Source organism: Pan troglodytes, chromosome X (assembly GCF_028858775.2).
Source record: "Pan troglodytes isolate AG18354 chromosome X, NHGRI_mPanTro3-v2.0_pri, whole genome shotgun sequence".
NCBI lineage: Eukaryota > Metazoa > Chordata > Mammalia > Primates > Hominidae > Pan > Pan troglodytes.
In genome coordinates this window covers 151,571,899-151,781,970 of record NC_072421.2, presented here as the reverse complement: position 1 = coordinate 151,781,970, position 210,072 = coordinate 151,571,899, and the positions used below count along the sequence as shown (strand labels likewise).

The 210,072-nt window shown below is 52.6% G+C and overlaps 7 protein-coding genes across 17 annotated transcripts; 3 read left to right on the top strand and 4 right to left on the bottom strand.

The window, feature by feature from the left end:
* Positions 1-6,585: 6,585 nt before the first annotated feature.
* Positions 6,586-32,765, bottom strand: FLNA (filamin A). Of its 2 annotated transcripts, XM_016947661.3 has the most exons (48): positions 32,643-32,765; positions 28,987-29,475; positions 25,957-26,205; positions 25,756-25,853; positions 25,512-25,659; positions 24,833-24,951; positions 24,663-24,740; positions 24,409-24,571; positions 24,125-24,325; positions 23,450-23,587; positions 23,237-23,360; positions 22,927-23,063; positions 22,632-22,825; positions 22,326-22,439; positions 22,089-22,232; positions 20,725-20,848; positions 20,482-20,642; positions 20,306-20,396; positions 20,043-20,212; positions 19,734-19,851; positions 19,372-19,634; positions 18,071-18,668; positions 17,812-17,985; positions 17,564-17,726; positions 17,326-17,486; positions 17,064-17,234; positions 16,511-16,634; positions 16,265-16,421; positions 15,499-15,688; positions 15,316-15,339; positions 12,891-13,138; positions 12,682-12,777; positions 12,447-12,549; positions 12,217-12,357; positions 11,981-12,109; positions 11,620-11,793; positions 11,362-11,523; positions 11,067-11,270; positions 10,838-10,990; positions 10,619-10,741; positions 10,247-10,513; positions 9,950-10,087; positions 9,647-9,762; positions 8,975-9,107; positions 8,097-8,273; positions 7,715-7,933; positions 7,428-7,631; positions 6,586-7,102 (listed from the first exon to the last, which is right to left on the bottom strand). In XM_016947661.3, exons 2-48 carry the CDS (start codon positions 29,357-29,359, stop codon positions 6,915-6,917), a joined length of 7,944 nt encoding a protein of 2,647 aa, XP_016803150.1. In that variant the 5' UTR covers positions 29,360-29,475; positions 32,643-32,765; the 3' UTR covers positions 6,586-6,914. The 2 variants fall into 2 exon arrangements, with proteins under 2 accessions (XP_016803150.1, XP_016803151.1); XM_016947662.4 differs by lacking the exon at positions 15,316-15,339.
* EMD (emerin) lies at positions 32,677-39,684 on the top strand. The gene is made up of 7 exons (XM_016947664.4): positions 32,677-32,858; positions 34,518-37,728; positions 37,852-37,956; positions 38,104-38,181; positions 38,396-38,529; positions 38,913-38,962; positions 39,042-39,684. The coding sequence occupies exons 2-7, from the start codon at positions 37,647-37,649 to the stop codon at positions 39,355-39,357; spliced, it is 765 nt and encodes a 254-aa protein (XP_016803153.1). The 5' UTR covers positions 32,677-32,858; positions 34,518-37,646; the 3' UTR covers positions 39,358-39,684.
* Positions 39,685-54,648: 14,964 nt separating this feature from the next.
* TKTL1 (transketolase like 1) lies at positions 54,649-95,433 on the bottom strand. Of its 2 annotated transcripts, none has more exons than XM_024352962.3 (13): positions 95,212-95,433; positions 85,796-85,913; positions 81,775-81,872; positions 80,183-80,374; positions 79,972-80,099; positions 78,439-78,632; positions 75,874-76,038; positions 70,262-70,418; positions 67,962-68,092; positions 65,888-65,971; positions 62,541-62,637; positions 62,270-62,389; positions 54,649-55,857 (listed from the first exon to the last, which is right to left on the bottom strand). In XM_024352962.3, the coding sequence occupies exons 1-13, from the start codon at positions 95,430-95,432 to the stop codon at positions 55,814-55,816; spliced, it is 1,749 nt and encodes a 582-aa protein (XP_024208730.3). In that variant the 5' UTR covers position 95,433; the 3' UTR covers positions 54,649-55,813.
* TEX28 (testis expressed 28) lies at positions 95,132-120,462 on the top strand. 8 transcript variants are annotated; one of them, XM_063804521.1, is made up of 6 exons: positions 95,134-95,518; positions 98,895-98,994; positions 101,275-101,364; positions 102,688-103,415; positions 119,201-119,336; positions 119,956-120,462. In XM_063804521.1, exons 3-6 carry the CDS (start codon positions 101,344-101,346, stop codon positions 120,310-120,312), a joined length of 1,242 nt encoding a protein of 413 aa, XP_063660591.1. In that variant the 5' UTR covers positions 95,134-95,518; positions 98,895-98,994; positions 101,275-101,343; the 3' UTR covers positions 120,313-120,462. The 8 variants fall into 8 exon arrangements, with proteins under 8 accessions (XP_054533021.1, XP_063660593.1, XP_063660591.1 ...); XM_063804519.1 differs by lacking the exon at positions 95,134-95,518 and adding an exon at positions 95,705-95,733; XM_024353027.2 differs by lacking the exon at positions 95,134-95,518 and adding an exon at positions 95,846-95,983.
* Positions 120,463-120,636: 174 nt separating this feature from the next.
* OPN1LW (opsin 1, long wave sensitive) lies at positions 120,637-135,287 on the bottom strand. Its single transcript, XM_001144896.7, has 6 exons — positions 135,093-135,287; positions 128,706-129,002; positions 126,559-126,727; positions 124,928-125,093; positions 123,134-123,373; positions 120,637-120,853 (listed from the first exon to the last, which is right to left on the bottom strand). Exons 1-6 carry the CDS (start codon positions 135,202-135,204, stop codon positions 120,743-120,745), a joined length of 1,095 nt encoding a protein of 364 aa, XP_001144896.5. The 5' UTR covers positions 135,205-135,287; the 3' UTR covers positions 120,637-120,742.
* Positions 135,288-137,691: 2,404 nt separating this feature from the next.
* Positions 137,692-159,286, top strand: LOC129135380 (testis-specific protein TEX28). 2 transcript variants are annotated; one of them, XM_054677043.2, is made up of 5 exons: positions 137,706-137,807; positions 140,088-140,177; positions 141,501-142,228; positions 158,025-158,160; positions 158,780-159,286. In XM_054677043.2, the coding sequence occupies exons 2-5, from the start codon at positions 140,157-140,159 to the stop codon at positions 159,134-159,136; spliced, it is 1,242 nt and encodes a 413-aa protein (XP_054533018.1). In that variant the 5' UTR covers positions 137,706-137,807; positions 140,088-140,156; the 3' UTR covers positions 159,137-159,286. The 2 variants fall into 2 exon arrangements, with proteins under 2 accessions (XP_054533019.1, XP_054533018.1); XM_054677044.1 differs by lacking the exon at positions 140,088-140,177 and having other exon boundaries at positions 137,692-137,807.
* A 178-nt stretch (positions 159,287-159,464) lies between these two features.
* Positions 159,465-174,292, bottom strand: LOC129138866 (long-wave-sensitive opsin 1). Its single transcript, XM_054677045.2, has 6 exons — positions 174,084-174,292; positions 167,545-167,841; positions 165,387-165,555; positions 163,754-163,919; positions 161,960-162,199; positions 159,465-159,677 (listed from the first exon to the last, which is right to left on the bottom strand). Exons 1-6 carry the CDS (start codon positions 174,238-174,240, stop codon positions 159,567-159,569), a joined length of 1,140 nt encoding a protein of 379 aa, XP_054533020.1. The 5' UTR covers positions 174,241-174,292; the 3' UTR covers positions 159,465-159,566.
* Between the last annotated feature and the right edge of the window lie 35,780 nt (positions 174,293-210,072).

Genomic DNA, 210,072 nt, shown 5'->3' with positions numbered 1-210,072 from the left:
CCGCAGCGGCGCGCACGCGACGGGGTGTCGTCCACTGGGCAGCAGGAGCGTCAGTCAAGGGCGAGGGGCGGGAATTCCGTGCAATCTGAGCATGGTCATTGGCGAGGACAGGCGAAGAGGAGGACGGATAGGGGGGGCTGGGCGGGGCTTCCCGTGGGCGCCTGGAGCTTACGAGGAGCGACCGAAGCGGAGGCGGGGAGCGAGGCAGCTGTGGGCCCCGGCGGGCGGAGACTAGGGCTGTCCCTCCACGCCCCGCCCCCGCCTCGGCACCGCCTTCCGCGCCTGCGAGTCCTGGGCCGGCCCTGCGGGGCATGCGCCGAGTCCCCTTCCTTTGCAGACCGGTGGTCACTGTCTTCCCCCGGGGACGAGGCGGACAGGCGTCCCCTGAGATCAGGGCCCGGGAAGCCCCGTGAGCCGCTCTCGCCTCGGCGCCGTCGAGGGGCCGCCCCGCCCTTCCCACTCCACTGTGCTGCGAAAGTGCCTCGGGGCGCGTCTGGGGGGTCGTGGGGAAGCAGGGCCGCGCCCACCCGGCAGCGTCCAGGGAGAGGTGGGCAGAGCGGGGCGGGCGGCCGTCTTGGGGCAAGTGGCGTCTGGAGGTGTCTGTGCACCATTCCGCGGTGGCGCGCGGTGGGGTAACAAAGTCTTCCCCGTCCCTTGACAGCGGTGGCCGCCGGGGAGGGAATCCTGCTCTGCTGCGGGCGGTCGTGGGCTGGGGCGCTTCCTGGCCTGACTGTCTCCTGGGGGAGGTAGGAAAGGCGAGCCCCGCAGAGAAGGCGGTGGCTTCCCTCGACGTGGGTGCCAACAGGAGCCATCCCTCCAGCCGGTCTTCCCGCGGGAGGGTGCCTGGGAACACCCGCAGGGCTGGTTCCAGCACCCATGGGACCGCTGGGTCCAGCCCAGTGTTTCCGGGGAAGCCCCGCCTTACCCGCCAACCTTCCCGCACCGGGAGGGTTCCCAGCTGCTGGTGATGCTGCTCAGGCGACTCCCCGCAGCGCCACCACCCACCCCCCCCGGGAGCCGGCCGCTGGGTTTGGCCCGTCCGCCCTGGTTCCTCTTTGCTGGGCTCTGAGGCCCGGCGGGACTTCTCCGCGGCGGCTCTGGCGACCCAGCATCTCTTTGCCCTGGGGTCAGACGGGCTCCCAAGGAATTGCATCCCGGTGGAGAAGACGCTTCCTTCCCTCTCCCTTCCTCTCCTCCGCCCCCTTTTGCTCTCTTGTCCTTGCACTTTGCCTTGTCCGTGTGTCCGGCTCTGTGTGTGTGTGACTGACGCGAGCCCTTAGTCACCTCTTTCTACTATTTTCTCCCCTCGTTATCACTTGTCTCTTGACTGTGTGGTTTGCGGGTTGTGCTTGGTCACAGAGGGGATTTTAGTTTTCGTGTCATCAGAATCTCCAGGCTTTCCTGATGGCTTCTGGGGGTTCTTGTCGGTTTGTTTCCTTCTGGCTCACGCCGTGTCTTGCCCCCTGGACGCTGGGCACCGGTTCCGACTACTGGGTAACAGACGACTTCACGTTTCGGTCCTTCCCCACCTAGCACTCGTCTCACCCCCCCAGCACTCGTGTCACCCCCCCAGGGTTCTGAGGGACAGGCTCTGGGAGGGCTCTCGGGGAGCCAGGACTGTGGCTCAGGGTCCCTCTCAGGCTGCGGTCAGGTGTCCACTGGGGCCCAGCCATCCTATCTGACTGGGTGGGGAGCCCTCGTGATGACTCTCCCTCTGGAGGCTGTGGCAGGAGGCCTCAGTTCCTCCCCACCGGGCCTCCTCCCCAGGGCTGCTGGGCTTCCCCCGGACCTGCAATCCAGTCGAACCAGCAGGAGAGGGCGCCCCAGACCCGGCCACAGTCTCTTCATGGCCTGGTCTCCTAAGTGACTCGCCTCGCCTCCGCTGTGGTTTTTATTGGTCTCACAGGTCCACCCTGGCACGTGCTGGAGAGGGCGCCACGCTCAGGGTGGAGGCTGTTCCTGAGTGCTGCGAGTCAGAAGCACCCTTGCACGTGTAGACCTGCGTCGGCTGCTGGAGATCCCGAGCGGGCCGCCTCAGGAACATGTCCTTGGTGTCAGCGGGAGCAGCAGGCCACCTCCTGGGGCTGACACTGGCCGGGGCCTGCATTTCTGAGGGCGGGGCGTGCTTTGACATCCTGAAAGGGTTGCAAAACCCATCACAGAGAACCCCAAGAAGGGAGACTCTGCCACCGAGACCCCGTGTGCCCCGCAGGGTCTGCGCCGTGTGCTCTCTGGCTCTTCATGGAAGCCTTTCCCAGCCCTGGTCGGGGAGCCCCGGTCCAACATCCCCAGGAGCCGGTGGGAAGCCCGTTCTGGTCTGCATGGCATGAGTGCCCCACGCCAGCCTGGGTGGCAGGATGTGCCCCCCACCTCCAATGCCCCCCTCCCAGGGGCTCATTCCTGCCCCTGTCCCCTCTCTGCCCCAGGTGGGGCGACCTCTCTCTGCAGACAGGGGAGGCCTCTCCTCCCCGCATGCAGCCCTGAAGGGGAGGGGCCGGGGCAGGGAGGGGGTGTGCCGCGTCGTCATGGTGAAGGCAGAGCAGCTCCTTTTTTCCGTGATGTGTCAGGTTGCCGGATACTGGGCTCCGGTCCCTGGCCTGGAGGGTGGGATGTGGAGGGCCAGGTGGGTCCTGGAAGGAGCTTTCCACTGGGGCCCCAGGAAGACCTTGGCGTCTCGTTTCCCTGGAGACGTGCCCCATCCTTCCCACTGGGACTGGCAAGTGACTTGCTGATGACGCTCTCCGTGGCTCTGAGTTTGTCACAGAGGTTCCGTGGGCGGTGAGTGCTTTTCCTGTTGGCCCGCGCCGCCTCTGGGCAATGCGGGGGCCCTTGGTGACAGCTCCTGGCCCCTTCCAAAGCCGCCTGGCCCTTCTTGAACCCGACGAGAGCAGGTTGCCGGGCCTTCCCTGAGGAATGTGTTCCTGGCAAGTGGGGACAGCCCCTCCCCCAGGGTGTCGGGTGCAGGGTCCTGGGGTGCTTCAGGACACGGTCAGGCCCACCGGCCCCCCACACTCCTGGGCCACCTGCCTGCTGGCTGTCCTCTGTGACCCTCTCTCCCCTGAGCCGAGGTGCCGGCCCGATCCCGCGGGAAGAACAGCGAGGAGGGCCGGCTCTCCCTGCTATGGGGGCCTCGGGGGCCTGGACGGGGACTGTGTCCTCCCTCCCCGGGCTGCCCGGCGCCCTCGCTCAGGGAGTGCTCTCCTAGCGACCTGTTCGGCAGATGGGCACAGCCACGGCAGCAGCCAGACCCTGTCCCGGCCCATGCACCCACCTGGACGGATCGGCGCCCTCCTGGACTTACTGGCTCCATTGAGGGTCCCAAAGGAGCTGCCCCAGAGCACCCTAGGGGCGTCCGGACCCCTCGGCCCGCAGCAGCTACCAGCAGCCCAGGCAGGACCCAGGGGCTTCCGGGCACAGAGGCGCCGCTCCCTGGCTCGTGAGCCCAGGGCCTCTCCAGCCGTCCCCTGTTGGGGGCCTCCACTCCTGCTCTGGATCAAGGTCCTGCCCCTAGGGAGAGCTGGTGCCTTCGGGGGAGCGGGCCCTGGTTGCAGTTGGAGAGTGGGTCCAGGGATGGTGTTCTGCTTGGCTGCCGCCCTGCCTCCTGGGGGCCTCCCCAGATCCCCGGCTGCTGTCAGCTGGGGCTGAGGGGTCCTGTGGCCTAGGGGGCATCCTGGTTCGGGAGTGCCCTGCCCTGGACACCGTGTCCAGGAAGGATACATGCTCACCCTTTGTTGGGGGCCAGGCACAGGGTGAGGAGGCACTCGGCCCCACCACCCGTGTCTCTGGGAACCCTGGCTGGGTACGGCCCCTCTTCCGAGAGATCCTGCCCGGGACTGGTGCCGCCTGCCTCGGGCCTGCCCCCCACACAGTTGGGGTCCCTGGCGGGGCACCTCCTGCCAGCCACCTGCTGCTGTCCTAGCCTCAGCCGGGCCCTGCAAGCTGTCCATGTGCCTGGGACACCCGGTCCCTCTGCAAATGTTTGCAAACACCCCTGCCCCCACAGGCATGTCTGGGGGCCTCTCTGGGACTTTGTGTGCCGAGTTGGGCATGGGTGGCGGCGGGGGTCTTTCCATAGTCACCTACTTCCTGTCCTCCTCGGCCCCAGGTCCGGCGGTGCCCTGTCTGCTCGGTTTCCAGCCTGAGCCCTTTCCTGAGCTGGCCCGGTCCCCTAAGCTTCTGCAGCAGGTTCCCAGGTCCACCCCGAGGGACTCCTGGCCAGTGTTCCCAACAGTGTCTGAGTGCTGGCCTCAGTCCCTGGCCATAGATTTTGGGGAACCGCGCTCTGAGGGGCCGTTGCTTCCCTTTCCTCTCCAGGTCCCCTCCCAGTTTCCTCGGAGAGCGGGGATGGGGCTGTTGGGAGGCGGAAGGGAGGGTTGGGGTGCAGAGGTGTGGCTTGGGGGAGGGAAGGTCAACTGGGCTACCGCCCCTCCCTGCCCTCCCTGGACTCAGTCCAGACACAACCTGCGGGTTGGAGGCCTGTGCACCCTTTATCTCCTCCTAGTAGCCTGGCGGGTCCTCCTGGGTCTTCCTCAGTGTGTGTGAGTCCCCAGGCCATAGGACCCGGCAGGGTGGGGGCCCGTGCTCTGCTCTTGTTTTTGCTCCTACTTGCCCGCCCTTCCCGGGGAGGCCCCTGGCCAGGACCGTGCCAGTCTCTTTCCCTGCTGCCTGCCTGCCTGCCTGGGTGGCCTCCAGCTCACCACCCTGTGAGGCCTGTGGCCTCCCGCCAGGGCTGTCCTCAGGGGCCTGGATCCCCTTAGTTTATCTTCCGCCCTTGCCGCCCCACATGTGTCCCTGCAGCCTGGGGACGATCGGCAGGTTTGGGGGACCGGTGCCCTTGGTTCACCTAGCCCAGCCCTAGGGCGGTGGCCCTGCCAGGCATGGGGCTTGAGAGGGGATGTGATGGAGCAGGCACAGGGAGGGGGCAGGAGACTCTGGGTGACTCGGGACAGGAGGGAGTGCCCCAGAGGTTCAGAATCCTGGGCACACAGTGGGCTGAGCGGACAAGTCGCAGCCTCAGGGGGACCTCCCGTCCTCCCAACTGGCACTGCATCTTTCTGGGCCTGGCTCTGCTGCCTCACACCCCCGTTCAGCTGGTGGCTTTTAGAGGCTTCCAGAGTGTGCTTGGCCCCTTTACCTCTATGCCATTGGGCCCAGGGGGAGCAGTAGAGTGACTGCGGCTGGGGGTGGGACTTCCCCCTTTCTGTGTCTTGCTTGCCCCGTGTCTCCCAGTGAGTGGCCGCCCTGAGCCTGGGGCCAGCAGCCCAGCCCCAGTGAGAAATAAAAGTAGCCATCCTGCCTGAACTGCCGCTGCCTTTTCTACTTTGCCCTCTCAACAGGGGTCAAGGAGGGTACGCATGGTGTTGAGGTCTCAGAAGGTCTGGGTTTGACGTGTGCCATGGCTGCAGGCTACAGCCTGGTCGTGTCAGACGCTGTGGAGCTGAGGGAGGATGTGGCGAGAAAGCTGAGCGTTGCCCCCGAGAGCCTTGCTTCCTGGCCCTTGTCTGCAGATGTCTGAGGTGGTGGTGTCCTTGCCAGGGGTTTGATCGAGGGCCAAAGCCTTTGGCCCAGGGAGCAGTCAGCTTTGGGTGCTGCAGTTGGGATGTCCCAATAGCATGCAGGCAGCACCAGGAGCCAGGACGACTTGGGATGTTGTGTGTTTGGGGGCAGTCTTTACAGTGGGAGACACATAGGTTGGTGTGGGAATCCACGGCAGGGGTACCAATGAGGGGATATTTAGCAGGGGGCCCAGGGTACCTGGGATTGGCACCTTGAATGCATCCACCTCCTGCCACCTGTTAACTAAAGGGCCCTGAGGCCCAGAGCCTGGGGGAGGGGGCCTCATCCCAGTCCCTTGTTTGGGGGAATGGTGGCATGGTGGCATGTTCAAGTTACCTGGCAGATGGCCAGGGCCTGCTGTGATTTTTTTTTTTTTTTTTTTTTTTTGAGACAGAGTCTCGCTCTGTCGCCCAGGCTGGAGTGCAGTGGCGCGATCTCGGCTCACTGCAAGCTCTGTCTCCTGGGTTCGCGCCGTTCTACTGCCTCAGCCTCCCGAGTAGCTGGGACTACAGGTGCCCGCCACCACACCTGGCTAATTTTTTGTATTTTTAGTAGAGACGGGGTTTCACCGTGTTAGCCAGGATGGTCTTGATCTCCTGACCTTGTGATCTGCCTGCCTCGGCCTCCCGAAGTGCTGGGATTACAGGCGTGAGCCACCACACCCGGCCGGGCCTGCTGTGATTTTGAGGGCTGCTTAGAGGGCCCTTGATTATCTGGCCACCTCCACCAGGGAGCCTTCCTGACACCACCCTACCCAGTAATGGGCTCTCCTGCCCAGCTCTTTGCCTCCTTGCTGCCTGGGCTCCATTCCAGGTTGCTACATGTTCCTCTCCTTACGTTGGCTTGAACTCAGGGAGGCAGAGGAAGCAAAGATAGATGGCGCCTTCTGGAGTCAGGGTGGGGTGAAGCAGGAGCCCCGGAGGGAGGTGACCTGTGCTCAGCCCATGCTTTGATCTGCTCATTGGCACCCCTGTCACGTTGGCCTTGACTGGTCCCCCAACCCCAACAAAGCTACAGCCACCCAAAGGAGAATGGAAGCAAAACTTTATTCCTCTTGGCTGGAGAAGAGAACTAGTGGGTGGTTGTGTACAGGACCCCCATCCCTCACCCCTCCCAGAACCAAAGAAGACAAGCAGCGCCACCAAATGGCTCCCTCTGCCCAAGTGAAAGCCGAGAGGTCAGCGGCTGGCTGGGGAGGCAGGTGAGCGCAGCACGGCACAGGGCAGGGGCGGCTGCAGTGACAGGCGGGCGGCCAGGGCGGCCAGGGCGGCCCAGGGGCCGGGCTTGAGGGGAAGAGGGCGGGGCTGCTTGGGTAGTGGGGCAGGCTTGGGGGCTGCCGGCTGGCACGGGCCCCAGACTCAGGGCACCACAACGCGGTAGGGGCTGCCTGGGATGTGCTCGTCCCCCCATTTGACTACCAGTGTGTACTCCCCCTTGTCCTTGAGCAGGTAGGACACGCTGTAGAGCCGGCTGCCCACGTGCTTCACCAGGATCTCCTCGCAGGGGGTCCTTGGGCCATGAACCCCGACCAGCAGCATGTTGTTGCCTGAGGCAAGAGGGGTCCTCAGTCCCAGGTCCCAGCCCCCTTCTTCCCGCTGGTGTCCTGCTCTCCTCTCCTGTCCCTAAGTCAGTTCTGGGGTGACAGTTCTCTCTTCCTAAAGAGCTGCCAGCACCTCCCCAACCCAGGCCAGCTTAGCAGATTCCAGCTCCTCCCTGGTCTTTGTTTGAGGGGTCCAGGAGGTGGCAGGGAGGTGGCTCTAGAAGTGAAAGCCACGCCCCAAAGGCGGTCCCTGCTCTCCCAGACACTGGCCATCCTGTGATTTCTGGCCTCATTTTGGTGGGAAGGTGGGCCAGGGGCCCGGGTTGCCCACCTGCTTTGCTGCAGTCTACTGTGAAGCTGCTCTTCTGGCCTACGTAGGCCTTGCTCAGCCCCAGGCCCTTGGCCACCACCTTGCTGGCGTCAGCAGGCCCAGGACCCGGGGCCCCATGCTGGGGGGCACAGGTGGCCTTGGTCAGAGAGTCTACAAACACTGATGATGTCTCGTGGAGGCTGTGGTTGCTGACGAGACGGGGGCCTGCAAGGCAGAGTGGGTGGGGCTAAGAGGTGGCTGTGGTGCCGGGCATTGGGCAGATGCCAATAGCTTGGCCCCAGGCTCACCTGTGACTTTGGCCTTGAAGGGGCTGCCCCCAATGTGGTAGGGGCCGCCGTACTTGATGGAGATGAGGTAGCTGCCAGGTGCCATGGGGGTATAGGTGACGCGGTAGCCCTCAGGGCACTCCTGGCAATCCATCTTCACCTTGGAGGGGCCGTCAATGGTCACCGACAGGGCACCAGCTCCCGCATTGCTCGTGTTCACGACGAACTCAGCTGGGTTCCCTGGGAGCACAGGAGGTCAGGCAGAACCAGACTGGCCTGCCTCCCTGTCCTCGGCCACCCAGCGCAGGCTTGTCACCTCCAGGTGCCTCCTGTTGTCACCAAGAGCTTGGAGGCAAGGGCCTAGCAGCTGTGTGCACACCTGCAGCCGCACCGACAGACTTACCTGTGACACCGCCTTCCAGACCTGCTCCGTAAGCAGACACCAAGCCTGGGTCCCCTCCATGCCCAGGCTCCCCAACTCGGATCTTGAAGGGGCTTCCAGGGATGTGGGTGCCGTTGAACTTGACGTCAATCAGGTAAACGCCATTCTCCCGAGGGATGAAGCGCACAGCATACTTATCTGAGGAGCAGGGAGTCATGCTGTGGGCCTGGGGCCCCTCCTCAAACCAGCAGATGGTGTCTGTGAGGAACAGCCTCAACCCTGGCCCTCCCCATTTTGCCAGTCCATCAGTGTGAGCCCAGCCACGCTGGGCACGTGCACCCCGCAGCAGACCTCCTGAGGGCCGAAGCTTTAGACACTCAGGCTGCCCACTGTCAGGGTGCATTGGGACGGAAATCTTTTACAAGCCAAACCCAGGCCTTGCTGCCTCCTAAGAAAGGTTACCGTGAACACCATATCCCCTGCATGTTAATGGGCTCAGAGACAGGCAGGAACTTGCTTCAGGTCATGCAGCTGGGAAGGGCAGGACTAGGCCGTGAAATGAAGCCCACTGGGCTCCTCCTACCCGCAAGGCTGCCCCAGGCCTGTGCACAAGTACCATGGCCGTGGCTGAAGGGCCGGGCAGCACTGAGGCTGGACTTTGAGTCTTTCCCTGTGGAGATGGCATGGTACTGCAGGATAGAAGGCCTTCCTAATAGCTGTGGGTGGCGAGCCACATCCCCAACGGCTTGGGTCACCAATTGGGAAAGGGTTGCCTGGCTTAGGGGGCCCAGGAGTTGGGGCCCCGTCTTGGCTGCTTACAGAAGCGGTACCTTCCTTTTGTACTCTCAGCCTGCTTCCAGCCAGCAGGGCAGGGCGGCCGGGCAGGGACAGGGCCTCACCTTGGTCAATTTCTGTGACATAGCACTCCTCCAGGGCTCCTGAGGGGCTGTGCACCTTGGCATCGATCGCCCCCTTGGCCCCGTTCAGGCTGACTGCAAAAGAGGCTGGCTGGTTGACCTTTAGCCCTGACTCCTGGAAGCACAGCAGACATGGTTAGATGGGGGCGCTTGGGCCAGGGCAAGGGAGGAAGGAAAGGCCCCAGGAGCAAGAGGCCCGCGGGTCGCACTTACCCATCTGGCGTCCAACTTGGTTTAAAGAGGGAGAGCCACTGATTTGCAAGGGCCAGCAAGCCACAGGCGCACATCCCCGCCCCTGCCCCCACACTCTGCCGTCGCACACACCCAGGTGGCAGGAAGGGAGGGCTGCCCCACCCTGTGGGCAGCACCCAGCCTTGGCAGGCTGTCCCTCTTTAAACCGCAGCCCTGGTGCTCAAGGGGCACAGGCTTCTGTTCAAAGCCTTTAGACCTGAGACACGAGAAAAACTCCACGTGGTGGGCAGGATATTTCCTGCCGACCCCAAGCGTGGGCTGCACCCGGCCAGAGCAGAGGCCTGGAACCCAGAGCTGGGCCAGGGGGGTCACTGAACACAGGGCCGAGGCCTGCTCTCTGCGGTGGCTCTGGTCTGTCCGGGCCCAGGAGCCCCAGGTGGGCGGTTTCTCTCGGTGCCTCACCTGAAGGCTAGAAACAGTGAGGCGGCGGGCGTCGCCAGACGGAGAAGCCACAGGCACCACGAAGGGGCTGTCGGGAATGTGTTCCTCGTTGAACTTGACTGAGACTTCGTAGTCACCTGGGCAGGGAAAGAGTGTAAGACCGGCTCATCAGCCTTTGGGCCTCCCACCTCCCACGAACAGCCTGAGTGGCCCTGTGACCTCAAAGTGAAGAGTGAGTGCCAGGCAGGGCTATCTGTGCAACCCCTGGGTCCAATACCCACACTCAGGCCCCACCTCCTCCAACCCCAGCCGGGTTCCCAGTACCTGGCTCCTGGACCACATAAGCCACACCACAGGAGCCGTCCTTGCGGTCCTCAAAAGAGATCTCAGCCTTGCTGGGGCCCTCGACAGCAATGGCCAGGCCTCCGGCACCAGCTTCCCGGGTCCAGATACTGAATTCGGCTGTGGGAGAACAGTGTGTCCTCACTGAAGGCTGCTTCACCAGCCTTGGCCCCCTCCAGGCATAGCCAAGGTAGACATGCCTGCCAGCTCTTTCCTCCACCCCCAACCCCACCCTGGCCAACGCAGGAGAGCGAGCACTCGGAGTGTGAGCAGGCCTACCTGGCACTCCAGCTTCAGCTCTCTCCAGGCCAGGGCCCCCAGCTCGGACCTTGTGGGCTCCCCCTTCCCCTAGGGGCCCCACAGTGAACTGGAAGGGGCTCCCAGGCACGTGCTGGCCCTTGTACTTGACGCTGACTGTGTGTGTGCCCATCTCAGCGGGAACAAAGCGGATGCAGTAGGTGTGGTTCTCCCCTTCCACGATCTCGGCCTCATGGGTCTTGCCCGATGGGCTGGTCACCTGGGCTGTCATATCCTGGATGCTAATTTCTGCAGGGTGGGGATGGGCTAGTGAGCAGCAGCCCTGGGCTACACCCCTCCTCTTGGGGCTGCTTGAGCCCCAGGACCCCTCCCCAGGCTCCCCACAGCCCCTACCAGGGATTTTCAGGCTGAGGTCACAATGACTACCAACGTTGGCCACTGAAGGAGCCCGACGCCTGCGGGTGATGCTCTCTTTCACCCGGCCCTCGCCTGTCACCTTCACAGAGAAGGGGCTGCCTGCAGGAAGAAAGCACGGCCCACGCCCCTCCAGTCACATACTGCCTGTGGGCCCTGGTGTAGTGAGGGGGGCTGCCGAGGCACTGCTGCACTCACCAGGCACGTGCTGGTCGGCAAACTTGATGTTGATGATGTAGTTGCCTGGCTCTGTGGGGCAGTAGGTGACCCTGCACGTCCCGTCCTCCAGGTCCTCTGTGTTGATGTCCACCTTGCTGGGGCCCTCAATGGACAGGCTGAGCCCACCATAGCCTAGGGGATAGATACCCCTGAGCTTCGGTGCTATGCACAGTGCTCCCGCCCCAGCTGGTGGGCAGCCACTGCCTACCTGCATCGCGGGTATCAATGATAAACTCTGCAGGCTCAAAGGTGTGGCCTTCGTGAAGGCCCTGACCAGAGACCCGAACACGACTGGCATCCCCAATTTCCGACTGGCTGATCACCACCGGGATGGGGCTGCTGGCCACGTGCTGGCCGTTTTTCTTCACATGCACCAGGTGCTCCCCTGTCTCCTTGGGCACGAATGAAATCCCTGGACACAGGGCATGGCTGTCAGTCAGGGAGGGCATGGCTCCCCACAGGCTGCCTCCTTTCTGAAACCCCTGGACCCTTCAGCCGCTTACCCACGTGGCCATTACGCAGCCGCTTCAGCAAACAGGGCTCCTCCCGGCCCGAGGGCGGGACCACAGTGGCCGTCAGCAGGCTGAGATCCGTCTCTGAGATGTTGATGGGGATGTCGGCAGCAGAGCCGACCTTTAGGTGGGACATACGCATGGAGTCGTCACCTGGTGGGGACAGGCCAGCCATCAGTGTGCGTCCAGCCATGGGAGACCATGCCCACCCTGCCACCCGTTTCTGTCACTGCTCCCAGTGCCACCCACCTGTGACCCGGGCAGTGAAGGGGCTGCCTGGGACGTGCTGTTCATTGTACTTGACTAGAATGCTGTAGTCTCCCGGCAGCACAGGCAGGTAGGACACGCTGCATGTCCCATCCTGGTTGTCAGTGCAGCTGATTTCTGCTTTGGACGGGCCCTCAATGGCCAGAGACAGGCCCCCTGGAGAGAGCCGTGGGTGAGCATGGGAACTATGCTGGGGACACTCCAGTTGGCCTGCACCGAGGAGCTCCGATGGCCAGGGCAGCAGGGCAGGGAGCCCCATTCAGGAATATCTCCTGAGTCCAGCCCTTACCCCGGTGAGGGCATCCCGGGCACAGAGCAGGTCAAGACCAGAGCTATTGCTCACCCTCTCCTGCATCCTTGGTGTTGACGGTGAAGGTGGCAGGCTTGTTCACTACTCCATGGGTGAGGCCAGGCCCATAGGCAGTGACATGGCCACAGTTGACATAATCCACATAGAACTGCAAGGGGCTTCCTGAGGCAGGAAGAAGGGCCTTGTGGAATGGCAGCCTCGTGTGTCCCCCAGCCCCATCTCTCTGTGAGGTGGTGGCGGTGGAGTGGGCAGAGGCAGGGCAGGCCCACCTGGGATGTGCATGTTGTCATAGCGGATGTCCATCTCGTGCAGGCCAGCCTCGCTGGGTGCATACCGCACGGTCACGGTGCCGTCTTTGTTGTCAGTGATGGTGGGCTGCGCCACCTTGCCTGAGGGCATCCGAACCTCCCCTGTGGGGCAGTGGGGCTGAGGTCAGGGCAGCTCATTGGCACAATCTGGCCTCCTTGGCTCTCGAGCTCCTTCCCAAGTCCCCACTCACCTGTGATCTCGCCCTTCTTGATGGTGAAGGGGATGACAAGGTCAAAGGGCCTCAGGCTGGTCACATCCAGCCCATTGACACCCACCAAGGGCCTCTCCGGGGCCTGCAGTGGAGACACAGGGCATGGGTGAGGGACAGTGGGAGGATCTGGGGTCCCTCCTCACACATGGTAAACTAGGGGCTCACAGAACACCCAGCTGGCTAGCTCCAGTGTCCCTAGCTGGCCAGGCCGTACCCAAGTCTGCTGGCCGCCCTGGGCGTAGGTGTACTGTGGGGCCAGCTGCTGAGACCGTAGAGGGGGCTGCACCGAGGGCTGGTCCCCAGCCAGAGCCTGCAGGGCAAAGCAGAGAGCTGCTGGAGAGTCTGTTGTCACAGAGGGGCCCCAGGGGAACAGGCCAGGACCTGCCAGACGCCCCTGCTGACCTACCCCCCACCCCTCCTCACCGTCACTTGGAAGGGGCTGTTGGGCACGTGCTCGCCACCAAAGCGCACACAGATGACGTATTTGCCCGGCTGGGGGGCCGTGTAGAAGATGTCGAAAGTGCCGTCCTCATTCTCCACCACGTCCACATCCACCTCTGAGCCATCAGGCGTGCACACGGTGCACGTCACTTTGCCTTTGCCTGCTGCCTTAGTGTCCACAGTGATCACCGTCTCCTCCCCAATCTGAATGGTGGGGCCGATGCCAGCACCTGGTGGGGCAGGGTGGGTCCCCAAAGGGGGGCCAGCGTGTGAGCTCGGGTTCAGGTTGTTCCCGTCCGCCTGCCGCCCACACAGGCCTCTCATTGCCACCACCAAGCACAGCCAGGCCGCCAGGCCTCCTGCCCCGCCCTGCCCCTCCAAGCTGGGATGGCGAGTGGTTTCTCAGAAGGCAGGAAGGGTTCTCCTGACCACCTCAAGTGCCCATGTGGGAGAGGCCCGACAGTAGCACCCAGGTGCCTGGGAGGAAAAGGAAGGGCCCACTCCAGCCTAAGTGTTGACAGCCACTCCCTTGCCTACTCAGCCTCGCCCAGCACCATGGCCCACACTGTTGAACGCCAGCATCTGGCTGGGCACACGGCTGCCTGCGCCCTTCTGGCCTGGCCCCGGCCCCCATTGCTGTGTGTGGACGCGGTGAGGCGGAGTCCTGCTGCAGCGTGGGGGGACGTGACACTTGCCTCCCCACCCCCCAGGCCTGATGGTGAAACCGGAGTTTCCTGACAACTGAGAAGGCTCGCGGTGAAAAGCAGCCCGGTGCAGACAGGAGTGGGAGCGGGGAAGCGGGAGGCAGCGGGGTTAGCACCCGAGTAGCGCAGCGCAGCAGGCTTGGCAGAGCGGGAATAGCACCCAGGGAGACAGGGAACAGGAGGCCCAAGCTACAGCCACCACTGCTGGGTTGCGAGGGCAGAGCAGCTGAGCAGGCTCCAGGGCCCCAGAGTGCCCGAGGAAAGGGGAGAGACAGTGACGTTATGATCTGGGTCTCCGCCGTGGAGGCTTGGGGGGCTGTGGGCTGTGAGGCCTGGCAGTGAGAGTGCCCCCTGCAGCCTGGCCTCCTGCCAGGGAAGCAGCCAGGAGCACGAAACCTACTTGAAGGCCAAGCTCGAGGGGCCCTGCCACCAAGTCCCACTATCGGCCGAGGGCTCCTGCTGCACTAGGCTCCATGCTGGCCTGCCGCGGCCAGGCAGCTCTCCCAGGCTCCAGACCTGGCTGCCGGCTGCCCACGCTGCCCTGGGAGGCTTCACTCATGTGCACCCCATGCCATCTAGTTAGTGGCTTGGGCCCCAACCTCACAGGTACCCGACTGCCCCCACTTTCCCTGCCCGGCTCCCAGCGAACCGCAGGTCTCAGCCACTCCATCCTCAAAGTATGCCTCCTAATTTGGCTCTCACTGAAGCCCCGTGGCCGTCAAGCTTGCCAGAGAGCAACTTCAGCCCCCCCCTTCCCCCCCGGGCTCCCTGTCTCCATTCTGCAAACAGTAGCCAGGGAAACTGAGGTTACTGAGTCTTGCTCCCACCCTCAAAGCCCCCAAGGCCCTGCAATCAGTACTCCCCAGCCTCCCCCGCCCTGCGCACACACGCCTGTCACACACACATCGGATCCTACGGCCTGCTCTATAAAGCCATCTCGCTCCTGCCGCAAAACTCTAGCCACCCTCTAACCCTTTCCTTAGCCACCTCGCCCAAGTGCCAGGCCTGTAGCCTCTCATCAGCATCCCTGGGTGTCCCTGGCTGGGGCAGGTGACCCTCCATGCCTGTTGGGGAATGTCTGAATAACGTCACTGCTGGGGGATAGGGGAAGGGGGAAGGAGGGAGACGGGCCACAGAATGCACTTTGGGGCTCTGAGGCTGGGCCGGGCCCCGCCATGCTGGCCGCCCAAGCAGTCGACACTGGCGCTACTGCACTACCAGCCAGCCCCACCCGCTCATGCACCTCCCCCGGCCCGGGACGCAGAGGCCCCTGGAAGGTGGGGATGGGGGTCTGTGGATCTGGCCAGGGCTGGGGCTCCCATTGAGTTGGGGAGACCCCTTGTTCCCTCAGCCCACGCAGGAGCCCTTGTGCCTCCCTGGGTGCCAAGATCCCGAGACCCCAAAGTCCCCAGTGGGGTGCCTCTCAGGATGCACCTCACCCCAAAGCTCTCAGCTGCAACCCGAGTTCTCAGATGGGGAAATAAAGGCCCAGAGAGGGGAAGAGCTGGAGCGGTCATGCTCAGCTCCGGAAGCCTCCCTGGGCCCTCGCCCTCCAGCCCACGGCCTCATCTTCTGCACCCCACCCAACTCTGTCCCTGCCTAGAGCTGCAGCTGGAACTGTCCTGGGAATCGGCCCCAAGAGGAAAGGAAGCTGCCCCTCTGGGCAGGAGGGGCATTGGGAGTGGCCCCAGCAAGCAGCTTACCTAGCCCGTGACCTCCGATTGACACTGAGGTGAGAGGGCAGAGAGCAAGGAGAAAGGTCAGGTGAGTCACTCAAGGGGGCGGCCCCCACTCCCACACGCCGCCCCAAGCAGCGAGCCCTTGCACACAGGCACAACCCAAGCCCCGTGCCGAGCGCCGCAGCGGCCAACAGCGGGCGGGCTCACCTGTGACGGTGCACTTGCTGGCGTCCCCGGTGGGCACGGCACGCACGCGGTACGGGGAGAAGGGGATCTCGTCACCACCGTACTTGATGAGGATGGTGTAGCGACCCGTCACGTCTGGCACGTAGGCCACTGTATACGTGCCGTCATGGTTGTCTTGGATGTGTGTCTTCTTCGGCTTGCCTTCGGGATCCTGTGTGGCAGAGGCAGGGGAGGCAGTTGGCCCAAGCCCGAGTAGCCCCGGGCCTGCCTCAGGCGCTCCCAGAGTGCCCAGCGCTGCTGCTACAGGGACAGTCTCTGGGCCTCAGGCCTCTTAACTGCTATGGCCCAAAAGGGCTGCCTGCACCTGGCAGAGTCCAGAATGGAGACTAAAACATCCCACACTTCCCACATGACAACAGGCGCGGCCAGCGAGCTTGGCACCCATCCTCAGCCCCAGGGCCTGGCCAGCACTAGGAGGAGCTCACCGGGGTGATCTCAAGCTTCTATCCTATACCTGCCCCCATGAGAATATTACAGGTGGGGAAACTGAGGCACAAAAGGCTTTGGTGACGTGCTCAAAGTTAGCAGCAAGTGCATGTCTGGGGAAGCCTGTGCCTGTCACCACCATCCTAAGGTAGTCACAACCTTAGCAAACCAAAGACAGGGGCCCTGTCCTTCCCTGCCCTCCTTGGTGCAGCTCCGCAGGGAGATCAGACACCGGCCACCCGCAGCCCACACTCCAGCCGCCCAGGCCCCCCTGCCTCCCCTGCCTGTGCCCGGAGCTCACCGTGATCTGGACAGCCAGCAGGCCCTCCCCGGCGTCCTTTGCATCGATGGTGAACTCCACGGGCAGGCTGGCAGGCACGCCAGTGGTGTTGAGCCCGGGGCCACTGGCCTTCACCTTGCTGGCATCATGAGTAGGCAGCACCTTGACCTTGAAGGGGCTGTGAGGGATTGGTGGTGTGAGCAGTCAGACAGGTTCTCAGCATCCAGCCTGGGCCACTCCCCACAGGCAGCAGGCCCTGCCTCTTACCTCCGGGGTACCTCTTCATCTCCATACAGTACTGAGATGCTGTAGGGCCCTTCTCGGCTGGGCACATAATTGACGGTCTGGGTGCCATCAGCGTTGTCTACTACGTCCACTGGCTCCACCAGGCCTGGCCCCAGCCCCAGGGACAGAGCCTCAGCTAGTCTCCTGGGCCTCCATTCCTACCCCACCACACTGGACGGCCAGGACCCAGCCCCAGGCCTAGACCTCGCTGTATCCTCATCCACCCGACCCTGGAAATGGCCTTGACCCCCTCTGGCACGAAAGACACCCATCTGGGTGCCAGCTGGGACCCCCTTCCTGCCACATCTGCTCAGTGACCAGTCCCATCTGCTCTACCTCCTCCAAGTCCCCCACCTAGCTGCACTGTCACCTAAGGCTCTTCCAAAAACACCTACACACTTGCACCACCTCTGCACTCTGGGCCTCACTTTGGGCCTCCAGTTTCCTTTCCCGGCCCTCAAACAGGACACTGCCCTGTTTGAGGCCCTCAAACAGGACACTGCCGACCCCTGGCTCCAGGCATGCAAACACTCACCTTTGGGCCCTTGCACTTTGACCTGCAATGGGGCCACACCAGCCTTGCTTGTGTCCACCTGGAAGGACTGAGGGAGGTTGGCGCGAACCATGCCTGGGCTCAGGCCGGGCCCAGAGCACTTGACCTTGGACGCATCTGTCACATCATGCACAGGGACCTTGAAAGGACTGCCTGAGGGTTGGGGCAAAGGGATGGCGGCTGTATGAGACAGGGTGGGGACGAGCAGACAGTCCCAGCCCTGCCCTGGCCGCCACCTCCTCACCTGGCACTTGATGGCCACCATAGGTGACGTTGAGGCTGTAGGTGCCAGCCTCATAAGGGATGTACTCGACCGAGCAGCTGCCGTCCTTGTTATCCATGCAGGACATCTTGGCCTCCGAGGGGCCCTCTACAGCCAGGCCCAGGCCGCCCGTGCCAGCTCCCCTGGTCCAAACAGACAGCCGGTCATTCCTGGGGTTCCCAGGCCCACCAGCCACACGGGCTCCTGGGGGCTCCCTTACCTGGTCTCCACAGTGAACTTGTTGGGCTTGTTGGTGGTGCCACTTTGGATGCCTGGCCCGTGGACACGCACCCGGGAGGGGTCGCAGCCCTCGGTCACGGGCACCTGGAAGGGGCTGCTGGGCACGGGACTGCCGTCATAGGTCACGTCCACGGAGTGCAGTCCTGGAGGAGTGCAGGCCAGGTCAGGAGGAGCCCGGGCCACCCCACCCACCCCGTCTGCCAGCCTGTGGGAGTCCCCAGCACGCACCCTCCTCGTAAGGCGTGTACTCCACTTTGTACATGCCGTCGCCACGGTCCTGAACGTAGGTCTCCGTCAGGTTGCCTGAGGGGTTGGCCACACGGGCCTTGACGTGCGGCCCTCCGGTCTGTGTCAGAGCCCGGGCGTCCACACTGAACTCAGTGGTGGCCTCACGGAAGACACCTGCAAAGGCACAGAGAGGAGGCTTGGGGCTCGGGGGTTCTGGTCCCTGTCCCCCCGTCACATACCCCACGGCAGGGCAACTCACCCTGGCCCTCAATACCAGGCCCATAGCACTGGACACCGGAAGTGTCCACCGCAGGTTCCACCTGCAGCTTGCTGGGGAAGTTGGGCACGGGCTGGCCGCCGTACTTGATGGTGACAGTGTAGGCCCCGGGGCAGAGGGGAATGTATGTAATGGTGTGCGTGCCGTCACCGTGGTCCTGGATGTACACCTCGGCCGGAAGCCCCGCCTCCGAGCAGATCTCAATGGTCAGCTCCGCGCTGCCTGCGCTCGAGCAGTCCACTTGGAATTGGCCCACCTCCCCAGCGGTGGCCCGCTCCAGCCCGGGGCCTGAGCACTTGACTTTGGATGCGTCAAAGCAGGGAACCACGTGGGCCTTGAATGGGGAGCCAGGGATGTGGGTGTCAGCGAAGAGGATGTTGATGTTGTAGTCCCCGGGCTCGGTGGGCACGTAGGACACGGAACATGTGCCATCCCCATTGTCCAAGCACTCGAGCTGCGCCTCACAGGGGCCCTCCACCGTCAGGCCCAGGCCACCTGTGCCGGCGCCCTTGGTGTCGATGGTGAAGCGGGCGGGGGAGCCTGCACTGCCTCCCTGCAGCCCTGGCCCAAACGCCTTCACCTGAGGGAAGAAGGGGTCAGGAGCCAAGGCCACACTATGCCCCGATCCCAGACCTCCTGCTTGACTTTCCACCTGCCTCCCCTTGCCCTGGCTTCCTGCCCTCACCAAACAGGGACACGGGCGGGCCCAGGCTGCCTGCCAGATGGGCCATCCATCAGTCATAAGGACAAAAAGGAGGGCAGGGCGCGGTCACTCACGCCTGTAATCTCAGCCCTTTGGGAGGCCAAGGTGGGTGGATCACCTGAGGTCAGGAGTTTGAGAACAGCCTGGCCAACATGGTGAAACCTCGTCTCTACTAAAAATACCAAAATTAGCTGGGCATGGTGGCAGGCACCTGTAATCCCAGCTACTTGGGAGGCTGACGCAGGAGTATTGCTTGAAGCCAGGAGGCGGAGGGTGCCGTGAGCCAAGATCGCGCCACTGCACTCCAGCCTGGGCGACAGAGTGAGACTCTTTCTCAAAAAAAAAAAAAGAAAGAAAGAAAAAAAAAAAAAAGAAATTCTTCAACCCTGATGACTTTTTGTGGGTTTCTATTTCCCTCCTCCCCTTTACTCTCACTTAAACAGGGTCAAGGTTGACAGTCTGTCTCAGGAAAAAAAAAAAAAAAAAGGATTTAGGGCAGGTCTGGAGAAGATGGGGTACCTTTGGGGCCCTCAGAGAGCACAGTGGGTTCTACCCTTAGGGCCTCCCATACCCCAATTACCTTGCTAGGCTTGGTGGGGGCCACAGCTTCCAGAGGAAAGGGGCTGCCAGGCACGGGCACGCCGTCATAGGTCACCTCCACCTCATAGGGCCCTTCCTCACGGGGCAGGAAGCGCACCACACTGTTGTCAGCCCCCAGGCCTGGCTCCACCTTGCAGGGCACCGCTGCACCCGAGGGGCCCACAATCTTGGATGCCACTTTGCCTTGACCACCAGCACCCTTTGATTTGACTGTGAACTCCTGGTCTTTGCCAACGTCCACCTCTGTGGAAACGATGAAAGGAAGGAGAGAGACATGACACCCAGCTCAGCCAATCCCTGGATGTGACAAAGGCCTTTGCGACAAGGGCCCCAACTACTTACTCTCTCCCAGGCCAGACACCTTGATCTTGCTGAGGTCCAGGCTTGGAGATACTGCCACTGAGAAAGGGCTCTTAGGGATGGGATCCCCTCCATAGGTGACATTGACGCCTACTGGACCCTGGGAAGGGTGCAGAAGGGAAGGGGGTATTTAGAGACACCAGAATTGCTCCCCAACCCCCTCCTGGACCTCCATGCCTGTCCTCTCCCAGGTAAGGAATGAGAGTGGGCAGAAAGTCCCTCGGAGCTGTCCCCTAGGCTGCTGCATGAGGAGGCTGGGGACTCGGTGACTGTAGTGGAGGGTGTGGCTACCTGCTGCACAGGCGTGTACTTGACTGTGTAGGTGTTGTCATGGTGGTCGATGATGTCCACATCTCGCACTGCATCCCCCTTGGTGAGTCCTGAGAACTGGACGTCCAGCTTGCCTTTGCCAGCGGCTTTGGCATTTACTGTGAAGTGGGTGGGCTTGCCAAGCTCGACACCTGAGGAACACACAGGGACCATGTAGGGGCACCCTGCCCCAAGCCCTCCTACCCTTGATGCCCCGCAACCTGCCATGGGGTACCTGTCCTCACCAGTGCGACTGAGGCCAGGGCCCTCGGCCTTCACCTTACTGGCGTCATGAGAGGGCTCCACCTTGACTCGGATGGGGCTGGTGGGCGTGGCCTGCAGGCAGTGGGAGGAGAAGGCCTTAGAGGAGGGCAGACGTTATCCGCAATGACATCTTAGTGGCCAGGAGCGCAGCACCCACCTGGTCAGCAAAGAGGACCATAATGGTGTAGCTGCCAGCCCCCCGGGGCGTGTACTTGACCGTGAAGGTGTCATTGTCATTGCGGATGATGTCGAAGTCGATGTCAGCTTCGGCGGGGCCTACCACTCCAGGGGCACACTTGATGCCGATGCTGACGTCCCCTGCGGCGGGGAGAGGAGCGGAGGCTGAGACCTCGCAGGGACACCCCAGCCACCTGCCCTCCCACCCACAGCCAGGCCTTACCCTGGCCAGCCTCGGCGCAGTCCACAGTGAAGTAGGTGGGCTCGTGGGCCTTGAGCCCTGTCTTGGCTACTCCGGGGCCGTATACTTTGACCTTGTTGGGGTGGCTGCCAGCTCCCACATTCACCTGCAGGGCACAGGGGCAAGGGCAAGGGCATGAGCAGCCTGGAGGAGACTCAGAAGCTCCCTCAGCTACACTGGCAGGCACACAAAATGGTCCAGCTGCCTTGGGAAGAGTCTGGCAGTTCCTCAGTTGACCACAGAGGGACTGTGTGATGCTCCGGTTCACTCCGAGGCAACTACCCAAGAGAAATGAAAGCAAATGTCCACGCAAACACCTGGACTCACTGTTAACAGCACTGTTCATGATCACCAAAGGCAAGCTCATCCTCAATATCTGTTAGCAAGTGAACGGAAAAATGGAATGTGGTCTGGCCACACAATGGAGTATTATGCAGCCATAAAAAGAAATGAAGCGGCCGGACGTGGTGGCTCATGCCTGTAATCCCAGCACTTTGGAAGGCCAAGGTGGGTGGACCACCTGGGGTCAGGCGGTTGAGACCAGTCTGACCAACATGGAGAAACCCCGTCTGTACTAAAAATACAAAATTAGCTGGGAATGGTGGCGTATGCCTGCAATCCCAGCTACTCAGGAGGCTGAGGCAGGAGAGAATTGCTTGAACCTGGCAGGCAGAGGTTGCAGTGAGCTGAGATCACGTCACTGCACTCCAGCCTGGCAATAAGAGCAAAACTCCGGCTCAAAAAAAAAAAAAAAACAGGACGGGTGCAGTGGCTCATGCCTGTAATCCCAGCACTTTGGGAGGCCGAGGTGGGCGGATCACAAGGTCAGGAGATCGACACCATCCTGGCTAACACAGTGAAACCTTGTCTCTACTACAAATACAAAAAATTAGCCGGCGGGGTGGCAGGCGCCTGTAGTCCCAGCTACCCGGGAGGCTGAGGCAGGAGAATGGCGTGAACCCGGGAGAAAGAGCCTGCAGTGAGCCGAGATCGCGCCATTGCACTCCAGCCTGGGCGACAGTGTGAGACTCCATCTCAAATAAATAAATAAATAAACAAAATAATTATAAAGGAACAAAGTGCCAAGACATGCCAAACATGAACGAAAACACGGAAAACTTCGTGGTGAGCGAAAGAAGCCAGACACAAAAGGCCACGTGGCACACAGTTCCATCTATAGAACATGTCCAGGATAGGCAAAGCCACAGCAGAAAGCAGGTTAGTGGTCACCAGGAGCTGTGGGACAGGGGAGTCAGGATGGCGTGCCACAACCACTTGAAATGGACGAATCGTGTGCTATGTGAATGCTATCGAGATGGACTAAAGGCCGGTGGAGGTTGGCTCACCCTGAAGGGGCTGTTGGGGATGCTGACGCCTCCCCAGGACACCATGGCTGTGTGCTTCACCGGCTTCCTGGGCACGTAGGAGCAGCTGTAAGTGCCATTGCCGTTGTCCTTGACCAACGCCTCCACAGGGCAGCCTTCATTGTCCTGTCAGGCACATAGGAGCAGGTGGCCTGCTGGTCAGTGCCCAGGCCTGGGTGCCCACACCTGCCCTGCCCCCAACACCCGTGGGTGCTCTACCTGGACTTGGACCCGAAGTGGGGCCTTGCCACCGTGCTTGGCATCCACTGTGAACTCTGCTGGCTTGTTGACGGCCACACCTGTCTTCTCCAATCCAGGCCCACGTGCCTTCACCTAGCGGGAGACCACCCAGCTGTCAGGGGACCAGGTCCAGGCTGCCAGAGCTACAACCCAGGCAGGGTGGCCAGGGACACAGAGTGCCAGGAATACTGCTGGGGATACCAGCCCAGGGCCTGGGCCCACCCCCACCAGACCCCAAGCAGGAGCAGCAGGGCGAGACTTAGGCCATCACAGCCTGCTCTTTACCCTGTCTGGGTGGAAGTCCTGGGGCGCGTCACGGATGTCAGCCATGAAGGGGCTGAGGCGGATGTCTTCGCTGTTGCACAGCACGTGAACGGCATACTCGCCAGCCTCCTGCGGCCAGTAGCGCACATCACAGGAGCCGTCGCCCTTGTCGTCACATTCGATCTTAGCCTGCGATGGCCCTTCCACCGAGAAACCTGACAACAGCCACCAGTCCCCTCAGTGCCCTGGAGCCTCAGGGTGGGCCGTCCTTGCCATCGTCTGTCCCCAGGTGCCCATGCTGCAGCCTCCAACTTACCCAGCGTGCCCACGTCGTCCCCGATAGCCTCCACCACAAAGTCTGCTGACTTGCCAACGATGCCGCCCTCCAGCCCAGGGCCCCAGGCCCGTACCTTCTGATTGCCACACTCGGTGCCCACCTTCACCTCGAAGGGACTGCAAATGCGAGAGCCACACAGGGAACACCGAGGATCACCACATGAGCCAGCGTGGGCCCCACTGTGGCGGCCAGGAAGGAAGAGCCCATGTGGCCCCTCATCATCAGGTGGGGAGGCAGAAGGAAGAGGCAGAGTGTGCAGAGCTGGGAGAGGGATGCCTGGGGGCCTCACCTGCGCCCGATGTTCTGACCACCCCACGTGATGGTGACAATATAGGTTCCAGGGACCATAGGGTAATACTCGAAGCCATACACGCCATCCCCCAGGTCCTTCTGCTTCACGCGCTCCTCTCCCTCTGCCAAGACAAGGAGGGCCTCAGGCCTGCCCAGCAGTGAACCCAGGGGCTGCCGCCACCCATCCTGGCCTGGCTCCAGGCCAACTTACTGGGGCCCTTCACGGTGACCTTCAGCTCCCCACTGCCAGCGCCCTTTGTGTACACCTTGAAGTCAGCTGTCTCCTTCACCCGCACACCCTTGGGCTGGAGGCCCCGGCCAACCGCCCGGCAGGCACTCGGGTTACAGGCTGTAGGCAGAGGGGCCAGCTGAGCACCAGCAGCTCGGCTGGGCGACCCCTCCCTTGCCTCCCACAGGGCCGGGCTGTCAGGATTGGTGGGTCCCTCAGAGCTTGGCTGGAGGGGGACATGCAAGAAAGAACTGGAAGGGACTGTGACCCCAGGAACTGTGGCCTGGGCCAGGACATGGCAGGCCTCCTCCCACCTGCTCCACACCAGCCCAGAGCCCCCCATCCTCCCCCTTCCAAGAAGAAGACAGATCCAAGTACCGTTGACCCTGTGGGCAGAGCAGAGAGCAGCAGGTTTCTAGACAGCTGGAGCGAGCTCTTCCGAAGGTGAAAGCGTGAGGAGAGAGATGGAGAGGGGCGAGGAGAGGAGAGGAGGAAGGGCCCCAGCAGGGGAGGAAAAATAGCATGTGCCCAGACAGTAGAAGCTCAAAGAGTAGGGGCCCCGGGGCGGGCTGCAGCGGGACTGGCCCAGGGGGTCCCCCTCCTGTGGGAGGCCCAGACTGCAGTGCCACAGCAGAGGGCAGTCAGGGCCAGGCCTACCTTGGCCAACAGTGACAGTGTAGGGGCTGCGAGGGATGGGCACGCCGGCAAACGTGACGTGCACGGTGTGGACGCCCTCCATGGTGGGCTGGTAGCTGCAGCGGTATGTGCTGTCGCCCCGGGCCTCCAGCTGAGGCTCTACCGTGCCCTTCTGTCCCATGGGGTCCTGGATCACAACCTCGACCTCGCCCGTGCCAGCTCCTGCCACGAGGCACCTGCTCAGCTCCCAGGCCCCAGTGCGGCTCTCCCCACAGACCAGCTGGGCCTCGGCAGCCTCCCCTCACCTGCCGTAAAGATCTCAAAGTAGGTGGTCTTGTTGGCGATGTTGCCACTGGGCTCCAGGCCAGGACCTTGGGCTGTCACTTTGCTGGAGTCACCCTGTGACTTATCCACGTACACCTCGAAGGGGCTCTTGGCGATGTGCTGGCCAGCAAAGAGCACAGTAACCTGTCCCCAGAAGGGTGGGCCGTGAGGGTAGGGCTGGGGGCCTCCAGCCACTGCCTGAGGTCACAAGCCTCCCCCCTGGCCAAGGGCTCACCTTATGAGTCCCCGTCACCTCGGGGACGTACCAGACGGAGAAGGTGCGGTTCTTGTCGTTATTGGCGGTCACTTTTGCCTGCGGTGGGAAGGAGCCTGTGAGCCTTTGCTAAGAGCAGCCCCACTGAAAGGGAGCGCTGCGGGGCCTCTGCTGCCAGCAGCTGGCCCTACCTCCTCCTGGTGTCCGGCCGGGTCCTCCACGTACACCAGCACCTCTCCCTGGCCAGCACTTCTGGTCTCCACAGTGAACTCTGCCCGCTTCTTCACCATGTTGCCTGTGGGCTCGATGCCTGGCAGGGGAAGGCGAGCCAACCACGGGCCAGCTGTTAAGGCCACAGCCTCACCCCTCCACCCTTCAGCCCTCCCTGCTGGCCCCTAAGTCAGGCACATTCCAAACTGGGCAAGTTCATTCAGTGTGAGCTGTGGCACAGAGCCTGGCCTCGGGACCCAGCTGTGCTCTTGCTGCTGGGACAGGCCCATGCCTGTTTTCTGGAACATTCATTCTCACCGCACTGGGCCCTTGTTCCTGTGTGAGCCTTGACTGGGTTTTAGGTCCCTGTTACTGAGACCTGGTTCATCTCCATTTATAATAAAGACCGCTGGATGCTACCTCCCCGAGGACCCCACGCAGCAGGCTTCTGTGACTGGAGGAACCTATTAGCATTCTCTTGTCTACTCAGTGGAGTGTTTTCACTAGTCCCAAAAACCCACTCCTGTCTGACTCTTGGGTGGCTTGATCACCTAGCCGCCATGTAACCCAAGACCCCTGGGGACCGCCACGTTTAGATGGGACACTGTCTTATGGGGAAGACGTTGGCACACGGGTGCACCCCTGGCGGGGCTCCCTCACCTGGCCCGTAGGCACGGGCTTTCTTCGGGTTCAGTTTGGGCCGCAAGGGAGCCCCTGGCTTCAGCTTGGCCTTGGGGAACTGGGACAGGTAGGTCATGACAGAGTGCTCGTCCACGTTGGGGTCCACAATCTCCTCGGGGGTGATCACCTGTCACAGGCAGAAAACAGGAGCCATCGGGCCTCCGAGTCTCTCCCAACTGCTGATCCGGTCCCCTACAGCTGTAGCCAGGCCGGGCGGGTGTACCTGGGGGATGCCCAGCCAGTCATCCGCCTGCTGCATGGCCTCTCGTGCATTGGTAACGGGCTTGCTGGCGTCCCAAGAGTCCCAGTCAGGACACAGGCCTGTGGCGCAAGGGAGGCTGTGAGTCTGGGGGCCGCAGAACCCCCTCAAGGGCCGCCCATGGGTGACCCCAGCCCAGTCTCTCCTGCCTCTGCGCCCCCTCACCCGGGGCACAGCTGTCCACCAGGGCGCCCAGGGCCCGGCCGCTCTGCCAGTCCCGGCTGAAGTTGGTGATGGGCAGCTGCGGCAGCTTGTTCTGGATCCAGCCCAGGAGCCTCTGCTTGGGGGTCTGCTTCTTGGCCTCCTCATCCTCCTCCTCGTCCCACATGGGCATGGAGATGGAGTAGTGCAGGATCAGGGTCCAGATGAGGCCCAGGATCAGCTTCAGGTTCCCGTCCACGATGGCCTTGCTGTCTGTGAGTAGAAGAGTGGCCACGCTGGGCACACGGCTGTGCGGGAGGGGCCGATCCCAGGCTTTGGGGTCAGGGTCTGGCAGCACGGGGTAGCAGGGGCCAAGGAGGAGGTAGACACCCCCTCTTGGCCAGTGGTAGGATGTGGATGAGGCCCTCTCTGCCCAGGGTCCCAGGGGGTGTTCAGAGGTGAAGGAGACTTTGGGGTGAGGGCAGATACACACAGACACAGACACACGATGCCAGCAGGGTATGATTACTGCCAGAAGCCCTGGGCCCAGAGGAAGGGCAGAGGGCAGACTCAGCCTGCAGATGGGCAGCTCTGGAGAACAGCTGGACAGTGTCCACAGCTGCCAGAGCAGGGATCCGCCACACACCTCAGGGGCCTATGGGGAACCAGGAGGAGGAGGCTGACTCCAGCTGGCCCAGAATCCAGGGCCCATGACCTGGAGTGGGGCTGGGGCTGAGGAAGAGGAAGGCGGGTGGCCCTGGGTGGTTGGGAAATACAACTGTTGTTCCAGGGTGGGTGGGGTGAGGCAGGGGAAGTGGGGGAGTTGGGCAAACGCCCTTTGGGTGAGAGATTGTGACCCCCGCCACCACCCCCACTTCCTCTACCACCTCGAAGACCCAAGCTTGGAGTTGGGAGGCCACAGGCCTAGGCAGGGGAGGGGCCCAGAGCCCAAAGCAACCAGCAGTTGGGCCACATGGCCCTGACTCACTGGGGCCCATCGGGAGATGCCGGGGTGGCAGCAGGAGACACTGGGAACCCCCTTGCCACCCACTGCCTGACCCACTTGCCACCTAACGGGCCTCTGGGCCTCGGCAGGCTCGCCACAGGGGAAGTGGTTAGGGCGGGTCCCTGACACCCCCCATCACCATGGCAACCCTGCTGGGCTCTGGGCCCCACCCAAGGCTACTTCTGGGTCTCAGGCTCAAGGCAGGATGGCTTTAGAAGCCCTGTCAGCCTCCCCCATAATCAGACAAAATACTTCTCTGGTGAGTCAACTAGGGGGCGGGCCTATGAGGAGGGGCTGGGCTGTCCATGGCAGCTGCTTCCCAGCCCAGCAGGCAGCACCTGGAGGGCCAGGTGAGCCGCTCAGAGTGGCCTCCCCAGTTCCCAGGTTGGTCCTGGCCCCACGAGGCTGCCTTTCACTCTCCCCAAATGGCAGCAGGGAGGGGGGCTCAGAGAGGACCAAGGGTGCAGGGCCAGGGAACAAGGCCAGCCAGGGCTTCCCATCAGGCCCCCACCCCAGTCCAGCCTCAGACCCCTCAACGACCCCCACACGGGGAGCAACCAGGCCCACCAGGTCCATGTTAGGCCAGCCTACTCCGTCCCCATCCCCCTCCCAAAAGAGAGAGGGAAGGACCAGGGCCCAGGGCTGGGAGACTGTCTGGCTGGATGGCCCCGCCCCATCCCACCCCCCTTTCCCCAGCCCCTGGGCCAGCCAACCCCTCCCTCCCCTAATCACTGCTGCTTTCCAACATTTTTTTGCCTTATATGGCAAAGCTCTGGGAACTAGGCCTGCTCCAGCCAGCTCACAAGGAGGAGGGGAGCTGGGAGGAGGGAGGAGACCCCCCCTAAAGAGCTGGGGTGTGGCCCGCCTCCCCACATCCGGTCGCCCCCCCTACCATCCAGGACTGAGATGACTCAGCTTGGCTAGACTGAGGCTGGGACTTGGGGGGGTGGGCCTGCCCCTCGCCTCAACTGGCATTCCAAAGAAAGAACTTTGGTTCTTGGGATCTGCCCTCTGAGTGGCTGGGGGAACCCAAGTCTTGGTCCCTCACTTTCTTGGGTTCAGCAAGGGCCATTCCAGGGCTGCAGGGTAACTGGAAGGCCTCTCAATTCTGAAGAAGAGAAGACTCATCATCCCTCTCCTCTCCCTGTTCCACATCACCCCCAAGTCACCCATTCTGGGGCCTGCCCTCTCATGCAGCCCCTATCTTGAGAACGAACTGGGCTGCTGCAGCAGGCCTGGTCAATGCCAGCCTCTCCAGTCCAGTGACACAGACACTGGGCTGGCACAATGCACGCTGGAGCATCTACCAACCAACTCCTGCGTGCTACACGCAGAAAAGCAAGGCCTACATGGAAACAAGAGTTTGGCCCAAGATGAAGAGAAAAGTTGGCGTCCAAGGAGTCTACAAGCCAGGTCTCTCAGTCAACCACGCCCAACTCACCCCGGGTGCAGTTTTGCTAACTATGCTTCTTTCTGGCCCCCAGGTTGCCTGTGTGTGTGTGTGGGGGTAGATCTAAACTGGTGGTTGGAGCCATCTCCGATGGGCGACCCATCCTCCAGGGACACAAAGAGCCCAGAGCCCTAGACAATGGGACACACGAGCTCCAACCCACACTTCAGAACCAACGGGCGTCTGAAGGCCAGAGGGCCCTCTCTAAACAGCTGTGGGGGGAGAGCCCGGGCCTCCTCCTCCTCGGGGACGGGGCGCAGGGCCAGGAGCCTGCCCAGTGCCCGACCCCCCAGGCCCACTCCCACCGCGAGCACAGCCGCGGAGGCGCGGCCTGCGGAGGATGTGAGTTCAGCCTGGGCGCCGGCCAGCCGGGGCGCAGCGGGCGGGGGCGCGTAGCGGTTCGCACGCCCGGCCGGCCAGCCAGCCAGCCAGCCCGCGCGCCTTTGTTCTCCAGGCCCGCGTGGAGCAGAGCAGCCGGAGGCCTCGGGAGTTGCGCCGCGGCCCGGAAGGGGGTGGTTTGGAGGGGTCCGCCCGGGGGGATGGAAGGACGCACGGAGTCCCCGCCCCCGCCCGCCCGGCGCTTCGGGGCGTCCCTCACCGATGGACACCAGTTTGATGCTCTCGCGGTCCAGGAACTCGAGCGCCACCGACACGTTCTCAAGCTGCATTTGGCGGAAAGTGGGCCGCTGGTTGTGCTTGCGGTGCATCTTCTTCTGGCTGAGCACCTCCAACAGCGCGATGAGCCGCAGCCCGTCGCTCAGGTCCGTCTGCAGGTTGGCGATGCGCTTGCTCACGCACTTCAGGTGCTCGTTGCACCAGCGCGTGAAAGTATTCTGCTGGATCTTCTTCCACGGCGCGTCCTCCGCCAGGTCCTTCTCGGTGGCCGGCATCTCGGCGTCCCGCGTGTCGACGCCGCCGCCCGGAGCCGCGCCTGCTGCGCTCTGGCCCGCCCGAGAGTGGGAGCTACTCATTTTGAGGCGCGAGAAGCCGGGGGGGCGGTGCTGCAGCCTCGGCGAGGGGACGGCCCTTTAATTAAAGTCGCAGGCACCTAGGCGCGCGGGAGGCGAGGCAGGGAGCAGAGGTTGCGCTGCGAAGAGAGCGAGCCCTTTAAATGCGGGCGGAGGGCGGGGCAAGGGGGCGGGCCTCCAGCGGGGAGGGGCCGTGGGGTGGGGCTTCGAGGGCGCGCCTGCCCCACCCCGCCCCGCCCGTTGGAATGCCCCCACTAGGCCCCCGGGTTCGGCTGATCAGACGCGAAACCCGGGCTCCAGGGTGGGTCGCTGGGCAGTGGGGTGGGCAAGGATGCTCCCAGCCCCGCAGCCTCGCGTTGGCGCTGCAGGAGAGCGCTGCCCTAGAGCGAGGAAAGGCTGAGCAGTGTCTGGCGCGGGACTGCTTGGCCTGCAGCCGGCGCGCTTTACAAGGGACTTTCCTTCCCCAGGGCCCCTGCGGGGGGTGGGGTGGCTCTCGTCCCTAAGTCACTTGGGCTCTGCCCCGTCCCTGCACATCCCTACCCCCCGCCGTCATCCCCCTTCCCCGGGCCCCCAGGGCCTAGGGTTCCCCGGCGGCATCCCCGTCCGCCGGCCCGGCAGCGGCGGGAAGGGGCCAACCCTAAGAGCGAACCCCTGGAGAGCGGCAGCCCCGGACCAGGCACTGCCGAGGGCGCTTTGTGTGCTCATCACCTGGGAAGCGGCTGCAGGGCAAGGCCTGCGCCTACGCGGTCCCCGCAGACCCCCTGCCACGGGCCCGCCTTCCCAGTCCGTAGGGCCCTCGCCCGCGCACCTGTGCCCGCTGCTTCCCACCGCCTCCCTCTCTGCTTCCCTCCACCCGGGAGGATATGGGGCACTGGGCCAGGAGGCCGCCGGCACTCCAGGAGCAAGCAGCCTTCGAAGGGGTCCGGGCATGCCCACGGGCACGCCGGTGGGCGCGGGCAGAGGGCGCCGTGCGATGCATGCAGAGACGTGTGCCCGCCTAACCCTTCATGCCAGTTCACCTGGGGCACTGGGGGGAGCTGAAGCGGGGGGTCCTCTCCTGTCGGAAAGTCCCCTCAGCCCAGCGTGGCCAGGGCAGGGGGCAAACGGGAGTGGCATTCCAGACCCAGAGGGGCCTGCTCAGAGGTTCCCATAAGACTTGTCAGGCTCTGAGCACCTGGGTCTGGGTGGGCTTCAGGTGTGGTGGCAGGTGCAGAGGAGGACTGAGGACAGGGATCAGGGGCCTGGGGGGTTGTGTCCCCAGAGCCGTGGGGGCTCTTCACTCAAAATTTTCTGGTAGATAACTCTGGAGATGGTGCAGTGGCTGCTGTGCCGAGATGTAGACTGGGACCAGGGGACGGCTGGGGACGCTCACTGCTACTATCTTCAGTCAGAAGCCAGCCTGCCTATGGCTTCCTCCCCAGCGTGCACTCCCCTCCCTCTCAGTCCTCGGTACCTCCCCTCTCCAGAATGTTTCCTCCTCTGAGTGTTTTTTTTTTTTTCCTAGGAAGGCAGGTATCTGTCCCTCCTGTTCAATTCTAGTAATAATTAATTTATCTGCTAAAGACCAGTGAGAGATGGAGGCCCTGGGTTGGCCAGCACGTCATGCCCAAATATGGTTGACTCTCCTGTAGCCCTGGGTGTCTACATGACATGTGGTGGGGCTGTGATCCGCCCAGCACATTCACTTCGGGGCTGCCTGTGGCCCCACTGGTTTTTCCCACTAGTAGTGGTGTTAGGGGGTGCAAATGGCATTTTCCAGTACTGAGGCCAACCCCTGTGTATTGTCCCCTCTCCTGACCACTTTGAGACACACCTGCACCAAGTGCGCCTGGGTGTCTGGGAGCTGGGGTGGAGGTGGGAGGGAGGGCTGGGAAGGGGGAACCCATACAGACCCCTCCCTGTACGGGCCCCATTCAAGACGGGCTTGAAGTTGTCCTTCTGGTCCCCTTGCCCCACTGGAAAGCAAGTTCCCAGGCACGGAATTCCATCAATAATTGACTCTCTCTCCACTAAGGGCCATTGAGCTGGGTTGTCTGGGTTCATTCCTTAATCTTCAGAGCTCAGGGAAACTGAGTCAGAGTGACCAGTGGTCAATTACAGCAGAAAGGGTGTCAGGAGGTGGGTGCCGTGTCTTCCAGCCCTAGCTTTTCCCTATTTAGAGGAAACAAGGAATGGGCGTGTAGAGGGTTCTTGTCCCTAGAACATAGTATCACCGCCAGATGTCGCCCAATCCCAAAGCCACCAGATCGGGCAGTCCTGGGAAGCCAAAATCCAGCTCTTTCATATTTTCCCTTATTTGGAGTAGATTCTTGGATGTTAGACACACCCCGCCCACCACACCACCCCTGGCCCTCAGACCCCAGGCCAGACCCTCCCACTGGGAGGTATAGCCCAAGCCCAGGGGCTGTTCAGCTGGGATCCCTAAGGAGCTGTTTCCAGGCCTGCGTAGCCAGGGGGCGCAGGAGGGAAGGAAGCAGCAGATTGGCAAGGTGAAAAGAGACCTGTGCTGGCAAGTCCAGGTGCGGCAGGTGAGGTCGCCCATTCCCAAGCTCCCACCTTGACGGTGCACTCGGAGCACTTACAAATGGGTCTGCCAGTGGATTTTAACCTATTTTGCCTGGCCCCAGGTGGCATGGGAATCTGGGGACATTGTTGGTTACATCCCGGCTGGCAGTGCGCATCCAACTCAGAGCCAACCTGGCATAGGGCCCAGGGCCCAACCAAGGAACCTGGCCTGGTCTCATCCTCACCATGGCCCCCATGGAGTAGAGCAGCCCCAGAACCAGCTCCCCTGTGCCCAAAGCAGCTGTCCCTGTGGACTCGAGCCAGCAAGGGACACACTGTCCCCCTCCCAGTGGGCACACTGGCTGAGAAGTGTCCTTCCAGGTGGCCACTCGCCCTGAGTCCACACAAGTTCCTGGTGTCAGGGCCCTTCTCTCTCAGGCATGCAGTGGTCCGTTCATGGGCACCCACGCTGGCACCAGTTTCCTGGCAAGTGCCCAGACACCCTCTCTCTCTCGGGGACCCCCCATGGCCTCAGGCTCCCACATTCGTGGGCACAGACATGGCTCGTGGGTCAACTAGGGAAGCTATTCTCTGGACACTCACTCCCAGATGCCAGGGGAGCCTCCATCGGCTCACGCATCCCAGCTGAACCTGGCTCGGACCTGGGCGCGAGCTGGCCCCTGCGTTCTCCGGCCTCTCTGCCCGCCTTCTCCAACCCCGCCCCCGGCCGACGAGGAGCGCGGCGACCCTACGGCGCGAAGCCGGGCCGCGGAGACCTCACCTGCTGTTCCTGAGAGCGACCGGTGACCGATGACCGCGGGGTGGCGCCCGGATCGCCTTCGCGCCCGCGCCAGGCGCCTCGGGGGTTCTGTCGGCGTCCGCTGCGCGCGACGCGCCTCCACGCGAATGGGCCGCCGCCGCCCGCCTTCTTGTTGGCCGCACCCCCGCCCCGCGCCCGCCCCGCGCCCGGCCCGGCCCGGCGAGAAAGCCTTAATTGGTAAAATTGCCCAGGAGCCCGGGACGGGTGCGTGGGGGGCGGGGGTGCGGGGGCGCGCCGTGAGCTCCAGCGACCCGCCGCCGGGCGACGCCGCCCCCCGAGATGAGCTCACCGCCGGCGAGGGCCGCCAGGCCCTGGGGGAGGGAGGGCTTCGTGGGGGAGTCGCCTCCAGCGCCCACAGGGACTGCAGGGCTCGTGTCTAGGCACAATCACAAGGATCCTGCGTGTCTGAGTCTGGGGGAGCCAAGCGCACCCCAGGTGGAAAGGCCGAGGCCCAAGGCCACCTTCTCCAAGGAGCCACCCACAGTTACAGCCCCTGGTGTCTGTCCCAAGCCGGGATTGTTTCCTGGGGTGGGGGCAACAGGTCGTTGCAGGTGTTGGCTGGGCGCCTACGTCAGGCAGGGCCCCGGGACGGGACTGCAGGGCTCCGAGCCCTGGGATGAACCTGACTGCCATGGATCAGGCGCTGCCAGGTCTGGCCTGGGGTGGGCAGCAGAAACAGGATCGCTCAGGGGGACGCGAAAGTTAAGTTTGTTTAGTATTAAGAAGATTCTGATCTTAAAGAAAACATTGGCCGGGCATGGTGGCTCATGCCTATAATCCTAGCACTGTGGGAAGCTGAGGCAGGTGGATTAATTGAGCCCAGGAGTTTGAGACCAACCTGGGCAACACAGCAAGACACTATCTCTACCAAAAATATAAAAATTAGCTGGGCGTGGTGACGTGCACCGGTAGTCTCAGCTGCTCAGGAGACAGGTGGGAGGATCGTTTAAGCCCGGGAGTTTGAGGCTGCAGTGAGCTATAATTTCACCACTACACTCCAGCCTGGGTCACACAGTGAAACCCTGTCACTAAACATAAAAAAAAAAGGCCAGGTGCGGTGGTTCATGCCTGTAATCCCAGCACTTTGGGAGGCCGAAGTGGGTGGATCACGAGGTCAGGAGTTCAAGACCAGCCTGGCCAAGATGGTGAAACCCCGTCTCTACTAAAAATATAAAAACTAGCCGGGCGCAGTGGCAGGCGCCTGTAATCCCAGCTACTCGGGAGGCTGAGGCGGGAAAATCGCGTGAACCCGGGTGGCAGAGGTTGCAGTGAGCCGAGATCACGTCACTGCACTCCAACCTGGGTGATAGAGTGAGACTCCGTCTCAAAAAAAAAAAAAAAAAAAAAGGCCGGGCGTGGTGGATCCCAGCACTTTGGGAGGCTGAGGCAGGTGGATCACGAGGTCAGGAGTTTGAGACCAGCCTGGTCAACACAGTGAAACCCGGTCTCTACTAAAAATACAAAAATTAGCTGGGCGTGGTGGCAGGCGCCTGTAATCCCAGCTACTCGGGAGGCTGAGACAGGAGAATCGCGTGAACCTGGGAGGCGGAGGTTGCAGTGAGCTGAGATTGCGCCACTGCACTCCAGCCTGGGTGATAGAGCTAGACTGTGTCTTGGAAAAAAATAATAAAGATAAAAATAAAAATACAAATAAAAAAATAACGTTAACAGCTCAGTGAACAATCATCTACTTGTCATAGACACTGAGGAATGTTTCCATGTTGATATTTTTTCCTCGTAACTCAATCATGTTGGGATTGTAAGTTATACAGCATATACTGCTTGCAAGCCATTCCATCCTTAAGGAGCAACTCAGTTTTCTTATTCTTGACTTAGAATTGGTTGCATCCCGATGTCTCCTCTGCCTGCACTTCCCAGGAAGAACCCCCTGAGGCCCTCAGATTTTCCTGCACACGCCCTTCCCAGACCCTCTGATGACTGCAAATCCCACCCTACCCTTGACGGGAAACTCTCTGAGGCTGTCCAGGTCATCACCCCCAGGGACCAGGTACTGGTGGGGGAATGTTCCATGAATTAATTGCTGTACTCAGGGCTCTTGGACAAGTCTCCCCTGATCGCAGGGTCCTGACTCTCCCTGTATAAGATGGAGGCTCTGCTGCTCAGGAGCCTGCCTGGCTTCCAGTGGTCTGGAGTGGAGCTGCACTGCAATGGGGCTGGACTTAGGCTCCAGGTACCTACAGGGTGGGTGCAGGGGGACCATCACAGTTCAGCTTCCTGGTGCCATCTGTGGTGGGACCTGATTGTGGGGCAAAGGGGTGGGACATAAAAGGCAGAGTGTCGAGGCAGGTACAGAACGGGTGGGGGGGTGCTCCTTAGGGAGAAGGCAAATCTAGAATTCCTTGACCTCATAAGGAAACAGCTTGGATCCGTATGGGGAGGGGTGGCATGGGGGAGGATGGAGCAGCACTTAGTACACAGAGGCCTCTGGGAGAGGGGCCAGGATTGCAGAAGGCTTGCAGAGGTGCTGGGGAATCTGATTTTGTCAAAACTAAAAAATCCACGAGGCAGCCTCTGAGCAGCCCAGAGTCCAAACTGCCATCTGTCCCCTCAGCTCTGAAAGATGAGGTGCAAACCCCTGCCCTACCCAAGGCTCTCCTGCTGCACACTGCCAGGCACTGTCTTCATGGACCCACACTTCCTTCCATATTGCTGGGGACAGAGTGGGGCCTTGCCAACAGTGATTCCTCTTTGTTAGGATCTTTGTGTGTAGTCAAAACAGGGCCCCATCTCCTCATTACTCCCCCAGGTGTCTACCTCTTCCCACCCCATGGGCAAACCTCCATGGATGACTGGTCTGTGACCCTCACCAGCCGGGCCAGCCATTCTGGACATGACCAGAGCCCTCCCCTCTTCTTCCCTTGTCACCAGCCCTCATCTGTGAAACTACAGATGGCATGTCACCTCTTCATGCTCCCAGTTTGGGGCCTACCCAGTGAGGGGCACACTAGTTGATTCCATACACCCTCAGCTGGCTTTGTTTAGAATGTGAATGTCACAGCCAGGCGCGGTGGCTTATGCCTGTAATCCCAGCACTTTGGGAGGCCGAGCCGGACTGATCACTTGAGGTCAGGAGTTCGAGACCAGCCTGGCCAACATGGTGAAATCCTGTTTCTACTAAAAATACAAATATTAAATACTAAAAATACAAAGCCAGGCATGGTGGCATGTGACTGTACTCCCAGCTACTCGGGAGGCTGAGACAGGAGAATCACTTGAACCCGGGAGGTGGAGGCTACAGAGAGCCAAGATTGCTCCACTGCACTCCAGCCTGGGTGACAGAGCGAGACTGTCTCAAAAAAAAAAAAAAAAAGAATATGAATGATGAATGTCACCTCCTTTCTCTTCTCCATGAGACAGCCAATATCTGATCAAGGCCCTGGGAATCCTAGCTACAGTCCAGGCTCCTGAGCAGGCCTTGGCAGCCTTCCATAGCTCGCCACCCACGTCTGCCCCCTGCCTAGCCACGCTGCGCTCAGGGACCATTCCGACAGGAGAGGACGCCCCACTTCAGCTCCCCCCAGTGCCCCGGGTGAATGAACGGCATGAAGGGTTAGGCGGGCACACGTCGTCTCTGCACGCATCGCACGGCGCCCTCTGCCCGCGCCCACTGGCGTGCCCGTCGGCGTGCCCGGGCCCCTTCGAAGACTGCTTGCTTCTGGAGTGCCAGCGGCCTCCTGGCCCAGTGCCCCATTTCCTCCCGGGTGGAGCGAGGGAGGAGGAAGGGAAGCAGAGGGGTAGGCGGTGGCAAGCAGCAGGCACATGTGCTCGGGCGAGAGCCCCGCAGACTGGGAAGGCGGGCCCATGGCAGGGGGTCTGCGGGGATCGCGTTGGCGCGGGCCTTGCCCTGCAGCCGCTTCCCGGGCGATGCGCACACAAAGCGCCCTCGGCAGCGCCTGGCCCGGGGCCCGCGCTCTCTTAGGGTCCGGGCCCTTCCCGCCGCTGCTGGGGCGGCCGACCGGGATGCGGCCGGAGAACCCTAGGCTCTGGGGCCCGGGGAAGGGGGACGACGGCGGGGAGTAGGGATGTGCAGGGATCGGGCGAAGCCCAAGTGACTTAGGGACCAGAGCCACCCCAAGCGCCGACTTCGCCCGCTCGCACGTCCCGGGTCCCTCGCGCGCAGGCCCCGCCCCTCTCACCCCGCCGCACGCCACAGGGTGACGTCTCGGCTCCCAGCCACATCGCCCTGACTCCCGCGCGGGCCCCGCCCCCTGCCGCTAGCCAATCTGTGCGTTTGTGACTTTTGGGCCCGCAGCCCCGCCTGCTCCCACAGCGATACCGGTTTGCATTGCCCTGACTCCCGCGCGGGCCCCGCCCCCTACGCCGCTAGCCAATCCATGCATTAGTGGCGTCCGGGCTCGCAGTACCGCTCGCTCCCACCGCGAGACCTTCTGCTCCGCGGCCGCGCAGGCCCCTCCCCCTCCATCGCTAGCCAATCCCCGTTTTGTGACGTATGGGCTCGCGGCCCCGCTCGCTCCCACCGCGAGACCTTTTGCTCCGCGCCCGCGCGGGCCCCGCCCCCTCCATCACTAGCCAATCCCCGTGCTTGTGACATATGGGCTTGCGGCCCCGCCCGCTCCCATCGCGAGACCGGTTCCCACCGCCCTGACTCCCGGGCGGGCCCCGCCCTCTCCGCCGCTAGCCAATCCTCGCGTTGATGACGTTTGGGCTCGCGGCCCCAGCCTCCCAGCTCTCAGGGCACGGCCGGTCTGTGCCGGCTGCTCCCGCGGTTAGGTCCCGCCCCGCGCAGCGCGCGCAGCCTGCGGAGCCAGCGGCCGTGACGCGACAACGATTCGGCTGTGACGCGACAACGATTCGGCTGTGACGCGAGCGCGGCCGCTCCCGATGCGCTCGTGCCGCCCCCGCCGTGCTCCTCGGCAGCCGTTGCTCGGCCGGTTTTGGTAGGCCCGGGCCGCCGCCAGGCCTCCGCCTGAGCCCGCACCCGCCATGGACAACTACGCAGATCTTTCGGATACCGAGCTGACCACCTTGCTGCGCCGGTACAACATCCCGCACGGGCCTGTAGTAGGTACGCGGCGGCGGGCGGGCCCCCTTCCGGGCCCCCTCCTCGTGCTCCGCCTCGCGACCTCCCCGCTGCCCTCCCCGCGCGCTTTCCCCGGCCCGCGGCCCTGACCGCCCCGTGTCCGGCCAGGATCAACTCGTAGGCTTTACGAGAAGAAGATCTTCGAGTACGAGACCCAGAGGCGGCGGCTCTCGCCCCCCAGCTCGTCCGCCGCCTCCTCTTATAGCTTCTCTGGTGAGAGCCTCGCCTGTGGGGACGGCCTGGGACGCGGGGAGGATGGGGTCGCGAGGGTGTGGCAGGGGGGCCGGTCGAGAGCGGCACTGGAGAAAGGGGAGGGAAGTCTGGGGGGGCAAACAGTTCTGTCTCCTCCTTTCAATCCAGACTTGAATTCTACTAGAGGGGATGCAGATATGTATGATCTTCCCAAGAAAGAGGACGCTTTACTCTACCAGAGCAAGGGTAAGGCAGGGGTTGGGTGGGCACGCTGGCACCTTCACCCGACTGCGTCAGGGACCCCGCTCACCGGGAGGACCTGAGACCTCAGTCCCAACCACTCCAGCAGCCTTAGGAGGGAGAAACTGTTACAGGTCCCGAAGTGGGATTCAGATTAGGGCCATCGGGCCAGGCGGGGCACACCGATGCCCCCTCTGCTACCGCTGCCCCCCTTCCCAAGGCTACAATGACGACTACTATGAAGAGAGCTACTTCACCACCAGGACTTATGGGGAGCCCGAGTCTGCGGGCCCGTCCAGGGCTGTCCGCCAGTCAGTGACTTCATTCCCAGATGCTGACGCTTTCCATCGCCAGGTGAGCTGGCTGGCAGGCGTCCTGTACTTGGGTACAACCTAGGGGATCGCGGCTGTGTTTGGATAAATCCAGGGGGGCACTGGGTACAAATGGTGGCTCTTGGGCCTCCGGGGAGACTCTGTGACTAGAGCACCCTGGTCTGGGATCTAGGCTCAGACTCTTCCTGAGAGTCCTGGGGGCAAAAGGGGATGCTGGGGCATGAGCACAAGTGGCAAGGCCCCATGGATAAAGGGCTGAACACCCAGAGCCATTCAGGAGGGTGTGGGTTCCTGGCCTCTAACCAAAGGTCAGAGGGGACCGGCTGGGGAAGTTTGGACTGAGGGACATGACAGGGCCATGGTGGCCCTGCCAGCCAGTCCCCTCACCCTGACTCTCTTCTGCAGGTGCGTGATGACGATCTTTTGTCTTCTTCTGAAGAGGAGTGCAAGGATAGGTGCGTAGTGGGGGAGCCCAGGGACGGGCTGGTTCTGGGTCCAGGCTCCTGGCCCACTTGCTCCCCTCTTTTGCCTCAGGGAACGCCCCATGTACGGCCGGGACAGTGCCTACCAGAGCATCACGCACTACCGCCCTGTTTCAGCCTCCAGGAGCTCCCTGGACCTGTCCTATTATCCTACTTCCTCCTCCACCTCTTTTATGTCCTCCTCATCATCTTCCTCTTCATGGCTCACCCGCCGTGCCATCCGGCCTGAAAACCATGCTCCTGGGGCTGGGCTGGGCCAGGATCGCCAGGTCCCGCTCTGGGGCCAGCTGCTGCTTTTCCTGGTCTTTGTGATCGTCCTCTTCTTCATTTACCACTTCATGCAGGCTGAAGAAGGCAACCCCTTCTAGAGGGAGCCATGAGGGTCTGGGCTTCAGAGCTAGGTCTTTGGGGAAGTCCTGGCTGACTGCCTTAGCAGTGGGGGTGGGGGTGGGGGTGGGGGCAGGGGCTTTTATGTGTTTTTGCTTGGGGGGCGCTGGGCCTAGCCCAGAGTAGTGCTTGCTCCCCCTGCCTTGTCCCACCAGGGAGGCAGCAGACTCAGGCCCTCCATGGTCCTCTTTGTCATTTTGTTGACATGCATTCCTCCTTTTGTCATCTTGTTGGGGGGAGGGGATTAACCAAAGGCCACCCTGACTTTGTTTTTGTGGACACACAATAAAAGCCCCGTTTATTTGTAATGAGTTGGCTCTTCCTGGAGGAGAGGGTTGGGCTCCCATGGCAAGGGCCTCTGCGTCTTGGGGCTCCAGGATTGCAATCTGGCTTTGTTGCGTCCGCATTTTTGCTTTAGTCTGGGGATAGGAATCAAATGTTACCCAGAGATGTTTGTGTTTTGTTTGGGAGTTTTATTCCCTAACTCATTCCCCAAAGCACGTGTAACTGCTTATACATATAATCGTGGTACAACAAGGTATATACAGAGAACCCACTTGGAAATTCAGGCAAAGCTGCATGCACGCTACCAGCAGTCTGCGGGTGTTTTAACTGGAAAAAGCTGAAGTCCACCCCGGTGTCCAATGGCATGGGGATGGAAAGAAAATGAGGCGTCTCTGGCACATCATTCTCAGCTCCTGGAACTGCTGCTTGTTTAACATGGGAGAAAAGCTCCAAAGGCTGAAATGCCCCATCATCCCTGGGTGATGGAATTCACCTGCCTATATTCTCACTTAGCTCCCAGGTTTTCTGCCCTGGGTATGTATTTCATAATCTTCAAAGTATATATATATATATATATATATATATATATAATTTTTTTTTTTGAGACAGAGTCATGCTCTGTCACCCAGGCTGGAGTGCAATGGCACGATCTTGGCTCACTGCAACCTCTGCCTCCGGGTTCAAGTAATTCTTCTGTCTCAGCCTCCCTAGTAGCTGGGACTACAGTCGCACACCACCATACCTGGCTAATTTTTGTATTTTTAGTAGAGACGAGGTTTCACCATATTGGTCAGGCTGGTCTCAAACTCCTGACCTCAGGTGATCCACCCATCTTGGCCTCCCAAAGTGCTGGGATTACAAGTATGAGCCACCGTGCCCAGCCAAAGTTTACTATATATATTTATTTTTTTGAGATGCAGTCTCACTGTCGCCAGGCTGGAGTGCAGTGGCGCAATCTCAGCTCATCGCAACCTCTGCCTCCTGAGTCCAAGCGATTCCCCTCCCTCAGCCTCCCGAGTAGCCGGGACTACAGGTGTGCACCACCATGCACGGCTATTGCTTTGTATTTTAGTAGAGACAGGGTTTCACCATGTTGGCCAGGATGGTCTCCATCTCCTGACCTCGTGATCCACCCACTTTGGCCTCCCAAAGTGCTGGGATTACATGTGTGAGCCACCATGCCCAGTCTACATATATGTTTTTAAGTGGAAAGTGGGTACTAAAACCCAAGACAATGCCACGTGTTGCTGTGCATGCCTGGCTCTATGCTGCCGGCAGAGGGCGGGAAAGCACAGAGGGGCTGCCGTCCACTGCACACGGGCAGGTGGGAAGCAGAGGCCCAGCAAGGGGTGGGGTGCTGGCATTAGTCACTCAAGCCTTTGGCTCCTTGCTGCAGGTAGTGGGACAGCCCAGCCTCCCACACTTGGCACAGCTCCCATGTAGTGCCTGCACATGCATTTGTGGAGGCAGGGCTGGGGCTGGGACCCTCCCTGGCTACTCCTGACCATTTATCTTGGCTGCATCCTCGTCTCTCCTCACGTGTATTTTTGGTCCTAAAATAGTACATGGTCCTTGTGTGTTGCAAACATGCAGAAAAGAGTGAATCACTTCTAATTTTCTTACCACTCACAGTTTCAGCCTTTCTTGTTTCATTGCTATAAGCTCCTCTTACCTGGCTCACCCCCCAGTGCCCAGCCACTTGCTGTGTGGATTCCCCAAGCCCCTGCCCTCTGCCCCTCACCATCCCAAGCCCAATGCAAAGACTGATGGCTGGCCCTGCAGCAGGCGAGACCTGGATGGTCCATGGCGGGTGGTAGGCATGGGCAGGGGATGCCACCTCCTCACAGGTCCACCTTAGGGATTCAATGGTCCCATTAATGAGCCTGTACATGGGGGGCAGAACAAACAGGTTGCTACTGCCAGGACCCTAGAAGGACGCAGTGACAGAGCCTCCTGTTTCAGCAGCTGATAAAAACCAAGTACACTGACAGGAAGAACCGAACTCACCTCAGTCCAGTTCCCCCAGGAAGCACTCACTACCTGGGATTGGGGCTGGACTGCAGCCCAGTGTGGCTGGACAGAGGCAGATGGGGCCTAGCAGGAACCTACATGGGACCTGGGGTGGTGGCAAGGTTGACATCCCAAAGCTCTGGAGTAATAGCTGGTGTCAGGGAGATGGGGGATGTGGAGCTGGGCTTGGGGCATCCCAAGGAGGGAAAAGATATCCAGATATCGGGACGAAATGGTGCTTTCTAGGCCTTAGGTCAGGTCCTGGATCTGTTCCAGGTGGGGAGTAAAGAGGAGGTAGCTGGGTGTACTTGGCAACCACTGTGGTGTCTGGCGTGAGGGAAGAGAGGGAAGGAAGGAACAGCGGCCACCCCTGACATAGCTTGCCCCTTTTCATTCCAAAAGAGCTCCCAAGATTGGATGGAAGAGGGCTCCCGGAGTCCCCACCCCAGTTCCCCAGGGAATGAAAAGGGCTGCGAGACTCCCTGCTCCTGAGGGCTCATGGCCTTCCCCAGGGCTCTGCTCCCACCACCTCCCTGAGCTCCCCCTGGATTCCTGAGGCCTCCCACTTGGGCTTGGTCACCAATCCCCAGGGCTCCATGGGCCTTGGAGTACTCCCCCCACTGTTTCAGGGCTCCTCAGGGTTCTGCCAACCCCATCCTGTGATCTGTCCAACCCCCAGGGCTTCGAACCCCATGAAGGATCCTGACTATTCTGGACACACCCAAGTGCACTGGGTGCCCCAACCGGAACCAGAGGATTAGGAAGTTTCCATGGGCCTCAAGAGCCTCCAGGCCTCCACTTACATGTTCTCCAGAGCTCTGAGAAACCACTGTGGCCCCACTTTCCAAAGTTCCCAAAGAATCTGGGGTCCCCGCAGGGCTCCAGCCATGCTCAGACATACAGCAGGGGGCAGCAGCTGCCCAAGGTCCAAGCGAGAGGCCACTCTGGGCACTGTCCAAGAAGATACTGGATTTTTTTCCTCCGCTACCACCAGGCCCTGCCAGACCAGGGAGGAGAACCACCTGAGGGGGCTGGGAGAGTGTCGAGGCAGCCAGTGGAGAAGGAGACTGTGGAGAGGGACTGCAGGGCCAGGGTCCAGAACCCATGGTCCTGGCAAGGCCCTTGACCTCGGCCCCAGACAGGCCCAAAAGAGGTGACAGCACCAAAACCGGCCAAGAAGGACATTTGCCTTGACCCTCAGCTGGGGTGGAGGTACGAAGGGTGTCTGCGGGGCTGCTACCACTTTCAGGAAGAGAGTGCCAGGGGTGTAGAACCTGTGGCTTCATGAGCATGGCACACTCCTGACTCTGATGGCATAAAGGAAAGGAAAACGGCAGAGGAACCCTGCCTGACTTCCACCTGGGGCTGGGCTGCTGGCCCCAGGCTCAGGGCGGCCACTCACTGGGAGACACGGGGCAAGCAAGACACAGAAAGGGGGAAGTCCCACCCCCAGCCGCAGTCACTCTACTGCTCCCCCTGGGCCCAATGGCATAGAGGTAAAGGGGCCAAGCACACTCTGGAAGCCTCTAAAAGCCACCAGCTGAACGGGGGTGTGAGGCAGCAGAGCCAGGCCCAGAAAGATGCAGTGCCAGTTGGGAGGACGGGAGGTCCCCCTGAGGCTGCGACTTGTCCGCTCAGCCCACTGTGTGCCCAGGATTCTGAACCTCTGGGGCACTCCCTCCTGTCCCGAGTCACCCAGAGTCTCCTGCCCCCTCCCTGTGCCTGCTCCATCACATCCCCTCTCAAGCCCCATGCCTGGCAGGGCCACCGCCCTAGGGCTGGGCTAGGTGAACCAAGGGCACCGGTCCCCCAAACCTGCCGATCGTCCCCAGGCTGCAGGGACACATGTGGGGCGGCAAGGGCGGAAGATAAACTAAGGGGATCCAGGCCCCTGAGGACAGCCCTGGCGGGAGGCCACAGGCCTCACAGGGTGGTGAGCTGGAGGCCACCCAGGCAGGCAGGCAGGCAGCAGGGAAAGAGACTGGCACGGTCCTGGCCAGGGGCCTCCCCGGGAAGGGCGGGCAAGTAGGAGCAAAAACAAGAGCAGAGCACGGGCCCCCACCCTGCCGGGTCCTATGGCCTGGGGACTCACACACACTGAGGAAGACCCAGGAGGACCCGCCAGGCTACTAGGAGGAGATAAAGGGTGCACAGGCCTCCAACCCGCAGGTTGTGTCTGGACTGAGTCCAGGGAGGGCAGGGAGGGGCGGTAGCCCAGTTGACCTTCCCTCCCCCAAGCCACACCTCTGCACCCCAACCCTCCCTTCCGCCTCCCAACAGCCCCATCCCCGCTCTCCGAGGAAACTGGGAGGGGACCTGGAGAGGAAAGGGAAGCAACGGCCCCTCAGAGCGCGGTTCCCCAAAATCTATGGCCAGGGACTGAGGCCAGCACTCAGACACTGTTGGGAACACTGGCCAGGAGTCCCTCGGGGTGGACCTGGGAACCTGCTGCAGAAGCTTAGGGGACCGGGCCAGCTCAGGAAAGGGCTCAGGCTGGAAACCGAGCAGACAGGGCACCGCCGGACCTGGGGCCGAGGAGGACAGGAAGTAGGTGACTATGGAAAGACCCCCGCCGCCACCCATGCCCAACTCGGCACACAAAGTCCCAGAGAGGCCCCCAGACATGCCTGTGGGGGCAGGGGTGTTTGCAAACATTTGCAGAGGGACCGGGTGTCCCAGGCACATGGACAGCTTGCAGGGCCCGGCTGAGGCTAGGACAGCAGCAGGTGGCTGGCAGGAGGTGCCCCGCCAGGGACCCCAACTGTGTGGGGGGCAGGCCCGAGGCAGGCGGCACCAGTCCCGGGCAGGATCTCTCGGAAGAGGGGCCGTACCCAGCCAGGGTTCCCAGAGACACGGGTGGTGGGGCCGAGTGCCTCCTCACCCTGTGCCTGGCCCCCAACAAAGGGTGAGCATGTATCCTTCCTGGACACGGTGTCCAGGGCAGGGCACTCCCGAACCAGGATGCCCCCTAGGCCACAGGACCCCTCAGCCCCAGCTGACAGCAGCCGGGGATCTGGGGAGGCCCCCAGGAGGCAGGGCGGCAGCCAAGCAGAACACCATCCCTGGACCCACTCTCCAACTGCAACCAGGGCCCGCTCCCCCGAAGGCACCAGCTCTCCCTAGGGGCAGGACCTTGATCCAGAGCAGGAGTGGAGGCCCCCAACAGGGGACGGCTGGAGAGGCCCTGGGCTCACGAGCCAGGGAGCGGCGCCTCTGTGCCCGGAAGCCCCTGGGTCCTGCCTGGGCTGCTGGTAGCTGCTGCGGGCCGAGGGGTCCGGACGCCCCTAGGGTGCTCTGGGGCAGCTCCTTTGGGACCCTCAATGGAGCCAGTAAGTCCAGGAGGGCGCCGATCCGTCCAGGTGGGTGCATGGGCCGGGACAGGGTCTGGCTGCTGCCGTGGCTGTGCCCATCTGCCGAACAGGTCGCTAGGAGAGCACTCCCTGAGCGAGGGCGCCGGGCAGCCCGGGGAGGGAGGACACAGTCCCCGTCCAGGCCCCCGAGGCCCCCATAGCAGGGAGAGCCGGCCCTCCTCGCTGTTCTTCCCGCGGGATCGGGCCGGCACCTCGGCTCAGGGGAGAGAGGGTCACAGAGGACAGCCAGCAGGCAGGTGGCCCAGGAGTGTGGGGGGCCGGTGGGCCTGACCGTGTCCTGAAGCACCCCAGGACCCTGCACCCGACACCCTGGGGGAGGGGCTGTCCCCACTTGCCAGGAACACATTCCTCAGGGAAGGCCCGGCAACCTGCTCTCGTCGGGTTCAAGAAGGGCCAGGCGGCTTTGGAAGGGGCCAGGAGCTGTCACCAAGGGCCCCCGCATTGCCCAGAGGCGGCGCGGGCCAACAGGAAAAGCACTCACCGCCCACGGAACCTCTGTGACAAACTCAGAGCCACGGAGAGCGTCATCAGCAAGTCACTTGCCAGTCCCAGTGGGAAGGATGGGGCACGTCTCCAGGGAAACGAGACGCCAAGGTCTTCCTGGGGCCCCAGTGGAAAGCTCCTTCCAGGACCCACCTGGCCCTCCACATCCCACCCTCCAGGCCAGGGACCGGAGCCCAGTATCCGGCAACCTGACACATCACGGAAAAAAGGAGCTGCTCTGCCTTCACCATGACGACGCGGCACACCCCCTCCCTGCCCCGGCCCCTCCCCTTCAGGGCTGCATGCGGGGAGGAGAGGCCTCCCCTGTCTGCAGAGAGAGGTCGCCCCACCTGGGGCAGAGAGGGGACAGGGGCAGGAATGAGCCCCTGGGAGGGGGGCATTGGAGGTGGGGGGCACATCCTGCCACCCAGGCTGGCGTGGGGCACTCATGCCATGCAGACCAGAACGGGCTTCCCACCGGCTCCTGGGGATGTTGGACCGGGGCTCCCCGACCAGGGCTGGGAAAGGCTTCCATGAAGAGCCAGAGAGCACACGGCGCAGACCCTGCGGGGCACACGGGGTCTCGGTGGCAGAGTCTCCCTTCTTGGGGTTCTCTGTGATGGGTTTTGCAACCCTTTCAGGATGTCAAAGCACGCCCCGCCCTCAGAAATGCAGGCCCCGGCCAGTGTCAGCCCCAGGAGGTGGCCTGCTGCTCCCGCTGACACCAAGGACATGTTCCTGAGGCGGCCCGCTCGGGATCTCCAGCAGCCGACGCAGGTCTACACGTGCAAGGGTGCTTCTGACTCGCAGCACTCAGGAACAGCCTCCACCCTGAGCGTGGCGCCCTCTCCAGCACGTGCCAGGGTGGACCTGTGAGACCAATAAAAACCACAGCGGAGGCGAGGCGAGTCACTTAGGAGACCAGGCCATGAAGAGACTGTGGCCGGGTCTGGGGCGCCCTCTCCTGCTGGTTCGACTGGATTGCAGGTCCGGGGGAAGCCCAGCAGCCCTGGGGAGGAGGCCCGGTGGGGAGGAACTGAGGCCTCCTGCCACAGCCTCCAGAGGGAGAGTCATCACGAGGGCTCCCCACCCAGTCAGATAGGATGGCTGGGCCCCAGTGGACACCTGACCGCAGCCTGAGAGGGACCCTGAGCCACAGTCCTGGCTCCCCGAGAGCCCTCCCAGAGCCTGTCCCTCAGAACCCTGGGGGGGTGACACGAGTGCTGGGGGGGTGAGACGAGTGCTAGGTGGGGAAGGACCGAAACGTGAAGTCGTCTGTTACCCAGTAGTCGGAACCGGTGCCCAGCGTCCAGGGGGCAAGACACGGCGTGAGCCAGAAGGAAACAAACCGACAAGAACCCCCAGAAGCCATCAGGAAAGCCTGGAGATTCTGATGACACGAAAACTAAAATCCCCTCTGTGACCAAGCACAACCCGCAAACCACACAGTCAAGAGACAAGTGATAACGAGGGGAGAAAATAGTAGAAAGAGGTGACTAAGGGCTCGCGTCAGTCACACACACACAGAGCCGGACACACGGACAAGGCAAAGTGCAAGGACAAGAGAGCAAAAGGGGGCGGAGGAGAGGAAGGGAGAGGGAAGGAAGCGTCTTCTCCACCGGGATGCAATTCCTTGGGAGCCCGTCTGACCCCAGGGCAAAGAGATGCTGGGTCGCCAGAGCCGCCGCGGAGAAGTCCCGCCGGGCCTCAGAGCCCAGCAAAGAGGAACCAGGGCGGACGGGCCAAACCCAGCGGCCGGCTCCCGGGGGGGGTGGGTGGTGGCGCTGCGGGGAGTCGCCTGAGCAGCATCACCAGCAGCTGGGAACCCTCCCGGTGCGGGAAGGTTGGCGGGTAAGGCGGGGCTTCCCCGGAAACACTGGGCTGGACCCAGCGGTCCCATGGGTGCTGGAACCAGCCCTGCGGGTGTTCCCAGGCACCCTCCCGCGGGAAGACCGGCTGGAGGGATGGCTCCTGTTGGCACCCACGTCGAGGGAAGCCACCGCCTTCTCTGCGGGGCTCGCCTTTCCTACCTCCCCCAGGAGACAGTCAGGCCAGGAAGCGCCCCAGCCCACGACCGCCCGCAGCAGAGCAGGATTCCCTCCCCGGCGGCCACCGCTGTCAAGGGACGGGGAAGACTTTGTTACCCCACCGCGCGCCACCGCGGAATGGTGCACAGACACCTCCAGACGCCACTTGCCCCAAGACGGCCGCCCGCCCCGCTCTGCCCACCTCTCCCTGGACGCTGCCGGGTGGGCGCGGCCCTGCTTCCCCACGACCCCCCAGACGCGCCCCGAGGCACTTTCGCAGCACAGTGGAGTGGGAAGGGCGGGGCGGCCCCTCGACGGCGCCGAGGCGAGAGCGGCTCACGGGGCTTCCCGGGCCCTGATCTCAGGGGACGCCTGTCCGCCTCGTCCCCGGGGGAAGACAGTGACCACCGGTCTGCAAAGGAAGGGGACTCGGCGCATGCCCCGCAGGGCCGGCCCAGGACTCGCAGGCGCGGAAGGCGGTGCCGAGGCGGGGGCGGGGCGTGGAGGGACAGCCCTAGTCTCCGCCCGCCGGGGCCCACAGCTGCCTCGCTCCCCGCCTCCGCTTCGGTCGCTCCTCGTAAGCTCCAGGCGCCCACGGGAAGCCCCGCCCAGCCCCCCCTATCCGTCCTCCTCTTCGCCTGTCCTCGCCAATGACCATGCTCAGATTGCACGGAATTCCCGCCCCTCGCCCTTGACTGACGCTCCTGCTGCCCAGTGGACGACACCCCGTCGCGTGCGCGCCGCTGCGGCCCTGCCGGGTGTGGCGCGGCGCTCTCAGGCTCCTAGGCGTTCCCGGGGCGAGACCCAGGGCGCTGGCCGCAGAGTCGCCGGTGCACATGCAACAGTGCCGCCTTGTGTTTTGGGTGTGGACCTGCGCTTCTCTAAGCGTTCCATTCCCGAGAAGGGGCGAGAAACGTCCAGAGGTCGTGGCACCTGCCCGCCGCTGCCGGGGCGTCGGCCGTGGGCGCAAGTGAAGCGCCCCGGGAGCGCGGCGCGACGTCCGTGCCTTCCGAGGGCGGCCCGGGTGTCGCCGCGGTGCGCGCGGGAGGGCGCGGCCGTGGGCATTTCCGCGCTTGCGCGGGTTCCTGTCCCGCCCCGGCCCCGGCCCCTCCCTCTCGTGGCCCCGCAGTAGACGCAGCCCCTCCCTCCCGCGGTGCAGCGCAGCCAGGGCTCTGCTCCGGGAGTCGTGGAGTCCATCACCGCGGAGCGTTATCTCAGCGGACCCACGCGGTGTCCTCCGCTGGGGTGGGCCGAGTACCCTCCGCCTCCCGCCCGCGAGATCCATCCCAGCCCTTGGCGGGGGCCCGTGGTTCTTCCCGCTCATGGCCACGGAACGGTCCACGCTCGCGGAGCCGCAGGCTGAGCTTTTGCTGGTGAGGGACAAGGTCGTGGTTTCCCGTGGCTGGTGGCCCTCACGGAGGAGCCTGCTGGGAGCACGCCCGTGTAGGGTTTCCTGTCATCGGGTTGCCACGCCCATCTTGAACGCTCGAGTCCACGCAGAAGTGTAGAAGTGGATGTGTAGCTTTATTTGTAATTCTCTTTCTTTCTTCCTTTCTTTCCTTCTTTCTTTCCTTTTCTTTCTTTTTGAGTCGGGGTCTCACTCTGCGCCCAGTCTGGAGTGCAGTGGCGCGATGAGGGCTCACTACAGCCTTGACCTCTCCACCCCAGCGAGGGCTTCAACCTCCAGCCTCAGCCTTCCGTGTAGCTGGGACTACAGGCGCACGCCACCACCATGTCCGGCTAATTTTTTACTTTTTGTAGAGATGGGGTCTCGCTTTTTCGCCCAGGTTGGTCTGGGATTCCTGGGCTCAGGTGATCCACCCCAGCCTCACAAAGTGCTGGGATTCTGGGCACCGGGCACCGGCCGCCGCGCCCGGCTTGATGTGTAGTTTCAATAGAAACCACCAAGGTCTTCAGGGTGGCCTGTGCATCACTTTACACATACTCAAGCGAATCATTGAGAGGTGTTTGAGGCCGGGCGCGGTGGCTCACGCCTGTGATCCCAGCACTTTGGGAGGCCGAGGCGGGTGGATCGTTTGAGGTCAGGAGTTTGAGACCAGCCTGACCAACATAGTGAAACTCTGTCTCTAATAAAAATACAAAATTAGCCGGGCGTGGTGGCGCCCTCGCCTATAATCCCAACTACTCAGGAGGCTGAGGCAGGAGAATCGCTTGAACCCAGGAGGCAGAGGTTGCACTGAGCCGAGATCGCACCACGGCACTCCAGCCTGGGTGATAGAGCAAGATTCTGTCTCAAAAAAAAAAAAAAAAAAAAAAAAAAAAGTTTTTGAAACAACTTGAAGTAAGTTATCCCATGTATAAAAAAGCATAAAGTTATTTATACTATTTTTCTGTGCAATCACCCACATAATTAACCAAGTTAAGACCCATTATGCGGCCGGACGCGGTGGCTCGCGCCTGTAATCCCAGCACTTTGGGAGGCTGAGGCGCGTGGATCACGAGGTCAGGAGTTCGAGACCAGCCTGGCTAATATGGTGAAACCTCGTTTCTACTAAAAATACAAAAATTAGCTGGGCGTGGTGGCGTGTGCCTGTAGTCCCAGCTACTCGGGAGGCTGAGGCAGAAGAATCGCTTGAACCCGGGAGGTGAAGGTTGCAGCAAGCCGAGATGGCACCACTGCACTCCAGCCTGGGTGACACAGTGAGACTCCGTCTCAAAAACAAAAACAAAAAAAACCGTTATGCTACACGTTTTGTAGTGATTTTGTTTTGTTTGTTTTAGCTTTTTTATAATTTCAACTTTTTTGTTTTTGAGATAGAATCTCACTGTTGTCGCCCAGGCTGAGTGCAGTGGCACCATCTCGGCTCATTGCAACCTTTGCCTCCCAGGCCGAAGGGATCCTCTCACCTCTCACCTGGGTTGGTCAGGCTGGTCTCAAATTCCTGACCTCAGTGATGCACCAGCCTCGGCCTCCCAAAGTGCTGGGATTACAGGCATGAGCCACCGCGCCCGGCCTGATGTACTTTAAACTTTTTTTTTTCTTTTTTTGAGACAGAGAGTTTCACTCATGTTGCCCAGGCTGGAGTGCAATGGCGTGATCTCAGCTCACCACAACCTCCACCTCCTGGGCTCAAGTGATTCTCCTGCCTCAGCCTCCCGAGTAGCTGGGATTACAGGCATGTGCCACTGCACCGGGCCTCCATTTGATGTACTTTTAAAGCATTATTATTTCTACCTTGCATTTACTATGAACACAGCCTTGAACGTGCATCCATCTCTCTCTAGAATAATTACCTGTAAGTGGAATTGCTGGGTCGAGATATATGTACATTAAAAAAAAATTTTTTTTTTTTTTTTGAGACAGGATCTCAGTCTCTCGCTCAGGCTGGAGTGGAGTGGCTCGATCACAGCTCACCACCGCCTCAACCTCCTGGGCTCAAGTGATCTTCCTATTTCAGCCTCCTGAGCTGCTGGGACCACAAGTGTGTGCCACCATCCCTGGCTTTTTTTAGAAAACTTCTTTTTGTACAGACAGGGTCTCACTGTGTTGCCCAGGCTGGTCTTGAACCCCTGGGCTCAAGTCCTCCCTCCTTGGCCTCTCAAAGTGCTGGTTTTACAGATGTGTCCCACCTTGTGTGGCCTGCATTTAAAATTGTAAGAGACACTAGGGAATTGCCTCCCCAAAAGACCCTACCTTTGATACTGTCCGTCCCTCGCATTGTACCCTCAGCGTTTACACCACAGCCTCACCAGCACCTTTTGGGCTAACAGCTTTTTAGGTAGCTGAAAATTAGATGGGAGAACTGTAGCTTTTCGCTTTTTCCTTCTTCCCTGTTTCCTAGTCCTGTTCCCCTCCCTCCCAAAGGGGTCATTTAAAATGTGGTGTCATTTGGAATGTGTTTGTTCAATTGTATTTTAGTTTTCTGAGACAGGGCCTCGCTTTGTCACCCAGGCTGGAGTGCAGTGGTGTGATCATAGCTCACGGCAGCCTTGATGTCCCAGACTCAAGTGATCCTCCCACCTCAGCTTCTGGAGTAACTAGGACTACAGGCATGTGCCACCACGCCAGCTAATTTTATTTTTTTGTAGAGACGAGGTCTCACCCTGTTGCCCAGGTTGGTCTCCTATTTCTGGCTTCAAGCGATCTGCCCGTCTCGGCCTCCCAAAGTGCTTGGATGACAGGCGTGAGCCACTGCCCTGCACCTGTGGACTTTTTGTGTGTATGGTTTTGCCCACCGTAACTGTCCCTGTGCTGCATTCCTATTCTGCTGACTGCTTCCGTCATTCAACAGGGTTTCTCAGCTCTTTGTCTGTGGCCCTGGAGACATACAGTTGACTCCTGTGCTCCTGCAGAGGATTTCAGAGCTTGGATGCAACACATTTGATCATTCCCACCCTGAGTGATGCAACCCCAGGGCTTCAGCTCCTGGTGTGCCACAAACCATGCCACGAAGGCCATGGCACGGAATGTGGCCTTAGCGAGAAGGGAGAATTGCTCTTGCTGACGTATCAAGGGGTAGGATTGCTGGGTTCAAGAACACTGATGCTTCATTTTCTTATGTTTGTTCTTTTCTTTTCTTTTTTTTTTTTTTTTTGAAAGAGTCTCACTCTGTCACCCAGGCTGGAGTGCAGTGGCACAATCTCGGCTCACTGCAACATTCACCTCCTGGGTTTAAGCAATTCTCCCACCTCAGCCTACCGAGTAGCTGGGATTACAGGCGTGAGCCACGACGCCCAGCTAGTTTTTGCATTTTTAGTAGAGACGGGGTTTCACCATGTTGGCCAGGCTGGTCTTGAACTCCTGACCTCAAGTAATCCCCCCGCCTCGGCCTCCCAAAGTGCTGGGATGACAGGCGTGAGCCACCGCGCCTGGCTCCTTTCCCATTTTCTAAGGGACAGTCAGTCTCCTCCATACCATTTGTCACACAGCCTTTCCCCCATGATGGCACTGCCATACTCCCGCTAAATGCGCAGGCATCTGTGGTCTCCTCTGCACTTGTCCTTCCAGGGAACAATGCAGTGGGCTCCTTGCTTTGCATCTCGCCATACCTGGTGCACCTGCCAGCTCCCTCAGCAGGACCTTGCAGACAGTTTCAGTCATTCTTGGGCATTTTCTTCTCCATGTGAAGTTTCCCATCATCTTGTCCCGGACCATTAGACACCCACATCCCTGGCTTCCTGGGACTCTGGTGGCGTGATGGGAAGAGCCCACTTCTCAGCATTGCTTTTTTCAAGAGGATCTCATTCTTAGTCCAGGCGGCAGGAATGGTTTCCCCTGCTGGCCTCAGCTCTGTTGGCAAGGGATACCTGCAGTCTGGGGCCTGGAGTTGGAGCGCTCCAGACACGGTCCCTTCCTTCCGGGAGTTTCTTTCTCGTGGGTGAGCCAGAAGCAAACACCTCATCCCACAGTTCTGAGGGCCTGGGTGGGGCCATCGTCCTGGTCCAGGTAAGAGACCATGGAGTCTGGCCAAGCACGTTGGCTCCTGCCTGTAATCCCCGCACTTTGGGTTAGGGTTAAGGCAGGAGGATCACTTGGCTCCAGCAGTTCAAGACCAGTCTGGGCAACCTAATAAGGCCCCATCTCTACAAAAGAAAAAAAAAGTTATCCAGGCATGGTGACGTGTGCCTGTAGTCCCAGCCGATTGGGAGGCTGAGGCAGGAGCATCTCTGGAGCCCAGGAGTTCGAGGCTGCAGTGAGTGTTGATCATGCCACTGCATTCCAGTCTGGGCAACAGAGCAAGACCCTGTCTCAATTAAAAAAAAAAAAAAAGCTGGGCGTGGTGGCTCACACCTGTAATTCCAGCACATTGGGAGGCTGAGGCGGGCAGATCACCTGAGGTCAGGAGTTTGAGACCAGCCTGACCCACATGGAGAAACCCTGTCTCTACTAAAAATACAAAATAAGCCAGGCATGGTGGCACATGCCTGTGATCCCAGCTACTCGGGAGGCTGAGGCAGGAGAATCGCTCGAACCCGGGAGGCAGAGGTTGCGGTGGGCCAAGATCGTGCCATTGCACTCCAGCCTGGGCAATAAGAGCGAAACTCCATCTCAGAAAAAAAAAAAGACAGTGGAGTCCTAGATGGCGAGGGTAGCAATGGAGAAACCCACTTCAATTTCTTTGAGCCAACGGTTGGAAGGATTCCCGTGGGAAGGTCAGGAGGGAGAGGAGCCAACAGGTGGAACTCCAACAGTTCCCCCGTCCTCACCTTGTAGGGCTGCAAGATTCCTTGGTGCCTGTCTGGGCTCCAGGGCCCCCACCCACCCCTGCAGGCTTATGTGCGGATCAGCAAGAGGCACTCTGCTCTCGGGGCAGGTGCTCGGCTGGAGGCGAGGACACGGGAGGGATTTCCGCCCTCTCGCTCCCCAGGAAGATGTCCTTGTGCAGAGAACAGCCTGCACGACCTACTAGGGCACCCAGGATTAGGCTGTATCCTCCGTCTGCCCAAACTGGCTACAGAAAGTTCATTTTAACGCCCACTAGAGAGTGAGGAGACTGTAGGTGCAATTTCTTTTTTCTTTTTTTTCTGAGACAGATGAGTCTTGCTCTGTGGTCCCAGGCTGGAGTGCAGTGGTGTGATCTTGGCTCACTCAAACCTCCACCTCCCAGGTTCAAGCCAGATTCTCCTGCCTCAGCCTCCCGAGTAGCTGAGATTACAGGCATGCGCCACCATGCCCAGCTAATTTTTTAATATTTTTAGTAGAGACGTGGTTTCACCCTGTTGGCCAGGCTGGTCTCCAACTCCTGACCTCGTGATCTGCCCACCTTGGCCTCCCAAAGTCTTGGGATTACAGGCGTGAGCTACCTCACCCTGCTGTAGGTGAGATTTCTGAGTGCCCGTTACAAATTCCTGATTGACCCAAGCTGGGCAGGTCGCCCCGCCACCCCTGTCCAGCTATGGCCTGTGGTCTAGGTTACATGAACCAGTGCTAACTAGGCTGGGATGAGCATCGCACCTGTTAGACCCCATCGCCTGTCCTCCATGCATCCTTAGTGGAGTTTGGGAGAAGGCAAGGAAAGGAGCAATGATACAACTTGTAGTTGTGTCATTTCAAGCATACCTGGGCCACAGGTGAGTGAGGGCCGTCCCTGGGTGGAAACAAAGAGCAAATGAAAACACAGAGGGGTCGGGACTCGGTGGATCACACCTGTAATCCAAGAATTTTTGGAGGCTGAGGCAGGAGGATCACTGGAGACCAGCCTGGGCAACGAGGTGAGACCCCATCTCTAAATACAGAGAAAAAAATAGAAACAACCAAAAAAACAGGCCTAAGCAGGACCTGACGCTGGGGCCGTGCAGAAGCAGCTTGCTGCACTTGGTCTTGATGGCCTCTGGGACAGGAGGCCTTGTGCCTTCAGGTGAGTGTGCCGAATGGAACCCCTCAGCTCAACCCAGTGTTTTTGCAGGGTTACTTCCGGGATAAAGGAAAGATGGGGTGAGCCCTGCCTCAGCACAGGGAGCTCAGGGATAGCAGGTCCATGTCAGCCTGGGTCTGCGTGAGCAGGTGAGAAGGAATCTGCCTGCCTCCCAGCAGGTGCCCTGAGCACCCTCCAGCACGGCCTGCCTGCCCACAGGCACGGGGAAAAGGCTCAGGTCTCTGTGAGCCCTGGCTGATAGATCACCTTGCCTCCTTAGTGCGGTCATACTGCTGGGATCCTGGCAGAGACAACCTACCTTCCCTAGAGGGGACACGTCACCCCAGGATTCTGCCACAGGACTTTTGGAGGTAAAGCTGAAGTGGGGCCCACAGCCTCACGATGACAGCACTGGCCACCGTCATGGAGAATAGAGTCAGTGGGCAGGTCAAAGAGTAAGGCTGGACCTGTCAGGGTTCCGGGGTGGAATCCTCAAAGATCCCCAATCACATCATTGTCAGCAATGGCTGGGAGCATCCACCCCCTCCTCACAGCAGCCCTAGGATGTTGGTGCCAGTGTTACCCCCATTTTCAGACAAAAACAGGAGGGAAATGTGACTCATGAAGTTGGGCTCCAGAGCCTGAGCCCTTTCTCGGCTTTGCTGCACTCCCTCCCACTCCTGCCCTTTGGAGATTCCCCGTGGTGTGTGGTGTGTGGTGTGTGGAGTGTGATGCATGTGGAAGGAAGGAGTTGGAGGCAGGTCTGGCTCAGTATCTCCCAGGCCTCGGGTCATCACGCGAAAAACAGAGGAGGGTAAAATGAGAACCGCTGTTCTCCTCTCGGGCCTAATCGGCTGAACTCTGCAAGCACAGACTGACCAGCTTAGAATTCTCAGCAGATCACAGAGCAGTTCTCATAGATGTTTGCATTATTGTGATGTAAAGCTACTGACTCCTCAGATCTCTAATAGTCTCTCTGACACAACCACCTAAGGGTAGAAAGAAAGAGATACAAAAGAGAAGAGTTAGAAATCCAGGGAGATTTGAAAAGCAGCACGTACACAAGCCTAGTCATTGCAATGAAAATCTCATCCGATGGACTCAACAGCAAATTGATGCCCCTGAACACAGAATGAGTGACCTGGAAGATGATGCCAAAGACACTTCCTCCTGCCCCGTTCTTAGCAGATGATGTGGCTTCCTCCTTCTGTGACGCACTGCAGCAGCCCCTCCTCGAGGTCCAGAGCCCTAGGCCTTATATGCTCCCAGGCTCACTACTAGACTCCTGGTCACCCCAACATCTTTATTTTTGCCCCCCTGCTCTGGGGGTTGTAGCTTCTTCCTTCACCAACTCTGTTAATTCAGTATCCCTTTTGCACTTTCAGCCCTCAAACCCCAAGTAAACACGCTTTCACTTCCCTTTCTTGAGATACTAGGTATGTATTTTTGTCTCCTAACCGGTTCCTGACTAATCCAGAACTGGCCCTGGGTAAGGTTCTGGAAGAAAAGGCCTATGCACGCGGAATCTGGCGATTGGTCTGGTCCTGCCTTTGGGCTGGAGTGCAGGGTTGAGCATTTTCCCAGTGGGAAGTGGGGCATGAGCCATCCATGGCCTGCAGTGGCTTCACAATTAATCTAGCTGTCACTTCAGTTGCTTGGGATGATGTGCCAACTGAAACAAGCACCAGGGAGCTCAAGTCCTTGCTGCACCTGACTGTCATGGTGGTCACGGATGGCTATGAGGGCTGTGGTATGGCATGATCCTTAGTGGCCCTGACTATGTACCATGAAGACACAATGGGCTCAGGCTCCCTAACACTCAGCTCAAGCCACAGTAAGAGAACCAGGGTGCTTCCAGGAAAGGCCTCAAAGTTCCCTTACTCCTTGTACTTGCAGGGCTGACAGTTCTGACAATCAAACACATTTTATTGTGCCAGTTACAGATTCCCAAAGTGATGAATTTCCAGCCTCGCCACATTTCACACGTGAATTGTGGGCAGTGATGTGGGAAGAATGGGACCCTGAAACCCGGAATGGGGCCATCTGGTTGGCCTTGGTTGAAGCTGAGACTCGAGAAGCCCCCAGTCCCTCTGCACCTCCCTTGGTAGTGGCGGCGGCTCGACCCCCCGTGTCTGGGGGACTGGTGTTTCTTTGCTGGAGAACTCTGTCACAAGTTTACCTGGGGAGAAGCCTTGCCAGTGGACACTCACTTGTATCATCCAGGAGACCCTCTACAACTAGACCTGGAACTAGACCTAGAACTAGAATGTTGCCGTTAGACCCAGAACTAGCGTCAGGTACACACTTAGGGAGGGAGGGTATCTCTCACGTGGGCCCTGATACCAGGTGCAGCCCAGGTCCTGCCCTGAGCGGTAACTCTGCGTGCTCAGCTTCCTCACCCAAGTACGGAATGACACATCAGATCATTCCAGCTCTCCCGAATCTAACGACCCAGCTTCTCTAACCCTGACCTCGGCCTGGCAGGGCGAGGAGGCCTCGTGAAGCGGTAGAACCTCTCCCGGCTGCCCGGGGAAGGCCGGGCTCCAAGGGTGAAGGCGAGTGCCCACGGGTAGGAGCCATGCCCTCCAGGTAGTGCCTGAAGCGTGGGGCCGACGGGGCGGGAGGGTGCGCGGGGCCGGCACGAGGCGGTGTTTGATGGTGGGTAGCAGGTGTCCAGGGAGGGCGGTGGGACAGCGGGGACAGGGGAGCAGCTCGGGTTGCAGAGGGCTGCCTGGCCCAGAAGCGGGCAGGCGGGTTGGTTGCTGCCAGCCCCAACATAATCCCAGCAAGGCGGGGAAGGATCGTGCTGAGGGGCCGATGGGGCTGGCCAGCCAAGGGCGTGCTGGGGGTGCTGGGGAGTAGGAAGCTGCCAGGTATGCAGGGTGGGCCTGCATGGGTGTTTCGAAAAGACGGCACTAACATCCTGACCACAGCTTTGTGGGATACATGCTGTCCCCGTCATCAGCACCATCATCCCCTTCTACAGCTACCCAAGGCCCCACAGTCAAGAAGCAGATTTGGGGATTCAAGCCAGGTTTTGGGACACATGGTTCCCAAGTCCCTGCTGGCTGGCTTCTCCATGGGAAGTAATCAGAGCAATAAGATGTTAGGAGGACTCAAGGGCGAGAGGACTGGCCCGAGGCCAGGGTCCATGGCATCTTCCAGGGAGTATTCATTACCAGGTTCTTAACAGTTAACAAACACACGTATTTACTCAGAAGCCACAGCCAGGCCAAGCTGGCAACAGGGCTCACTCCCCTCGCTGGGTGATCATGGCTCCTGTGCTCTCATTACTTTGATCTGCCCTACTGTTTCTGCCCAGAACCTTCTAGGGGACTGAAGTGAGGCTTTGGGGGCTCTTTCCTGTGTTTAGAAATTGCACATTTTAATCATGGAATCTGTTGCTCCATTTGTTGCCACCGTGCGCTTATGTGTCCTGTGGTCTCACCAAACCTGACATTTTGCACCTGAATACAAGCAAGCGTGGCTTGTCTGTTAGAATGCCTTCCTCTAAAGTAATGCTTTACAGCCACCTTCAGTGTCACTGCATCTACTCCTCACAAAACGGTATTTAACCCCACCCCCCACCACACTCTTGAAAGGGTACACAGAATTATCCTACGACACAGCAATTCAATTCTACTCCTAGTATACACGTCCGTAAGAAGGGAAAATCTACATCTACACAAAATCTTTCACATATTTTGTGAAACCTACATCTTCACAAAATATGTGAATTGTCAGAACGCTATTCACAAGAGACAAAAGTGGAACTAATCCACATTCATCAACTGAATGGAAGAATAAAATGTGTTATCTCCATACAATAGAATAGTATGTGGCCATAAAAAGAATGAAAACCACTGAATTGTATACCTTAAATGAGTAAAATTGTCTGGAGTGTGAGAAGCTGTGATTACCTCGAAGTAGTGAGATAAGTGAGGTAAAACATTTTTGCTTCTTTGCATTTTCTAAATTTTCTGCAATCACCCTATAGAAACTATTTTTACAAAATAAATTTTGAAATCTTATGAAATAAGCAGAGCCATCATCATGCTCATTTTCCAGGAAACCAGCTCAGTGACTTACAAGGGCAGGAGTAGGAGGAGGTCCTGAGGACTCCAAGCCCCAGGCCAGTGCTTCCATCTCTATCCCGCACATTCTAGAACAATTCCTCAGTCACACTGGTCATGACTCCAAAGATCTCTGACCACTTAATTTGGGCAATAAAAATAAGGAATGGGCTGGGTATAGTGGCTCACGCCTGTAATTCTAACCCCAGCACCTTGGAAGGTCCAGGCGTGAGGATCACTTGAGGCCAGGAGTTTGAGACCAGCCTGGGCAACATAGTGAGACCCTGTCTCAAAACAAAACCAAAGCCAAAACAGGAATGTGACACAGCAGACACATCTAGTAGAATTTTAAATCTAGTTTTGAAGCTCAGGTTCATCTTTTTCTGGTTGACACTTTGATTCTAGATACATACTTCTTAAATTTTTTTTTGGAGGTAGAGTCTCGCTCTGTCTCCTAGGCTGGCGTACAATGGCAGGATCTCGGCTCACTGCAACCTCCGCTTCCTGGGTTCAAACAATTCTCCTGCCTCAGCCTCCCGAGTAGCTGGGATTGTAAGTGTGCACCACCATGTCTGGCTAATTTTTGTCTTTTTTAGTAGAGAGGGGGTTTCACCATGTTGTCCAGGCTGGTCTTTAACTCCTGACCTCAGGTGATCCACCTGCCTTGGCCTCCCAAAGTGCTGGGATTACAAGCGTGAGCCACAACGCCTGGCCTCTAGCCACATACTTTATGTGCTTATAGCTGACAGGAAGGCATCAGCTCAGGGACAGCTTTTCAGGCCAGGTGCTGTCCTCTAGCGAGTGCTTCCTCTGCAGCCCATTATTCTTTCCCAGGTTTACTGGTGGGGGCCATGGCTCACTCTTTCTGGTTTGGATAAAAGCTCTTTCCTTATTTAGGAACTGACCACTGAGAAACTGATTCACACAGAAGGCACGTGCTGAATAAAGCAGCTGGTTTTGAAATGCTTTATTAACATTGACTTGAACAGTACAGTGTGGAGGCTCTCATCACAAGCAGCACAGCACATCCTAACAAGCTTTCGCTGCTGCCTGACAGCCTCAAACGTGGAGGGAGATGAAGGCAAACAGCGAAGGGAATTCCAGGGCAGCTGCAGGTGGGATGGCAGCACACAGAATCCCAAAGTGGGAACAGCAGTAGGTGTCATGGTGTTATCGTGCTCTGGAAACTAGGCTACTGGAAGCTATACTTCAATCCACATTTTCTTTACTCATGAAGGAAATACATTGAAAAAACTATTACCTTTACCAGTTATTCACGAAGGAAACACTTTGGAAGAATTGATTACCTCTACCACTTATCTACAGTCTTATCAGAAAACTTACTATCAGGTGGTTGTTTTGTTACCTATTTTTTTCACTTAAAAGTTGTGTAACTCCCTTTAATGATCCAAAAATTAGAGCGGTACTTGCATATGCAGTGACAGTTTAAAGGGTAAGTAGTTAGCTTGAATTTCCGAACTAGGGATGAAGGAAGCTGTTAGCTGGCTTTGCTTTTAAGAAACAAAACATGACAGTAGAGATTTAAATGATGGTTTTGGAACAAACATAAACACAGGGTAAAGAGGCCAAAAGACCAAAGCTAACAGCTATTTTAGTTCAGCAACATGCATTTCACGGCCACTATGATATGTCTGGCACTAATTCTATACATATCCAGCAATTCCTCGGACTTCCCACTCTGGGGCACTACCGACACTGCCAGCGAATGAACCTGAATGTCAGGATCCATGGAGACGGCTGCACGGACAGCTTCCCCGATGCCACCTGGGGAAACAAGGATGTTAGGCCCTTTTGTGAAAGCAGCTCGTCAGCCTTAAAGCCTCACCACATAGAGGCCTTTGAATCTGCAGCTTCCCAGGGGAAAATCTGATTCATGTGAACAGCCACTCCGATGGGCCTGCGGAGTTCTTAATCTAAACTGCCAGTTTCCAAACTGCTCTGCCTCAACCTACACTAAGGGCTGCCTGAGTGTGGGGGTCTGTGGCACTCTGATTCTCAAAGCTGTTGGGGACCTGAAAATGGTTAGAACTAACGAATTAACAGTGCAGAAAAGTGACTAGCTGGCTTGAGGCTGTTGGTTGGCAAGGTTAGCTCTTGGCTCGTGAAGGTTCCCTTGCTACTCTAACACTTTCCTCACTAGACAGGGCGGTCATGCACCTGGACTGTCTGTAGGAACAATGTGGTTGACATGAGCACCTGCTTTCCTGCTGGGAGCCAGGGATTTGGGTACCTGCCTGGCAGAGGGTGCCAACAGGACCTGCCCCCAGTACACACTTGAGGTGCCAAGTCTCTAGCAGGCATCCCTTAGGCAGGAACACAGCCTGCGTGGGAGGCACTTCTCAGTATGCCCCTTGTGGGGCCAAGGGGAGGCTGGGGCAGGACTTCTTTCAACTCCACCTGGCCCATGGTTCCTGCCCTGGTGGATCCCCCCCTGCACCCTTTCCCTGTCATCAACCTCAGGTGTGAGAGCAACTGTGTGCTGGGTCCCAGGAGTCCTTTGAGAGATCAGGCACTGCTTGTGCAGGCTCAGAGGGCCCCTGCCGCATGAACACTCAATGCTCCTCCTTGTATCACATCATCTGTCCCACCTAACCTTTCCAGGTGCAAACACTGCCCAGCCCATTCTCCCTGACACACTGTTTTCTGCACTTGCTGTGTTCTCTGCTATACCTGCTTCTTTCGTCGGGGCACACTTTTTTTTTTTTTTTTTTTTTTTTTGAGGCAGAGTCTCACTCTGTTTCCCAAGCTGGAGTGCAATGGTATGATCCTGGCTTACTGCAACCTCCACCTCCTGGGTTCAAGTGATTCTCCTGCCTCAACCTCCCAAGTAGCTGGGACTACAGGCATGCACCACCACACCCAGCTAATTTTTGTATTTTTAGTAGAGATGGGGTTTCACCATGTTGACCAGGCTGGTCTTGAGCTTCTGGCCTCAAGTAGATGATCTACCTGCCTCGGCCTCCCAAAGTGCCGGGATGACAGGTGTAAGCCACCACGCCTGGCCTGGGGCATACTATTCATCATTCCAAACCCAAAGAAACTGCGATGCTTTTCATGACACCTCGCTTGCCTGCAATAGCCACTCCTCTGTGTTGCCACTGACCCGCCCTGGTGACTGGGCACTGTGCACTCTGTTGGGGACACACAGATGTGTATGAGTATGGCCCCACGCTTAGTGAACACCAAATAACAAAGCCATGCTGGGTGAGAGGTAGACTATAGGTGATGCCTGAGAGCATGCCATGTGGCCAATCAAGGAAACAAAAACACCAAAACCTTCCAAAGCATTCTCAATGCCCACACACACCTTGCGGGTAGTGATCCTCCACTGTAATGATCCGGCCCTCTGTGGCTTTTGCACTGGAGATGATGGTGGCGACATCCAGAGGTTTAATGGTAAACAGGTCGATGACACGGATAAAAATATCTGCAGAACAGCAAAAACCAGCTTGGTACAAGAAAGAGACTCAGAATAACATGCAGGGATAAAAATAAAAAGAGCACTCAGGGCACAGGAGGTAGCTGAAGTCCTACCTCTTCCCAGCTTGAACTTCAATGCTCACACTCAACCAACTGACCTTGTTTCGAAAGCTCATCAGCAGCTGCTAAGGCTTCATACACAGTAATTCCAGCTCCAATAACTGTGACCTTGTCACTGACACAGTGGCGGAGGACCTGGTATAGTGCCAGCAAAACAGAATGCCGTGGTTACTACGCACAGAATGCATGTCAAAGTGGAAGGCACTTTGCTATGCCGCTATCCCCCAATTCTAACAATTTCACTCCTTAATAACTCACTACTAAAAAAATCAGATGCATTTACAAGCCAGGACACATACTTTTTGATAGGAAATTACACTGCTCCAGCTGTCCTGGAGCATGGATACGCCACATACCCATCAGGAGTCTGGTTTGAGAGCTCACTATGGCATGCAAAGATTGGACTCCAGTGACTAACATGTTAATGAGAACATTCTGGGCATTGGCAACACGCTGAGTGCTAAGATCTTGTGTGCCTGAGCTCTGAGAACCCTCACAGCCTCCCTGTAAGATCTGTTCAGTGGCACAACCGTTCTGCAGCTGAGGAAAGCAAATCTCAGAGCAGGAGGAAGTGGCCCAGGGCAGGGCTGGGACATACAGCCAGGCGGGGCTAACATCAAAGCCCTCGCTCTCAACAACGTACTATTCTGCAAGCAAAGACAGAGTTCCTGGGCTTCCATCGTCTGGGACGTGAGGAGCCCCTCTGCCTGGCTGCCCCGTCTGGAAAGTGAGGAACGTCTCTGCCCGGCCGCCATCCCATCTAGGAAGTGAGGAGCGTCTCTGCCCGGCCGCCCATCGTCTGAGATGTGGGGAGCGCCTCTGCCCCGCCGCCCCGTCTGGGAGGTGAGGAGCGTCTCTGCCCAGCCGCCCCGTCTGAGAAGTGAGGAGACCCTCCGCCTGGCAACCGCCCCGTCTGAGAAGTGAGGAGCCCCTCCGCCCGGCAGCCACCCCGTCTGAGAAGTGAGGAGCCCCTCCGCCCGGCAGCCACCCCGTCTGGGGAGTGAAGAGCGTCTCCACCCGGCAGCCACCCTGTCCGGGAAGGAGGTGGGGGTCAGCCCCCACCAGGCCAGCCGCCCCGTCCGGGAGGGAGGTGGGGGGGTCAGCCCCCCACCCGGCCAGCCACCCCGTCCGGGAGGTGAGGGGCGCCTCTGCCTGGCCGCCCCTACTGGGAAGTGAGGAGCCCCTCTGCCCGGCCACCACCCCGTCTGGGAGGTGTACCCAACAGCTCATTGAGAACGGGCCATGATGACAATGGCGGTTTTGTGGAATGGAAAGGGGGGAAAGGTGGGGAAAAGATTGAGAAATCGGATGGTTGCCGTGTCTGTGTAGAAAGAAGTAGACATGGGAGACTTTTCATTTTGTTCTGTACTAAGAAAAATTCTTCTGCCTTGGGATCCTGTTGATCTGTGACCTTACCCCCAACCCTGTGCTCTCTGAAACATGTGCTGTGTCCACTCAGGGTTAAATGGATTAAGGGCGGTGCAAGATGTGCTTTGTTGAACAGATGCTTGAGGGCAGCACGCTCGTTAAGAGTCATCACCACTCCTTAATCTCAAGTACCCAGTGACACAGACACTGCGGAGGGCCGCAGGGCCCTCTGCCTAGGAAAACCAGAGACCTTTGTTCACTTGTTTATCTGCTGACCTTCCCTCCACTATTGTCCTGTGACCCTGCCAAATCCCCCTCTGCGAGAAACACCCAAGAATGATCAATTAAAAAAAAAAAAAAAAAAAAAAAAAAAAAAAGAGTTCCTGGGCTTCTTTCATAGTTTGTTGCCTCCAAAGCTACCCATCGGAGGCATCTGGAATTATTCTCCACTTCCCCTCTGTATAGGTTTCCCTGTAGCTTAAGAACCATTGCTGATAGTACAGAAAGGGTTTCTGAGCCACCCCATTCTTTAAGGATGTCCTGGCCTCTTAAAATACATATACACGCATGCACACATATCCATGTCCTCTTTTCAAAGCCCAGCCCTTTAACGATCCATGCCATGCATGTTATCACACACATTTATCTCACATCCTTTACTATCAGTAAATTTACTTGCTTTTGTCAGGACAGGAAAATTATTAGAAAAGAGACGACAGAAATAAGCAAGCTCTGCAAACCATGTGAATGTCAAGAGACCCTCCCCATAGAAACAGAACCTGTAGTTAACACCAAAGGTGAACACTAACTTTTCCATTCGGTGGCGTTTTCCAGCTACGTTATGGCACACAGTGGACAGTTCTGGAAACACCTGCTTTATGGCAGCACTCTGGCCATTCTGAGCACTTGCAACTGTGAATTCTGGAGCAGCCTAGTCCTTAGCAACCAAACTGGATGTTACCTGCTGCTCTTTCAAGAGTGGCTATGGGCAAACCTTTCTATTCAGTATGATCTCAACTGTGTAAAATATATATGTATGCCTAGAACGAAGACAGGAAGGAAGCATGCCAAAATGTCTACAAGCCCCACTCCCTAGGTGATGAGCAGAGTCACTTATTTTCTCCATAGACGTTTCTGCTTTTCTCCATGCATGGCCCTGACAGGCAGGCTGAGCAGGGGATGGTCAGCGTGGTGGGCAGGCCTGGGGAGACTGGGCTCACTACTCAGGCCTGGATTCTGGTCTTGGTACTCACAAGCTGTAAACCCTTAAGTAAGACACTTACTTTCTCCAATCCTCATCTACAGATAGGACTGATAATCTGAACTTCTCAGGGCTTTTGTGAGAATACCAGAGATCATGTTCCCTTTTATTCCTGGCCTTAGATCTGTAAAATCTGAACCTAACAGATTATTCATTTCAAGTGACTTCTATTATTTTTTGTCTTGTTTTTAGAGATAGGGTCTTACTCTGTCACCCAGGCTGGAGTACAGTGGTGCGATCCATCATAGCTCACTGCTGCCTTGAATTCCTGCGCTCCTCTATCCTCCTTCCTCAGCCTCCTGAGTAGCTGAGACCACAGGTGCATGCCACCACACCCGGCTAATTTAACAAATTTTTGTAAAGATGGGAATCTCGCTATGTTGCCCAGGCTGCTCTGGAATTCCTGGCCTCAAGCAATCTTCCCGCCTTGGCCTCCCAAAGCGCTGGCTTCTGTTTTGTTTAGCTTGCGGCCAAGATAAATTATAGCCACGACCGCTCAAGTGGCTTCATGTTACTATCTTTGAACTCAACAACAACAAAAGACTCCATTTGGAAAGCAGAAAAGTTCAGGCTAAGTTGAAATTCATAGAATGTTCCTTCCCAAGGAAAAGCAGGTAAAGGTCACAACTGTTTTTTAAAAAAATGAGAGCAAAGAAAGGATGATGTCTCAACTCTGAAGATACCTGGTGATAGATTCAGAAGTGTTCTTTTTACAGGAGATGATACTGAATAACACAGGAGCGCTTAAGCCCTTACCTTGGCCTGTCCGATCTCAAAGCGTTCTTGTGGGGTGTAAATAACCATAGTTTCTGGTCGGGTGGTCCGAATGAAGCACATCCCCTAGGGCATAAATGGAGCCATGGTTTAGAAAAGCAAACAATGAATTTCCAACAACAGATGTTGAAAGAAGTGAAGGAGGGGTGTGAACAGGACAGCTCTTTCTACTAAAAACACAGGCTTTGGAGAAAGGGGTGAGCATCTACAACCAGTGGACGACAGGTCCCAGCAGGACCTTGGGGCTGCCCTGAAGGACAAGCTCCCCCATGCCATCACACCAATCCCCTTGGAAGATTCCCCAATACTCACTGACTTGTTCTGTGCAGACAGAACATTAACTCACGGCAGGAGCACTGACTCACATTGACTAGAAAGCCCGAATAGAATGTTAAAACATTAACTTTTGCCACAATAACTTGTAATGCTTCATCCTTAGAAAGACCATAAACATCTATCTGAATACAAGACGACTGGCCCCTTTCCCAATAAAATGTAAATACATTTTTATCACCAATTTGAGCACATAAACATTTACCAGTATAAATGAACACTTGTATATGTCTAAAGTATTTGTTAATTTACATACATATTAATGGATGCATTATAAACGAATATAGCAAGAAACGTCGCTACTGTTCATTCATACGCTATGATCCATCTTTATTCAGTGTCTTCACCGAGGCATAACTCAGCTGCAGTGAAATGCATACATTCTAAGTTCAGCCCTTCCTGAATGCTGCATCCGCCGTGGAGCCCTCATCGAAGCCCAGCAGCGCTTCCGCCAGCAGAGTTCCCTTGTGCCTCCTTCCAGTCAGTCTCCCCCGACTACGAAGCAACCTCTACTCTAATTTCTATCACCTAATCTTGTTTTGCGCCTCTCTTGACCTTTCTAGAAATGAAATCCTATAACGTGTGAAATCACAGAACAATCTCCAAGATAAACTAATTTTAAAAGTACACAATTGGCCAGGTGCGGTGGCTCATGCCTATAATCCCTGCACTTTGGGAGGCCAAGGTGGGTGGATCACTTGAGGCCAGGAGTTTTGAGACTAGCCTGGCCAACATGGCGAAACCCTGTCTCTCCCCAAAAATACAAAAATTAGCCGGCCGTGGTGGAGTGCACCTCTGGTCGCAGCTACTCAGGAGGCTGAGGCAGGAGAATCTGGGAGGCGGAGGCTGCAGTGAGCCGAGATCGTGCCACTGCACTCCAGCCTGGGCGACAGAGTGAGACTCTGTCTCCAAAGAAAAAAAAAACAAAAAACACACAAAAAAGTACCTAATGATATGTAAAGCGGGAGCCCACTTATAAAAAAAAAAAATCAAAGAAACGCCCATGAGTGCTTGGAAAGGGAACGTACAGTCCCCATCCCGACTGTGCCAGGGGTTACCTGTGTGGCGCATGGGCGAGGTCCAGGGTGGCAAGGGGAACCTGCTGAACGTTAGTGGGAAAGGCTGGAAAGATCAAGACCACACTGCCTTGTCTCCCGTGCAGCTAGGTTCTGAACAGGAATTTGATTCTGTCCATCTGATGCCCTTGCATGAGGTCCCACACACTCTTGGCGCCCTAAGCTGTTCCAAAGGCAAGCCAGGGCCAGGGAACCCGGGTTTGTTTGTAGTGGTATCCCACCACCCGCTCTCCAGCTTCCTGGATGTCAGGACACAGCAGGAGCTTCTTCGCCTCTGGCTGCAGCCACTGGGGACTAACACTATAGTCTGGGACTCTGCCTGAAGCTTGCTCCTGCGGCTTCTTAAGCACCCTTTGTTAAACACCTTCTCCTGTTTACAACACCCAGAATGGTCCCCGTTTCTTCTGCTAAACCCTGACTGAGACAGGCTGTCAGGTTTTGTTCAGTATCCTGTACTGTTTGACTCTTCTACAAGGCAAATGTGTTTGTGTGCATAATCTCCTGTTTTTTTTGTAAAGAATTCTATCACCAAATTTTCTATAATGAATATCACTTTTATGTTGAGAAAAAAAAGTCCAATCATCAGTATGAAACTAGTAGAGTCCAGAAGCATTTTCTGTCTGAAACTAGTGTCCCCTTAAAAATACCTTGGCATTGGCTGCCAGAGCAACAGCATGCTCCGTGGAGACGGCATCAGTTGGGTAGAAGATCGTGCACTTGGGAATGGTTCGGAACATGGCTATATCCTCCAGGGCCATCTGGGAAGCACCATTGTCACCTGAGAGAACCAGAGCCCGATGAAAACAGGAGCATAACCCCATTAGGAACCTGCCCTCCACCCACTTCTAGCTCTGAAGAAGCAATTATTCCTATTGCCACGGGGTGTCCCGAGCTGCATCCTCACAACTCATTTACATTGTGTTCTTGCACGCCTGTCTGCCTTGAGATCACACTGTGACACCTCAGGTTAGTCAACTGAAAAGTCTCAGCTGACTTTTCAGATGCATCACTCCAAGTTACTGTCCACGATGGCTGAGCATTGGTGGCCTGAGTTTGGCCTGCATACCAAAGTGGTCTTTTTCATTTCTCCAGCCCTTCCAAGTAGTTAACACACCTTCAAAGCATGCTGAGGGTGCTACAGGGTACTTTAGGGTGTATCTGGGAATGTAGTTTCTCACCAGAAATGTGAAAGAGAAATCTTAATGTGCACTGGGCAGCTTAGCTTTTCTCAGCTAGGAAGGGGATTGTTACCATGCACACTGCCTTGCCTAGGACCACTGTCTAACCTCAACAGCCCAGCTCTTTTTTTAAAAAAATTAACTATTATTATTTTGAGACAGAGTCTCGCTCTGTTGCCCAGGCTTGAGCGCACTAGGTCATCTTGGCTCACCGCAGCCTCCACCTCCCAGGTTCAAGCAATTCTCCTGCCTCAGCCTCCCAAGTAGCTGGGATTACAGTCATGTGCCAACATGTCTGGCTACGTTTTGTATTTTTAGTAGAGATGGGGTTTCACCATATTGGTCAGGCTGGTCTCGAACTCCTGACCACAGGTGATCCACCTGCCTCAGCCTCCCAAAATGCTGGGATTACAGGTGTGAGCCACCGCCCTGGCTTTTTTTTTTTTTTTTTTTGACAAAGCCTCTCTCTGTCGCCAGGCTGGAGTGCAGTGGTGTGATCTTGGCTCACTGCAGCCTCTGCCTCCTGGGTTCAAGCAATTCTCCTGTCTCAGCGTCCTGAGTAGCTGGAATACAGGTGCGTGCCACCACACCTGGCTAATTTTTTTATTTTCAGTAGAGATGGGGTTTCACCAAGTGCTGGGATTACAAGCATGAGCCACTGCGCCCAGCCTTCCAGTTCTTCTTTGGATGGAACCTAGAGTCACTTTCGCCTTGTGACTATTTCAAAACTGAAACTGAGCACAGCCACAGGTGGGCTCAAGGACCCTTTCCTAGGCCCCTCTGCCCCTGCAACACTGCCGCGCCTCCTCTCCCTGGCCACCACCTGTGCCTCCAGCTTCACCCAGACAGCCGTGACTCCAGCTCCATCTAGAGCCATCTCGTCCAGCCTCATTCTCCCAGGGAGTCCCTGAGATGGCTTCCCGGCGTGCATCTCTGGCATTCTAGAAGCAAGTGTGTGCAGCCACATCTAGTAAGCCCATCTGCCTGCCACAGGCACGCCAGCTGGCTCATCTTTCCCATGTCATTTCTGTCATTCACGAAAATGACTCTCTGACGTTTCCCAAGTGAGGAATCCCGGAGACTCGTGTGTTTTGCTCTTCACACCATTGCAGAGTGCTCCATCTGTTAGGCACACTCACCTCTTTCTTCACTCTCAGGTCCCCCCCCACCCCCCTGGTTTTCTCCCCCACCACCTTGCACACCTTGTTTCAATCCCCTCTCTGGCTTCCCGTTTCCTGTGGTTTCCTTCTAGCCCACCTGCCAGGTGACTACTACTCTGAGAAGGGTGTGTTTGTAAGAGTTCCTGCCTCGTGTCATGCTCCAGGGTTCTCGCTGCCCCAGGCAGGAAGGTGGTGATGGTGGTCCCAGCCCCCCTCCCACCTGAGCAGGCTGTGCAGCCAGCCAGAATGCTCCTCGTCCTCTGTGATGCTGTTCACCCTCAGTTAGACTGCAACCACAGCGAGGGCAGAAAAGGCTCCATGACTCTGCCAGTCCTGTCCATAACCTGCACGCAGCTCAACACACAAGGGGCACTCGGGATAAGCAACTGTTTCTCACTGTCTGAAACAACAGTACCACCGAGAGATGCACTTCAAAAGTTGCCCTGAGAGTCTGACACTTTTAAAGTACAATATGGCTTTTTCAAGAAAAAGGCTTGAATAATCAAACTTCATGGAACCATAAGGAAATTCGTGGTTTAACCAATCACATGCTAATCTTTCTCTGTGAAGGAGGAAGGCTACCAAGATGATGGCATTTAGAACCCTTACCAACAGATACCCCACAGTGGGAACCAATAATGTTGATGTTGCTCTCAGAGAGGCCTCCTATCCGGATGTGATCAAATGCTCGAGTCAGAAAGGCAGCAAAGGTGCTAGCAAAAGCAATGGTCCGTCCACGGGAGGCACAGCCCAGAGCCACGCTCACCTGCAGCACAGAGAACATGAATCAGAACATCCCTGGGCACTGCCCCCACCGCCACTTCTCCCACAGTCCCCATGATAACTCCCATTCTGCACCTGCTGAACTGCTCTGAAGTTCTAGCATGCGTCCTTCCCACACCCCTCTTTCCTCAAACCCTGGGCACCCGTCCGTCCCTCCTGCCCAGACGGCGCCCTCAACTCATAGCTCCTAGGGAGCAAGAGATGAGACTCTCCTGCCTGCCCTCCTGGTGTCCGCAGCTTTCCAGGGTCCATGCCCCGACAGGACACCCTGAATCTGTCCTGTTCCTGCTTTCTCACAGGGGTCTCCGGCCATGCAGCTCCTCCTCCCCTCTTGTGCTACTTCCCTTTCTCTTGGATCATTCTATTTCCATTCAGGTGTGCGCCAGCACCTCTTATCTTCACACCCCCATCTCCGCCTTGTCCTGCTTTTACATCTGTGTTCTCCTTCGCAGCAAACTTCTCAAAACTTGCCTATAGTCATCGCCCCTGCCTTCTCATTTTCCACGCTCTTCCCAGCCTACTTCATCTAGGCCACCATCCCCACAAGGGACCTCGAAGCCACAAAACCAAGAGGCTGCCTGACCTTGGGTGGCCTGTGACTTGACTTGGCCCCTGATCTCAAGGCATTCCCTCCTCTCGGTTTCTGCAGTGTGGCAGTGGCCCACTGCTGTCGCCTCATGGGCGCTGCTGGGGCAAGTCCTCAGGGCCCTGTGCACCCTTGGGAAGTCGCATCTAGCCCAATGCTCCCCTGATCTGCATTCTGGTAATGATCCCCACTTTACATTGCCATTCCTTACCCCCCTTCCCCAGAAGTCCGAGCTCAAATACCCCAGAAGGCTTCAAACTAGAATACAAACCTCTCTGCGGCTACACACAGGCTTTCCAAAGGGGATGTGGCTGTGGGTGTTACACTCAAGATCCCAAACTCCAGATCAACTCTGTCTACATTCATCTGCCAAAAGGAGGGTCTGTGCTCCCCCATGGTCTTTTTTTTTTTTTTTTAGACAGGGTCTTGCTCTGTTGCCCAGGCTGGGGTGCACTGGTGCAATCTTGGCTCACTGCAACCTCCACCTCCCGGGTTCAAGCGATTCTCCTGCCTCTGCCTCCCGAGTAGCTGGGATTACAGGCACCCGCCACCACGTCTGGCTAATTTTTGTATTTTTAGTAGGGACGAGGTTTCACCATATTGGTCAGGCTGGTCTCGAACTGACCTCAGGTGATCCACCCACCTCGGCCGGCCTCCCAAAGTTCTGGGATTACGGGCGTGAGCCACTGCCCCTGGGTCTCCCACTGTCTCTTTTAACAATCACCTTCTAGCAACCTGATCCCCAAAGGGCATGCTCTCAGCCACCTGACTCTTACAGGGGGATCATCCTGGAGTGCAGAACCTCCAGACCCAAGTAAAGAGGACAATTTGAAATAACTATGCTGGTGGAGAGAAAGTGAAGAACTTAATTAATGAAACTGTCAACTCTGTAAATAACTTCTATAAACAACTTTACATGAAAGATCACTATGTGATTTTTTGACTTACAACTGGGAAGGAATTCAAAGAACTGAGTGACATTCCTCTAACAAAACTTCCCTTCCCATCTACTTATTCATGTGAGTAAGGTTTCATAGCACATCATGAAGATGAAAAACAGGAATAGAATCTGTTCTCAATGCTATCACATTCAAACTACAAGTATACTCATCCACTAACATACCAGCTAATAATAATCAAAATTCTATCTCAGTCCAGAAAAAAAAACCTAATGCTCAGAGGCCTATAATTTTTTAAAAAGCTATCAATTTATATGCATATTTTTGTTGCAGAGAAAAATGATAGGACAATCAATAAAAGGCTTTCATGCATAAAGATATATTGGGGAAATGAATGGAATGGAAATTGGAAATCAAGTAGAAAAAGGGATTTAATTTCTGACAAAGAAAAGTGGCTTGGCATGAATTTTTTTTTTTAATTACAGACCAGGTCTCACTATGTTGTTCAGGCTGGTCTTGAACTCTTTTTTTTTTTTTTTTTGAGACGGAGGCTCGCTCTGTCGCCCAGGCTGGACTGCAGTGGCGCAATCTCAGCTCACTGCAAGCTCCGCCTCCCGGGTTCACGCCATTCTCCTGCCTCAGCCTCCCAAGTAGCTGGGACTACAGGCACCCGCCACCACGCCCGGCTAATTTTTTTTTTTTTTTTTTTTTTTTTTTAGTAGAGAAGGGGTTTCACCATGTTAGCCAGGATGGTCTCCATCTCCTGACCTCGTGATCCGTCCGCCTCGGCCTCCCAAAGTGCTGGGATTACAGGAGTGAGCCACCGCACCCGGCCTGGTCTTGAACTCTTGAACTCCAGCAATCCTCCAGCTTCAGCCTCCCAAAGTGCCGGGATTACAGGTGTGAGCCACTATGCCCAGCCAGTGTCATCATTAATGGCATGATTTGAGTATTAAAGTATCAAAAATGTCAATATATGAACAACTACATCCTTTGCAACGACTTAAATTTATGATTAAAAATGTAGATGTGGCCAGGCATGGTGGCTCATGCTCATAGTCCCAGCTCCTCAAGAGGCCGAGGCCAGAGGACCCCTTGAGCCCAGGAGTTTGAGGCTGCAGGGAGCCATGATTGTGCCACTGCATTCCAGCCTGGGTGACAGAGCAAGACTCCATCTCTACAAAAAATAAAAATAAAAAAATGATGTTAGCTTAAAACTAGGCCAACGAATATGTAGTTTAGAAAACTGCATTTAGTGGTGTGGAGCGGCCACATGTGAAAATGACTGACTGATCTACTGCCCAGCCATCTGATACCACTGTCTCCCCTCTGTACATCTAACAGGTGCCCCAACCCCCCAGGCCCACACAGAGCTCCTGATGGTGCCCCCCAGTCCACTTCTCCCCCAGTCTTGTCAATCTCAAGAGATGACACCACCTTCCCCCAGGTGGTGACACCACCTTCCCCCAGGTGCTGCCACCCACACTCAAGCACCAGCCTTGGTTCCTGTCCTGACACCTGCCGTTGGCATCCTGCTGGCTCTCCTGCCAAGGCAATATGTGACAAGTCTGCTTCCCTCCGACTCCACAGCTACTGCCCTGGTCCAAGTCACCCTCTCCTTCTCCTCCCTTTCCTGCGTGAAGCCATTCTCCAGTCTTCAGAGTTTTGGAAAACGCAGGCTGTTGCTTTCCTGCTTAAAGCCCTCCAGTGGCTTCCCAGTAAACTGCAAGAGAACCAGAGATACTGAAAAGGGCGCCTATAAGACCCTGTATGACCTGGGCCCTGGAGAGTTTTCTGCGTTCACCATGCTTCTACCACTTGGCCCTTCCTCTGCTCTCCAAACATTCCAAGGCTGGGCCTGCCTACAGTTGGCCATGCCCCTTGCTTGAAATGCTGTCTCCCACATCTGTACACGGCTGACCCCTCGTCACCTGAGACTCAGCTTAAGTATCACCTTTTCTGAGAGGTTGTCCCTGACTGCCCCTGGTCAAGCTCTACATTGTAGCCACCTCTTTCAACATGGCACTAAATACCACCTGCTCGCCTTTTCTTTACAACTTTTTTCCGACTGTGAGAACATATCAGCAGGGACGGAGTAGACTACATGGCTGTGTGCTGAGGCAATCAGTGAGGTGGGGAGCAAAATTTTTGACAGGAGCATTAATCCAGAAAATTACGGATCGCATTGTTTTCCATTCAAAATGAAAATAGCTTAATGAGCCAGGCTCGGGGGCTCACACCTGTAATCCCAGCACTTTGGGAGGCTGAGGCAGGCAGATCACCTGAGGTCAGGAGTTGGAGACCAGCCTGACCAACATGGTGAAACCCTGTCTCTACTAAAAACACAAAAATTAGCCAGGCATGGTGGCGCATGTCTGTAATCCCAGCTACCTGCGAGGCTGAGGCAAGGGAATCGCTTGAACCTGGGAGGCAGAGGCTGCAGTGAGCTGTGATCGTGCCACTGCACTCCAGCCTCGGTGAGAGAGAGAGAGACTCCATCTCAAAAAAAAAAAAACCAAAAAAAAAAAAACACCAAAAACCATAAAACAACAAAAAACCCAAATGGCCCAGCAGAGCATGGGGAGCTGTGGGGACACCCATCTCAACAGGGGTGCTGTTTGGCTTCAGTCAACTGGCGTCAGGAGGGAATGCCACCCTATGGTAGTAGTTCTTCCCATTTTTCAAAAGAATCCAGAAATGTGTATTCTATATAAGACCTCCTGATTCTTTTTCTTTTTTGAGATGGGGTCTCGCTGTTTCACAGGCTGGAATGCAGTGGTACACTGCAGCGTTTAAGTCCTGGGATCAAGCATCCTCCTGCCTTAAGAGTCCCGAGTAGCTGGGACTGCAGGCTTGTGCCACTACACCTATAATCTGATTTTTAAATGCTGGCAACTAATTTTTAAAAAATTTAAAATACTGGCTGGGCGCAGTGGCTCATGTCTGTAATCCCAGCACTTTGGGAGGCTGAGGTTGGCAGATCATGAGGTCAGGAGATTGAGACCACTCTGGCTAACACAGTGAAACCCCGTCTCTACTAAAAAATACAAAAAATTAGCCGGGTGTGGTGGTGGGCACCTGTAGTCCTAGCTACTTGGGAGGCTGAGGCAGGAGAATGTTGTGAACCCAGGAGGCGGAGCTTGCAGTGAGCTGAGCACTCCACTCCAGCCTGGGCGACAGAGCGAGACTTCGTCTAAAAAAATTTTTTTAAAAAATACTACTTGTTCCAAATAAAGTCACTGGTGGTCACATAAGACCTGCTGGCCTGTGGTTTTCTGGCATAATGACAGGAGCTGGGCATCATCTTCTATGACGCGCAGAGCTTTAGAGTTCAAAGGGTTTACTGGCCGTAACTCCTTCCTCTCGAGAGGGGTGTGCTTGTGTGCATGTGCTTGAGATACTCCCTGCATTAATATCACTCTGGGGAGAGACTGAGGCATAGATAAGCAGAATGGCTTTGCCTAAGGCACCAGCTCTAAGCATTGATATTCTTGTGATTGAAGTAAGTGCAACATTTGCATTTCTGTGATATATTAGGCCCCTCTACAGTGGAGAGAAGGAAACTCTGCATTCCCTGTGACTCCTCAGCCAGTGTGCCTCTGGGTGGTTGCAGAATTGGGCAGAAGGAGCTACTAGGGAGCCTGGGATGCTTCAGGCCCAGAGCCCTGGGTTCAGATGGTTCTAGGCTCAGAGGACCCACTGTCTGTGGCCTTGGGCCTGCTGCCCTCAGCCAACTTGGAGACTCCAAGTGCCGAGTAGTCTATTACGGCCCTCCTAGCAGACCTAGAAGCCACCTCTCAGACTCCACCTGGCTACTTGCCTCCTGCTTCCCAGGAAATTTTTTTCCAGTCCTTTTGCTTTCATAAATGGAAAGAAAAACTAGCACAGGCTGGGCCTCCTGTGTCCAGTGGGCCATTGATTCTAAGAAGCCCTGAGAGACACTGCACACTCACCATGTTTTGTTCAGCCATAAAGCACTCGATGAAGCGCTCAGGGTACTTCTTGTTGAATATCTCAGAGAAAGTAGAGTACTTGGTGTCACCATCCAGCACAACGACTCTGTTGTTCGCGTAGCCCAGCTTAGCCAGAGCCAGACCGCATGCTTTCCGAGTAGCTATCTAGAAGACAGAGACAATCAGGTGGTAGAGTTTCTTCACATGCATTTAGAAGGAACGACTACAGAAGGAAGGTACCATATTATAGAATGACAAATTATCATCTATCTTGAAGAAAGTAAATTCGTGACTCACCAAAAATTTCCTTTAATGTCATAAACATGGACTGCTAGCCAATCTTAAATCCATACTAAATGGCTGATGTGGCACCCAAGTTTTTCTCAAATTGTGCTCTTTTTAGTTAACATCCCCCCCTCCCCCAACCCCCACTTCCTAAGCAGGTAAACACTCCACAGCTCAAGAGTGAGATTTCCGACATTAATGGTTCTCATTATATTTTTCAAATTACTTGGCCAGGTGTGCTGGCTCACATCTGTAATCCCAGCATTTTGGGAGGCTGAGGCAGGTGGACCACCTGAGGTCAGGAGTTCGAGACCAGCCTGGCTAACAAGGTGAAACCCCGTCTCTACTAAAAATACAAAAATTAGCTGGGCATGATGGCGGGAGCCTGTAATCCTAGCTACTTGGGAGGCTGAGGCAGGAGAATCGCTTGAATCCGGGGGCAGAGGTTGCAGTGAGCCGAGATTGCGCCACTGCACTCCAGCCTGGGTGACTGAGCGAGACTCCATCTCCAAAAAAAAAATGTTGAATTTTATGAATTGCTTTTGTTTAGTGTGTATGATGATGATCACACTTCCCCCCTTCCTTTAACCTAACACTAGAACACTGAATTCTATTCCTATGTCTCCTGGCATGAGTCATCTGCATTACTAATTTGAGCTCACTGATTCATTTAATTTTTTTAATGTACTAATGAAGTTGAGATGGGCTAATGTTCTATTTAGAATTTTTATATTGGTATTCATAAAGAAAGTTGCTCTACAGTTTTCTTTAGGCTAGCTTTGTCACATTTTCGCTTCATAAGTAAATCGGGATGACATTTTCATCTTCCTCCGTATTTGGAAAAATTTGAAACAGTTTAGAAATTACTCTTTTCATAAAGGTTAAAAATGAGTCAGTCTTATATAACCTGGTGAGCCTGGTGCTTTGGGGGTATAGCACTTGGATAATTTTCTCCATTTTTTTCTAGGGCTATTGATCCATTTAAGTTTTTTATACCTCTTTTAGTCAATTTTGATATTTTATGTATTCCTAAAAATGGTCCCCCCGCTTTTTACACATTTTCATACCAATTATGCAACTATGGAGTTATATAGTTTTCTCAAACTTTTTTTTTTTTTTTTTGAGAGAGTCTCGCTCCGTTGCCCAGGCTGGAGTGTAGTGGCCCAATTATAGCTCACTATCCCCTCAAACTCCTGGACTCAGGTGATTCTCCTGCCTCAGCCTCCAGAGTAGCTGGAACCGTATTACGGCACCATGCCTGGATAATTTTTAAATTCTATGTAGAGATGGGGTCTCACTACTTTGCCCAGGCTAGTGTTGAACTCCTGGGCTCAAGTGGTCTTCCTGTCTTGGCCTCCTGATAGTGCTGGGATTACAGGAGTGAGCCACTGTGCCTGGCCCACCCTTTGTTGATACACCTTCTCCTTTCTTCTGGTTTTTGTCTTTTGATTTCTCAAGTATTCAAAATTCATTTATTTTTAACCCTCATTACCAGGCTAAGAAAACATGAGCAACACTCAAAATTTCTCCAAATAAAGAAGGATCAGAAAGTGTGTCCTTCCTCCCTAGGCTCGCCACCTTACTTCCTCTAGGCCATAAAGAACTTGCCTATGTCAGGTCTGCTATGATATACCAGAAGGCAGGATGTAAAGGTGCTAAAAACCAAAAGGACTTGATACTCAAGACTTTTGTGCATAATTTGATTCCTTTTTGAGGTTTCTGATGAATTGGCCTGCTCCTCTGTGTAATTCAGAGAGTAAGTTCAAAAGGTCAGCCCGCCTGGGGCCAGTCTTCTTAGCGGAGACACAGAGTCATGGCAGTTTCATGCACAAACCAAAGTTAGGAAGCTAGAAAAAGGCACACCACACCAGGAGCTAATAAATAGCAATTGACCAATCAGAAAATTCAGACACACATGTGAAAGCCAAAAATAAAAATGAGACCTAATAAAAGAGAAGGGGAGCCAGGAGTGGTGAAAGATCAAGTACCTACTGGGTGCAATGTCCACTACTCCGATGCTGGGTGCACTGAAAGCCCAGACCTCACCACTACACAGTATCTATCCACGTGACACAGCTGCACTTTGGACCCCTCAATGTATTTTTTAAAAATGGCAAACCTCTCTTTATTGCCTACGAACTGTTAGTTACATGTCACGCTAGTAATTGGTTCGTCCATGGAGACCACAATAAATGAAGAATCCTGTGTACATACGAACAACATTAGAGAACAAAGCAGTTGACGTATCTGATTTATTCAATTATCCACCTTTCTGCCTACCTTGTCACCAACTCTGTAATCAGGTGGAGAGGTCATCCTTACATCTGTGATGTTGACTTCAGGTGAGTCCTCAATGGGGAGCTGTGGGTCAAGATTCCTGCTGGTCTCTATCTGGCTCTCAATTAATTTGATAATGGCATCTGCTCTTTCTCTCGGCATTGGCTTTCCATGCCAACTTTCTGCATCCTCAATACCTGTAATGAAACAAACAAAAGACATCCATTCCATAAATATTTAGTGAGTGCCTATGAGGTCACCTGAAAAACAGACCCCGATGAAAAAGATGTCACCCTAGGACTCACAGGAGGAACACCTAGCACAGAGGGCCTGGGACGCTGCTGCAGCCAGAGAGAACAGCTTGGACAAAGGCCCTGAGGCTTTTTGTTTTGAGACAGGGGTCTCACGCTATGACTCCTCCCCAAGCTGGAGTGCAGTGGGTGATCATAACTCACCACAGCTTCCAACTCCTTGGGCTCCAGTGATCCTCCCGCCTCCGCCTCCTAAGTAGCTGGGATTACAGGTGCAAGCCATTGCACCTAGCTATGCCCCTGAGGGCCACTGGTGAGTGGAAGGGAGAATGAGAATAAGGCTGGAGAGACAGGTAGGGCAGACCATGGAGGGTGGGTCTTGTGGGTATGAGAAGTTTGAGTTTTATCCAAAGCAAGATTGGAAACCATTGAAGGGTTTGGAGTGGGGAAAGTGACTGATCAGATCCACTGTAGAAAGATCACTGTGGCAGCAGTGTAGAGACTGGTGTGGAGGGAGGCCAGCTGGAACTGTGGGAGAGATGATGGGTGTGGCAACAGTCATGGTAGTAGAGATGGGGAGGAGTGAATGGGTCCAAGATGTAATCTAGGGGACTGGGTCTATGTGTGGGCATATGAGGGGGAGGCAGAGGCAAGGACAACACCCAGGGTCCTGCCGGGAGCACACTGGTAAAATAATTTACTGAACGGAGGGTACCAGAGTAAAACTATATTTTCGGTAGGAGTCACAGAACAGTTTTATTCTAAAATGTCTATAGTCTTTTAAAAAATCCAGGAGCCGCACTCTTTGTGATGAGTTAAACTTGAGATAAACAATTTCAGCTGTCAGCCTTGAAATGTGATAGTTGGTGATTCCAAGCTCCCTTCTTCCCCAATTCCCAGGGTTCTTCCAGAAGAGTGTGGGCCTAGGCACGTGTGTAGGTATGCACTCTTATTTCTGCACCTGCTCATACACACAGCACGCTTTCTGATTCTACTAACCATAGAGATTGTTCCCTGTCAGTCCTCTGATGGGCTGTACTCCTAGCCACTCCCTCGTGCAGGCAGCACATCACTGTTCACCTGCTAGGGCTTTTGATATCTCCTATCCTAAGCAGACACTAGCTAGTGAAAATAAGAGAGCAGGAGCCTCCAGCATATACTCCAGGCAGAACTGCTATTCACTAAATGAGTCATCTGCCTAGGCCCCTCTAAGCCTCTCCCGCCTCTGCTGCTGAGCGGACAGATGCTTTTAACAACCAGGAGCAGGAGGAAAGTGCTTGCTTACTTGGGGTGCCCCGGCCCTTGAAGGTCTTGGCCACCACAGCAGTGGGCTTGTGCTTCACCTGAGAAGCCTGCCAGAATACCTGGCACAGTGCCTCCACGTCCCGGCCGTCCACCACATAAGTGTTCCACCTGCCAACAGAGGAGCAGGCTGGGTTACAAGAGATGAAGGGGGCAGGACAGAATGGAAATCAAGCACAAGAGAATACAGTTACCCAAAGGCTTCGCAGCGCCTCTGATAGATGTCTATGCAGTGCTCGGCGTGCAATGCACCACTGTGTCCCAGGCGGTTCACATCAAAGATTGCCACAAGATTGTCCAGACTGTAGTAGGAAGCAAAGGCCATTGCCTCCCAGACAGAGCCTTCTGAGGACTCGCCGTCACTCATGAGGCAGAACACCCGGTAGCTGGAGCAAGACAAGAGAGGTTTAGGACCCTGTGGGGGATCATCTGGGCCAACCAAACAAATGCATTTCAGGAGGAGAAACGGACGCAACTGGAGCTGCTGCTCCAGACCATTCGCTTCCCACAATCTCCCTCATCAACTCTGCCCCAGCCCAGCAGCTAAGAAAGCTGAGCTTGAAAAGCCTGGGGGCTCACAAGCAGGCTTTACCTCTGGCTAGTTTTCTGTTCTAGCTGTAAAGCAACTTTTAGGTTCTTCTGCCACATTTCCTTATCAATAAGCAAACAGGGCCAGAGGGGAAGGGGAAGAAAGCAGCATCCTTAAGTTCCCCAAACATTTACACATTCATTTTTCTGGTAAGTTCCCTTTTAAAGCATTGCCACCTTCTAATTTTTTTGTTTGTTTGTTTGAGGCAGAGTTTCTATCACCCAGGCTGGAGTGCAGTGGCGTGATCTTGGCTCACTGCAACCTCCACCTCCCGGGTTCAAGCAATTCTCCTGCCTACAGGCCCACGCCACCATGCCCAGCTAGTTTTTGTATTTTTTAGTAGAGAGGGGGTTTCGCCATGTTGGCCAGGCTGGTCTCGAACTCCTGACCTCAGGCGATCCGCCCACCTCGGCCTCCCAAAGTGCTGGGATTACAGGCATGAGCCACCGCCTCCCGCCGCCACCTGCTAGTTCTGTTCTTACAACTTATTTACAATAATCACAAGAATCAAAACACCCCACCTTGGAAACGTGTTCTGCTGTGAAGTAAATTTCTCCACAACCAACGACGTGAGTGTTCGCATCAAGAAAACACATCTGGCCAGGCACAGTGGCTCACATCTGTAATCCCAGCACTTTGGGAGGCCAAGGCAGGTGGATCACCTGAGGTCAGGAGTTTGAAACCAGCCTGGCCAACATGGCGAAACCCCATCTCTACTAAAAATACAAAAATTAGCTGGGCATGGTGGTGCATGTGATTTGTGCACCCACCCAGCTACTCAGGAGGCTGAGGCAGAAGAATCACTTGAAACTGGGAGGCAGAGGTTGCTGTGAGCCGAGATCGTGCCACTGCACTCCAGCCTGGCCACAGAGTGAGACTCAGTCTCAAAAACAAACCACACATCCCAGACCCCACTAAAGTGCTGGAAGTTTTAAAAAAGCTATCAACCCTAGGATAAGAATGGAAAGGCAACAGCAGCTGAAACCTTTCAACAGACCTGTGGGAGAGAAAGTGGGGCAGCCGCCCGAGGTGGGGAGAAGGCACAGGGAAGGCCTTCCAGAGGGGTCACCACGGGATGTGATGGGGACTGGCCCTTCAGGGCTCTCCACATCACGGAGATAGGTGGCTGCCCCCCGAGACTCTAGGAAGGGGATGTAGATGTAGGGCAGTTAAATGGCTTCTGGGGAAGAACCTCACCTGGCCCTGTCGAAGTACTTGCCAGTATATGCCATTCCACATGCAACTCCCAGTCCTTGTCCGAGCCATCCTGTTGCCACATCCACAAACGACAGTCTCTGTAAGAGAAGGGACCCAGTGAGCCCAGACGCAGCTGCAGGACATGGTATCAGGTGGACTCACGCACTGAGTGCAGGCTGCTCCTGTCAGCTCTGTAGCAGCGTCCCATCTAAACAGCCCCTCCCGCCCTGCTGGGTGAATTCCTCTTCACCACACCCATATGCACCCCAAGCTTCCGATCAACGTTACAAGTGGAAAATGGGTCAAGCCCAGGGCTCAGCCTGGGCTGGAAACTCAGGTGACTAAGGTGACGAAGACATCCACTGTCCCTGCCCAGGGAGTCATAGGTAATCCATACAGTATGGCAAGGGTGGCTGGAGCTTTGGGAATAGAGACGGGGAGCCCAAGTACAAAGCAGAAAACGTAAAGTATGATTCTTGACATTTTCCCATGGCCCTTCCCGGTCACGCACAAATCACATGTTCAATCCTATGGAGGATATGGATTCTTAAAACAGAAACCAGAAACAGAATACTCTGGTTCCCTGGTTTATAAAACTCAGGTCAACTGAGATCTTACACGTGCTCATCTAGAAGTGCCCACGCTAGAAATGAATCCCTTTCTACTAGCATCTACCCCGCCCCCAACATCCTGTTTGCAGGCACAGGGTCATCACTATCCCAAGCAGAAAATGTGGCCCTCTGTGGGCCACAAGGTCATGCCAAAGAGCTGCTGCACTGACTGGAGAGGCCCAACTTGCAAGCATACTGAATTTACCCAACAGCTTCTGCAGCCACCGTTTCGACCTGGTCTTAAACATCCCTTGCCTCTGTCACTGCAGTGGCCTCCCAGCCTCCCCCACAGCCATTCTCAATCTAGCCACAAGGGGGAGCCTGTTAAAACTGAAGTTGACTGATCACATCGCTCAACTTTCTAAGGTCTTCCGACCTCCCACCAAGTAGAGCTCAACTGTTTGCACCTGTCTGCCCACCCCAGCCCCCATCACCTCCATTTCTCCCTTCCACTGCTCTGGCACCCTGGCCTCCTTGCTGCTCCTTGAACACAGTGGGCATACACCTGCCTCAGGGCCTTAGCACTCATGGCACCCACTACCGGAGTGCTTGTGCCTGGATGTGGGCACAGCTCACTCTCCTGCCTCTTCCAAATCCCTGCTCCAGCGTCAGCACTGAGGTCTTTCTGGACCACTCTTTTTCAACCAGTGCCTCCTACCTCCTCCACTTTTACTTGATTCCAGATGCTTGGCCCCACCTGACACTCCATCTATTGACTTAAAAGTTTGTTTCCTGCCTGTCACCCTCCTCTGCTCAAACGTCAGCGCCATTCGAGCAGAGATGAGCGAGGGCATCACTACTGTAGATGGATGGATGGTATTTACGATTCTCTCATCTCCTGCTTCTTGCGTCCTACCCTCTGCTACTCTCTGGTTGTTCTTGACCTTCCCCGGAATTCTCTGCATGCTTTGTGCCCCCCAGAGACTCCCTTTTGGTTCTGCATTTCCAGCCCAGCAGAACTGTCCCACTCAACTCAAGTCTCTTTTGACTATGCCTCTAGCCACATCTCCCTCCCTATGGCACCCACCACACTCACGTAACAAGCTCTGGCTCCCAGTCGCCTTGCATGCCCTTGGAAGTCCTATAACATAATGGACCGAGCCTGGGCTCAGCAGTCAGACCAACTCTGCTTCCCTCTGGCTGTGAAGTGTGAGGCCAGTGGGCCCATCTCAAAGACTTTATGGGTGCAACGGAGACCAGAGCCCCCTTAGGTGACAGGAGGTCAAGGATAAAGTGAGGATAGATTGAGAAAATGGTGAGACATCAGTATGATGCCCGTTACGGCAGAAGTGCTCCCACATGGGTGTTGTCTTTCTCAAGAACCCTTATGCTGCGGGGCAGACGATTCAGGGAGGTGAAAGGCTAGAATAAAGATCTGCTCTGCCTGGAGTATGGCTGTTTACCCCGTTCCCAGGCAAACCACAATGGACTATGCTTCATGTGTTTTCTCTTTTGTTCCAATTTCATCAGCCAGCTAAATCTGATGAACACACAAATTCTGGCAGCCGAACAGTGCCTGGTGTGCTGCTGCCCCATAGAAAGCCTCTTCATCCCCTAAGGCCAATGGCTCTGATAGCAGCTGTTATATGACAGTCTAGACTTTTTTTTTTTTGAGACAGGGTCTTGCTCTATCTCCCAAGGCTCAAGTGATCCTCCCACCTTAGCCTCCTGAGTAGCTGCAGGCACGCACCACCACGCCCAGCTAATTTTCGTATTTTTTGTAGGGACTGGGGTCTTGCTATGTTGCCCAGGCTGGTCTCAAAAGATCCTTCTGCTGGAGCCCCCCAAAGCACTGGTGTGAGCCACTGTACCCAGCCTTTCCTTATTTTAAACCAGAAATCTAAACACCCATATTGCGTTTATATATCTATTTTTTTTTTCAATTTTCATTGTAAAGGGGGCTGGAAGCGGTGGCTTGTTGCCTGTAATCCCAGCACTTTGGGAGGCAGAAGTGGGTGCTTGGGCCCAGGAGTTTGAGGCCAGCCTGGGCAACATAGTGAGACCATGTCTCTACAAAAAATACAAAAATTAGCCGGTCGTGGTGGCACATGCCTGTAATCCCATCTACTCAAGAGGCTGAAATGGGAAGATCGCTTGAGGCCAGGAGGTCAGGGGTGCATTGAGCTGAGACCGAGCCACTGCACTCAAGCCTGGGCAAGAGCGAGACTCTACCTCCCCGAAAAAAGAACAAAAAAAGATGTAAAAAAAGTTCAAGTTTATAGACATGTTTAAAGCCTAGCACAATGATTTCCTTCCTGTATACTGCTTACCTCCAATAACCAACTGAAAGCAATGGAAGGCATTTACTTCATCCCTCTCTCCACACATGCGCGTACACATGTAAATTCTATTTATTTTTTGCCAAACCATTTGACGTTATGGTTCAGACACCAAGACAAGGGTCACAATTATGACCTTTAGGCACTTACTTCAGCTATGCCCAGTTTTTGTCTTTACTTCCCACTGTGCTCATCTGGCATTTCTATTTGGACACAGTACTCTACCCAGCCAGATTTTTCTTTTGAGATGGAGTCTCGCTCTATCGCCCAGGCTGGAGTGCAGTGGCACGATCTCGGCTCACTGTAACCTCTGCCTCCCAGCTTCAAACAATTCTTGTGCCTCAGCCTCCCGAAAAGCTGGGATTAGAGGCATGTGCTACCATGCCTAGCTAATTTTTTTTTTTTTTAAGTGGAGATGGAGTTTTGCTATGTTGACCAGGCTGGTCTCGGACTCCTGGCCTCCAGTGATCCACCCACCTCAGTCTCCCAAAGTGCTGGGAGTACAGGCGTGAGCCACTGCACCCGGCCCCTAGGCAGGTTTTAATTTGCTTCGGGACACAGCGTACTTTGAGATGGCATCAAACCAGCCACACATTCTCAAACTGACCTTGTTTTTAAGGTGCTTTCTCTTTCCTATCCCCCATGATACTTCATGAAGTGGCTGGTATTTTGCCCAATCTCATGAGAAGTGCCCATCAGTTTCAGGTCAGATGTGCAGAAACATAGAAGAGGAAGCTGACTGACAGGGGTGGGATGTCCCTCCCGGTTACACTCAAGTTCCCCCAGGCTCAGTGAGTGGGATTCACTGAGGCTGCCTGCCTCTCCTCAGGCAGCACAGAGGGTGGGAGCAGCATAACCCTGCCATGGGGGAAGCGTTCGTGCTAAGTGGGGCGAGGCAGGGTATGACCAAAGGAAAGGAAGGATAGTCAGCTCTCCCAAGCCACCCTTCCTACCATGCCATCACAGGGCTCCAAGTGGCCCTCACTAGAACACTCGAGCTTTAAGATGCAAAGAAAGAAGAACCAAAATAATAAACGAGGCCCATTTCAGGCCTTGTTCCCACACGGTGGCTGTTCAAACTGGGCTTAACCAGCAGGCGCCACAGCAGCCCTGGGCTCCCCACCGGCATACCTTTGCGAGGACAAATCGGTCGTTGTCCGGATTCCCTGGATCTGACTGCTTGTACCTCATGATGTAGAAGAACAGCACAGACATGATCTCAGCAGAACTGCTACATGATATAGGGTGGCTGAAAGACAGACATGACACTGGTCATTTCTCACAGCAACTGGCTTCCTAGCACACGACCTCGGCACATGGTCTCCTCATAGAGGCGGTCATTTCTCCCAGCCCGGGAAGAATCCAACCAAGGGTAAGGAATGCAGGGCTCACAGGTTGGAAGGGCGCTTTAAAGCCCGGTAAGCTCACCACCCCTCCCCCTGTGCACAGTGAGGCCAGCTCCTAACCGCAGAGCACCGTGGACTCGGGGCAAGTTTCCTTCGTGCCTCTGACATGAGTATTCTTTCACATGCTTAAATTCATCTGTGGCCTTTCCACATGCCGAGGAACTTTCAGGAGCATTGTGAATCAGCAATGCCATGAAGATCCCATTCTACCTTCTACAATGAATTTCTTTCAGGAAGTGAATGGTGACAGACTGAGAAATTTGTCATGGTAGAGTAACTGAGGCCCTTTCTGAATGCTGCCAAAGTAACTGCTGCTCTTAGAAAGCGGCCTGCATGTGAGTCCAGCCAGGCCCTAATTAATTAAAAAGGGGGAGGGGACAAGACAGCAGGGGACAGAACCAACTCCCTGGAGCTCTGCCCCAACTGCAAGTAAAAAAAGATGTTAGGCCCAGCTCATATTAATAATCTCTCATTTCAAATTTCACTAAGAAAGTCCCCATTAAGAAAATGGGGACTGTCCCTCCCCCATTTTCTTAATGGGGACCCGCGAAGGGATGGGCCCTCACTCTGTCACCCAGGCTGGAGTGCAGTGGCATGATCATAGCTCATTGCAGCCTCGACCTCCTGGGCTCAAGTGATTCTCCCGCCTCGGCCTCCCAAGGTGCTGGGATTACAGGCATGAGCCACGCACCCAGCCTGATTAAAAAAAAGCTTCAAAGGACACAAAAAGAGGGCTTTTGCACGTGCAATTGTCGAAGGTGACTGATGAATGGTTTTGGGGTGCTGATGGCAGAGCCCACCAGGCTGCAGGGCTGGCGTGGACATTCTCCTGCAGGGCTGGCGTGCACATTCTCCAGGACCCCTCGTTCACACTCACTGTCCTGGACATCTTCCCTGCATTGCTAGGATACCTTGTTCTTTATTCACTAAGCTCTTTCCTGGCTCAGTGAGAGAAAACTCAAGAGGCCCCGGCAGCAGAGGAGTAACAGGCTTCAGTGGAGAAGGGACCGAGAAGGAAGTAATTGGAAATCTCTTCTTCCTCCCAGGTTCCATCTCCTCTGCTCTCTCCCCACTGCTGAGGGTCGGTAGAAAAGGGGGTGACACACTCCCACCCCGTCCTTGTCACACTGTGATCTCCCCCAACGCATCAGTGCCTGCACCTTTGAGGCTCCAGAAAGACGATGTGCCCTTTCTACTTTGGAAAATCACAATTCTCAGAAGACCAACAGAAATGCATGTAGAAAATGATGGAAGTTACTGGGTATCAGAGGACATGATGACCTGAATGAGCAAGAAGATGGTGGGGGGCGGGGGGTAGGGTGGAAGCCAGCTAGGACTCGGTAGTGACAAATGCATAACTACTTGCTTATTTTCAGTGCCTTTTGCTTCAAGTGAGAGGTTTCTGCTCTCCCATGGTGAAGTGTGAGGCATAAATCCTGCTTCATTATGGGGGACTTCCAGGGGGGTGGCATGGAGCCCAGGAGTCCCCCTGGCATGATGAGGGGGAAGTTGGGAAAGAGAAGCAGAAAGAAAATGGAAGGGGGCCAAACACAGGGGGTGTGAGGAGGAAAGCCAAGGAAGACGAGGGGAGAGGGAATGATAAAAAGGAGGGAGAGGCCAGGCGTGGGGGCTCACACCTGTAATCCCGGCTCTTCTGGAGGCTGATGCAGGAGGATTGCTTGAGCCCAGGAGTTTGAGACCAGCATGGGCAACATGGTGAAACCTCGTCTTTCCAAAAAAAAAAAAAAAAAAAAAAAAATTAGCTGGGCAGGGTGGCATGCACCTGCAGTTCAAGCTACTTGGGAGGCTGAGGTGGGAGGGTTGCTTAAGCCCAGGAGGTCAAGGCTGTAGTGAGCCATGATCACGCCACTGCACCTCTAGGCTGAGCAACAGAGTGAAACCCTGCCTCAAAATAAATAAATAAATAAATAAATAAATAAATAAATAAATATTTTAAAAAATGGGGAATGAGAGATAGGGTCTAATAAGTAGGAGGCAAGGTAGGAGGCTGGCGCAGGAAACGAGTCGGGGTGTTATTTTGTGCGCTAATGCAATGGGTTAACGCATTCGTTTCCTAAGCCTGCCAGGGTGAGTTGCCACAAACGTGATGGCTCAAAACAGAAATCCAGAATCCAGGTGGCAGCAGGGCCACGCTCTCCCGCTAGGTCCTAGGGGAGGATCGCCCTCGCCCCTGCCTCTCCAGCTACTGCTGGCCCCAGGTGTTCTTCGTCTTGCAGCTGGGTCACTCCCGTCCCTGCCTCTCTGCCTTCACAGGACCTTTTCTCCTGCGTTTCTCCACGGTGTCTGTGTGTCTCCAATCTCTCTCTTCTTTCTCTTATAAGGACACTAGTCACTGGATTTAGGGTCCACCCTAAGTCCAGGATGATCTTATCTCAAGATCCTTAACTTAATTTCACCTACAAAACCCTATTTCCAAATAAGATCACATTCACAGGTACGGGAGGCCATGGACTGAATGTGTCCCCCCAGAATTCCTATGCTGAAATCCTAATGCCAGTGTGACAGTATTTGGAGGCAGGGCCTTTGGGAGGTGATTACGCTGTGAGAGTGGAGCCCTCATGAATGGGATCAGCGCCTTTATGAGAAGAGGCTGGAGACCGACCATGTGAGGATACGGGGGGGAAGGTAGTGCTCTTGAGCCCAGTAGCAGGTCCTCGCCAGAACTGACCATGCTAGCACCTTGATCTTGGATTTGTAGCCTCCAGACAGTGAGAGACGAATATCTGCTGTTTAAGCCACCCAGTCTTGGCATTTCTTATAACAGCCCTAAGTGATAACTGATTTGGGTGCCCCCATTCAACCCTTGTTTTGACTTAGATGACATTCTCTACAGGGAAAATTTCTTAGGACTATTGGACAAAATGTAAAGTTCTCTTCTTGCTTTTTGCTTTGTTTTGCAAAAAAAAAAGAAAGAGGAATGGGTCAACCAGAACATCTGGAAAGTCTGGAGTATCACTGAGGAAACACAGGGCGATTGAGAACCCGAAAGTGAATGGAAACCTACGATAGAAGTGAGATATGCTTTTCTGTTGTCACCTCATCGGACTGTGTGTGATGACACAAATGCCAATAGCCAGCAAACAGCGAGGAAACGAACATGATCCTGACAGTTTCAGGAGTGCCCATGCTGAATGATTTTTAAGTTGACTATCTGCCTAAAATAAATAATAGTCTCATTTAAAAAAAAAAAGAAAAAAGAAAATGGGGACTTAGGCCGGGCACAGTGGCTCATGCCTGTAATCCCAGCATCTTGGGAGGCCGAGGTGGGAGGATCACCTGAGGTCGGGAGTTCGAAACCAGCCTGACCAACATGGAGAAACCCCGTCTCTACTAAAAAAAAAAAAAAAGAAAGAAAGAAAGAAAATGGGGACTAAAACCTCTTGCTTTGCAAATGTCCTCTAAGTGGATGATTTAGATTTAAAAGCCACACAGAGCCCTTGAGAAAATGCAGCTATCTGTTACTAATTTTGAAGGTGAAGGGAACAAAATGAACATGTACAAAAAATGCAGACATATATGGTTCTTAACTGCATCCACACTGTCCTCTTACTATCTAGCCCAGGCTCTGGAGCAAGATTTATTTATTTATTTTTTGAGACACAGTCTCACTCTGTTGCCCAGGCTGGAGTACAGTGGCACTCTCTCGGCTCACTGCAACCTCCACCTTCCGGGTTCAAGTGATTTTCCTGCCTCGGCCTCCCAAGTATCTGGGATTACAGAGGTGCACCACCACGCCCGGCTAATTTTTGCATTTTTAGTAGAGACAGGGTTTCACCATGTTGGCCAAGCTGGTCTCAAACTCCTGACCTCAGGTGATCCACCCCACCTCAGCCTCCCAAAGTGCTGGGATTACAGGCATGAGCCACCGCGCCTGGCCAACAAGATTTAAAAAAACATATTGTACTAAGTATTTTCTCTAACCACAATGGGATGAGGTTAGAAATCAATAATAGATGGAAAACTGGAAAATTCACAAATTTGTGAAAATTAAGCAACACACTCTTACACAACCAAAAGCCAACGGCGAAATAAATAAAGGGCATCCAAATTGGAGAAGAGGAAGTCAAACTAGTGCTGTAACACTGATGATACGATCATACAGCTAGAAAACCCTAGGCCAGGCGCGGTTGGCTCACGTCTGTAATTCCGGCACTTTGGGAGGCCGAGATGGGCGGATCACCTGAGGTTAGGAGTTCAAGACCAGCCTGGCCATGGTCTGGTGAAACCTTGTCTCTACCAAAAATACAAAAATTAGCCGGGTGCGGTGGCACACACCTGTAGTCCCAGCTACTCGGGTAAGGCAGGAGAATCGCTTGAACCCGGGAGGTGGAGGTTGCAGCGAGCCGAGATCATGCCACTGCACTCCAGCCTGGGTGACAGAAACTCCATCAAAAACAAGCAAACAAACAAACACAAACACAAAATCCTAAAGATTCATCCAAAAGACTCTTAGATCTGATGAACAAATTCAGTAGTCTCAGGTTACAAAATAAATGCACACAAATCAGTAGCACTACACCAACAACGACCAAGCTTGAGAATCAAGAACTCAATCCCTTTTACAACAGCTGTAAACAACAAAAACAACAACAAATAAAACCCACCCTAGGAATATACTTAACCAAGGAGGTGAAAGACAGCTACAAGAAAAACTACAAAACACTACTGAAAGACATCACACATGACACAAACAAAGATATCTCATGCTCATGGATAGGAAGAATCAATATTGTGAAAATGGCCATACTGCCCAAAGCAATCTACAGATTCAATGCAATTCCCATCAAAATACACCATCGGGCTGGGCACGGTGGCTCACGCCTGTAATCCCAGCACTTTGGGAGGCCAAGGCAGGCGATCACCAGGTCAAGAGACCGAGATCAGCCTGGCCAACATGGTGAAACCCCGTCTCTACTAAAAATACAAAAATTAGCTGGGAGTGGTGGCGTGTGCCTGTAGTCCCAGCTACTCGGGAGGCTAAGGCACGAGAATCGCTTGAACCCGGACAGCAGAGGTTGCAGTGAGCCAACATTGCGCCACTGCACTCCAGCCTGGGCGACAGAGCAAGACTCCGTCTCAAGACAAAAAAAAAAAAATACTAAAAGTAGTAGATTACCATCTATCTACCATTCAATCCAGAAATTCCACTACTGGCTATCTACCCAAAGGAAAAAAAGTCATTATATGAAAAAGGTACATGCACACACATGTTTATAGGCAGCACAATTCACAATTGCAAAGATAAGGAACCAACCTAAGTGTCCATCAACCAATGAGTGGATAAAGAAGGTGGTGTATATACAACATGGAATACTGCTCAGCCATAAAAAACAATGTATTTTGCAGCAACTTGGGTGGAGCTGGAGGTCATTATTTTAAGCGAAGTAACTCAGGAATAGAAAACCAAATACTGTATGTTTTCACTTGTAAGTGGAGCTAAGTTTTGGAGTGATATAACGGACTTTGGGGAGGAGAATGAAGGGAGAGGGTAGGAAGGAGGTGAGGGATAAAAGACTACATATTGGGGACAATGTACACTACTTGGGTGATGGGTACACTAAAATCTCAGAATTCACCAATATAGAATTTATTCACATAAGCAAAAACAACTTATACCCCTAACACTATTAAAATTAAAAAAAGAAAATGAGAGGCTGGGTGGGGTGGCTCATGCCTGTAATTCCAGCACTTTGGGAAGCCGAGGTGGGCGGATCACCTGAGGTCGGGAGTTTGAGACCAGCCTGACCAACATGGAGAAACACCGTCTCTACTAAAAATACAAAATTAGCTGGGCGTGGAGGTGCATGCGTGTAATCCCAGCTACTTGGGAGGCTGAGGCAGGAGAATTGCTTGAACCTGGGAGGCAGAGGTTGTGGTAAGCCTAGATTGTGCCACTGCACTCCAGCCTGGGCAACAAAAGCAAAACTCCGTCTCAAAAAAAAAAAAAAAAGAAAATGAAAATGAAAAATCCCTTAGAGACAAATGAAAACAGAAGCACAAAATACCAAAACCTATGTGATGTAGCAAAAGCAGTGCCAAGTGGGGCATTTCTAGCTGTAAACACATTTTTTAAAACCCCTCACATCTGGCCGGGTGCAGTGGCTCACACTTGTAATCCCAGCACTTTGGGAGCCGAAGCGGGCAGATCACTTGAGGCCAGGGGTCTGAGACCAACCTGGCCAACAAGGAGAAACCCCATCTCTAGCCTGGGCGACACAGCAAGACTCTGTCTCAAAAAATAATAATAAATAAATAACCCTTCAAATCAACAACCTAACTTTACAACATAAGGACTAAACCCAAAGCTAGCAGGAGAAAGGAAATAAAAAAGATCAAAGCACAAATAAAACAGAGACTAAGAAAATAGAAAAAATTTAATGAAACCAATTTTTTTTTCTTTTTGAGACAGGGTCTCAGTTTGTCACCCAGGCTGGAGTGTAGGGCACAAACATGGCTCACTGCAGCCTCAAGCAATCCTTCCGCCTCAGCCTTCCGAGTAGCTGAGACTACAGGTGCTCGCCATGTCTAGCTAATTGTTGTATTTTTGGCAGAGACGGGGTTTCCCCATGTTGCCCAGGCTTGTCCTGAACTCTTGAGCTCAAGTGATCCAGCTGCCTCGGCCTCCTAAAGTGCTGAGGTTACAGGCGTGAGCCACCTCCACTAGCCAAAGCTGGTTCTTTATAAAAGGTCAACAAAACTAGCTATTAATAGATGGGCAGGGCATGGTGGTGTGCACCTGTAGTTCCAGCTACTCAAGAGGCTGAGAGGAAGGAGAGTCGCTTGAGCCCACGAGAGTTCGAGGCTGCAGTGAACTATGATTGCACCACTGCACTCCAGCCTGGGTGAAAGAGCAAGACCCTGCTTAAAAAAAAAAAAAGTACAATCAAGTTAAAGTGGAGTCATTAATACTGCTTCTACAGAAATAAAAAGAGTGACAGTGTACTATGAATAACTGCATGCCAACAAATGGACTAACCTACAAGAAATGGATAAATTCCTAGAAACAGAAAGCCTCACAAAACTTAATCAGGACAAGAAAATCTGAATAGACCTACAACTAACTAGTAAGGAGACTAAAGCAGTAATAAAAAAAAAAACGCCCAATAAATAAAAGCCTCATTCGTAATTACTACCAAACATTTAAAGAAAAATTAACAACAGTCTTCTTCAAACTCCTCAAAAAAAATTTTTTTTTTCTCTACAAGGTCTCGCTTCCTCTGTTGCCCAGGCCGTAGTGGCACAATCTCAGTTCACTGCAAACTCTGTCCCCCGCGTAGCTGGGACTACAGGCACGTGCCACCACGCCCAGCTAATTTTTGTAACATTCTGCACAGGGGATTGCCATCTTGCCCAGGCTGATCTCGAACTTTCTAGGCTCACACGATCCGCCTGCTTTGGCCTCTCAAAGTCCTGGGATTACAGGTTGGAGCCACCACGCCCGACCTCTCCAAAAAATTTAAGGTGGAACACTTTGAAACTCATCCTATGAAGCCAGCATTACACTTTTGATACCAAAAGCAAATACTACAACAAAACTATAGACCAGGCCAGGCGCGGTGGCTCACGCCTGTAATCCCAGCACTTTGGGAGGCCGAGGCGGGCGGATCACGAGGTCAGGAGATCGAGACCATCCTGGCTAACACGGGGAAACCCCGTCTCTACTAAAAAACAGAAAAAATTAGCCAGGCGTGGTGGCGGGCGCCTGCAGTCCCAGCTACTCCGGAGGCTGAGGCAGGAGAATGGCGTGAACCCAGGAGGCGGAGCTTGTAGTGAGCCAAAATCGTGCCACTGCACTCCAGCCTGGGTGACAGTGATACTCCGTCTCAAAACAAAAAAAGAAAAAAACAAACAAAAAAAACTGTAGACCAATATCCCTTATACTGATGCAAAAACCATCAACCGCATACTAGCAAATTCAACAGCTCATTTTTGTTCCAATTCGTACTCAATTTCCGGTTTCTTTTACTTTATTTTTTTAGAGACAGGGTCTCACTGTTTGCCAAGCTGAATGCGAACTCCTGGGCTCAAGCGATCCTCCCTCCTCAGGCCCCACGTACTGAGACTGCAGGCGTGAGCCACCGCCCTCAGCTGGGTTTAACTTTTTTTTCTTTGAGGCACGGTCTCGCTCTTGCCCAGGCTGGAGTGCGGTGGCGCAATCTCAGTTCACTGTAACCTGAGCCTCTCAGCCTCCCGCGTAGCTGGGACTACAGGCACGTGCCACCACGCCCAGCTAATTTTTGTAACATTTTGTACAGAGGTTCACCATCTTGCCCAGGCTGATCTCGAACTAGTTTCTAGGCTCACACGATCCGTCTGCCTCGGCCTCCCAAAGTGCTTGGGATTACAGGTGGCAGCCACTACACCCAGCCACTCCAAAAAATTTAAGATGGAACACTTTGAAACATCCTGTGAAGCCAGCATTACACTTTGATACCAAAACCAAATACTACAATACAACTAGAGACCAATATCCCTCAAACTGATGCAAAAACCATCAACTGCATACCAGCAAACCCAACAGCACAAGCAAGCCTCCTGCCTCAGCCTCCCGAATAGCTGGGAGTGCAGGTGTGCGCCCCCACGCCCGACTCATTTTTTATTTTTATTTTTTGGTAAGAGACGGGGTTTCGCCATGTTGCCCAGGCTGGAATTTTAATTGCTTTTTATCCTCACATCCTGGGTTAGAGTCGCTCATTCACCCTCGGGGATCCAGTACAACTGCTTACCAGGGAAGCCCTGCTCCCCGCTAAAATGAAAACCACAGCTAGCCCAATCTGATCCCAGTGACATTCCCCTGCCACCTCAGTCCAGTCTGGATCCTTTGTCTCCCAACTGGAGATCTTGGCGACCTCCAGAACTTTGGCCGTGGGTAAATTGAGGGGCGGGCTCCAGAACCTGCGGCCGACCAACCAACCGACCGACCCTTGGTTTGGCGGGAATAGTGCCTCGCTGCCATCTAGGGTGCTCGACCGGGCCCCAACAGCCCAAGACAGGGCATTACGACACAGCCCATTGTGCCTCTGAAGGCTCTCCCTTCACCACACGGCCTCACGGCCACCAGGCCTGAAGCCACCGGGCCCGTGGCCCTGCATGACCCAGACTTCAATGAGGAGAACTTACCCGGAGCTCGTGGAGCATGTGGCCCTGATGGAATGGATTCGCAAGCGGCTGGCCATATCTTGCAACACCTGCAAGGTGCCCCTGTCGGGTCTGGCCTCCTCCCGCAACTTAGCCCTCGCCTCAGCATCCGCCATTAGTCCAACCCCTTTGGAGTCTGAAGACCCACTCCTACGTCTCCGGCGTCTGAAGAGCGAATGGCGCCTGCGAGCTGCCCAGTGCATTTATGTGATGTCGGTGCAGCTCCCTCCGCATGCCTCGTGCCACTCCCTCCGCCTGCCGCTCCCTCCGCCTGCTGCTCCCTTCGCAAGCAAGTCAAGGGATCTGGAATGTTTGTGACTTGCATGTGCACCGTTATTGAAAATAGTCCCATTCTCATCTTCTCTCCTGCAATCTCAAAAGGGCTCCCTCCGCGCGGGTGCAGGGTCTTCTTTCTCTGCACAAAAAGTTCCGGCACTAGCTGTGTGGTGCCGCACGTGTCAGGGGGTGGTGCTGCACGTGGGACGTGCAGCTGCAACCGTAAAGGTGGGGGAGGGAGGGAGCTGCTGTGGCGCAATTTTTTGTTTCGCGATAAATGGTCACCTCTCCCCCACAATAGCCCGGGCTATGGCGGGCAGGGTGGGGGTGGGGCAGTGCTCAGGGTTCTGAGACGGTTGGCGCCTGCGCCAGCCTCCTTCCCTTTTTTAAAACATTCTATGAGGCAAGCCCCGTGTGATTGTTGAGGAGGAGTTAGCCCATTGCCAGCCTGTGACGTGACTGACTCGAATGGACCCTGGTAACTAGGGAATGTGCTCGCCCTCTGTCTGAAATGCCCCATGTCCGGTGGTGCCAGCACTAGCCCCCATGTCGGTCTCAGAGAACCTTCTCCCCACCTCTGAGGTGACCTACCGACCCAGAACTCGCATGGCTCCCAACGGCGCCAGCTCCACAGCGCCGTGCCCAAGTCCAGACATTCGGGATCCCAAGTGCTGTCTCTTGGTTCAAAAATGCCGAATTTCTACGTGAGCTCAAGTCAGGCCGCCTGGTCGCGCCACAGGCTGAATGCCCTTGGGTTCCCATGTTCTGCTGGGTTAAAGGGAATGTGTGTTTACATTTTTTTTTTTTTTTGAGACGGAGTCTCGCCCTGTCGCCCAGGCCGGAGTGCAGTGGCTCGATTTTAGCTCGTTGCAACCTCTGCCTCCTGGCTTCAAGCGATTCTCCTGCCTCAGCCTCCCGAATAGCTGGGATTACAGGCATCCGCCACCACACCTGGCTATTTTTTTGTATTTTTAGTAGAGACGGGTTTTCACCATGTTGGCCAGGTTGGTCTCGAACTCCTGACCTCAGGTGATCTGCCCACCTCGGCCTCCCAAAGTGTTGGGATTACAGGTGTGAGCCACCACGCCAGGCGGTGGTGGGCACCTGTAATCCCAGCTACTGGGAATCTGAGGCAGGAGAATCGCTTGAATCCGGGAAGCGGAGGTTGCAGTGAGCTGAGATGGCGCCACTGTACTCCAGCCTGGGCGACAGAGCAAGACTCCGTCTAAAAAAAAAAAAAAAAAAGTGGCTGGGCACAGTGGCACACGCTCCTGTAATCCCAGCACTTTGGGAGGCCAAGGTGGGTGGATCACCTGAGGTCAGGAGTTCCCGACCAGCCTAACGTGGTGAAACCCCGTTTCTACTAAATACAAAACAATTAGCTGGGCTTAGTGGCACATACTTGTACTCCCAGCTACTTGGGAGGCTGAGACAGGAGAATCGCTTGTACCTGGGAGGTCTAGGTTGCGGTGAGCCAAGATCGAGCCATTGCACTCCAGCCTGGGCAACAAGAGCAAAACTCTGTCTCAAGAAAAAAAATTTAACAGGCCACCTAATTGCGATTAAAAAAAAAAAAACCCTGAATCTGTTTAGATTCCCACTTGCAGGGTATGTGACATCACCTTCTGCCACATTCTCGCCAGCCCTGGACATTGTTAGGCTTTTTAATTTTTGGCGTTCTGGTGGATGAGAAAATAGTATTTAATTGTTGCTTTTCGCTTACTATTCCCGGATCACCTTGCAATTACATGTTTTATTATACGTTTACTCTCTTTTGTTTTTCGTCGTCTGAGATGTCCGTGGCTACCCTTTAATGTCTTTATATTGGGTTATTTGCTCTTAGTTTACTGATTTGCAGTTCTTTATATATTGTGTTGATTAGCCCTTTATCTATCAGATATATTTCAAGCCTTTTTTTTTCTTGTTTGCTTTTATTTATTTATTTTTTGAGATGGGGTCTCAGTCTGCCACCCTGGCTGGAGGGCAGTGGTGCGATCACAGCAGCCTCGACATCCCCAGGATCAAGCGATCCTCCCGTCTCAGCCTCCTGGGTAGCTGGGACTACAGGTGTGCACCACCACTCCAGGATAATTTTTGTATTAATTTTTTTTTTTAATAGAGACGGGGTTTCGCCATGTTGCCCAGGCTGGTCTTGACCTCCTGGGCTCAAGAGATCCACCCACCTTGGCTTCCAAAGTGCTGGGATTACAGGCATGAGCCAGCACACCCAGCCCTTGTTTTTTTTTTTTCTCCCCCTTTCTTTCTTTTTTTTTTTTTTTTGATTAATCAAGTCCCATTTTTTTCTCCTCTTGGTTATTTGGATGTTATGTACATATGTAGCTTCTTTTCTAGTGATTACTTTTTTTTTTTTTTTTTGAGACAGTCTCACTCTGTCAGTCAGGCTGGAGTGCAGTGGCACAGTCTCGGCTCACTGCAACCTCCGTCTCCCCGGCTCAAGCAATTCTCCTGCCTCAGCCTCCCCAGTAGCTGGGATTACAGGTGTGTGCCACCATGCCCGGCTAATTTTTGTATTTTTAGTAGGGACAGTGTTTCACAGTGTTGACCATGATGGTCTCAAACTCCTGACCTCAAGTGATCCACCCGCCTCGGCCTCCCAAAGTGCTGGGATTACAGGTGTGAGCCACCACGCCCGGCCGCACCCCCTCTTTTTTTTTTTGAGACAAGGTCTCACTCTGTCACCCAGGTTGGAGGGCAGTAGCACAGTCACAGGTCACTGCAGGCACAGTAATGCTGGGCACAAGTAATCCTCCTGCCTCAGCATCCTGAGTAGCTGGGACCACAGGTGCACACCACTGCCCTGGCGAGACTTGCTTTTTAAACAGTTGTTGAATTCTTACATTTGTCAGTGGTGTACTGAACTCCTTCATGTCTAAAAATGTCTTTAGTCTAACCCCACAGTTGACAGTTGGGGTGTAGAATTTTAGGCTGGGAAATCATTTTTCCCTCAGAATTTCGAAAGCAGCACTTCATTGTCTTTTTTTTTTTTTTTTGGGGGACAGAGTCTTGCTCTGTCGCCCAGGCTGGAGTACAGGGGAGTGATCCTCGGCTCACTGCAACCTCTTGGGTTCAAGCGATTCTCTTGCCTCAGCCTCCCGAGTAGCTGGGATTACAGGCGCCCACCACAATGCTGGCTAATTTTTGTATTTTTAGTAGAGACAGAGTTTCCTCATGTTGGCCAGCCTGGTCTCAAACTCTTGACTTCAAGTGATCCGCCTGCCTGGGCTTCCCAGAGTGCTGAGATTACAGGTGTGAGCCACCGTGCCCGGCCAGCACTTCATTGTCTTCTAGTTCCCCATGCTGTTGCTGAAGTCTGAAGCCATTCTGACTTCTGATTCTTTGAATGTGACCTATTTTTTTCTCTCTGACAGTTATTCTCTCAGTGTATCGAAGATATCAGTCAACTATCTTCTGGATTGCATTGATGCTATTGAGAAGGCAGCCTGCAGTCTAAAAGTCATGGTTTTAAAGGTAATCAGCTTTTTTTCCTCTGGCTGCTTTTAACATCTTGTGTCGGCCGCGGGCGGTGGCTCATGCTTGTAATCCCAGCACTTTGGGAGGCCGAGGTGGGCGGATCATTTGAGGTCAGGAGTTCCAGACCAGCCTGGCCAACATGGTGAAACACTGTCTCTACTAAAAATACAAAAATTAGCTGGGCATGGTGGCGGGCGCCTGTAATACCAGCTACTTGGGAGGCTGACGCAGGAGAATCGCTTGAACCCGGGAGGCAGAGGTTGCAGTGAGCCGAGATCACGCCACTATACTCCAGCCTGGGCGACAAGAGCGAAACACTGTTTCAAAAAAAAAGAAAAAAAATCTCCTGTCTAGGTGTGGACCTATTTCTGTCTTCCCTGCTTAGGATTTATTGGGCTTCTTGAATTTGTGAATTTGTGTCTTTCTTCAGTTCTGGAAAGTTCTTAGGGAGTTATCTCTTAAAATGTTGCTGCTGTGGCCGGTCGTAGTGGCTCATGCCTGTAATCCCAGCACTTTGGGAGGCCGAGGTGGGTGGGTCACCTGATGTTGAGAGTTCGAGAACAGTCTCGCCAACATGATGAAACCCCATCTCTACTAAAAATACAAAAGAATTAGCTAGCTGTGATGGCACGCGCCTGTAGTCCCAGCTACTCGGGAGGCTGAGGCACGAGAAGTGCTTGAACCCGGGCAGCAGAGGTCGGCCGTGAGCCGAGATTGTGCCACGGCACTCTGCCTAGGCAACAGTGTGACTCCATTTCAATTTAAAAAAAAAAGAAAAATATGTATATATTGCTGCTGCTTCATTCTGTCTGTCTTCTCTCTCTGGTGTGACAATTGGATTTTTGTTAGACCTACTCATGCTACCTTCCATGTCTTCTATTTTTCAAGTTTTCTATTTTTTTGTGCCTCTGTGCTGCATTCTGGATACTTTTTTTTCTTTCTTTCTTTTCTCTTTCTCTCTCTGTCTCTCTCCCTCTCTCTCTTTCTTTCTTTCTTGGGATGGAGTTTTGCTCTTGTTGCCCAGGTTGGAGTGCAGTGGCGTGATCTCGGCTCACTGCAACCTCTGCCTCCTGGGTTCAAGCCATTCTCCTGCCTCAGCCTCCCAAGTAGCTGGGATTACAGGTGCCCGCCACCATGCCCAGTTAATTTTTTGTATTTTTTAGTAGAGACAGGGTTTCACCATGTTGGTCAGGTTAGCCTCAAACTCCTGACGTCAGGTGATCCACCCGCCTTGGCCTCCCAAAATGCTGGGATTACAGGCGTGTGAGCCACCGCGCCCGGCCTGGATACTTTCTTTAGCTCCTCTGTACAATTTACCAACAGTCTCTCCAGCCATATCAAATCTGCCATTAAATCCATCAATTGAACATATTATTATTTATTATTTATTTATTTTTTGAGACGGAGTCTCACTCTACCACCCAGGCTGGAGTGCAGTGGCGCGATCTCAGCTCACTGCAACTTCTGCCCCCCGGGTTCAAGCGGTTCTCCTGCCTCAGCCTCCCGAGTAGCTGGGACTACAGGCGTGTGCCACCACGCCTGGCTAATTTTGTATTTCTAGTAGAGATGGGGTTTCTCTGTGTTGGTCAGGCTGGTCTTGAACTCCCGACCTCAGGTGATCCGCCCGCCTCGGCCTCCCAAAGTGCTGGAATTACAGGTGTGAGCCACTGTGCCAGGCATTTTTTTTTTTTGTATTTTGTATAGACGGGGTTTCACCATGTTGGCGAGACTGGTCTTGACCTCCTGACCTCAAGTGATCCGCCCGCCTCGGCCTCCCAAAGTGCTGGGATTACAGGCATGAGCCACCACACCTGGCCTATATTGAACATTTAAATAGTTTGAAAACTGTGAAATCTGGCATATGTATATAAAGGTGCAGAAAACACTGATGTATGTTTTAAGAAGTAACGATAAGGTGAACACACATTTAACCACTACTCAGGCCAGGCACCCCAGCCTCCACAGTCACCCCAGTCGTAATCTCCTTCTCCCGCTCTAGTGGGAACCACCATCCTGGGGTTTCTGTTGCCAACATCCATGCTGCTCTTTAGCTTTCCTGCCTGTGTAGTCATCCCTACACAATATTGTTTAGTTTTGCCTGCTCTTGGAATTTATGTAAACGGAACCATATATAGTATGGATTTTCTGTCTGGTTTCTTTTGTTCAACATTATGCTTGTGAAATGCATTCATGTTTTTCAAGGCTGTAGTTCATTCTCATTGCTGTACAGTAGTATGTTGTTGCATATATTACAGTTTACTTACACTTTCTGGGCAGGTGGTTTGTTGCTAGTTGTTGGATATTGAGAACATCAGTGTACTTGCCTCCTGGGAATATCGCCTATGAATGCAGTTGCTGGATCATTTGGTAGGTATATCTTCAACTTTGTGATACTGTCAAGTGGTTTTCTAAGGTGGCTGTAGTACAAATTTGCTTCCCGCCAGTAATGATTGAGAGTTCCTGTTGCGCTATATCCTTGCCAACTCTTATTGTTGTTAGTCTGTCTGAGTTTGACCAATCTACTGGGTACATAGTGGTATCACTTTGCATTTTAAAAATTGAGGTATAGGCCAGACGCAGTGGCTCACACCTGTAATCCCAGCACTCTTTGGGAGGCCGAGGCGGGAGGATCACTTGAGGTCAGGAGTTGGAAACCAGCCTGGTCAACATGGTGAAACCCTGTCTCTACTAATAATACACGAATTAGCTGGGTGTGGTGATGCACACCTGTAATCCCAGCTACTCGGGAGGCTGAGCCATGAGAATTGCTTAAACCCGGGAGGCGAAGGTTGTAGTGAGCCGAGATTGCACCACTGCACTCCAGCCTGGGTGACAGAGTGAGACTCCGTCTCAAAAAACAAAAAAGTGGAAACAGAACAGAGGCTGCACCTGAGCTGCCCCCCACCTCCCTCTCCTAGCTCCTTGCTCTGGTGGGCTGGGTTCCAGCTATGCTGCTCTTGCCATCTTTATTTTAGAGGTAAGAAAACTGAGCCTCAGAGCAGTTTATTAACTTGCTCAAGGTCTCAGAGTGGTAGAGCCAGGATTTGAACTGGGCTCTTCGTCAAAGGCAATGTTAACCCCCTCACCATGTGAGAGACTCATTCTTTTGTGTTACAATAGAATTTTCTGCCGTAGACTGTCAGCTGTATGAGATCAAGGAATGTATCTGGCTTCTGTACCACGTGGTAGGCACTCAGAGGAAGTATGTGTTGAATGAATGATTGGATGAATGAATGAACCTGTTAGGAGGCAAATCTCTCTGCCTAACCCTTCCTGTCTCCCTGGGAGTAGCAATACAGCAAGCTGTAAGAGTTAACGGAAATAAGCTTATTCCATACTTTACAAGAACAGTTCTTTATAAATGAGACCCACAATTGGTAATTTTTGGAAGAGAAAATAGGAGTGCAGTGCAAAAACAGGCAGATGTAGAAGGGAGTCTGGCCACCTGTGGGTCTTAGTGAGGCACACATGTAGAGCAAGGAGTCAGACGCTGAAAAGGAGGGGAGAGGGGCCCTGAAGATGAGCATCACCTCCTCAGTCTGCGTCGGGCCCATCTTGAATGCACAAATCTTGCGTGTGTAAGTATCCATGCATATGTGGAAGTGTTTTATGGAGTCATAACGTGTCCAATTCTCCCACACTTTGCAGCTCACAGAGCACCGTATTGTGATTTCTTGTTTCCCAATGTAGGCGGAACACACCAGGAGCCCCAGCGCAACCCTCCCCTCCAATGTGCCTTCATGCCGGTCCCTGTCATCCAGCGAAGACGGCCCCAGTGGCCCTTCCAGCCTCGCAGATGGGGGCCTAGCCCACAACTTACAGGATAGTGTCAGGCACCGCATCCTCTACCTCTCAGAGCAGCTGAGAGTGGAGAAGGCCAGTCGGGATGGCAACACTGTGAGCTACCTCAAGCTGGTATCCAAAGCAGACCGGCACCAGGTGCCGCACATCCAGCAGGCCTTTGAGAAGGTGAACCAGCGCGCCTCTGCCACCATCGCCCAGATCGAGCACAGGCTCCACCAGTGTCACCAGCAGCTCCAGGAGCTGGAGGAAGGCTGCAGGCCCGAGGGCTTACTGCTGATGGCAGAAAGCGACCCAGCCAACTGCGAGCCACCCAGCGAGAAGGCCCTGCTTTCAGAGCCCCCCGAGCCAGGTGGGGAAGACGGGCCGGTCAACCTGCCTCATGCCAGCAGACCCTTCATCTTGGAGAGTCGCTTCCAGAGCTTACAGCAGGGGACGTGCTTAGAGACAGAGGATGTGGCCCAGCAACAAAACCTGCTGTTGCAGAAGGTAAAGGCAGAGCTGGAAGAAGCCAAGAGGTTCCACATCAGCCTCCAGGAGTCCTATCACAGCCTAAAGGAGAGGTCTCTGACTGACCTGCAGCTGTTGCTGGAGTCCCTTCAGGAGGAGAAGTGTAGGTGAGGCCTTGGCTTTGGGGACTGGAAGCAGAGGAGGAACCGCTCCCAGGAGCCACCTATGGGAGGGTGAAAGGGAGCCAGGACAGGAGCCTGGAGAGCCAGGGTGAGGGGCCAGTTGGAAGAGCAGGTCCATGCTTCTTTTAGCGACTGGGCCCTGCAGTGGGGCGAGCCAGCCCTCTCCCTGCAGTCCCACACCTGCCTTGACCCTTGCTGGCGAAAATGCTCCAGCTTGGCAGCCCCTGCCAGGTGGTTGCAGCGGCACAGCGGCTGGCCCTGACCCTGTGGTGGCAGGGGACAACATGGGGGTGGCAAGAGTCTGGTAGACACCTGGCACTAGTTAGGGAGGTGGCGTCCTTTGGTCCCAGTCGGCTGGGAAGGTGGGAGTCAGGACCGGAGTCGCCTCGCCAGCTCTGGTCTCTTCACATGTGCTCCTAGCTGAGCTGGGGCACAGGCCGGGTCTCAGATACTTATTTCAAAAATGACTGCCTTCTGGTGAATGCTTTCTCCGCACTGTGCAGTAGCTCGATTTTCTTTTTCTTTTTTTCCTTTTGAGATGGAGTCTCACTCTGTCGCCAGACTGGAGTGCAGTGGCACGATCTCGGCCCACTGCAACCTCCACCTCCCGGGTTCAAGCGATTCTCCTGCCTCAGCCTCCCGAGTAGCTGGGACTACAGGCGTGCACCAGCACATCCGGCTATTTTTTGTATTTTTAGTACAGGCGGGGTTTCACCATGTTGACCAGGATGGTCTCAATCTATTGACCTCGTGATCCGCCTGCCTCAGCCTCCCAGAGTGCCGGGATTACTGGTGTGAGCCACCTCACCCTGCCCTAGCTCGATTTTCTTTCCCTCTAAGATAAGGCTAGGGCCTACCAATTGGAGAAAAAAAAAAAAAAAAAAGGCAAACCCAATCTCTCAACGGATTCTCTCCATTCCTATTGGGACCGTTCTCTGGGTTTCCATGGGCCCTCAGGGGGTGCCACATTCTGTCCCCCTCGCTGCAGTCTGTGGCTAATTAACGCCAGTCCCTCCAGCGTCCTGGCTAGGGAGGCAGTGATTCCCTTAGGTGAGCCAAGATTCTCAGCATTTGCATGAAAAGAAGAACTCCGCAGTCCTTTTAGTGCCTGATGCAGGGGAAGAGGCGTGTGGGAATCATCCTCTTTAGTTTCCCCAGGGAAATCTTGCCAGCGTTTACATGGCCTAAGAATCTGTTAAAGGACAATCAAAGAATATTACAGGGCAACCACTATCAATGAGATGACTAGTCAGAGTCACAGGCGTCTCTTGGAGATTATTTTCATAGGACATGGCAACCAAATCTAAAATGTTGGGAGCATCAAAGACCCTTTTGTGAAAATCACACTTACCCGGTCAGCTTTCTATTAAGCAACAGCAGAACTTGGTGGCAGTTACAAACTTCCCCGTATGTTTCCAAGCCACAGGGGCCAATGAGAATGCTGTGCTCAGGTAAACTCTTAACCCCTCTCAAATCCGAGTCTTTCGCCCCCTCTTGATACAGGGGTGACTACCGGGGAGCAGGGCAATACCTCTGTCTCTCCCCCTCTCAGACTTTTGCTGCAAATTCTAGAAGCCTGCACTTCTGACCCGGTACCCCCCATTGGACTGTGACATGGGATTTCTGGTTGTTTGCTGCAGCAGCGAGCCTACCCTTACTAATGTTCATCGTGAGCAGAAAAGCAGGTCTACAGGACCCAAATTTACTAGGAGGAGAAAGGGCTGATGATGATTTTTCACTGTTGTCACGGGCTCGTAACTGAGCTGGGGCACCAGGTTAAGCAGCCTTGTTCTTTGGCCCTCAGACGCCTACTTTATGGTTGGGGAAGCAGAGTCTCACAGAGGCACAAGCAGGCTACGTGGCTGCTAAGTGCGGACCTGAGAGCATTTCACCACACCCTGGCTGTGTGGCTAAGTTAGATGCAGGGGACACAGGAGTTCATGGCATTTTAAAAACATATACTTCCGTAAAATCTTCTTCAAAACTTTTACATGATCTGGACACAGAAGTGTTTCAACCAGCCAGGCTCCCTGTGACTGTTGCGTCCCCTCTGGTGCATCACAAACTGAGCATCCATACTGCAAGTCCTGTGCTGTTTATCACAGTTAAATCCGTTTGCTTTCAGGAGGGCTGTTGTGGTTTTTATCATTATGGTTTCTTTTTAATTTGGTCTCGGCATGTCTCTACTGAGAGTGGCCATAGCCGAGATACCCAGTTTCTAGGAGATCCCTGACCCGTGGGAAAGTTAGGTTCGGATGTGTGTGTCGGGGGAGCCACAATGAGGAGGCAGACGAAAATGCATGAAACAGCAGAAATGGGCTGGGCGTGGGGGCTCACGCCTGTAATCCTAGCACTTTGGGAGGTTGAGGTGGGCAGACTGCTTGAGCTCAGGAGTTTGAGACCAGCCTGGGCAACATAGTGAGACCTGGTATCTACAAAAACATCAAAAAATTAGCTGGGCGTGATGGCGCGTGCCTGTAGTCACAGCTACTCAGGAGGCTGAGCGGGAGCGGGGATCCCTTGAGCCCGGGAGGTTGAGGCTGCAGTGAGTCATGATTGCACCACTGCACTCCATTCTGGGTGACAGAGCAAGACCCTGTGTCAAAAAAAAAAAAAAGGAAAAAAGAAATGTATGACTCAGATCGAAGAGATGTTAGGTGTGCTGATGGGAGGCAGAGGGGAAGTCTGGAGGCAGCAGGGAGCTGATTGAGCTCATCAGCTGTGCAACAGCGAAGCCCAGAACGGAAGGGCGGGGAAGCTTCCGGGGCTGTGCCTGTATTAAGGTCACAGGGTGTGAAGTGATCCCACAGGCTTTCCTGCGGGGGTTGTGGATTGGCTGGTTTAAAGAAAACATGCACAAGGAGGAAACTGATTTACATGACTCTGGTGTTGAGCATTAGGTCTTATCGTGGTCAGCAGCCGTGGGATGTGTTGGGTTTTGGGTCAGTGAGGCGAGGACCACGTGGGCTATATCGCAAAGAATCGCATGACAGGGAGGGAGGGGTGTTATCTAGGGCAAAGGTGACAGGGTACAACTGCTAAAGTTGGATGCTGAGGCAGCAACTGTATTAAACGCATTTATGACAAGGGCTTACTTAAAAAAATTGATGTAGAATTCACATAATTTCACGTAATGTGAAATTAACCATTTGGAAGCATGTAATTCAGTGCATTAAGTACATCTGCAGTGTGGTTCAAGCATCACCTCTGTCCGGTTGTCTAACATTCTCATCACCCCAGAAGGAGACCTCCAGACTCACTACACGGTCACTCCTAGCCTCGGCTCCAGGCGTTCCCTAATCTGCTTTCTGTCTCCGTGGGTTTGCCTCTTCTGGACTTTTCATATAAATGGGACCATACAATATGTGGGCTTTTGTGTCTAGCTTCTTTCACTGTTTTCAAGGTTCACTAATGTTGTAGCACGTATCAGTACTTCATTCTCTTGACGGCTGACTAATATTCCAGTGCATGGGTAGACCACATTTTGTTTATCTGTCCATCAGTGGATGGAGATTTGAGTTGTTTCCACCTTTTGGCTATTGTGAGAAGCCCTGCGCTGAACACTCAGATACATGCCAGTTGTTTGAACACCAGTTTTCAATTCTTTGGGGTCTATAATCAGGAGTAGAATTGCTGGACCCTGTGGTGACTCCAGGTGTAACGTTTAGGGGAGTCTTCCCACAGCAGCCGCGCCGCTCCATCTTCCCACCAGCAATGCAGAAGGCTTCCAGTTGCCTCACATCCTTGCCAACATTTGTTGTTATCCTTTTTTTTTTTTTTTTTCCAACAGATGTAACTGTGAAGTGGTATCTCATTATGAGGGCTGGCTTTCTTTTTTATTTTTCCTGAGTCTTTGGATAGGCAAAAGTTCTTTCTTTCTTTCTTTCTTTCTTCTTTTTCTTTTTCTCTCTTTCTTTCCATCTCTCTCTCTCTTTCTTTCTTTTTCTTTCTCTCTTTCTCTTTCTTCCTTTCTCTCTGTCTCTCTCTCTCTCTCTCTTTCTTTCTTTCTTTTTCTTCAGGGTCTCTGTTGCCCAGGCTGCATGCAGTCATAGTTCACTACAGCCTTGAACTCCTGGGCTCAAGCGATCTTCCTGCCTCAGCCTCCCGAGTAGCTGGGAGTACAAAGCATGTGCCACCATGCCTGGCTAACTTTTTTTAAATGATTATTATTTGTAGAGATGGGATCTTGCTATGTTGCCCAGGCTGGTCTTGAACACCTGGCCACGGCCTCCCCAAGTACTGGGGTTACACATGTGAGCCACTGTGCCTGGACAGTTCTTACTTTTTAATGCATTTTTTAATTGATTGTGGTAAAAAAAAAAACCCACAATATATTCTTTTTGATTCTGCGAAGTGCAGGGTCTCTATCACAGCAACAATTAGACTCAGGAGGCTTGGGGCTGGCCCTGGGGTCTCCTCCTTCATGAGGTCTGGGTTTGTGGGTCCTTGCAGAGGACGTTCCTGGGTCCTGGAAGGACTGTGACTGCTTCCGCTGGAGTTGCTTGAGGCCCCTGGTAACTCTCCTCTCTGTGTGCTGAGGAGAAGCACGGGCGTCGCGAACTTGATGATTCTGGATGGAAGGGTCTTTGCCAAGCTTCCCTTTCTTTCTTGTGGAAATAGGAGGAGCTTCAGATCTCCGAGAAGATGCACAGGGAGCGGCCTACCTCCTCAGCACAAGCCAGTCTCCTGGGGGACCAGAAGGCCCCGGTCCCTCAGTTTCTCCGTGGGTCAGGAGGAAAGAAGGCTTGAGAAACTCAGAAAACGTTCGTTGGTAGAAGAGATGGCACCCAAGGAAGGCATGGGGAGCCTTCAAGTAAAAGTCTCGACTGGCCAGGTCTCATCTGGGCACCTTGCATGGAGAGTTGCAGGAGGCCCCCTCTAGCCTCCTAATGAGCCAGGGGGCTCTGGGAGGGTCTTGGGGGTCCTTCCCCATCTCTTACAGGATGCGCAGCTGACTTCTGCTTGATGGTGAAAGGCAGTCAGGTTTCAGTCTTGGCCCCGTAGACAGGGCATGGACAAGTCCTGGAGTTGGGGGTGTGGTGCCAGCAAAACCATCTTTACTCTCTGGGGTCCATAGCCAGTCCCAGCCTGCCCAGCCCCACCCTCCTCCTTCACCTTTGTAGCCCGAGTGGTCAATGCCTGGGGTAGATGGGTTGCTGGGACATCTTTGTTCTTTGTTGGATGAGTAAAATGGTCCTGGGAGAAAACCCGACTGTGAGGAGCACATTGCTTCTTTTTTTTGTCTTTTTTATGAGATGGAGTCTCACTCTGTCCCCCAGGCTGGAGTGCAGTGGCACGATCTCGGCCCACTGCAACCTCCGCCTCCCCGGTTCAAGCGATTCTCCTGCCTCAGCCTCCCGAGTAGCTGGGATTACAGGCACACGCCAGCATGCCTGGCTACTTTTTGTATTTTTCAGTAGAGATGGGGTTTCGCCATGTTGACCAGGGGTCTCGAACTCCTGACCTGAAGTGATCCACCCGCCTCGGCCTCCCAAAGTGCTGGAGTTACAGGTGTGAGCCACCACACCTGGCTGGAGGACATTGCTTCTTGCCCCATTTCTAGTTCCCTAGACCTGCCTTGGCATCAACTCATTGAAGGCTCCACTTGGTGACAAGGAACCGGCTTATTTGGAAACAGGGTCGTTGCGGACGTGATGAGTTAGGTCTGGATGAGGTCATTCTGCAGAGGGGTGGGCCCTAATGCAGTGTGACCTGTGTCCTGACAGAAAGGGGAGACGGAGACACGGACACACCCAGAGGGAGAGCGCCGTGTGGAGACAGAGGCTGAGGCCGACCTGCCGTGGCAGAAGCCAAGGAAGCCCGCAGATGGGCAGCAGAGCAGAAGCTGGGACAGAGGCCCCGAGCGGAGGCGCCTTCTCGGTCCTCGGCAGGAGCCCGCCCAGCCTGGGCCTTCCTCTCGGACTGCTGGACCCCCAGCCAGGAGAGAGGCCATCTCTGCTGGGAAAGCCACTCAAAGTTTGTAACGCTTTGTGATGGCAGCCACAGGAAACTCCCACACTCAGCTTGTCCTTTAGGCTCTGCTCTGATGTCCTCTCCTCAAAGGGACTTCCCAGGCTACCACGTTCAAATGGCCTCTTCTTTTATTCTTTTGGAAGCGGGGTTTTTTGAAGTAAAGTTTTTTTTTTTTTTTTTAGATGGAGTTTTGCTCTTGTTGCCCAGACTGGAGTGCAATGGCGCAATCTCGGCTCACTGCAACCTCCGCCTCCTGAGTTCAAGCGATTCTCCTGCGTCAGCCTCCCGAGTAGCTGGGATTACAGGCATGCACCACCACGCCTGGCTAATTTTGTATTTTTAGTAGAGATGGGGTTTCTCCATGTTGGTCAGGCTGGTCTCGAACTCCTGTCCTCAGGCGATCCACCTGCCTCGGCCTCCCAAAGTGCTGGGATTACAGGAGTGAGCCACCGCGCCTGGCCTTTTTGAGTTAAATTTTATGCAGTGAAATTGCATTTAAGTTTAGGCATACAGTTTAACGAGTTTTGACAAAGGTTTACACCTGGGCAGCTAAAATCCCAATAAAGAGCTTTGCCACCACCCCAGAAAGTACCCTCATACCCTCTTCCAGTGAATGCCCGTCTCCCATAATTGGCCACTGTTCCGGTTTCTGTCACTGTAGCTTCATCTCCTTTTGAACTTCATGTAAGTGGAATCGCACGGCACGCAGTGCTTTGCGTCTGGCGGCTTTCGCTCCGTGGAATTGTTTTGAGATCCACCCAAGCTGTGTGAAGTGAGTAGCTCGTGGCTTCGTATTGCTTGGCAGCCTTCCATTGCATGGAGACGCCGCAGGTTGCTTATGCCCTGGTCCGCTGCCAGTTGGGGCGACTGAATAAAGCTGCTATGAACGTTCTCGCACAAGTCTTTCTGTGAACATATGCTTTCATATATGGAATTGCTAGATAACAGGGAAGTGTTATGTGTCTTAGTCCCACTTTCTGTTGCTGTAACAGAGTACCGCAGGCTGGCTGGTTTATAAAGAAAGGAAGTTCAATGTCAAGGCGCTGGCAGCTGGTGAGGACCTTTGTACTGCATCATCCTATGGCAGAAGGCAGAAGGGCAAGAGGGCGTGAGAGAGCGAGCGGGGGCCAAACTTTCATGATAACAATATTAATATTAATCGCCTCTTACCGGTCCCACCCTTTAACACCATCACATGGCCATTAAATTTCAACATGAGTTTTGGGGGGGACATGTACACCATAGCAGTATGCTTAACTTTTTAAGAAAGAGGAAGGCCGGGCGCGGTGGCTCACCCCTGTAATCCCAGCACTTTGGGAGGCTGAGGCAGGTGGATCACCTGAGGTCGGGAGTTCGAGACCAGCCTGAACAACATGGAGTAAACCCTGTCTCTACTAAAAATACAAAATTAGCCCGGCGTGGTGGCACATGCCTGTAATCCCAGCTACTCGGGAGGCTGACGCAGGAGAATCGCTTGAACTCAGGAGGCGGAGGTTGCGGTGAGCCGAGATCGTGCCATTGCACTCCAGCCTGGGCAACGAGTGAAACTCCATCTCAAAAAAAAAAAAAGAGGAACTGTTTTCCGACATGGCTATACCATTTTACAGTCCCGCTAGGAGTGTATAAGAGTTCCAGTTGCCAACGTTTGGCAAGATCAGTCTTTTAAATGTCAGCCTCTTAAGTTCAGCCACAACTTGGTGAAATTAGACTCCAAAATTTCATCACCCTAGCCCACGTTCTCTCGACCTTGGCACTGTCGACATTTTGGACCAAATGATTCTCTGTTGTGCGGGGCTGTCCTGTACATTCTAGGATGATGAGCAGCATCCCTGGTCTCCACTTACTTGATGCCAGTGGTGCCGTGAATTAATTTCCTGATGCTGCCGTGACAAATTGCCCCCAACTTCATGGCTTAAAATAATAGAAAGTTATTCTCTCGCAGTCCTGGAGGCTAGAAGGCCGAAATCCGTTTCACTGGGCTGAAATCAGGCGAGGAGGACACACTCTCATTGGAGGCTCTAGGGGACAAACTGATCTTTGCCTCTTCCAGTTTCTGGTGGCTGCCAAATTCCTTAATTTTGTGGCCACATCGTTCCTGTCCTGAAGGCCAGCATCTTCAAACCTGTGTTCTGTCTTCACATGACATTCTCGTCTGTGCGTGTCTAATGTCCTTTTGCCTCTCTCTCATACATGTGATTGCATTTAGGGCCACCAGGATAATCTAGGATGATCTTTGCATCTCAATACCCTTAAACTCACCACTTCTGGAAAGCCCCCTTTTTTGGTCATAGAAGGTAACAATCACAGTTTCCAAGGATTATGACACAGATATCTTTCGCGGAGGGGCTTTTTTTTTTTTTCTTTTTTAGACAGAGTCTCGCTCTGTCACCCAGGCTGGAGTGCAGTGGCACGATCTTGGCTCACTGCAACCTCCGCCTCCTGGGTTCAAGCAATTCTCCTGCCTCAGCCTCCCAAGTAGCTGGGACTACAAGCGCGTGCCACCACACCCAGCTAATTTTTTTGTGTTTTTCATAGAGACGGGGTTTCACCCTGTTGCTCAGGGTGTTCTTGAACTCCTGAGCCCAGGTAATCTGCCCACCACAGCCTCACAAAGTGCTGGGGTTACAGATGTGAGCCACCGTGCCCAGCCTAGGGGGGCAATTTTAGCCTACCGTGCCCCACCTATTTGTAACAACCAGAAATGTCTCTCCAGAGATTGCCAAATGTCCCTTGTTTGGGGCGGGGGGGGGGGCGGCAAATTGCCCCTGGTTGAGAACCACTATCCTAGCCCATGAGACTAGTGGGTGTGTGACCCTGCCTCTGACGATTAATGATGCTGAACCCCTTTTCATGTGCTTATCAGCCAATAAGTCTTTGGCTTGTTTTCAACTTGGATTGTCTTTTTATTGTTGAGTTGTCAGAGCTCTTTATATACTCCGGACCAGTCTTTGTCACTCCCCTACTTTTTCCTTTCTCGCAGCACTCACCGCCTAAACTGCTCTCCCTTGTGTAGGTATTCATTTGTGTTGTATTGTTCTCGTCAAAATATCAGCACATTCAGGTCGGCCACTGTGTCTGAGTGACTGCCTAAAGACATGTTGGCACATGATGGCTGTTCTGTGAGTACCTGTTTCATGGATCAGTCTGGATGCTTCTTTTCCTCCCTTCCTGAAGGGACCCAGCTCGCCCTCTGGGCTGCCTCCCTCCTCCATGTATGTCAGAACTCTATCTGCTGTGTCTTGGGAACATCAGGGCAGGGTCAGGAGGGCTGATTCTGGATTTAGGCCTGGCCCAGCCTCCTCTCTGCAAGGTATTTACTGAATGACCTTGGACGAGGTGCTTCAAGTTTGCGATCCTCAGTTTCCACATCTGTAACATGGAGGTAAAAATGATCCCACTATTGTTGGAACTATTGTGAGAATTAATTAATACTTGTGTGTAAGCCCCAAGTAGATGCTGATGGAACTGAATTTACAATTCCTTTCTGCTTCCTATGTGCAAACTAAGTCCTTGAAAGATCGTAAAGAAAAATGGGGCCAGATGTGGTGGCTTATGGCTGTAATCCCAGTGCTTTGGGAGGTCGAGGCAGGAGGATTGCTTCAGCCCAGGAGTCTGAGACCAGCTTGGGTAACAAAGTGAGACCATATCTCTGCAAAAAATTTTAAAAGTATTAACCGGACTTGGTGGCACATGCCTGTAGTCCCTGCTACATGGGAGGCTGAGACAGGAGGATCGCTTGAGCCCGAGAGTTTTATGTTGCAGTGAACTATGATTGTGCCACTGTGCTCCAGCCTGGGTGATAGAGGACAGAGTGAGAACTTGTCTCAAAAAAAAAACAGAAAGAGAGAAAGAGAGAGAGAGAGGAGAGAGAGAGAGAGAGGAAAGAAAGAAAGAAAGAAAGAAAGAAAAGAAAGAAAGAAAGAAAGAAAGTGGTTAATGGCTTTTTTTTTTTTTGAGGTGGTGTCTTGCTCTGCTGCCCAGGCTGGAGGGAGTGCAGTGGCTTGATCTCAGCTCACTGCAACCTCTGCGTCCCGGATTCAAGTGATTCTCCTGTCTCAGCCTCCTGAGTAGCTGAGATTACAGGCATGCACCACCACGCCCAGCTAATTTTTGCATTTTTTAGTAGAGACGGGGTTTCATCATGTTGGCCAGGCTGGTCTCCAACTCCTAATCTCAAATGATCCACCTGCCTTGGCCTCCCAAAGTGCTGTGATTACAGGCGTGAGCCACCACTCCCGGCCAATGACTCTTGATAAATTCATCAATGGAGCACCCCAGGTTGATGAGCTCAGGGATTTGGCCAAGATCTCGACCTGACCCTGCCTTCCTCTTCTTTCCCTGAGTCAATGCCTCCTGGGTTTGTCATTCCTGCTGCCCTCTCCTCTCCACAGCATTACAGTGCCCCACTACCCCTTACTCTGGTTGTCTGTCACTTTCTAGCAGCTTCTCTAGGACCGTCTCCACATACCTGATGGTCTTGTCCATCTCTCATTCATAAATTGCTGGTAGAGTTTCAGAGATAAGAAGCTACTCAAGTCAGAAAGCAGACTGGTGGTTGCCAGGGACTGGGGTGATGGGGAATGGGGAGTGACTGCTAAATAGTATTTTTTCGAGGCGGTGATGAAAATGTTTTGGAACAATTTTTTTTTTTCTTTTTTTGAGACAGAGTCTTGCTCTGTCGCCAGGCTGGAGTGCAGTGGCGTGATCTCGGCTCACTGCAACCTCTGCCTCCCGGGTTCAAGCGATTCTCCTGCCTCAGCCTCCCGAGTAGCTGGGACTACAGGCGCGCACCACCACGCCCAGCTAATTTTTGTATTTTTAGTAGAGATGGGGTTTCACCATGTTGGCCAGGATGGTCTTGATCTCTTGACCTCGTGATCCGCCCGCCTCGGCCTCCCAAAGTGCTGGGATTACAGGCATGACTGCAGCCGGCCAATGTCTTGGAACTATTGATAGCCATGGTGGTTGCACAACACCACATGTGCTAAATGCCACTGAATTGTTCACCTTAAAATAATTCATTTTATGTTACATGAAATTTACCTCAATAAAAATTGAATAAAAAAGAAGCTGCTCAGGTGCCGAGTAGGCAAAACTTTCACTCTTGCTTTGTATTTCTGGCTGTATCCACAAGTGGGCAGTCGTGAAATTTTCTTATAGCCTCCTGTCATATTGAAAACGCCCGGAAGTGAATATGCCAGGTCTCCATGTTTTTCTTTCCCTTCTGGACACGAGGTCCTTGGGGGCATCCAGACCCTAGCTCCTCTGTCCCAAGAGTGTTCTGGTATGTTTCGCTTTCAGACAAGGCTCGGAGATAACAGGCTATGGTTCCTAGAGGCTTCAGTGTTGCTCTGTGACCTCTCAGCCCCAGGGATCCAGTCTCGGGCTGACTTTCCTCAAGGTATCTGCTTAGGGCTTTGTTGCAGGCTGGGGTCGTGTTAACTTGAAGGCACAAGAACTTCCATTTTTTCCCCGACTTCTCCTCCATGTCAGAGCATCCTGCATCTTGGGATCTCTGAGGAGGTCTGACCTAAGGTCTGATCTGCTCTCTGAACTGGTTCCTCTCATCCCTATTGCGTTGAAGCAAAGCACAGACATTATATCAGTTCATCTGTAAATATTTCAGTGTGAACCTGAAATATGGATCATTTTGTTAACATAGCCTAAATACCATACCAAAAATGTTTTAAAACAAGTCCACAATGTTAAATAGGCAGTCACTGTCACCTTATTGCCTCACACATGCCATCATTCCTTTTTATTTCTGAAGGAATTCTTTTTTTTTTTTTTTTTTGTGAGACAGAGCCTCACCCTGTCGCCCAGGTTGGAGTGCAATGGTGAGATCTCGGCTCACTGCAACCTCTGCCTCCCAGGTTCAAGCGATTCCCCTGCCTCAGCCTCCTGAGTAGCTGGGATTACAGGCATGTGCCACCACTCCCGGCTAGTTTTTGTATTTTTAGTAGAGATGGGGTTTCACCATGTTGGCCAGGCCGGTCGTGATCCGCCTGCCTCGGCCTCCCAAAGTGCTGGGATTACAGGCGTGAGCCACCACACCCGGCCCTGAAGGATACTTTTTGCTGGACATAGAATTCTAAGTTGGCACTTAATTTTTGGAAATAATAAGCATTTTGAACAAATCATTCCCTTCTGACTTCCATGGTTTCTGTTGAAAAGGCAGCTGCCAGTCTTCTTGTTGCTCCTCGGATCACAGTTTTGTTTTCCTCAGGCTCCTTTTAAGATCTTTTGTTTTTCTTTGTTGTTTAGTGGTTTTGCTATGATGATGTTTGGTGTGATTTTCTTTCTCTCTTCTTTTTTGTGCCGCTGACTCTCCCCTTGGTGTGATTTTCTTTGCATTCATCCTGCCTGGGCTTCGCATTGCTACTTGGGTTTATGGCTTGATGTCTTTTGTCAGTTTTGGACGCTTTCAGCCATTATATTTTCAAATAGTGACTCTGCCCTAGTCTCTCATTTCTCCCCTTCTAAGGCCCCAGTTACATGTATGTTCAACCTTTCCACTGTATCCCTACATCCTCTGGGTTCCTGTGTGAGCCGTCCTGGTGACTTTCCTCCCGCTTTCACTTCTGTTTTGTTGGCTCTTCCCCCAGCTCCCCAGGGCCCCTTGCTTTGGCACATTTGCTCAGAGTGAGCTCATCCATCCTGGCCACATGCACCGATTGCACCTGGGCTATTGACCCCTCCTACAGCTGTTTCTCCGTCTCAGACTTTTCCTCCAAGTTGTGGGCCATGATTAGGCTCTAGCTCAATTTGCCAAAAGCAAATTCTCAGAAATGACCAAGAATATACTCTTTCTGGCTGGGCCCAATGGCTCACACCTGTAATCCCAGCACTTTGGGAGGCCGAGGCAGGCGGGTCACCTGAGGTCAGGAGTTGGAGACCAGCCTGGCCAACATGGTGAAACCCTGTCTCTACTAAAAATACAAAAAATTAGCCCGGCATGATGGCGCATACCTGTAGTCCCAGCTACTCAGGAGGCCGAGGCAGGAAAATCACTTGAACCCGGGAGGCGGAGGTTGCAGCAAGCCAAGATCGTGCCACTGCACTCCAGCCTGGGCAAACAGACGGAGATCCATCTCAAAAAAACAAACAAACAAACAAAAAAACCACTATTTTGAAAAAAACAATAAAGTTTAGAACACTTTGTGTTGGAGAGGGTGGTCTTAACACCTTCGGTCTGTCTTGAGGGTGTCTGGGTTGACTGGTCATCGTTTTGTGTTCATAAGAGCATTCTCCAGAGTTGTCCATTTGCTTCTGTGACTGTAGGAGGTGGAGAGAGGGGGGTCCTTGACCAAGGAAGAGAAGGGAGCGTGGCTGCCAGAGGGCCAGGAGATGGGGCCCAGAGAGAAGGGGAGACTGAGAGAATATCCTTATGAAAATATTGTTTACTGACATCTGAATAGACTCTTCAAGAATGCACTGAAGAATATCTTCATGTATCTTTACCAATACATTGATGAAGATTGACTTCATATTCCTGAGGACAGTTAAAATCTTGAATGTTCTCACAGCTAGATCATTCATGTAAATGGAAAGACAGTAATGAGGAATCTATTTTCGGGGTGACCATCCTGCCGACCCACTCCCCCTCTCTGTGAGCAGTGGCCTAGTCCATGTTGTCCACCGACTCTCTTCTTAACAGGGACTTGGGGCAGAGACAAATGGAATATTCCTTGAAATGCTGCGAGGAACCGGCTTTTGACAAATTGGCTTTCAACAAATGAGCTGTCAGCTTATTCAGTGCCCAGGGGATTTCTCCGTGTGGGTGTTGGTCAAGTCCTTGGAGTGGGACCAAATAGAAGTCGTCACTGTTTTCCCCGTCTCTGTCAGCACCACCGTTTAGACCTCCTGCACCTGAGGCCTGCCGCCACCCTCCTGGGCCTCCTGGGGCGGCAGCCCTGCCAGTCTATGGGTTCCATCACGCTCTGGTGCCTTCTCTCTTCTACGTAAGCGGTGGTGCCAGAGCCCCCTCACTGGCCCCCTGGCCTCTGTCCTTCTGGCCCGTTCTTTGTGGTGCCAAAAGGGGAACTTCATAGAAGTTTTTAAATTATGAAGTATTTCAAGCAAAGGGAAAATGTAAGGATAACATAATTAACAGCCCCAGCTTTCTGAAATCTTAACATTTGCCATAATCACTTCAAATCTTATTTTTTTAGGAAATAAAACTTTAAAATATTCTGTTGAAGCCCTCATTACCCCTTTCCAGCACCATCTCCCTTCCTTGCTATTCTGGCCTTGCTATACTGGCCTCGCCATTCTCATTTGGGTGCTTATCTTTTCCATGCATGGTTTTATACTTTTACTACTTATATAATTATATACACAACAGGTAGTGATTGTTTTCTTTTACAGATAGGGTCTCACTCTGCTGCCCAGGCTGGAGTGCAGTGGCGTGATGGCAGCTCACTGCAGCCTCGAACTCCTGGACTCAAGAGGTCCTCCTGCCTCAGCCTCCAGAGTAGCTGAGACTACAGGCGCATGCCACCACACCCAGATAATTAAAAATTTTTTTTGTAGAGACAGGGTCTCACTGTGTTGCCCAGGCTGGTCTTGAATTCCTCCTGGCCTCAAACAATCCCCTTGCCTTGGCCTCCCAAAGTGCTGGGATTGCAACTGTGAACCACTGCACCTGGCCTGCTTGTGGTTTTTTAACAGCTCTCTTGAGATATAATTTACGTATTATAAAATGCACCATTTTAACTACATTTCAATGGTTTTTAGTAAATTTACTGAGTTGCGCAACTATTGCCATGATTCACTTTTCTCTTTTTGTTTAAATAACGGCTCTATTGAGATATAATTCACATCCCATAAAATTCACCAATTTAAAGTGTACAATTCACTGGTTTTTAGTATATTCACAGAGTTGTTCAACCATCACCACTATCTAATTCCACAATATTCTCTTTTTTTTTTTTGAGACGGAGTCTCGCTCTGTCGCCCAGGCTGGAGTGCAGTGGTGTGAACTCTGCTCACTGCAAGCTCCGCCTCCCAGGTTCACGCCATTCTCCTGCCTCAGCCTCCCGAGTAGCTGGGACTACAGGCGTCCGCCACCACGCCCGGCTAATTTTTTTTGTATTTTTAGTATGGACGGGGTTTCACCATGTCAGCCAGGATGGTCTCGATCTCCTGACCTCATGATCCGCCCGCCTTGGCCTCCCAAAGTGCTGGGATTACAGGCGTGAGCCACCGTGCCCGGTCCTACAATATTTTCACCAGCCCCAAAGCAACCCTGTACTCATTAGCAGCCACTGCCCATCCCCCACCCCCAGCCCCTGGCACCCACTAATCTGCTTTCTGTCTCTATGGATTTGCCTATTCTGGACATTTCGTAACTAATGGAATTGTACTGGAATCTGTGGTCTTTTGTGGCTTTTCAATCCTTATAGTCACCATGTTTCTATAGAGTAACTGCAGGCTAAACTGCAGGCTAGACTTCGTGCTCAACACTGGTCCTGGGGGATTTGCGGAACTGAAGAGCACACACAGATAGTTCACACTGTCATTTCTACAACTTCTAGTCTGTGGCTATTTTTGTAAAGCTGTTACAGAAGAGTAACTACATATAAAATATATATGAATATTGGTGTGCGTGTGGCTGGTGTGTGTTTGGGGTGTTCCCAGGCAGACCTGGAGTGGGAGGCAGGCTTTCCCTAGAGCCTGGGGAGCGGGGAGGAAGGCAGAAGCTGAACCCGAATCTAGTCTAGGTCAGGACCGCTCGCTGTTGGCATGAGCTCTGGGTGAGGTACTGAAGGAATCTCACTTTCTCTTTTGCTCCCAAGGCAAGCATTGATGGAAGAACAGGTGAATGGTCGCCTGCAGGGACAGCTGAATGAGATTTACAACCTCAAACACAATCTGGCCTGCAGCGAAGAGAGAATGGCCTATCTATCCTATGAGAGAGCCAAGGAAATATGGGTGAGAACCTCCTGGGGGAGCCTTGCAAGAAGACTGGAGGGATGAGCGAATCTATTCTGATACCCCCAAACCAAAGCAAGACACGGGTCCTCGAGCTGCCCCCTCCTGAGGGTTCAATGGCCACACACATTTGTTTCAGAGCTAGCAGCATCTGATCTTTACACTCACGCTCCGCTTCCCACCATCTGGCTTAGCTGCTTTTGCCACTCTGGTGCTGCAGTGCTCACCCGTGAGCCTCTGACTCGGGAGATCTGGGGTGGAGCTGCTTCTGCTGCGGCTGCAGGTGTAGGGAGCGCCCTCTCAGAACCCCTCCTTAGACCTGGCTTCCCTCTCCTCACTTTTCCATTCCCATAGCGCCCACCCCCGTCCCTGGGTAGCTGTGTCTTGACCAGGTCCTCAGCTTCGGGAGACAGTGGATGGGGGAGTGCAGCCGGGTCAGATGAAGCTTTCCCTGTTGCTGGAGGGCCTGCGCCCTCCCCTCTGCCCTGAATGTGCTCTAGGCTCTCTGCTTCCCTCCTCGAATACCCACTCCACAGTGCTTTCTGCTCACCCCTAAGAACTCAATAAACGACCACAACTCTGTGCTGACTTCTGGTGCGTGCATTTTCGTCTCCTGCAGGAGATCACGGAGACCTTCAAGAGTCGAATATCCAAGCTGGAGATGCTACAGCAAGTCACCCAACTGGAGGCAGTGGAGCACCTCCAAAGCCGTCCCCCGCAGATGTTGTTCAAGTTCCTGAGTCCGCGCCTCTCACTGGCAACTGTCCTCTTGGTCTTTGTCTCCACCTTGTGTGCCTGCCCCTCGTCACTGATCAGCTCACGCCTGTGCACCTGCACCATGCTGATGCTGATCGGGCTTGGGGTCCTGGCCTGGCAGAGGTGGCGCGCCATCCCTGCCACAGACTGGCAGGAATGGGTCCCCTCCAGGTGTAGACTGTACTCCAAGGACTCTGGGCCTCCAGCAGATGGACCTTAAGGGGCCAGGAGGGCCACCTGCCTTAGCTTGCTAGCTCCCTCCCTCCTCCTGGGTGCTGAGGGCATCCAGCAAGCCCCTCCACAGCTCTTGCTTGCCGATTATGTAACCACCAGCCTGGTGAAATGGATATAGACGCCCACCTGCCTCACACTTCTGTTTTGCCAAGGTCCTTTCACGCCATCGGTAGACATGAGGCTCGGGAAAACTTAAAGTCTATGAAGCGCTCTCTCCTCTTTATCCCCCTTGCACCCTCTCGAGACCCAGTGCCTGCACACGCAGAGGCTCAGGTGGTCCCACACTGCAGTGAAAGCCTCTGTGACTCTGTTGGTTTTGGCAAAGATAAATTACATTTATTTTACAGGGACGGAGAAGGAGGGGGAAAGGAGAGGTGGCCAAAGCCCCGGTGGGCGGGATGGGTAGGAGGCAGACCTCATGCAGGCGATACCGAGGACACAGATGAGACCTCCGTTTTGGAGGCGCTGGAGAGTTCAGAGCCATCGTCAACCTTCTTCCCGAAAAGCTGCAAGATGCAGTTTCGAAACTGGAAGGACAGAAAGCGTTACTGAGCAGAGCAGGGAAGGGTGGAGCACTGTGCTGAATGTACGTGCCCGAGCCTTCCCTTCACCCATTCCGAATCCCATGGGGGATGGAGGAAGGCTTGGATTATTTCTCCCTCACACGCGGGGATGTCATCTGACTTAGCAGTTGATGGTGACTACAGTGGGTTGAAGTGGGTCCCCCAAAAGACGTGTTCAGGTTAAGATGAGGTCACACTGGAGCAGGGTGGGCCCTAATCGAATGACTGGTGTCCTGATAAGAAAAGGAACGCTTGGACACGGACACGCAGACAGAGGGAAGAAGGCCACGTGAAGATGAAGGCAGAGACTGGGGTGACACACCTTGGAGTCAAGGAACGCCAAAGACTGCCGGCAGCCCTGCAGCTGCTTCTCCCTCTCGGCCTCCATAGGGAACCTTTCCATTTGCCAACACCCTGATTTCAGACTCAAGATTTCCAGAACCCTGAGAGAATCCATTTCTGTGGTTTGAAGCCACTGAGTTTGTGGTAGTTTGTGACGGCAGCCCCATGACACTCATCCACAGTGACAGCTAAGGGGCAGTGGTGACCTGTCCCCAGACTGTCTGGTGAGCGGCTCAGAGGAATATTAATGAAAAGGCATGTGGTTGTCATGTTTTTTCCAGTCCATGGATCTGGGGCAAGGTGAGGCCTAGGTAATGACAATCTAGCCCCTACCTCATCTCTCCAGCCAAGCGTCTTCCGGTACCAGGAGGGGTCTGTCTTTGCTGCTTCACCCCAAAGAGATCTGGGCCATATGAATGTCTCAAATCATGTCCTGTGTCATCACTGAAGTAACCACAATGCTTTGAGGACCCAGACCAAAGGCATTTTCTAAATATTTCAGGCCTACTCTTGACTAGCTCTAACTCCCTCTATCATCAAAACCCTCAAAAATAAAAAATATAATGGTTGAAATTAATAACATAAGAAACGGGACGAACAGCAGAATCAGCTCGGCTGAAGAGCTGGGAGATAGGGCTGAGGAATCCATTCAGCAGCTGCTGCTTGAGCACCCACTGTGTGCCAGACTCTGTCCTGAGCAAAATTTGCTGTCTTCATGGAACTGCGTTCCAGAAAATTCTCGCAGAATGTGGCAGGACAGGATAATTATGTGGAAAGGGTAAAAGCAAAGTTCGAGGCCTGGTGAGGTCCAGAAGTGCAGACATCTGTCTCCCCCTGTCCAGGGGGAGTTCTGGAAAGGAGAATGGAAATAATCCAGTAAAGACAGTACTTGGCAAGATAGTTTAGGATTCCAGAAACCTAAAAAAGATCCTCATGAAAGTCAGGAAACGGGTCAGGGATAGAACTACACTCTGGGCATCAGTGTGCTACAGCGAGTTCCCGGAAATCCACTGCAGGCGTGGTCCTACTTACTGTTTAAAAGTTACCAGAGAGAATGAACCCTTAATGAACTCTGCAGACTTGGCTTGTGTGAGTCAAAGCTGAGCCAAAGGGGCTGGAGCCATTGAGTGGCTCTAAGATGGAGAAGCAAGGAAGAGCCCAGTGGAAGGGATGGACTGGGCCTGGTGAAATGGGAGGCCTCTGCACACCTTTCTGGCCACCATCAAGTCACATCACAGCTGCGCTTTAATGAAGCCTGTAACCTGCAGGAGGTGGGGGGATTTAGGTGTGTGAGCAGCTTGCTGCTGAGGCCCAATATGCCAGCTAAGGAGGCTGCCTCTGGGCAGGACCACAGCACGTCCCCCCTGAACTAACCCACGAACTCGTGAAAGCTCTTGAACTGTTGGTCAGTGTAGCCAAGGAGGGCCGGCTTTTGTTCTTATAGGAACACAAATTCCAGAGGTTACGCTTTGAAAATGGAGAGATGAAGGTTGAGAAGGGTCGAGTCTGAACAGAAGAGGGGCACACCTAGGGTGGATGTACCTAGGGCTCACCAACTCCTAGAGCGTCTGAACGCCAGGAGAGCCCCTGAAGCTCGGCAGCCATAGTTCTAGGGCCACCGGAAGGGAAGAGCACACGGCACACAGACGCTTTGGGAAATGCCACCCTCAGGCCGAGTCTATAAAGGATTCCAGAGGGCACACCTAAGCCTTCTGCTAAGGGCCAGCTGGAGCTCTGGCTGGGGCTGGGTCACACGCTGAGCCTTTCCCGGTCATTTCCCTGGAGGGTCCCCCAGGTGCTCCGCGGGCTTCTTATCAGAGACATGATGCCAGGTGGGGCCATCACTGCACCCTTCTAGGGCACACGGTATTTTGAGTGGGATCTGCTGATGGTGTTGCTTACCTGCCGGTTCATAAAGACATAGATAACGGGGTTGTAGATAGTGGCACTTTTGGCAAAGAAGGCCGGCAGGGCAGCCATCAAAGGGTGGAAGGGGTAGCCAGGGTTGGCAGCAGCAAAGCATGCGAAGAAGGCATACGGTCCCCAGCAGAAGCAGAATGCCAGGACCATCACCACCACCATGCGCGTCACTTCCTTCTCTGCCTTCTGGGTGGATTCAGACTCTTTCTGCTGCTTTGCCACCTAAGGGAGACAGGGATAGTGAGTCGGGGGTTGGAGGGCAGCAAGAGGCAGGTGACCCAGGCATAGGGAGTTGTGGGGAGGAGGAGAGGAGCCCAGCAGCCATCTTCCAGCCCTGAGTGGAGCACAGCCGGCCCCAGGCAGACATGGCTGCCTCAGGCTGGCCCTGGGGGAGTTCTAGAATTGGAGGTGGCATGCAGCTAGGCGTGGCCTAAGATGACCCCAGAGCTGGATCTAACAAGCTCCTTTGCTTCACCTGATCCCTTAACAGACTGTCGTGTCCTGCGCTCAGGCCTGAGCATGGAGGCCTGATTTGATTGATGACTGGGCGTGGAGAATGAAGGAGTTAACAAGGTGGAGATGGCGGGGGAGGCAAAAGCAGTGGCTGGCGGGGTGCGTGATGGGAGTGTCAGAGCAATGCATACACTTCCCTCAGGCTTCCTAGGCCAGGTTGGCCACTGTGTGGACTAAATCCTGCCCTGGACTCACGGTGAGGCAGCTGAGGGCAGCTTTGGTGGGGTGGCTCCTTCATGCCTGCTGGGAGGAAGGAGATGAATGGCCTCCAGGCAGAGGCACTGTGGGGGAGGCCAGAGGGCAGCCACCGCCTGCCAGGGATGAGGGACTGACGGCAGGCAGATGAGTGGGGATGAGAGAGGGAGTGTGAGGGCTGGAATGCAGGGATGGCTGAGACAGCAGAGCTTGGGCCACATTGTGGAGCTGGGGCTCTACCATCCCAGACTAATACAGCCGAAGCCATGGTTGGGTACCTGTGGGAGCCTTCACCCCAAGGTGACGGGGTGAGGGGGCCTTTCACAGGCTCACAGACTCCTCTGGAGAGAGCTTGGCAGGCATGCCCATCCAATTGTGGGCACAGGCAGCTTCATATAGGAAAGCCAGCACCCTGAAAGGGCTCCCACTGCTAACAGAAAAGAACCAGCCTGGCTCTCCTCCCTTGCTCTGACTTCCTGAAGGGCTCCCAGTGGTAGCCTAGTGTAGGGGTGGGGGGTGACGGCTGTGGACAGGATCAGCTTCCCAGGGCAGAGGGCCAGACATGGAGGTGGAGAGTGGGTCAAGGGGGCAAATGGCACTCTCGGGTCCACTCCTTGGTCGGCCCCACAGCCTATGAAAAGGACAAGGGTACTCTGGTGGCAGCCTCATAAAAACACGCCTTGATTTGCAGGTGTCATTTGCTGATGTGGCTGCTCCACTCTACTCTGTGGGAAAGGCAGCCTTTCCACCCCGGGGAGAACTGTCCAGGGTCGGGGCAAGGCACACCTCTGTTCCCTTAGTGGACTCCTCCAGGGAGGGAGTGGCAGTGCTTTCCCGTCTCACAGAGCTGAGGACAACGGGGCTGGGGCTGAACCTGCAGCCACTGGTACAGTCCCAAAGAAATCACCTGATTCTCATCGCTGGATCTTAATATTTTCTTTTAGGGGTAAAATCCTCTTCTCTAAGGATTTTTGGAAAAATAGTTTAGGAGTCTGAGTGGACTGATTCGAGGGCAGAGCAGCTTAGGGGCAGGAGGCGGGTGAGGCCAGGAGGAATCGGGGGGCTTACCGCTCGGATGGCCAGCCACACTTGGAGGTAGCAGAGCACGATGATGCTGAGTGGGGTGATGCAGCAGGTGACCATGAGGACAATCATGTAAGACTGCACCCCGGGGTACGAGCTGCCGCTGAACACGTCTGGGCCACATGAAGTCTTCAGGCCGTGGGGCCAATACCTGGAGAGAAGGGCCGGCAGCCAGTCCTGATGCAGGGTGGGGTGACCCAGGACCCCCGGCCCAGGCATGGTGCTAACTGGGGTGGGGTTTGTTTTTTTAAATTGAGGTGAAATTCATGTTGCATGAGATTACCCAATTTGAAGTGATCAATTCTGTGGCAGTCACCACCTCTGCTTCCAGAACATTTTCATCAACCCAAAACAAAACCGTTGGGTAGGATTTTGGTTAATCCTTGTCCATTTTTGGATGTTATGCCTTTCTTCTTTTTGAATTGTGGTAAAATACACATAACATAAAATGTACCATTATAGGCCAGGCACAATGGCTCACGCCTATAGTCCCAGCACATTTGGAGGCAGAGGTAGGAGGATTGCTCGAGCCCAGGAGTTCAAGACTAGCCTGGAACACATAGTGAGATCTTGTCTCTACAAAAAATAAAAAAAATTAGCTGGGTGAAGTGGTGCATCTGTAGGCCCAGCTCCTCAGGAGGCTGAGGTAGGAGGATCACTTGAGCCCAGGAGGTGGAGGCTGCAGTGAGCCATAATTACACCACTGCACTGTGCCAGCCTGAGTGACAGAGTGAGACCCTGTCTCAAAAAAAGAAAAAAGTACCATTGTGACCTTTGGTACATTCACAATGCTGTGCAACCATCTCCACTATCTGCTTCCAGGACATTTTCATCTTCCCAATCACTCCCCTTCTTTACAAAGGGATTGTGAGGTTCCTTCTTGCCCTGACCTTCTGAGAACACCCATGAAGAGCTGAGTCTTTTATCTGAGGTCAGCCAGGCCATGACTGAAATAAAGGGCCCTGCTCACTTAGTGGCCTGGAGGATTAAATGAGATAACCCACGGGAGAGCCTCCACCAGGGTCAGCTCACCACACGTTTGATAACGGGCAGCTGTGTGGGGCATGGCGGCATGAGGAGGGCGGGCGACAGAGACAGGCTTCCACAAGGTTTGTTTCCCAGAATTGTGGAACGTTCTCGAGGAAAGAACATTCCCTCTCCAAACACCACGAGAACTTATTCACGAGCTTGTCGATAAAACAGTGAAATGCTGTCCCATCCAGTCCACCCCAATCAAACATTTGAGCCACTTGCTTGGCCTGGCCGGGACATGTGCTCTGTAGGCCCAGGTGGATCTATGACCCAAGCAGCCTCTGAAAGGTGGGGGGCGTGGTGCGGCAGCGTGTGCAAGGAAGAGACCTGGAATGCAAACACGCTATGCGTTCACTGACAGCTGTGCTGATGGCCTGAGCTGCGTGTGCGCCTGTGACCTGATCGTGCTTGGGATAAATATGTTTCCAGAGGTTCGGGGACCACAGAGCCTTTCCTATGTTGCAGCCACATTCATACATTGATAGACATTGCACGCTCAGAGGGGCCCAGAGAAAGGAAGTGATTTGCCTTAAGGTCACAGAGTCTGACCCTGCCCACTCCATCTTGCGTCCTCGCACCCTTACCTGCTCCAACCAAAGATGGGCGGGGCTGTCCACACAGCAGCCCAGACCCAGGAGAAGACAATGCCCACGATGGCCAGCTTGGCATCAAATCTCACGTTGCCAAAGGGCTTGCAGACCACCATCCATCTCTCCCAGGAAATGATGGCCAGAGACCAGAGACCTGTGATCCCTATGGGGAGAGCAGACAGATGAGGGCTTTGAGCCAAAGCAAAGGTGGGAAGCAAAGCTTCCCACTGTCCTGCTTAGACCCCAAACGTCTGCACACAGAATTCAGGGCTCCACGGACTGAGGTGGAAAAAACGACATCTTTCTTTCCACCAACCTCGAACAGACACTGGGCATTTCCTTTCATTATGAACGTGGCAGTATTAGCAGTACCTGTGACTAGGTCAGCAAGAGAGGTCACAGATGTTTTCCTGTCAATTCATAGAGGTGGCAGAGAGTTCGAATACCACTTATGTTCATCACTACTCTGAAGTAACAGTGATTGTCAGGCGGGATCCTGTTATTTAATACCTTAGTACTGAGTGGTGTCACTAATACGTTTAATATATGCTTTTATTTTTATTTACTTTTTGAGACAGAATCTCACTCTGTTGTCCAGGCTGAGTGCAGTGGTGCCATCATAGCTCACTGCAGCCTTGACCTCCAGAGCTCAAGTGATCCTCCCGCCTGAGCCTCCTGAGTAGCTGGGACTACTGGTGTGCCACCACGCCCAGCTGTTTTTATTTGTTGTAGAGAAGAGGTCTCACTATGTTGCCCAGGCTGGTCTCAAACTCCTGGAGGCAAGCAGTCCTCCCACCTCAGCCTCCCAAAGTGCTGGGATTACAGGCATGAGCCTGGCCAATAAATGCTTTTAACTAAAGACTATGTTACTGATGAATGTTTAATACTTTGATAACTGTATTTCAATATAATTTGCTGCCTTTGTAATCCTATGGGTCTCATTTTATGCGTTTGCAAAAATTCTCCTGAGATGGGGTCCACAGGCTTCCCAGATGGCCAAGGGCATCCGTGGACCAAAAGTGGTGGGGAAGTGCTGGCTGCTTGGCACCTGACTGACCCAAGAACAGACCATGAGCAGAGGCAAGGGTGAGCGGGAGACCATGGCAGAAACGGAGACAGACGTGGGCGGAGATGCAGGGGGGCACTCGGGAAGGGTCGTGTGACCACCGAGGCCATGCCTGCTGCAGAGAGCACTCGGACCTGGGGATGGACCTTCTCTGCCTGACCTTCCCTTGGCTCCCCTTCTAGACTATCGGGGTAGTGCCGGGACTTGGACAAGCACCCTCTCTGGTCTGGGCCATTGTGGGTACAATTTGAGGCAGTTAACAGGGGGAGGCTGCTAAGAGTGGTGGGGAGGCAAGAGCAGGAGCTGCTGCTGCTGGATGTGGGGTCTCCTCCTCCTGAAAGAAAGTCCCAGCTCCTGGGCGTGACGTCTGAGGCCTCTGAGACCTGGGCCTGCCCACCTCGTGTCCAGCAGCCACGGCTGCTTGGTGGTACTCTACCCACTCGAACCACAAACTGCTCCCAGCCGCTCCTCCACCACCTGCCCCAGGCCCCTTCTTGTCTGAGAGGACTGATGATGGTACTGTGTGGTCGCCGTCTGGCTATAGGGCCCCCTCCTTAGCACAGAGCCTGGCACGCTAGTACCTCTCGGCCACTGTCTCCTGACCTGAGCGGAATAGTGGCCCACAGAGATATTAGTGATGGGGATGGGGAGAGGATCTGGGAATTGTGTCTCCTCCGGGAAAAGCAGATGCTGGTGAGCTGAAAGAGCAGGCATCCCTAATTGCAGGGGAGTTCTGTCCAGGGTGCCCAGAGTCCCCGCCCCCCTACTGTTTTGGGGTTGTCTAGCTCTGTATCTGTCTCCTCCCACACCAGCCCCACAGCTCCAAACTGGCTGTCCCCGGGCAGAGCCTGACTCAAGAGTAGGAACTCAGGGTATGTTTGACTCAAGGGAGCTGAATTTAATGTGAGTGTTCAGATGGAAGCCTCCAGAACCCTTCAGTGTATGGATGTGAGGCACAGATGTGGAGGGAGACAGGCCTACAGGAGCAGCTGGGCCCAGATCATCATGAGGTGGCCGGAGGGGCTTGCAGGGTGAATGAGTGGTTTCCGCTGAGCCTGGGCCCCGACTGGCTTACCACACAGGGAGACGGTGTAGCCCTCCAGGACACACATAGGGTGGCCCAGCACGAAGTAGCCATAGACCTGGTTCACAACGCTGATAGTGCTGGCGATGACAGTCTCTGCTAGGTCAGCGACCGCCAGGTTCACCAGGATCCAGTTCAGCGGGTGGCGCAGCTTCTTGAACTTCATGGTGGCCGCCAGCACAAGCCCATTTGTGAAGACAGATGCAATGACCACAAAGATCATCCAGACACTGGTGAGGTGGTATACCCATCTGGGAGCGATGTGGTAATTCGGGCCTTCGAAGGGGTCTGGGGGCAGGAGGCAGAGGAGAGAGACCATCGCCCGCTGGTCACTGGCACTGGCATCTTGAACTTAACAGAACTCCTCATCGTCTCCTCCATCTGATTCCCCACTGCCAGTGTGCAGTCACCCCACTTCCCTGCTCCCCTCTTCCCTTTGCCCCAGCCCCACCTCCTACCTCCCACAGTCCTCTGCCCTTCCATAGAGAAACGCTTGCCTCCTGTAAAGCCCAGCTCATATGCATTTGCCTTCCAGAAGATTCCCCAGCTAGTGGCAACTCACCCCCTTGAGGGGAAGACCACTACCCACCTCTGTCACCTTCTGTCACACATAGGAGTTATTGTTCATGATGATCTGAATGTACGTGCCCCCCATAAATTTCTGTGTTGAAATCCCAACCCCCAAGGTGATGGTATTAGGAGGTGGGGCCTTTGGCAGGTCATTTAGGTCACGTGTGCAGAGTGAGTGGGGCCCTCATGAATGGGATTAGTGCCCTTATAAAAGAGGTCCTAGAAGCTGGGCATGGTGGCTCACGCCTGTAGCCCCAGCTACTCAGGAGGCCAACATGGGAGGATCACTTGAGCCTTTGGGAACAGCCCAAATTAGCTGGGAATGGTGGCTCATGCCTGTAATCCCAGCACTTTGGGAGGCTGAGGCTGGAGGGTTGCTTGAGCCCAGGAGTTCAAATGCAACCTGGGCAACATGGCATGCCCATGTAAAAAAAATTTTTTTTAAATTAAAACAAACAAGAAAAAGAGTCCCTAGAGTGCTCTCTAGCTCTCTTTCTTCCATGTGAGGATACAATGAGTTGTTGGCAATCTGCAGTCAGGAAGAGGGTCCTCGCCAGAGCCCACCACACTAGCACCCTGACTTCCAGCCTCCAGAGCTGTGAGAAATAAATTTGTCATTTAAAAGCCACCCAATCTATGGTAATTTCTCTTTTATTCTTTTCCTTTCTTTCTTTTCTTTTTTTTTTTTTGGGACAAAGTCTTGCTCTGTCACCCAGGCTGGAGTGCAGTGATGTGATCTCGGCTCACTGCAACCTCCGCCTCCTGGGTTCAAGCGATTCTCCTGCCTCAGCCTCCCGAGTAGTAGCTGGGATTTACAGGCACCCACCACCACACCCAGCTAATTTTTGTGCTTTTAGTAGACATGGGGTTTCACCATGTTGACCAGGCTGGTCTCAAACTCCTGACCTCAAGAGATCCTCCTGCCTTGTCCTCCCAAAGTACTGGGATTGCAGGCGTGAGCCACCGTGCACAGCCTGGTAATTTCTTTTTCTTTTCTTTTCTTTTTTTTTTTTTTTTGAGACGGAGTCTTGCTCTGTCACCCAGGCTGGAGTGCAGTGGCATGATCTCGGCTCACTGCAAGCTCCGCCTCCCAGGTTCACGCCATTCTCCTGCTTCAGCCTCCTGAGTAGCTGGGACTACAGGCGCCCGCCACCACACCTGGCTAATTTTTTCTATTTTTAGTAGAGACGGGGCTTCACCATGTTAGCTAGGATGATCTCAATCTCCTGACCTCGTGATCTGCCTGCCTCGGCCTCCCAAAGTGCTGGGATTACAGGCGTGAGCCACTGCGCCCGGCCACAGCCTGGTAATTTCTTATAGCAGCCAGTACTGAGATACAAGTACAAGTCTTGTCTTTCTCACCAGAGACTGTGACTCATTCATCCTCACAGAGTGTCCAGCACACAATAGATGCTCAGAAAATAAATGAATGAGGAAATTAATCGATGAATGTGTTATGAGTTGAATTGTGTCCCCACCCAAATTCATATGTTGGAGTCCTAACCCCAATACCTCAGAATGTGACCGTTTTCGGAGATAGGGTCTTTACAGAAATGACCAAGTTTAAATGAGGTCATTAGGGTGGGCCCTAATCCAATATGACTGGTGTCCTGATTATGATTATGATTATTATATATTTAGAGATACAGTCGGCTGGGAGCGGTGGCTCACGCCTGTAATCCCAGCACTTTGGGAGGCCGAGGGGGTGCATCACTTGAGGTCAGGAGTTCAAAACCAGCCTGGCCATGGTGAAACCCCGTCTCTACTAAAAATACAAAAAAAAAAAAAAATTAGCTAGGTATGGTGGTGGGCGCCTGTAGTCCCAGCTACTCAGGAGGCTGAGGCAGGAGAATCACTTGAACCCAGGAGGCAGAGGTTGCAGTGAGCTGAGATCACGCCACTGCACTCCAGCCGGGGTGACAGAATAAGACTCCGTCTCAAAAACAACAACAACAACTACAACAACAAAAAATAGAGATAGAGTCTGGCTCTGGCACCCAGGCTGGAGTACAGTGGCACAATCATAGCTCACTGCAACGTGGAACTCCTGGGCTCAAGCGATCCTCCTGCCTCAGCCTCTCGAGTATCTGGGACTACAAGCCGTGCATTACCACAATGGCAATTTTTTTTTATTTCTGTAGAGATGGGGGTCTGGCTATGTTGCCTAGGCTGGTCTCGAACTCCTGACTTCAGGTGATCCTCCCACCTTGGCCTCCCAAGTAGCTGGGACTACAAACGAATTATTTCTCCTTTTTCTTCTGTAGGAGTTTGCTAGGGCTCTACACCTTTTGTGTTGGAAGGACCTTCGTCATAACATTGTTTTTGGCAGATTACTTGAAGGGATTGCAAGCCACAGACCTGCTGCCATATAAGGCCTCATGGAGAGTCCCAAGGTTTATCAAGAGATTCTTTAGCTGTGTGTTAGAAAAGCCCAACTCAAGCTAGCTTAAGAAAAATGGGGATTTCCTGGCTATGGCCAGGAGAGACAGATAAATCTCACCCCTAGCACAGCTGGATCCCACAAGGCCTCTGCTGCCCTCTGTGCACGGGCCCCATATGTTCCCAACACAAGGAGCTTCCGGAAACCCACAGACAATGTCTGCAATCCCGATACCTGGCACTGGCTCCCCAGGAACCCCCAGTATGAGCAGCAGGGACAGACCATTGACAATTGAAGACCTGCATGGCGTCAGTCTCCGTGCAGAAGGAAGCAGAGGGGAGCAATGGGGTTGCTGATGGACCTAAGAACAGAGAACCCCCAAACTGTCGGCAGCTCTTCCCTGGGAAGTACCTTGGGTGAACTGGGGAAGAGCAGCTGAGACTGGGAGGGTTTGGGACACTCTGGCCTGCAGGCAAGTGCAAGGGGCTGGAGCAATCTAGGTGCTACGACCTCTGAAAACAAGGCAGCCAGTGCCCTTCCCTGGCAACCCTTGCGGTCCAAATTGGGCAGTGCAGGGACAAGGGGGCAAAGGAGAGAACAGGTCCCAGCAGCAGTGGGGGAGGGGACAGGAGCTGCCACCAGTGTAACTAGAGCTGGTGTCATGGCCTACCCCTCCCTCCTGAAAGTTCTGGAACTGAATTTCATGAAGCAATGAGCAAGAGAATCAAAGTCAACTCCCAGGCAAAGTGATTCGAGGAAATACAGGCAGATAGGGAAGGGGCGGTCGGTGGTGGCGCAGAGAAGCCAGACTTCTTCAAATACACCTTCTTTTCTAGATTTTAATTTGAGACTTTTAACTGTTTTATTACATAATTATAAAACAAAATTTAAGTGGCCGGGGGCGGTGGCTCACACCTGTAATCCCAGCACTTTGGAAAGCCGAGGTGGGCGGACGACTTGAGGTCAGCAGTTGGAGACCAGCCTGGCCAACATGGTGAAACCCTGTCTCTACTAAAAATAAAAAAAATTAGCTGGGCGTGGTGGCGGGCACCTGTAGTCCCAGCTCCTCGGGAGGCTGAGGCAGGAGAATCGCTCGAACCGAGGAGGCGGAGGTTGCAGTGAGCTGAGATCGCGCCACTGCACTCCAGCCTGGGCGACAGAGTAAGACTGTCTCGAAAAAATAAAATAAAGTAAAACAAAAGTTTAAATTTACAGAGCAATCTCTGAAAATCAGCAACAAAAGAAATGAAGCTAAATGCATATCCACTGAGTGGCATATCACTTAGAGAGGGACTATTCTAAGGGACTGGAAACACACCGCTTTACTACGCAACCTAGTGGCATATACCCTCAGGGTAAGAAGACCTGTGAAGATGTTAAGGTTTTGGTCACCAATAGGTGAAGGCAGGGTAAGGTGTCCGAATGCCGTCATTTTCCATCCCCAGTGGTTTAATTGGTCTGGGCATTGAGTTTCAGTAGCTGCCAACACCCCAGAAAAGAGACACTCTCCTTGCCAAAACACACCAACAAATCCAACCTGCCTCTGGCCAGATCCTCAGATCAACTACCAATTTACAGAAAAATCATAATGAACAACGTCAGAGGGGCCTGTTAGGCTACGTCATGAACGACTTGGTTGCTTCCACAAATAAATTGCAGGGAGATAGAAAGGGAACCTCTAGATTCAAAGGGAGTCAAAAGGCATATCAGTCAATCTGAATGTGTGGACCTTATTTGAGCCCTGATTCAAGCAGACTGAAAATACGTATGACATTTTTTGAACACTACTAGGATATTTGAAGCTATTCAGGAAATATTGTTACACTTGTCGGTGTGATGATGACTTGTGGTTATGTATTGAGAAGAGTCCTTTTCTCCTAGAGGAACATAGTAAAGATTTACAGAGGGAAGGGTGTGATGTCTTGGATTTGCTTCCAAGAATCAGGAAGAAAGGGTAGTGGAGGGGTCACAGATGAAATGAGATGAAACCGTGGAAGCTGAGTGATGGGTACCGGAGTTCATTACACTCCTCCCTCTACTTTAGTAGATGCTTGAAGTTTTGTGGAAAAAAAAAACCCACCCCGACATTTGAAAAGAGTGCACTGAAGCATCATGCATTGATGAAGTCTGGGGGCATCTAGGAAGAGACTGTTGACACTGCCACCAAGGAAATTCTGGGCACAGTCATGTTGAGGTCAACTGCAAGATCCTCATCCGGTTTGGTCTGGGCACTCTGTCACTAATTGGCACTCGGTCCTGGCCACCCCACAGCGGGATGTTTATTGGCAATCAAGGAGCTGGCGTGGCTTCTGGAAACCACAGCCTGCACGATGTTGTTGTTTTTTGTTTTGTTTTGTTTTGAGACAAGAGTCTCACTCTGTGGCCAGGCTGGAGCATAGTGGCGTGATCTCGGCTCACTGCAACCTCCACCTCCCGGGTTCAAGCGATTCTCCTGCCTCAGCCTCCTGAGTAGCTGGGACTACAGGCATGCGCCACCAAGCCCAGCTAATTTTTGCATTTTTAGTAGACATGAGGTTTCAGTATGTTGGCCAGGATGATCTCTATCTGTTGACCTCGTCATCTGCCCACCTGTGCCTCCCAAAGTGCTGGGATTACAGGCGTGAGCCACTGCGCCCGGCCTGCACGATGTTCTTGAAGGCACCAAAGGAATTTGGTTTGGAGGAGGGACCTGGGGAGAGGGCCAGGAGTGGGGCGGTCACTGGTGTCCTCAGCTTCTTTGAGGGCCTGCGTGCAAAACTTTTGGATTGGGCAACTCCCAATGGCAGAACTCGGGCTGCCCTGATGAGAGCTTTCAGCTTTCTGTTGGGCCTGAGCCCTCTCTCCCAGGACGGCTCCGAATGGAAAGATGGCCCTGGGCGCCAATGCAGCCTCTTCCCCCAGAGGTGTGCAGCCAAAAGCCATGTGGCCCCATCATGGAGTTTGACAAAATGACTGCTACAGGCTTTGCCGACCCTGAAGTTCTAGAAGTTTCTTGCCCTCTGCTGCTGTCTTCCCCACCCTCCCGCCTCCCTTGGGTGTGTCAGTATGTTGCCTCCTTTTGGCTTCAAATGTAAAGACAGACCCAGCTCTTCCCCAGGAAGCTGAGGGACTCCGTGGAATGAGAGGTCATTCGCTAGCAGTGAACACACTCATCTACGGGCCACAAAGAAAGAGCACATAAACTCTTCCCCGGCCTCGGATTCTCAAAGGGGCTGGGAAGCCTGTGTGGCTTGAGAATGCATATTCGATATTATGGTGTCCTTCTAGATTTGGAGAGGACCCCCCAATTCATGTCATCAGAAAAGCTATGGGAGAAAGCCTTCTCTGCTGGTGGGGACGTGCAGAAGAGAGATTCCCTTGGGCGGGGCAGGTGGGTGGCCGGTGGCCCCCAGTGCAGCCACCCAGCCTCCACGGGCCTGCTGGCTCACCTCTGGTGGAGTTGCTGTTGGTGTAGGTGAAGATGCTGGACTGGGTGCTGTCCTCATAGCTGTCCTGCGGATGGCGGCCTGCGAGCCTTTGGAGGCTCCACTGCTGGGCCATGGCTATGGAAAGCCCTGTCCCCGACGGCAGCCGGCCCTGGAGCGTCACCTGAGGGTCACGGCGCTTTATACTGGCCAGTGGGATCAGCCCGGGCCTCTTCACCTTAAAAGCTCCCAAATCCTACACCATCTGATCTCTTAATTGGGCCTGGGACTTAGACCTCCTCCTCCCACCCCTTGCTTCCTTGCTCCTGAGGCGAGCCCCCGGGGGCGGCTCAGAGGGATTTGCTGGAAACCTGTAATCCCAGCTACTGGGAGGTCGAGGCAGGAGAATCGCTTGAATCTGGGAGGCGGAGGTTGCAGTGAGCTGAGATGGCGCCACTGAACTCTAGCCTCGGCAACAGAGGAAGACTCTGTCTAAAAAAAAGTGGCTGGGCACAGTGGCACTGTAATCCCAGCACTTTGGGAGGCCAAGGCGGGTAGATCTCCTGAGGTCAGGAGTTCCCGACCAGCCTGACTAACATGGTGAAACCCCGTTTCTACTAAATACAAAACAATTAGCTGGGCTTAGTGGCACATACTTGTACTCCCAGCTACTTGGGAGGCTGAGACAGGAGAATCGCTTGTACCTGGGAGGTCTAGGTTGCGGTGAGCCAAGATCGAGCCATTGCACTCCAGCCTGGGCAACAAGAGCAAAACTCTGTCTCAAGAAAAAAAATTTAACAGGCCACCTAATTGCGATTAAAAAAAAAAAACCCTGAATCTGTTTAGATTCCCACTTGCAGGGTATGTGACATCACCTTCTGCCACATTCTCGCCAGCCCTGGACATTGTTAGGCTTTTTAATTTTTGGCGTTCTGGTGGATGAGAAAATAGTATTTAATTGTTGCTTTTCGCTTACTATTCCCGGATCACCTTGCAATTACATGTTTTATTATACGTTTACTCTCTTTTGTTTTTCGTCGTCTGAGATGTCCGTGGCTACCCTTTAATGTCTTTATATTGGGTTATTTGCTCTTAGTTTACTGATTTGCAGTTCTTTATATATTGTGTTGATTAGCCCTTTATCTATCAGATATATTTCAAGCCTTTTTTTTCTTGTTTGCTTTTATTTATTTATTTTTTGAGATGGGGTCTCAGTCTGCCACCCTGGCTGGAGGGCAGTGGTGCGATCACAGCAGCCTCGACATCCCCAGGATCAAGCGATCCTCCCGTCTCAGCCTCCTGGGTAGCTGGGACTACAGGTGTGCACCACCACTCCAGGATAATTTTTGTATTAATTTTTTTTTTTAATAGAGACGGGGTTTCGCCATGTTGCCCAGGCTGGTCTTGACCTCCTGGGCTCAAGAGATCCACCCACCTTGGCTTCCAAAGTGCTGGGATTACAGGCATGAGCCAGCACACCCAGCCCTTGTTTTTTTTTTTTCTCCCCCTTTCTTTCTTTTTTTTTTTTTTTGATTAATCAAGTCCCATTTTTTTCTCCTCTTGGTTATTTGGATGTTATGTACATATGTAGCTTCTTTTCTAGTGATTACTTTTTTTTTTTTTTTTTTGAGACAGTCTCACTCTGTCAGTCAGGCTGGAGTGCAGTGGCACAGTCTCGGCTCACTGCAACCTCCGTCTCCCCGGCTCAAGCAATTCTCCTGCCTCAGCCTCCCCAGTAGCTGGGATTACAGGTGTGTGCCACCATGCCCGGCTAATTTTTGTATTTTTAGTAGGGACAGTGTTTCACAGTGTTGACCATGATGGTCTCAAACTCCTGACCTCAAGTGATCCACCCGCCTCGGCCTCCCAAAGTGCTGGGATTACAGGTGTGAGCCACCACGCCCGGCCGCACCCCCTCTTTTTTTTTTTGAGACAAGGTCTCACTCTGTCACCCAGGTTGGAGGGCAGTAGCACAGTCACAGGTCACTGCAGGCACAGTAATGCTGGGCACAAGTAATCCTCCTGCCTCAGCATCCTGAGTAGCTGGGACCACAGGTGCACACCACTGCCCTGGCGAGACTTGCTTTTTAAACAGTTGTTGAATTCTTACATTTGTCAGTGGTGTACTGAACTCCTTCATGTCTAAAAATGTCTTTAGTCTAACCCCACAGTTGACAGTTGGGGTGTAGAATTTTAGGCTGGGAAATCATTTTTCCCTCAGAATTTCGAAAGCAGCACTTCATTGTCTTTTTTTTTTTTTTTGGGGACAGAGTCTTGCTCTGTCGCCCAGGCTGGAGTACAGGGGAGTGATCCTCGGCTCACTGCAACCTCTTGGGTTCAAGCGATTCTCTTGCCTCAGCCTCCCGAGTAGCTGGGATTACAGGCGCCCACCACAATGCTGGCTAATTTTTGTATTTTTAGTAGAGACAGAGTTTCCTCATGTTGGCCAGCCTGGTCTCAAACTCTTGACTTCAAGTGATCCGCCTGCCTGGGCTTCCCAGAGTGCTGAGATTACAGGTGTGAGCCACCGTGCCCGGCCAGCACTTCATTGTCTTCTAGTTCCCCATGCTGTTGCTGAAGTCTGAAGCCATTCTGACTTCTGATTCTTTGAATGTGACCTATTTTTTTCTCTCTGACAGTTATTCTCTCAGTGTATCGAAGATATCAGTCAACTATCTTCTGGATTGCATTGATGCTATTGAGAAGGCAGCCTGCAGTCTAAAAGTCATGGTTTTAAAGGTAATCAGCTTTTTTTCCTCTGGCTGCTTTTAACATCTTGTGTCGGCCGCGGGCGGTGGCTCATGCTTGTAATCCCAGCACTTTGGGAGGCCGAGGTGGGCGGATCATTTGAGGTCAGGAGTTCCAGACCAGCCTGGCCAACATGGTGAAACACTGTCTCTACTAAAAATACAAAAATTAGCTGGGCATGGTGGCGGGCGCCTGTAATACCAGCTACTTGGGAGGCTGACGCAGGAGAATCGCTTGAACCCGGGAGGCAGAGGTTGCAGTGAGCCGAGATCACGCCACTATACTCCAGCCTGGGCGACAAGAGCGAAACACTGTTTCAAAAAAAAAGAAAAAAAATCTCCTGTCTAGGTGTGGACCTATTTCTGTCTTCCCTGCTTAGGATTTATTGGGCTTCTTGAATTTGTGAATTTGTGTCTTTCTTCAGTTCTGGAAAGTTCTTAGGGAGTTATCTCTTAAAATGTTGCTGCTGTGGCCGGTCGTAGTGGCTCATGCCTGTAATCCCAGCACTTTGGGAGGCCGAGGTGGGTGGGTCACCTGATGTTGAGAGTTCGAGAACAGTCTCGCCAACATGATGAAACCCCATCTCTACTAAAAATACAAAAGAATTAGCTAGCTGTGATGGCACGCGCCTGTAGTCCCAGCTACTCGGGAGGCTGAGGCACGAGAAGTGCTTGAACCCGGGCAGCAGAGGTCGGCCGTGAGCCGAGATTGTGCCACGGCACTCTGCCTAGGCAACAGTGTGACTCCATTTCAATTTAAAAAAAAAAGAAAAATATGTATATATTGCTGCTGCTTCATTCTGTCTGTCTTCTCTCTCTGGTGTGACAATTGGATTTTTGTTAGACCTACTCATGCTACCTTCCATGTCTTCTATTTTTCAAGTTTTCTATTTTTTTGTGCCTCTGTGCTGCATTCTGGATACTTTTTTTTCTTTCTTTCTTTTCTCTTTCTCTCTCTGTCTCTCTCCCTCTCTCTCTTTCTTTCTTTCTTGGGATGGAGTTTTGCTCTTGTTGCCCAGGTTGGAGTGCAGTGGCGTGATCTCGGCTCACTGCAACCTCTGCCTCCTGGGTTCAAGCCATTCTCCTGCCTCAGCCTCCCAAGTAGCTGGGATTACAGGTGCCCGCCACCATGCCCAGTTAATTTTTTGTATTTTTTAGTAGAGACAGGGTTTCACCATGTTGGTCAGGTTAGCCTCAAACTCCTGACGTCAGGTGATCCACCCGCCTTGGCCTCCCAAAATGCTGGGATTACAGGCGTGTGAGCCACCGCGCCCGGCCTGGATACTTTCTTTAGCTCCTCTGTACAATTTACCAACAGTCTCTCCAGCCATATCAAATCTGCCATTAAATCCATCAATTGAACATATTATTATTTATTATTTATTTATTTTTTGAGACGGAGTCTCACTCTACCACCCAGGCTGGAGTGCAGTGGCGCGATCTCAGCTCACTGCAACTTCTGCCCCCCGGGTTCAAGCGGTTCTCCTGCCTCAGCCTCCCGAGTAGCTGGGACTACAGGCGTGTGCCACCACGCCTGGCTAATTTTGTATTTCTAGTAGAGATGGGGTTTCTCTGTGTTGGTCAGGCTGGTCTTGAACTCCCGACCTCAGGTGATCCGCCCGCCTCGGCCTCCCAAAGTGCTGGAATTACAGGTGTGAGCCACTGTGCCAGGCATTTTTTTTTTTTGTATTTTGTATAGACGGGGTTTCACCATGTTGGCGAGACTGGTCTTGACCTCCTGACCTCAAGTGATCCGCCCGCCTCGGCCTCCCAAAGTGCTGGGATTACAGGCATGAGCCACCACACCTGGCCTATATTGAACATTTAAATAGTTTGAAAACTGTGAAATCTGGCATATGTATATAAAGGTGCAGAAAACACTGATGTATGTTTTAAGAAGTAACGATAAGGTGAACACACATTTAACCACTACTCAGGCCAGGCACCCCAGCCTCCACAGTCACCCCAGTCGTAATCTCCTTCTCCCGCTCTAGTGGGAACCACCATCCTGGGGTTTCTGTTGCCAACATCCATGCTGCTCTTTAGCTTTCCTGCCTGTGTAGTCATCCCTACACAATATTGTTTAGTTTTGCCTGCTCTTGGAATTTATGTAAACGGAACCATATATAGTATGGATTTTCTGTCTGGTTTCTTTTGTTCAACATTATGCTTGTGAAATGCATTCATGTTTTTCAAGGCTGTAGTTCATTCTCATTGCTGTACAGTAGTATGTTGTTGCATATATTACAGTTTACTTACACTTTCTGGGCAGGTGGTTTGTTGCTAGTTGTTGGATATTGAGAACATCAGTGTACTTGCCTCCTGGGAATATCGCCTATGAATGCAGTTGCTGGATCATTTGGTAGGTATATCTTCAACTTTGTGATACTGTCAAGTGGTTTTCTAAGGTGGCTGTAGTACAAATTTGCTTCCCGCCAGTAATGATTGAGAGTTCCTGTTGCGCTATATCCTTGCCAACTCTTATTGTTGTTAGTCTGTCTGAGTTTGACCAATCTACTGGGTACATAGTGGTATCACTTTGCATTTTAAAAATTGAGGTATAGGCCAGACGCAGTGGCTCACACCTGTAATCCCAGCACTCTTTGGGAGGCCGAGGCGGGAGGATCACTTGAGGTCAGGAGTTGGAAACCAGCCTGGTCAACATGGTGAAACCCTGTCTCTACTAATAATACACGAATTAGCTGGGTGTGGTGATGCACACCTGTAATCCCAGCTACTCGGGAGGCTGAGCCATGAGAATTGCTTAAACCCGGGAGGCGAAGGTTGTAGTGAGCCGAGATTGCACCACTGCACTCCAGCCTGGGTGACAGAGTGAGACTCCGTCTCAAAAAACAAAAAAGTGGAAACAGAACAGAGGCTGCACCTGAGCTGCCCCCCACCTCCCTCTCCTAGCTCCTTGCTCTGGTGGGCTGGGTTCCAGCTATGCTGCTCTTGCCATCTTTATTTTAGAGGTAAGAAAACTGAGCCTCAGAGCAGTTTATTAACTTGCTCAAGGTCTCAGAGTGGTAGAGCCAGGATTTGAACTGGGCTCTTCGTCAAAGGCAATGTTAACCCCCTCACCATGTGAGAGACTCATTCTTTTGTGTTACAATAGAATTTTCTGCCGTAGACTGTCAGCTGTATGAGATCAAGGAATGTATCTGGCTTCTGTACCACGTGGTAGGCACTCAGAGGAAGTATGTGTTGAATGAATGATTGGATGAATGAATGAACCTGTTAGGAGGCAAATCTCTCTGCCTAACCCTTCCTGTCTCCCTGGGAGTAGCAATACAGCAAGCTGTAAGAGTTAACGGAAATAAGCTTATTCCATACTTTACAAGAACAGTTCTTTATAAATGAGACCCACAATTGGTAATTTTTGGAAGAGAAAATAGGAGTGCAGTGCAAAAACAGGCAGATGTAGAAGGGAGTCTGGCCACCTGTGGGTCTTAGTGAGGCACACATGTAGAGCAAGGAGTCAGACGCTGAAAAGGAGGGGAGAGGGGCCCTGAAGATGAGCATCACCTCCTCAGTCTGCGTCGGGCCCATCTTGAATGCACAAATCTTGCGTGTGTAAGTATCCATGCATATGTGGAAGTGTTTTATGGAGTCATAACGTGTCCAATTCTCCCACACTTTGCAGCTCACAGAGCACCGTATTGTGATTTCTTGTTTCCCAATGTAGGCGGAACACACCAGGAGCCCCAGCGCAACCCTCCCCTCCAATGTGCCTTCATGCCGGTCCCTGTCATCCAGCGAAGACGGCCCCAGTGGCCCTTCCAGCCTCGCAGATGGGGGCCTAGCCCACAACTTACAGGATAGTGTCAGGCACCGCATCCTCTACCTCTCAGAGCAGCTGAGAGTGGAGAAGGCCAGTCGGGATGGCAACACTGTGAGCTACCTCAAGCTGGTATCCAAAGCAGACCGGCACCAGGTGCCGCACATCCAGCAGGCCTTTGAGAAGGTGAACCAGCGCGCCTCTGCCACCATCGCCCAGATCGAGCACAGGCTCCACCAGTGTCACCAGCAGCTCCAGGAGCTGGAGGAAGGCTGCAGGCCCGAGGGCTTACTGCTGATGGCAGAAAGCGACCCAGCCAACTGCGAGCCACCCAGCGAGAAGGCCCTGCTTTCAGAGCCCCCCGAGCCAGGTGGGGAAGACGGGCCGGTCAACCTGCCTCATGCCAGCAGACCCTTCATCTTGGAGAGTCGCTTCCAGAGCTTACAGCAGGGGACGTGCTTAGAGACAGAGGATGTGGCCCAGCAACAAAACCTGCTGTTGCAGAAGGTAAAGGCAGAGCTGGAAGAAGCCAAGAGGTTCCACATCAGCCTCCAGGAGTCCTATCACAGCCTAAAGGAGAGGTCTCTGACTGACCTGCAGCTGTTGCTGGAGTCCCTTCAGGAGGAGAAGTGTAGGTGAGGCCTTGGCTTTGGGGACTGGAAGCAGAGGAGGAACCGCTCCCAGGAGCCACCTATGGGAGGGTGAAAGGGAGCCAGGACAGGAGCCTGGAGAGCCAGGGTGAGGGGCCAGTTGGAAGAGCAGGTCCATGCTTCTTTTAGCGACTGGGCCCTGCAGTGGGGCGAGCCAGCCCTCTCCCTGCAGTCCCACACCTGCCTTGACCCTTGCTGGCGAAAATGCTCCAGCTTGGCAGCCCCTGCCAGGTGGTTGCAGCGGCACAGCGGCTGGCCCTGACCCTGTGGTGGCAGGGGACAACATGGGGGTGGCAAGAGTCTGGTAGACACCTGGCACTAGTTAGGGAGGTGGCGTCCTTTGGTCCCAGTCGGCTGGGAAGGTGGGAGTCAGGACCGGAGTCGCCTCGCCAGCTCTGGTCTCTTCACATGTGCTCCTAGCTGAGCTGGGGCACAGGCCGGGTCTCAGATACTTATTTCAAAAATGACTGCCTTCTGGTGAATGCTTTCTCCGCACTGTGCAGTAGCTCGATTTTCTTTTTCTTTTTTTCCTTTTGAGATGGAGTCTCACTCTGTCGCCAGACTGGAGTGCAGTGGCACGATCTCGGCCCACTGCAACCTCCACCTCCCGGGTTCAAGCGATTCTCCTGCCTCAGCCTCCCGAGTAGCTGGGACTACAGGCGTGCACCAGCACATCCGGCTATTTTTTGTATTTTTAGTACAGGCGGGGTTTCACCATGTTGACCAGGATGGTCTCAATCTATTGACCTCGTGATCCGCCTGCCTCAGCCTCCCAGAGTGCCGGGATTACTGGTGTGAGCCACCTCACCCTGCCCTAGCTCGATTTTCTTTCCCTCTAAGATAAGGCTAGGGCCTACCAATTGGAGAAAAAAAAAAAAAAAAAAGGCAAACCCAATCTCTCAACGGATTCTCTCCATTCCTATTGGGACCGTTCTCTGGGTTTCCATGGGCCCTCAGGGGGTGCCACATTCTGTCCCCCTCGCTGCAGTCTGTGGCTAATTAACGCCAGTCCCTCCAGCGTCCTGGCTAGGGAGGCAGTGATTCCCTTAGGTGAGCCAAGATTCTCAGCATTTGCATGAAAAGAAGAACTCCGCAGTCCTTTTAGTGCCTGATGCAGGGGAAGAGGCGTGTGGGAATCATCCTCTTTAGTTTCCCCAGGGAAATCTTGCCAGCGTTTACATGGCCTAAGAATCTGTTAAAGGACAATCAAAGAATATTACAGGGCAACCACTATCAATGAGATGACTAGTCAGAGTCACAGGCGTCTCTTGGAGATTATTTTCATAGGACATGGCAACCAAATCTAAAATGTTGGGAGCATCAAAGACCCTTTTGTGAAAATCACACTTACCCGGTCAGCTTTCTATTAAGCAACAGCAGAACTTGGTGGCAGTTACAAACTTCCCCGTATGTTTCCAAGCCACAGGGGCCAATGAGAATGCTGTGCTCAGGTAAACTCTTAACCCCTCTCAAATCCGAGTCTTTCGCCCCCTCTTGATACAGGGGTGACTACCGGGGAGCAGGGCAATACCTCTGTCTCTCCCCCTCTCAGACTTTTGCTGCAAATTCTAGAAGCCTGCACTTCTGACCCGGTACCCCCCATTGGACTGTGACATGGGATTTCTGGTTGTTTGCTGCAGCAGCGAGCCTACCCTTACTAATGTTCATCGTGAGCAGAAAAGCAGGTCTACAGGACCCAAATTTACTAGGAGGAGAAAGGGCTGATGATGATTTTTCACTGTTGTCACGGGCTCGTAACTGAGCTGGGGCACCAGGTTAAGCAGCCTTGTTCTTTGGCCCTCAGACGCCTACTTTATGGTTGGGGAAGCAGAGTCTCACAGAGGCACAAGCAGGCTACGTGGCTGCTAAGTGCGGACCTGAGAGCATTTCACCACACCCTGGCTGTGTGGCTAAGTTAGATGCAGGGGACACAGGAGTTCATGGCATTTTAAAAACATATACTTCCGTAAAATCTTCTTCAAAACTTTTACATGATCTGGACACAGAAGTGTTTCAACCAGCCAGGCTCCCTGTGACTGTTGCGTCCCCTCTGGTGCATCACAAACTGAGCATCCATACTGCAAGTCCTGTGCTGTTTATCACAGTTAAATCCGTTTGCTTTCAGGAGGGCTGTTGTGGTTTTTATCATTATGGTTTCTTTTTAATTTGGTCTCGGCATGTCTCTACTGAGAGTGGCCATAGCCGAGATACCCAGTTTCTAGGAGATCCCTGACCCGTGGGAAAGTTAGGTTCGGATGTGTGTGTCGGGGGAGCCACAATGAGGAGGCAGACGAAAATGCATGAAACAGCAGAAATGGGCTGGGCGTGGGGGCTCACGCCTGTAATCCTAGCACTTTGGGAGGTTGAGGTGGGCAGACTGCTTGAGCTCAGGAGTTTGAGACCAGCCTGGGCAACATAGTGAGACCTGGTATCTACAAAAACATCAAAAAATTAGCTGGGCGTGATGGCGCGTGCCTGTAGTCACAGCTACTCAGGAGGCTGAGCGGGAGCGGGGATCCCTTGAGCCCGGGAGGTTGAGGCTGCAGTGAGTCATGATTGCACCACTGCACTCCATTCTGGGTGACAGAGCAAGACCCTGTGTCAAAAAAAAAAAAAAGGAAAAAAGAAATGTATGACTCAGATCGAAGAGATGTTAGGTGTGCTGATGGGAGGCAGAGGGGAAGTCTGGAGGCAGCAGGGAGCTGATTGAGCTCATCAGCTGTGCAACAGCAAAGCCCAGAACGGAAGGGCGGGGAAGCTTCCGGGGCTGTGCCTGTATTAAGGTCACAGGGTGTGAAGTGATCCCACAGGCTTTCCTGCGGGGGTTGTGGATTGGCTGGTTTAAAGAAAACATGCACAAGGAGGAAACTGATTTACATGACTCTGGTGTTGAGCATTAGGTCTTATCGTGGTCAGCAGCCGTGGGATGTGTTGGGTTTTGGGTCAGTGAGGCGAGGACCACGTGGGCTATATCGCAAAGAATCGCATGACAGGGAGGGAGGGGTGTTATCTAGGGCAAAGGTGACAGGGTACAACTGCTAAAGTTGGATGCTGAGGCAGCAACTGTATTAAACGCATTTATGACAAGGGCTTACTTAAAAAAATTGATGTAGAATTCACATAATTTCACGTAATGTGAAATTAACCATTTGGAAGCATGTAATTCAGTGCATTAAGTACATCTGCAGTGTGGTTCAAGCATCACCTCTGTCCGGTTGTCTAACATTCTCATCACCCCAGAAGGAGACCTCCAGACTCACTACACGGTCACTCCTAGCCTCGGCTCCAGGCGTTCCCTAATCTGCTTTCTGTCTCCGTGGGTTTGCCTCTTCTGGACTTTTCATATAAATGGGACCATACAATATGTGGGCTTTTGTGTCTAGCTTCTTTCACTGTTTTCAAGGTTCACTAATGTTGTAGCACGTATCAGTACTTCATTCTCTTGACGGCTGACTAATATTCCAGTGCATGGGTAGACCACATTTTGTTTATCTGTCCATCAGTGGATGGAGATTTGAGTTGTTTCCACCTTTTGGCTATTGTGAGAAGCCCTGCGCTGAACACTCAGATACATGCCAGTTGTTTGAACACCAGTTTTCAATTCTTTGGGGTCTATAATCAGGAGTAGAATTGCTGGACCCTGTGGTGACTCCAGGTGTAACGTTTAGGGGAGTCTTCCCACAGCAGCCGCGCCGCTCCATCTTCCCACCAGCAATGCAGAAGGCTTCCAGTTGCCTCACATCCTTGCCAACATTTGTTGTTATCCTTTTTTTTTTTTTTTTTTCCAACAGATGTAACTGTGAAGTGGTATCTCATTATGAGGGCTGGCTTTCTTTTTTATTTTTCCTGAGTCTTTGGATAGGCAAAAGTTCTTTCTTTCTTTCTTTCTTTCTTCTTTTTCTTTTTCTCTCTTTCTTTCCATCTCTCTCTCTCTTTCTTTCTTTTTCTTTCTCTCTTTCTCTTTCTTCCTTTCTCTCTGTCTCTCTCTCTCTCTCTCTTTCTTTCTTTCTTTTTCTTCAGGGTCTCTGTTGCCCAGGCTGCATGCAGTCATAGTTCACTACAGCCTTGAACTCCTGGGCTCAAGCGATCTTCCTGCCTCAGCCTCCCGAGTAGCTGGGAGTACAAAGCATGTGCCACCATGCCTGGCTAACTTTTTTTAAATGATTATTATTTGTAGAGATGGGATCTTGCTATGTTGCCCAGGCTGGTCTTGAACACCTGGCCACGGCCTCCCCAAGTACTGGGGTTACACATGTGAGCCACTGTGCCTGGACAGTTCTTACTTTTTAATGCATTTTTTAATTGATTGTGGTAAAAAAAAAAACCCACAATATATTCTTTTTGATTCTGCGAAGTGCAGGGTCTCTATCACAGCAACAATTAGACTCAGGAGGCTTGGGGCTGGCCCTGGGGTCTCCTCCTTCATGAGGTCTGGGTTTGTGGGTCCTTGCAGAGGACGTTCCTGGGTCCTGGAAGGACTGTGACTGCTTCCGCTGGAGTTGCTTGAGGCCCCTGGTAACTCTCCTCTCTGTGTGCTGAGGAGAAGCACGGGCGTCGCGAACTTGATGATTCTGGATGGAAGGGTCTTTGCCAAGCTTCCCTTTCTTTCTTGTGGAAATAGGAGGAGCTTCAGATCTCCGAGAAGATGCACAGGGAGCGGCCTACCTCCTCAGCACAAGCCAGTCTCCTGGGGGACCAGAAGGCCCCGGTCCCTCAGTTTCTCCGTGGGTCAGGAGGAAAGAAGGCTTGAGAAACTCAGAAAACGTTCGTTGGTAGAAGAGATGGCACCCAAGGAAGGCATGGGGAGCCTTCAAGTAAAAGTCTCGACTGGCCAGGTCTCATCTGGGCACCTTGCATGGAGAGTTGCAGGAGGCCCCCTCTAGCCTCCTAATGAGCCAGGGGGCTCTGGGAGGGTCTTGGGGGTCCTTCCCCATCTCTTACAGGATGCGCAGCTGACTTCTGCTTGATGGTGAAAGGCAGTCAGGTTTCAGTCTTGGCCCCGTAGACAGGGCATGGACAAGTCCTGGAGTTGGGGGTGTGGTGCCAGCAAAACCATCTTTACTCTCTGGGGTCCATAGCCAGTCCCAGCCTGCCCAGCCCCACCCTCCTCCTTCACCTTTGTAGCCCGAGTGGTCAATGCCTGGGGTAGATGGGTTGCTGGGACATCTTTGTTCTTTGTTGGATGAGTAAAATGGTCCTGGGAGAAAACCCGACTGTGAGGAGCACATTGCTTCTTTTTTTTGTCTTTTTTATGAGATGGAGTCTCACTCTGTCCCCCAGGCTGGAGTGCAGTGGCACGATCTCGGCCCACTGCAACCTCCGCCTCCCCGGTTCAAGCGATTCTCCTGCCTCAGCCTCCCGAGTAGCTGGGATTACAGGCACACGCCAGCATGCCTGGCTACTTTTTGTATTTTTCAGTAGAGATGGGGTTTCGCCATGTTGACCAGGGGTCTCGAACTCCTGACCTGAAGTGATCCACCCGCCTCGGCCTCCCAAAGTGCTGGAGTTACAGGTGTGAGCCACCACACCTGGCTGGAGGACATTGCTTCTTGCCCCATTTCTAGTTCCCTAGACCTGCCTTGGCATCAACTCATTGAAGGCTCCACTTGGTGACAAGGAACCGGCTTATTTGGAAACAGGGTCGTTGCGGACGTGATGAGTTAGGTCTGGATGAGGTCATTCTGCAGAGGGGTGGGCCCTAATGCAGTGTGACCTGTGTCCTGACAGAAAGGGGAGACGGAGACACGGACACACCCAGAGGGAGAGCGCCGTGTGGAGACAGAGGCTGAGGCCGACCTGCCGTGGCAGAAGCCAAGGAAGCCCGCAGATGGGCAGCAGAGCAGAAGCTGGGACAGAGGCCCCGAGCGGAGGCGCCTTCTCGGTCCTCGGCAGGAGCCCGCCCAGCCTGGGCCTTCCTCTCGGACTGCTGGACCCCCAGCCAGGAGAGAGGCCATCTCTGCTGGGAAAGCCACTCAAAGTTTGTAACGCTTTGTGATGGCAGCCACAGGAAACTCCCACACTCAGCTTGTCCTTTAGGCTCTGCTCTGATGTCCTCTCCTCAAAGGGACTTCCCAGGCTACCACGTTCAAATGGCCTCTTCTTTTATTCTTTTGGAAGCGGGGTTTTTTGAAGTAAAGTTTTTTTTTTTTTTTTTAGATGGAGTTTTGCTCTTGTTGCCCAGACTGGAGTGCAATGGCGCAATCTCGGCTCACTGCAACCTCCGCCTCCTGAGTTCAAGCGATTCTCCTGCGTCAGCCTCCCGAGTAGCTGGGATTACAGGCATGCACCACCACGCCTGGCTAATTTTGTATTTTTAGTAGAGATGGGGTTTCTCCATGTTGGTCAGGCTGGTCTCGAACTCCTGTCCTCAGGCGATCCACCTGCCTCGGCCTCCCAAAGTGCTGGGATTACAGGAGTGAGCCACCGCGCCTGGCCTTTTTGAGTTAAATTTTATGCAGTGAAATTGCATTTAAGTTTAGGCATACAGTTTAACGAGTTTTGACAAAGGTTTACACCTGGGCAGCTAAAATCCCAATAAAGAGCTTTGCCACCACCCCAGAAAGTACCCTCATACCCTCTTCCAGTGAATGCCCGTCTCCCATAATTGGCCACTGTTCCGGTTTCTGTCACTGTAGCTTCATCTCCTTTTGAACTTCATGTAAGTGGAATCGCACGGCACGCAGTGCTTTGCGTCTGGCGGCTTTCGCTCCGTGGAATTGTTTTGAGATCCACCCAAGCTGTGTGAAGTGAGTAGCTCGTGGCTTCGTATTGCTTGGCAGCCTTCCATTGCATGGAGACGCCGCAGGTTGCTTATGCCCTGGTCCGCTGCCAGTTGGGGCGACTGAATAAAGCTGCTATGAACGTTCTCGCACAAGTCTTTCTGTGAACATATGCTTTCATATATGGAATTGCTAGATAACAGGGAAGTGTTATGTGTCTTAGTCCCACTTTCTGTTGCTGTAACAGAGTACCGCAGGCTGGCTGGTTTATAAAGAAAGGAAGTTCAATGTCAAGGCGCTGGCAGCTGGTGAGGACCTTTGTACTGCATCATCCTATGGCAGAAGGCAGAAGGGCAAGAGGGCGTGAGAGAGCGAGCGGGGGCCAAACTTTCATGATAACAATATTAATATTAATCGCCTCTTACCGGTCCCACCCTTTAACACCATCACATGGCCATTAAATTTCAACATGAGTTTTGGGGGGGACATGTACACCATAGCAGTATGCTTAACTTTTTAAGAAAGAGGAAGGCCGGGCGCGGTGGCTCACCCCTGTAATCCCAGCACTTTGGGAGGCTGAGGCAGGTGGATCACCTGAGGTCGGGAGTTCGAGACCAGCCTGAACAACATGGAGTAAACCCTGTCTCTACTAAAAATACAAAATTAGCCCGGCGTGGTGGCACATGCCTGTAATCCCAGCTACTCGGGAGGCTGACGCAGGAGAATCGCTTGAACTCAGGAGGCGGAGGTTGCGGTGAGCCGAGATCGTGCCATTGCACTCCAGCCTGGGCAACGAGTGAAACTCCATCTCAAAAAAAAAAAAAGAGGAACTGTTTTCCGACATGGCTATACCATTTTACAGTCCCGCTAGGAGTGTATAAGAGTTCCAGTTGCCAACGTTTGGCAAGATCAGTCTTTTAAATGTCAGCCTCTTAAGTTCAGCCACAACTTGGTGAAATTAGACTCCAAAATTTCATCACCCTAGCCCACGTTCTCTCGACCTTGGCACTGTCGACATTTTGGACCAAATGATTCTCTGTTGTGCGGGGCTGTCCTGTACATTCTAGGATGATGAGCAGCATCCCTGGTCTCCACTTACTTGATGCCAGTGGTGCCGTGAATTAATTTCCTGATGCTGCCGTGACAAATTGCCCCCAACTTCATGGCTTAAAATAATAGAAAGTTATTCTCTCGCAGTCCTGGAGGCTAGAAGGCCGAAATCCGTTTCACTGGGCTGAAATCAGGCGAGGAGGACACACTCTCATTGGAGGCTCTAGGGGACAAACTGATCTTTGCCTCTTCCAGTTTCTGGTGGCTGCCAAATTCCTTAATTTTGTGGCCACATCGTTCCTGTCCTGAAGGCCAGCATCTTCAAACCTGTGTTCTGTCTTCACATGACATTCTCGTCTGTGCGTGTCTAATGTCCTTTTGCCTCTCTCTCATACATGTGATTGCATTTAGGGCCACCAGGATAATCTAGGATGATCTTTGCATCTCAATACCCTTAAACTCACCACTTCTGGAAAGCCCCCTTTTTTGGTCATAGAAGGTAACAATCACAGTTTCCAAGGATTATGACACAGATATCTTTCGCGGAGGGGCTTTTTTTTTTTTTCTTTTTTAGACAGAGTCTCGCTCTGTCACCCAGGCTGGAGTGCAGTGGCACGATCTTGGCTCACTGCAACCTCCGCCTCCTGGGTTCAAGCAATTCTCCTGCCTCAGCCTCCCAAGTAGCTGGGACTACAAGCGCGTGCCACCACACCCAGCTAATTTTTTTGTGTTTTTCATAGAGACGGGGTTTCACCCTGTTGCTCAGGGTGTTCTTGAACTCCTGAGCCCAGGTAATCTGCCCACCACAGCCTCACAAAGTGCTGGGGTTACAGATGTGAGCCACCGTGCCCAGCCTAGGGGGGCAATTTTAGCCTACCGTGCCCCACCTATTTGTAACAACCAGAAATGTCTCTCCAGAGATTGCCAAATGTCCCTTGTTTGGGGCGGGGGGGGGGGGCGGCAAATTGCCCCTGGTTGAGAACCACTATCCTAGCCCATGAGACTAGTGGGTGTGTGACCCTGCCTCTGACGATTAATGATGCTGAACCCCTTTTCATGTGCTTATCAGCCAATAAGTCTTTGGCTTGTTTTCAACTTGGATTGTCTTTTTATTGTTGAGTTGTCAGAGCTCTTTATATACTCCGGACCAGTCTTTGTCACTCCCCTACTTTTTCCTTTCTCGCAGCACTCACCGCCTAAACTGCTCTCCCTTGTGTAGGTATTCATTTGTGTTGTATTGTTCTCGTCAAAATATCAGCACATTCAGGTCGGCCACTGTGTCTGAGTGACTGCCCAAAGACATGTTGGCACATGATGGCTGTTCTGTGAGTACCTGTTTCATGGATCAGTCTGGATGCTTCTTTTCCTCCCTTCCTGAAGGGACCCAGCTCGCCCTCTGGGCTGCCTCCCTCCTCCATGTATGTCAGAACTCTATCTGCTGTGTCTTGGGAACATCAGGGCAGGGTCAGGAGGGCTGATTCTGGATTTAGGCCTGGCCCAGCCTCCTCTCTGCAAGGTATTTACTGAATGACCTTGGACGAGGTGCTTCAAGTTTGCGATCCTCAGTTTCCACATCTGTAACATGGAGGTAAAAATGATCCCACTATTGTTGGAACTATTGTGAGAATTAATTAATACTTGTGTGTAAGCCCCAAGTAGATGCTGATGGAACTGAATTTACAATTCCTTTCTGCTTCCTATGTGCAAACTAAGTCCTTGAAAGATCGTAAAGAAAAATGGGGCCAGATGTGGTGGCTTATGGCTGTAATCCCAGTGCTTTGGGAGGTCGAGGCAGGAGGATTGCTTCAGCCCAGGAGTCTGAGACCAGCTTGGGTAACAAAGTGAGACCATATCTCTGCAAAAAATTTTAAAAGTATTAACCGGACTTGGTGGCACATGCCTGTAGTCCCTGCTACATGGGAGGCTGAGACAGGAGGATCGCTTGAGCCCGAGAGTTTTATGTTGCAGTGAACTATGATTGTGCCACTGTGCTCCAGCCTGGGTGATAGAGGACAGAGTGAGAACTTGTCTCAAAAAAAAAACAGAAAGAGAGAAAGAGAGAGAGAGAGGAGAGAGAGAGAGAGAGGAAAGAAAGAAAGAAAGAAAGAAAGAAAGAAAGAAAGAAAGAAAGAAAGAAAGAAAGAGGTTAATGGCTTTTTTTTTTTTTTGAGGTGGTGTCTTGCTCTGCTGCCCAGGCTGGAGGGAGTGCAGTGGCTTGATCTCAGCTCACTGCAACCTCTGCGTCCCGGATTCAAGTGATTCTCCTGTCTCAGCCTCCTGAGTAGCTGAGATTACAGGCATGCACCACCACGCCCAGCTAATTTTTGCATTTTTTAGTAGAGACGGGGTTTCATCATGTTGGCCAGGCTGGTCTCCAACTCCTAATCTCAAATGATCCACCTGCCTTGGCCTCCCAAAGTGCTGTGATTACAGGCGTGAGCCACCACTCCCGGCCAATGACTCTTGATAAATTCATCAATGGAGCACCCCAGGTTGATGAGCTCAGGGATTTGGCCAAGATCTCGACCTGACCCTGCCTTCCTCTTCTTTCCCTGAGTCAATGCCTCCTGGGTTTGTCATTCCTGCTGCCCTCTCCTCTCCACAGCATTACAGTGCCCCACTACCCCTTACTCTGGTTGTCTGTCACTTTCTAGCAGCTTCTCTAGGACCGTCTCCACATACCTGATGGTCTTGTCCATCTCTCATTCATAAATTGCTGGTAGAGTTTCAGAGATAAGAAGCTACTCAAGTCAGAAAGCAGACTGGTGGTTGCCAGGGACTGGGGTGATGGGGAATGGGGAGTGACTGCTAAATAGTATTTTTTCGAGGCGGTGATGAAAATGTTTTGGAACAATTTTTTTTTTTCTTTTTTTGAGACAGAGTCTTGCTCTGTCGCCAGGCTGGAGTGCAGTGGCGTGATCTCGGCTCACTGCAACCTCTGCCTCCCGGGTTCAAGCGATTCTCCTGCCTCAGCCTCCCGAGTAGCTGGGACTACAGGCGCGCACCACCACGCCCAGCTAATTTTTGTATTTTTAGTAGAGATGGGGTTTCACCATGTTGGCCAGGATGGTCTTGATCTCTTGACCTCGTGATCCGCCCGCCTCGGCCTCCCAAAGTGCTGGGATTACAGGCATGACTGCAGCCGGCCAATGTCTTGGAACTATTGATAGCCATGGTGGTTGCACAACACCACATGTGCTAAATGCCACTGAATTGTTCACCTTAAAATAATTCATTTTATGTTACATGAAATTTACCTCAATAAAAATTGAATAAAAAAGAAGCTGCTCAGGTGCCGAGTAGGCAAAACTTTCACTCTTGCTTTGTATTTCTGGCTGTATCCACAAGTGGGCAGTCGTGAAATTTTCTTATAGCCTCCTGTCATATTGAAAACGCCCGGAAGTGAATATGCCAGGTCTCCATGTTTTTCTTTCCCTTCTGGACACGAGGTCCTTGGGGGCATCCAGACCCTAGCTCCTCTGTCCCAAGAGTGTTCTGGTATGTTTCGCTTTCAGACAAGGCTCGGAGATAACAGGCTATGGTTCCTAGAGGCTTCAGTGTTGCTCTGTGACCTCTCAGCCCCAGGGATCCAGTCTCGGGCTGACTTTCCTCAAGGTATCTGCTTAGGGCTTTGTTGCAGGCTGGGGTCGTGTTAACTTGAAGGCACAAGAACTTCCATTTTTTCCCCGACTTCTCCTCCATGTCAGAGCATCCTGCATCTTGGGATCTCTGAGGAGGTCTGACCTAAGGTCTGATCTGCTCTCTGAACTGGTTCCTCTCATCCCTATTGCGTTGAAGCAAAGCACAGACATTATATCAGTTCATCTGTAAATATTTCAGTGTGAACCTGAAATATGGATCATTTTGTTAACATAGCCTAAATACCATACCAAAAATGTTTTAAAACAAGTCCACAATGTTAAATAGGCAGTCACTGTCACCTTATTGCCTCACACATGCCATCATTCCTTTTTATTTCTGAAGGAATTCTTTTTTTTTTTTTTTTTTTGTGAGACAGAGCCTCACCCTGTCGCCCAGGTTGGAGTGCAATGGTGAGATCTCGGCTCACTGCAACCTCTGCCTCCCAGGTTCAAGCGATTCCCCTGCCTCAGCCTCCTGAGTAGCTGGGATTACAGGCATGTGCCACCACTCCCGGCTAGTTTTTGTATTTTTAGTAGAGATGGGGTTTCACCATGTTGGCCAGGCCGGTCGTGATCCGCCTGCCTCGGCCTCCCAAAGTGCTGGGATTACAGGCGTGAGCCACCACACCCGGCCCTGAAGGATACTTTTTGCTGGACATAGAATTCTAAGTTGGCACTTAATTTTTGGAAATAATAAGCATTTTGAACAAATCATTCCCTTCTGACTTCCATGGTTTCTGTTGAAAAGGCAGCTGCCAGTCTTCTTGTTGCTCCTCGGATCACAGTTTTGTTTTCCTCAGGCTCCTTTTAAGATCTTTTGTTTTTCTTTGTTGTTTAGTGGTTTTGCTATGATGATGTTTGGTGTGATTTTCTTTCTCTCTTCTTTTTTGTGCCGCTGACTCTCCCCTTGGTGTGATTTTCTTTGCATTCATCCTGCCTGGGCTTCGCATTGCTACTTGGGTTTATGGCTTGATGTCTTTTGTCAGTTTTGGACGCTTTCAGCCATTATATTTTCAAATAGTGACTCTGCCCTAGTCTCTCATTTCTCCCCTTCTAAGGCCCCAGTTACATGTATGTTCAACCTTTCCACTGTATCCCTACATCCTCTGGGTTCCTGTGTGAGCCGTCCTGGCGACTTTCCTCCCGCTTTCACTTCTGTTTTGTTGGCTCTTCCCCCAGCTCCCCAGGGCCCCTTGCTTTGGCACATTTGCTCAGAGTGAGCTCATCCATCCTGGCCACATGCACCGATTGCACCTGGGCTATTGACCCCTCCTACAGCTGTTTCTCCGTCTCAGACTTTTCCTCCAAGTTGTGGGCCATGATTAGGCTCTAGCTCAATTTGCCAAAAGCAAATTCTCAGAAATGACCAAGAATATACTCTTTCTGGCTGGGCCCAATGGCTCACACCTGTAATCCCAGCACTTTGGGAGGCCGAGGCAGGCGGGTCACCTGAGGTCAGGAGTTGGAGACCAGCCTGGCCAACATGGTGAAACCCTGTCTCTACTAAAAATACAAAAAATTAGCCCGGCATGATGGCGCATACCTGTAGTCCCAGCTACTCAGGAGGCCGAGGCAGGAAAATCACTTGAACCCGGGAGGCGGAGGTTGCAGCAAGCCAAGATCGTGCCACTGCACTCCAGCCTGGGCAAACAGACGGAGATCCATCTCAAAAAAACAAACAAACAAACAAAAAAACCACTATTTTGAAAAAAACAATAAAGTTTAGAACACTTTGTGTTGGAGAGGGTGGTCTTAACACCTTCGGTCTGTCTTGAGGGTGTCTGGGTTGACTGGTCATCGTTTTGTGTTCATAAGAGCATTCTCCAGAGTTGTCCATTTGCTTCTGTGACTGTAGGAGGTGGAGAGAGGGGGGTCCTTGACCAAGGAAGAGAAGGGAGCGTGGCTGCCAGAGGGCCAGGAGATGGGGCCCAGAGAGAAGGGGAGACTGAGAGAATATCCTTATGAAAATATTGTTTACTGACATCTGAATAGACTCTTCAAGAATGCACTGAAGAATATCTTCATGTATCTTTACCAATACATTGATGAAGATTGACTTCATATTCCTGAGGACAGTTAAAATCTTGAATGTTCTCACAGCTAGATCATTCATGTAAATGGAAAGACAGTAATGAGGAATCTATTTTCGGGGTGACCATCCTGCCGACCCACTCCCCCTCTCTGTGAGCAGTGGCCTAGTCCATGTTGTCCACCGACTCTCTTCTTAACAGGGACTTGGGGCAGAGACAAATGGAATATTCCTTGAAATGCTGCGAGGAACCGGCTTTTGACAAATTGGCTTTCAACAAATGAGCTGTCAGCTTATTCAGTGCCCAGGGGATTTCTCCGTGTGGGTGTTGGTCAAGTCCTTGGAGTGGGACCAAATAGAAGTCGTCACTGTTTTCCCCGTCTCTGTCAGCACCACCGTTTAGACCTCCTGCACCTGAGGCCTGCCGCCACCCTCCTGGGCCTCCTGGGGCGGCAGCCCTGCCAGTCTATGGGTTCCATCACGCTCTGGTGCCTTCTCTCTTCTACGTAAGCGGTGGTGCCAGAGCCCCCTCACTGGCCCCCTGGCCTCTGTCCTTCTGGCCCGTTCTTTGTGGTGCCAAAAGGGGAACTTCATAGAAGTTTTTAAATTATGAAGTATTTCAAGCAAAGGGAAAATGTAAGGATAACATAATTAACAGCCCCAGCTTTCTGAAATCTTAACATTTGCCATAATCACTTCAAATCTTATTTTTTTAGGAAATAAAACTTTAAAATATTCTGTTGAAGCCCTCATTACCCCTTTCCAGCACCATCTCCCTTCCTTGCTATTCTGGCCTTGCTATACTGGCCTCGCCATTCTCATTTGGGTGCTTATCTTTTCCATGCATGGTTTTATACTTTTACTACTTATATAATTATATACACAACAGGTAGTGATTGTTTTCTTTTACAGATAGGGTCTCACTCTGCTGCCCAGGCTGGAGTGCAGTGGCGTGATGGCAGCTCACTGCAGCCTCGAACTCCTGGACTCAAGAGGTCCTCCTGCCTCAGCCTCCAGAGTAGCTGAGACTACAGGCGCATGCCACCACACCCAGATAATTAAAAATTTTTTTTGTAGAGACAGGGTCTCACTGTGTTGCCCAGGCTGGTCTTGAATTCCTCCTGGCCTCAAACAATCCCCTTGCCTTGGCCTCCCAAAGTGCTGGGATTGCAACTGTGAACCACTGCACCTGGCCTGCTTGTGGTTTTTTAACAGCTCTCTTGAGATATAATTTACGTATTATAAAATGCACCATTTTAACTACATTTCAATGGTTTTTAGTAAATTTACTGAGTTGCGCAACTATTGCCATGATTCACTTTTCTCTTTTTGTTTAAATAACGGCTCTATTGAGATATAATTCACATCCCATAAAATTCACCAATTTAAAGTGTACAATTCACTGGTTTTTAGTATATTCACAGAGTTGTTCAACCATCACCACTATCTAATTCCACAATATTCTCTTTTTTTTTTTTGAGACGGAGTCTCGCTCTGTCACCCAGGCTGGAGTGCAGTGGTGTGAACTCTGCTCACTGCAAGCTCCGCCTCCCAGGTTCACGCCATTCTCCTGCCTCAGCCTCCCGAGTAGCTGGGACTACAGGCGTCCGCCACCACGCCCGGCTAATTTTTTTTGTATTTTTAGTACGGACGGGGTTTCACCATGTCAGCCAGGATGGTCTCGATCTCCTGACCTCATGATCCGCCCGCCTTGGCCTCCCAAAGTGCTGGGATTACAGGCGTGAGCCACCGTGCCCGGTCCTACAATATTTTCACCAGCCCCAAAGCAACCCTGTACTCATTAGCAGCCACTGCCCATCCCCCACCCCCAGCCCCTGGCACCCACTAATCTGCTTTCTGTCTCTATGGATTTGCCTATTCTGGACATTTCGTAACTAATGGAATTGTACTGGAATCTGTGGTCTTTTGTGGCTTTTCAATCCTTATAGTCACCATGTTTCTATAGAGTAACTGCAGGCTAAACTGCAGGCTAGACTTCGTGCTCAACACTGGTCCTGGGGGATTTGCGGAACTGAAGAGCACACACAGATAGTTCACACTGTCATTTCTACAACTTCTAGTCTGTGGCTATTTTTGTAAAGCTGTTACAGAAGAGTAACTACATATAAAATATATATGAATATTGGTGTGCGTGTGGCTGGTGTGTGTTTGGGGTGTTCCCAGGCAGACCTGGAGTGGGAGGCAGGCTTTCCCTAGAGCCTGGGGAGCGGGGAGGAAGGCAGAAGCTGAACCCGAATCTAGTCTAGGTCAGGACCGCTCGCTGTTGGCATGAGCTCTGGGTGAGGTACTGAAGGAATCTCACTTTCTCTTTTGCTCCCAAGGCAAGCATTGATGGAAGAACAGGTGAATGGTCGCCTGCAGGGACAGCTGAATGAGATTTACAACCTCAAACACAATCTGGCCTGCAGCGAAGAGAGAATGGCCTATCTATCCTATGAGAGAGCCAAGGAAATATGGGTGAGAACCTCCTGGGGGAGCCTTGCAAGAAGACTGGAGGGATGAGCGAATCTATTCTGATACCCCCAAACCAAAGCAAGACACGGGTCCTCGAGCTGCCCCCTCCTGAGGGTTCAATGGCCACACACATTTGTTTCAGAGCTAGCAGCATCTGATCTTTACACTCACGCTCCGCTTCCCACCATCTGGCTTAGCTGCTTTTGCCACTCTGGTGCTGCAGTGCTCACCCGTGAGCCTCTGACTCGGGAGATCTGGGGTGGAGCTGCTTCTGCTGCGGCTGCAGGTGTAGGGAGCGCCCTCTCAGAACCCCTCCTTAGACCTGGCTTCCCTCTCCTCACTTTTCCATTCCCATAGCGCCCACCCCCGTCCCTGGGTAGCTGTGTCTTGACCAGGTCCTCAGCTTCGGGAGACAGTGGATGGGGGAGTGCAGCCGGGTCAGATGAAGCTTTCCCTGTTGCTGGAGGGCCTGCGCCCTCCCCTCTGCCCTGAATGTGCTCTAGGCTCTCTGCTTCCCTCCTCGAATACCCACTCCACAGTGCTTTCTGCTCACCCCTAAGAACTCAATAAACGACCACAACTCTGTGCTGACTTCTGGTGCGTGCATTTTCGTCTCCTGCAGGAGATCACGGAGACCTTCAAGAGTCGAATATCCAAGCTGGAGATGCTACAGCAAGTCACCCAACTGGAGGCAGTGGAGCACCTCCAAAGCCGTCCCCCGCAGATGTTGTTCAAGTTCCTGAGTCCGCGCCTCTCACTGGCAACTGTCCTCTTGGTCTTTGTCTCCACCTTGTGTGCCTGCCCCTCGTCACTGATCAGCTCACGCCTGTGCACCTGCACCATGCTGATGCTGATCGGGCTTGGGGTCCTGGCCTGGCAGAGGTGGCGCGCCATCCCTGCCACAGACTGGCAGGAATGGGTCCCCTCCAGGTGTAGACTGTACTCCAAGGACTCTGGGCCTCCAGCAGATGGACCTTAAGGGGCCAGGAGGGCCACCTGCCTTAGCTTGCTAGCTCCCTCCCTCCTCCTGGGTGCTGAGGGCATCCAGCAAGCCCCTCCACAGCTCTTGCTTGCCGATTATGTAACCACCAGCCTGGTGAAATGGATATAGACGCCCACCTGCCTCACACTTCTGTTTTGCCAAGGTCCTTTCACGCCATCGGTAGACATGAGGCTCGGGAAAACTTAAAGTCTATGAAGCGCTCTCTCCTCTTTATCCCCCTTGCACCCTCTCGAGACCCAGTGCCTGCACACGCAGAGGCTCAGGTGGTCCCACACTGCAGTGAAAGCCTCTGTGACTCTGTTGGTTTTGGCAAAGATAAATTACATTTATTTTACAGGGACGGAGAAGGAGGGGGAAAGGAGAGGTGGCCAAAGCCCCGGTGGGCGGGATGGGTAGGAGGCAGAACTCATGCAGGCGATACCGAGGACACAGATGAGACCTCCGTTTTGGAGGCGCTGGAGAGTTCAGAGCCATCGTCAACCTTCTTCCCGAAAAGCTGCAAGATGCAGTTTCGAAACTGGAAGGACAGAAAGCGTTACTGAGCAGAGCAGGGAAGGGTGGAGCACTGTGCTGAATGTACGTGCCCGAGCCTTCCCTTCACCCATTCCGAATCCCATGGGGGATGGAGGAAGGCTTGGATTATTTCTCCCTCACACGCGGGGATGTCATCTGACTTAGCAGTTGATGGTGACTACAGTGGGTTGAAGTGGGTCCCCCAAAAGACGTGTTCAGGTTAAGATGAGGTCACACTGGAGCAGGGTGGGCCCTAATCGAATGACTGGTGTCCTGATAAGAAAAGGAACGCTTGGACACGGACACGCAGACAGAGGGAAGAAGGCCACGTGAAGATGAAGGCAGAGACTGGGGTGACACACCTTGGAGTCAAGGAACGCCAAAGACTGCCGGCAGCCCTGCAGCTGCTTCTCCCTCTCGGCCTCCATAGGGAACCTTTCCATTTGCCAACACCCTGATTTCAGACTCAAGATTTCCAGAACCCTGAGAGAATCCATTTCTGTGGTTTGAAGCCACTGAGTTTGTGGTAGTTTGTGACGGCAGCCCCATGACACTCATCCACAGTGACAGCTAAGGGGCAGTGGTGACCTGTCCCCAGACTGTCTGGTGAGCGGCTCAGAGGAATATTAATGAAAAGGCATGTGGTTGTCATGTTTTTTCCAGTCCATGGATCTGGGGCAAGGTGAGGCCTAGGTAATGACAATCTAGCCCCTACCTCATCTCTCCAGCCAAGCGTCTTCCGGTACCAGGAGGGGTCTGTCTTTGCTGCTTCACCCCAAAGAGATCTGGGCCATATGAATGTCTCAAATCATGTCCTGTGTCATCACTGAAGTAACCACAATGCTTTGAGGACCCAGACCAAAGGCATTTTCTAAATATTTCAGGCCTACTCTTGACTAGCTCTAACTCCCTCTATCATCAAAACCCTCAAAAATAAAAAATATAATGGTTGAAATTAATAACATAAGAAACGGGACGAACAGCAGAATCAGCTCGGCTGAAGAGCTGGGAGATAGGGCTGAGGAATCCATTCAGCAGCTGCTGCTTGAGCACCCACTGTGTGCCAGACTCTGTCCTGAGCAAAATTTGCTGTCTTCATGGAACTGCGTTCCAGAAAATTCTCGCAGAATGTGGCAGGACAGGATAATTATGTGGAAAGGGTAAAAGCAAAGTTCGAGGCCTGGTGAGGTCCAGAAGTGCAGACATCTGTCTCCCCCTGTCCAGGGGGAGTTCTGGAAAGGAGAATGGAAATAATCCAGTAAAGACAGTACTTGGCAAGATAGTTTAGGATTCCAGAAACCTAAAAAAGATCCTCATGAAAGTCAGGAAACAGGGGTCAGGGATAGAACTACACTCTGGGCATCAGTGTGCTACAGCGAGTTCCCGGAAATCCACTGCAGGCGTGGTCCTACTTACTGTTTAAAAGTTACCAGAGAGAATGAACCCTTAATGAACTCTGCAGACTTGGCTTGTGTGAGTCAAAGCTGAGCCAAAGGGGCTGGAGCCATTGAGTGGCTCTAAGATGGAGAAGCAAGGAAGAGCCCAGTGGAAGGGATGGACTGGGCCTGGTGAAATGGGAGGCCTCTGCACACCTTTCTGGCCACCATCAAGTCACATCACAGCTGCGCTTTAATGAAGCCTGTAACCTGCAGGAGGTGGGGGGATTTAGGTGTGTGAGCAGCTTGCTGCTGAGGCCCAATATGCCAGCTAAGGAGGCTGCCTCTGGGCAGGACCACAGCACGTCCCCCCTGAACTAACCCACGAACTCGTGAAAGCTCTTGAACTGTTGGTCAGTGTAGCCAAGGAGGGCCGGCTTTTGTTCTTATAGGAACACAAATTCCAGAGGTTACGCTTTGAAAATGGAGAGATGAAGGTTGAGAAGGGTCGAGTCTGAACAGAAGAGGGGCACACCTAGGGTGGATGTACCTAGGGCTCACCAACTCCTAGAGCGTCTGAACGCCAGGAGAGCCCCTGAAGCTCGGCAGCCATAGTTCTAGGGCCACCGGAAGGGAAGAGCACACGGCACACAGACGCTTTGGGAAATGCCACCCTCAGGCCGAGTCTATAAAGGATTCCAGAGGGCACACCTAAGCCTTCTGCTAAGGGCCAGCTGGAGCTCTGGCTGGGGCTGGGTCACACGCTGAGCCTTTCCCGGTCATTTCCCTGGAGGGTCCCCCAGGTGCTCCGCGGGCTTCTTATCAGAGACATGATGCCAGGTGGGGCCATCACTGCACCCTTCTAGGGCACACGGTATTTTGAGTGGGATCTGCTGATGGTGTTGCTTACCTGCCGGTTCATAAAGACATAGATAACGGGGTTGTAGATAGTGGCACTTTTGGCAAAGTAGGCCGGCAGGGCAGCCATCAAAGGGTGGAAGGCGTAGCCAGGGTTGGCAGCAGCAAAGCATGCGAAGAAGGTGTAGGGTCCCCAGCAGACGCAGTACGCAAAGATCATCACCACCACCATGCGCGTCACTTCCTTCTCTGCCTTCTGGGTGGATTCAGACTCTTTCTGCTGCTTTGCCACCTGAGGGAGACAGGGATAGTGAGTCGGGGGTTGGAGGGCAGCAAGAGGCAGGTGACCCAGGCATAGGGAGTTGTGGGGAGGAGGAGAGGAGCCCAGCAGCCATCTTCCAGCCCTGAGTGGAGCACAGCCGGCCCCAGGCAGACATGGCTGCCTCAGGCTGGCCCTGGGGGAGTTCTAGAATTGGAGGTGGCATGCAGCTAGGCGTGGCCTAAGATGACCCCAGAGCTGGATCTAACAAGCTCCTTTGCTTCACCTGATCCCTTAACAGACTGTCGTGTCCTGCGCTCAGGCCTGAGCATGGAGGCCTGATTTGATTGATGACTGGGCGTGGAGAATGAAGGAGTTAACAAGGTGGAGATGGCGGGGGAGGCAAAAGCAGTGGCTGGCGGGGTGCGCGATGGGAGTGTCAGAGCAATGCATACACTTCCCTCAGGCTTCCTAGGCCAGGTTGGCCACTGTGTGGACTAAATCCTGCCCTGGACTCACGGTGAGGCAGCTGAGGGCAGCTTTGGTGGGGTGGCTCCTTCATGCCTGCTGGGAGGAAGGAGACGAATGGCCTCCAGGCAGAGGCACTGTGGGGGAGGCCAGAGGGCAGCCACCGCCTGCCAGGGATGAGGGACTGATGGCAGGCAGATGAGTGGGGATGAGAGAGGGAGTGTGAGGGCTGGAATGCAGGGATGGCTGAGACAGCAGAGCTGGGGCCACATTGTGGAGCTGGGGCTCTACCATCCCAGACTAATACAGCCGAAGCCATGGTTGGGTACCTGTGGGAGCCTTCACCCCAAGGTGACGGGGTGAGGGGGCCTTTCACAGGCTCACAGACTCCTCTAGAGAGAGCTTGGCAGGCATGCCCATCCAATTGTGGGCACAGGCAGCTTCATATAGGAAAGCCAGCACCCTGAAAGGGCTCCCACTGCTAACAGAAAAGAACCAGCCTGGCTCTCCTCCCTTGCTCTGACTTCCTGAAGGGCTCCCAGTGGTAGCCTAGTCTAGGGGTGGGGGGTGACGGCTGTGGACAGGATCAGCTTCCCAGGGCAGAGGGCCAGACATGGAGGTGGAGAGTGGGTCAGGGGGGCAAATGGCACTCTCGGGTCCACTCCTTGGTCGGCCCCACAGCCTATGAAAAGGACAAGGGTACTCTGGTGGCAGCCTCATAAAAACACGCCTTGATTTGCAGGTGTCATTTGCTGATGTGGCTGCTCCACTCTACTCTGTGGGAAAGGCAGCCTTTCCACCCCGGGGAGAACTGTCCAGGGTTGGGGCAAGGCACACCTCTGTTCCCTTAGTGGACTCCTCCAGGGAGGGAGTGGCAGTGCTTTCCCGTCTCACAGAGCTGAGGACAACGGGGCTGGGGCTGAACCTGCAGCCACTGGTACAGTCCCAAAGAAATCACCTGATTCTCATCGCTGGATCTTAATATTTTCTCATAGGGGTAAAATCCTCTTCTCTAAGGATTTTTGGAAAAATAGTTTAGGAGTCTGAGTGGACTGATTCGAGGGCAGAGCAGCTTAGGGGCAGGAGGCGGGTGAGGCCAGGAGGAATCGGGGGGCTTACCGCTCGGATGGCCAGCCACACTTGGAGGTAGCAGAGCACGATGATAGCGAGTGGGATGATGCAGCAGGTGACCATGAGGACAATCATGTAAGACTGCACCCCGGGGTACGAGCTGCCGCTGAACACGTCTGGGCCGCATGAAGTCTTCAGGCCGTGGGGCCAGTACCTGGAGAGAAGGGCCGGCAGCCAGTCCTGATGCAGGGTGGGGTGACCCAGGACCCCCGGCCCAGGCATGGTGCTAACTGGGGTGGGGTTTGTTTTTTTAAATTGAGGTGAAATTCATGTTGCATGAGATTACCCAATTTGAAGTGATCAATTCTGTGGCAGTCACCACCTCTGCTTCCAGAACATTTTCATCAACCCAAAACAAAACCGTTGGGTAGGATTTTGGTTAATCCTTGTCCATTTTTGGATGTTATGCCTTTCTTCTTTTTGAATTGTGGTAAAATACACATAACATAAAATGTACCATTATAGGCCAGGCACAATGGCTCACGCCTATAGTCCCAGCACATTTGGAGGCAGAGGTAGGAGGATTGCTCGAGCCCAGGAGTTCAAGACTAGCCTGGAACACATAGTGAGATCTTGTCTCTACAAAAAATAAAAAAAATTAGCTGGGTGAAGTGGTGCATCTGTAGGCCCAGCTCCTCAGGAGGCTGAGGTAGGAGGATCACTTGAGCCCAGGAGGTGGAGGCTGCAGTGAGCCATAATTACACCACTGCACTGTGCCAGCCTGAGTGACAGAGTGAGACCCTGTCTCAAAAAAAGAAAAAAGTACCATTGTGACCTTTGGTACATTCACAATGCTGTGCAACCATCTCCACTATCTGCTTCCAGGACATTTTCATCTTCCCAATCACTCCCCTTCTTTACAAAGGGATTGTGAGGTTCCTTCTTGCCCTGACCTTCTGAGAACACCCATGAAGAGCTGAGTCTTTTATCTGAGGTCAGCTAGGCCATGACTGAAATAAAGGGCCCTGCTCACTTAGTGGCCTGGAGGATTAAATGAGATAACCCACGGGAGAGCCTCCACCAGGGTCAGCTCACCACACATGTTTGATAACGGGCAGCTGTGTGGGGCATGGCGGCATGAGGAGGGCGGGCGACAGAGACAGGCTTCCACAAGGTTTGTTTCCCAGAATTGTGGAACGTTCTCGAGGAAAGAACATTCCCTCTCCAAACACCACGAGAACTTATTCACGAGCTTGTCGATAAAACAGTGAAATGCTGTCCCATCCAGTCCACCCCAATCAAACATTTGAGCCACTTGCTTGGCCTGGCCGGGACATGTGCTCTGTAGGCCCAGGTGGATCTATGACCCAAGCAGCCTCTGAAAGGTGGGGGGCGTGGTGCGGCAGCGTGTGCAAGGAAGAGACCTGGAATGCAAACACGCTATGCGTTCACTGACAGCTGTGCTGATGGCCTGAGCTGCGTGTGCGCCTGTGACCTGATCGTGCTTGGGATAAATATGTTTCCAGAGGTTCGGGGACCACAGAGCCTTTCCTATGTTGCAGCCACATTCATACATTGATAGACATTGCACGCTCAGAGGGGCCCAGAGAAAGGAAGTGATTTGCCTTAAGGTCACAGAGTCTGACCCTGCCCACTCCATCTTGCGTCCTCGCACCCTTACCTGCTCCAACCAAAGATGGGCGGGGCTGTCCACACAGCAGACCAGATCCAGGAGAAGGCAATGCCAATGATGGCCAGCTTGGCATCAAATCTCACATTGCCAAAGGGCTTGCACACCACCAGCCACCTCTCCCAGGAAATGATGGCCAGAGACCAGAGACCTGTGATCCCTATGGGGAGAGCAGACAGATGAGGGCTTTGAGCCAAAGCAAAGGTGGGAAGCAAAGCTTCCCACTGTCCTGCTTAGACCCCAAACGTCTGCACACAGAATTCAGGGCTCCACGGACTGAGGTGGAAAAAACGACATCTTTCTTTCCACCAACCTCGAACAGACACTGGGCATTTCCTTCCATTATGAACGTGGCAGTATTAGCAGTACCTGTGACTAGGTCAGCAAGAGAGGTCACAGATGTTTTCCTGTCAATTCATAGAGGTGGCAGAGAGTTCGAATACCACTTATGTTCATCACTACTCTGAAATAACAGTGATTGTCAGGCGGGATCCTGTTATTTAATACCTTAGTACTGAGTGGTGTCACTAATACGTTTAATACATGCTTTTATTTTTATTTACTTTTTGAGACAGAATCTCACTCTGTTGCCCAGGCTGAGTGCAGTGGTGCCATCATAGCTCACTGCAGCCTTGACCTCCAGAGCTCAAGTGATCCTCCCGCCTGAGCCTCCTGAGTAGCTGGGACTACTGGTGTGCCACCACGCCCAGCTGTTTTTATTTGTTGTAGAGAAGAGGTCTCACTATGTTGCCCAGGCTGGTCTCAAACTCCTGGAGGCAAGCAGTCCTCCCACCTCAGCCTCCCAAAGTGCTGGGATTACAGGCATGAGCCTGGCCAATAAATGCTTTTAACTAAAGACTATGTTACTGATGAATGTTTAATACTTTGATAACTGTATTTCAATATAATTTGCTGCCTTTGTAATCCTATGGGTCTCATTTTATGCGTTTGCAAAAATTCTCCTGAGATGGGGTCCACAGGCTTCCCAGATGGCCAAGGGCATCCGTGGACCAAAAGTGGTGGGGAAGTGCTGGCTGCTTGGCACCTGACTGACCCAAGAACAGACCATGAGCAGAGGCAAGGGTGAGCGGGAGACCATGGCAGAAACGGAGACAGACGTGGGCGGAGATGCAGGGGGGCACTCGGGAAGGGTCGTGTGACCACCGAGGCCATGCCTGCTGCAGAGAGCACTCGGACCTGGGGATGGACCTTCTCTGCCTGACCCTCCCTTGGCTCCCCTTCTAGACTATCGGGGTAGTGCCGGGACTTGGACAAGCACCCTCTCTGGTCTGGGCCATTGTGGGTACAATTTGAGGCAGTTAACAGGGGGTGGGGTTGGGGAGGCTGCTAAGAGTGGTGGGGAGGCAAGAGCAGGAGCTGCTGCTGCTGGATGTGGGGTCTCCTCCTCCTGAAAGAAAGTCCCAGCTCCTGGGCGTGACGTCTGAGGCCTCTGAGACCTGGGCCTGCCCACCTCGTGTCCAGCAGCCACGGCTGCTTGGTGGTACTCTACCCACTCGAACCACAAACTGCTCCCAGCCGCTCCTCCACCACCTCCCCCAGGCCCCTTCTTGTCTGAGAGGACTGATGATGGTACTGTGTGGTCGCCGTCTGGCTATAGGGCCCCCTCCTTAGCACAGAGCCTGGCACGCTAGTACCTCTCGGCCACTGTCTCCTGACCTGAGCGGAATAGTGGCCCACAGAGATATTAGTGATAGGGATGGGGAGAGGATCTGGGAATTGTGTCTCCTCCGGGAAAAGCAGATGCTGGTGAGCTGAAAGAGCAGGCATCCCTAATTGCAGGGGAGTTCTGTCCAGGGTGCCCAGAGTCCCCGCCCCCCTACTGTTCTGGGGTTGTCTAGCTCTGTATCTGTCTCCTCCCACACCAGCCCCACAGCTCCAAACTGGCTGTCCCTGGGCAGAGCCTGACTCAAGAGTAGGAACTCAGGGTATGTTTGACTCAAGGGAGCTGAATTTAATGTGAGTGTTCAGATGGAAGCCTCCAGAACCCTTCAGTGTATGGATGTGAGGCACAGATGTGGAGGGAGACAGGCCTACAGGAGCAGCTGGGCCCAGATCATCATGAGGTGGCCGGAGGGGCTTGCAGGGTGAATGAGTGGTTTCCGCTGAGCCTGGGCCCCGACTGGCTTACCACACAGGGAGACGGTGTAGCCCTCCAGGACACACATAGGGTGGCCCAGCACGAAGTAGCCAGAGACCTGGTTCACAACGCTGATAGTGCTGGCAATGACAGTCTCTGCTAGGTCAGCGACCGCCAGGTTCACCAGGATCCAGTTCAGCGGGTGGCGCAGCTTCTTGAACTTCATGGTGGCCGCCAGCACAAGCCCATTTGTGAACACAGATGCAGTGACCACAAAGATCATCCAGACACTGGTGAGGTGGTATACCCATCTGGGAGCGATGTGGTAATTCGGGCCTTCGAAGGGGCCTGAGGGCAGGAGGCAGAGGAGAGAGAGGAGCTGGGCTGCAGCACCGCCTGTCTGTACCAGTGCTGATCCCACCTCTCCCCTCCCCCTTCCGCCCTCCTGCCTTTGCAATTGGCTGTTTCCCTCCAGCTTTGTCCATCCTCAGACAGTCTCCCCTCCATCCTGTCCCTCAAGCCAGAGACCATCGCCCGCTGGTCACTGGCACTGGCATCTTGAACTTAACAGAACTCCTCATCGTCTCCTCCATCTGATTCCCCACTGCCAGTGTGCAGTCACCCCACTTCCCTGCTCCCCTCTTCCCTTTGCCCCAGCCCCACCTCCTACCTCCCACAGTCCTCTGCCCTTCCATAGAGAAACGCTTGCCTCCTGTAAAGCCCAGCTCATATGCATTTGCCTTCCAGAAGATTCCCCAGCTAGTGGCAACTCACCCCCTTGAGGGGAAGACCACTACCCACCTCTGTCACCTTCTGTCACACATAGGAGTTACTGTTCATGATGATCTGAATGTACGTGCCCCCCATAAATTTCTGTGTTGAAATCCCAACCCCCAAGGTGATGGTATTAGGAGGTGGGGCCTTTGGCAGGTCATTTAGGTCACGTGTGCAGAGTGAGTGGGGCCCTCATGAATGGGATTAGTGCCCTTATAAAAGAGGTCCTAGAAGCTGGGCATGGTGGCTCACGCCTGTAGCCCCAGCTACTCAGGAGGCCAACGTGGGAGGATCACTTGAGCCTTTGGGAACAGCCCAAATTAGCTGGGAATGGTGGCTCATGCCTGTAATCCCAGCACTTTGGGAGGCTGAGGCTGGAGGGTTGCTTGAGCCCAGGAGTTCAAATGCAACCTGGGCAACATGGCATGCCCATGTAAAAAAAATTTTTTTTTAAATTAAAACAAACAAGAAAAAGAGTCCCTAGAGTGCTCTCTAGCTCTCTTTCTTCCATGTGAGGATACAATGAGTTGTTGGCAATCTGCAGTCAGGAAGAGGGTCCTCGCCAGAGCCCACCACACTAGCACCCTGACTTCCAGCCTCCAGAGCTGTGAGAAATAAATTTGTCATTTAGAAGCCACCCAATCTATGGTAATTTCTCTTTTATTCTTTTCCTTTCTTTCTTTTCTTTTTTTCTTTTTGGGACAAAGTCTTGCTCTGTCACCCAGGCTGGAGTGCAGTGATGTGATCTCGGCTCACTGCAACCTCCGCCTCCTGGGTTCAAGCGATTCTCCTGCCTCAGCCTCCCGAGTAGTAGCTGGGATTTACAGGCACCCACCACCACACCCAGCTAATTTTTGTGCTTTTAGTAGACATGGGGTTTCACCATGTTGACCAGGCTGGTCTCAAACTCCTGACCTCAAGAGATCCTCCTGCCTTGTCCTCCCAAAGTACTGGGATTGCAGGCGTGAGCCACCGTGCACAGCCTGGTAATTTCTTTTTCTTTTCTTTTCTTTTTTTTTTTTTTTGAGACGGAGTCTTGCTCTGTCACCCAGGCTGGAGTGCAGTGGCATGATCTCGGCTCACTGCAAGCTCCGCCTCCCAGGTTCACGCCATTCTCCTGCTTCAGCCTCCTGAGTAGCTGGGACTACAGGCGCCCGCCACCACACCTGGCTAATTTTTTCTATTTTTAGTAGAGACGGGGCTTCACCATGTTAGCTAGGATGATCTCAATCTCCTGACCTCGTGATCTGCCTGCCTCGGCCTCCCAAAGTGCTGGGATTACAGGCGTGAGCCACTGCGCCCGGCCACAGCCTGGTAATTTCTTATAGCAGCCAGTACTGAGATACAAGTACAAGTCTTGTCTTTCTCACCAGAGACTGTGACTCATTCATCCTCACAGAGTGTCCAGCACACAATAGATGCTCAGAAAATAAATGAATGAGGAAATTAATCGATGAATGTGTTATGAGTTGAATTGTGTCCCCACCCAAATTCATATGTTGGAGTCCTAACCCCAATACCTCAGAATGTGACCGTTTTCGGAGATAGGGTCTTTACAGAAATGACCAAGTTTAAATGAGGTCATTAGGGTGGGCCCTAATCCAATATGACTGGTGTCCTGATTATGATTATGATTATTATATATTTAGAGATACAGTCGGCTGGGAGCGGTGGCTCACGCCTGTAATCCCAGCACTTTGGGAGGCCGAGGGGGTGCATCACTTGAGGTCAGGAGTTCAAAACCAGCCTGGCCATGGTGAAACCCCGTCTCTACTAAAAATACAAAAAAAAAAAAAATTAGCTAGGTATGGTGGTGGGCGCCTGTAGTCCCAGCTACTCAGGAGGCTGAGGCAGGAGAATCACTTGAACCCAGGAGGCAGAGGTTGCAGTGAGCTGAGATCACGCCACTGCACTCCAGCCGGGGTGACAGAATAAGACTCCGTCTCAAAAACAACAACAACAACTACAACAACAAAAAATAGAGATAGAGTCTGGCTCTGGCACCCAGGCTGGAGTACAGTGGCACAATCATAGCTCACTGCAACGTGGAACTCCTGGGCTCAAGCGATCCTCCTGCCTCAGCCTCTCGAGTATCTGGGACTACAAGCCGTGCATTACCACAATGGCAATTTTTTTTTATTTCTGTAGAGATGGGGGTCTGGCTATGTTGCCTAGGCTGGTCTCGAACTCCTGACTTCAGGTGATCCTCCCACCTTGGCCTCCCAAGTAGCTGGGACTACAAACGAATTATTTCTCCTTTTTCTTCTGTAGGAGTTTGCTAGGGCTCTACACCTTTTGTGTTGGAAGGACCTTCGTCATAACATTGTTTTTGGCAGATTACTTGAAGGGATTGCAAGCCACAGACCTGCTGCCATATAAGGCCTCATGGAGAGTCCCAAGGTTTATCAAGAGATTCTTTAGCTGTGTGTTAGAAAAGCCCAACTCAAGCTAGCTTAAGAAAAATGGGGATTTCCTGGCTATGGCCAGGAGAGACAGATAAATCTCACCCCTAGCACAGCTGGATCCCACAAGGCCTCTGCTGCCCTCTGTGCACGGGCCCCATATGTTCCCAACACAAGGAGCTTCCGGAAACCCACAGACAATGTCTGCAATCCCGATACCTGGCACTGGCTCCCCAGGAACCCCCAGTATGAGCAGCAGGGACAGACCATTGACAATTGAAGACCTGCATGGCGTCAGTCTCCGTGCAGAAGGAAGCAGAGGGGAGCAATGGGGTTGCTGATGGACCTAAGAACAGAGAACCCCCAAACTGTCGGCAGCTCTTCCCTGGGAAGTACCTTGGGTGAACTGGGGAAGAGCAGCTGAGACTGGGAGGGTTTGGGACACTCTGGCCTGCAGGCAAGTGCAAGGGGCTGGAGCAATCTAGGTGCTACGACCTCTGAAAACAAGGCAGCCAGTGCCCTTCCCTGGCAACCCTTGCGGTCCAAATTGGGCAGTGCAGGGACAAGGGGGCAAAGGAGAGAACAGGTCCCAGCAGCAGTGGGGGAGGGGACAGGAGCTGCCACCAGTGTAACTAGAGCTGGTGTCATGGCCTACCCCTCCCTCCTGAAAGTTCTGGAACTGAATTTCATGAAGCAATGAGCAAGAGAATCAAAGTCAACTCCCAGGCAAAGTGATTCGAGGAAATACAGGCAGATAGGGAAGGGGCGGTCGGTGGTGGCGCAGAGAAGCCAGACTTCTTCAAATACACCTTCTTTTCTAGATTTTAATTTGAGACTTTTAACTGTTTTATTACATAATTATAAAACAAAATTTAAGTGGCCGGGGGCGGTGGCTCACACCTGTAATCCCAGCACTTTGGAAAGCCGAGGTGGGCGGACGACTTGAGGTCAGCAGTTGGAGACCAGCCTGGCCAACATGGTGAAACCCTGTCTCTACTAAAAATAAAAAAAATTAGCTGGGCGTGGTGGCGGGCACCTGTAGTCCCAGCTCCTCGGGAGGCTGAGGCAGGAGAATCGCTCGAACCGAGGAGGCGGAGGTTGCAGTGAGCTGAGATCGCGCCACTGCACTCCAGCCTGGGCGACAGAGTAAGACTGTCTCGAAAAAATAAAATAAAGTAAAACAAAAGTTTAAATTTACAGAGCAATCTCTGAAAATCAGCAACAAAAGAAATGAAGCTAAATGCATATCCACTGAGTGGCATATCACTTAGAGAGGGACTATTCTAAGGGACTGGAAACACACCGCTTTACTACGCAACCTAGTGGCATATACCCTCAGGGTAAGAAGACCTGTGAAGATGTTAAGGTTTTGGTCACCAATAGGTGAAGGCAGGGTAAGGTGTCCGAATGCCGTCATTTTCCATCCCCAGTGGTTTAATTGGTCTGGGCATTGAGTTTCAGTAGCTGCCAACACCCCAGAAAAGAGACACTCTCCTTGCCAAAACACACCAACAAATCCAACCTGCCTCTGGCCAGATCCTCAGATCAACTACCAATTTACAGAAAAATCATAATGAACAACGTCAGAGGGGCCTGTTAGGCTACGTCATGAACGACTTGGTTGCTTCCACAAATAAATTGCAGGGAGATAGAAAGGGAACCTCTAGATTCAAAGGGAGTCAAAAGGCATATCAGTCAATCTGAATGTGTGGACCTTATTTGAGCCCTGATTCAAGCAGACTGAAAATACGTATGACATTTTTTGAACACTACTAGGATATTTGAAGCTATTCAGGAAATATTGTTACACTTGTCGGTGTGATGATGACTTGTGGTTATGTATTGAGAAGAGTCCTTTTCTCCTAGAGGAACATAGTAAAGATTTACAGAGGGAAGGGTGTGATGTCTTGGATTTGCTTCCAAGAATCAGGAAGAAAGGGTAGTGGAGGGGTCACAGATGAAATGAGATGAAACCGTGGAAGCTGAGTGATGGGTACCGGAGTTCATTACACTCCTCCCTCTACTTTAGTAGATGCTTGAAGTTTTGTGGAAAAAAAAAAACCCACCCCGACATTTGAAAAGAGTGCACTGAAGCATCATGCATTGATGAAGTCTGGGGGCATCTAGGAAGAGACTGTTGACACTGCCACCAAGGAAATTCTGGGCACAGTCATGTTGAGGTCAACTGCAAGATCCTCATCCGGTTTGGTCTGGGCACTCTGTCACTAATTGGCACTCGGTCCTGGCCACCCCACAGCGGGATGTTTATTGGCAATCAAGGAGCTGGCGTGGCTTCTGGAAACCACAGCCTGCACGATGTTGTTGTTTTTTGTTTTGTTTTGTTTTGAGACAAGAGTCTCACTCTGTGGCCAGGCTGGAGCATAGTGGCGTGATCTCGGCTCACTGCAACCTCCACCTCCCGGGTTCAAGCGATTCTCCTGCCTCAGCCTCCTGAGTAGCTGGGACTACAGGCATGCGCCACCAAGCCCAGCTAATTTTTGCATTTTTAGTAGACATGAGGTTTCAGTATGTTGGCCAGGATGATCTCTATCTGTTGACCTCGTCATCTGCCCACCTGTGCCTCCCAAAGTGCTGGGATTACAGGCGTGAGCCACTGCGCCCGGCCTGCACGATGTTCTTGAAGGCACCAAAGGAATTTGGTTTGGAGGAGGGACCTGGGGAGAGGGCCAGGAGTGGGGCGGTCACTGGTGTCCTCAGCTTCTTTGAGGGCCTGCGTGCAAAACTTTTGGATTGGGCAACTCCCAATGGCAGAACTCGGGCTGCCCTGATGAGAGCTTTCAGCTTTCTGTTGGGCCTGAGCCCTCTCTCCCAGGACGGCTCCGAATGGAAAGATGGCCCTGGGCGCCAATGCAGCCTCTTCCCCCAGAGGTGTGCAGCCAAAAGCCATGTGGCCCCATCATGGAGTTTGACAAAATGACTGCTACAGGCTTTGCCGACCCTGAAGTTCTAGAAGTTTCTTGCCCTCTGCTGCTGTCTTCCCCACCCTCCCGCCTCCCTTGGGTGTGTCAGTATGTTGCCTCCTTTTGGCTTCAAATGTAAAGACAGACCCAGCTCTTCCCCAGGAAGCTGAGGGACTCCGTGGAATGAGAGGTCATTCGCTAGCAGTGAACACACTCATCTACGGGCCACAAAGAAAGAGCACATAAACTCTTCCCCGGCCTCGGATTCTCAAAGGGGCTGGGAAGCCTGTGTGGCTTGAGAATGCATATTCGATATTATGGTGTCCTTCTAGATTTGGAGAGGACCCCCCAATTCATGTCATCAGAAAAGCTATGGGAGAAAGCCTTCTCTGCTGGTGGGGACGTGCAGAAGAGAGATTCCCTTGGGCGGGGCAGGTGGGTGGCCGGTGGCCCCCAGTGCAGCCACCCAGCCTCCACGGGCCTGCTGGCTCACCTCTGGTGGAGTTGCTGTTGGTGTAGGTGAAGATGCTGGACTGGGTGCTGTCCTCATAGCTGTCCTGCGGATGGCGGCCTGCGAGCCTTTGGAGGCTCCACTGCTGGGCCATGGCTATGGAAAGCCCTGTCCCCGACGGCAGCCGGCCCTGGCGCATCACCTGAGGGTCACGGCGCTTTATACTGGCCTGTGGGATCAGCCCGGGCCTCTTCACCTTAAAAGCTCCCAAACCCTACACTACCTGATCTCTTAATTGGGCCTGGGACTTAGACCTCCTCCTCCCACCCCTTGCTCCCCTGCTCCTGAGGCGAGCCCGCAAGGGCGGCTCAGAGGGATTTGCTGGGAACCAAACTCAGACGCCCCACCCATCCCCGCCAGGAAGGTGGCGGTGACTGTGGGAGCCGCTGTGGCCCTCTCTGTGTTTATGTGTTCTCTGTTCCCTTCTACTGTCCTGCGTCCGCCTTTGGGGCAGGTGGACCCACGGGTCAGGATTTGCAGACTGTGGGGTGGGTGGTGAAACTGCTCAGAGCCCGAATCCTCCTTTCTCATGTGGTTCTCTTGAAAGCCCAGGGAGACTATTTAGGGCCGAGGCCTGGAACCGGATCCTCCTTGCGAGGCCAGCCATGTCCGTGGGCCCAAACGGGCGAGATTTGTGCCGGGGGGCTCCTCCTCCAGTGTAGGGGGGGCAGACTGACTGCGCACATCCTGCTGTTGGCTTCCCTCCTCCCCCTTGCCCCCCATGAGCTGTAGGTCCTTTGGCCGCCAGGGTGCACCTGCAGTGCCCACATCAGCCCATGGCAGCGCCTGCTCACGTCTCCCTTGCCCTGAGTTCACAGCCTTGCCTTGGGCTTCACCAACCACAGGCCCCCCGTCAACAGAGTGTCCAGACAGGCCGTCTCTGCTGTCCCTCTGTCCCCACGCTTCGCAGGGGCACGGATGGCCTGTTAGTGCCCAACTCCGTAGCCTCGCCTCAGTTTCCAACCAAGGGGCCCTGTCCCCTCTACGGCCCACCCGCCCCAGCGCCTCCCCGGGAGCACATCCCCTTTCACGGCTTCCATCAGCTCCCAGCTCCTCAGTCCCCAAATCCAGCTCCTTCCAGGTACCTCCTTTTGGGTTTATTCCTTAAGCTCAGGAAAGCCAAGGCGTGAGCTTGTGGCCTCCTGTCCCTGTTCTCAGAGCCACGATTCTCCAGCATTCCTGGCTCACACTTACACTCCTGGCAGCATGGCCTCTGCTGCAGGCACAAGGGGGCCCTGGCTGCCAAGCTGAAGGCCAGGGCTGCATGGAGCCCCAGCCTGGCTACCCATAGCAAGAATGGCTTTTAACATCCGTCGCTGCCTGCCACGTGCTAGGTGCCAAGCTAGGGGCCCCATGTGGAAGAGGAGACGAGTCCTGGCCACAGACTTGCCAGGGCCCATTCACAGCCTAGAAAGGTGGGCTTGATGCCCAGCGGCACCGGTGAACTTTTTCCCCGACTCTGGCACTTCTACACCTGTGTACCCAAAAGACTTGAAAATGTGTGTCCACACAAAAACCCGTACATGAATACAAACAGAGCACTGTTCCCAACAGCCACATGGTAGAAGCAACCCAAAAGTCCAGAAGCAGATGAGTGGGTAAAAAGTGGCCTGTCTGTACAATGGAGTATCATTTGGCCATAACAGGGAATGAAGGGCTGACCTACGCTACAACGTGGATGGACCTGGAGAACAGCATGCTCAGTGAGCGAAGCCAGACACAAAAGACCACGGAGCGCATGGCTCCATCTCTGTGAAATGCTTAGATAGGACAATCCAGAGACACACAAAGCAGAGGAATGGGTGCCAGGACAGGGGAGGGAGGGAAATGGAGGATGACTTCTTAATGGGTACAGGGAATGCTTTATGGGTGATAAAAATGTCCTAAAATTGGATTGTGATGGCACAGCCACTGTGGAAAACAGTTTGGCAGCTCCTCCAAAAGTTAAACGTAGAATTCCCATAGGACCCAGCAACCGCACTGCTGGGTATAGGCCCAGAGGAATGGAAGGCAGGGTCTGGAAGGGCTGTTTGCACACGCATGTTCACAGCAGCGTGATTCACAACAGCTGAAACATGGAAGCAACCCGTGCCCATCAATGGGCAATTGGGCTGGACATGGTAGCTCATGCCTGTAATCCCAGTTCTTTGGGAGGCCGAGGTGAGAGGATCACTTGAGCCCAGGAGTTCGAGACTAGCCTGGGCAACATAGTGAGACCCTGTCTCTACAAAAAATACAAAAATTAGCAGGACACAGTTGCAGGTGCCTGTAGTCACAGCTACTTGGGAGGTAGAGAGGCGGGAGGATTTCTTGAGCCTGGGAGGTTGAGCCTGTAGTGAGCTCTGATGGCAAGACTGTCTCAAAACAAACAAACAAATCAACAAACATCAACGGATGATTAGCTACACAAATTGTGGTCTATACAGATGATGGAATATGATTCACCCTTAAAAAGAAATGAAGTTTGACACATGCTCCAACATGGATGACCCTTGAGGACATTGCTCAGTGAAATGAGCCAGTCACAGGAGGGCAAATACTGTAAAATTCCACTTATATGAAGGGCCTAGAGTGGTCAAATCCATAGAGACAGACAGTGGAAGGGTGGGTGCCAGGGGCTGGGGGGTGGGGAGTTGGGTTTGAACAGGGCCAGAGGTTCAGTTTGGGAAGATGAACAAGTTCTGCAGCTGGATGGTGGTGATGGCTGCACAGCACCGTGAATAGACTAAAAACCACCAAGTGCCTTTCTTCCTCTTATTTGTTTTTAGGGCCTAACTCCTAAAGAGGTCCCTCCTGCAGAAAGACCTCCCTGATGGCCTTGGCCTTGGGCCCCTGCTCTGAAGTCCCCTCTCGGACTGCATCCTGCCTCTGTGGCGGTGCTTCAGCTGGGACCCCTTGACTTTCCACCCTGGCTGCCAGCAGCATGGTGTGTGCCCCCCACTCCTTGGCAAGATGGAATGGTCACTGTCCCTGTTCTGTGGATGAGATGCCTGAGGTGGGTTCAAAGTATAGATCTCACAATGCCACTTGCTGAAACAGTGTCAAGACTCTAGAACTCAATCCCAAGTGACTTCCAAGGGTCCCTCTTCCCGGGTCCAAGAGAGCTTGGTCTGCCTGTCCCCACCAGAGTCAGAGGATCCGAGGATCCAAGAATGTGAGACCCAGAAGTGAGCCTCCTCTGAGATCACCTGCCCCACCGGGTCCCTTCTGAGGGTGGGATGGCTGGCCAGCCTTGTCCCATTACCGCCATGAGCTGGCTGGGTGGCCTTGAACAGGGCGACCTCTCCCTCTTGACCGAGATTCCCCTTCTGTCTAGAGGGAGATAAGCAACTCTGAGGCTTCCCTGGGCATCCAAGGCCACCATGCTATTTGGAAGCCCTTTGAGAACACGAAGTGCCCTATGAAGTGGGGGTCCAGCAGAGGAGGAGTGGGGTGTCTGGGGGAAGCCCCCAGCCTTGCCTGAGCCCTGGAGCTGGCCCTCTGCTCGCCCTGTCTGCCCTTGTCCAGGATTACGCTAATGACCCAGCTCAGTGCAATCCCACCAATGCCCTGGGCCACACGTGTGCCAGCCCCCACATCCCAGGAAGGAGAGTGGAGGTGGCAGAGGTGGGAGGAGGCCTGGAAAGGCGGTAGGTTCTGCACCTTCACCGGCTCTGCTAATTGATGATTAGGGCTAACAGAAGATCAAGTCCCATTTTAGCCTAAAGCAGATTACTGTCCTAGAAAGTCACTCAGCACCTGAGGGGGCACGTGTGTCCCCAGGCCAGGTGAAAACTCATTTGTGGTCCCACACTCTTGCAGAAGGGTGGATGAAAGTGGAGGGAGCACTAGAGAAGGATATGAAGAACGAGGGGGTGAGGGGGTGGGATGGGGGGAGAGGAGCGGGAGCAGTGGCGGCCCAAGAAAGCCCCAAGGAAAGAGGGCCCCTGGGGAAAGGCCAGAGGGACCCAAGCCAGGCCGGGCCCCAATGTCAGCGCCCTCTGCTCTGCCCAGAGTCTCCCACCCTCGCTGCCAGCTGGGGCCCTGGCCAGGGTGGAAGATTAGATGTTGGACTTGTCTCTAATGCGACTACTCCTAAATGACTCCACGCGGGAGAGCCGATTAGGAGTTATGGGGGCTGCTGTCATCTTGACTCAGGGGCTTTGTCACTAACAGCCGATGGCTGCTACAGCTATAGGACAAGGAACCATTTGGCCATTTGCCTTTGACACTTTAAAAAGATCGTGTTAAAATATACATAATAGAAAGTGTACCATCGCTACCGTGTGTAAGTGTATAGTCCAGTCACAACCATCCGTCTCCAAACTCTTTTCATTGCATGAAACGGAAGCTCTGTCCTCATGAAACACCCATGCCCTTTCCCCATCCCTCAGCCTCTTGCACCCACCCTTCTATTCCTATGCATTTGGGAGCTCTGAGTGCAATCCTACGGGTGCATGGCCTTCTGTGCCTGGCCCGGGTCACTTATCTGTTGCCTTTGTGTATTTGGAATGGATATCCAACCATTGGATTTTCATTTTTGTGTGGTTAAACATCATTTGTTCCCTTTTTGACTTCTGACCTTCCTACCTCGTTTGAAGAGGTCCGTAAACACACACCGTACTCCGCCCTCTGCCCCAGCTGCCGGGCTCTCCACACTTGCCAAGGCCCCCTACTCGGTACAGTCTTGATATTCTCAGCTCAGCCTCATAATCTCACTCTGGCTGCTGCAGGCCTCCTAAGTCCCTGCCCGTCCAGCCGCTCTAAGCCACAGAGTGTGAATGTGGCACGTCCACCCTCTGTGTCCTTGAGCGTGGTGGTCACTGTGTCCTCATCAGGAAGATGGGGATAACATTTACTTGCTGTAAGGCTTAAATAAGATCATCCTTTTAAAGAGTCTTAGCTCAGTCTTTGGTACAGAAAACTCAGCCAATTATTCATTCAGTGGGTACTTATTAGGTACTTTTGTACCTGTTCTAGGTCCCGGGATGCAGCTGCAGATGGAGATCCCGTGATCTGCAGCTGCAGCTGCCTTTCTAGTTGGGGGAGATGAGTAGGATGGAGAACAGAAAAAGGAAGACAGGAGGGTGCGGGTGCCAGGGTGGGAAGGGAGTGGATGCCCACTTTCGAAAGGCACCAGGGTGAGCCCCTCTGAGAAGGGGACATGTGAGCAAAGACTCGAGGGAGGGAGGGCAGGAGGGAGCCATGCAGAGATCCAGGAGGGCATCACAGGAGAGGGGCAGCAAGTGCAAAGGCCCTGGGGCAAGAGCGTGGCTGGCCTGCTCCAGGACCAGCAAGGATATCAGGATGGCTGGAGCGAGAGTGGGGTTGGTGAATAGGAGGAGGAAAGGCTGCATGGCGGGGCCCTTCTCACTCTGAATGGAATGGGGAGCTTTGTTGGATTTTGAAAGAAAAAGTGACGCAATCTGAAGTTGATTCGGATGGACTCCTCTGGCAGCTGTCTGCGAGCTGTAGGGGCCAGGGCAGAAGCGGGGAGACCAGGTCTGGGAGGCGACAGTAGGGTGGTAAGAGGTAGCAGACTCTGGAGAGCTTTTGTAAGTGGAGTCAACAGGATTTCCTGGTGGCTTAGGTGGAAGCAGCGAGAGGACAGGAGGAGTTGCCCTCAGCTGAGAAGTCGAGGTTGTGGGCATCAGGCATCCATAAATAACGAACATGGGGACTGGCAAGGGGCCCTCGCCTCACAGCCATTGACATCCTTCACAGATCCTGACTAATGTGAACATTTGGATGGAATGGACAAACTTTTAGGAAAACACAACTTACCAAAATGGGCTCAAGAAGAAAGAATCAGAAGAGTTGAAGTCGCTGAACCTTTCATGTCAAACCTGCCCACAAAGAAAGGGTCCCTGTTCCGTTTCTGACCTTTGCCCAGGTTGACATTGATTCTGAGCCTGTCATGTCTTTCTTTCTTTGTTTCTGATATGTCTTTTTTTTTTTTTTTTTTTGACATGGAGTCTCGCTCTGTTGCCCAGGCTGGAGTGCAGTGGCGTGATCTTTGCTCACTATAACCTCTGCCTCCCGGGTTCAAGCAATTCTCCTCAGCCTCAGTGTCCTGAGTAGCTGGGACTACAGGCATGCACCACCATGCCCGGCTAATTTTTTCTTTGTATTTTTAGTAGAGACAGGGTTTCACCATGATGGCTAGGCTGGTCTCGAATTCCTGACCTCAGCTGATCCACCTGCCTTGGCCTCCCAAGGTGCTGGGATTACAGGCGTGAGCCACCGCACCCGGCCATTGCCTTGTATTTTTAAATTGGTTTTTCTTCTTTGACTTGAAAAAAGTCTTATTTCCAAATCTGATCCACCTTTACAATCTAGTCCAGAGAATTTCCACTGTAATTAAACTATTTACTGTTTAGTTATAAAGAGCCTTCAAAAAGATATATCCCCCAATGCCTGTCATAAAAAAAATAACTATCTGATTCCATTTATATGAGGTTCCTACAGCAGTGAAATTCAGTGAACAGAAAATCAAAAAGTGTGAGCTAAACTCCAAGCAGGCCCACCAAGTATTTGTTTGGCTTTGAGCCAGTGCCAGTCACGTCTTCTCAACCAAATGGAATTTTTTGTCGTTGCCCACCGGAGGCCCAGATGGACTCTCAGCTGGGAGCAGGTGGGTGGGAGGGGGACTCGCCTTGAACCTCCCATTGAGAGCCTGCCTGCTGGGTCTGTGCTCCCCTCCCCATGGCAGGCTTCTCTTCTCACGTCGTATTATGTTCCAACTGGGTTGTTCATATCGTAGGACAAAGAAAATAAGGAATTTGTGACTGGGCCCAATGGCTTACGACTGTAATCCCAGCACTTTGGGAGGCTAAAGTGGGAGAATCGATTGAGCCCAGGTATTGGAGACCAGCCTGGGTAACATAGTGACACCCCATCTCTACCAAAAATTTAAAAACTTAGCTGGGCGTGGTGGTGCACACCTGTGGTCCCAGCTACTCAGGAGGCTGAGGCAGGAGGATTGCTGGAGGCCAGGAGGTGGAGGCTGCAGTGAGCCATGATCCTCCAGCCTGGGCCATACAGCAAGACCCTGTCTTGAAAAGAAAAGAAAAGAAAAAAAGAAAAGAAAAGAAATTCAAATTCACTTCATGGTCCTGATCTTCACTGTAAGCGGAAGGAGAGAGACATAATGGGCCATGTTAATTGAAAACTGCATGCCTAGATTTCTTTATTAAACGCATGTTTCCTAGCACTGTCCAAAGAAAAAAAAAAGTGCGAGGCGAATCCGGAGCAAGGCTGCGGCTTGGGAAACGGCTGGGCAAACGGCCGTGGGACCCGGAGCCCCAGAACAGCTCCCAGCAGGGAGCTGAACGCCTCTGCGAAGCCCCTGCCTCGGGCCCTGTGCAACGCTTTTTCCGGTGAGCGGCGGCAGCGGCTCGGTCCTCTTGCTCTGTGGGTCGCTTTGCTTTGTCCCAGTGCCTTCCGCACTTTGGCCTTTGTGGATTCTGGTTCTCACTGTTGACAGGTGGGCGCCTTCTGTCTGCCTTAGCACGGGGACCCCCGGGAACGCGGGAAGGCCCGGGGTTTGGCCTCCTGTTCGGCTCCCGGGCGCCCTCTTCTGGCGCCGCCGCGCCGCTCGCGCGTCAGGAAGCCCCCGGCGGCCGCCGCGGGCCCTCGGGAGTTCTCCTGGGGCTCGCATCTGCCCCCATGCGATCCTGAGCGGGCCTGGGCCATGTCCTGAAAGGGTGGATCCTGGTCGGGACCGCTGGGGCCCTTTGTAGTCCCCTCCCTGCTTTGTCACATCCTAGCGCTTTCTGATGGCACAGGTTCTGGTTTCCTCCAGTATATCAAGGAGGGGGGCTCATTCATTCTTCCTGTGTTTGGACTTCTTTTAGGAGAAGTGGGGGAATTCGGGTTTTCGCTGCCTTCCTACTCCTGCCTGAACCCAGAAATCTTATTAGCCTTTTTTCTTAAAAACTTTTTTTTAATAGTGGTAAAATACCCATAACATACAACTTACCATCTTAACCGTTTTTAAGTACACACAGTTCGGTGGCATTAGTGCATTCACATTCTCTTCAGTATCATTTTTGTGTTAAAATCATTAATTCAGTGTCTGGTCCAGCCAAGTGTTTATTTTTTTAATTTTAACTCTTACAGACAGTGGAAATCAGACAAAAGCTTAATTTATACGATACATATGCAATTAAAATACCAAGATTTGCACATACAATGACATGATTCCCTTTAACTGTCTTTCATTGCTAGGGAAGAAATTTCTAACAGAATCTTAGTGCACTATTAGACAGCACTATTTCCTGTCATTCAGGGACCCAGGTGTTTTTCTTGCGCGCATTTCCTGTGTATTTCCTTTATCTGTTATTGTGTGTATTCCATTGATCTGTCTCACATTTTGTACACAATGCAACAAGAGATATTATTTGCTTCCATTGTTCTAAAAAGCTTTCTACTGCCTTTGAACAGAAAACTTGTCCCCACTCTGACGGCAGCCCCTGTACATCTGGGTAAGGCTGTGACCCTCCAGGTCATCAGTGTAAGCTCTAGCACATTCTCTCCCCTCTCAAGTTCCATCCTTGTTCTGCAAGGCTGGGTGTCTTAGAGTCTTGGATCTGATGATTTGAGCTTTGCATTTACAAGTGACATTTCTGGTGACATTGTACTTACAAACTCGGTGTTTCCAATTATAGCATGGGAGGCAAGAGGACCAACTTGGATTCACTGATGCAAATAACCGCTTTGTTCTGAAGCCAAGCAGCCCGTGGGCAGTGGCACGGCACAGACTTTAGATGTTGGTCACATTCCCTGCCCAGTCATAAACTCACTTGAGGTTAGTCATTGATGTAATAATTTGAACGAGTAAAAGTCAAGATGAATATGATCTCAACCCATACTCCTCTATCAAAGATAGCTGTGGTTTTCTAAAGCGTAACCTATTTGCTATACAAGCATTTTCTTTTGTTTTTCTTTTCTTTTCTTTTCTTTTTGAGATGGAGCTTCACTCTGTCCCCCAGGCTGGAGTGCAGTGGTGTGATCTCAGCTCACTGCAACCTCCACCTCCTGGGTTTAAGCCATTCTCCTGCCTCAGTCTCCCGAGTAGCTGGACTACAGGCAAGCACCACCATGCCCAGCTAATTTTTGCATTTTTAGTAGAGACGGGGTTTTGTCATGTTGGCCAGGCTGGTCTCGAACTCCTGACCTCAAGTGATCTGCTCGCCTCAGCCTCCCAAAGTGCTGGGATTACAGGCGTGAGCCACCTCGCCCAGCCTATACAAGCATTTTTTACATTGTGATACTATCTCTTGCCATGGAGGCATCTAGGATCTAATGTGTTCCTCAATGTCCCAGCTGCACTATCCAGCCTGCACAGACCTAACCTGTTAAATGGAGAAATAGAGAAAGGGCAAGAGGACAAGATGTCATTGTATGACTATTAGAAATAGTACACTAAGGATGATGCCAAAAAATATTCCTGGACAGATAGAGAACAAGAACTGTCTCTTCCTCATCCATTTCCCTTGTTCCCTGCAAATCCTTTGTAATTATTACTTATTCTGCTGGGGGAATAAGTAGGGGCCAGCAGTCTTCCTCCACGAGTCGAGTCCGCCAGGCTTTTCAGGTTGCGACCTGCTCCCCAGAGCTTACCATACTCTCTCCATTTGCTCTGGATCTCAAGTGTAGAGCTGCGTAACAAGCCCCCCCCAAATTTAGTGGCATAAAATAACAACAATTGATGAGTTCTTATGAGTTTATGTATCGACTGATCTGTAAGGCACAGTTCTTCTGCTCCACCTCATGTTGGTTGGGGTCACTCATGCCATGTCTGGCAGTTGGTGCTGGCTGTTAGCTGGCTTGTATTACTCTCCTCCACATGGCATCTCATCCTGCAGGGCCTCTCTCTCCATGCGGCCTCTCAAGCAGGATAGCCCAGACTTCTTCCTATGGTGCTGGCTTCCAAGAGGGCAACGACAGAAACTGCAATGCCTGTTATGGCCTAGGCCTGGAAGTCACCTAATGTTCCATCTGCCACATCCTAGTAGTCAAAACAAGTCACAAGGCCAGCTCTGATTCCAGAGAAGGGGAAAAAGCCTCCGCCTCTTTTTGGGCAGAGTGCCAAGTAATGCTGTAGAAGGACATGCAGAATGGGAGCCATGGGAGCAGCCATCTTTGGAAACAATCTACCTCATCCAGTGAGAGGTGTTCCATCCATTCCCATGTTTAAGAGAAAACCCTAGGCTGGGCACTGTGGCTCACGCCTGTAATCCCAGCACTTTGGGATGCCGAGGTGGGTGGATCACCTGAGGTCAAGTGTTCGAGACCAGCCTGGCCAACATGCTGAAACCCCGTCTCTACTAAAAATACAAAAATTAGCCGGGTGTGGTGGTGGGTGCCTGTAATCCCAGTTACTCTGGAGGATGAGGCAGGAGAATCGCTTCAACCTGGGAGGCAGAGGTTGCAGTGAGCTGAGTTCGTGCCATTGCACTCCAGCCTGGGTGACAAAAGCGAGACCCTGTCTCCCCAAAAAAAAGAAAGAAAAAAAGAGAAAACCCAAGGAACAGAAAGAAGTTGGTACAGCCTTGGCACTGGGATCTCTGATGGGAAAGTGGGGGTCTATGACAGTGGCGCTGCCACTTTCCAAGTATTGGTATCCACATTGTCACCACTTGATAAACCTTGGTGTTGATGCGTTCTAGCCCCTGCATTCACACCAAGGTACAGCTTGGCTGTACACCATGACCCTGTCCTGCTAGGCCACTTGTTTCTAGCTATCTTGGGTCTGGAAATCTCCATTTTGTGAGTCACTAAAACTATTAATGGACAAAGAGATTTTAAAGCTCACAATACAATCTTTCAGAAGGTAAAAAGTCATCGTGCTGAGAGCACTTGTGTTAGCTCTTTCATAAAAAAATAAACATTTAAAATTCATCCCAAGAAGTTATGCATTACCAAAATATTTTGTGTTTTTGTTGTTGTTTGAGACAGAGTCTCACTCTGTCACCCAGGCTGGAGTGCAGTGGCACGATCTCCAATCACTGCAGCCTCTGCCTCCTGGTCTCAAGCGATCCACCTCAGCCTCCCAAGTAGCTGGGACTACAGGTGTATGCCACCATACATGGCTAATTTTTTGTGTATTTTTTGTAGAGATGGGGGTTTCACCATGTTGGCCAGGCTGGTCTCGAACTCCTGGGCTCAAATGATACTCCTGCCTTGGCCTCCCAAAGTGCTGGGATTATAGTTGTGAGCCACCACGCCTGGCCAATATGGTGGTTTTTAATTAAAGTGAAAATCACATAACATAAAATTAGTCATCTGAAAGTGTACAGTTTAGTGACATTTAGTGCATTTACTAATGCACGTTGTGCCACCATCACCACTATGTACTTTCAGGATATTTCATCATCCCATACAGAAACCCCGTATCCATTACGTGGCCACTCCCCATCCCCTAATCCCTCAGCCCCTGGCAACCCCTAATCTGCTGTCTGTGTCTATGAATTCCTCTATTCTGGATATTTCACATAAAGTGGCTCATCTGATATGTGACTTTTCATGTGTGGCTTCTTTCACTGAGCACAATGCTTTTGAGGATCTGTCTGAATTTCAGCATGTATCGGTACTTCATTCCTTTTTACCGAAACACATTGAAATTAGTGACATTTTTATACATTTACGGGATAGTTTTTGTTTGTTTGTTTGTTTGTTTTGAGACAGGATCTTGCTCTGTGACCCAGGCTGCAGTAGTGGCACGATCACAACTCACTGCAGTCTCGACCTCCTGGGCTCAAGCGATCCTCCTGCCTCAGCCTCTCGAGGTACCTGGGACTACAGCCACACACCACCATGCCCAGCTAATTTTTGTATTTTTTCTGTAGAGACAGGGTCTCGCTATATAGCCCAGGCTGGTCTCCAACTCCTAGCTTCAAGCGACTCTCCTGCCTTGGCCTCCCAAAGCACTGGGATTACAGGTGTGAACCACTGCTCCCAGGCTGCAGGGTAGATTTTATAATTCCATTGAGTCACTTTTCGTAACTACAAGCCTCATTCTTCTCGGCATCAGCCTTTATTCGTGTGCACCATACAGTGGGTTACCCAAGCCAGGCAAAGGGGCAAACCTGGATGGTCCCAAGCAGCCAGGTACCAAACACGGTGGTCCGAAGACCCTTGTCAGTGTTGTTATTAATTTGAGGACTGATCTTGGAGAAGTCCAGTACCAAAGAGAGTTGCCAGGAGACATGGGTCAGTTGCTTAAGAGAGGAGCACAGCTGCCCTAGAACAAGAAAGGCCCATGGCCTTGACAGTGTAACCAGAGTCCCAATATTTGATAACAACACACAGGAGAAGGTAACATGATAAGCAGTGGGAATTTTAGCTCCTCCACAAAGGAAGAGCCTTTGCTCTTTGTTCTGTTCGATTGCTTGTTCTCTTATAATTGGCTGCAGTTATGAAATAACCATGCCAAGGGGCAGCATAAAAGCACCTCTGTTAACAGATTTGCAGTGCTGTGAGCTCCTAGTAGGGTGAGAAAAAAAACCTCTGGCTCTAGATAGGATACTTGAGGTTGAAAATATATTGATTACTTAAAGACCCTTTACTCCCTTGCGCCCAGGCCTCTGCACTCCATCATACAGAAACTTTAAAAAACATTCATTGATGTAATACACCTCTATGTATGTTTATGTAAACATACACTTATATGCAGTCACAGTAAAAGATGTTCACGGCCAGGCATGGTGGCTCATGCCTATAATCCCAGCACTTTGGGAGGCTGAGGCAGGCAGATCACCTGAGGTCAGAAGTTTGAGGCCAGCCTGGTCAACATGGTGAAACCCCATCTCTACTAAAAATACAGAAATTAGCCAGGCATGGTGGTGTGTGCCTGTAATCCCAGCTACTTGGGAGCCTGAGGCAGGAGAACTGCTTGAACCTGGGAGACAGAGGTTGCAGGGAGCCGAGATCACGCCGCTGTACTCCAGCCTGGGCAACAGAGTGAGACTCCATCACACACACACACACACACACACACACACACACACACACACACACACACACACAGATGTTCAGGTAGTGGTATTATTTACTGCTTTAAAAGTTTAGGTTTTCTAGTAAAAATTTAAAAATCAGGCATAGGTTGGGCGTGGGGGCTCATGCCTGTAATCCCAGCACTTTGGGAGGCCAAGGTGGGAGGATTGCTTGGAGGCCAGGTGTTCGAGAGTAGGCTGGGCAACACAGCAAGGCCCCATCTCTACAAAAAGTAAAAATGCAAAAATTAGCCGGGTGTAGTGGCACCCGCATGTGATCCCAGCTACTTGGGAGGCTGAGGTGGGAGGATCACTTGAGCTCAGGAGTTTGAGGCCACAGTGAGCTAGGATTGCACCAGTGCACTCCAGCCTGGGTGACAGAGTGAGACTCGGTCTCTAAAAAAAAAATAAGTAAAAATTCAGGCATAGCACAAAACAATGTTTAGACTACAGTGATTTTCTGATTTATGAGTGTTGTGTGGCACCATTGTGTTTATGCATAGACTAGAATACATATATGTCAGAAATAACTGTGTGTGTTTGCATTTTGTCTTTATGAATTTTCATTCCTTTGGAGATTATCCAGGTAAATATACTTGCTAATTACCTCAATTTATTGTCTACCCCAGGTATCAAAGTCAGTAGATGAGGGAATCTTAGAAATTATACTAGGCTGCCTGGGCGTGTTGGCTCACACCTGTAATCCCAGCACTTTGGGAGGCCAGGTGAGCGGATCACGAGGTCAGGAGTTCAAGACCAGCCTGGCCAACATGGTGAAACCCTGTCTCTACTAAAAATACAAAAATTAGCTGGGTGTGGTGGCGCACGCCTGTAATCTCACCTACTCGACAGGCTGAGGCAGGAGAATCGCTTGAACCCAGGAGGCGGAGGTTACAGTTGGCCAAGATCATGCCACTGCACTCCAGTCTGGCAACAGAGCAAGACTCCATCTCAAAAAAAAAAAGAAAAAAAAAAGAAAAAAAGAAATGATAGTAGCACAATATGATCACACTTCATGAATAAAATTTGACAAATATGACACTACAATTTATTCCGTTTACAAGGTGGAGTAACTTTGTAGGGCTACACAATTACTGCTATTGTTGGAAGTTTAAAAGGTTGATTTTAAAAATACAGATATTCATTATTATAACTCAGTTTAGCTCAACTCGTGTTTACATTTACAAAACCTTAGATATTTAGTGTAAGAAATGCTGACGTACGTGATCTGCAAGGTAAGTATTATGGGTTTAGAAAGGTCAACATAATAAAATTTCTCATGAGAAAATCATAATCGATACATCTCAAATCTTGCAAAAACCAAAGCACAGTGTTCCCATTGTCACTTTTACATACTTCGTACTGTGATAAAACTGGAGAGAAGACAAAGACATACAGCTATTTCTTAAATGAAGAATAAAACAATTTAATCTATTCAAGGATTTTTCTTATAAAGAAATATTGAGGAAACCTGGAGTTTTAGATTATTTTCTTGGCTTTATTTGTTTTTTCTTGATACATTGTAATCATGCATATTTATGGTGTCAATTCATATCACGTTGCACAATGACCCAGTCACGGTAGTTAGTGTACCTATCACCTCATGCACACGTTGCACAATGACCCAGTCACGGTAGTTAGTGTACCTATCACCTCATGCAAGTATCATTTCTTGACAATGCGAACGTGCAAATACCTCTCTTTTAGCTATTTTATTTTATTTTTTATTTTTTATTTTTTGAGATGGAGTCTTGCTCTCTTGCCCCCAGGCTGGAGTGTAGTGGTGCGATCTCGGCTCACTGCAACCTCCGTCTCCTGGGTTCAAGCGATTCTCCTGCCTTGGCCTCCAGAGTAGCTGGGACTACAGGTGCCCGCCACCACACCCGGCTAATTTTGTATTCTTAGTAGAGATGGGGTTTCATTATGTTTGCCAGGCTGGTCTTGAACTCCTGACTTCAGGGGATCCGCCCACCTCGGCCTCCCAAAGTGCTGGGATGACAGGCCTCTTCTAGCTATTTTAACAGTAATATGCAATATCTTACTGTTAACCATCATCATCCCACTGTGCACAGAACACCAGAACTTATTCCTGCCATCTAATTGTTATTTTGTACTGTTGATGAACCTCTCCCTGTGCTCCCTTCTCCAGTCTCTGTGCTTCTAAGATATCAGCCTTTTTTGTTTTGTATACAGACAGGGTCTCACTCTGTCACTCAGGCTGGAGGGCAGTGGCATGATCCTAGCTCACTGCAGCCTTGAACTCCTGAGCTCAAATGATCCTCCCACCTCAGCCTCCTGAGTAGCTGGGACTACAGGCTCACACCACCATGCCCAGCTAATTAAAATATATATATATATATATATATATATATGTATATATATATATATATATATTGTAGAGACAGGGTCTCTCTAGGTTACCCAGGCTGGTTTCAAACTCCAGGCCTCAAGGGATCTTCCTGCCTTGGCCTCCTAAATCACTGGGATTACACTTGTGAGCCACTGCACCTACCCTCAACTCTTTAAAAAAAAATTCCACATATAAGATCACACAGTATTTGTCTTTCTGTGTCCGGCTTATTTCACTTAACATGATGTCTTCCAGGTTTATTCATGTTGTTGCAAATGACAGGATTTCATTCTTTTTATGGTTGAATGGGATTCCGTTGTATATAGATACCACATTTTCTTTATCCATTCATCCATCGATGGACACTTGGGTTAATTCCATATCTGGCTACTGTGAATAATGCTGCAATAAACATGAGGGTGCAGATCTCCTTGACACACCATTTCATGTCCTATGGATATATACCCAGCAGTGGGATTGCTAGATCAGATGGTAGTTAGCTCTATTTTTAATTTCTTTTTTCTTTTTCTTTTTCTTTTTCTTTTTTTTTTTTTTTTGAGACAGGATCTCACTGTGTCACCCAGGCTGGAGTGCAGTGGCACTATCACGGCTCATGCAGCCTCAACCTTCTGGGCTCAAGCAATCCTCCCACCTCAGCCTCCTGAGTAGTTGGGACTAAATGTGTGCACCACCACGCCTGGCTAAATTTTTTAATTTTTTTTTTTTTTTTTGAGATGGAGTTTCACTCTTGTTGCCCAGGGTGGAGTGAAATGGCGTGATCTCGGCTCACCACAACCTCTGCCTCCTGGGTTCAAGCAATTCTCCTGCCTCAGCCTCCCTAGTAATTGGGATTACAGGCATGTGCCACCACGCCCGGCTAATTTTGTATTTTTAGTAGAGACGGGATTTCTCCATGTTGATCAGGCTGGTCTTGAACTACCAACTTAAGGTGATCTGCCCACCTCGGCCTCCCAAAGTGCTGGGATTACAGGTGTGAGCCACCGCGCCCGGCCTTAATTTTTTTTTTTAATTTTTTTGTAGAGATCGGGTCTTGTTATGTTGTCCAGGCTGCTCTCAAACTCCTGGGCTCAAGTGATCCTCCCTCCTGGCCTCCCAAAGTGCTGGGATCACAGGTGTGAGCCACCGTGCCTGGCCGATTTTAAATTTCTTGTGCCTCATATTGTTTTCCACCAACACCAAGTGTTCCCTTTTCTCCACATCCTCATCAACACTTGTTTTCTTTTGTCTTTTTAAAAATAGCTGTTCTAATTAGAGTAAAATGGTATCTCATGGTCGTTTTAATGTGCGTCTTCCTGATGATTAGTGATGTTGAGCATTTTTTCATGTATCTGTTGCCCATTTCTGTGCCTTCTTTTAAGAAATGTCTATTAAGGTCTTTTGCTTTTTTTCTGAGACAGAGTCTCGCTCTTGTCACCCAGGCTGGAGTGCAGTGACGCGATCTTGGCTCACTACAACCTCTGCCTCCCGGGTTCAAGCAATTCTCCTGCCTCAGCCTCTGGGAGGCAGGATTACAGGCGCCTGGGATTACAGGCACCTGCCACCACGCCAGGCTAATATTTGTATTTTTGGTAGAGATGGGGTTTCACCATGTTGGTCAAGCTGGTCTCGAAATCCTGACCTCAGATGATCCTCCTGACTCGGCCTCCCAAAGTCCTGGGATTACAGGCGTGAACCACTGTGCCAGGCCCCATTTTGTTTTGTTTTGTTTTTGAGACAGAATCCCATTCCATCACCCAGGCTGGAGCACAGTGGTACACACATGGCTTACTGCAGCCTCAAACTCTTGGGCTTGACTGATCCTCCCACTTCAGCCTCCCAAGTAGCTGGGACTTAACATGCCATAGTTACAGTGTTATAGCGTTTTGTGTTTTTTATGTACTTACTATTACCACTGAATTTTATACCTTCAAGTGACTTCTTATTGCTCATTAACATCCTTTTCTTTTAGATTGAACTGCTCCCATTAGCATTTCTTGTAGGACAGGTTTGGGACCGATGAAATCCATCAGCTTTTGTTTGTCTGGCAAAGTCTTTATTTCTCTTTTGTGTTTGAAGAATATTTTTGCCAGTTATACTATTCTAGGGTAAGCTTTTTTTCCTTCAGCAGTTTAAATATGTCATGCCACTCTCTCCTGTCCTGTCAGGTTTCCACTGAGAAGTCAGCGGCCTCCATTGCATGTTATTTGTTTCTTTTCTCTTGCTGCTTTTGGGATCCTTTCTCTATCCTTAACCTTTGGGATCTAAGTGTTTGGTCACTGCAGCTGTATCTGCTTTAGGGGGCACCCCAAGCCGAGTAACTCTGTGGTTCTTGCAGGTGGCAAAGGCAGCCAGGCCAGTGTCCTCCCCTCCAGGGTGGCGAGTTCCCCCCAGTCCTGGGCGGATACAGAGATGCCATTTGGGAGCCAGTGCCTGTAGTTGGGAGTCTTAGGAATCTAGTTGGTGCTGTATTCTACTGTGGCTAAGCTGGCACCCAAGCTGCGAGACACAGGCCTTCCCACTCTTGCCTCCCTTTTCCACAGGCAGAGAACGCTCACCCCACAGCCACCACCGCCCCAGGCCCATGGGGAGTACTGCCAGCCTATCGCTCGTGTTCACTCGAGGACCAACGGCCCTCAGTCAGCTTGTGGTGAATATGCTGCCATGCCTGAGCCTCTCTCTTCAGGGCAGTGGGATCCCCTCTAGCCCTAGGGCAGGTCAGGAGCCCAGGCCTGGAACTGGAACTGGGGACCCCAGGAGCCCACTTGGTGCACTACTCCGCTGTGGTCGAGCTGGTACCCAAGCTGCGAGACAAAGTCCCCTTTACTGTTCCCTCCCTTTTCCTCAAACCGAAGGGGTCTCTGCCTGTGGCCACCGCAGCTGGGAGTGTGCTGGGCCCGCACGGCTCTGAGTGTCAGCCGAGGCCTGCAGCAAGTACGGCCTGGGTATGGCTGCTGGTTCCTCAGTGCCCAAGAGCCCTTCAGTCAGCGGGGGATGAGTCCCGCTAGGACTGGGTCCTTCTCTTCAAGGGAGAGGGTTCCCTTCCGGCCGAGGGTGTCTAGAAATGTCGTCTGGGAGCTAGGGCCTGGAATGGGGGCCTCACGACTCTGACTAGTGCCCCATCTTACTGTGGCTGAGCTGGTATCCAAGACACAAGACAATGTCCTCCCCACTTTTCCGTCTCCTCTCCTCAAGCAAGAGGAAGGAGGGGCTCCTGGAGCTGTGAGCGGCACTGCCTGGCCTTGGGGGAGGGGAGGTGTAAGCATGGCCTGAGCTACCGCGGCTGCTATCTCACTAAGTCGCTTGTACCCCAAGTCAGCTGGCTCCGAGCCCAGTCCAGCACCAGGACTTGCCCGGGACTTGCCGTCCTTGTTGCCTAGACTGCCTTTCAAGTATATTTCAGGCCCCTGAATACTTTAGGCCGCAGTGGTGAGGCTTTGCTGGAACTCAGGCTCCATCCGCTGAAGATGGGCGATTCCTCTCCGGCTAGGGCTGATGTAAATCCTCCCTTCGTGGGCGACCGCTAACTTCTGCCCCGTGTTGCTTTCTGCTGGGACACGGCAGCAGCGCTGAGTTCCGACGCAAAGCCCCACAGTCACCGTGCCCTCCCTCCCCCAAGTGTACAGCTTCTCTCTCTGCACCACGAGGCTGCTGCGGGGCGGGGGCTGGGGGTGGGGGGTGCCGGGGCTGAGGCTGGGGCGCGGGGCGGGGAGTGATTCAAGACTGTCCTTCCTACCCTTGTCAGGGCCTCTTTCAGTGATGTGAAGTTCAACCAGGTCCTGTGATCGCTCACCTGATTTTTGGATCTTAGGAAAGTGCTTTTTTGTGTGGCTAGTTGTTCAATTTGGTGTTCCCGCAGTGGGGATGGTCACTGGAGGCTTCTATTTGGCCATGTTGTTCTGCCTCTCTCTCTCTCTTCTGTGTTGATAAAGCCCTTTCAATATTAGTAAGTGTATTTAACACAGTAGAGATTCCTGAAGCTTCTTCATGACTGTTCAATTTGGGCCTGATAGCAATATGCGTTTCCTTGTTTCTTACCCTGTGACTGAGCAAGCAGGACATTGTAACAGTGGAGGAAAAATCCCCAGTTTTCCATGTTCTCTCATCCAAAAACTTTTTGAGAGAAAGAGTATATTTAGGAAGCAGGACGACCATTTAGATTTTTACTAATAGCCTGGTTTTATATGGTTGGTTTTATATGGCTATTTATAAATGTTTTGATTTAACTTGTTAAAGTGTAATATCCCAAAATTCTATGATTTATTTTTCTCTTTTCCCATTTCAATATTTATTTATTTATTTATGTATTTATTTATTTATTTTGAGACAGAGTCTTTCTCTGTTGCCCAGGCTGGGGTGCACTGGTGCAATCTCGGCTCACTGCAACCTCCGCCTCCCGGGTTCAAGCGATTCTCTTGCCTCAGCCTCCTGAGTAGCTGGGACTACAGGTGCACCCCACCATGCCCGGATAATTTTTGTATCTTTGGTAGAGACCCAGTTTTGCCATGTTGGCCAGGCTAGTCTCAAACTCCCAACCTCAGATGATCCACCTGCCTCAGCTTCCCAAAGTGCTGGGGTTACAGGCATGAGGCACCACACCCCGCCCCATTTCAGTATTTAAAAACTACTTTTGTGCACAGAAAAGAGATAACATGATGATTTGTTCCCCACAACTTCAACTTATTTAATTTAATTAAAATTTCTAAACAGGTTACCATGTATATAGGAAGGAAAACCCACATTGTATAGAGACCAAAATTTATATAATTTAGGGTTCCTCTTTAAGAATACTAAATCACTTGCAAATGTGTCCATTCATTTAGAAAAAGATAAGAAATCACAACAAATTACAAATTTTAAAAAGCTGACAAATACAACAAAAGGCAGCAAAGTACAATGTTTTTGTTCCTATTATATTTTGTACTGAAGCTACCTGTGTTATCTTTTTTCCCCACATTTTGGCTGCATAGTGTTAGATCGCATCTTCATCTGACAATGATATTGTGACATAATTCTCACTAGAGGGAACAGAAAGATAAAGCAGTCTTCCTTCCACTCTGCTTGACTGAAATGTTTTCTGATTGCTATCACACAGTCTTTGTTTGTTTCCTTATCAGTAAAGCTGCACCAGAAACTTCCTCTGTCATTTCCTGCTCAGAGGCGCTCCCTGCCCCAGGACTAGCTCTCTGGGTGTGGCCTGTGGTCTGTGGTGTGGCCTGTGGTGTGGCCCATCAGTCCGCCCAGGGGTCACTCGCCCTCTGTGTGGCCAGTTGCTGGGTTGCTGTTCCTGCAGCAGCTGCCCTACCCTGGCCAGGCCCTTACTGTCCCTGGTTCTCTCCATCCCAGGACCATCCTAATAACCGTTTCTCCTTTTTTCTTTTTCTTTTTTTTTTTTTTGGAGACGGAGTCTCTCTCTGTTGCCCAGGTTGGAGTGCAGTGGCATGATCTCGGCTCACTGCAAGCTCCGCCTCCCAGGTTCAAGCGATTGTCTTGCCTCAGCCTCCTCAGCCTCCCAAGTAGCTGGGATTACAGGTGCTCACCACCACGCCCGGCTAATGTTTGTATTTTTAGTAGAGAAGCAGTTTCACCATGTTGGCCGGGCTGGTCTCGAACTCCCGACCTCAAGTGATCCGCGCACCTTGGCCTCCCAAAGTGCTGGGATAACAGGCGTGAGCCACCACGCCCGGCCCATCCTAATAACCTTGAAGCCTGATTGTAGCCTCCCCTCTCCCACCTGTCCTCAACCATGCAGGGAGTGGAGCAGTGCCTCACAGGGTTCCTCCTCCTGGAAGTCAAAGAAAAGTCAAGCTTTTGATGAGGTCTGGCAGCCCCCGTGCTACCACTGACCAGGGTGTGAGGGTGGCCCAGGCCTCTAGTGCCCAGCTGGGGTAGCTGCCCAGTCCCCAACTGTGTGGAGAGATTCTCACCATGGGGAAACTCTAACTTTGAGAGTTTGTCTTAAAAGGCCAGCACTTTTATAGTATCAGAGGTTTGGCCCTACATTTTAAAATGTTTTTCTCTGGTGAGTCTTTGAAGCCAATCAATCAGAATAGTGGTTCCATCAGCTGGGAGAGCCTCAGCATCTTCATTCATTCATTTCCTTTGCAAATGGGCAAAAGTATCCTTTGGGGGAAACTCCTCCCCTTTACTCTAGTTCTAGCTGTACAGAAAAAAAGCCACCATCACCCAGCAGGATCGTCTTTTTTTTTTTTAAATTAAAAAAAAATTTAGGGACAAGGTCTTGCTCCGTCACGCAGGCTGGAGTGTAGTGGCATGATTATAGCTGACTCCAGCCTCAAACTCCTGGGTTTAAGTGATCCTCCCACTTCAGCCTCCCAAAGGGTTGGGGTTTACAGGCATGAGCCACCACGCCCAGCCACCCAGCAAAAGAATCTCATCAAACCCTCCAGCATGCTGGAGAGTGTCAAGGAGGCCTCCCCTGAGGATATGAGTCCCTCCCCTGTGACTGTGCCCGGACTGAGGGTCTTTGATGGCTACAGAGTTTCACGGTGTCCCTACAGAGTTGGTCAGCTCAGGAACCTCCAGCTAAGGACTGGCAGGCAGAGGGGCTGCTCCCTACTGTGCACAGCACTACAGAAAGTGTGGATGGAGGATGAGCTGCTATTCAGTGCTGAAGCTTGAAGCTCACACTGGCTCCCACAGCTTCTTCTGCCATCCCATCACCTTATTCCATGCAATCCAATGTATGTATTTTCCTGGGATTTCTCTAGTTATTCAGAGCAGAAGGACCAGCCTCAAGGAGTTCAAGTAGAGGTCAGTCTCATGGGGGCCAGACAGGCCGAGCTGGCCACCACTCACTCGCTTCCCTCCCAGTACAAGACTCAGACCCCCATGACCATGATTGAGATGTCTCGGGTGCCCTCGAGCCACCCCCGCCAGGAGCCAAATTCTTCCCAAGAGTCCATTATCCCGGGGACAGCTGTCTTGTGATCCTGTTCCCTGGAGAACACAGGCACGAAACAAGCCCTGATCCCCTTCGGTGACGACTCAGTAGTGTGCACAGCCAGGAAACCACAGAAGACAGGCAGAACCAGTTCTCCAGCTGTAGCTACAAGTTAACTATAAAAAGACCCCTGGGTCCACAGGGCAGGGCTACTCGGCTGGCTCTGGCCCAGGCTCTTGGGCACAATTCTGGCCACAGACGGGAAGCACAGAGAAGATAACCAATGGTGTCACAAACAGGTTTTCCAAGATTTCAATCTGGGAGACAGGACACTTCATCCAGGCTTCCGGTTTCAAAATTGGAAGACAAATGTCCTAAGGGGTCTTGTCAGTTTTGTATACTGGCACACAGCCATGATTTACAGAAACAGGACTTTTGGTCTCTCACCCTGGAAGACAAGAGGAACTAATCAAAATGGGCCAAAGGACCAGAAACTTCCAGTGGACATCACACTTGGACAGATGAAAGCTTGGAAAGCAGCTCAATTGCTGTGACCAAAGTTCGGCTCCCCCCTCAGTGACAGTCCTCCTGGGAAGGAAGGTAAGAGACTCAAGGAGCCTCTGGGGTCCTGCTGGGACTTCCCAGGCCAGGGCTGTGCTCCAGTGGCAGCTATCCTGAGGCCAGGGACATTGAGGGGAACCTCTAAACAATGGAAACAGCCAAAGAGATGATGAGCGTAGGTCCAAGTGCAGCCAGGCAGCCTGAAAAGAGAAAGGGAAGGTGGAGTTCTCAGGGACAGGCTTCAGAGGAAGAGGAGGGTTTAGATGAGTCTCTTCAGTAGGGCCAAAGCAAGTTCATTTCCCAAGGGCTAAAAGTCTGCCATGTTTTTATGAGTTGTTTGGGTTAAACCTGGGTCATGTTGACCTAGATACATCTCCAAGAAACACCAGATATGGGAATCTTAATAAGAAAGAATGAGCAACATGGTTGTGATCTTCCAACAGAAATACAGTGCAAGAGGCCGGGTGCGGTGGCTCACGCCTGTAATCCCAGCACTTTGGGAGGCCGAGGCGGGTGGATCATGAGGTCAGGAGTTCAAGACCAGCTTGGCCAACATGGTGAAACCCTGTCTCTACTAAAAATACAAAAATTAGCCGGGCGTGATGGTGGGCGCCTGTAATCCTAGCTACTTGGGAGGCTGAGGCAGAGAACTGCTTGAACCCAGGAGGCGGAGGTTGCAGTGAGCCGAGATCGCACCACTGCTCTCCAGCCTGGGCGACAGAGCGAGACTCCATCTCCCCTTCCCCCCTCCCCCCAAAAAAGAAATACAGTGCAAGAAAGTCCAGTTTTTTTCTCATAACAATGTTCTGCTTAAGTTTGGAGAAAATATGCATTTTCTTAAGCTTGAAATAAAGTTTGGCTACTTTTGGATGGGGTCTTTGTGTCATTCCCACGTCAGACACCAATCTATACTGTTGCCAGGAGGATGGCGACATGATTGATGGGAAAAGGAAAAACTTCACACAGGTGACTCCTTAGAGCAGGGAGCAAAGCAGTGACGCCTGGCAGAGGCAGAAGCTTCCCTGGCAGGACTAATGACATTTACAGTCCTCATTGAGAGAAACAAGAGAAAAGGCACATGGAAACTATACTATGAATGGAAAATGGCTATAACCACAGATGCAGACAGGATTTTAAAGTAATGGCTATTGTGAATAACTTTGTGCCAATACATTTGAAAATACAGTTGAAATGAACAAAGTCCTAGAAAAAGAAATTACCAGTATTGACTCAAGAAAAAGCAAAGACCCTAAATAGTCATATAATTATAAATTTTTTGTTAGTAATGAAATATCTTCCCTTCAAACCAAACTCTAGGCCTAGATGACTTCATCAGCAAGATCTATCAAATATTCAAGAAGCAATAGTTCTAATTTTACACAAACTCTTTCAGAGAATTAAGAAAAAGAGGCTCCACTCTTGTTAGAAGGCAAACATAACCTTGAAACCAAAACCTGTCAAGGACATTATGAGAAAGAAAATTATAAGCCAACTTCACTTGTAGGCAGAGATTCAGAAATCCCAAACAGAATACTAGCAATATGTAAAAAAGATAATACATGGTGACTGGACTGGGCACGGTGGCTCACGCCTGTAATCCCAACACTTTGGGAGGCTGAGGCGGGTGGATCACCTGAGGTCAGGAGTTCAAGACCAGCCTGGCCAACATGGCGAAATCCAGTCTCTACTAAAAATACAAAAAATTAGCTGGGCCTGGTGGCGTGCACCTATAATCCCAGCTACTCGGGAGGTTCAGGCAGGAGAATCGTTTGAACCCAGGAGGAAGAGGTTGCAGTGAGCTGAGATTGTGCCACTGCACTCCAGCCTGGGAGACAGAGCGAGACGCTGTCTCAAAAAAAACCAAACAAAAGGAAAAAAAAAAGATAATACATGGTGACCAAGATGTGTTTATCTCAGGAGTGCAAAGTTAGTTTAATAATATAAAATCATTTATTGTAATTAACCAAATTAATGTTAAAGAAGAAAAATTACATGATCAGCAGGGCATGGTGGCTCATGTCAGTAAGCCTAGCACTTTGGGAGGCTAAGGCAGGCAGATTGCTTGAACTCAGGAGTTTGAGACCAGCCTGGTTAACATGGTGAAACCTCATCTCTACAAATAATAGACACACACACACACACACACACACACACACAAATTGCCGGTGGTGGCACATGCCTGTCATCCCAGCTACTTGGGGGGCTTGAGCCCAGGAGGTTGAGGCTGCAGTGAGCTGAGATCATGCCACTGCACTCCAGCCTGGGTGATAAAGCGAGACCCTGTCTCAAAAAAAATTAAAAAAAATACCAATTACATGATCACCACAATAAGCATAGAAAAAGCACTGGATAAAATTCAATATCCATTCATGATTAAAAAGAAAAGTCAGGAGCCTAGGAATTAAAACAAACTTCCTTAGCAAAGGATTTATTAAAATAGTTATAGCATCATCATATTTAATGACAAAAAGTTGAAAGCATCCCCTGGAGATCATAAACAAGAAAAGGCCAGCGCAGTGGCTCACGCCTGTAATCCCAGCACTTTGGGAGGCTGAGGCGGGTGGATCAGTTGAGGCCAGGTGTTCGAGACCAGCCTGGCCAACATGGTGAAACCCCGCCTCTACTAAAAATACAAAAATTAGCTGGACGTGGTGGCACACGCCTGTAATCCCAGCTACTTGGGAGGCTGAGGCAGGAGAATCACTTGAACCCGGGGGGTGGAGGTTGCAGTGAGCCGAGATCTCGCCACTGCACTCCAGCCTAGGTGACAGATTGAGACTGTCTGAAAAAAAAAAAAAAAAAAAGAGAAAGAAAGAAAGAAAGAGAAACTGTAAAAAAAGGAAAAGGAAGGAAGCTGTACCTCTACTTCACACCATTACAAAAATCAATTTTACATAGATTGAAAACCTAAATATGAAGGGCAAAACGATGAATCTTTAAGAATAAAATGAGAATAGCTCCATTACTAGGGGTAAGCAAATGGTTGCATGGGTGTTCAATTTAGAATTGTTCTTTAAACTGCGCAATATATTTGATGCACTCTATTTCAAACAGCCTTATCAAGGTATAGCCTACATAAAACAAAGTGTGTGTTGCTTAAAGTATACAGAGGCTGGGTGTGGTGGCTCACACCTGCAATCTCAGCACTTTGGGAGGCTGAGGCAGGAGGATTGCTTGAGGCCAGGAGTTTGAGACCAGCCTGGGCAACAAACATAGGGAAGCCTAGTTGCTACAAAAAATTTAAAAACTAGCCAGGCATTGTGGCATGCACTTGTGGCCCCAGCAACTTGGAAGGCCAAGGCAGGAGGATCACTTGAGCCCAGGAGTTCAAGGTTACGGTAAACTATGATTGCCACTGTACTCCAGCCTGGGAGACAGAGTGAGACCTATCTCTAAAATAATGATAATAATAAAGTATATAATTTTGCTGGGCACCGTGGCATGCGCCTGTAATCCCAGCTACTCCGGATGCTAAGGCAGGAGGATTGCTTGAGCCCAGGAGTTTAAGACCAGCCTGGGCAACAAACATAGGGAAGCCTGGGCAACATAGTGAGACCCCCATCTCTAATTTTAAAAAATAAATAACATAAAGTATACCATTTGGTCCATTTTGACACAGGTATGCACCCTTAAAACCACCACAATCAAGGTAATGAACATAGCTATCAACCCTAAGAGCTTCCTCCTGCATCTCTGTAAATCCTCCCTCCCAACACTCCCCATATCCCAATCTCCGGGCAACCCCTGATCAGCTTTCTGTCACTATAGATTAGTTTGTATGTTCTAGAGTTCCATATAATCATACAGTATATCCTCTCAATGTGGCCTCTTTCAGTGTAATTATTTTGACATGCATTTAGGTAGTTGCCTGCTTGAATATCATATTCCTTTTGGTTGCTGAATAGTATTCCTTTGCATGGATGTACCACAATTTATCATTCACCCTCTGAAGGACATTTGAGTTGTTTCCAGTCAGAACTACTACAAATAAAGCTGCTATGAATATAAAAATTCACAGAGAGGTTAATTCTGGGTCGAGAATGCAGATTGAACAGTAAAGCTGTAGTAAAGCAGCTTTGGGGAGAAAAAAAGGGGCATAACTCGACATGAATGGGAAGGGCAGGGGATGACACAACAGGAACAAGGTTTGGAGAGCCGGACAAACAGCTCTCCGAATGTCAGAGGGCAAGCTGCAGAGAGGGAGCCCAGGGCCCAGGAACTGGAGCTGGGGGCAGAGGGGGCACTAAAATAAAGAGGACTGGGTGAAGGTTGGCCGCAGTGACTCACACCTGTAATCTCAGCACTTTGGGAAGCTGAGGCAGGTGGATCACTTGACCCAAGGAGTTCCAGACCAGCTTGGGCAACATGGCAAAACCCCTTCTCTATCAAAAATACACAAATTAGCCAGGCGTGGTGGCACATGCCTGTAATCCCAGCTACTTTGGAGGCTGAGGCACAATAATTGCTTGAACCCGGGAGGCGGAGGTTGCAATGAGCTGAGATTACGCCACTGCACTTCAGCCTGGGAGACAGAGCAAGACCCTGTCAAAAAAAAAAAAAAAAAAAAAAAGGAAAAGAAAAGAAAAGAAAAAGGACTGGGTGAAAGCTGGTTACTAATGGTTACTAAGCACTCTGAGCTCCGGGTGCTAGGGTAACCTATTGTCCCAGCAACTTTCAGTGCTGCCAGCCCCATGTCCTCTGAACGCCCTCAGTCCCAGGCAAACCTCTCTGCCCGTGTGCCCCTGGGCAACTGTGCCTCCTCCATCCTGACAGAAATGGGGGACTTTATTCTCTGGAGAGGGCAAAGGAGTCAGTGAACTGTGGGACACCAGGTCCAATTGAAGGCAGTGAAATTGTACCCGGAGCAGAGCGACGCTGTGAGCTGGCACTGCCTGCAAGCACTGAGCGACGTCCCCTCCCCTGCTCTGCTCCCAGAACTCTGCAACCAGGTCCCGGCCCTCCAGGCAGCTTGTTACAAGTGTCTTCTCTAGGGAATCTGATGTCCCCAGAGCTTCTTGTCGTTCTCCCAGACTGAAAGGCAGGAGCTGCCAAATGGAAAAGGCCCACAGTATGCCCTGCGTGTGGCTGACAACAGAGCCTCCCCCAGGCACATCACCATGACATCTCAGAGCACGGAGGACATGAGGAAGGTTCAACGAGCTTCCAAGGAGAGTTCAGTGTAGAGGCAGGAAGCAGAATGGCCGGCTTATATTTTTGTAATGAAACGGTCAGTCAAGTGAGAAACAGCACAGGCTCAGGAAAAAAGAGTCGATTATCCTCACAGGTCCTAGACGTGGGAGACACGGCCCGGCACACGAGGCCCCATGGGGAAGCACCAGGGGGTCGGGAGGCAGAATACAGGGGCGACAGGAAGACTGAGGCCAGAGCCTTTACTGGGGTTTCCACAGCAAAGGCAAGGCCAGCAGTTTAGAGAGCTTAAGGGCACAGGGCTTGTCCCTGGTTGCCTGGCGCCTGGCTCTGGGATGATGAAGGCAGAGGGAGGACGAAAGGGCCTGGGCTGCTGAGTCTGCACACCAAAGGCCTGTTAGCAGCAGGGCCCTTCCTTCTCTCAAAGAATTGGCTGGCCCTGGGAGGACAGTCTCTCCAGCCAGAAGGAGTTTTGTTGTTTTCGTTTTTGGAGTTTTTAGAAAAGATGTCTAAACATTATAATATACAGGTAATGTATGTGCGCGCACACACACACACACACACACACACAGACGCAAACACACACACACAACACACACACTGCAATGGCAACACCTGGAGCTAATGGAGCAATTCCCTCCAAACGCTGGAGGAAAATCATTTCCAACCTAGAATTCCACATGTAGCCACATCATCAACGGCATCAGTGGACAGAAGGTTGTCAGACATGCACGTTCTCAAACATTTCTCTCCCACACACTCTTTCTCAGTGCGCCAAACTCAGGGGGTAGACAAGAACAAGACGACAAGGGCTACAGGGACACCAGTGCCAACAGACAGGAGACACAAAGGAGACCCCGGGAGGAGGGTTCAGCCTGACCAGCTCCCAGGCTTGAGGGCAGCCAGCCTGGAACGGCAAAGTGTGACTTAGAGACAGAGGTGTGCAGTCTCTGGTTCCCATCCCAGCCCTGTCAGGTGCACGACTGCAGACCCCTGTTTCCCAGGAGTCGCTAACAACCTTGCCCACTGGCTTTCCCAGAAATGAACTGTCAGGGAAGCCGAGGCCAGGCCGTGACCCAGAAACTCCGTCCAGCTTCCTTCTCCTGGGAGCCTTGGCCTAGAGAAAGGGCAAGCGGTTGCCCTTTCCTTACTCACCGCTTGGTTTTCTATGCATCACCTTTCTTGTGCATTTCTACAAAGCGAGACTTCCCTGTCACTCCATCTAAACTCACAACCCTCCCACTGCCTGTCATGCTAGACTCTGGGGCTAGAACACTGAAGAAATCCGCAAAGATGCCATTTCCTCCTTGACACCGATAACAAAGGCAAGAGAGGTGCAAGTGTGTTTGCGGAAGTTATTCATTCAGTGAACTGACATGTGAGTGCCGAGGATGGGCCAGGCACTTCCAGATGCTGGCTTGAGCCCTGTTCTTGGGGCACGCTCTTTTGAGCGGAGAAGACCAAAGTGAACACCTCTAGAATCTGGAACGTTCAGTAGCGATAGGTGCTTGGAAGGAAGGCAGAGCCAAGGCGGAGAGCAGGACCAGGTAGCAGTGGCAGTGGCAGCTGCTGTTCCATATGTGCTGGATGGAGAGGGTTTCTCAGCGGCCAAGGCCATTTGAGTAATTGATTCTGAGTTCCTTTGCAGCATGATATATTATCCTCCTTTGTAAATTTGTCCTTGGAACTAGATAGCGCACATTCTCTGTAGTGTACACAGTTTGACACATAGTTTTAGCCAGCTTGTTTCCTTCTCTTGGTTTTGCCCCAAGAAAAAGACTGTGTCATACTTCTGCCCATTTCTTCTTCACCTACTTCCAGCAAATTGTGCTTTCTCTAATAAATGCTGCCCGGTTCATAAAGATTCATTACAGTTACCTCTTTATGTCAAAGTGGTCTCCTTATTGACATAAAATTATACTTTTTTGATACCATTTAATGTTCTTTGAGTTCTGCTTTGCCAGACACCATTACTACTTTTTTCATTAATTTACATTTATTCACCCAAACTGAAAGAGGTTGCTGAGAGCAGATGGGTCTCTGAAGAGTTCAGACAGTTGTTCAATTAACTGGCACTTCTGAGGGACAAACCAGTGACCCTTTTCTTGGAATGGCAGGGCCATAGGGCATAAGTCAGTAGCTGGTTCACAGGAAATCATCCCCATTTTCGAAATAAGTGATTATCTGGAAGGAAACATTCTGGAACCAAGTCTAGCAAACTCAGATGCGAGGAGCAACAGCGGTCTGAACAGTGGCGGTGAGCAGGAAAGCCACGTAGATGGAGAACTGTGAGAAAGCCAAAATGTCTAAAGCTGTGGGGTAATAACAAGTGAAAAGCTGAACAAACCGAAAAATCAACAGCTTTTCTTAGACCTATAAGAAAAGCTCACTTCCACTGCCCTGGAAGTTGGAGAGACAGACAGGTGGATACAGAGAATCACGACTGGGCAGAAACATCCATGGGAACCACTGCTGGAGGGGAGACCTGAACTGTAATTGACAAATTGCTGGAGGCTAGGTATGGACAAATTTCAGAGCGAAAAACTTCAGGGGTGGCCACTGATGGGGTGAGCACACTTTTGTGAGTTTTACCTCCAGGAGCTTGACCAGGTTCTCACAGTAAATATCAGAGAATAACTTCCTCATGCTTCTGGCAGGGGGAGGGAAAAGGAACCATTTTGAAATCATTACCTCCAACTTCTCAGAAACCCTGGAAGCAAGGAAGGAGCAGAGTGAAATGTTTCCAGTGTTGAGAGAGACACTGCACCGACCTAGAATTCTGTACTCCCGGAAGTTATCCTTCAAGAGTGATGGAGAATAAAGACTTTCTCAGACAAATAAATATTGAGAAAATGTGTTGCCAGTAAACCGGCATTGCAGGAAATGGTAAAAGAAGTCCTTTAAAGAGAAGGACAATGACATAGGGTAGAAACTTGGATATATGTAAGGAAAGGAGAGCATCAGAGAGGGAATAAATGAAAGTAAAAGAAAAACGTTTATTTTTCTTATTCCTGATTGATCTAACAGCTAACAGTTTCTTCAAAATAATAATAGCAACAATCTATTTGATTATGTAGCCTAATATACAGGTGAAATGAATGACAGCAATGGCGCAGGGATGAGAGGGAAGCATTAAGATTATTGTGTTATTATAAGGTACTCACACTACCTGGGAAGTGGTACAGTGTTATTTGGAAGTGGGCTTGGATTAGTTGTAAATGTATATGGCAAACTCTAGGGCATCTGCTAAAAAAGGTATTAAAAAAGAAGTATAGCTGATATGCTGAGAAAGGAGAGAAAATAGAATCATATGAAATGCTCAATTAAAACCACAAAAGGAAGAAAAGGAGCAGAAAACAAAAATAGAAACAAAAGCAAAAATTAGAAAACAGCACCAAATATCATTAAATGTCAATAGTTTAAGTACACCAATTAAAAGACAGAGATTGGCTGGGCATGGTGGCTCAGGCCTGTAATCCCAGCACTTTGGGAGGCCAAGGTGGGTGCATCACCTGAGGTCAGGAGTTCAAGAGCAGCCTGGCCAACATGGGGAAACCCCGTCTCTACTAAAAATACAAAAATTAGCCAGGCATGGCGGCAGGCACCTGTAATCCCAGCTACTTGGGACGCTGAGGCAGGAGAATCACTTGAACACGGGAGGTAGAGGTTGCAGTGAGTGAAGATTGTGCCATTGCACTCCAGCCTGGGTGACAGAGTGAGACTCCGTCTCAAAAATAAATAAATAAATAAATAAAATAATAAAAGACAGAGATTGTCAGAGGAAGTCACAAAACATGACCCAATTATATGTTGTCTACAGGAAACCCATTTGACGTGTAGACACCTGTAGATTAAAGGTAAGTGGATGGAGAAAGATATATCATGCTAACAGATAATCAAAAGAAAGCAAGCAGCAGCTATATTAATTTCAGACAGAGCAGACTTCAAAGCAAGGAAAGTTATCATGGATAAAAAAGGGCATTACAGGCTGGGAGCGGTGGTTCACGCCTGTAATCCCAACCCTTTGGGAGGCTGAGGAGGGTGGATCACCTGAGGTCGGGAGTTTGAGACCAGCCTGACCAACATGGAGAAACCCCGTCTCTACTAAAAATACAAAAAATTAGCCGAGCGTGGTGGTGGGTGACTGTAGTCCCAGCTACTCAGGAGGTTGAGGCAGGAGAATTGCTTGAACCCGGGAGGTGGAGGTTGCAGTGAGCCGAGATCGTGCCATTGCACTCCACCCTGGGCAACATCTCAAAAAAAAAAAAAAAGGCATTACATAACAATAAAGGGGTCAATTCTCCAAGAATACACAACAATCCTCAATATGTAAGTGCCTAACAACAAAGTGTTCAAACACATGAGGCAAAAACTGGTAGAACGACAAGGAGAAATTGATGAGTCCATTGACAAAGTTAGAGACTTCAATACCCCTCTGTCAGAAATTAACAGATCCAGCAGGCAGAAAATCAGGAAGGACATAGTTGAACTCACCAACACCATCAATCAACCTAATATAATTGACATCTATAGAATACTTTATCCAACAGCAGCAGAGTACATGTTCTTCTCAAGCTCCCGTGGGACATTCACCGAGAGGGACCACATTCTGGGCCATAAAGCACACCTTAACAAATGTAAAAGAATAAAATCACACAGTGTTTTCTCTCAGACCACATTGGAATGAAACAAGAAATGAATAACAGAAAGATAACTGGAAGTCCCCAAATACTTGAAGATTAAACAACATGTGTCTGAATAACACATGGGTAAAAGCAGAAATCTCAAGAGAAATTTATAAGTATTTTGAACTAAATGAAAATGAAAACACAGCTTACTAAAATGTGTGGGATGCTGTGAATGCAGTGCTTAGAGGGAAATTTATAGCATTGACTGCATATATTAGAAAAGAAGAAAGATCTAAAATGAATAATCTAAGCTTCCACCTTGGGAAACTAGAAAAAGAAGAGCAAATTAAATTCAAAGTAAGCAGAAGAAAAGGAATAATAAAAATTATGGCAGGCCAGGCACTGTGGCTCATGCCTGTAATCTCAGTGCTTTGGGAGGCTGAGGCAGAAGGATTGCTTGAGCTCAGGAGTTTGAGACCAGCCTGGGCAACATAGTGAGACCCTATCTCTACAGAAAATAAAAATAAAATAAAATTTAAAGTAAAAATTATAGCAGAAATCAATAAAAACAGTAAATTAATAGAGAAAATCAATGAAATCAAAAGCTGGTTCTTTGAAAAGAATAATACAATTTGTATGGCTCTCGCTAACTAGGAAAAAAATAGAAAACACAAATTATTAGTATCAGAAATGAAAGAGAGAGCATCACTGTGGATCCCATGGACATTAACAGGATAATAAAGAAATCCTATGAACAACCCTATGCCCACAAATTTGGAATCTACATAAAATGAATCCATTCCTTGAAAGACACAATCTGCCAAAACTCACACAAGAAGAAATAAACAATCTGAATAGGCCTATATCTTTTTTTTTTTTTTTTTTTTTTGAGACAGAGTCCCACTCTGTTGCCCAGACTGGAGTGCAGTGGTGCAATCTCCTCTCACGGCAGCCTCCGACTCCCAGGTTCAAGTGATTCTCTTGCCTCAGCCTCCTGAGTAGCTGGAATTGAAGATGCCCACCACCACAGCTGGCTAATTTTTTAAATATTTTTAGTAGAGATGGGGTTTCGCCATGTTGGCCAGGCTGGTCTTGAACTCCTGACCTCAGATGATCTGCCCACTTTGGCCTCCCAAAGTGCTGGGATGACAGGCATGAGCCACCGCGCCCAGCCTGAATAGGCCTATACCTATTAAAGAAATTGAATCAATAATTAATAACCTTCCAAAAAAGAAAGCACCAGGCCCAGATGGGTTCATTGTTGAATTCTACCAAACATTTAAGGAAGAAATTACAGTCATGTGGCACATCAGAGCCTTCCACTCAATGACAGACCACATATATGATGGGGATTACAATGCTTAGGATATGTTTAGATACACAAATACTTACCATTGTGTTACAATTGCCAACAAAATTAGTACATGAACATGCTGTACAGGTTTGTAGACTGGGAGCAATAAGCTAATCCATATAGGCTACAATTTAAGTTTGTATAAGTACACTCTGTGATGTTCACACAATAATGAAATTGCCTAATGATGCATTTCTTGGAACATATCCCCATCATTAAGTGATGCATAACTGTATACCAGCTCTTTATGATCTCTTTCAGAAGAAGCTGAGAGAATACTTCCTAATGCATTCTATGAGGCTAGCATCACCTTGATGTCAAAACCAGAAGACATACCAAGAAAACTATAGACCAATATCCCTAATGAACATAGATGCAAAAATCTTCAACAAAGGATTAACAAATAGAATTCAACAATGTATACAGAGAATTATGACTATGACCAAGTAGGATTTATCCCAAGTAGGTAAGGCTGGCTCAACATTCAAAAATCAATTAAAGAGGCCAGGCGCGGTGGCTCACGCCTGTCATCCCAGCACTTTGGGAGGCCAAGGTGGGTGGATCACCTGAGGTCAGGAGTTTGAGACCAGCCTGACCAACCTGGTGAACCTCTACTAAAAATACAAAAATTAGCTGGCTGTGGTCGTGGGTGCCTGTAATCCCAACTACTCGGGAGGCCAAGGCAGGAGAATTGCGGAGGTTGCAGTGAGCCGAGATCACGCCATTGCACTCCAGCCTGGGCAATAAGAGCGAAACTCTGTCTCAAAAAAAAAAGAAAAGAAAAGAAAAAAGAAAGAAAGAAAAATTTGTCCAAGCGTAGTGGTGTGCTCCTATAATCCCAGCTACTTGGGAGGCTGAGGCAGAAGAATCGCTTGAACCTTGGAGGCAGAGGTTGCAGTGAGACGAGACTGCGCCATTGCACTCCAGTCTGGGCGACAGAGTGAGACTCTGTCTCAAATCAAACAAACAAACAAAAAACAAACAACCAAGAAAATTGGGTCGAAAATCTTTAGAGAAACCTCCCCAAAGAAGATAGACAGATGGCAAATAAGCATATCAGAAGATGCTCCATATCATACATTATCAGGGAAATGCAAATTAAAGCAACAATGAGACGCCACTACACACCTACTAGAATGGCCAAAATCCAGAACACTGATAACACCAAATGCTGGTGAGGATGTGGAGCAATGGAAAAACTCATTCCTTGCTGGTGGGAGAGCAAAATGGTATAGCCACCCTAAAAGACAGTTTGGTGGTTTCTTATAAAACTAAACATACACTTGCCAGATGATCCAGCAATCACACTCCTTGGTATTTACCCAAAGGAGTTGATAAGTTATGTCCACACAAAAACCTGCACATGGATGTTTATAGCAGCTTTATTCATAATTGCTCAAACTTGGGAGTAATCAAGATGCCTTTCAGTAGGTGAATGGATAAATAAACGGTGGTATATCCAGTTGATGGAATATCATTCAGTGCTAAAAAGAAATGAGCTCTCAAGCCATGAAAAAACATTGAAAGAAGCTTAAATGCATATTACAAAGTGAAAGAAGGCAATCTGAAGAGGCTACAGACTGTAGGATTTCAACTCTATGACATTCTGGAAAAGATAAAACTATGGAAACAGGGAGAATATGGGAATTCTCTGTACCTTCCTCTCAATTTTGCTGTGAACCTAATAGTGCTATAAAATATAAAGTCTTTAAAAAGAAATCTGGCCTTCCCTCTCCCTCACCCTGCAGGGGCAGGTCCTGTTGCCTGCCTGTCCCAGGATCTAGGCTCAGCTGGTTTCTGGCTGGGTTTGACCATAGGAGACCCGAGCCGGAGACTAGAGGGAAGAAGAAGTGGGGGGAGCAGCTCGGCGGCAGCTGCAGCTCCTACCAAAAGGCCCCTGTGGTTCTAGGCCTTCTCTCTGTGGCCCCCCAACCTCGGGTGGGCTGTGCTGATTCCCTATCAACCTCCAAGTAGTCCTGGGTACCCTTTCCCTGGTATTTAGTGCCCTAAGTCGAAGTGGTTTCTGTTTTCCTGGGGCGACTCTAAACTGAT

Coding starts and splice junctions, on each gene's coding strand:
- LOC129138866 (XM_054677045.2), bottom strand. CDS start 174,240: ATGCGCCAGGGCCGGCTGCCGTCGGGGACAGGGCTTTCCATAGCCATG. Junction 162,200..163,753: donor TGTGGCTGGCCATCCGAGCG/GTAAGCCCCCCG, acceptor TGTCTCCCTCAG/GTGGCAAAGCAGCAGAAAGA. Junction 159,678..161,959: donor ATGTCTTTATGAACCGGCAG/GTAAGCAACACC, acceptor CTGTCCTTCCAG/TTTCGAAACTGCATCTTGCA.
- EMD (XM_016947664.4), top strand. CDS start 37,647: ATGGACAACTACGCAGATCTTTCGGATACCGAGCTGACCACCTTGCTG. Junction 37,957..38,103: donor CTCCTCTTATAGCTTCTCTG/GTGAGAGCCTCG, acceptor CTTTCAATCCAG/ACTTGAATTCTACTAGAGGG. Junction 38,963..39,041: donor GAAGAGGAGTGCAAGGATAG/GTGCGTAGTGGG, acceptor CTTTTGCCTCAG/GGAACGCCCCATGTACGGCC.
- TEX28 (XM_054677046.1), top strand. CDS start 95,406: ATGGCGCCTGCGAGCTGCCCAGTGCATTTATGTGATGTCGGTGCAGCT. Junction 95,519..98,894: donor GCCTGCTGCTCCCTTCGCAA/GCAAGTCAAGGG, acceptor TCTCTCTGACAG/TTATTCTCTCAGTGTATCGA. Junction 103,416..119,200: donor CTTCAGGAGGAGAAGTGTAG/GTGAGGCCTTGG, acceptor TTTGCTCCCAAG/GCAAGCATTGATGGAAGAAC.
- TKTL1 (XM_024352962.3), bottom strand. CDS start 95,432: ATGCACTGGGCAGCTCGCAGGCGCCATTCGCTCTTCAGACGCCGGAGA. Junction 80,375..81,774: donor AAGTACTTCGACAGGGCCAG/GTGAGGTTCTTC, acceptor GTCTTGCTCCAG/CTACCGGGTGTTCTGCCTCA. Junction 62,638..65,887: donor TTGAGATCGGACAGGCCAAG/GTAAGGGCTTAA, acceptor GCACTATACCAG/GTCCTCCGCCACTGTGTCAG.
- FLNA (XM_016947661.3), bottom strand. CDS start 29,359: ATGAGTAGCTCCCACTCTCGGGCGGGCCAGAGCGCAGCAGGCGCGGCT. Junction 22,440..22,631: donor AGGACTTCCACCCAGACAGG/GTAAAGAGCAGG, acceptor GTCTCCCGCTAG/GTGAAGGCACGTGGGCCTGG. Junction 7,103..7,427: donor AGTAGACTGCAGCAAAGCAG/GTGGGCAACCCG, acceptor CTCTTGCCTCAG/GCAACAACATGCTGCTGGTC.
- LOC129135380 (XM_054677043.2), top strand. CDS start 140,157: ATGCAGTTGCTGGATCATTTG. Junction 142,229..158,024: donor CTTCAGGAGGAGAAGTGTAG/GTGAGGCCTTGG, acceptor TTTGCTCCCAAG/GCAAGCATTGATGGAAGAAC. Junction 158,161..158,779: donor AGAGAGCCAAGGAAATATGG/GTGAGAACCTCC, acceptor CGTCTCCTGCAG/GAGATCACGGAGACCTTCAA.
- OPN1LW (XM_001144896.7), bottom strand. CDS start 135,204: ATGGCCCAGCAGTGGAGCCTCCAAAGGCTCGCAGGCCGCCATCCGCAG. Junction 126,728..128,705: donor CTACACCGTCTCCCTGTGTG/GTAAGCCAGTCG, acceptor CTCTCCCCATAG/GGATCACAGGTCTCTGGTCT. Junction 120,854..123,133: donor ATGTCTTTATGAACCGGCAG/GTAAGCAACACC, acceptor CTGTCCTTCCAG/TTTCGAAACTGCATCTTGCA.